The sequence below is a fragment of the Enhydra lutris genome, unplaced genomic scaffold, assembly GCF_002288905.1.
Source record: "Enhydra lutris kenyoni isolate GAN:26980312 unplaced genomic scaffold, ASM228890v2 scaffoldscaffold12, whole genome shotgun sequence".
In the NCBI taxonomy this organism is placed as follows: domain Eukaryota; kingdom Metazoa; phylum Chordata; class Mammalia; order Carnivora; family Mustelidae; genus Enhydra; species Enhydra lutris.
The window spans coordinates 69,517,594-69,803,109 of NW_019154096.1; the positions used below are offsets into that span (position 1 = coordinate 69,517,594).

The 285,516-nt window shown below is 42.9% G+C and overlaps 5 protein-coding genes, 2 long non-coding RNA genes and 1 pseudogene across 15 annotated transcripts in view; 5 read left to right on the forward strand and 3 right to left on the reverse strand.

The window, feature by feature from the left end:
* Positions 1–20,884, forward strand: part of LOC111144788 (BCL2 associated athanogene 3) — a 23,796-nt gene extending 2,912 nt beyond the window's left edge. The window contains exons 2-4 of one of the 2 annotated variants that reach the window (XM_022499250.1): positions 12,606–12,938; positions 14,479–14,883; positions 18,233–20,884. In XM_022499250.1, coding sequence (XP_022354958.1) covers positions 12,606–12,938; positions 14,479–14,883; positions 18,233–19,051 — 1,557 coding nt within the window. In that variant the 3' untranslated portion in view covers positions 19,052–20,884. Of the gene's footprint in view, positions 1–12,605; positions 12,939–14,478; positions 14,884–18,229 lie in introns of both variants that reach the window. The other variant, XM_022499249.1, reaches the window with a different exon arrangement.
* LOC111144790 lies at positions 13,469–14,463 on the reverse strand. The gene is made up of 3 exons (XR_002640431.1): positions 14,400–14,463; positions 13,836–13,922; positions 13,469–13,738 (listed from the first exon to the last, which is right to left on the reverse strand). It is a non-coding gene; the product is annotated as an uncharacterized LOC111144790 (long non-coding RNA).
* On the reverse strand, positions 17,053–45,210 carry LOC111144789. 2 transcript variants are annotated; one of them, XR_002640430.1, is made up of 4 exons: positions 44,820–45,202; positions 18,671–18,796; positions 17,755–18,281; positions 17,053–17,498 (listed from the first exon to the last, which is right to left on the reverse strand). It is a non-coding gene; the product is annotated as an uncharacterized LOC111144789 (long non-coding RNA). The 2 variants fall into 2 exon arrangements; XR_002640429.1 differs by having other exon boundaries at positions 17,053–18,281; positions 44,820–45,210.
* Positions 45,211–61,943: 16,733 nt separating this feature from the next.
* LOC111144865 (inositol polyphosphate-5-phosphatase F) lies at positions 61,944–143,401 on the forward strand. The gene is made up of 20 exons (XM_022499420.1): positions 61,944–62,097; positions 83,428–83,508; positions 102,339–102,475; positions 112,836–112,964; positions 113,191–113,358; positions 113,461–113,517; positions 115,967–116,165; positions 116,712–116,891; positions 117,795–117,862; positions 123,759–123,883; positions 124,634–124,711; positions 125,815–125,935; positions 127,156–127,284; positions 129,696–129,813; positions 131,529–131,727; positions 136,874–136,945; positions 137,948–138,021; positions 138,456–138,584; positions 139,139–139,226; positions 141,138–143,401. The coding sequence occupies exons 1-20, from the start codon at positions 62,001–62,003 to the stop codon at positions 142,288–142,290; spliced, it is 3,402 nt and encodes a 1,133-aa protein (XP_022355128.1). The 5' UTR covers positions 61,944–62,000; the 3' UTR covers positions 142,291–143,401.
* On the forward strand, positions 134,871–135,346 carry LOC111144868 (vacuolar ATPase assembly integral membrane protein vma21-like). Its single transcript, XM_022499427.1, has one exon. It carries the CDS (start codon positions 134,945–134,947, stop codon positions 135,284–135,286), a length of 342 nt encoding a protein of 113 aa, XP_022355135.1. The 5' UTR covers positions 134,871–134,944; the 3' UTR covers positions 135,287–135,346.
* A 2,013-nt stretch (positions 143,402–145,414) lies between the features above and the next one.
* On the reverse strand, positions 145,415–192,778 carry LOC111144866 (minichromosome maintenance complex binding protein). Of its 4 annotated transcripts, none has more exons than XM_022499422.1 (17): positions 192,468–192,778; positions 173,122–173,207; positions 172,216–172,356; positions 172,050–172,091; positions 170,188–170,289; positions 165,922–166,066; positions 163,185–163,336; positions 161,363–161,463; positions 158,976–159,017; positions 157,208–157,380; positions 156,702–156,825; positions 155,429–155,546; positions 152,059–152,224; positions 151,008–151,141; positions 149,903–150,067; positions 146,692–146,780; positions 145,415–146,336 (listed from the first exon to the last, which is right to left on the reverse strand). In XM_022499422.1, the coding sequence occupies exons 1-17, from the start codon at positions 192,523–192,525 to the stop codon at positions 146,210–146,212; spliced, it is 1,965 nt and encodes a 654-aa protein (XP_022355130.1). In that variant the 5' UTR covers positions 192,526–192,778; the 3' UTR covers positions 145,415–146,209. The 4 variants fall into 4 exon arrangements, with proteins under 4 accessions (XP_022355130.1, XP_022355129.1, XP_022355134.1 ...); XM_022499421.1 differs by having other exon boundaries at positions 157,202–157,380; XM_022499426.1 differs by lacking the exon at positions 158,976–159,017.
* On the forward strand, positions 174,991–175,627 carry LOC111144735 (annotated as a pseudogene).
* Positions 192,779–206,472: 13,694 nt separating the features above from the next.
* On the forward strand, positions 206,473–247,861 carry LOC111144908 (SEC23 interacting protein). Of its 4 annotated transcripts, none has more exons than XM_022499506.1 (19): positions 206,473–206,700; positions 209,512–210,041; positions 213,315–213,537; positions 215,430–215,623; positions 220,220–220,309; positions 221,811–221,931; positions 223,269–223,358; positions 224,464–224,605; positions 225,936–226,144; positions 226,487–226,605; positions 227,146–227,298; positions 229,491–229,586; positions 232,126–232,323; positions 236,742–236,897; positions 237,305–237,407; positions 238,940–239,125; positions 239,807–239,969; positions 240,452–240,553; positions 246,699–247,861. In XM_022499506.1, exons 1-18 carry the CDS (start codon positions 206,538–206,540, stop codon positions 240,531–240,533), a joined length of 3,018 nt encoding a protein of 1,005 aa, XP_022355214.1. In that variant the 5' UTR covers positions 206,473–206,537; the 3' UTR covers positions 240,534–240,553; positions 246,699–247,861. The 4 variants fall into 4 exon arrangements, with proteins under 4 accessions (XP_022355214.1, XP_022355213.1, XP_022355216.1 ...); XM_022499505.1 differs by having other exon boundaries at positions 246,717–247,861; XM_022499508.1 differs by having other exon boundaries at positions 239,810–239,969; positions 246,717–247,861.
* Positions 247,862–285,516: the final 37,655 nt, after the last annotated feature.

Consider the following 285,516-nt stretch of genomic DNA (forward strand, 5'->3'; position numbering starts at 1 on the left):
GGAGCAGAGAGCCCGATGTGGGGCTCGATCCCAGAATCCTGGGATCATGACCTGAGCCGAAGGCAGAGGCTTTAAACCACTGAGCCACCCAGGTGCCCCAGAAACTGGCTTCTTAATGCATAACAAGAAAGGGCCCTGGCATGAAACAAAGGGCGATTTTGGAGGAGCTGAGCTAAGAGGACCCTCTGAACCTCCTTATCTTCAAGAGGAGATGCCATCAGTCAATAAAGCGCCATTTGTTAAGCAGGAAAAAACAGAGGAAACCCTTTTTTGGTGGAGGCTGGGAGTGTGGGGGAGGGGAAGCCCGCCTCTGGGCGTTTGCAGTCTAACCTTGTTGTTAAAGGAAGGGCTTTCAGGGAAAGGAAGTGACTAGAACTTCATGTTTCACTGAGTCTTGTTCTCCGTGGTTTTCCAATTGGTCTCCCACAATGCCCTGAGGTAGTTAGAGTGACACCTGTCCCTAGTTTTACAGAGGGGGCAAGTGAGAGCAAGTGTCTTGCCTTTTGTTGAAGAGGCAGGGTGGCTACAGGCTAAGACTTTGGGCTTTATCCAGCTCCGCTCCAAGCAACTGGACCTCCCCACCTGCAGTCTTCCTGGATGTCAATTTTCTGAGCACGTGGGTTTGCCACTAATCTCCTGGCAAGTTCATTCCGGTCCAGGCCCCTTCCCTGGCAGAGAGGTTGGTGCTCACTTTGGAGTCTGAAGATAGCAGCCGCACCTCCCTGTTATCCCCCGGACCAGCGGCTTTGGGGTGCTGTGCTGCTCTCTCACAAACCTTCCTGGCACCAGAGGGAGACCCTTCTTGCTTCACGGGCAGGGCTGTTCTAGCTTTGCAGATCTTGGAGGTCACCAGCACAGATCCCCAAGGCCTGGAAAGTCTCCTGGAAAGGCTTTTAAGAACATGGCTTGTCAGCGGGGTCATCCCCTTACCTGCCTCCCCACCCCCCATGTTGAATCATATTTCTCAGGATGGGTCCCAGACATCTGGATGTCAGAGAAGTTTCTCTGATGATCCTGATTTTGCCAGACTGGCATTTGGAAGCCACTGGTGATCCCATTTTGTAGGGGGAGGGGAATTGCAATTTAGTGCCCACCTTCCTGCAGATAGGCCCCGGAATCCTACAAGCTGTGCCTGCTTAACATCTAAGCTGCAGATCCTTTGCCTGAGGCCCCATCGTCCTTCTCGGGCCAACTCCCCTTGTACCTGGCTTGTGCGAGTGTGAATATGGGGGTGGCATTGCCCCGAGTCTGACTTAGGGCAGTCCCGAGACCCTCCTGTACCCCAGAGAGAAGTGAGCCAGAGCATTTCCTTCCTGCTTTGCCCTTCCACCAGAAGCTCCTCATAAAAATCTGACCGATTACACTTGCGCCCTAGGAGAGAGATGGAGAAATGTCCTTTCTGAGGAAATTGGAAACGTTTTGACTTACGACTAAAGTAGGGAGACCCATTTATTTTCTGCTCCAGGTTTAGCAGAGCCTCCTGAATTTTCTTAAAGATGAGATCATTCTGCTCTTTGCAGATCGATTGCAGGCTCTTGGGCCTCTTAGCAGAATCCGAGCACAATCAGGAGATGAGTGGCCATTCTCCCTCCTTTGTATTTTCTAGCAAGTTGCATGATGGGGGAACAAATTCCTTTGCAACTGATGACAGGGATTTGTTGGGGGGGGGGAGGAAGGGCATGGTCAGAGGCCTCAGATGTCCAGCTCATCCAAGACCTTCATTTTACCCTCCAAAGAACAGGCTGTGTTTGGCTTATGCAAGAACTGAACATAATTCGCCCCTGTTTTGTAGGGTAGATTTGCCCTTTACTAGGGTAAAGCCGGTACCCGGGAGCTGTGGCGGCATTTGACATTAGCCAGGGCCAAGGAGGGCTTAGCTGCCTGATGCTCTTGGGGCTAGTTGTGAGGCAGAAGGCTTCAGACCACCCGTGAGGCTTGATCAGCCCTGTCCTCCTGTCCCCATTTTTGGAATGACACACAGTCGCCTTATATAAGGCACTTACATGTTTATTAGTTCCTCTTGACCTTTTTAAATGGTCTGGTGTTTATCGTCAGAAATAGGAAACCATGAATAACCTCAACCCACTCTTTCTCCTTCGCATTTTTGCTGCTTTAATGTTGCTCTTAAATACTTAAGAGATCTTACACAGGAAAACTGGGAGCAGAAGACAAAGGCCTTGCTTATTAGGAACCTCTGAGGACCCATTAGTGCTGATGAGCATGAGGAAACCTCTGTCTGCCTGATTGTGGAATTCCCAAGCCCCTCCCAGCTCCCCGTTGCTGGTTAAGCGAGTCTTGACTCGGGCTCCTCTTCTGCACCCGGTCCCAAACTCACAGCTGGATTTCTGAAGCTAAACCCCAGATCCTGTCCTTTGCAAATGTGGACCTTGCTCCTCACTGCCCGCCTGGCCCTGTGTATGGGATGTCTGGTGTTACTAAGTCTTCACATATTTCTGAGAAGATTTCTTCAGGGGCCTTAGAAGCCAGGCAGCTTGCAAAAGCTTCCTGAGAGAGAAGTTCTTTAGGATAGAATGAACCTTATCGTTTTCTTGTTTATCTCTATACACACACACACACACACACACACACACACACAGCATGCATGTGCATATATACCTATGCCAAATGCTGGTTGGGTACTTTACAAACCTTATTTCTTTAAATCCTCAGAACAGCTTTCTAAGATGGAAACTATTAGATGCATCCGAGGCCTGTCGGCTGTGGCATCATGGAAAGACTGTTGTAGCCAGAGGTTTTACCCTCACCTGGGGCAGGGGGGTCAGGACGGGTGACAGATAATGTTGCCCCCAGTGGGCCTGGCTGCTTCTTAGAACTCCTTTATGCTCGGAACATCCCAGGCATGACCCCAGTTGGTTACAGACCACTCGTTTCCTGAGCCTATGTCTGAACTTAGGAGATGGGCCCAAGTCTCCGTTCATTCATTCCATCTGAAAGTTCCTGAGCTCCTGCTCTCTGCAAGTCATGGTGTTCAGTGCCTCTGGAGGACAGGTCTGTCTCCTTCCAAGCCATTCTCTGTGCCGCATTTCTGACATGACCCTCTCTCCAGTTGGAAGTGGGCTGTCTCTGCTCCAGACTCCATGTTACTTTGATTGGAATCTTTCTTCCAAAAGGCGCCACTTGTCTGCTTTGCCTCAGGCTCTAATCCCCATGGGCTGAGAGTTGGACTTTGGGGGACTGTCCTCTTTCTGCCCCTCGGTGCCTGGCAGGGTCTCCAGTCTCAGTAAATGATTCTGTGCGGAGAAGGGTAAAACCCGGGCCGGGCTCTGGAGTGGACAGGCTGGTAAAAGGAAAGCCGCCCTTATTGCAAATTGAAGTGCAGGCTGGAGCCCAGAGTTAGTGGAAGTTGCTGGAAGCCTTCTGTCGGTTTTTAAGCACTGAAGTGTTGTCCTGGGCTCCCCAAGGTCCCCCAGGGGCAGGTTCCTTTTTACTCCATTTCTAAATGGCCTCTTGCACAAAGGACTTTAGTATTGATTTCCTAAGTCATCCTTATGAGTCTAGAGAAGCTCTTTTTTGTCCCCACCAGCGATGAGCATCTTCGAGCAGATGAGCTGGAGAGGCCCAGAGCTCCCAGACGCCGCTAGTGCCCAGCTGCACAGAGAGCAGCCTCAAAGGAGTCTGTCTCTCTCTTTCCCCATGTGGCTGGCAGTAAGACCAGACGGGGCACAGTGAGCCTTCTTATTCACTGTCCGTTCAGAAAAGCCCAGAATTACAGATTGCTCACTGCCTCTGTCAAGTGCCTGTAAATGGAGTGGCTGCCCCAGAGTTCCCAGCACAGAGCAGTGTCCCCAGCAACTGAGGGGAGACTCGCCACTGAAAATTCCGGAGCATCCTGGTGGAGAACAGCCATTTCCTATTTTGAAATCACGTCCTCTGTGTTCATTAAGTCCAATTGTAGATTTCCACCCCCCTGTCATTTTAAAGATTCTTCTTGAACCCTGGATGGATGAGTAAATAGTTAAATCCAAATAGCAGGAGGCTAGGGAAGAAGGTATGTGTGCAGAAGACAAGGCGGCCATATCACTTTCTGAATCTTCCAAATTCATCCCACAGACCCTGAGTGTCAAGAGGGGGACCAGCTCTCGGGTCAGCTAGAGCTGGGTTTTCTCCCTCCGGAAGCCCCACGCGGGGCGCTGGGGGCTGTGGTGACTCAGAATTGAGCGGAGTGCCCTCGGCCCTCTCTCGCAGGCCCTGCCTCAGCCAGGCAATGACTCAGCACCAAGCATGGGCTCCCTGGCCCAGAGCACACTTGAACTGAATGTTCCAGGTCTTGAGCCTCAGCCCAGCTGGACCGGGCAAAACTAAATGCTTTCTCCCCTGCTGCGGTTTACCCTGGGAAGATGGAGAATTTGAAGACATCAGCCACAATTACTATGACAGATTATATAGGTGGGGAGGGAATAGTGAAAGGGTTAACACATCCCCAGCCTCGACGTCAAACAAACCTGGATTCTGGTCATCTCAGATGAATCAGTTATCCCCTCTGAACATCAGTCTCCCCTTCTGTAAAATGGGAACATCACCTTACCTGTCCAGCGTGACTGTGAGGATCAGGGGGATAGTGCCTGGAAAGTGACGAGTCAGGGCCCGACCGGACATGTGTGTTCAATCCGTGGACAGAGTCACAGCCTCTGCTATGAAGTAGGAGGGGAGTCACCACGTGGCAGACAGATCTGTCTGGACATGGGTTTTTTGGCTCCCAGGTAGGCCTCAAGTCTTTTTTCTCAGAAGCAAGCCTCTTACCCCCTCGTAGTACCTTAGCTGGCTGTCTTTTGACTAGTGTCTGGATGCCCTCAGCACTCTTCCCCGGGGTTCCCATGTCCCACCTAATTTGGGGACACAACAGCACGTGGGGAGGGTCAGATGAAGGCTACTTGGCCTTCTGGAGCCTCAACCAACCCGGCAGCGCACAGCCCCAGCCAAGTTCATCCCTCAGCCAAGACGGGCCAGGAGACACTGTTTCCGGGCCTCTACTGCAGGGGGTGGCGGGTTAACCCTTCATCTTGACTCCCTTAGGGGAGTGTCTCCCTCCACATCTCTATAGACCCCAGGGCAGTTGCCAGGCAGGAGTAAGGTGCCCCGTTGGTGTTGTGGGGAAACTGAGTCACGTTAACTAGGGGCTGGCCATTTGCACAGTTGTTCTGGACCCAGCTCTAAGGGGTGGAAATGTCACTGCATGTGGAAGGAGGATGGGGTTTGCTACTTGCCACCACCCTCGTGGGGGAGTGTGGTTGTTGGAGCAATGCCTTGAGCAGCTGCCCAGGGTGGGAGGAGCATCCCCAGGAATTCCCCTCAAGGAAGCTTCCCTTGGTTAAAGGGGCCCTTGCCCTCGCTGCGGTTGGTGAATTGGGAGATTTGTGTGTGTGTGTGGGGGGGGTGATTTTGTACAAAATGCGTATCTAGGGAAGCCCTGTATCCTGATACCAACAGACACTTGCAGAGCTGGTGTCTAGCAGGTGGTAGAGCCTCGTGATTGGTCAGCGTCCCGCCTTTGTATGAAACCAGTCCTTGAGAAACCCAGGGAAGAAGCCTGAGGGGGCCTCTTTATGTAACTTCAGTTTGCTTCCTGATATGGAAATGTCAGGTATTTTTCCATCTGTGATTCCTGATTTCAGATCCTTTGAGCAGGTGTCCCTGCTCCTTTTTTCTGAAGAGGAACTAAGGTTTTCATTTCCCTGAAGCCATGAGTTCGGGAGCTGGGCGTCGGGTGACTGGGGTTCTCTCTGGTAACTGCCCATGGGACCTTGGGCCACACCTGCTGCAAGGAATCCTTGAGGAGGGCTCTAGAGGGTGGGGGAAACAGGGAGCCGGAGACTGATGCCCAAATGCCAGCCGTGGTCTGTGGTGCCTGGTCTGGAAGGTGCCCACACACCCTGCTGGGGGGATACACTGAGATTGTTGGTGAGACGCCAGGGTGAGGTTCTGCTCCCGCACAGATCCTCCTGCCCCAGCCTGGCCTGGGCTTTCTCACTAGGTCTCAGGGGCAGGAGTGCAAGGAGCCACGGTCAGTGCAAGTTGGGTGTGGATTGGTCCGCGGGGCCGGTCTCTTCCAAGTGGCTGGGCTGGGGCTTCTTGGTGCAGGATGGGAGTTTAGGGCTGGGCCCCTAGAGTGTTGGCTGTGTTTGATTCCAGATCGTAAAGCATTAGATACAGTTCCCAGCAGAGAAAATGGCACCCTTGCTAATTCGTGTCCTTAAGACTCTCAGATAAAGGGGCTTCTCACTCTAATAGGCTTATTACCGACTGGAGGGACCACTGAGGTTTTAGGCATTGTACGCCCTAGGCTCCACCAACAAGAATATCCGGGTCTATCAGTAACCATTTGTGGGATAAAGGAACGTGATTGTGTAGATTGTGTAGGGCTCGGGGCGGGCTCTGTTTACAGAGCCTTCCTTCTGCCTCATTTCACTTACATTTTGCAAAAATGCCTGGGAGCTGTGGGGATTTTCACAGCTGGAGAAACTGAGTCTCCGTAGCCGGCTGTCCTGTCTGAGGGCACAGAGCTGGTGAGCAGCGGAGGGGGGAGACCAGAGCTCAGGGTGACAGCTTGAAGCCCAGGGCTCACGCGGGTTCATTCCTGCTTGTTTGGACACAGCTGCAAAGAGAAGAAGCGTTGAGTTTCATCCTATAGAGAGCTTTCCCCAGTAGGAGCACATCGGGACACCTGTCTCAGTGACCCCAGGATAAAGTCTGTGCTCTGGTAACAGGCAGTGAGGTCCAGCCGCCAGCCGCCCTGTCACTGGGCTGTGTCCAGACATTGTGGTGAGCACAAACTCTTGTCTTACCAGCAGCACCGTACACGGGCTTCTGAGGAGAAGGATTTTGCCTGCGGGTCGGAATTTGCCGGGTGTCCATTACGTGCCCAGACTTGGCCGGAGGGAGAGACCCTTCATCACGGTGTGGTAGGAACTGAGTTTGGCTGAGGGACCCATCAGATTGGCAGTCATACTTAATTCATGTCCAGGGCCTGAGCATACCAAACAGAAAGTCTTAGAAGGATGTTGAAGCTCAACTCTGCGTGCTTTAGAAGGAAGTTTTTCTTTTGTTTTGTTTCCTACCTGCTGGAAGGGAGCCAAGCTACCTAACTGCCATCCAGGCCATGGATACATGGGGACTTCAGGAATCCTGCTTTCCTCCATCTTTTTCTTTGTTTTAGAAGTTTTTGTTTTTGAAGTTTCATTTGTTTTTGAAGGGTCATTAGTAAAAGTCAACACCCGACCGTTGTGAAAGCTCTTCTGGCCTCAAAACCCAATTATAGGATGTGTGTCCTACTTGAGACTCCGGGGCTGTGGAGGCGGAAGTGCTCCGGGGCAGCGCTGGAGGTTAACCTCTGCTCCTCGGACCCTTGGCTCAGCCCACCTTGGTGGGAGCTGTGACTTGTAGGTGCTGAGAACACTTTGGAGAGCGCTTTGCTATGGATTTGAGGTTGGGGGTTGACGGGGCTGTTTTCACAGTTCAGAGGCCACTTAGTGAATGGGGAACCGATTGTGGATAGGTCAAGGCAAACCCTGCTCCCCGGCTGTCCCCAAAGCTGTGAAAGTGCAGCGTCCGGCACGGTGGTTGGCATATGCCGGGGTAGCTACCCAAGGGCTGGTGTTCTTGCCCTGCTTTCAAGGCACTGGGAGTCCTGGGGTGCCAGGGTGTCACAGTTAAGCACCCTTTTCTTGGGTTTCTGCTCAGGTGTGATCTCAGTGTCATGAGATCAAGCCCCAGGTTGGGCTCTGCACTCAGTGGGGAGTCTGCTTGAGATTTTTATCTCTCTCTCTCACTCTCTCTCTTTCTTGTCCTCTGCCCCTCCCACCTTTGCTTGCTCTCTCTCAATGAATAAGTCTTTAACCAAAAAAAAAAAAAAAAAACAACAACACAAGGAGTCCTTCTGGGGGTCAGTGGCCACCTCTTCACTTAGGACATGAAACATTGGGACACCTTGAATCCCAGTGACCTCCATTTCGATTTAACTGAACACAGTTAAGAGTGGTCATTTTTAGATTTCTGTGACGTCAGCTTTTCCTTGTTTCTGAGCTCTATGTAGATTTTTAGAGCTATAGGGGACCTTAGAATAAGCGTCATGGAGATGCCAGAGCAAGACAGAACTTCATGTGGATCAATGTTTCTCAGTGTGGTCCAGGTTGGGCTTAGGGTCTGCATGTCTATGCATTTTCTGGGTGCTCCTGGTGCCACCTCGAGTTTGAGAACCACGGCTTCATGGAGTATCTGGGCTTTGCCTTCATTTTACAGCTAAGGAGAGTAAGGTCCAGAGAGGGGTTTATGAGCTGCTTATGTAACACACATCTTTAGGAACAGATCCAGGATTAGGACTGAGCGCGGTCTCTTTCCACATCTCCTAGCTGCCCACTTAGTGCCCACATTGTTATTAAAAACCAGCAGCAAAGCTCTGGTGCTCTTAAGAGTGCTCGTAAGCAAGCAAGAATTGCCTACGTCCAAGGTCTCACCCAAGCTCAAGAGTCTGACCCCAGGCTTCTCTAATAATAGTACCTTGCACTTAACAGGGCATATTTTGGCTCATCTAGGGTAATTTTCTCTGCTTTTTATCCTGCCATCTCATGGAGTTGAGTGCCCTGAGATACATCTCAGGGTTTTACTGTAGTGCAAAGCAAGGGAGAAGAATGGACCAATTCATTTTATAAATGAGTGTACAGTGAGATAAGCAGTGAAAGACTTGTTTCCTAATCAGATCTTGTAATATGGATTCCTGACGTCTTTGCCCCAAGATAATGATGAGCTGAGCTACCCTGGGAGTTCCTGGAGTGCTGTCATTATATCTAAAGAAACTGCGGGGCAGGTGATGAGGAGGGGAGGACCTGCACTGGGGGCCTGCCTGGTCACGTGATCGTGGCTCATTCGCGCCCCCCCACCAGGAGCGGTCCCTGGTCCCCACTGAGGTCAGAAGGGGGCAAGTCATGGGTCCTGCATCGGGAATGCTGGCCTTAACCAATAGGCTTCCAGATGTGCTGGAACTTCTTAGGGGATTGAGGAGGCGTGTTCTATTCTTCGAGAATCATGAACTGTAATATTTGTCTCTTTTACTTTTTTCATTTTATTTACTAATTTTTTAAAAGTAGGCTCCATGCCCAGCTTAGAGCCCGGCAAGGGGCTTGAACTCATGACCCTGAGATCAAGACCCAAGCTGAGATCAAGAGTTGGATGCTTAACCTACTGAGTCACCCAGGCCCCCATTTTCCTCATTTAAAAAAAGTGTCTTTTTTTTGTTAGATTGTGATGAAAAGCACCCTAGAAGACAGAATGGGCCATTGAACCCTTTCGGGTGGTGCTTTCTGGTTAGTCAGCACGGAAGCATCTGCTGCTGAGAGGAATCTAATGGGAGCCCCGTAGACTCACGGGGGAGGGGTGTCAGCCTTCCTTTTCCGGAGCTTCGTCTAGGTGGGAGCTTCGTTGCTGGTTTATTTATTCCTGTACAAGTGCTCAGTCTCGCACTCTGTAAAGCCGATGTGGTTTTTCTGCTTACCCCCAGCAGTGTTTTTCTAAACAAAACCCCAATCAGAATGGGACGGGAGCATTCTTTTAGATGTGAGACTCGTGGAGAGACATGGGGTTCTTTATTAAATGGGTCAACTCCCGCAGAAGCCAGAGTACAGCACATCAGGGCCTCTAGCCGCCCTTAACCCTTTCAGCCGTCCGCATCATCGCCCCGGGAACCCCAGGCTCAGGACTCGGTTTCGGTCATGGCCCTTCCCCCTCGCTGCTGCTGTCCTGCCAGCCACGGAGGCCTCTCCATTTCCTCCTCCTGCTCCCCTCCCTGGTCACCCTTCCCTTTCCAGGCTGTCAGCCCCTGCATTGCCTGCCCTTCTTTACTCTCATCCCGGCCTCCTCCCCTCCTTTCCTCATGTGTCCGGGTTTCTCCTTTCGGCTCCTTCTGTCTTGCCGAGGCCTCTCTTGTCAGCAGCCCTTGGACTGTGGATGTGAGGCCTCTGCACTGTGGCCTTACGTTCGTCAGCTCAGCACTGACCTTCACGTGCTGTCCCCATTCCCTCTGCTGCTGGGGAATCCAGCCAGTGACCACAGCTTTCCTCCACCAACCAAACCATCAAGACCAGGCACCTCTTCCCAGACCCAGGCAGCGTACTGGCTCCAGGAGGCAGGCCCCGCTGTCACCTCCTCTGGGCAGGAGGAAGTACTCGTGCTTCCTCCCTCCTTCTGCCCTCTGGCCGTTGCCTTCCCTTTTCTCTCGTAGCTGTACAGAATCTATTCAGTGAGATGCATAAAATGTGCAACTCTTGGCAGGCCTGCCATGCCTTCTGGATCCAGGGGCTTCCCCCAGGAGGAGCCAAGCCTCAGCCAGGTCCATCTAAGGTTTCCAGGCCCTGGAAGGGGCTGAGCTGGAGGCACAGCTAACAGCCGGCTGTGCGGGCCTGGTGGGGTTGGCAGCCTGCCCCTGTTAAAATCAGATCATGCGGGTGGAATGCGGCAGGGGCTGGGCGGTGTGGGGGTTCCTGAAGTGTGTGCTTTGATAGGTTTGCACGTATGTATCTGCCTGTTGACCACTTTGCAGAAAAAGAACACTTCCGTCCTCCCAGAAGTTTCAGCACCCTCCCAGGGACTCCCATTTCCTACGGGGTGGCCCCTGCTGTGAATCTTCTGTCAGTTAGCTTTGTCCTTGGGTTTTGATTCCTTTGACACTTTGCGGTCTGCACAGCACAATTGTGTGCCCCTCTAGGACAGCCCCATCCTAGCTAGAAAAGCCGGTGCCTGTCCCCCATTGACAAAGCCTCCCATGCTTTCTGGCCGGTTTTGCTTCCTGTGTGTTTCCTGCTGTCTCAGACTGTCTTGTAAGCCCCTAGTTGGCAGGGATCGTGCGTGGCTGGTCTGGTGAGCCCACAGTACCCGGCATCTGGGTAGCTAGATGGTCACCAGGAGGTGGTTGGTGGACGAGGGCTTCCGAACTGCCCTGCCCGAGGATTGTACGGATAGCTGAAGCCTTTTGTATGTGGCCGGGAGGGAACGGTGAGCCCCCAGGCAGCAAGCGGAGAAGATGCCCAGGACTCGTCTGGGCCCCTGCTTCAGGCTGGAAGGAAGGGCGCCCTGGCGAGGCGATCACATGCCCAGATGGCGGGTTAGGAGTCGGTACTGAGTAGCGCTGGGTGTCCTCGGTGCCTCTTGCTGCCTCCCTCCTGGTGCCCATCTCCCAGCAGGAACTGGCTTCTGAATGGGAGGCCTGAACCCACGGCCTGCTCTTGGGTGACCTGAGAGCTAAGCAGGCTAAAATAATGCCGCCACCCTGAACACGTGGGTATTCTAATCTGAGAGTGCTTGTCTGCTGGTGTCCCCAAGGACACAGCGACACCCTTGCCTCTCCTGTGTGTGGGAGGCCCGGGGCAGGGGCGCAGCAGGAGGGAGGCAGTTGACAGGGTCTGAAAGAGCTAAATTCCAGGCCCCACCATCGCTGCCTGTTGCACACAAACACAGAAAGAAGGCAAAAGTACAATGGCCGATCCCTCACGATGCAAATCCGCTTTCCTCAATTGTGACTGGTTCTGCGACAGTGAGAAGCAGACCCTGCACGCTCCCGGATTCTCCGGCTTTGGCATTTGTTTGCAGTTCGGAGAGATACGTCCTTCAGGAAGGATTGTTCTCCTTCATCGTTGACCCAGCCGGCTGTGTGTGGGTGGCACAGTTTCAGAGTCCTCCTCTGCAAAGGACCCTCTAGGAGGGTCAAGACTGGAAGCCTTGGGGGTCCCCGACTTTGGTTGCTCAGCCCTTGGTGAGAAATGACATTGCCCGGTGAGGGACTGACCGGCCTTGTTGTCTGAAACAAGATCTTTCTCTGTGGTACATCTGGAACTTGGCCTTCTTAAGGGTCCCAAAATAGCCAGGCGGCTGAAGGGACAACTTCCTGAGAGGACACGAGAGGGACCCCAGCCCCTCCCCGCCAGAGCAGCCTCTGTTGGCATCATCGGACCAGCATAATTCATCCTCCGTATTTGTTCTCCTGCTGCGCTGCCTATGTGTGCCGTATCTCCCTTTCTTCCAGCTTGTTCCGAAAATGTCCCCGGGTAGGCAGCCTCGCCCCACTGCCGCCTCTCTGCAAGGATGTCCAAGCTGTGTTCTGTGTTTGGGTCCAGCGCACCCCTGTGTTGTTAGGAAACGCTAGGACCTTTGAGGAAGCGGGGAAGCCGGCAATAATTTAGTGAGTTGGACTTGACTCATCCTCGCGCCTTCTGATCTGCGTCTCCGATTTGGGGGCAGTCAGTGGCTCTCCTACATCCTGCTGCCAACTGTCACCCATAAAAGAAACCTGTCCGACCAGTTTCGGAAATTGGGACCTCCCTGTGCTTAATGGACACGGCAGCTCGCCTCCTTCCTCTGGATGCCCCTAACTCGTAAGCTGCCGCCCGTACGCCAGCCTTGCAGTGGGGGGGTATCCGGCAGACGCAGAGGGTGCCTGCCAGCGGCCTCGCCCTCTGGGCTCAGCTGGCATGGCTGATGCCGGAGGTGGGGGAGGTGCCCAGGATCACTGGGGAAGATGGCACTTAGCACCATGTTTTTGCCTCTTTGGGGTGTTTTCTTCCCAGTTCCTAACCAGACTGTTTCTCCTTTCTGTGTTGCAGGAAGCACCGTCCTCTGCAAATGGCCCTTCCCAGGAGGGCCCCAGGCTGCTGCCCGCTCGGGAAGGCCACGCCGTGTACCCCCAGCTCCGACCAGGCTACATTGCCATTCCTGTCCTCCACGAAGGCACCGAGGGCTGGCAGCCACGCCCTTCCTTTGTCTGTCCCCAGCCAGGAACACAGCGATTCCGAACTGAGGCGGCCACAGAGGCTCCTCAGAGGTCCCAGTCACCTCTGCGGGGTGTGGCGGAAGCCACCCAGCCAGATAGACAGTGTGGACAGGCTGTAGCAGCAGCAGCTGCGGCGGCCCAGCCCCCAGGCTCCCACAGACCTGAGGTAAGGAGAGTGAGCCGGTGTATTCCAGGGCTGGTCATGCAGGCATCTGGGCATTTTACAGGTGTGATAGGATAAACTGCTTGGTCCGAATGCATGAAGGGGGAGGGGCGGCATTTCTGGGACTGGAAGCCTGGCCTCCGGCTTCCTGATCTGCTGCTCCGTACTCCTCCCGCTCTCCGTGTCACAAACGACTGCTTGGAGCTGTGCTGATAGGAAAACGAGGCGGCATACCTGCTCACACAGTGTCCCGTGGTTTAAAAGGAACCCAAAGGGGCACCTGGGTGGCTCAGTCAGTTAAGCGTCTGCCTTCAGCTCGGGTTGTGATCTCAGGGTCCCGGGATTGAGCCCCATGTCGGGCTCCCTGCTCAGCAGAGAGCCTGGTTTTCCCTCTTCTCCAACCTCTTGTGCTGACTCTCGCTGTCTCTGTCACTGTCTGTCTCTCTTTCAAATAACTAAATAAAAAATAAATTAAATCTTAAAAAAAAAAAGGAAAAGAAAAGGAGACCCAGAGTAGAGAAGGGAAGTCAGCTGTTCGACGATAGGATTTTATTTAAGCCTGACGCCCATGCTTCAGTACACTAATCACCAAAGAGTTCTTAATCCAGTTCTTAGCTGGGATTTGAGGGCCCGTGGACCCCAGTAGGTTTCCCAAGCAGTAAGCCCTTCTGGTTTTCCCATCTGCAGACTGTCTGGTTGTGTCCCCTGGCAGTGTTGGTGAGCACGGATGCTTGCTCTGTGTCTGTGCCCAGAGTTAGCCTTGCCTCCTTTGGCTCTGTTCTTTTCCTGTCTTGAAGGAGTACCTGTATTTGTAATGTTTTTGTTGTAAAAATCAGAAGTGACACATTAATCAGAGAAATCTGAACAGGGTCCTTTGAAGCCAGCTGGGGAAACACCCACCTATTTTTTCTAGGTGGTCCGTGGGCTGGCCTGCTTCGGGCCACGCAGGATGTGCTGCTCCCCGTGCCCAGCACGATCCCCTGTAGACTATGAGGAAAGGGTTAGAGAAAGAGGTGACATCAGTAACAGCAGGAGTACCAGCAACACAAGCAGTGCATTGAACACTTCTGTGCACGGTCCTAGGCTGAAGCATGGCCACAGATGGTCTTACTGAATCTTCAGCTCAGGAACAACGAGTCATTTTTTCCCATACTTTAGATTCTCAAAAGGCTATCGAGGGGCGCCTGGGTGGCTCAGTCGGTTAAGTGTTTGCCTTTGGCTCAGGTCATGATCTCGGGGTGCTGGGAGCAAGCCCCCCCCATGGGGTTCCCTGCTCAGCGGGGTGTCTGCCTCTCCCTCTGCCCCCCAACTCCACTTTTATGTGCTCTAATTAATTAATTAATTAATTCTAAAGAGGCTATTGAGCTGGCAAGAATTGGAATGCCCCTTGGCTCTAGAGCCCTGAGTGCTAGTGGTACATTTTGGAGATGGAAAGGTTTGAGGTAAAAGGTCCGAATGTGTTACCCTGAGCAGGCACATGAAGGAGGCAAGGTTGGGGCACCAGCGCAGAGAGTCACTCGTGCCTCTTCTCTCTGTCTTGCAGCAATCCCAGTCTCCAGCTGCCTCGGACTGCTCGTCCTCGTCCTCCTCGGCCAGCCTGCCCTCCTCCTCCGGCAGGAGCAGCCTGGGCAGTCATCAGCTCCCCCGGGGCTATATCCCCATCCCTGTGATACACGAGCAGAATGTCACCCGGCCAGCGGCTCAGCCCTCCTTCCACCAAGCCCAGAAGACCCACTACCCAGCTCAGCAGGGTGAATACCAGACCTACCAGCCGATGTACCCCCGGGTCCCAGGGGATGACTGGGAGCCTCGGCCCATGCGAGCAGCATCCCCATTCCGGTCCCCTGTCCGGGGTGCATCCAGCCGGGAGGGCTCTCCGGCCAGGAGCAGCACGCCAGTGCACTCGCCGTCACCCCACCGTGTGCACACCGTGGTCGACAGGCCTCAGGTACAGAGTCGGTGTCCACAGCCTGGCTCCGGCAGCGGCTCTCCAGGGCCCGAGGAGCAATGTGCAGGCTCCCTGGGCCCTCCGCCGGTCCTAACTAGCTCACACGTGTGTTCCTCGGGGGAGTGAGATCTGGGAATTGGCCAGTCATGCGCAGAAGTGCAGGACGGGTACTGGGAACACTCAGTACTTCTGCAGCTTCTGCTCATGGGTCATTGAGGCTGCCTTCGGGACAGAACCTCCGCTGCCTGGGGACAAATAGCTCGGCCCCGTGTCTAGTGTCACTCACACACCGGGGACCCGGGCACCTTCGTGCCCTCCACATTTTTTCAGGGCCCTTCAGACCCCTCCACACCCCAGCCCCAGCCTTCTCTCTAGTGTTCCGGGCAGCTTGTCTCCTTCCTCACAGATACCCCTTCTCCACTCCGCAAGCCCTTTCTGTTCATCCCACCTCTGTGCCTTTGCTCATGCTGACACAGCTCCCTGAAATGCCGTCACAGCCCAGGTTCTCCCCGCCCTCCGAGGGACCAGCCAGTCTTGCCTCTTCTGTGAATCCTCCTCCTTCCCCTCCTCCTCCTCACGGCATCCCATCACAGGCCCTCATGGCTGGGTGTGGGTTACTCTGTGCATTCCAAAAGCGTTCATCTTACCTGTTCAGCTCTGAGCTTAATGACAGGGACTTGTCTTACTAAACCTCTCTCCTTGGGGGTGAAGGACCACGTTGTTTGACTGATGATGGGTGGGCTGGCTGGGAAACCTTCCAGCCTGGTGTAGTCCCAGGCACAGACCTATTCATCCTTCAGGGGCAACTTGGAGGGCACATCCTGGAGGAGGAGGTCATTCATTTTCACAGCTTATAGTGTAGCAGAGCCTTGAGCAGCTCTGGGCCCCCCAACGTGAGCAGCGGAATTGGTTCTCTGCCACAGTTTTTAGAAGGAGAGCCCCTCGTAGGCAAATACATGGGGTGTCTTACTATAAATGGTGATAACATCCTCCTATGTTTCTTTTTTTAGCTTCTTTATTTGGAAATAATTTCAACCCTACAGAGGAGTTATAAGAAGCATACCAAGAAACCCAGTATACCCTTCATCCACATTCACTGTTAACATTTTGCTCTGTTTGCTCTGCCGTTTATTTCAATGCATATCATCCATGTGGTTTGTTTGTTGGACATTTAATTGTGGATATTGTGCCCTTTTATCCATCAATAATTGAGGAAATATTTTCCAAAGAGAGACCTCATTCATAACCACCATCCAATGATCAGAATCAGGAAACTTAACATCCTTATAACATTGTTATCTGATACTCAGTCCACTTTCAAATCTCCTTAATAGCGGTTTCCCCGTTGCAGGATCTAATCTAGGATCATGAGCACTGCATTTAGATACCCTTTCTCTTCAGTCTCCTTCAATCTGGAACAGTTCTTCAGACTTCCTTTGCTTTCGTGACCTTGACATTTTCAAAGTATACAAGCCGTAGAGCAACCCCTCTTTAAGAGTTTCTAAAGTCATGAGATCATTTTAAAACTGAGAGATCATTTTAAAACTCAAAGTGACATGTATGGCTGGTCCCTGAGTGGTAAGAGCCAGAGTTGAGGACATCCACATTGGCAAAAGAGGTCTGGTGGAAAAGGGGGTTCTTGGCACTCAGATGGCTACGTAGCAGCCAGATCCTAACTTGGGCTCAGGAATCCCAGGAAAGCATGTCCATGTGCAGAGCCGGAAATGCTTCCCCTCCTGTCTTTCCCATATAGATCCCAGAATCAGTGAAACAATATTTAGTCTTTTTCTTCCTTACCCTTGTTTGTGGTGCCCTCCCTTTTAGCATTTGTTCAAAGATCTCTTTTTGAAGGTTTGCAAAGATTTGACTTAACAACATTATAGCGGAATTTAGTATTTTAAATTGGGAGTATTTTAGAAATCATGTAGTCTAACTCTTATTCCCCAGTTGATGAAATGAGGATGCGTGAAATTTTTAAAGGGGCAAAACACTTGGCAAAACACTTTTGGCAAAAACACTAATTAGGAAAGCTATATGCACCCCTGTGTCTATTGCAACATTATTCCCAATAGCCAAGATACGGAAGCTGCCCGAGTGTCCATCGATAGATGAATGGATTAAGCAGATGTGGAGTGCGTAGTACACTGGAATATTACTCAGCCACGAAAAAGAATGAACTCTTGCCATTTGTAACAACATGGATAGACCTAGAGGGTATCAGGTGAAGTGAATAGTTGGTAAAAGAGAAATACCGTAGATTTCACTCATACGTGGAATCTAAAAAACAAAACAAAAGAGTAAACCAAAACACCCCAAGCAGACCCTTAAATCCAGAGGATAAACTGATGGTTGCCAGTGGGGAAGCACATGGGGGATGGGCAGAATATGAAGGGGATTAGGAGGTACAGACTTCCAGTCACAAAGTCTCAGGGATGAAGTGAGGTGTAGGGAATACGGTCAGTATCAAGAGAACGGACGGTGATTGTGCTTACTCAGGTGAGCACTGCGGGACGTGTAGAACTGTCGGGTCACCAGGTTGTGCTCCTGAAACTAACAGTGTCGTCTGTCCACTCCACTTCAATCAGGAAAGGGGGGGTGAGATGTTCACTGAAATGCTGGGAGAACCAAGATATTTGTTTTAAGTACAGCTCATTCTAGAAACTACCACTTGTAGTTACCTTAAAAAGCATCTCAGCCCGTGTAGCCAGCAGTCAGCTGCGGGGACGCATGGCCGAGTGTTGGCGCAGAGGAGCCCCGCGACATCCTCCCAGAGCTAACTATTTTGGGCATCATGTTTATTCTCAGAAAAATACATCAGTCTGGGCAGAAACCATGAGGCTGTCATAGATTTTTAAAAAGAGTAGATTATACCTTTTCCGAAACAGGATGTGGGACTGTCCTCCCCGGAACAGAGACGGTCCCTCTGGCGGCAGTGAGAGGTTGTGGCAGTTACTCCCCCGCGGCTGCCCCGCCAAGATTCTGAGTCACGCAGGACTTTGCTTGGAGCTAAGCTAGCTCGGCAGTCCGCGAGGTTTCGGTGAGCAAGTGTTCATTTTTGGAAACTATCGGTTTTGTTTTTGTTGCCCTAAGAATACCATCTACAGAAAAGTTCAGTGAGTGGTAACAGACGCACAGTCCAGGGTGACAAATGGAAATGAGTGGTTCGGTCCCGTACGTGATCAGAATGTTTTCATTCTGTAACTGTATGTGGTTGACTTTGAAAATCTCTGCTGTTGTTAAAGCCATTCCCCAGCTTTCTTTCTAGTCAGTAGTGCGCGCCACAGACAACCGCCTGGGACTCTCAATCGGGTATTAAAAATATCTTTGTGTCCTTGCCTCTTTTCAGCAGCCCATGACTCATCGAGAATCTTCACCTGTTCCCCAACCTGAAAACAAACCTGAAAGCAAGCCAGGCCCAGTTGGACCAGATCTCCTTCCTGGACACGTCCCGATTCAGGTGATCCGCAAGGAGGCAGACTCGGCACCTGCCGCCCAGAAGCCCCCACCCGCCTCGGAGAGGGTGGAAGTCAAGGTTCCAGCAGCTCCGGTTCCTTGTCCTCCCAGCCCCACCCCGCCTGCTGTCCCCCCGCCCCCCAAGAATGTGGCTGCCCAAGAGGGGGCAGCCCCCGGCCCTGCCCCTGCGGAAGCCACACCTCCCAAACCAGCGGAAGCGGAGGCGCCCCCCAAACACCCGGGCGTGCTGAAGGTGGAGGCCATCTTACAGAACGTGCAGGGGCTGGAGCAGGCCGTGGACAACTTCGAAGGCAAGAAGACGGACAAGAAGTACCTGATGATAGAAGAGTATTTGACCAAAGAGCTGCTGGCGCTGGATTCGGTAGACCCCGAAGGACGAGCTGACGTCCGTCAGGCCAGGAGAGATGGTGTCAGGAAGGTTCAGACCATCCTGGAGAAACTTGAACAGAAAGCAATAGATGTCCCAGGTCAAGTCCAGGTTTATGAACTCCAGCCTCATGCCCTTGAAACCGATCGGCCACTGCAGGAGATCATGGAGATGGGTGCCATGGCAACAGACAAGAATAAGGAAAGTGCGGGAAATGGAGAAGATCCGCAGACAGAAAGCCAGCAGCCGGAAGCCAGAGAAGCGGCAGCTGCAAACCCAGGCAGCACCGACACGACAGACACAGCTGGAAACACAGCTGCCCCGTAGTCCCCGCCACACGCAGCAGACCCCGGCGCTGGGAGCTGCTGGTGTGTGTTAGGGAATTTTAAGTTGCATGCATTTCAGGGACTTTAAATCAGTTTGTTTTTACTATTCGTAGGCGCTTGGTACACAGTAACTTGGGTGGAGGCCAAACACACTAATTAAAGGGCTAAAAGGAAAATGATGCTTTTCTCCTGTATTCTTACTCTGTACAAATGAAGAAGTTGCTTGTTTCAGAAGTTTAACCCTGCTGCTTGTTGTTGGGGCCTTCTGTACACGGGCACCACGTGTCAGCCGTGGTTGTAAGCTGTCTTCGTGCGGCTCTGGACCGAAGGAGGTTTTCGGCTGGTGGGTGGGGTGTTGATGTCCCATCGCACAAATATGGAACCCATTTTCCAGAAACAATGCCCTTTTAATGGGATGATTCTCTTCATCTCATAGCTACAATAGCTAACTTTAGATAAAATGTGCAAGGAGCGCTAGGAGTATCTGTATGTTGGATGACTTTAATGTTACATTTAAAAAAAGGAAAATAAAGTAATAATATAACTCAAGATGGTTTTTTGTGATTTCTGAAGTTTGGAGGAGCGGCAGCATCAAGTCTGGGTCTCACTGGCTTCAGGAACAGTCCGTGGCAGCTGCGTTTGCAGGCCGGCTCTGGGATCCATGAGCTCTCTCTGGGTCTGGCTTTTGAGAGAACAAGTGACCACCACGTTTCATCCTCAGATCACAGCTGTGAACCAGGAAGACTCGGGGCTGTGCACCCAGGGGATGGGAATGTTGCGTTCGGATTGGCCCAGCTCGGGCCACCCCAGCAGCATCCTTGCTCACCTGGCCTCAGGCCGCCCTCAGGCCTTGGCAAGGGGCTGGGAGGGTTCAGACGCACACACGAAAGCCAGTCCCTTGTGATGCCCGAGGCTGACCCACGTGTTGTGTGCGGCCCAGGTCGCTGGGGTTGAGAATGCGTTCTGTGAGAGTCTTGGGGTCATCTTTATCTGACACTTCTCTGAGTCATCACACCAGGCTGGGTGTATCTTCTCGGATTGGGTTCCTAGAAGCCACTGGGGTTAGGATCGGGTACACTTGGAAGCCACTGGGTGCAAAAGAGACTTCTTCGTATTCCAGTGTTTTTTCAAAGCTTGGGGAGGACCACCAGCCTCTGACTCAGAGATTTGGGTGTTTTAATTGCTTGTAAATAAAAAATGGACAGTCTTGAGAACTTGGAACCCCCAGAGGGCATGTTGATGTAGAGCCCCCGTGCCGAATTCCTCATGACTGTACTGAGTTTAATATTGGTGTGTGACTGGGCCATACAAAAATACACACTCCTGGAGTCGCCACTCTTAGCCCGCTGAGAAAGTCTTCAGTCATCCCGATGGGAACCTGCCAGCATCGCTCCTGGGTGAACTCAGGCGGGGAGTACAAGCTGGCTGCTGCTGACACACCATTGATTCCAGAAACCCGAACGTATGAAAAGGGGAAAGGCCTCTACTGGACTTTTTTAAAGGAACCAAAGATAAAGAACGTGACTGCTTCTCCTTGTGATTTGGGCATCTATGCCCAATGGACCTTAACGTGAAGTTTCCTTGGGTGGTTGTGAATCGGACTGATGTTATTTTTATCACTAAACATTGATATCTCTTGACTGTGGTTAGATTTTTAGTCATCCAAATCAGATGGTGCCTGGCTGTCTGGGTAGGAATTCTGTGGCCTGTGTTGGTGGTCCCTGGGTCTTGTATGGGGGCAAGAGGTTGGCTATAGGGCTGGCTGCAGGTTCTTACTAACTAGGCTGTCTTGGTCTCTGCACCGGGGCACAGATTCCACTGAGTATCTGGCGGGGGCCGGGGGAGGCTTCTGCTGTGTCATCATCCAGGTGCCCTTTAGAGAGCATCGCTGTGGAGAACACAGGCTTGAATCAGAACTCTTGGGTTCAGTTATAGCTTGGGACAGCGGACAAGTCCCATAGCCTTTTCCTTCCTTGTTTCCTCAGTTGTAAAAAGGGGGAAAGTGATTAAATAAATTGAGACATGTGGAGTGTGGAATGTAACAAATGTTACTTATTCTCAATGTCCTCATGAAGCAGGTGAGGCAACAGGAAGTGACTTGCCCGCAGAGCTGGGAGCAGAGACAGGATTTGAATCCAGCCCCAGGAGACATAAAGGCCATGTTAGTCTCACCACAGTGTGCCATCTTCTTCTTCTTATTATTATTTTTTTAAGTTTTTTTTATTTGACAGAGAAATCACAAGTAGGCAGAGGCAGGCAGAGAGAGAGGGGGAAGCAGGCTCCCCGCTGAGCAGAGTCCGATGCGGGGCTCGATCCCAGGACACTGAGACCATGACCTGGGCCGAAGGCAGAGGCTCAACCCACTGAGCCATCCAGGTGCCCCTCTTATTATTATTATTTTAAAAATTTTATTTATTTCAGACAGCATGAGCGGGCGAATGGGAGAGAGGGAGAAGCAGACTCCCCACTGAGTAGGGAGCCAGATGCAGGGCTTGATCCCAGGACCCTGGGATCATGACCTGAGCCAAAGGCGGACGTTTAACGACTGAGCCACCAGGCGCCCCTGCACCATCTTTAGCACCAAGTGGGCTGTGGGGGCCAAGAGGAACAGGGCTATCTAAGGATCACAGAAATTTGAAAATAACCTCTCATCTCTTCCTAGACACTAAGTCTGTGTGTGTGTGTGTGTGTGTGTGTGTACACACACACACACACACACACATATACACATACATACATATATATACATACTTGCATACATATACATTTTATATATATAAATATACATTTATTTTATACATGTATACACATATATATATGTGTGTATATATATGTATTTGGTGTCAAAATCCTGTGAAATTCCTGTCTCCTGGATGAAGCAAATGACTTGGAACTAGCAAGTACTGGCATCCACACTGAAAGCTACTCGCACCTTCAATGCTGGCAGCCCAGGTCCCTGGGCTTGGTTTCCAGAACTTTCTAGAGCACCCCCCACTTCCTCTCACCAAGGGTCTGCACTGCTCCAGCACATTCCCACCCTTGAGTGTGCCGTTGCCACTCTCCCCTTTTGTCCAGATCTTGCTCCCCCTTAAGCCCTCCATTTTGTGAAACCTGCCCTCCTTGGACAGTACCTTCCTTCTGACTTTCCCTCCCCCAAATTCCACACCTTCTGTCTGTTTGCCAGGGCCCAATTGTCTTCTATCTGTTGGAATATCTCCAGTCATTTCCTGAAGAAGACTGTAAATTCCCTGAGGCAGTCCATTTTGAAACCTCCTAATTCCGGTGTTGTTGTCCAGACCTGGGCACAGAGGTACCCTGGATGACCAGGAGAGACTTAAAGTCCCTTTGACTTAAGATCTTATGTTTCCAAGGCTCAACTGACATTTATTCCAAAATGAGCATCTATAATAGTTGAGCGTTTAGAGTCCCTGGCTGTGTTGAGTATGGGCTAGTTGTTTCCTTTCTCCGGGACTTCCTCCTCCCCTCCCATGAAATATGGGCCCTGATCAGGTGGTCTGGATGGTTCTGGTGAGTCCATGCTTCTTACGGGCTGAGTCTCTGTGCAGCACGGCGCCCCACTGTGGGCTGTGCGTTCCTGCAGCTCCTGGGTGAGTATGGCCTGTTTGCCCACTGTTCTGTAACATTAGACAAATGCAATCATACGCCAGGAAACAGGATCCAGAGTCCAAGTTATTTTGGGATATGCAGGAGCCTGTGGGAAAATGCTGGAACATATCTGAGTCACTCCGGCAAATACCTTTCTTTCCGTGTTCCGGCATGTTTTGTGCTTCCAGGCGGCACAAAAGGGTGCCAGCGGGCGCACACGCCCCTGTTGGACCTGCCCTTCCTGAGCAGCACTCCCTGGATCCCCCCTGGTGTGCCGCCTCCCCTGAGCTCTGAAAAGTGAGTGCAGAGGACTGAGCGGCTGGTTTAAGCCCTTGGAGGCCTTAAGGGGTGGTGGGGGCGGGGGGGGGGGGCATTGTGGTGATGCACCCAGAAGGGATTAAAAATAAAAAGCAGTAGTAAGCCCCAAGTAAGTGTAAGGATGATCTCAATGTGCCAGGTGACACTCTGTTGCTTTTTAAAAACTGGAAATGAAATTCCTCCCAGAGTGTGTGTGTGTGTGTGTGTGCGCGCGCGCGCACATGCACACTTCGGTGTGTTCCTGCTCTCCTGGGACTCGGGTCGCCTGTTGTCCAGTGCCACCCACCAGGAACGAGTGGAGATCAGAAAGAGCCACCTCAGTCCCCGGCAGGGCGCTGAGCAGGGGGAGCCGGGACCAGGAGCAGAGCACAGAGTGGGGAAAGCCTAGGGTCCTCCCCAGACGGGAGCCTAGGCCAAGGGGGCCAGAACTGCAGGTGTACCTGGAGGCCAGCCTGAAGGAGGCATAAGGAGATGCAGAGGGGATTGGAAAAAGCATCTCAGGTAAGAAAGAAGGGGCCTTTGTCAGGAGCACTACTGTTCCTGACCCTGCCTGCTCCAGCCAGAGCTCTGCCCTGATGTCCTTGCTTCCCCATGTGTGGGCTGGGCTTTCTCCACATCCCCATCCCTGAGCAAAAGGTCTTCTCTGGTCACAACAGGAGTCTTAACCATCCGTCTCTTCCTGGTTTTCTTCTGCTTCCTTTCTCTTTCTCTCAGAACAGGGCTCCTTCTCCTGGTTTAGCTTACAAAAAGCACAAACCAGAAGGAAACCTTTCTTCCTTGTTCCTCAGTTTACCCCCTTTATTATGAAATATCGTGAAAGACCCAGAGTCACCATTGGGTCTCCCAAACACTGCTCTACCAGCTGTATCCCCCACCAGCACCCAACACCCAGCACCCTCTGGTCGCTGTGCTGCAATCACTGGTGCCACACCTCCCCGTGCTTCTCCCCATCAGAACTGCCAGACTCACCTTCCTCCCCTGCCCACTCACCCTCTTCCCCTGCCCACTCCTAAATAGCAAGTTCTCCCAGGCTCACTTCCCTGACCTCCCGCCCTTATTGCTGGGTGATAGTTAGCTGTGTGTTAACTTGGTGAGGGGACAGTACCCAGATACTTAATCAAACACTAGCCTAAGAGTTGCTGTGGAGGTATTTTGTAGATGTGGTTAATGTCTACAGTCAGTTGACTTGACATAAAGGAGTTGACCATCGATAATGGGGGTGGGCTTCGCACGATCAGTTCAAGGCCTTTAGCAGAACAACTGTTTTCTTGGAAATGAAAAGAATTCTGCCTCAGAACTGTACAATCAGCTCCCACCTGAGTTTCCAACCTGCCTGCCTGACCTACAGATTTCAAACTTGACTGTCCCCATCGTGTGAATAATTCTTTAAAATAATTCTCTTTATCATACACACACAACACACACACACACACACACACACACACACACACAGAATGTTTCTCTAGACAACCATGACTCACATACACTGTTTATGCTCTCTGCCCTCACTGGGTCACTGGCTGCCAGTTTCCACACCATGGTCACTTCTGGGTCTATGTCACTGACCCCCTCTTTCTCCTGAACACCAAACCTCTACGCACAGTTGCCTATGGGGCTCCCTCAGCAGCACCTCAGTTCTGTCGCAACGCAGGTCTTCCTCGGGGTGCAAGCTCGGATACAGAGGTCACCACAGGGGCAGGAGTGACAGAACCAGCTGTCCCAGGGGTGGGGGAGGACCTGGGGACAGACACAGGCCATTGCTTAGCACCACCCCCCAGGAGTTGGCTTGGAGGGACAGGGCTCCAGTGTTGTCAGAGTTTTCCAGTGTTCAAGAAATCCAGAAATTGGTTCATGTGGGATCTCTCCATTTTAAAATATTTTTAAATGTTTTTAAAATGCAGCCGGCCCAACAACCCCCATCTGTAGGCCAGATTTGGCCTTTGGGCTGTTAATTAGCAAATTGCAAGTCCCACTGTGCTGTATATACTTAATTCCGTCCCCAGTCCCTTCTGTGCCTCCGTTTGCTATGAGCTGAGTGAGGACTGTGGCCTGGGTTCCCTTGACCCCACTCGTGGTGAAGCAACTCAACAGGAGAGAAGGGGCAGACCGAGGGAACTGGGCTGCCCGCTTCCATCCTCGACATCTCGCTGAACTCCTTTCTCTCTCCTCTGCCCATCCAAGGTTTCATCCTGTCACTCACAGACCGCCAACAGCACCTTGCTGGGTCTAGTTCAGTGCTGGCCTGCCTTCAAGGTGCCCAGCCCCTGGCCCCTCCGTTCTAGAGAATTCTGCAGATGTCTCCAGGCCTGCTGTGTGAACAAAACTCAAACTCTCCTCCGTCACTCCAGCTCTCTTACGGGCCTGCCTGGGTCATGGGCATGCTGAGGGCGGTGGTTGTGAGTCAGCACTGGTGTCAGACTGAGTTCCAATCCCAGCCTCTTCACTCAGTAACTCTGTGGCCTTCAGCAGCCTCTTCACCTTTTTTTTTTTTTTTTAAAGATTTTATTTATTTATTCGAGAGAGAGACAGTGAGAGAGAGCATGAGCGAGGAGAAGGTCAGAGGGAGAAGCAGACTCCCCATGGAGCTGGGAGCCCGATGTGGGACTCGATCCCGGGACTCCGAGATCATGACCTGAGCCGGAGGCAGTCGTCCAACCGAGCCACCCAGGCGTCCCCCTCTTCACCTTTTTGAACCTCAGTTGCTCCCTTAGTTAAATGGTGATAGTGAGTGTGTCAGACTCTACTTGGGTAACATTTCATCTGGAGGACAACAGCTTACCCAAGATGGTCACTGACAGGAGGACTGTTTCCACCGTTCTTCCCTCCATACCACCAATGCCAAGGGGAAAGGGACCAGGGAACAGATCCATCGTGTTGGTCCTTCTGCTCTGCAACCTCAAGATGGTATGTGGGTCCAAGGGCGGGGCAATGGCACCCCATGCCAGTTTCTTCCCTCCCTTTCCATCTCTGTTACCTCCCTGTTCGAGTCTGGATGACATCTCTACATGCACTCCAGGCAGGGAGTTTATGGTTGTAAGAAATAGGGAACAGAGACCCTCCCCCAACTCTTCTGCCCCAGGCTAAAAAATGACCTCAAGCAACAGAGTTTACTGCCAAGACCTCTGAGCCCTAAAGTAGGGCAGGCCTCAAGGGGAGCAGGGGCTGAAGGAAAACACAGAGCTAAGGGCCCAGGATCTGCCACTGAACTCACTGCCAGCAATCCCAGAAGTGCTCTGCTCTCCTCTGCCCACCAATGATGAGGACATTGGAATCAGGACGTGATGCCGTGAGGGGAGCCCTCACGTTGGCAACCACTGGCCATTTCCAAGATGGGCCTTCTGGGAGAATGACCTCAGCAAAGGGAGACCGGGAAGCATCACGTCTCCTGGGAGCTGGAATTTACTGCGGGCAAACACGAAGGAGTGGAGACATAGGGACAAGAGGGGCATACTGGCTGTCAATACTCCTGGCATTTGTTGCCTAACGTGGCAGTCACCCCTTGGCACCCCTCAACGGTGTATATGTGGTCAGGACTGAGGGGGACATTCCAATTCCAAAACTGAGACATATAAAGGAAGCCCCTTTATACAGCTCTCAAGAAAATGCAAGCAGATTCAACCCTAGGCGGTGGGGGGTTGAGCCGGACAGAGCCGGCGTGAGGGCCAGCTCCTGACCCAGAGCCTCGAGGGTGTACAGGCTCAGCTGCCCCTGCCCCGCAGGCCTGCCTTCCTGCCACTGCTCCCCGGATGCAGGAAGGGTGGGCCAGATTCGACAAGCTGCAAAAAGGACCAGCTGAGCATCGTCATGTGGCAGCTGGCCGTGGGCAAGCTCCAGGAACGCAGCCTTCATGAGCGACAGACTCTCGAAACTGCTTAGCGTCGACCGGCCAGTGCAGTGCGGGAGTGAAAAGGGGAGTTACCGAGGTCCGGGGCTGTTGGAGCTGATTGCTTGGGACGTGGTGTGCCTCTGTTAGCTTCTAGCCGTGTGAGGTGGAGCGTTCTAGAAAGAGTCTCCAGAGGCGGTGGCAACTGCACTGGCAGCAGGGTCATCATCCAGCTTTAGAAGGCCTTCCTCTCCCCTACTTCCCCTTCGGCCCCTCTCCAGACACAGCTTCTATATACACCCGACCCGGCCTCCACCGGCTCTCCGTGGCCACGTGGTCTCTATATCTGAGCCGTTTAGCTTCCCGTCCCACTGTTCACAGATTCATCCTCTACATTTCTTCTTCTTTTGTGATTTTAATTTCAGCCTCATTGAAATATAATTCCCATACCACACAATTAACCCATTTAGAGTATACAACTTGACGTGTTTTAGTATCTTCACAGAGGGGTGCAGCCATCACCACGATCAACTTTAGAGCGTTTTCATCATCCCCAAAAGAAAACCCCATAGTCATGAGCATTTACTACCCGGCTCCCCCTAGCCCTCCCCACATCCCCCGTCCCTGGCTGCTAACGCACTCTTGTCTCTATAGACCTGCCCGTCCCAGTCATCAATGGGATCGTATAGTAATGGTGACCAGCTCCTTTCACTTAGCATCACATTTTCCAGGTTCATCCCTGTTGAGGCAGGTGGCCGTGCTTTCCTACTTTTTATTGCCAAAAAGCATCCAGTGCATAGCTAGACCACATTTTTCTTATCCACTCATCAGCTGATGGACATTTGGGTCATTTCCACTTTATGGCAATGATCAGTAATGCTGCTGTGAACACCTGTGTACAGGTATTAGCGTGGACATGTTGTTTGTCTCACTCGGGCATATACGTGGGCGTGAAATGCCTGGGTCACACGGTGACTCGGTGTTTAACTTTTTGAGGAACTGCCAGACTGTTTTCCAGAGTGGCCGCACCATTTTACGTGCCCACCCGCGCTGTGGGAAAGTTCGAATTTCTCCACATCTCAGTCTCTCCACATCTTTTTTTTTTTTTTTTAAGATTTTATTTATTTGACAGAGAGAGAGATCACAAGTAGGCAGAGAGGCAGGCAGAGAGAGAGGGGGAAGCAGGCTCCCCACTGAGCAGAGAGCCCGATGCGGGGCTCAATCCCAGGACCCTGAGATCATGACCTGAGCCGAAGGCAGAGGCTTAACCCACTGAGCCACCCAGGCGCCCCCATTCTCTCCACATCTTATTGAAAAGGCTTAAATGTGTGGATCTGACTGAAAGCTCAACGCTTCCCACCAGGGGGGCAGTTTGCCGACCAGCTCCCGGGTTGTCTGCCCAGGGCCAGCTAGGGCGTGATGAAGCAGAGGGATGTGCTTCAGCCCACACCTGCTGGAGGGCCGTCCCCTCAGCAGAGCCCTGATCTCCTGGAGACAGAGCGCCTGAGGACCCCACCAGCTCCATCGCAGGGCCACGCGCTGAAGAACGCAGCCGGCGGAAAAGGAAACAAGTCCAGCTTTCCTTGGGTGTTGAAATGAGGTGACTTAGTCACCCCTGGTAACCAGCTCCGTCTGCTTCAGCCAGCCCTCCTCGGCTCTAGGAATCAGGTCTAATTTTTCCAAATAGTTGCTTGAGCACCTGCAGGAGTTTCTGGGAGCGGGAAGTCCAGGGTCCTCCTTGCAAGGCCTCTCCCTCCCTCAAACCTCCCACCATGAACCTCGGGGTGCACTCAGGTCGGCCGAGTCAGGCCTGAGGCAGGTGTCATTTGTTCACCCTCCGGGGAGTGCTTCTGAGGCACGCTCGGGTTTGCTGCGGAAAGGCAGCCCTTCCTTGCTCCTTTGGCAGAACCTGGCCTGGATCCCTAAGGCCTCCGCCGAGGACCGCATTCCGGGCTCCGAGTCCAAAGACCTCCTGAAATGCACGGATACCCCCAGCACGTGGATCCAGATATCCTGCCTCAGCCGTACCCTGGGCAGGACCCGGCATGGGATCCTCACTAAGTCTCAGCCTTGTGGCAACCACTTGGTAGCAGGGAAAGCCCCCGAGCCTCCGGCTTGAGGCCCAGGAGCAGAGGACAGGGACCTTTCTAATTCACTGAACTGCAAACTCACGTACCTGTTACTATAAACCGATAAACGGTTTGGTTAGCAGGAGGAATATGGCTGCCCAGGGGCGCCTGGGTGGCTCAGTGGGTTAAGCCTCTGCCTTTGGCTCAGGTCATGGTCTCAGGGTCCTGGAATTGAGCCCCGCATTGGGTTACCCTGCTCGGAGGGGAACCTGCTTCCCCCTCTCTCTCTGCCTGCCTCTCTGCCTACTTGTGATCTCTGTCTGTCAAATAAGTAAATAAAATCTAAAAAAAAAAAAAAAAAGAATATGGCTGCCCAGAGGGTTACAGATGATGTGCAGATATATTCTCCTAACAGAGGAGTCTGTGACTCCGTGGCATTGGTCAGTGGCAAAACCAGGAGGGGCCCCAAGAAGCCCTCCAGAGGGCTGCACATGGACCCTCCACATCTCCTCCACGTGTGGTGCTGAGGAGGTGCTGGTCACCATAACAGGACTTCTCCAAATACCTTCACCTCAACAAGAGTCTTCGTCAACTTTAACAGAACGCAGACAAATGCTGTCAACCATTCTTTTATTTTATTTATTTATTTTTTTTACCCATGGGTCTCCGGGCTTCTCACGAACCCTCACTAAGCTGCCTCCCACCTCCCACCCTCACACCCCCAAACCCCTGCTCTCTCCACTTCTGATCTCTCTCACAGAGTTTCCCTCAGGAGCTTTCGTATCCCTTTCTGTCAGTGGCCCTGCATCTCCCCCAACAGCGTTTCCCGTCTTTGGATCTCAGAGAGAAAGAGCTGCGATCTGGAGATTTTGCCTGCAGAAGGCTCCTTGACTATTAGACACTTTTCCATTCTTCCTCCCTGGCAACGAGATTTGCTTGTCAAGAGGTATTAAAGGCGGGGGCAGGCTTCTCCACTCTTTCAAAAAGCTTTATACCACTTTCCACTCAGGGCAACGAGGGCTTATTTGCCCTACATTTTCATAATTAAAAGAATCCAGACAAGGATTCTTACCTGAATAATGAAAGTTTTAAGGTGACTCAGAGTAAAAAAAAAAGTTCTAAGGTGACTCTGACATAGAAGCAGCTGGCATTGGCTTAGAAATTTCTCCCAACAGGTGTCCACTTATATTAACATTTTTTGGAGGTAATTTTGACAAATTATTGGGTCATAAAGTCCTTTCAAACAAAAAAGATTATCCCAAATACATTTTTAAATCCTTCAGACTTAAAAGTATTAAAAATAGAGTGAAACCCTCCATTTTGATTTTTTGTTCACTACATTGAACCCTAATGATCAAGATATCAGCAAATACATAGTTCAAAAATAAAATGACATTTTGTAATTATTTCATAAAGAGTTTTAAGGATACATTTTCTTAGAATGGCACAGAAGAGAGAGGGGGAAAGAGAGGAGGGGTAGGTTGGAAGGGAAGAAATGGGCCCCAAGAATAACTTACTATTAATTAGTGCAAAATGTGTGGCTGAAATGGTTGATTTTGGATAAATGTGATTTTTTGTGTGTGATACATTAGAATATGAAACTCAAAATCTTTCTTTAGAGCTAAGTCTTTACCAAAGCTGTTTAAAGGGGTGAAATCACCCCGAGGGTAGGGGTGGGAGATTAATTTGGAGTACAGGTTAAGGCTGTTGTAGCCTGTGGCCTCGGAAGACTGTGGTTATTAAATTGATCCCTGGGGTCCTCAGATCATGGCTCTTCATCCGAGCACCCCCAGTAACTCACTCTGTGTTCAGCAAGCCACTTCCCCTTGGACTCATGACATTCTGCTTCAGTTCTGTGATTCTTACACAGAATTCAACCACACAAATTATTAATATCTGAGGCGAGGTAGCCACTCTTGACCAGTAGGGGGCGACTGATGACCGTGCCTTCCATTTTTACCCCAACCCGAAGGAATCCTTTACCGCTTTCTCTGGAAGTCATCCCTATGATTGGGAGCTCCATTTTGGAATGAATTACCTCTTTCATTGTTTTTATTGTTATTATTATTTCTTATAATACAAAGGATGAGCCAATAGAGACTAAGGTCTTATTTGGAAACCAAGTAAGGGAAGCAAGACAGGGACATGGTGTTGGTCTGAAGATTAGAACCCAGGTGTGCACTCGTCCACTCTTCCATGCCATGGGTGAATGAAACACCCCCCTTTTCTAAAACTGGGGAGATTTGTGAATCAGAAATAATCGAATTTGCAATTGGATTAACATTCCATTCTAATGATGGAAACTGATGACACCCATCTGAGATCTGGCCTAGTCGCATTTTGGTTGGTTTTGTAGCAACATACACCAGAGTGTGGGGGAAAAGGCAAATGTTCACAAGCACGTTAGTGCCAGGTTTATTGTCTCATAAGGAGCGAGGTCAAAATAATGTTGACAGGAAAAAAACTGCATTTCCTTGTATGAGACTGGACTACTTTACCCTTGTATGAGAATGGAAACATCAACAATGAGCCATGTTTGTTTCTTAGATAACTTGTGAGAAAAACACCGCCATGCCCTCTCCCCGCACCACCTTGTCTCCCATAGCTCTAGCTGGTGGCAGTAATTATGGGAAATCAGAGCACCCATCACCATTCCCCTTCTTGGAACCAGAGCTGCCTCCTTCAATGCACAATGAACAAAGTATGGACAGAGAAGAGACAGAACATGATGGTCAAGTCTAAAGCCTGCATTTGAAAGATGCAAGACAAGAGAGAGCTTCTTCTTTCTTGGAGAAAGGTGGTGCCAGGGAGGTAGACGGGCAGGTCACCCTCCTATCAAGGATAGCTAGAAAAGCTGGACTAAACATATGAGATGTGTATGTGTTAAGTGAGCCAGCAAGGGGGGGTGAGGATTTGAGGGCTAAGATCCTGGAGAGAAGGGTTAGCAGGCAGATCAGCTTGGAGGCATTTGCCCATTCTCAAGAGGCAGAGAAGCTTCCAATGTTTTATGCTAAAGAGACAAAAATTAGAGTTCACCACCACCAAGGAGGAGGAACCTAAGTAAACTCCCTCAGGCTTTCAGCTGGGACTTCCCAAGAGAAAGCGGTGACAATAGAAAAACCCTCACAAAGACTGAAGCCCAGTTTCCAGTCCAGTCAATTTTTGGTTGGACTAAGCCGAGACCCTTAACCTCATTGCGGCTGTCATCTTGTGCTAGCTCATTCTCCGTTGTGGGGAAGGTCCCATCCCATGCGTTGTAGAAAGTTCAGTAGCCTCCCTGGCCTCCATCCACTAGATAACACTAGCACCAACACCACCCCCCCCCCCCACCCTCCCCCCACCCCCCCACCCCTCCCCCCCCCTCACCCCCGCCCCCCAACGAGTTCAGACAGCCCAAAGTGTCTTCAGACATTGCCAAATGCCCCCTGGTGGGCAAAATTGCTTCTGTTTTAAAACCAGAGTTAAGGGTATCTGCCCAGACCCTAATTGCCTGCCAGAATCGAAAATAAATCTCACCATCACCTAGAGCCTCAAGTTACATACATAGTTCTTCATACATGACATCCAGCACCTAATAAATCATTCTAAAGAGATGATAAAGTTGACCGAAACAAAAAGACAAATCCACAATCATAGTGGGAGATTCTAGGACACATTTCTCAAGAATCGATGGGATACGCAGAAAAAAAAAATCCACCAGATTGGACAACAGCCTTACTCCCCAGCTGTGAAGAGGGGACGGTTTCTGGAGAGGGCATCAGGTCTAGTTGCATGAAAGAGGGGGTTCGGAAGAAAGAGGCTATGATACTGTGATATATAATAAGAAATACATATTTGGTCTCTGACTCTGTTCCTGGCACAGTTAGTTCTTAAACACTTGGAATTTTCTAGGTGGTGAGAGCTATAAAGGTGTCTTGTTATGTGAACAAGGTGACTTTTGGAAAGCCCCTCAGTCACCTAAGGATGGGGACTGGTCACTAGAGGCACCAACCATGTAATCAGGGAAGTGGAACTTTCAGACCTATTCCCAGACCTCCAGGGAGAGGAGAGGGGCTGGAGACTGCACTCAGGTCACCAATGGCCAGTGATTTAATCAACCATGCCTGTGTAAGGAAGCCTCCATAACAAATCCAAAAGGTAGGGGCCTGGGGAGCTTCCTAGTTAGTGAACATGTGGGGGTCTGGCGAGAGTGTTCAGCCTGGAGAGCGCACAGAAGAGTGCCCTTTCTCCATACATTGTATCTCTTCCATCTGGCTGTTTCTGAGTTATATCCTTTTATAAGCCACTAATCTAGGAAGTAAAATGTTAAGTCTCTGAGCTCTGTGAGCCACTCTAGCATATTAATTGAACCCAAGGAGGGGTCATGGGAACCTCCACTCTATAGCCTCTTGGCCAGAAGCACAGCTGATAGTCTGCATTTGTGATTGGTATCTGAAATGGGGGGCTGGTGAGGGCAGTCTCCTAGGACTGAGCCCTTGACCTGTGGAATCCTATGCCCTCTTAGGTCAGTGGCATCCCAACTGAGCTGAACTGTGGGACACCCGGCTGCTGAAGGAGAAAGGCTTGGAGGTATGGAAAAAACTCACACATCAGAGCTGAGCAAGGAGTGTCATGTGGGTCCCCTCTTTCCAGAAGCCTAGTGTTATAAGACCGCTCTTCTATGGGTGTCACAAAGTTCCTGCACACACGCAGATGTTTCTTTTAGTCCTTCCTCTGAAGATAACGCTTGGCTGCTCTGAGATCCTCCGTCGTAGCTCAGCCATGTCTGGGTCAACAGAGGCTAGTAAGGCAGGCAGAAAGCATTTTCAGATCAACTGGGAGGTGTCCCCAATCAAGTGGCAACTGAATTCTCTCCCATCCTGGCCATTCAGGTACCACCGGGTATCACCAGACTTGGAGCGTCTTACTGTCTGAGGGCAGTCACTGAATTAGAGGACCGAATCTGATTTCTTCCTCCCCTCCCCTCTTCTCCTCTCCCCTCCCCTCTCCTCTCCTCTCAATATTTTGGCAAGAAGTACTCCTGCACACAGCAGAGGGGCCTGTACTAGTGATACTCGCTACATGGCAGACATTACTCTAAGTGCTGCTAAGAACAGAGAGTGTAAGCCTGGGATAAGATGGATAAGGTGTCTCCTTTGCCTTCAGGGAGCTCGCAGCCTAGCAGGGGCAAGGGGCTGACCGGCAACAGAACAAATGCGGCAGGAGTTTGGCTCGGGGTGCCGGGACAATGCCTGGCAGAACACAATTTGCTGATAAGAGGCAGGTGGAATCGAGACTCCTATGAGTGCTGCGTGGAGAGAGAGGACAGTCGATTAAGGGAATCCAGTTAAGACTTGGAGCATCTTTTAGGGGAGCAGAAGTAAGATGAACAAAAGAGCCTGCTGGGGGAAATGTATGAAGTGCATTCAGGGAAAATTTTTATTCAACAATGATTGAGAGCCTGCTCTGTCCCAGACAGCGGGCTAAGAGCCAGATGTCCATTAGCAAACGAGACTCAGTCCATCCCCCCATGTTCCTTTGGGCTGATCTAGTAGGAAGGTTGGAAAACGGCTGATCTAGTACAGAAGGTCCCTTCAGAGGGAGGGACCCTGATGGGGAGAAGTTCCCCAGCAAGCTGTCTGAAGTAGCTGGAGCACAGAGGGCAAAGCACTAGAGGCAGACACGTCAGCTTAGGTGGGGCCCATAGTGTGCCATAAAGTTCAAGCTGAGCTCTCTTGCCCGCTTTGACTAGTGACAGGGAGCTACTGAATTCTGTTGAGCAGGGAAATGGCAAGTTACACATAGATACATTAGGCAACATCATATCTTGTCTTCAATTTTTGTCTCCCTTGGGGCCAAATGGGAGGTCACGATGGAGGGAACATTGGCATGCACTCGGTGGATAGGATGGATCTTGGGAGCTGAGCTCAAGCCTGTGGGACATGGAGGCCCCCTGTTAGTGTTTGTCCTTGTTTTACTCCCACTGCCCGTGAAGGTCAGAGGCTTGGCCTGACGAATGGACAAGGCTCCACAGCTAACACTGTGTGGGTGGGCCAATTTCTTACATCTTAGGACATTTCTTTCCATATAGATCCCTTGGTCAGTAGGGCTTCATTTTCATTTTTTTGGGGGGAAAATCTATTTTAGGCATAATCTCTATAGAGATTAATTTTCTTTCTTCCTTCTCTTCCTTTCTTCCTTTCTTTCTTTTGACATGGACATGACGGCAGATCTCAGAATAAACCAGGTCACCAATGTGGGCATCCGATATTGTTTCCTGCTCACACTTTCCCCTTCTTCCACTAACAGAAGAATCTCAGTTTTACTCTGAGAAAACTCTGACCTTCCATTCTCAACCCACGTGACCCAGCTGACGTGAACTCCCTCCCCTACCATTTCTCAGGCTTGGCTAATCAGAGCCCCAGCATCAGCTCCATGGCTTTTGCTGAAGCTTTGAGAATCAGTCTTTTTCTGGAGAATCTGGAGTTTCCAGGGGTCACCGTGCAGAGAAAACAGGCCCCCCAATGAAGTCGATCAGAGGAAAACAAAGCTGAGAGGTGGGGTGAGACCCAGTTCTAATGACATAATTTGAATCCCTGGATCCAACCATGCCTGATGGCTATCTACTCCTGGACTTTTCAGTGTGTAAACCAATGCATTTTATTTTTTGTGTTGTGTGTTACTTCAAATGCGCTGGAACTAAGACATTTCTGACTTGCATTTGTTTCTCTTTCTGACCCACAAGTGTTAATCCTTGGGCTTGTCTGGCAGGCCACTTGAGTTGGTGACATAATTTCTTTCCTTCCCCATCTATAACTGCCTCCTGCTATGGAGACCCTACCAGCAAGATGCTGTTGGCAACAGGGTGTATGTGAAGGGGTAAGCCATGGTTCAGCAACATGGAAAGGAGGCTTGGTTTCTAGAGACTCTGGCCCACATTTAACCATAAATATGAATGGATTTCTATAGTGACATCAACATTAGTGGAAATACAAACAGCCCCTTCCAATGAGAAACTAATCCGGATGTACAGATTCATCATTTCTGCCTCTTTTTTTTTTAAGATTTTATTTATTTATTTATTTGACAGACGGAGATCACAAGTAGGTAGAGAGGCAGGCAGAGAGCGAGAGATAGGGGGAAGCAGGCTCCCCACTGAGCAGAGATCCTGATGCGGGGCTCAATCCCAGGACCCTGGGATCATGACCTGAGCCGAAGGCAGAGGCTTTAACCACTGAGCCACCCAGGTGCCCCCATTTTTGCCTCTTGTTTTCAAATATATATGTATTTTATATGTGTATTCAAGGGTTGTATGTGTGTGCAAGTATATTATAGATCTATGTGAGTAAAATATGTATATGTATCAATTATTCATACACGTATATGTGTATTCATATATATACTGATTTTAGAAGTAATGTACTTTCGTTGCAAAAAAATTTAGATTACAAAAAATATATATAAAGAAAAAACTTTTCCATGCTGTTAACACTCAGGGATAATCGCTATTCGCCTATATTTCCTTCTATTATTTTTTAATGCATATATACTCTACAAAATTACTAGGCCATCTCTTTACTTCTGAGTATTGTTAAGTGAAAAAGGATGCGGAGGAGAAGGTTCATGACAGCATTTAGTTTGCATTTATGCGTCTATCTTATGTTTGTCCTCTCAGGTCTGGGAAAAACAAATGTCAGATTATAAATAGACGTTTTCTCTGGAAATGAAATGCAGAAAACTTTTACATTGTAAGTTCTACATTTCAGTACTCTCTCAACTTCGGGGGAATAAATAAGGAGGAGTGGCATTTTCTTTAGCATCAATCCCTCCCTCCTTGTTTTATATCACATACCTAGATGAACATTGCTGTTTATCCCCCAACTCATCTGTTAAAACCAGTGTTTATAAAGTTTAAGTAAGCTGGATCACAGAGCACAGATATTGAAAGATATAGCTAGAAACAACCAGAATATAGCACTCTGCCTTTGAAACTCTGTATTAGAGCCAGGTGCTACTGACATCGATGGTAAGCAATCATATACAGCACCCAAACGCCTGCAGGCTGTGACTTAGCGAGTCTGTTGGGCATTTGACATGATATATTATACACTGAACCCGAGCAGCTACAAGCCTGATAGAAAGGCACCGTGGACTAAGAGAGAGCAACAGGGTCATTGCGATTCCCCTCCTACCGAGGAGGCATGAGCACAAGGGCAGTGGGCAGGAGACCCACCCCGTCCTGGGGTGCGTAGGGCCCCATGCATTGGTGCCAAGGATGCTGAGCTCAAGGGCTCTGTTTGAGGGTGAGTACCTCTCCTGAGAGCCCGCTTTCCCATTTTCCCAGCTCTCTTATGTATTCAGCAACTCTTTCTCTTGATTTCCCTGGCACCATTAGAATATCCTCAGGCTACTCTCATCACGCTATCCAATTCTTGCCCCACGCCACTCCTCCCTTGCAAAACCATATTTCTTGAAAGAGTCATCTACACTCACCACCTCTGCTTTCTTACTTCCTGTTTCGCCCAAGTGTTTTGGGAGTAGAAACCCATCTGGCTGGCTCGGGGGAGCTGCCCCCGCCATTGGAAGCCACATGCAAGTCTAGAAGCACATGGTGTCATAGCTGACACCCAGCTGGTCTCATAGCAACTTGGAACGGGGACTGCAAGTCCATCAGGATCAGATACTCCTTGTCTCCCCTTTCCTCCCTTCCGTTCCTCTCTCTTTGTTTCTCTCTGAACATCTCTTCCTTTCTGCCCCTCTCTCTACTTAACCATCTAGCACCATCCCATAATGGCCACTGCAGTGCCAGTCAGCCTCAGGATTTCGGCTTCCACTATCAACAGATGAATGCCCGAGGAGATCGGACTTAATTAGCCTGATAATTTCCTCAGTTGAGACAAGTCATAGGTCACTAGCCTCATATTACAGGATACAGCTATTTTGGGACCACTGGATCATGGACAGAGCAACCTGCCTTAGAAGGGACTGTGGGGAGAAGAACAGGCCATGAGAAGCATCTTTGTTTCCTCCCATGCTCCTCTTTAACCCAAGGCGATTGGTGCATGTGCTTGGCCGCCCGAAATCTGCTCTCACTGAGGTCATGAACAAGGTCTTTGTTGTTGAAACCAATGGAGAGTTTCAGTTCCTTCTGTATGTGGACATTTAGCAGCTTTGAAACTATTGACCTTTTTCCTGCTCCCGTTTCTATGGCCTCCATAAAATGGACAGTCCTTCATTCTTCTCCTGCTTTGCTGTCTGCTTCCTTCCAGCCTGTCTTACGAGCTCCCACCTCTCCTCTCAGCGCTGACCTTCCTCTCAGCCCTGATTTTCCTTCCTTCTCCAGACTCCTCTCTTCCTTTCTAGTCCCTCTCCAGGCAGTCTCGTTCTCCCATGTGCTCGTAATCACCTGCTTGGCACGAATAGGTTCTAACTTCATCTGCCTGACCTCCTCACAGATCTCTTCACCACCTGGACAGCTGCCCTGGATGTCCCACAGGAATGAAGTCCTTGTGTGTACACTTGAACTCACCACCTCCTCCCTCAGACTTTCTCCTCTCCTGCTGTTTTCCACTTCTGCAGATACTGCCACCTCCTCCCCCAAGCCGGAAATTGGACACCATAGTCAATGTCTATCTCTCCATCACTCTCCACACCAACCAAATACCCAACACAAAAGAATTGACAATTTCTTAATATACCAAACATTCAGTGGTCTACTTTCTATGTACTTTTCTTTCTCCCTCCTGCCTCCACAATCATTCCTGGGGTCGTTCGAACAGCCTCCTAACTTGTCTCTGTACCTTCAGTTTTTCAAACCCAAACCCAGTTACTCCCACAAATAGCCAGAGTGTTCTTTTCCTTCCTCCTTTTTATTACCCATTTATTTATTTTTATGTAAGCTTTATGCCCAGTGTGGGGCTTGAATTCATGACCCAAGGTCGAGTCACATGCTCTACTTACTGAGCCGGCCAGGTGCCCCTCCTTCCTCCTTTTTAAAAGAAATATAGTTTTAATACTTTTGTGTATGCACAAAGATGCAAACCATTACCAAGCAGTGAAGGCAGTCTTCCTTATCCTGTTGCTTAAGTTAATGAGAATGCCTCTAGTATTTCATGGATAAATATGATGGCTGTTTTAATAGCAATATATACTTTGTTACTTTTTAACTTCTTGTTATGCCCAATTTTGAACATACGCTAAAAGGGACAAATTATAATGTTCTTGTGTTCCTTCCCCTCCAGCCCCAACAACCATCAACCCAGGTTAGGCTTGCCCCATCCCTATTCCAACCTACTCCCCCATCACATAATATTGTGAAGAGAAGCCCATATATCCCTTCATTTCATTCATAAATATTTCAGTAAGGATTTCTAAAAGAGATTTTAAAATACCATTACCACACATAAAAAGAATTAATAATTATTTACATCATTAAATATCTAGTGTTCTATTTTCAACTGTCTCATAAATGTCACACATTTTTTTAAAAATTAGGAGCTAAGTAACGTCCATACATTGTGATTAGTTGCTGTGTCTTTTGTTTCTTTAAGATTTTGTTTATTTATTTGAGAGAGCGAGAGCATGGGTGGGGGCAGTGGGAGAGGGATAAGTAGGCTCCATGGAGCAGGGATCCCAACACGGGGTTTGATCCCAGAACCCCAAGATCATGACTTGAGCTGAAGGCAGACACTTAACTGACTGAACCACACAGGTGCCCCAACTGCTGTGCCTTTACAAGTCTTTTCGTCTGTTGGTTCTCCATCTTTTTTCCTAGCAGTGTATTTACTGAAAGAAAAACAGAAACTTGTGGTCTGTGGTGTAGGGTTTGCTGATCTGGGTTTTCACTGATTTCATCCCCACAGTGTCATTTCATTAGATCTTGTCTTCTGTATTTTCTGTATATTGGTAACTGGATTTAGAGAATATTCTAGTTAGGTTGGGCTCCATAACAAAATACTGTGGATTAACCAATAAAATTTATTTCTCACACCTCTAAAGGCTGGGAATTCCCAGAACCAGGAGCCAGCATGGCTGGGTTCTATGAAGATGCTCCTTTCAGCTTGCAAACAACTGTCTTCTTGCTGTGTTTTTGTGTGGTGGAGAGGGAATTCTAATCTCCTTTCCTCTTCTTAGACAAACATTAATCCCATCATGGGGAGGGGGGGCACGCTCATGACCTAATCCAAACCTAATTGTGTCCCCAAGATTTTAGCTCCAAATAGCATCACATGGTTGGGGGGAGGGTAAGGTTTCAACATGTGAATTCTGGGGGGACACAAACATTCACTTCATTACAGAGCATATCTTTTTTTATTAGTAGCATCATTGAGTCAGACTCTTAGTACACTGGGTCTAAAGGTTAATTGATTTTCCCTAGTAATTTAAACTCCTAAGTCAAGTAAATGTTTCTAAATCTGACTTTGTCCTCCCCTGTGTAAAATCCTTCAGTGATTCCCTCATTTTTCTTAGGCTAACGGTCAAAGCAGTGATCATGTGACTAGTCTGGGCCACCATGTTACCCAAGCCGGCCAATCCGAGCCCTTTACTGGCTTTTTCTGCGGGAGCAGCTGGGAATCTTTTTTGCGATGGGCTCACCCTAAGGGAGACTCAGAGAAATTCCTCTGGAAGTTCTGTCCTTTCTATGAGAGGACTTCTGCTAGCCCAGTGGTGCTTAACTCCAGCTGTACGTTAAGCAAGATTCTCCCCCCAAAAATGTACGCAAGCCCATGAAAAAAGCCAGACACAGAAGGCTGCATGTTCTATGATTCCGTTTATATGAATGTCTCCCACAGACAAATCTCTAGAGAAAGAAAGTACATTGCTGGTTGCTGGGGGTAGGGGGAAGGAGGAATGGGGAGTGACTGCTGAAGGGTCTGCGGCTTCCTTACGGAATGATGAAAATATTCTGGAACTATGTATCAGTGATAGTCACAGAACTTTAGAAAGGTACATTTTGTGGTATGTGAAGTGTATCTCCGTGGAAAAAAACGTACCCAGGCCCAAACTCCCCCAGACCAGTTACCTAAAAAATTCTGTGGGCGGGGTCCAGGAGTTTACAACTGTAAAGCTCTCCAGGTAATTCTAATGAGCAGTCAGCCCAGAGAACCCGCAGGGAGGGTAACACACCTGCTCCCTTTCTTTCCCACTCGCTCTTCCCAGGACAAGTAGAGAGACTGGCGGGGGGTGGGGAGTGCTTCGCCTGCTTGGTCGAATTGGGTCTCTGTCTCTCTCCCAGTCTCACCCCTCTCTTTGATCAGTTCAGGAGAGAAGATCTCCAGAAGCCCCGTTATGGCCATCGACCTTGGTCTCTGCTATGAACTGAATGGCATCTCCCCCAAATTCATACATTAAAGCCTTAATCCTCAGTGTGACTGTCTTCGGGCATATGGGGAGATAATTAAGGTAAATGAAATCATAAGGGTGGGGCCCTTATGGGGTTTTCCATAAGAAGAGTAAGAGACACCGGGTATGAGCTCACACACAGAAAAGGCCGTGTGAGGGCACAGAAGACAGCCAGGAGAGACGCCTCGGGAAAACCCAAACCTGCTGACGCCTTGACTGTGGCCTTCCAGCCTCCAAAACTGGAGAAAATAAATTTCTTTTGTCTAAGCCCCCTGTCTCTCTTATTTTGTTATGGCACTAATAGAGTCTCCAATTCAGCGGTTTCTGTCCAAAGCAAGAGATAGGCAATCGCACCTGTAAATGATGATAAGCTTGTCTCATCTTTTCTAATTGTTATGCCTCCTGTTCTTTTTTTTTTTTTTAATCGTGTTTGCATTATCTAGAAACTCCAGAAAAATGCCGACTATCAGGAATAACAGGCGTCCTTGTCCTGTCTTAAGTTAATGAGAATGCCTCTAGTATTTCATGGATAAATATGATGTCTGTTTCTTATTTTTTATTTCTGTCTCAGTCCATCCAGGCTGCTAGATAACAAAGTACCTCAGACTGGGTAGGTTATAATTCACAGAATTTTATTTCTCACAGTTCTGGAGGGTGGGTGTCCTAAATCAGGGCCTGGTTGGATGAGGACCCTCTTCTGGATTATAGACTTCTTGCTGTGTCCTCACAGGGTGGAAGGGGCTAGAGATCTCTCTGGAGCCCTCTTTTATAAGGCACGAATCCCATTCGTGAGGGCTCCACCTCCCGCCCTCATCCACTCTCAAAACCCCACCTGCTAATACCATCACATGAGGGGGGTCAGCATTGCAACACATGAATTTGAGGAGGACACAGATATTGAAACCATAGCAGACACATTTCTTTAACTTAGTAAGTCTTGACACGCTGTCTTGTTCCTGCCCACCTGTTAAGACCGTTCTGTTGCTTCCTCTGCCCACTCACTATGCTTTCAACAAAATTCACTACAGACTGTTTTCTGGACTTGCCACACTCACTGATGACTCCATACCTGTGTATATCCTCTTCTTCGCCCAGGAACCTCCTCCCCAGCCTTCAATGCCCGGCAACTTAGAGAGAACCGGATAAAACTATAGTTCCTCTTGAGACCCAGGATGTAAGGGAGAAAATTCCTGCTTCTCTCCACCTTTGGGAGAATATTGGAGGAAACAATCTCACCACTGTTCTCCTCTGCTTTGATCGCTTCCTCCGGGGGAGACGGCCAGTTTGACAGCACTGCTCACCTCAGCGGGGAGGTGCGGGTGTGGGGGATGGTAACTCGTCTTAAAGGCAGGGCCCCAGGCTCCTCCCTTCTTTCATTTCCTGAATTTGAATGTGATACTCTTATATGGTTAGCTCTCCGTGACATGGCCACCCTCCTGAGGAAGAGGAGAGTGGGGATCTGTCATTCTTTCATTCCAAACACCTCCATGGTGGCAGGGAGGGTAGGTCCAGGGACCCTTGCCCTGTGGGCCCTGTCGGTTCAGTTCAGTGGCAAGAGAGGAGGACTACATCTCCCTTAGGCCTAGGGTTAAGCCATGGTCAAATCCAGTTTTGACTGGAGCTTTGCGTGAAGGTTGGTTTTTGGTTTCCTCTCTGGCTAGAGATTCTTGGACATATATCCCACTGGTGTGCATCCTGGGGAGGGGCAGGGTGAATGACCCTCTTACAGACTTACTTGGGGATCTCATGAAAAATTTGCCAGATAAAAAGTGAACTGATTTATGTACCCCAGCCTTTCCCTCCTCTAGTAATGGCTGCTGTTGATTGAGTACCTTTAATGAGCCAGACAATATGATCTCATCGCTTCCACCCAACATTCTACCAAATATGTATCATTATTTCCGTTATAAAAGAAGAAATCCTGTATACTGGTACCATACTATCTTAAAGCAAACCTTAAAAAAGTAACAGACCCTGCTCCTCACAAAATCTGGCCTGAGTTTCTAGTTAGTCTTCATTCTGGCTAGCTCCTTAATGTGCCTCTGTATTGGTCCTATGCCTTCCTGATCTTTCCGAAACATGCAGTCTCCTACCTTAGTCCCCACAGTCATTCGATCACAAATATTTGTTGAGCACCTACTGTGTGCCGGGTACTGAACTAGGTGCTGGGGACATGGTGAGTGATCAAGGTGGACACAGTCTCTGACCTTAACGAGTTTTCCTTTACCAGGTCAACACACTTGAATAAGAACAGTGAGTGCTACAAAGGAGAACTTCAGACTGATGGGTGTGAGACAGAGGGAGGTAAACTAATTTGGGGAACCAGGCCGGATTTCCTGACAAAGTGATTAATTTAAGTGAAGGTCTCTGTGTGCTCGCTCAGGCTGCCTTTTGGGCTGGAATGCTTTTCCCACTGATTTTCTCTGGCCCCCGGTCCATTATTCAACATCCAGATGCAGCAAAATTTCCAGAAGTCTGTCCTTGATTTTTTTGTTAAAATATAAAATAAGAGACTAGGAAGTCAACAAACAAAACCCAAAAACCTTTAGAAATATTTCATCGCAGGGGTAGAAACTGTTCATTGCCTATCAATATCTTTTCCCCTCCTCTTCCTTGGTAATAGCAACCTAAGTTTTAGCTGAGCTGTTGCCCACCCAGAGTAACTTCTGCAGCTAGGCTTGGCTATGGAATGCAAGTGGGTGCTACCACAAGATATGTCCTTAAAAGGAGGGAGTGAGCTCCTTTTGCCCTCCTTCCCATCCTAATGCTCAGTGACTATGAAGACTGGAGATCCACGCTGGACCATGCTGACGAGGGCTACCTCCTGGGGATGATGGAAAGGAAGCTGGAAGTAGTGTGGGTCCCAGATGCTCAGAGAAACACTGGATTAGTTTCCTGGGGCTGCCATAACAAATCACCACTATCCATGTGGCTAAAAACAGCAGAAATTTATTCTTTCACAGTTCTGGGGTCTATGTTTTCTCTGAAGACTCTAGAGAAGGATCTTTCCTGCCTCTTCCAGCTTTTAGAGCCCCAGCTGTCCTTGGCTGGTGGCAGCATTGCGTCACTCTCTGCCCCCTTGTCACATGGCCTTTTGCTCTGCGTTTCCTGTGTCCTCTCCTCTTAATACCTTTTTAAAAGATTTATTTATTTATTTTAGAGAGAGAGGGGGCGGGGAAGGGGCAGAGGGAGAGAATCTTCAGGCAGACTCTCCGCTGAGTGTGGAGCCCCACGTGAGCTGGATCTCAGGACCCTGAGACTGTGACCTGAGCCAAAACCGAGAGGCGGACACTTAACTGACTGAGCCACCCAGGTGCCCCTCCTCTCCTCTTATTATAAAGACACCAGTCATTGAATATGGCGCTTACCCTAAATCAAGGATGATTTCCTCTTTAGATCCTTAACTGATTACATCCACAAAGACCCTATTTCCAAACAAGGTCATATTCTGAGGTTCCATATGGACATGAATTTTGGGAAGACACTATTCAACTCACTATACCCACTATACAAGTCCTAAAACGCCTTTTCAAGGGGAGAGAAAAAAAACCTGTTTTCTCTTCTTTATGCCATTATTATTTTGGATCGTTGAACCCATACCCTAACCACGAGAGTCATTCTGCAGGGCTTACCTTCTGCAGGCTGCTGGAGACTTCTCTTGGGTGACTGCTTGTCCCAGTCACAACAGGGGCGAGAGGAGGATGGGATTCTCCCCCAGTGACCGTATTATTAGACCACGAACAAACACTTGACCCAAGCTAAGCCAGTAGCATCCTTTCTTCAGGGGACTCAGGACAGTATCTGAACTTGTCTCTTGACTGGAGGAGGTCTAAGTGTCTGAATTGTGGGCTGGTTAGCTTCTGTTTATCACGCAGAGAGAGAAATAGAGAAAACTGGTCTCTAAATGAAAAAAATACAAAAACAACAGAAGTTCAAAGAGAGGAAGAGATATGAGTCTGGCAGGAAGTCTAAATGGTTTTCAGTCCTTCTTGGTTCCAGGGCTGTAGGAGGGTGCCTGGCTGCATCTGTGCCCCCCAGGTTAGAGACAAACCGAGCAACAGGTCCTGAGAACGTAGCATGGTCCAGACCACACTACATCAGCTGCTATATTGGTCAAAGCACTCTACCCTAGTTTCCACAGCATTTCGGTGCCCCTTTTTTTTTTTTTTTTAAGACTTTATATATTTATTTGACAGACAGAGATCACAAGCAGGCAGAGAGGCGGGCAGAGAGAGAGGAGGAAGCAGGCTCCCCGCTGAGCAGAGAGCTCGATTCGGGGCTCTATCTCAGGACCCTGGGATCATGACCTGAGCCGAAGGCAGAGGCTTTAACCCACTGAGACACACAGGCACCCCAGCATTTCAGTGCTTTAACCCAAATTCATTTCTTGCCTCCCTTTGAAGTCTTAAGCAGTCTGGCAGCTCCTTCTCTTATGCCTACGTCATCCGGAAGAGGTGGCCTGCAAGCTTACTGGAGTAGAGGAAGAAAGAGAGAGAGGAGATGTAGCCACCTTTTTTTTTTTATTGTTTATTTTATAATTATGTAATATATCTGCAGCGTTTCAAAATCCAATCTACAAAATATATTTAGATAAATTTAATTTGTTGCCCTGTTCCCGCTACCCTGTTCCCTCCTTTCCACTAAAGTTAACAATGAAAAAGTTATGTTTATTTTCCTTTTAAAAACGGAAGCAAATATATGCGTGTAATTTCCTCTCCCTCTTGATTCGGTGCCATACAACTTATCTCCAGCTTGCTTTTCTATTTGTCTGGTTTTCTTTTTTTTTATTGTGGTGAGAGATACATAACATGAAACTCACCCTCGTAGCCATTATTGGGTGTACTGTCCAGTGTCATTGAGTACAATCACATTATCATGCAACCATCACCACCATCATCTCTAGAACTTTCTTCATTTACCCAAACTGAAATTCCATACCCCTTACCCAATAACTCCTCATCTCCCCCTCCTCCCCGAGCCTTGGCAACCAAGTGTTGACCATTTTATGTACTTCATATAAGTGGAATCAGACAATATTTGTCCCTTTGTGACCGGCTTATTTCACTTCATGTGAGCATAATGTCTTAGAGTAGTTAGAGTCACTCATAACTGCCTCAGTCCAAAAGTGATGCGTGTCACAATCCATTGGTTAGGTCCAGTCTCATGGCCCCAAATGGACTGCAAGGGAGGTTGGGGAATGTGGAGGAACACATGGAATATTTGGTGAGTACCAGGTTCCATTTAACACACTCATGTCACATGAGAAACTCTCTTTTTTGCTGAAGCTAGCTTGAATTGGTTGCTGTCCTTACACCCAAGGGATTCAAATCATATCCATTACATATATGCATCTCAACATCTGATAAGTGGAAGAAGTTCATAACTGCAGATTCTTTATTACTAATTGGTAACATTTTGGGACTGCTTTTCAATATTAGAGTTATGGAATCTTGGTGTTAAAAGAACCCTGAGTCCAGCTAAGGCAATCTTCTAACCTAGCTTTCTGTAGACTATGTATCTCCTTCAACCATCATGTATTAGACAAGTGCACTGAGCACTTATGATGATGCATCAGGAACTGTGAGGACCATCGGGGACACAACACAGGCTAACATTTGGTCCCATTCTAGTTCATGGAAAACAGTGCTGTTGATTCTAGTTACTTGTTTGACCTATGACCTAAATGTTTATTATTAGGTTGTGCTCACAAGGGAAATTTATGAGTATACCATGAGTATATTTGAGTCATATAATTTCACTTCCTCTTACTTTCTCAACACTTTTGCTGTTGGTATTACTGTATCAAGATTTCCCCCCATTTTTTTCTCCTTTGTAATTCTCTTTTTTGTAAAGAATAATAAGGATGTCACATTTTACAAATTTTTGTGACTACTTTTGCCATCTATCTAGGAATGACTCAAACATTTTAAGCACAGAATAACTTTCCAAAATTGGTCCTTTAGGACCCAGAGCCTATGATTTGACATTATTGCACAGCACAAACAATCAGTACAGATGACAGGGATATGCAGATTTTTTTTATGAATGTGGAATTAGGTACGGAGAAAGAACCAGTGCTGCATTGTAATCAAGGCACCTAAGTTGTAGGGCTTGGTCCTTCCACAAATTAACTGTAGCACTTTGGAGAAAAGTCTCTCTCTCTCTCTCTTTTTTAAGATTTATTTATTTATTTATTTGACAGAGAGAGAGAGAGAGAGAGAGCCGGGGGAGTGGCAGACAGAGGGAGAGGGAGAAGCAGGCTCCCTGCTGAGCAGAGAGCCAGCTGTGGTGCTTAATCCCAGGACCCTGGGATCATGACCTGAGCCGAAGGCAGACACCCAGCTGACTGAGACACCCAGACGCCCCACTTTGGGGAAATGTCTTAAACTCCCTAGATCTTAGCCCTTCATCTGTAAAACAATGCCATCAAACTACCTGAAAATTCCTTTTTTCCCTTAAGTTCTCTGTTTTTATGATTCTGCAGAGAACCAGAAGGAAGAGAGAGTCAAACATCTGGCATGATTTAGAAACTGTTTGAAGAGAGAAAAAAGAAAGTGAGGATACAGGAAAACTCCACAGAGAAAGAAGGCAATATAAAATAGTTCGGAAGAGCAGAAAGTGAAGAAGTAAAGTAACACAAGTTAAAAAGGAGAAGTGGAAGATAAAAAAAAATTGGGTTTTAAGCTGCTTTAAGCTGTCATCAGCTTGTGAAAACCACACATAGTAGTTATTGAGAGAATAGATGCTTTTAAGGAGAAGGTGGACAAAGAATGTTATGGGGTAGAATGAAACAATGTGGGGTCACCCATGAATGAATCATTCAATTTTGTTGGTTCTCCTCCAGACTAAGAAAGAATGATTACATTTCATGATTTTCTCCAGCCTCACAACAAAGCATGGCACAGTCGAGGAGAATAATGCTTAGGTCACAGTCACGTGACTCACATGACAATGGGCCCCTATTGTAGGGTGTTGCGTGAGTGGCTTACTCTGGTTCTCTTCGTCAGTGGCCATACTGAACAAACAGAGACAGCAGCTCCTAAACAAACCATTGCTTGGTTCAGAGGGAAGGAAGGATACTTCCATTTCAGGCCCTTCCCACACCATCCTCTCTCTTCTTCTCTCTAGTTCCAGTTGTCTTGCTGCTAGGGTCAAAGGAAGGATGCACCTGTCTTTAGCTCCCTCTCTACCTTCTTAGGGCCTATGAGACCTTGGCAAGGTCTCATGTGCTCTGCCTCTCATCTACCATATCCCTTAATAGGGATGGTTGTGTACATGACATTAAGTAGACTGATGGAGCGATCACAGAGTCTTACGCTGGATAGAAGCTCAAAATATCCATTTTGTTATGTTTTTTCTTCTATAGACATTCTTCTCCTTTCATTCTAAAGAAGAGATAAATCGTTTAGAGCAGACCATCCCATTTTGGAAGAAGTTTCCTAGGAAAAACACTGATATCTGCTTTAGGGATAGGAATGTGAGCTTTTTGTAATGGAAAAGTCACATAAGACATTATAGACAGATTCTATCTATCTATAGACAATAAGTTACAAGTCACAGAATCATGAATCTTAGAAAAGGGAAGAACTCCTAGAGTTTATTCAGAGAGAGAGATGCTGGGTCCTTTCACCAGTAAACACAGCATTGTCTCCCTTTTTGCCTGGAGAGACATGGCCCTTGGTGGCTTTGAGTATATTTACCCCTGGATACCAATGTCCTGTTCTTAAAATGACTGTTGTGGGTTGAATTATATCCCCTCAAAAGATATATTCAAGTCCTGACCCCTGGTACATGTGAATATGACCTTATTTGGAAGTAGGGTCTTGGAAGATGTAATCAAGTTAAGGTCATACTGAAGGCCTAATCCAATGGCTTGTGGCCTGATAAGAAGAGGAAAATTTGGACACAGACGCATGGGGACAATGGAGACAGAAAGTGGAATGATGCATCTTACAAACCAAGAAACACCGAGGTTGCCAGCAACCACCAGAAGCTAAAAGAGGCAGGGAGGGATTCCCATCTAGAGACTTCAGAGGGAGGGTGGCCTTGCCAACAACTTGATTTTGAACCTCTAGCCTTCTGAAGTTGTAAGAGAATAACGTTGCATTGTTTTTTGTTTTTTGTTTTTTTTAAAGATTTTATTTATTTACTTGACAGAGACAGAGATCACAAGTAGGCAGAGAGGCAGGCAGAGAGAGAGGAGGAAGCAGGCTCCCTGCTGAGCAGAGAGCCAGATGTGGGGCTCGATCCCAGGACCCTGAGATCATGACCTGAGCGGAGGGCAGAGGCTTTAACCCACTGAGCCACCAAGGTGCCCCCTAATGTTCCATCGTTTTAAGTTACCCAGTATGTGGTACTCTGGCAGCCCTAAGAAACTAAAATGCTGACCAAATGACCATATCTTTCTGTCCCCTTTCTTATTATACCTACAGAATAGGACTAATTCTTGCTCTCAGTAGCTTTGAGATTTTTGATGGAAATTTTAATATAATTAATAATTTTATGGTATTTTACATAGTATTTTTATGTTAAACTAATATATATTTGGCTGGGGAGATGCTTCCAGGACAAAGAGAGACATTCTCTCTATAGGTGCTCTCCTGTGCTGCTCCCTCCAGGATTGGAGATCCTGCCAGGAGAACCCAGGCATCACGGAAACCATCTGTACATGCTGCTGATACTTACCTCCTATTACCTCAGAATAAAAATAGGTCTTTTAAGTAATTTGAGCTCTCAGGGCTGCTGTGGAAAATCATCAGAGGTAGCATTATTATCTCCTTTGTCTCCTTTTTTTTTTTTTAAAGATATTATTTATTTACTTGACACAAAGAGAGGGAACACAAGCAGGGGGAGTGGGAGAGGGAGAAGCAGGCTTCCCACCAAGCAGGGAGCCCGATGTGGGGGTTCGATCCTAGGACCCTGGGATCATGACCTGAGCCGAAGGCAGATGCTTAACGACTGAGCCACCCAGGCGCCCCCCGCCCCCTTTTTAAAAAATGGACTTTCCTCAGAACTTGTTCGTATCTTTTCTCTTAACACCTCTTTCTTTTGGCACCTGACAGTAATTCTTGCTCTGATGTCATGGGTGTCACCTAGGCAAAGGCGTTATTTTCTCATTCTATCAGGAGCTCAGCTGTTTTCTTTCAATCCATGCAGACTTAGAACAGAGGAAGATATTTAATTGACTATATTCCCTCACTGGTTGGATTGCAAAGATGAGTGTAAAGGGCATGCATCCCTAGCACTGTGGGGTTTTGGGTGTGTGTGTGTGTGTGTGTGTGTGTGTATTTTAATTCCAGTATAGTTAACATACAGTGTTATATTAGTTGCGGGTGTACAATATAGTGATTCGACAATTCTGTAGATTACAGTTTTTGTTGTTTAATCTGTGAAGTTGATATAAATCTTGTCGACCTCATGGGTTTTTTGGGTTTTGTTTTTTTTGTTTTTTTTTTTTTACATCTCCTACTGCTACAGGCACATACAGCCTGGAATTGACATTGAGCTGATAACCTGAGAAAGGATCCATGGCTTAATTACATCATCATTAGTGATAAGCTTGCCTATCTCATACTTTCTACCTCCAAAAAAATTTTTGTTTTACCTGCTGAAATAGGAATCCCATGTCCTGGGTGCCTGGGTTGCTCAGATGGTTAAGTGGCTGCGTTCCGTTCAGGTCAAAATCCCAGTGTCCTGGGATCCAGCTCCGCATTGGGCTCTCTGCTCAGTGGAGTCTGCTTCTCCTACTCCCTTTACTGTTCCCCTTGCTTGTGCTCTCCCGCTCTCTTTGTCAAATGAATAAATAAAATCGTAAAAAAAAAAAAAAAAGATGCTGTAAAATGAAAATTTAAAAAAAATGGGGCGCCCGGGTGGCTCGGGGGTTAAAGCCTCTGCCTTTGGCTCAGGTCATGGTCCCAGAGTCCTGAGATTGAGCCCCACATTGGGCTCTCTGCTCAGCAGGGAGCCTGCTTCTCTTCCTCTCTCTCTGCCTGCCTCTCTGCCTACTTGTGATCTCTGTCTGTCAAATAAATAAATAAAATCTGGAAAAAAAAAAAAAAAAGAACTCCTCTGTCCTGGTGCCAGGCATGTTTTTTGCATGCCTACTTTGCAGCATCACTGTTCACTCCTTCTAGAGTGAATATGGTTAGCTGTTATGTCTTTTTCTTCTAGGCATACAACCCTTTGGCTCTCATTCTGTTTCTGAAATTTGAACTTTTTATTGCCCTTTGCTTACCCTTTTTGAGTACTCTAAGAAGAAGACTCTTTCTCATAAGTCTTCATTACGATTGAGGCTTTTATGATTTTTCTAAAAAACTGATTATTCTCAGTCATCTGGCTCGCTCAGACACGGGTACTATTTTTAGCACACAGCAAACCTGTTGTTTTCAATTAGATTAATAATGAAACTAAATTTCCCGACTCTTGTTTTTTTCCATTTTCTCAGTTAATAAAATATTTGCTATATGTCTCTGAAATTATCATTTTAATAGGTATTCTCAATGATCCAAGAACTTCACAGAATACATTAGTCATGGGTAGATTATTTCAAGTATCTGGTTTATATCTATCTATCTATCTATCTATCTATCTATCAACTTAGAGAAAAGATTCCATATCTTGTAGGGTGATTGGATGGACCCCCAAGCATGGCTAGGATTGATGGGAAGAGGAGTATGTAAGCTAAAGAAATCTTTGACTGTTATTATGGGCTGAACTGTGTCCCCTACAAATTCTTACGATGAAGTCCTCAGACTATGACACTATGACTGTATTTAGAGATAGGGTCTTTAAGGAGGCAGTTAAGGTAAAATAAGGTCATATGGGTGGGCTCTGATCCCATATGACTGGTGTCCTTATAAGAAGAGGAGATTAGGACAGTCTAACACATGGCAGAAAGATAATCATATGAGAACACAGTGAGAAGATGGCCAATTGCAAGCCAAGGAGAGGGGCCTCAGAAGAAATCAACCCTGAGCACATGTTGATCTTGGACTTCTAGCCTCCACAACGGTGAAGAAAGAAATTCTTATTGGTTAAGCCACACAGTCAGTGGCACTTTCTTGTGGAATGCTGAGTTGCTAAGACAGCTGGGTACCAGCCATAGCCCTTCCTTACTCTGGGTCTCAGCTTCAAGGGCCGTGGGTGGGCAAAGAGGAAGAGGATGGGTGGCAAAGCCATCAGTTTGGAGATCTGCTCTAGGTACGTCACCAGGGGACCCTCCTTGAGGGCAGGGAAGGAGAAGCAGTTCAGGGAACAGCCCACTTCCAACAGAGACTCCTGGAACAGAGGGAGTCAGCTGTCGATATTCACACTTTAATAATGTGGCTGCTGTCATACTCAATGCCCTTTGACTGATGTTATACCTTTCCTTAAGAGAAAAATCTTCTTTCTCTAGAAACAGAAGAAAACGAGACAATTAATTCATATAGGTTTCTGTTACACTCTTTATGGCTTTTTCTTCCCAAGACATAAGGAATTGGTTGGTGTATTAAAAGAGGCAGTGAAAGAAAATCAAGCATCCAAAGAGACCTACAAATGTTCCTTGGGCAAGTGTACTTAGCTGAATCGTGTCTCCCCAAAATTCACGTCCATGAGGAACCCACGAAGGCAATCTTATTTGGAAATAGGGCTTTTAGCAGATGTAATTAGTTGTTAAGATGATGTCATACTGGATTAGAGTGGGGAGGGAAGGACATGTGACAGTGATGGCAGAGATGGCAGGAACACAGCTGCCAGCCAAGAAGTGCCAAGGACGGCCAGAAGTCACCGGAAGCTAGGAAGAAGCAGGGAAGGATCCTCCCCTACAGCCTCCAGAGAGACATGGCCCTGCCAACACCCTGATTTTGGACTTCTGACCTCCAGAACTATGAGAGAATAGATTTCTGTTGTTTGAACCCCCCCTGTTTGTGGGAGCTGGTTACAGCAGCCCCAGGAAAGTGACACAAGAAGTGAGCGGGGCAGGGAGAAGCACAGTGCTTGACAGAGGCTCCACGGCTCGTCAGAGCTATAGAGTAGGGACAGGTCCAAATAAGAGATTTCAGCCCTGTGGCGAGTATGACACAAGCAGCAGTAGCTACACAGACCTCAGAAAATGGATCTCACCTTCCAGGATTAGGATCTGATACCTTTGAGGGCTATTACTCAGCTGGCTTGGGGTAAGGGGAGGTTCAGCTGTGCTTTTAGTGAAAAGTCCAATATGGCATCTAAAGCAGTCCTGTAGAAGGGCTGGAAGCTCTGCCTTCATCTGACTTAGTCTTTTCCTCCTGCCACTGAGGGTGGGGTGGTGTGAAGTCTAGGCCTTCAGAGAATATAGAATGGATACTACCTGTGTCCTCAATTCCTCTCCAGTTTTTCAGTGTCTGCCTCCTGCCTTCATTCAGTCTTCCCACCCAGTCTGATGTCTTCCAGTTCCTCTTTTGAAAATTCCAACCCTGGAGCGCCTGGGTTGCTTAGTCAGGTAAGGTCATGATCCCAGGGTCCTAGGGTAAAGACCAACACTCAGTGGGGAGTCTGCCCCTCCCACTCTTCTTCCCTGCACCCTGCTTGGGTTCTCTCTCTTTCCCTATCTCTCTCATAAATAAATCTTAAAAAAATAAAATAAATAAAATAAATCCTAAAAAGAAAGAAAAAGAAAAAGAAAATTTCAACACTTCTAACAGGTTAGGACCTACCTCTACCCTCTTGCCTCCCCAAATATTTACTACTTTGGGCTTCAGCCTGTGTTCCTAAGAGTGTTCCTCTCTTGGCTCTGGAGTGTGTGTGTGTGTGTGTGTGTGCACGCGTGTTTTGGAGCTTTGGGGGTGAGCTTGGGTTTCATGAATTAGGAGAGGACTGGGGTGTCTGGCGTACTTCCTGAGAGTTCCTGGACCAGGAAAGGGTGTGACTAGGTTCCTTCTGAATCACTCAAGGGCAAGCACACCTTGCCTCAAGGAATGTTCCATTTTTTCCAGAGACCGCCTAGTCTGATATCACATGATGAAAACACTTTCTTCCTATTAATAGCACTTTTGAATCCTCTCCTGGAAAATCTATAAGCCTAGCATTATCAAATCAAAGAACTCTTCCTAGCTCCATTTTCGCCAGAAAGGCTCCCCATGAACTGGAATGTCTCCGTCTGAGTCATTTGGGATGAATGGTGCTATTCTTGAACACGCTGTTTCCGATCTCCAAATTTATCTCTTGATGGAAGTGAGTGTGTGGGTGCATGTATACATGTGTTCCCCCGCCACGTGATTGTTAGTGGCTTAGAGAGTTGGAGGTGGCAGAAAGAATATCTGAGTTTAGAAAGGAGAGGAGAGGCTAAAATGATACCAGAGAAATATCTGAAGACAGAAGGACGGATCAAGAGAAGACAAAGAGGAGGCACAAAATTCTCCTGGAATGCAGAAGCACAGAATGTTTTCTTATGCTAGTGTTGGGAGGCAGGTTTGTGGTGCCTAATGCTTTTTAAAGTATGGAGGGTCCTCTTTAGAAAGGAAAATACAAAATGAGTACAGTATTTGGTATAGGGCTTTGGATGAAATCCAAAAGTCCCAAAGCTTATGTATCATTAGCCTCAGGGCGAATTCTGTCTCTAATGTGAATTAAGGCCAACATCCACCTTCTAGTTATATGATTAATATCAAACACTCCTATTCCCCAATAATGTGATTTGAGCTAAAATATCTGAATCATGTATATATTAACATATTTCTTCTTTTTATTTTATTTTTTTTAATTTTTGAAGTAATCTCTACACCCAAGGTGGGGTTTGAAATCACAACCCTGAGATCAAGTGCCCCATGCTCTACCAATTGAGCCAGCCAGGTGCCCCTATTTCTTCTTTAATAGTATATATTATACTATACATATAATATATATATTATATAATAATATAAATATAATATATTTTAATATTTATTAACATTATATGTAAATATATATGTATATTTCATAGATTCCTAACAGGTCATATTCTGTATATATGACCTGTTAGGAACCTATGAAATCTAGTGGGGACACTTCACACATAAAGTAGATTTTTACAAAATTATAAAATGACATTTCTATAACAGTTTATAGCTCAGAACACCCTTTCAGACTTCATTGAATCTTGCTGAGAAACCTGTAAAGAAAATTTTATATTTTACATGAAGGAAGCCAGGCTTGGAGACAAGTGGGAGATTTGCCTGCCCACACAGCTCTGGTGAATGGAGGAGGTGGCCAGACAGGGGCTCCCCACTTACCAGAGCTGATGGGGTCACATGCAACTGGCAAACACTTCTGCATACTGGGCCTAGAGCAAGGTGCAGGGCTGGTAGGAGGGTGGGCAGGGGAGAAGAGAAGAGAGTCCATCAGAACTGCCTGCATCACACTGTCTCTCCTGCCTGTCTCTCTCCATCTCCATCTCCCTTGGATTTCTCAGCTCCAAGGTCAGCAGGCAGAATAGTAAGTACTGGACTTCATAGTTAGGGCCAGCAGGAAACGGGTCTGGTGGTGAATTGCGAAGTGCTTTCAGACCCGGAGCTTGTCTATTTCTGCAGGTAGACGCCCATCCCTGAAGCTTGCTATCCTCCTCAGAGCCAAACTCTTGAGTTCTCATCATAAACTCTCAAGGGGAGGAAAGTCCACATCTTGGTCTTTGGACTCTGAATGTAAGCCCCGCCCCACCTCCAAATTGTTTACAGGAGACTTTTTTTTCCAGTTCAAAATGAAAATAATTATGCTGAGTCCCAAGGGAGTGGCAGGCTCCTACTGCAGGACAGCGTGGTTAGTCTGAGTGTTCCCAGCCTGCCCTCTTTGCCCCACAGCTGGAGAGCTTTCTGGCTTAGCCTTGTGCTATTTCTTTCCCTAAGAAGGAAGGTATCTTTAAGTAGTCAGATTTCATAGCAAAGAGCTGAAAAAGAGGAAGGAGCCTGGAGAGGAAAGGGACAGGGGTATCTGTGCGGTATGAGGACAATGAGGAGAAGAAAAGTAAGACTCAAAAAACAATTTACGGAGGGCTTTATAATAACTGAGAAATATTCACAAAGGATTGCATTTCCTTAAATTATTTTTAACTGTATGGAATGGGTCCTTTTTTAAGTTCGGTGCTGCCCTGGACGGAGTCCCGTGGGCTGTAGCTTTATAAGCATCACACCTACAACCTAGAATCTTGATTAATTCATAGAACAGTGATGGGAAAAACCGTGAGAAACGATGCACTGCTTATGGGCAACTTAAATGTTAGGATCTCACCATATTTGAGATCAGCAACAGCATAACTCTAATCCTAAAATTAGATGAGGACCGAATTTTGAAAGATGTTTGCCACATCTGCAGCTGGTCTCGGGTTACTCATCATGGGCCTTGTTAAAAACATCATCTTAGAGACTTTCTAAATCTCATTCCACTCTTGGCTCCCCCCAAGCTGTGTACCCCACCCCCTTGCCCATCCAGTCGGGAGCCCTACAAACACCCATCCCCCAATACACACCTTCTCTGCTAACTCAGCCTCGATGAGGAATGGCTAGAAAATTGAGGAAAAAGGATGGAACAGTAGTAGGAAAACTGCAATCCTGTATTTCTTTGTTGCCAAATGCTACCCTTACAAAATTGTGGTAGACTGGGAGATTTTCTTTTTCTTTCACCAGGAAAAGAAACAGTGGATTTAAAATCTACTGGGCAGGGTGCCTGGGTGGCTCAGTGCGTTAAAGCCTTTGCCTTCAGCTCAGGTCATGATCCCAGGGTCCTGCCTACTACTTGTGATCTCTGTCTGTCAAATAAATAGATAAATAGTCTTAAAAAAAAAATAAAATCTACTGGGCAGCAGCTCCAAAGATGTACCAAGTTTCTCTAGGAGCAAGTCCCCCATGTTATTTCCTGGGGCAGTACAAAGCATCCTTTTTTTTTTAAGATTTTATTTATTTATTTGACAGAGAGATCACAAGCAGGCAGAGAGGCAGGCAGAGAGAGGAGGAAGCAGGCTCCCTGCTGAGCAGAGACCCCCCCCCCCCAGTGCGGGGCTCGATCCCAGGACTCTGAGATCATGACCTGAGCCGAAGGCAGCGGCTTAACCCACTGAGCCACCCAGGCGCCCCTGCCAAAGCATTCTTTTAAAAAAATCTCTAATATGATTATCTAACAGACAGCATTTTTGACCATTGTTTTTGATTTATGATGGTACCAACCCAATAGGTCATCCACCTGAGAGTTATAATTGGTAGAAGGAAAGAACAAGCCACGGTTATGCTGTGGTTTTGAAAATGTGCTTAAGAAAATCTCTGTTCCTTATGCTCTGTTTAAAAAAGTATACAGTGCAGGAAAATGGCTTATCTACTTAATCATACCTCACTCTGACAGCATTTAAGATGTTAGGAAAGCTCAAAAGTACTAAGCAGCGTATGAAAAATAAAAAGACCCATGCCGGGGCGCCTGGGTGGCTCAGTGGGTTAAGCCTCTGCCTTCCGCTCAGGTCACGATCTCAGGGTCCTGGGATGCAGCCCCACATGATCTCAGGGTCCTGGGATCCAGCCCCACATTGGGATCTCTGCTCAGTGGGGAGCTTGCTATTCTCTCTCTGCCTGCCTCTCTGTCTACTTGTGATCTCTCTCTCTCTGTCAAATAAATAAACACAATCTTTAAAAAAACAAAAACAACAAACCCATGCCTTGGATTTCTGGTTGTCCAGACAAAGGTTCTAGACCCTTAGGCAGTAGATTACCTAAAAATGTTTTTGTGTATGGTGGAAAGACTTTTATACACACACATTTAACTAGTGTTGTTGTTTTTTATTTAAAGCATTAAAAACACATGGTTCAAAAACCAAACTGTATAGGAATATAAACTGAAAAGAAGTTTCTGCCCTCCTTACATTTCTCATCCACTCCCCTTTCACATTGCTCTGAGGTAACTATACTTCTTCGTATTTTATTTCAGAAATCTTCTGGGCTTTTATAAACATCTTTCTCTCTCATTCTCCCCTTTTAAAAACCCGAATGGCATACTTTAAAATACTATTCTGCAATTTGGACATTTTCTATTTAACAGTATATCTTGGACATTTTTTTCAAATTAGCTTTTTTAGAACTAATTTTTTAACCATTTTATTTAATTGAAAAGTAAATGCCTAATGGAGAGGAAGTGAGAGAGAGCTGGCTTTAGACAAATATGAAATGATCACTGTAAAGGCTAATTATCTTCCCTCTGGAAGGAGATTAGATGCAGAGAGATTAGATTAATTTTTTTCTCTCTTAGACACACATGAAAGAATTATCATAGCTGGTTAAACAATGACTTGGGTGGACAATTTTATCAGGCCAATTAAACACTGAGTACTTTTTAACTCCCTAAAGTATAGAAATTAAGGAGATGGTCTTCTCCAGTGAACAAAGCAATCTCTTTCTTTTAGACCAATGTGACAGTCTCCTGAGAGGCCTTCCCCCTTTTGTCAAACAATTTTATATATGTCAAAGTGCTCCAGAATGGCTGTCACACTTTCCAGTTGTCCCTGGTGAAATTATGGGAGGAGGTAGCAGAAGTTTACTGGCACGCAAATCCATGAGAAATTGGCTGAGGATTGGTCAAATGTAAACGTTTGGCTTATAAGTCCCTGGGGCCTTTAACCACCTCCGCTGCTAAGAATGAGCAGCCTCCTGGCAGGCAGAACATGTATTTTGTTAAAAGTCCCTCCTTCGGGAGATTTCTCATATACAAACAAGACTGAAGAAAGTTCTCATAGACAAACAGGATACAAGACTGTGGACAAGTAGACAGGAAATGATGTTAAAAGTCAAATTTCACCAGAGGACACTAGAGTCCAATCAGAACCTCAAAATCTCAGAGACAAATAATAAACTTGATACTGAAGGTCAAATCAATAATCAGAGTTGAGTCATTTACCATCATTATTTGCGGAGGTTTAACTATGTGGACACGTTTCCTCACATTCATTGATTTCAGGGCTGGAAGAGCCCTTGGTAATCATCTCTTTTAATAAATAAACAGACTAAAAAAAGATTTCTGACTTGACTGGGATCACACAGAGCTGGATACTACAACCTACCTCCCTAGTGAATATGCTTAAATGAGTATAAGGACACCATACATGGAAAAGAAGATAGGGTCATCCCTGTTTAAAAAGTAGAACAGCATCACATGGACTTTCGGGTACAACCTGGATGACATCATTCAAGGGCAGAAGGGCCTCGAATTTGGAAGCTGGAAGAGAGTGATGGAGGCTAGCAGGTAGCCACAGGCCAGAGATGGGGAGGCCAGCCACAGAATGGGGAAGCTGCAGGGTCTGAGGTTCAAGAATTCTGTAGCAGGAGCAAGGCAGGGCAGGTGTGGCAGGAAACTGGGGACCTGATATCTGCTAAGGACAGAGTATTTCCTCTTTTCATTCATTCTGCTCAGCCAGGCATGCATTTAGAGAGAGAGGGGAGAAAGTCAGTTTCCAGGAGCAACTTTTCTTCAGGTTTTCTCTCTCCTAAAGATTCTGCTTGTTAACTCTGGATTTATAGGTAACCGACCCCATAGAATGGTATTAGTTAATGATTGACTGCTGTTTTCTGCTAAGCTGTTATCAGACAGGTTTTTTCCAATTAATTTCATTTTAAAAAGTGTTGCTTAACTCTGGCTGCGCGTTAGAATCCTCTCGGTAGCTTAGGAAAAAATGCTGATGCCAGAGCCTAACCCAGTTAGATTCTGATTTCATTGGTCTGAGGTCTTAGCATTGGTGTGGTTGGAAAAACTCCCCAGGTAATTCTAATAGGTAGCTAGGGTTGGAATCATTGATTCAAAACACCAGGAAAAGTTTCAATCAACCAGCCAATTGTTTTCAAACAATTACAATAGCATTGTTTTCTTCACATCTGACAATGTGATTAATTAAAAAAAAAAACAGAATAATTTGTAGAACATACAGTCATCACAGGACTTTCTCATTACCTATTCATTTTTGCTAAGGAAAGTCAACATATGGTTGAATTCAACAGTAAAGCTGAAACTGATGGTTTTACTGAATCTTGTCTCCAACTGAATCTTCTGTGTCCAACTCACATCATAAAGCTTTGATATAGTATCACTCCTCTTGATTTTTATGTTTAAGATATCTGGGCAGGGACGCCTGGGTGGCTCAGTTGGTTAAGCAGCTGCCTTCGGCTCAGGTCATGATCCCAGTGTCCTGGGATCGAGTCCCATATCGGGCTCCTTGCTCATCAGGGAGCCTGCTTCTCCCTCTGCCTCTGCCTGCCATTCTGTCTGCCTGTGCTTGCTCTCTCTCCCTCTCTCTCTCTCTGACAAATAAATAAATAAAATCTTTAAAAAAAAAAAAAAAAAAGATATCTGGGCAGCCAAGGAGGCTTGGTACTTATCAGAGATTGCAGGACATTTTGTCATCATGGGTCTTTCTGTGCTATGGAAATTCAGCAGAGAAATCAGTGTGGGCTAACATGGAATTCCTTGCTGCTTTGGGGGCCCTCTCACTTTTATCTAAGCAGAAGGTTAAAATTATTGCCTTCCTTTTCTTGTGTCTTACCTCATTTTTCCCCCCTTCCCTTCTAAAACATTACAGAATGCAGGAGACAGAAGTAGCAAGACTCATTGATATATAAAACTGAGAGTGTAATTTAAAGACCATTTAGTTCAACCACCATCTGAGACCAGGAGAGCTCCCCCAGATCACACACTAGATCACGGAGCTGGACCTGGAACCAGGGACCTGACTCCCAAGCCATATTCGGTTCAACATACCAGCTGGACTTCCAAAATAGCTCAAAGATTTTGGGGTTGGGGGAGGCTTGTCAGACTAGATCCCTTCTACTTCACTGATGACTTATTTTTTTGACGTCTTCTCAGACCCATCTTACTTAATTCGGGACACGATAGCTTCTGAATTTTGCTCCCTTCTTCCTCGCTAGTTAGAGCCCTGTGCCAATACTTGTGTGTTTCTCACTGTTACATGCTCCTGGATGTGTATTTGTTGAATACCTGCTGTTGTCAAAAGTCACAAGGTTCTGAGAGTAAATATCAACACAGAGGACGGCCCTGCTCTCGGGCTAGACCCCAGGAACCAGCGTGTTGGGTTGCATTTCCCGGCTCTCCTGGTCTGGGTCTCTGAGGGCAACTCAGGCCCCGGGAGGAGGGGGTTTCAGGCTGGATGTAAGGAGTCGGCCGGGCTTTCCTCAGGGCTGGTGAAAGTAGTTAATAACCCTCTGGTATGGGAGGGAAGATCCCACGAAGAGAGCTTCTGCTGCAGAAGTTACACGGCATGAGGACAGCTGGCCCCTGACTCAGCCAAGCCAGCCCTCGCCTCTGGAGGGAAGGCGGGCCCGTCAGGGGCGGGGCCTAGGAAGAGCCGAAGGAGGGCTGGGGGTGGAGGAGAGCAGGGAGGAAGAGCCTGGGGGAGGAGCTAGGAGGAGAAACCCGGGAGAAGCTGGAGGGCGGCGGGAAACGGCGGAAAGGGGCACGGAAAGGAGAAAGAGGCGCGCGGAGGCGACAGGGAGGAGGAGGAGCCTGGTTGAAGCCAGGGAGGAGCCACGGAAGGGGGTGGGGCCGGGAGCTGTGCCAGGGGCGGAGCCGGGCAAGGGGCGGAGCTGGGGGAGAGGCCTCTAAGGCCGCCGCAGCTGCCGCCGCCGCCGCCGTCGCCGGTGCGAGTTCTCCTCCCGCGGGCCTGCCCGCTGGGGCGCTCCCTCAGTCGCTGTTCCTCGAGGCGCGGGCTCCGGCAGCCCCGGCCGACTAGGACGCCCCGAGCGCCCCCCGCGGGCAGCCGCCGCCGCCGGGGCCGGGGCCGGAGGCCGCGGAGACAGGGGCGCGCCTGGCCGCCGCCGCCTCCTCCCTCGGAGCCCGGGGCCGGCATGGAGCTCTTCCAAGCCAAGGACCACTACATCCTGCAGCAGGGCGAGCGCGCGCTGTGGTGCAGCCGCCGCGACGGCGGCCTCCAGCTCCGACCCGGTGAGGCTGGCAGCGCGGGATGGCCCTAGGCCGGGCCCGGCGCGGCGGAGCCGGGCGGGGCGGGAGACGAGGAGGGGGCGCGGCCGCCCCTCAGCGCGGGCAGCCAGGCGGGCGGGCGCCGCCTGCGGCCCAGGCGCCCGGGGCGGGGCGGGGCGGGGCGGGCGCGAGCCGAGGCGCTCGAGCTGTCATTATTTCCTGACGGGAGGGAGCGCCTGTCTCGCCTCTGCCGCTCCGCGGGGGACAAAGGGCCGGCGACCCTCGTTCCTCCGAGCGCGCCTCCGCGTTGAGATCCGCTCTGCTGCCCGGGAGAGCGGACCGGAGCCGAGCCGGAAAGTTCGGGTGAGGGGCGTCTGGCCTTAAAGGCCTCTTCCACTCCGGAGCGGTTCTGGCACGTCCTTTGAGACAAGTTCTGGGTTCGAATCATGGCCCGATCTTGGGCCAGAAACGATCGCGCCGGTTCAGTGGAACGTCCTGCAGGAGGGTCACTCCCTGTTGACATCTGTGTGTTTCTGGTCCCTTCTTGTTAGAGGTGTGACTTCGTTCTGGTTACCTCATAGGCACCCGATTTTAAAGCTCCTTTTCTTTGACTTTAGTATTACAACTGAACTGCGTTGTAATGTTGAACTTTTAATACTTTCGTATGACTCAGTATTGTCATACAGGATGTATCGTGGGGCCGTGTCTGGGTGTCGCGTAAGCTGGTAGGAGATGCCTAGGTCTGCCCGGATTAGTCTGCGTGAGGAAAACTAGTTGACAGCGGTGAGTCAGACAGCAGCCCCTGCCCTCAGAGAGCGGACAAGGGTCCAGGAGGCGGCTTCCTTTGTGGGGGGGACTCGGTAGCACCTCCCCGTTTGAGGTTGCCTGTTCCTTTTCCTCATCACCTCAGAGAGCTTTCACTTTAGAAGTGCGAGAATAGAGTTCTAAAGAAATAGCCAGAACATTTAAAATTTATGTGTAATTCTTGTGTGTGATGTAGACAAGGATTACATGGTATGAATTGAAAAGTAGAGAAAGTCCAAATGAGCATTGCTTCTCACAGCTGTTACTGTGTATAAGATGGTGTCCAGGGACCTTTTCCCTTAATGTATTATTCCCAGTCCCCACAACAGCCTTCCAGAAGCAAGTGGTGGCATCCTCTTTTTCAGGTGAGAAGACAGGTGTGAAGCTTGAGTAACTTGCCTGAGCTCACAGAGAGAGCCTCCAGAACACTTTCCGGCAGGTTCTCCGGCTTTCCTAAGAAGACCTAGTTGATTTGTGAGAGCGGTGAAGGAAAACTTGTTATTTTTCCCGAGGCTCTGGGTGTATTTTCTAGCTATTACATTTTATTTCCTCTATTCAGAATGGAAGAGAAATGATTACACCCAGAGAACGTTCCTGATGATCTTGGGACCAGAGTCGTTGTAGACAGGATAATTGTGACCAGTCTCCAGTCATTCTGTTCTCTGTTTTTCCTGATTTGACCATTTGCCTGGCACACCCCCCCACCACCCTGCTCCCAGGTTGGGGTAAGGCTTCAAATGTTCCTTGAGGAAAGGTAGATTGCAAAATTCTCCAGGCTGCCAATGAGCCAACTATTCAGACTCTTAGCGCTTGACGATTACAGCTGCACGGAACTTGAGATCATCTCCAGTTCATTGGACAGAACACTTTTCTGTGCCTCATTTCCTCAACTATAAAATGAGGGTTGGGCTTTTGTGTCCTTGTACATCACAGAAATGTTTTTTTAAAACAATACCAACAACAACAACAAAAAACCAAAACCAACTGGGGCGCCTGGGGGGCTCAGTGGGTTAAAGCCTCTGCCTTCAGCTCAGGCCATGGTCCCAGGGTCCTGGGATCAAGCCCCGCATCGAGCCCCGCATGGGGCTCTCTGCTCAGTGGGGAACTTGCTTCCCTTCCTCTCTCTCTGCCTGCCTCTCTGCCTACTTGTGATCTGTCAAGTAAATAAATAAGTAAATAAAACAAAAACCAATACCAACTTGTTCAGTGTTTGTTCAGTGTACATCTTGGAGGACCAGAATTAATGTATTTTGTAAAGGAACAGGAGCTCTCTAGGCGGTCACCTGTGAATTTGGGCAGTTGATTAAGACATATATAGATAGGGAAGTCTTGGTTTTATTTCCATTTCTAGGGCCACTCTCCTTTCTCTTAGCCTCTAAGATGGACAGAGGTGAACCAAGCTAGTGGATTACATGCAGTGAGGTAAGGTCACAGGAGTCCTCAGAATAGGAGGGGTTTTAAGTGAATTATTTGTCATTTTCTTTGGTTTGTGTTTGTTTCTTGTACCAGGAGTCTCTCCAGTCCTAATGGTTGCTTGGGGATAAATTACTCCCCTCAAGTGAAGTAAGTCAACTCTTCTTGGATGCTGGCTAGCAGCTTTCAGTGGAAGGCTACTGAGACCCATACTTCTGAGCTAAAGAAACTGAGATGAGTCACAGGATTAAGCCTTTAAGGAATATTCAGAGGGTAATCTGGGCCTAGGTTTTTGGAGTAAGCCATGTGATTTGTATTACTGTGTATATATCTGAAGTCCATATCAAAAGGCAAATTAAAAATTTTTTTTCAGAATAAAATGTCTGTAGTCTTTGCAGTTAAGTTTATATCACTTCTGAGGATATAGGAGACCACAGAGAGAAGGAGAACAAAAATCTAGAAGAAGGAAGAGGCCATTATGCTTCTGAAGTAACAGTCTGTTTTGATCTTTAGGTGTTCAAGGGTACCCAGTGAGTAAGGGGTCCCATGCATTAAACGTCACCAAATAGTTTTTCCTATGCAGTGCTCAAGATCCTTTCTAAAGAATGGCTATTAATAATGGTATTTTAATTGGATAAGTGCTTTTCAGATCTCTTTCTATAGGATCATTTAATATTGTTTTCATTTTATTAGATCTTTTCCCTCTGCTTTCATGGACAGTTTTGCTGTTGTTTGTAATGACAGCATTTAAAATCTCATTGCTTCCTATTGGCTATTTAACTGAATAGATTACTGACCAAGTCCTTTTCTTTTCCAAAGGGCAGTATTATATAAAACCAAAAAACCCTGTGGGCGTAGTGGTTTTTGTTTGTGGTTATTGAACAACCTGAAACAGTACTTTTCTTTTTCCTAGAGACATCAGAAGAATCACTATTGATATTTAAAGTTAAAATGATCATTTCCTGAGCCTGGAATGCTTTCAGCCCCTTTGCCTGCCTAATTTGTTAGGCACAGCTCAGGTACTCTGCTCACCCTAGCCCACGTTCCTGGAGTAGAATTATTGGTCACTTTTATCGTGTTTCCAGGTGCTTTTTATGCCTAGTGCACACTTCTCTTATAGCCCATAATGCATCATCATATGAAAATAGTTTGCTTGCTTCTTCCCTAGTGGACAATGCATTCCCCAAGGCAAGAACCGTTCTTACTCATCTTGGTGTCTGGACTTTAGAGTAATTAGGACGAGGAAGGTCTTTTTGGTTGAGCTGAGGTAAAGTGCAAGTTTTTTTCTCCGTAATATCATTGCCATAAAAATAGGATGTTGTGTTATGCTTAATATTAATTTTAGGCCCTGTTTTAGAATATCTTCTAATTGGGGCAGAAAATCTCTGTCCAGCTGGGTGAGGAAGTAAATATGAGGAAAGTGAATTTCCACTTGTGGTTTTTTTCTATCTGATTTAGCATCACCTTTTTTTTTTTTTTTTTTTTAAGTCTTTGTGGTAGTATTCCTTCCTTTGTGGTAGTATTCCTTCTCTTCTTTAACATTATTTAAATTTTTTCCATTTTTTCTTCTAGCTAAACACTTGAGTACTGTTATTTTTTTCCTGGTCTTTCCAGTTTCTTAAGGGTAGTGAGGAGTCTGCATTCATACCTAGCAACTGCTTTTTGGTGGATGCTTATGTCTTTTGCAGGGTAATGACTACCAGAGATTGTTTTATTTTTTACTAGGAAAAATGATAAAGCTCTGTGTGAATATTCAGTAATCTCCTAAGAGTGGTGTTTTACTATCTGAGAATAAAAATTATAATCTAAAGACTTAAAAAGGACTATAATACAGTCTACTATTGGGGAAGGGTGATATAGTCTTATCTCTTTAGTCTTAAAATTGCTTCCACTAAGTCCTTGTGGTTTTGTCTGATATGATGGTGTTATGTAATTTCCTGCTGAGTATTGCTTCGTTCTATTCTGAGACTGACCATAAAAAGATGGCAAAGCATCTGTCATATACATAACATTCATAAGCATGTAAACTATATTTATAGATATGATACTCTAAATGATGAATACCAGAGAACATTTTTTTGGAGGGGATAGTAGCTCTCAGTTAGAATTCACAGAAACCTTAAAAAGTGTTCCTGTTCTTCTTAGAGATTTGTGTGTGTGTGTGTGTGTGAAAATTATTTTTAGTATGTCATATGAAGTTAACTTCTTTTGAATGAGAAATTATAGTTATGGAATTAAAATCCACATAGAACTTTTATCTCTTTTGAAGAATCATATGAAACTAGATTCAGTTTATTTAGAGTTTTCAGTGTCATTTGGTATTTGCTTTGGAAAAAAATGATTTTGAACTTTATCTTTTTTTTTTTTTTTTGAAGATTTTATTTATTTGTCAGAGAGCAAAAGAGCAATTGAGCACAAGCAGGGAGAGCAGCAGGCAGAGGGAGAAGAAGGCTCCCCACTGAGCTGGGAGCCTGCTGTGGGATTCGATCCCAGAACCTTGGGATCATGACCTGAGCTGAAGGCAGACACTTAACCAACTGAGCCACCCATGCATCCCTGAACTTTATCTTTTAAAAAAATCATGTTTTCTAAAAATCACAAATTACCATGCCAAACATAATAGGGCATTTTAATTTATTTTTTAAGATTTTTATTTACTTATTTGAGAGAGAGAGAAAGAGTGTGTGAGAGCATGAGCAGAGTGAGGGGCAGAGGGAGAAGCAGACTTCCTGCTGAGCAAGGAGCCTGATCCCAGGACCCTGAGATGGTGACCTGAGCCCAGGTGCTGTAGGGCATTTTAATTTAAAAATTGATTATTTGGGCGCCTGGGAGGCTCTATTGAGTGACTCATTCTTGATTTCAGCCCAGGTCATGATTTTGGGATTGTGGGATCAAGTCCTGCGCTCAACTGAGGAGTCTGCTTGTCCCTTTCCCTCTGCCCTTCCCCCTGCTAGTGTGCATAGGTGTGTGCTTGCACTCACTCTCTCTCTGGAATAAATAAGTAAAAACTTTTTAAAAAACTGATTATTAAATCTATTGTAAAAATCTTTTTAACCATTTGGTTGAATAACTAGGTTTTTCTCCTGGTGTCTTTGGTCTTCCTTTGAATCACTTAGCAGTTTTATACCCCAAACCACTTTTCTCCCATATTTTATATATTTTATTTTATATTAATATTTTATATTTCTAACAGGCTAGTAGTTAGGTTGATTGTACATTTGTTTTTAATGAACATTGATGCATGCAAAGTAGAAAAGACCCCTCTTTCTAAAGTAACTCCCCACTTCTTTAGCTTCAAAAAAATAGTCTAAAGTGAATGATGACATTTGCAATCAAGTAGTACAGATTTGGGGAAGTTTTTATGCATATTTTGTTGTCTACTTTGTCAACCGAGTTTAATAGTAGTAATAGCAACAGCGTTTATGTATTGAGCATTTTTCTGAATCAGATACTGTTCTAAGCCCTTGATAGGTTCTATTTCATTTCATCCCCACAATAAACATCAGGAGGAGAGTTTTGTTATCCTCATTTTCTAAGTGAGGAAGCTGAGGCACAAAGAAGTAACATGTCCAGATTCACAGAGTAAGAGGATGAGGCTTCTAATTCAGTATATGACTCCAAAGCCAAATTTTCCTCAATAATGACAAAAGCATTTTACAAACCTTTCTACTTTCTTTTCTTTTCCTGTTTGGTTCTTTTTTTTTTTTTTTTTTTTACCTTTCTACTTTCTTGACTGCAGTTACAGGATTTATATTTTTATGGGTAATACCTGAAATTTATCTTTAGCTATCATAATCATTATAGGGCAGCATATGGAGAAAATAAAAAAGCCTCAAATGTCAAAGCATGCATATTGAGAAAGGATCTATATGGAATGAAAGGCTGATAATGGGACTACAGGTTTGTTCTTCGACCCTACCCCTGCCCTGACCCCTTGTTGCTAAATTAGTTTATGTAGTTGCAGAGAATGTTGTTATAGAATAGATTGCCAAGTGCTTTTTCCAAGTTATGGTCAGTTGATCAGGTTTCTCTTAAGTTTTCAGAACATCTGCAGTTTGGGAAGGGAATAGATACAGGGTAGATCTTGGAGCAGAAACATTGATATGTACTGACTGGGAACTAGTTCAGCCAGTGATGAGCAACCTGAAGCCTTTAGCAGTCTATCAAGAGTCCCAGATCCAATTTCACAGGCATCCTTGCAGAGCACATAAAGCAGAGAGGGAGTGGAAGGGAGAGGTCTCCAGGAAAACCACCTTTAAAGCGGGCTAGAACTTTTGTAGAATCACTGGTTCCTAGATGCTTATGTTCTCAGGCCTGACCCAGCAGATGCCAGGACTTGCCAAAGGCTGGAGTTAGAGAAGAGGCAGTGTCGAGGCCTTGTAGGCTAGAGCATTTAGGTGCCAGAGACCAGGGAGCCCTGACAGCTTGGTGTTTCAGAAATTTGGATGCATTCATGCAGCTCCCGGATGCCCAGCAGCATGACTCCCCTTTGTCCTAACTGCCTACCTCAGCCCCAGTAAAGAAAAGGCAGTATAGATGTATCACCATTTCCCTAGCACCTGGCCCATAGCAGGTCTTCTGTAAAAATCATATTGAATGAATTGAAATGATTCTAGTCCCTGGTCGACCCTGCATATCTTCAGCAGCAAAGGGTCTGTTGGGAGGATTAAACCGAGAGTATAAGAATAGAAGACCAGAACACTGCCTCTCTTGCCAACCAAAACAAAAACAAAAAACCAAAACCCATTCTTGTTGTCATTTTACTCATAAAGGGGGGAAATCTAACTTTTAAGTCTGGGATTCAATAAATCTCTTCTCATTTTGAATGAAAATAAATGGGATACAAAGACATTTTTATTTTTCTTGAACTGGCCCTTATGCAAAACAAAACAAAAAAATCACTTGTTGCTGAATTTATAACAAAATTAGGTGACCTATTTGCAGATAGATACTAGACTATTGGAAGATCAGACTAGTTTTGCCGTTGGTTGGGTGGTTTGGTGTGGTTTCATGGGGATTTAAACGTGTTAGATCTTTGTAAGCTATATTACTATCTTTGTACGAATAAACTGCAAACTGGTCTATTTCTGTTCAAATGTTTTAAAATATAACCTTTAAAAATTTAGTCTTGAAACACAAGCCCTGAGAAGTAACAGCAATGTCCTAGAACCTCTAACAAATAATTACTCGTTAGCTAGCCTAAGTTATAATCATTATGTATTAACTGACCATATTGAGCTGAGAAGAACATTTGGAGTATATTTAACAAAATAGAGAAATAATACATGTTAAAAATTATCAGTAGCTGTTGATAATATTAAGTAGTATTTTAGAATTGATGATAAACACCAAACATTTAGCATTATAGTACTATCACAACACATACTGATAGGATCTTAATTAAATCCCATGCTCTGTTAGGATGACTCATTTTCCGGTTGCTGTGAGACCCTTACAGAAACTGCTCTCATTCACAAAAAAAGCATCCACTCCTGCCTGCTTTCTTTGGTAAAGCTGGTTGAATGAAATACAGGTTGATTTTAGGTCTGTGTTCCTTGTTTTTTCTTTTAAGTTGATTCATTTTATTTCAGAATCCTGCATTTCTGTAACTTGATAGTGGGATATCTAAAAGTACATTTTCTTTATGAATCTTTTTTTTTTTTTTTTGAAACAACTTTTCACTCACATTGAACTTCAAATTTCACAGTTTCTGCAGTGGTCAATATATACAATTTGAAAAAGTCACAAGATCTGAAATAATTGGGAAATTTTAAACCCTGCCTTAATGCTTTTAGTTTTAGTGTAAAACTAAATATCAGTATAATATCACTAATGCTCCTGAATATCATTATGCATTGTTTTTATGCCAGGTGTATACATTCTTCTCGCTACTTCAGGCACATAGACCTCCCCGCACCCTCAGGGTGCAGAAGTTGTTGAGCAGAGTCATAGTTTGCTGCTCTTCCTCCTGGGCCCCTGTGTTTCCTGACTCCAGGATTCATTTCTAGCAGCTATTTCATTTGTTCCCCTTTACCTCTTTCCAGTGCACATCTCCCTTGACTTATGATGTAGTCTCATCCTGATAACCCATTGTAAGTTGAAAATATCGTTAAGTCAAAAGGTCACTGAATACACCTAGCCTCCCACACATAGCTTAGCCTAGCCTGCCTTGAATGTGCTCAGAACACTTTAGTTAGCCTACAGTTGGGCAAAATCATCTAATGCAAAGCCTATTTTATAGTCAGGTGTTGACCGTCGCCTGTAATTTATTGAATACTGCACTGAAAGTGAAAACAGAATGGTTGTATGGCTACAGAATGGGTGTTCAGTGTGTGGGCTGTTTACCCTTGGGATCACATGGCTGACTGGGAGCTACAGGTAGCCGGGGCTGCCCCGCATTGTGAGCATATGATATTGGCATAACATTAGCCCAGGAAAAAAATCAAAATTTAAAATTCAAAATACAGTTTCTACTGCATGAATATTGCTTCTGCACCATTGTAAAGTCAAAAAGTCAGACCATCAAGAGGGGGGGACCATCTGAACTCCCTTTTCGCAAAGAAGCCACCTCGTTTTCCCCCCTATAATTTTGTGTTCTGTTTCTTTCTCCTTCCAAATTCTACTCAGTCTGAAATTCTGTGAAGTCATTTATTTATTCTTTAAACATTTATTGAGGACCTGTCTGCTGGGCATTGTGCCAAAGAAAAAGGTGGCTAGAACACTGTACCTTGTAGCTGAGGCCGTGGTCCAGTGGGGGAGAGACCTACACAGGATTCTAGAGTGACAGATGCTGTGACAGAGCTTAAGGCCCAGTTCTGTTGGGAGGCTTGTGTTGGGTATTAAAATTTGAGGATTTAGTGTTGTCTTTTTTTCAAGGTAGTGAAAATCTGTTTTCAAGGTAGTGAAAAATCTGTTTTTCTTCCTAATAAAGAAAATGGGAAGAAAGGTGCTCTTTTTTTTTTTTTTTTTTTTTTTTTATTCTGTAAAGTTTCTTCCAGCTCTAAATAGTAGGGTTGCTTCTGTCTGTAATAGTGGAAAGCCCTGGAAAAATAGCTGTATACACTGGTAGACTTTTAAGGACTTTTTTTTCTTGGCAGACATAACTCTTTGTATGCATAATGACTTCATCCTAATTGGGTACTCAAAGAAAGAAAAAAAGGGTTTATGAGAATGAGTAGTGCCTAATGGCCAGACTGAAATCTTACAGGCACTCCCCCTTACCTCCCACTCACAGGGCACTGTGTTTGATCTAGAAGCATCTTCATTTGAGGCCAATTAAAAGGGCAAATTCTAGACCTGATGTGGGTTTGAAGGCCGAGCTTTTCATTGGGGACATATGGTGGCAGAATAAACAATACAAGCCACCCTCGATGGAAGAGAGTAAGAGTTTTGAACAGAGTTTTGGGAAAGGCTAGGAAATCATTTGAACACCAGCTGGGAGAAAGGTTGCATCTATTTAATTATTGAAGTGTTAATTTTATGCATCTTGGTTGAAAGCTCTAAAATGAGGAAAAGAAATACCAATTGTTAGCTCTGATTTAGCTTTCAGGATCCTATTTCTGAAAGATACATCAAAGAACAGTTTTGGGGAACACAGAAGGTGTGGGGTATATCCCAACCCTTGGGTAATGCATTAGGAGTTTATTATTTGATGATTTTATCTAATCCTTATTTGAACTGACTATATTGTCAGCTTCTTAAGGTGAGTTTGGAAAGTTGTAATTTAAGCTGTACTTGCCTTCATTTATTCTCAAGCCATGTCTTTTAAACATGTGTCTCCTATGCAGTATTCTGAATGCCCTGTGAAGTCCATACCTTCCATAATTTTGTACGTTTCCATTTTCAGCAGGTCCTCCCAGAACCTGATTACATCGTCTGACCTTTCACAAAAGTCTTTTTTATTTTATTGTCCTCTGTTCTTTTTTGAGTTGCATTGGCCTTTTCTTGAGATGTGACAGTTGGGACTTTGCATGTCAGAGAATCATAACAATTTTTAGATTGGTTATTGTAGAGTTTAAAAAGCCATTTCTGATATCCTTCGTGATCATAGTCAAAACTTTGTAGCTCTGTTACTGTACCATAATTAGTTCCCCATCTTAATAGAAAAGTCTAGAAATTCTTAAGATCCCCTTCCTAAGTAGTGTCTCATCTTTTAAATATTCTTAAGGTTATTTTTTTGAAATATTTCTTTATACTAGTTTAGATCAGCTTTTATGCCAACTAACTATGTTATGTGATCTTTATAGAGTTCCTAGTACTTTATTTCATGGGAGTGTTTCCGGGTCCTACATGGCGCAGGCATCATCTAGAATCAAACTGATAGGATAAAATTACTAATGCAGGTTCCACCCAATAACCACAATCCCTTAGACCAGTAATTCTCAATCTGCTGGTACATTAGAATCACCTGGGGGAGATTAACAAAATACCTGTGCCAGGGCCCCACCCTAACCAGCTGGCTCAGACTCTCTGAAGGGGTGGGGCCCAGGCATCTGCATTTTCTAAAGCTCCCAGATGATGATCCTGAGAAGCCAGGATCATCAGCAACCATTGAGTTGGAGTTCACCCCACGAAATCACCAGCTGCTGGAACTTCTAAACTGGGTTAGCTCTTTAGCTTGCTGAATGCTGGAAAATAATTACCGTTAGAGAGTTCAAAAAAATATATATCAAACTTTACAATGATAAGATAGCACCTGAGTCAAATTATTCCCTAACATGTTTTCCTTGCTTCATTAAATTTTGAGAACTGAAGCGTGAGCTAAGATTGGGAACTTGCAGTTCCTCATGTTAGAAGCCTTGTCCTCATCTGTTTGAATTTGGTGTTGGTGATTGTCTTTTCAGAGCAATAATATCCTTTGTCTTTAGCAGGAAATGAAACGTGGTCTGATTATTTATGCATACTCTAGCACCTTTTTTTTTTTTCTTAAAGATACAAGTGAAACTGCCTATAAACTTCAGTAGATGTGTGAGACCCAGGCTTATCTTGGGCTGAGGGAGCGCCAGTCACTCTGAGCTCTTGGAATGAATGACTCATGGGCTGTGCAGGCACACCGTATTTAATCACTTGTTTTCTGTGTACCAGGAAGAGGAGGGCATGTGAAAATAGAAGCCATGTACTGCCCGATGGGTCTGAAATAAGCGTGGAAATATTGACCTAATGGGTCAAACAATTGAGCTATGACAAAATACCCAAAGACTGGGTATATGTTACTTTAATTATTTCACTAATTTAAATTTGGCATTATTTCTAAAGTGCTGTACTTGAGTAATTTGTAAGCAACTCTACCAGATAAATTTGAAATTCCTAAATTTTAAAACCTATTTGCAAATTTCAAATGTTTCTCTTTCAAATTCGCATGACACATGGGACTGTACTTTTTGAAGGAAAGATTAGGAAGCAATATGTTGGTTGGAGCAGATCCATTACACGGCTGCTCTCTGTGGAAGGATGGTAGAAGCCCACTGGTCACGCTGTCTGCAATGCCATTGTCTTCTGCTTCCAGAGTAGCCGTTAACATTGGTGACAGAGTGTCTGTTACCGAGTGTAGTTGCCACATATGCTCAGACTAATAGCTGCGTGTGGCCTCTGTACCCACAGACTCTGCTAAGGCCACTTCTTATTTCCTTGGTGAAGAGCAACAGGTTAAAAAGGTATATACATTTTGAGGCAAACTGTGTGCAAGGTGCTGTGCCGGGCAGCAGAGTCCCAGCAGTTTAGACAACACCACTTCCTAGGCCTGCCAGTTCCATTGCCTGTTTAGGACTTCCTCTGTTGTCTTGTCTTGTCTTTACATGGGCCAGGGAAGCTATGTGCCCCTGCTAACCCTTTTAAGATAATTTAAAGTGTCCTCGAATTTTCAGGTAAGTCTTCCATCATGAGAAATTACAACTGCACTATTTATTATATCTATTGAAAGATAAATGCTTTTAGTATTAAAAGCGCCATATTGGAAAAGACTGGTCTTTTGGGGCTTCCTTTAAAAACAGTAAAAATGAGATGTTAGTCTTATTAAATGTCATTGAAGATAAGCAGTTGGTAGGAGAAAATCCATTTTCCATTTCAATCTTTCATGTTTACTTTTACTTAATTATTCATTCATTTGGTTCAATAACTATTAAATGAGTATCTGCTACCAGTGGCAAGTAAAACAGGCATAGAATTAAATAAACTGAAAAGCTGAGACTTGTCTCTCCTTTAAGTGGTTAATTGAAACTGTACATTTATTATAATCATTAATATATTAGGAGTTATTTCTACCTTTTATTTATGTTTTCCATTTATTGTGTATATGTGGGAGGTTTTTGTTGTTTTTTCTTTTTCCTACAACTTTCTTTGTCTTTCATTGGACAGCTTAAATTTTCATCAGGTGTCTTTCTGTTGCTGACTAAAAGTTATGCATTCTATTTATATTTTTCTGTGGTTTCTCATGATTTAGGACCCAGTACTTATTTTCACATGTATAATATTCGTGTCTTTTCTCTAATTATATTTTTACCTCCTTTTAGATTTTACCTCTTCTAGAGTCTCCCTCTCTCTTGTGTGTGGAGGATCATAGGAAGGGAGAAAGCTGGCTTTCGTGCTCAGTTTTGCCATTTGGACCCAGATGGGTTACTGGGACGGAGACCAGATGCCTAGTTGGGAGGTGCATCAGAGCTATAGGTCTGTGTTTCATGATTTAAGGGAACAGGATTCTGGGGCATATCTAGACATTGAGATATTTTCATAAAACATCTATTACTCTGAAAGGACTTTCAGGAATTATGGTCCTGCCATAAGATTTAATAAGTAAAAACATATTGAAGTTTTTTTTCTTCTGTTCTCTTTAACAAAATCCATATGTAAGATCCTTGAAATAAAAATCGTGGAGATATTTGAGTGGTAGAAACCTGGAATTCTAAACACATACACATTTCCCAACTTGAGCTAAAGGTTATTGAGTGTGCCAGACGTTGTGTTGGGCACTTGCATAATTTCTCATTTGATGCTTATTATAAACTCTGCAAGTTAGACGGCCTTTCCACTGACAGCAGAGGAGCTGTTGCTGAGAGGAGTTCCGGGACTGCAGTAGAGCTGATAGTCTTCACCTGGGTCTCAGAGAGCAGGCGGTACCCTCATTGTACCCACATCCCCAGACTGTCTAGTCTCTTGGTCCTCACATTCTGTCTCCTATGCAAATCTGCCTCATCTGGATGGAACAACTCCTGAGTTTACTCTCTGTTGTCCCCCGCCAAGTGGTCCCTGTGTAGTTCTTCAGCCTCCTCCTTACAGCTAGCTCTCCACACCACAGGACCAAACTGTCTGGAGTTCTCCGTGCATTCAGTAAATATTTGCATGCCTTTTATGTGTTGAGCAGCCTGCCAGATGTAGGGCTGACCAGAGCGTTTTTGAACTATCTGAATGGGGGAGGTCTTGGCCTGGACAAGGGTAGTGGCAGTGGGGTTGGAGAGAAGTGAGACATTCATTAGATATTGAGAAGATCAATAGGACTTGGGGAGGAAGAAAAGCATTTTGGATGTCTCCCAGGTTCTGGCTTGTGCAACTGAAATGATGTTGCTGAGCTGAAAGCCCTGTACAAATGTGAAATGAGGGTGTTACACTCCAGTACTTTTTGTAGGGAAACTTATGGTGATAGAGGTACATTAAAAAGAATCCTGCACTAAGTGGGAAATGGTGTTCTGATTTTGACAAGCCTTTGTCGCACTGGGCACAGCCAGCCCTGATGTCTTTATCTGAAATAGACCAAGTGACCGCAACTTTGCCACTGTTAAGTAGTGAACCCTTCTGTGTGATTCAGTGTTAATTACCAGACCTCAACTTCCCTCTCCATTTCCATGCTGTACCTTCATTTGTCCATTCAGCATTTTGGAACCTGCTGTGTACCATGTACTAGGGACATATAAAGCTCAATGAGACTAGGTCTTGATGAGCTTCCTGTTCAGTCAGAGAGATAGGGAAGTCAATAATTAGATGCCAGTAATTAGAAACCAGAATAAGGTGCCATGATGGAAATACAGGCAAGGTTCAGGAGGGCCACAAAAGACTGCCTGATGAATTCTACTGGGTGGGTGGAGTGGGGAATAGATCAGGGCACACCGGTGACTCTTGTTCTGAGTCTGGAATGAAAAGCAGGCAGAAGTGGGTGGGGAGCAGCATTCCAGACCCAGCGTGCTCACACTTCTGGATGGTTGTAGGAAGGCCAGGATGCTGGGGTGGGGGAACGCAGGAGGAGGGTGGACAGGACCAGCCCATGCAGACTTTTCCAAGGAATTTGGACTTTGTGCCTAAGGCTCTGGGGAGTAGAAGTGATACATTCAGATTAGCAATGTTCATATTTGTCCTTTTCTAATGCCTATTGTATTTGTTTCACGGTATTAATGTTAGACAAACTTGAATTCAGGACAAAGAGCACTATTTAAAAGCAGTTATTACATCCTAGGAAACAGCAGTTCTCCAGAAGGGTATATTAATCCTGAATGTGTATGTGCCTAACAAGGCAGTCTCAAAATCTCAAGCAAAAATTAAGAAGGAGAAATGGAAAAATATACACAAGGTGTGAGAGTAAAAAAGAAAAATAAGCCCTCTCTCAAAAACTTTAAAGTTAAGCAGTTGAAAATATTAGCAAGTACATACAAGTGTTGTTCAAAATAATCAACAAAGTTGAAATAATGAGCCCCAAATTTAAATAGCATGTTCAGATGTTTGAGATCCATAATAAGGAGTACTTTTTAAATCATGTCCTGGTGAACATATGGACCTGGAAGCGAGAAAATTTCATGGAACCTTTCTTTTTATCTGGTGCAGTTTTCCAGTTTTCTGTTCTATTCTGTTTCATTGATGTTAATGCTGATCTTGTTATACAAAATAGATTTCATGACCCGCTAATGGATTGACACTTTTCTTGAAAACACCAAGTTTCCAAGCACACATAGAACTTCTAAAAATTGACTTTCTGGATTTCCCTCATCATAGCAAGCCTCTGGTGCCCTGCTCTGTCCCCCTCAGTCCTACCTCCCCGCAAAGAAAAGAGATCTTCGACTCCTGTTTTTACCGAGTCAAGGCCATCTGATCTTTTCCTTTGCTGCTTTTCCATTGCTATATTTAGCCTTTCACCTTCCCGACCTGGAAAAGGTAGTGTCATTCCTTTCCGATGGCAGCTTTTACACCTGTACTTTTGACTTCATCATCTTCTGTTTTCCTCCTTGAATATCTCTTCTGCTTCATATTTCTCCTTGATCATCCCATTAGGAACACAGTCTTTTTTTTTTTTTTTTTTTTTAAGATTTTATTTATTTATTTGACACAGAGGGAGAGAGAGAGTACAAGCAGGAGGAGCAGCAGGGAGAGGGAGAACCAGGCTCCCTGCTCAGGAGAGAGCCTGACGTGGGACGGGATCCCAGGATCCTGGAATCATGACCTGAGCCCAAGGCAGAAGCTTAACCACCCAGGCACCCCAGGAACTCAGTCTTAATGGGTTCAACTGGCTATCTCTGGACCTCAAAGATTATCTGTGACTATTCTTTTTAGTCATTAGAGGACAGAACTTGGTCGTCTTGATAGTTTCTTTCTAGTTTTTATTTATTTTTTATTTTTTTTAAAAGATTTTATTTATTTATTTGACAGACCGATCACAAGTAGGCAGAGAGGCAGGCAGAGAGAGAGAAGCAGGCCGGGGTGGGGGGAAGCAGGCTCCCTGCTGGGCAGAGAGCCCAATGCGGGGCTCAGTACCAGGACCCTGGGATCATGACCTGAGCTGAAGGCAGAGGCTTTAACCCACTGAGCCACCCAGGCACCCCTAGTTTTTATTTTTAAAGTTTTAAATTTTTTGAATGGCTGATGTATTCCCCTGGCCCCAATTGCCAAAGATGGGAAAGAACATTGATTTAGGAGGTTCTCACCCACCTTCACTTTCAGCTGCTGTATACCCTGTCCCTTCTGTTCCTTCTCCCACTCTGGAGAGAAGAGATATTTCAGTGGCATTTTTTATTTTGCTTATTCCCTTCCTGTCCTTCCCTGGCTTCCTCTGTGGTGGTTCATGTTAATCTCCTATGCATTCCTCACTTACTGCCCATCCCCCTCCCCTGGGCTATGTAGCTCCAGGTCGTTTTAGGCCTGCTGTTCCTTTCCCTACTCTCAGGCTCTACCTCCTGTCAATGCTGTCAGCCAGTCCGTGGCTGCAGTCTTGTTTTATTTATGCCATTATCTGCCTGTGCTGGCCTCCAGGAAGCACATGCTCATTAGTTTTTTATTCACATCTTCGTAATTGGCCTCAGTTTACTTTTTCCGATCTTATCAATCCACATATCCACCGCAGTCACTGGTCTTCTGTTCCAGGCAGCTTGCTCCTTTATTTTTATATCTTCTTAGCCCAGTACAGCGCCTGGTTCCTGGCAGGGACTTGCTAAGTGTTTCACCACTGAAGGGACAAAGTTGAGAACAAACTTTGCACTTTCCTCCGCACTATTTTTCTTGCTGCTTTCCTTCTGCCTAATGTTCCACTTCTGTGTAACTGTTTTTGGCTGCTTTACCTCTAACGTTGTCTTCCTCTTCCATGTTTCTGGGCTCATTTGGTACCCAAAGGGTAGAGTCCTCCAACTGTGGTCTGTTCTTCTGAGGTCAGGGTACAGGGTTATGGGTAGTTGGAGCGATTTCCGTAGAGGGGCGTCTGTGCTGGTCGATGTTGAGACTTGGCCTGCCTGATAAGGAGATTCTGGCACGTTGTTTGAAGAGAAATCAGGGTATTTTTAGTCTATACACCAACATGAATTCCAGTAGAGTAGCTAGACTTTTAAAAGTTAACAAGGAAGTAAAATTAATAAATACTTAATACTGGGTAAAGAACTTTTTTTTTTTTTTAAAGATTTTATTTATTTATTTGACAGAGAGAGATCACAAGTAGACGGAGAGGCAGGCAGAGAGAGAGAGAGAGGGAAGCAGGCACCCTGCTGAGCAGAGATCCCGATGTGGGACTCGATCCCAGGACCCTGAGATCATGACCTGAGCCGAAGGCAGCGGCTTAATCCACTGAGCCACCCAGGTGCCCCAAGAACTTTTTTTTTTGAAAGAATCTTTTTTTTGTTTTTAAAGATTTTATTTATTTATTTGACAGAGAGCGATCACAAGTCAGCAGATAGGCAGGCAGAGAGAGAGGGGGAAGCAGGCTCCCTGAGCAGGGAGCCTGACGCAAGGCTTGATCCCAGGACCCTGAGATCATGACCTGAGCCGAAGGCAGAGGCTTAACCCACTGAGCCACGCAGGTGCCCCAAGAACAACTTTTTAAGTATAAAGATAATGGAAAAAGGAGCAGTACAAGAATTAAAAATTGAAAATAGGGGCAGACATGTCAGAGTCAACATCTTTAGTAGAAAGGGGGTTCAAATCAATAAAGAACATACAGGATGCGTTAGAAGATATGAATGAGAAAATCCTAGAAGAAGAAACATAAGCAGCCAATTGCATAATTGTTAAATTTTACCTGCAATGAAAAGAAAATAAACATCATTTTAGGCAATGGATACCAACAAATGAGAACAATTTATAAAGGAATCTAAATGGTGGCAAGAGTACTTTAAAACAAGCATTTTCCTATGTTTCTGGCAGAAGTCTAAGTTGGTATAACCCTGTGGAAAGCAATTTGGTAATGTCTGAAAGCTTTAAATTTTCTTATGTTTTCACCTACTAATTTCATTCCCAGGAATCTGTCCTAGAGCTCTTAATTACAGAGGCAATAAAATATTTGCAGGATGTCCATTATTTATCAGTATTTTTAAAAAGATTTATTTATCTTTTTTTATTAACATATAATGTATTATTTGCCCCAGGGATACAGGTCTGTGAATCATCAGTCTTAACAATTCACAGCACTCACCATAGCACATACCCTCCCCAATATCCATAATCCAGCCACCCTATCCCTCCCCTCCCACAACACAGCAACCCTCAGTTTGTTTCCTGGGATTCAGAGTCTCTTATGGTTTGTCTCCCTCCCCAGTCCCATCTTGTTTCATTTTTTCTCTCCCTACCCCCCATGACCCCCTGCCCTGCCTCTCATATTCCTCATATCAGAGAGGTAATAGGATGATTGTCTTTCCCATATGATGATTGACTTATTTCGCTTAGCATAATACCCTCTAGTTCTATCCACGTCGTTGCAAATGGCAAGATTTTGGGGGTTTTTGATGGTTAAATAGTATTTCATTGTATGTATGTGTGTGTGTGTGTGTATATATATCTATATCTATATCTATATCTATCTATCTATATATATATATATATATATATCACATCTTCTTTATCCATTCATCCGTTGATGGACATCTAGGTTCTCTCCATAGTTTGGCTATTGTGGACATTGCTGCTATAAACATTCAGGTGCACGTACCCTTCGGATCACTACATTTGTATCTTTAGGGTAAATATCCAGTAGTGTAATTACTGGGTCGTAGGGTAGCTCTGTTTTCAACTTTTTGAGGAAGCTCAATACTGTTTTCCAGAGTGGCTGCATCAGCTTGCATTCCCACCAACAGTGTAGGAGGGTTCCCTAAAGATTTATTTATCTTAGCGGGAGCAAGTATGTGTGGGGAGGGGCAGAGAGAAAGTCTTTTTAAAAAAATTTTTTTTATTTAAGTTCAATTTAGTTGACATATAGTATATTAATAGTTTCGGGGTGGAATTTAGTGATTCATCAGTTGCATATAACACCCAGTGCTCTTTAAATCAAATGCTCTCCATAATGCCCGTCAGCCAGTTACCCCTTCCCCCAGCCTCCTCCCCTCCAGCAACCTTGAATTTGTTTCCTGTAGTTAAGAGTTTTTTATGGTTTATTTCCCTCTCTGTTTTTATCTTATTTTTTCTTCCTTTCCCCTATGCTCATTTGTTTTGTTTCTTGAGTCCCACATATGAGTGAAATATGGTGCCTTTTTCTGACTTATTTTGCTTAACATGATGCCATCTAGTTCCATCTGCATGGTTGCAAATGTTTAAGATTTCATTCTTTTTATTGGCTAAGTAATATTCCTATATATAGGAATATATATATTCCTATACACACACACACACACACGTATGTGTGTGTATATCTCCCACATCTTCTTTATCCATTCATCTGTCAATGGACATCAGGGCTCTTTCCATAGTTTGGCTGTGGTGGACATTGCTGTTATAAATATTGAGGTACAGGTGCCCCCTTTGAATCACTATTTTTCTATCTTTTGAATAAATACCTAGAAGTACAGTTGCTGGGTCATAGGGTTGTTCTATTTTTAACTTTTTGAGGAACCTCCATACTGTTTTCCAGAGTGGCTGTACCAGTTTGCATTCCCACTAACAGCATAAAGGGACTCCCCTTTGAGAGAGAGAATCTTAAGCAGACTCCACGCTGAGGACAGAGCTCTACACGGGGCTGGATCTCATGATCCCGAGGTCACTACCCCAGCCAAAACTGAGCGTTGGCCACTTAACCGACTATACCACCCAGACACCCCATCACAGTTTTTTGGTGTTTTTTTTTTAAGATTTTATTTATTTATTTGACAGACAGAGATCACAAGTAGGCAGAGAGAGAAATGCGAGAGGGGAGAAGCAGGTCCCCTCTTGAGCAGAGAGTCCGGTGCGGGCCCGATTCCAGGACCCTGGGATTACAACCTGAGCCAAAGGCAGAGGCTTTAACCCACTGAGCCACCCAGGCGCCCTGTGTATTTTTTAATAATAGGGGGAAAACTGGAAATTGCTTAAATGCCCAAGAGTAAGGAAGTGCTTCCTTTAGTGGAAAATTATGTAGTCATGAAGTTAAAATTTTGAAGAGTATTTTAAAGACATAAGACAATACTCAAGAAATGTTACAAGAAAAAAATGAGCATACATTGCTATATTTGTGGTCTTGTGATGCAGTAGCACACAGACATATGACCTGAACCGTAGCAAAATAAGTTTTCTGGCTGGAGGATGGGAGTGATAAAATATTTTTTCCAATGTTATACAGTATGACTTTTATAATATGAATGCATATTATTTAAGATGTAAATATTGTCTTATTGGTTGGTTCCACGTATGGGTTCTGTAGCCGAATGGTTAAGAGCACAGGCCATGAGTCATGCAGGCCTGGCTTTGAATTGCAGTTCTGCCCAAAGAGAAGTCAACTTTATTTGCCTCCCACTGAATGTATCGTTAACAACAAAGACATTCAAGATACAGTAGTCAAAACTCAAATGAATTTGGAGACTATGGATTATTAAGTCTGTAATTACCCCATGAGTTATAGATTGATTATAAATTTCCCTAAAATAAAATTTAAATAGTAATAATTAAAATGTAATTTTAATTTTCTACTAAGGGAAATACTGTTTTCGTCCTTGGTAATTTTTTCCAGCTATGGAGCTACTACTAGTGTTACATTTATCTCCATGTATATAACAGCCTTTTACAACCTGGGTTTTACAAGAGAATTAAGCCCTGATGTCCTCATACATCCACTGAGTGTTATGAATTAGGCTCTTGCCTGGTTGATTAGAATGGTATCAGTTATGTGCCGTCTTTGGGAGAATTGCGAAAAGTTACCCAGAGCATTCTGTTCTGTTCTGGGGAACCCTCATTGGGATGTCTGGCACAGAGTAGGCACTCAGGAAATGTCAGTAGCTCTTAGTGGTTTTGCCACAGAAGTCACATAAAAGAGCACTGGCTTTCTGGATTTTTTTTTTCTTTCTTAGTGTAAGGTTCTCTGGGAAAGGGCGTTTTCCAGGGTGTGATCCAGTAAGTGGCCTTCTTTCTGGCTGTTTCTCAACTCTTGTCTTTGAATCTGGGACTGGCTCCGGGCTACGGGACTGCGGAGGACTCCCCTGATTCGCCCTCTTGCAGTGTACCAGCCTCTTTCCTCCACTGCAGGGCGCCCAAGTACTGCCTCCTATCCGAGAAGCGTGTCGGCTTGTCATTTCTCTCCCCGTAATTGTCCACAGAGCAGAACCTCATTCAGGCCTTGGATTTAATACTTTTCCACAAATTGCTTTATAGTAATGTATTCAGTTCTGGATATTCGTAACTGCCTTTGGCAATGTTGATCATTTAAAATAGACTGCTGAAGATACTGTTTTAATATGTTTTCTGATGAATATTTTCTCATGATTGCTTCTTATTTTCTTTTAGCTACTGATCTACTCCTTGCCTGGAATCCCATTTGTTTGGGATTGGTAGAAGGTGTTATTGGGAAAATTCAACTTCATTCAGGTATGTTTCCATAAAGTCCTTCAATCTGTTAAATTTAATGGCGCATCCTATGACATTTTCTTCTTTGAAGATGAATGTGGATTTTGTTATGGCTTTGATTCCTTTGCCCTAATTTTAGGTCTGCCCAAAGTAGGTATAAGTATCAAATAACCTGCTACGTGTCAGGAATTATGCTAGTTGGTAGAACACAGCAGTGAGAAAAAACTGACCTCACCCTTGTTTAGGGAGATAGACATTAGTAAGTAATCACTGAAATAAATATATAATAATTTGGTAATTGTGGTACATGCTCTGACAGATACACCAACTGCACTGATTTCAAAGGAGAAGGTAGTAGGAAGAAGGCTGGTGAGGTAGGCAGATGGCAGACCATGACTGTCCAACTTTGGGCCAGCTGTCCATTCTGGATAGTCAACTCTGGCTAGGGAAGTGTGTGGTTCTCCTGGCATGCAGTGCAGCCCTTTCCAAGTACCCTCACCAGGGCAGGCAAATTGGTGAAGGGTCTAGGTTGTTCATCAGGCCCTTGCTTAGAAGACAGACATTTGTGTCTGAGGTTCAGAGGGAATTTTGATGATGAGAAAAGAGAGACTATATAGGTAGGTTCCAAAAAGTCCTGAAAAGTACTAACTGAAATATTGTTTTTTAAAGATTTTATTTATTTATTTGACAGACAGAGATCACAAGTAGGCAGAGAGGCAGGCAGAGAGAGAGGAGGAAGCAGGCTCCATGCTGAGCAGAGAGCCTGATGCAGGGCTCGATCCCAGGATCCTGGGATCATGACCTGAGCCGAAGGCAGAGGCTTTAACCCACTGAGCCACCCAGGCGCCCCCTAACTGAAATATTTTAACACTGTATTTAAATATCTGTTTTTCCTTTGCAGTTTTAATGAGTTATGAACTATAGACGACTTTACCATTATCATGTAATTGAGAGTCTAGCTACCTCTATAGTATTCCCTTTCTTACTCTTCTAAAATAAAATTGTTGTGGGGCGCCAGACTGGCTCAGTGGGTAGAGCATGTGACTCTTGATCTCAGGGTTATGGGTTCAAGCCTGAGATTGGATGTAGAGATTACTTAAAAATAAAATCTTTTTTTTGAGTAAGCATGAGTGGAGGGGGAGGAGCAGAGTGGGAGGAGGACAGAAAGAATCTCAAGCAAATTCCCTGCTGAGCAGGGAGCCCTACATGAGGCTTGATCCCAGGACCCTGAGATCATGATCTGAGCCAAAGGCAGACACTTAACCTACTGAGTCACCCAGGTCCCTAAAAATAAAATCTTTAAAAATAAAATTGTTGTGTATTTGGGAGCTAGGTTGATTTCTGTGTGTTAAAAAGCATGTATTGCTGGAGACTAATTTTCCTTTGCTAGATTCTTTGGTTATTTTTTAAAGTTTGCTTTTATTATGAAATATTTCATAGATACAAAAAGCTATTTACCACAGATGTACAGTACAGGTTGTTGTAAAACACACATATACCTGCCACCCAAACTAAGAAATGCAACGTAACTAATGTCTTTAGATCCCTCACTGTGCCTTCCTCCAAGTGTGTCCTGCTTTCTGCCCTTCAAGAGCAGCTACTATTTTTGTGTTTATTCCCTTGATTTTCATTAGTGCTTTAATTACATATGTTTTCCTAAGTAATATGATGCTGAGGTTTGTATTTGAGGGACTTTACATAAATGATATTAAGCTGTTGTGTTCTTCTCTTTGTTTTCCCTGTCCCCTCTCCATTCAACTTGATATTTTTGAGATTTATCCATGTTGATGTATGAAGCTCGAGTTCTTTATTTTCACCCTCGTATGAATATATTGTCATTTGTCCTTTCTCCTGTCAGCGGGTAATTTTTTGATGGTTTATTTTTGCTATTGGAAATAAGACCGCTATAAACATTGTTGTATTGTCTTTGGTAGTTTTGTAATTCTTCTGGTATGAGAAGAAAAGCATTTAGACATTGTATAACCATGCTAAGTATTTTAGTAACACTCTCCTACCTGTCCACATTTACATAAATATATTTTTAATTCATTTATATGCTGACAGGATAATTTCATAGCTGAGTGTTCTGAGCTAAAACTCATTTTCTATTGTTTAAATGAAGCTCATGAAACTTTTGAGTTATTTTTCTTCAGTTTCAATCACATCCTGGAACAATGAATAAATCACTGAAATCAGTCAGGAGATGTGAATCCAAACTTTATTTATTAGCTTTGAGATATAGAGGGGGTTACTTAACATGGGTTTCATTTATCTATTGCTAAGACCCCAGGAATTCTTTAAAACAACAACATGTAATATTATACGATTCTGTGGATTGACCTAGAGGCTCTTTTGCCCTTTATCTTCTGTTGTGTGAGGTCAGCTGGGACTTTGCCTGGCACGTCTCTGTCCATGTAACTCATTTCACAAGGCCTCCCCTTGGGTCCTCTTTCTATACTGGATGCCTGGACATTTTTCCAAGGTGGGGGCTGGGTACCAGGAAGACCAGTCCCAGTATGCAGAGTTTTATCAAGCCTCGACTTATGTCACTGAGCTTGCTAATACTCCACTGGCCAAAGGAAGTCACGTAGCCAACCCCAGAGTGAACATCAGAGTGGGCTTCCCAAAAGCTGTTTCACTGGGGCCATGATGCCCGTGAGCCTCTACTTTGTAAGCTGTAAAACTAGAGTAAAAATAACTGCTCTCTTTTTTCCCCTGCAGTATTAGGAGTCTAAATGAGATAATATACCGGAAGGTACTTAATAAATTACCACCATTTTATCAAGGCTCTTTTGGTTGCAATTATGTGTATCTGCATACACAAAACAGAGTTTTATTAGGAACCCAAGGGACCAAAACCAAGAAGTGGATGCCTTATGGTGTCTGAGATTACATTTTTGGGCGGGTAGTCTCTAAGCATCACTTCTCCTATATATTTCTTTTATTTTTCTACTCTTGGCTTTCTGTTTCTGTATATTATAGGACAGAATTTCTGCTCTTGCATGGTACCCTCAACCCTCCAGCCCCTAACACCACAGGAGCCTGCCTAGCCGTCAAGGACTGAGCAGTGAGTCTAGTTCAGACCCTCGGGAAAGAGATTCTTAGCTGCCCTGTCTGGGCCAAGGGCATTCCCTGGTCACAAAGTTCAACCACGCTCCAGAGGTCTACTTCTTCAGTCAGAGCAGGAGGCCTTGGACTTGGCAGAGAACCCACACGTTTCATACAAACAGCAAACAAATATAAGTTGTTGATTGATGAATTTATGATACAGTAAAAGTCTGGTCATTTTAGGTGGTAAATATGGGCATCTCCTGCCGTCATTCTTGGTTTACATGTGCTTTCCCTCCTGGCACTGCTTGCCTTTGGATTCCGAGCAAGCGGTTGATAAGCAGTGGGGGTTCCTGTCTGCAGGACATTTTGGAAAAGGGAGAGGTGAAGAAAGAAAATAGAAGAAAGGCAGGAAGAAGTAATCTCTGTACTTTTTTTTTTTTCTCCTGTCACATCACTTTTAAGGCTTGGCTCTTAAGAGAGGGAGTGGGGAGGAAACAAAGGAACATCTTTTCTGGGGCCCCTGCTGCTCTTCCTTCCCTCACCCACCACCCACCAGAGACAACTGCAGCCACACCCCAGTGTGTCACTCTGCCTCCACGCAGCCCCCAGCTCCCCGCCCTTCTGCATCCATCTTCCCCCTTCTCCCGTGGCTCCCTGCATCTCTGCCCTGGGATGCCTCATCCCCATCCCTTCCCTCCCTGAGCCCCACTAAAACTCCTGCTCTGGTCATACCATCGGCCTGGCTGGTGGGAGATACGCTCCCAGGATGGACTAGAACTAACACTGACCCTTCAGGTGCGTTCTCCCCTGGGAACATCTTATCTTCTGGGCGTAGAGGTTGGGGAAATAACATGTCTGTACTTAAACTCTTTCTCACTCCTGTTTCCCTCCTACTTATTCTCCATATTTCAATGCACGAATTTTTGTTCTTGCCTAGTGAGATGGGAACATAAGTTTATTTGAACAGCTGTCATTGACAGTCTAACAGCGGCGTGGGTGAGCCATGCCACTGTTCCTGATTGTCACTGAACTCTGAGCTCTGTGGAATGTAAGCAGGCATGACTTAGGTACCGGATTAGTTTGTGAGGGCTGCCATAGTGAAGGCCCGTAGACTAGGGGACTTAACAGAAATTTATTTTCTCACAGTTTGGAGGCTAGAAGTCCAAGATCAAGGTGTTGGCAAGTGGTTTCTTCTTTCTTTCTCCTTGGCTTGTAGATGGCGGTCTTCTCCCTGTGTCTTCACATCATCCTGACTGTGTTCACACTGCCCTTTCTCTGAGTGCATCTGTGTCCAGATTTCCTCTTCTAAGGACACCATTGCATTGAATGAGAACCCCCCCATAACCTCATTTTAATTTAATTACCTCTTTAAAGACCCTGCCTCTAAAATAGAGTCACATTATGAGGTACTGAAGGTTAGGACTCCAGCATATGAATTTTGGCAAGACATAGTTCAGCTCGTAACAGAAACTTAATGTCTTTTAGAATGCTTATTACAAAAGAGTACAAAGAGAATTCTTTCCCTTTATTTCACGGTGAGATAGGCCATTCACCAGATATCACTGATGGGGCACCCACCCCAGAGTTGGACTAAACTCGAAGATCACATAGTAGCCTTGGGTCGGGTTACTTCACCTGAACGGCCAGTCACCCACTGTAAGACAAAGCTAACACCTCCTTGATATGATCATTGTGAGATTTAATTAAACTCCTTTAAGTGCTTAGCATGGTTTCTGGTACTAGTAAGCATTCAAAAGATGTTGGCTATTAATATTCCCCCTTAGTTTTAAAGGTCACTTAGAGGTGTCAGATATTCTACTAGAGAACCACTTAAGTCCCGGCTATATAATTTTGAATAAATTTTAAACTTAGATTGTTTTTTCCAGTAATGTTAATATTGCTGAAACTAATGATATTAACATGTCATTAAAAGACTACATGGTGGGGATCTATAAAAAGACATGTTTTTAGTGGTTAAATATTAGCATCAGGGTAAGTTATATTCCATAATCCATGAACCCCTTTTTAAAAATGTGTGGCAGAAGAATTTTAAAGTATTATTTAGTTGCATCCATGGCTGATAATTGCCCTTCCTTTTAGTAGGCCCTGCCAGAAAATTGTTCTGTTAACCCTGGTGTCTAGGAAGTACATTTTTAGAACTATTAGCCTTCCTTGGATGTGAAAAGCCTCTCTGGCGGGCAGGTGGACTTTAAGCTAGGGCGTAATGTAGTGTCTCTCCACAATTTGAATGTCTGACTTTGGTTTGATCAGTGGGATTTATCAATATGAAGAACAGAAAATAGAAGGAACGTGTCATGTGCTAAATAGATGAAAGAAAAGCTTCATGAAATATCAACATATTTTATCCATTGTCGGGTCCAGGAGGACTTAAGAATGATAGTTAGATTCTCATCACAACTGTAATTACTCATTAATTTTTTGTTTTCCTTTTTTCTCTCAGTCGCCTCCTATCCCGTCCCCTAAGGATAAGTTGCAGGGAGCCAGGGGCTGTGTCCCTCTCTGCTGGCCTACAGCAGGGCTATTCATAAATATTCAACAAATATTTGGTTGTAATTATGTGTATCCGCATACACAAAACAGAGTTTTATTAGGAACCCAAGGGATAATAGGTTATATTATAGGATATAGGATATAGGATAGGATATAGGATATAGGATAATAGGTTATATTATAGGATATAGGATAATAGGGATAATAATTAGGAATCCAAATAATTATGGAATACCTCCTGCATGTCAAGGTCTGCACTCAGTGATGGGGACTGTGGGGTGAATAAAACTTGAAGCTTCCAGGAGTGTAGGATTGGATTCAAGAGGTAGACTTTACTTACCCGATCACACTGTGTGATCATTAGGCTTAGGCTTCTGAAGAAGAGTGTGGGATGTTGTAAGTACATGATAGAGGGCCCTGACTGGTGCAGTGGGGGTCCTGGATGGACAGCATCCCTGAGGATGTGATGTCTGAGTCCAGGCCTGAAAAATGAGTGAGATAATCTGGACAAGGCCAAGGTAAGGGCAGAGAGTGAGAGGAGAGACGATTCTTGGCAGAGTCAGCAGCCCTGCAAAAGGCCTACATGATTGATGTTTTCTCTGTTTTCTATGGGATGTTGGGGAGATTGCTGTTATCTTCACTCAGATATCCATGAAAAGGTTGCATTAGACTGCAGACTTTAAACGGGTCACAAAAACTCTTTCAAATCTATTTTGAAGGTTGAGAAGAAGATAAGCTCAATTAGGGTAAGAAGTATCAGAACATAAAAACCGAAAGTATATATTCCATGATATTTTCAGAAGTAGTTTGAAAACTCTCAGAAATCTTGATTAATTTGGCAATAGAGGCTCTTGGTTTAGTGACTGAGTTACTACTCTAAATGTTGTAGACCCAGAGACACCATTCACCCAAGTAGCTCATTTGTTAAAATAGTGCTTGCCATCTGCTGTTTTTCCACTCTTGAAGTCGTGAAGATGTCTCAGTCATTAAAATGGTAAAATGTATTATGCATATGGTTTACAAAGTGTGATTTTAGTCTGCTGGGGAGACTTTGCTGGGATAATGACATAAAATATTTTTTATACTTCTGTGATGAATGAGTGGTTACTAGCCTTGCTTCAGTACTTTCCTGAAAAGCCATTAGAAAACCCCAGTTTTTGAGGATATTGTAGGGAAAGGGAGAGAAGCTGGCAGGGCTTCTTATGTTTAAATACTAGTATAATTGCTCACGGTTGCATTGTGAGAGAAGTAGATTGTTTTATTGTCTACCTACAACTCACTATTACAGACACATAAGGATTGGGATAATGGTTGTACAACTCCATACATGTATTAAAATCGTTGAGTTGTGGGATGCCTGGGTGGCTCAGCCGGTTAAGCGTCTGCCTTCAGGTCAGGTCATGATATCAGGTCCTGGAATTGAGTCTCACATCGGGCTCCCTGCTCAGCAGGAAGTCCGCTTCTCCCTCTCCCACTGCTTGCTCTGCCTGTTGTTCCCCCTGCTTGTGTGTTCTCTCTCTCTTTGACAAATAAGAAATATTTAAAAAAAAATCATTGAGTTGTATACTTACAATGGGTGAATTTTATCGTCTATAAATGATATCTCAATGAAGCCATTAAAAACATTTAAATCAGGTCTTTTGATGTACTCTGTTGTCATTACTTCTGACTCTGTCTTAATTAAAAAGTTGAACACTTCTCTCTTTCCGTAACTTCTGGTGATTTTTTTCACGTACTAAAGTTGCTTTGAGGGAAATATTCAAAGGCAGTATTATTTCTGACACTATGTTTCTGCCAAAATAGGAATGATTTAAAATGTAATTCAAATCCAGTCATTTTATATTCATTTTGTTATTCACGAGGATCTCAGAATTATTTATTTTGGAGGTAAAAGTTTCATTGGTGACTAGGTTCCTGGCCAATGCTTAAAAGACTCTTTACTTGTAGTTCGGGGCACCTGTTTTATGAGTGACTTTGGGTCTGGGAATTAGGCAGCTAAGTGGCATCTTCTCCTCACTCTTCTCTGCTTCCTTCCTCTTCCTTTTACTCTCTCCCCAGTACATAGGTGCCGAGCAGCCCCTACCGCCTCTCTTGGCTCCCTTCAGCCTCTTCCATTATTGTACACTTCAGAATTTTCCATTGCCTCCCTTGTCCCTAATCTGAATTCCATTCTCCTTGGTGCAGATGGTTCCACCTTCCTGGCGGGGGCAACCCTTGAACTAGCCACATGACTGTGACCCATAGCTCTGGGCTTTCCTAAGGGTTGGCACACAAGGAAGCTTCTTGTGCTGTGCCTGTCTGTCATTGGCAGATATGTGTATTTTCAGGCGGAGAGATTCTCTAGAGACGGGCCAGCATGCCTCTTAGGCTATTCCACTGCCATTCCAGTTTCCAGTTACAGACCCATTTGTTCTTTTTTTTTTTAAATATTTTATTTATTTATTTGTTAGAGAGAGAGAGAGAGAGAGCATGAGCACAGGCAGACAGAGCGGCAGGCAGAGGCAGAGGGAGAAGCAGGCTCCCCGCTGAGCAAGGAGCCCGATGTGGGATTCGATCCCAGAACACTGGGATCATGACCCGAGCCGAAGGCAGCTGCTTAACCCACTGAGCCACCCAGGCGTCCCCAGACCCATTTTTTCTTAAACTCCAGTTCTCCTCAGTGATTTCTGTGGTGGTGATATTAAAAGTTTTTCGCTTTGGAAAAAGAAGAGGATTGTTACAGTAAGAGTGACTGTATGTATGGACCACCTACAAAGGTGCTTTTTATATTTCCTCTCATATTCTTTTTGAACTTTTTATCTTATTGAACTTTCTGAAGTGCTTGCAATCAAATTATTATCAGGTCTAATTGTTGAAGAAAAGAAATCTTGATAAACCTAGTAAGTTCTCATTTACTTAGTTGTGGGCCAATGTCAGCCATCCAGAGCAGAAAATACAGATTACTGGTTGAATTGACTTGGTTCTCAAGTTGCTTACAGCCTGTGGGCTTGGGGACCCCTCTTGTAGGTGGCTTCCAACCTTGAAGCATGCTTGTGTCATCTCTCCAACAGTAACTTATCTTCATGACGGTAGACAGTAGACCAACTCTGGGGCACCTGGCTGGTGCAGTCAGTTGAACATCCAACTGTGTATTTTGGCTCAGGTCGTGATCTTATGGTCATGAGGTTGAGCTCTGCATCCAGCTCTGTGCTCAGCATGGATCTCTCTGCTTGAGATTCTCTCTCTTCCTCTCCCTTTGCTTCTCCCCACGCCCATTCTCTCTCTCTCAAATAAATAAATCTAAAAAAAAATACCAATTATACTTTATAAACTTATCTGTAATTATACTTAGTAGGCAGGAAAACATGTAACACATTGAAGTTTTTCAAAAATTGTAAGAAAACTTAGCACTTTAAAGAGGATAAGCTATAGTTATATAGAAAATGTTTTGGGGTGCCTGGGTGGCTCAGTGGGTTAAGCCGCTGCCTTCGGCTCAGGTCATGATCTCAGAGTCCTGGGATCGAGCCCCGCATCGGGCTCTCTGCTCTCTAGGGGAGCCTGCTTCCTCCTCTCTCTCTGCCTGCCTCTCTGCCTGCTTGTGATCTCTCTGTCAAATAAATAAATAAAATCTTTAAAAAAAAAAAAAAAAGAAAGAAAATGTTTTTATATACAAATTCATTTTGCCCAAGGATACTTTAAGTTTGACTTTTCTAGTTCTCTAAGATTATTACTGACAAAAAAGGGTATAAGAGATTATTTCATTTTATGGGCAGTCATTATTAGGGATTTAGATTCATCATAAGCATTGCGAGCTGACCTGAATATGCTTCTGATTCCACCATTTGTCTATAACAAGTCTCCTGCCCTGGATACTCTCCTTGTGAGTTGTTGTCAATGTTCTGTAAACCCAGACTTGGGGAACCTTTAGTAGGCAACAGAGCAACCAGTCAAGAAATACTGAATAACTGCTACGTCTGAAAGATTAACAAATTAATGATTGGCTTTTTGCTTGGTAAGAGAATTAGAAGCCCAGTATGACGTGCTTTTAGGTACCAGGTACCTGACTAAAAAAAAAATGGTGCTGGTGTAGTGTTAGTATTATTTGTAACTCCACTTACTTGATGCACGAGGCTTCCTGAAAATATTCAGGGATGTATAGTGCTCTATTTCTATTAGGAGGGACAAAAGCATTTCTGCTAATATAGCTTAAAACAGAAATGGCTTTATTTGTTTATTTATTTATTTACTGAGCTTTATGCCCAATGTGGGGCTTGAACTCATAAGCTTGAGATCAAGAGTTGCGTGCTCTACTACCCGAGCCAGCCAGGTGCCCCAGAAATGGCTTTAAATATAAAACAAAACATTATATTAGATATACTATGAATTCATATCTTTAGAAACTTAAATTCAGGTATGAATTTGCATAAAACCTACCCTACAGATTCATGCTCATATTCATATAAAAGTAGTAATTGGCCAATTAATAGCTTATGCAATGTGAATCAATGAAGTAGGTTTTAAACTTTTTTTTTTTTTTTTAAGATTTTTATTGGTTTGAGAGAGAGAGTGTGAAAGAGCACAAGAGAGCACATGGGGGCAGTGCCCCAGAGGGAGAGGGAGAAGCAGACTCCCTGCTGAGCGGGGAGCTGGATGTGGGGCTCAGTCCCAAGACCCTGGGATCATGACCCGACTTGAAAGCAGAGGTTTGACCATCTGAGACACCCAGGCGCCCCAATGAAGTAGCTTTTATGCATACATCAAACTGAATTTAAATTCCTACCAAAGATTTGTGTTTAAAAAAAAAAAAAAGGCAACAAAACAGGATCTCTTGAATTGGAACATAATTTATCCTGAGATAAACCATTAAGATTTCCCAATTATTAGCTTCTCTTATAATGTATAGTGTGTTAATATATAATGGATCATTTAAAGAGACTTAATACATTCAAAAAACTGAGATCAAGAGAAATTAGTCTGTTTCTGACAGCAAAAGACAAGCAATATTTGAAGAGATAATAGCCAAGAATTTTCCAAAACCAATTATGAATACAAGTCACAGCTTTAAGAAGTACTCTGAACCACAAGGGGGAAAGTATTTAAAAAAACACACACACTTTGGTGCCTCATAATGAAACTGACGAAAACTGAAGACAAAGAAAACACCCTGAAAACAGGCAAAGAAAAAGTGCACATTAAGTTCAGAAGCATCAGTGAAACTTGAGAGAAACAATGGAAGCCAAAAGATAGCGGAACAATATTGTCAAAGTGCCTGTCTGGCAGTTTGTACCTTTAAAATCTAAGGAAAATAAAGACATTTTGAGACAAACTGAAACGGAGAGAACTTGTTACCAGTAGTATCTGCACTAAAAGGAAATACTAAAGAGAGTTCTTCAGGCGAAAGATAGATGACACTCCATGGGAGCATAGAGATGTGAGAAGGGATGGAGATCCATGGAAAGTGTAAATAAGTTGGCAAATTTAAAGGAATTTGGCTTTATATGAAGTTAAGATTAATATAAATACTCAACAATAGAAATGATAGGGAGTTGACAGGGGTTGCTGTTCTAAGGTTCTTTCACTGACCAGAAACTGGTAAAATGGGCAAAAACAGGGGCACCTGGATGGCTCAGTGGGTTAAATCCTCTGCCTTTGGCTTAAATCTCTGCCTTCGGCTCAGGTCATGGTTCCAGGGTCCTGGGATGGAGCCCTGCATTAGACTCTCTGCTCAGCAGGGAGCCTGCTTCCCTTCCTCTCGCTTCTCTGCCTACTTGTGATCTCTGTCTGTCAAATAAATAAATAAAATCTTAAAAAAAAAAAACCTGGTAAAAACAAAAAACAGGCTTTTGTAAGTCAGGGTTCTTGTCCATCATTCCCTTGATATAACCACTAACAGAAAAATAAAAGATTGTAAAATGTGAATGAAGGAGGGCATAGATAATTTTTGAAATACCCCAAAAGGCTATTAAAGTATATATAGAACAGGTAAGACAAATAATAAGATGGTAGACTGATTTCTAAATATACCAATAATTATATATGGATGGATTTAATACTCTGTTAAAGCACAGAGCTTTTCATTGTGGAAGAACAGTCAAATTCATCTACAAGCTGCTCTCAAGACAGACACCTTAGGTATATCTATAAGGGATGGTTGAAAATAAAAGTATAGGAAAAATAAATCTTGTAAATGCTAACCTACTGAAAACTGATGTAGCTCTACTAATATCAAAGCAGACTTTATGACAAGAAGGATAGAGGGATATACATTTTCAGTAATTATAAAAGGCTTAGGTTACCAGAAAGATGTAAACAAAACTTCAAAAGACCTAAACAAAACTTCAAAATATATAAAGGGCAATGAGTCATTTGACTGAAATTGGTTCAAGACTGTCACTTTGAAATGACAGAGAAACATGTATTTTTTTTTTTAAGATTTTATTTATTCGAGAGAGAGAGAGCACAACAGGAGGAGAGGGAGAGGGAGAAGAGACTCCTGGGGGGAGGGCAGGGAGCCCACTGTGGGGCTCTATCCGAGGACCCTGGGATCATGACCTGAGCCAAAGGCAGACACGTAACCAAATGAGCCACCCAGGCACGCCTACATGTCAGTATTCTTGATGTCAGTTTGACACAGAAGAAAGGAAAGGTGAGCCAACTGTAATCCCCATTCCCAATTCTCATTTTCCTTCTTTACCAGCATGTTTCCATCTTCCAGTGTATGTGTGGGAATGCAGAGCCCTCCCTGAGGCATCAGCTGCAGAAGCCCTTCAAGAATTTAAATATCTGTATTTGAATATTATGTTACAAACAACTATGGAGTATAGGGATCCCCTTTTCTCTGGATTCACATATGGCCACAGTTAAAAACTCTAGTGTGCTGGCCCTTCCGTTCACAATCGACCATGTCAAGGCAGCAGGTGCTCTTTGCTTGGCCATTTCCCCCACCTCCTACGAGAAGCGGACCCCGCAGAGGTGCAGGACATGCTTTGTCTTCGAGAATCTAGTCTGCTGTTTGGGGGCATGCTAAAGGAGGTAAATGCATGAGAGTCAACAGCAGACTTCCCTGTGGTCATGACATGAATGGTTAGAGAGAGAGACAGAGAAAGTGGAGGGTGTCCAAAAGAGCAAAATGCCGCAAAATGCTTTTTTTTTTCCTCTCTCTCTCTCTCAAAAAAAATAAAGTCTGAACAAAATATCCTGCTGAACCAGTTCCAGTCAGAGCCAGTCTTTGGAACAGGTGAGCCAGAAGAAAAGAAAATAAGAAAAGCAAAATCTTTTTCACACAAATATTTCGTTCACTTCAGTTGTCCGGCACGTATGAGTCTGTATATATTTCTGTCAGGAGCTCTCTTCATTGAATCTCACTTAATCTATTACCAAATTAACCAGTGTGCCCCACTGCCTCTCTGCAAAGCCTGTTGGTGGGTGCCCGGGCTGCTCTGAAGGCTGAAAGCTGCTGGCTGGTGGGGGAGCCGGTAGGAAGCCCCCCTCTTGGCTGGTGCATGATGGCTTGTGTTTGATCCCAAACATGTTTGTATCTGTTTAACTCATTATTGTAATCACATAATTTAATTAAATAGTCAGTAAGCACATCAGCTCTATGCGCAAAAGGAAGCTGAGCTGAATACTCTGGAAATACTAGATAAAGCTGTGTTGCATTAAAAAGAAAAAGCATAAACAGCAGCCCCGAATACCCATCAGTGGCTCATCCTCAAAGAAAAGTTCTTGGTAAATCAATGTACATCTGAATGTTTCATAGGAAAAATAAAGTTGAATTTTTTTTCTTAAATCCTCTTTAAGCTTTCAAGTAGGATTAAAAGAACTAATGCCAAAAATGGTAACTAATTGCTCTCACAAAGTTGGGAGTTTGGATTTGATCTAAAGAATATCCATGGAATGGAGAATAATGGTCAAATGGAACTTTAGTTTTATCCGTTAGCATTCACATTTTTAAGCAAATAGAATGTATTCATATATTCCCTATAAAATTAACATAAATAAAAATAAGAAGGATTGCTGGACACTCATCGTTGGATCAAATGCTGATCTTTTCTTCATGTCAGTAGGATGGATGGCCATGTTGAGAAACATGTAGATGGAATACTTCCTACACGTGAGGTCATGAGTGTCTCTCTAAAAACAGTTTTTTCTGAAATTGGATGAAAAAAATTTTTTGATGAGAAGCTTTATTCCACAATCGTTTGTCCCCCTTTAAGTTAGTCAGTTCTTGTATAGAGTGAGCAATTGAATCTTTTCCAGGACTATTGTTTTAGCTTGCTCTACTGGTCACGCTTTTCAAGATAATGCCTTCCTTCTCAGTTTTCTTTTCTTGCTGGGAAGTCAGAATTCCTTGTCTGTCTCTTCCTGGAGAAGCCAAGGTTACAAGACTGACTTTTTCTTCCACCGTAATGTGTTTAAAAGGGTGAAAGAATATCTTTATGCCCAAGGACCTTGCTAGCCTAAGTTACCCTTGACTCTTGGTTCTCCCACACATCCGCATCTCAACGTGGCAGCCTTAACTGAGCCAAAAAAAATTTCTTTTCCTGGTGGTTGATATAAATTAATACAATAGCCTGACTTGGTGCTTTTTAAAAATTTAATTATACCATTATGCCTGACGCATCCTGGGACTGCTAAACACTAGTGCCTGGATACTTCCACATTTTTGTTGTCTTAAAGTTCGAACTATAAAGCATCTATTTGAGTCATTTAACCCTGTTACTAACATGCTCGTTCTCACCAGACTTTCCAGGCTTCTGTGGTTGTTAAGTGCTGTTTTACCTAAAGCAAAATAATTATAGCATGGACGTTGCTATTGTTTTCCATGAGGTTTTTTGGTTTTCCTTTGTTTTCTAGAGTCACTGATTTTGCCTGAAGATAACTCTGTGTCCAATTCAAAAATCTTCATTTTCTTTCCATTATGATAAATTTTTAAAGCTTATTTATTCATTTATTTGACACAGAGAAACAGAGCATAAGCAGGGGGAGTGGGAGAGGGAGAAGCAGGCTCCCTGCTCAGCAGGGAGCCCGATGTGGGGGTCAAGCCTAGGGCCCTGGGATCACAAACTGAGCCGAAGGCAGATGCTCAACTGTCTGAGCCACCCAGGTGCCCTTCCATTGTGATAATTTCAATTCATTTTTTTAACACTAGTGAGAAAAGGTAGCTGTTTGGAATAGTGTTGATGTATTTCAAGAATTAGTAGGCTCTCAGGGCGCCTGAATGGCTCAGTTATTAAACCTCTGCCTTTGGCTCGGGTCATGATCCCGGAGTCCTGGGATCAAGCCCCACATCAGTGTCCCTGCTTAGCGGGGAACCCACTTCTCCCTCTCCCTCTGCTGCTCCCCTGGCTTGTGCTCTGTCTCTTTCTGTCAAATAAAAAAATAAAATCTTAAAAAAAAAAAAGAATCAGTAGGCTGTCCTAGCTTTACCTTTGTTTTTGGCAGAAAATACACTTTTTAGTTTTTTATTCTCTGCTTTACTAGGTTAAAACTCCTAACAAGTTCTTCTTCTTCTTTTTTTTTTTTTTAAGAAGGAGCTTTAAAAAGTTTGATATGTAATCCACATGCCATAAAACTCACCCTTTTAAAAGTGTACAATATATTCTCAAAGTTATATGACCATCAGCACTAAATCCAAAAGTTTCATCATCCCAAATTACTTTGATTATAACTAGCCTATATCTATTCCCGTATTTTACTTTTCATGGTTTTGTTTTTGTTTTTTTTTGATCCATGTGTGAGACTGAAAACAGACCGGAGATTAAAAGACTTAAGAGAGCAATTAACCCAATGCCGCTCGTAGGTCTGGTTGGAAGTCGACTATAAAAAAGACATTTTTTTTTTAATCCGTGATCCCCACATGCCCAGCTGCTAAATTATTTCAAAGCAGACTCCAGATAACCTGTTTAACCACAAATGCTTCAGTATGTGTTCCAACACTAATTCATGATATACTCTCTTCCCACCCCTTTATCATCATGTACGAGGTGCCCGTATTCTATGGGTCTGTTTCTGTCTGCTCTGTTCAACTCTGGTATTCATTTGATGGTTCCTGTACCAATACCCCCATTGTTTTATTTACCTAGCTTTATAGGATGTTTTGCTACCAAAGGATGGTAAACATTCGTTGTTAGTAACAATCACATCAATTATAAAAATTATTTGATCCTCATAGCTATTCTCTGCAGCAGGCAGTTTCATCGCATTCCACAGACAAGAAAACCAAGAGGTCAGTCAAGTATTGTGCTGCCAAGTACAGGGTAAAAAAGCAGAGTCAGGGGCACCTGGGTGGCTCAGTCGGGTAAGTGTCCAACTTGGTTTTGGCTCAGGTCATGACTCAGGATCCTGGGATCGAGCCCGTATCAGGTCTGCGTTCAGTGTGGAGTCGGCTTGGGATTCTCTTCTCCCTCTGCCTCTACCCGTGTGTTTGCTCACATGCTCTCTCTCTCTCTCTCTTTAAATAAGACCTTAAAAAAAAAAATAAGTGGTGAGCTAAAATTTAAGTCTGAATTCTGACCTCAAAGTCCAGAACATTAAAGCCTCCTTGAAAAGGGAACGCTGCTCTTTACAGATTCTTTTTCCATTTTTGATCATGTACATTATATTTTCTCAGATTTAATCTTCATCCTAACTTCCCAGATCTATTGAACTTCAGTCTATGCTATATATATTTTTTGAAAACACCTCAATTTTTCACATTTTTTTCTGTTGAAGTAGCTAACTAAACTCTAAAAATATGCATATTTCATTTTAAAGTGTATTTGAATTTGTAAGTTGTATTTCAGTATTGGCAGTATCAGTGTTTTGGGGGAAAAAATGATGCCTTTTGGTTTCCCAAGTGAGTTTATGAATGGAGTGAAACCTCTGTTAGAAGGTTAATATATTTATATTTTGTCACTGTGCCATTAGATGGTTTATTTTTATTGCATTTGCTTATGTACATTGTGTTATTCATTTCTGTGATTTATTAAAACTATAATTTGCAATGTTAATATGAAATGTATCCAAAGTCAACTCCAGCAAGAAGGCATAAAGTAGGAAAAGGTTTTCGTTAGGGTTGGCTTGTCTGGGTAACTGTCAACACTCTAATTTGTTCAGTGTAAAATAAAAATTATTCCTGTGAGGTTAGGAGACCTATGGTAAGGGTTTTATTTTGTTTTATTCAACAAAATGTATTGACATTTAACATATGTTGTTTGTTGCTAATTCCTACCCTTCTGAAGCACAAATATCATGTTACATGCTTTATTTATTATGTGTTTGATTTATTATATGATAGGTGGTTGATAACTGATCTTGATCCATGCCTGAAATACTCCCTAGCCCGTGGTAGGACCTTGGTTAATGTTTAATGATAATGAATAATGAAATGGCCTGTAAAAAACTTGAAACTTTGGAGTAAATTTCCACCCTACTTTATAAAGAATTATGAAACTCTTCCAAACTCTTGCATTTATGAAATGCCTAAAGCACATCTTCAAAGCACGATCCCTAAAATGAGAGTTGATTGATATTTGGGGGAAATTGAAATATTATATATCTCTTTTAAGAGTGTTTTTCATATGGTGAATATGTATGCTGGTTTTTCACAAGAAATTAGTGAAACACTATTTCAATTTTTTTTTTTTGGTGCTAATTAGGTAGTATTTCTTTTTTTTTTAGGTAGTATTTCTTAAGGGTATAATTTCATAAACTGAAAAATTACATTTGCATGCTGTCTGTCATAGAGCACTTCTCATTTAATTAAAAAATCTTTGTGAAAAGTAAAAATGTGGATAGGAAAGATACTTGTTGGGCCTCTGGGTGTTTTCTTTCCTTCTTTCTTGTATTTATTAAAGATTTCTTTAGTTTGTTTTACCACATTACCCCCCCCCCCGCCCCACCCATTGTCCTCAATACATTATTTGCTCAGTGCTAGTGTACACCTAAAGTAGTTTTGGAATTGCTCAATCATACCCTTCCAACAAATTCACTATTATACTATATATACAATATTATATATAATTCTTTTTGTCTTTACCCTTAAAAAACATGTTTTCCAGAGTAACATTGTCCATTCGAAGCAGAGTTGAGTTGCTGTTTGCGTTTTGTTTTGAGTCCCCTTCCCAGCCACACAAACACATTCTAGAACTGTTTCTTTATTTTTGAAGAGATATGAAACATCACCATGGTTCTAAGCGTCGGAACTATACAAAAGGATATACTCAGAGAACTATCATTTTCCCTGATCCCCCTTCTTCTATCCTGTTTCTGCCTACCCTCTGCAGGTATCCAGTCTCATTAACTTCTAATTTATCGCTCTTATTTTTTGTGTAAATTTGCAGATGTATGCATATTTTCTCATATCTTCTTTTTTTTTTTTTAAAGATTTATTTATTTATTTGAGAGAATGAGAGAGAGAGAATGAGCCTGTATGGGGGGATAGGGGCAAAGGGAATCCCAAGCAGACTCCCCAGTGAGCACAGAGGCCTCCATCCCCACCCTGGGGCTCAGTCTCAGGACCCTGAGATCACGACCTGAGCCAGAATCGAGAGTCCGGTGCTTGACTGACTGAACTACCCAGGCACCCCTCAGATCTTCTTTCTTACATAATGGGTGGCACATGCTAGATATTCTTTTGTGCTTTGATTCGATAATATCATTCTTATATGATTTTATTATCTCCTTGTTCTGTAAATGTATCTAGTTTATCCATGTGCTGTATCCAGGAATCATTCCTTGTCAGTTGCTAGACCAAGCCTCCTTCTTTTCTATATCTGCATAGTACTCCACAGAGTGGCTGTGTCCTAGTTTATTGAGCCATTCTCCTGTGTCTGGACAATCAGGTTGTTTCCAATATTTTGTAATTACAAACTGCTGCAATGAATAGACTTGAGTGTACATACTTTTAGGTTGATTGTGTATCTTCAAGGTAAACTCACAAGAGTGGGATTAGTAGGTTAAAAGTAAGTGCATATGTTTTATTACTAGGTATCACTTAATTTCCCTCCAGAAAAGTTCTACTTTTATTCCTGCCAGCACTGTATGACATTTCCCGTGTCCCCACAGCCTTGTTAGGGAATGTGCTGTCATATCCATATTTCCCCCCAGTCTGATGGATGAAAATTGTATCACTGTATTTTAGTTCACATCTCTCTAATTTAAGTGAGATTGAACATATCTTCACATGTGAGGGCCATTTATATATCTGTCATGTGCTTTACTTTGAAGGGTTATATCTAATGTGTATTATGTTAGATTATTCATCTTCAGCTTGCCAGGATAGTGGTCCTTTATGGATACCAGACATTGGTGTGACTTTTCTCTTTCAGATCTTCCATGGTGGCTTATTTTAATTCGGCAGAAAGCACTGGTGGGCAAACTTCCAGGAGACCATGAGGTGTGTAAAATTACCAAAATTGCTGTGCTATCCCTTTCTGAGATGGAACCTCAGGATCTTGAGCTAGAGGTAAGGTGGAAGTCTAAGGAAATTTTATGGAAACTTGGTATAAATATAATAACAAATATGAGTATTTGGTTAAATTAGGCCAAAATCACAATTATAGAGCTGGATGATATTTTTGAAGTAATTTAGTCCTTGTTTTTCAAACTTGACTTTAGTAGTAGAAACTTTGTTTCAAAATCTGTGAAATCCAGTATATCAGATACATAAAAGCTGAGCTGCTTTGGTTGAGGTGGTGATGCGGAGGAGGGGATCTTTGGGTCCCTGCCTATGTGGCCTCTACTGGAAAGCCACCTTCTGCTTCTGGGGAACCCTAGGACTCTGCATAGTACAGTTTGAAAACTCCTAATTTGGGGGAGAGAAGGGGTAGTCAAGAAGGTGAGATTTAACTTACTCTATATGCCTTTTATCTCTATTTCTTGAAAATTTTCAAGCATATATTTCTTTTGTAATTTTTAAAAGTTTTGTTTGTTTGTTGCTGTAGTTTTGAAGAAAGAAACCACCAACCTAGTGCAGTCTTTTAATTTTTCAGGAGGAAATCAAGCCTATAATAGAGGGACTTAAGTCCGAAATAATGAGATTTCCCAGGGCTAATATTTTTTTTTTTTTTTTAACCACACTGTACTGCCACCTGGTGGAAGAACCCACGGAAGAATTTGTATCATGTTTGCTGTTGGTGTGGATATTGGCTTCTAGGGGTATCATCACTCTGCCCTAGTCCTACGCTCCTTTTTTTTTTTTTTTTTTAAGATTTATTTATTTTAGAGAGAGAACAAACATGGGGGTGGTACAGAGGGAGAGAAAGAGAAAGAGGATCTCAAGCAGACTCCACGCTGAGCAGGGAGCCCAATGTGGGGCTTGATCCCATGACCCTAAGATCATGACTTGCGTCGACACCAAGGGTCGGCTGCTCAGCCAACTGAGCCGCTTGGACCACTCCGTGAGGTGAGCACTGTTGGGTCCAGGCTGGACAGGTGAAGGAAGGAGGCTTGGCAAGAGTTAAGTCCTAGCTGGCAAATGGTGGGGTCTGGACCTGGACTCAGGCTGTCTGGTCCTGTATCACTCTTTCTGAGCTGCCTTGTTGTTACCTAAAGAGCGGGTAACAGCATAGCAGCCACTGCCCCACAGTTCAATACGTGTTTTTCCAGGCTGGGCTCTTGGGGTGGAAGTTTAGAGACAGGGTTACATTGTTTTAAAAAATAAATAAAAATATAGCTGTTTTTATGCTTCAGATTTTACTGGTAGTTTGACAATCTAATTTTAAGAAACCAACGTTGAAAAGAATTTAAGAGGCACCTGCGTGGCTCAGTCAGTTAAGGCTCTGCCTTCAGCTCAGGAAATGGTCCCAGGGTCTTGGTCCCACAGCCAGCTTCCCGCTCAATGGAGAGTCTACTTCTCCCTTTCCCTTTGCCCCTCCCCACATTGTGCTCTCGCTCTCTCAAATAAATTTTAAAAAAACACGAATTTAAGAGGACCCTGATAGTCTCTTTATTACAGGAATAAAAAAAAAAGATTAGAGTACTTCCTATTCCCCTTTATTGGTACTAGAGCCAGAACATTATTCATTATTGCTGACCCAGAGACAGATAACTTCGGTAGCGGTTAGGCCTATTAAAAGCAGGTCTCTGTGGTTTTGTTTGCATTTTATTATAGGGAAGAGCAGGCAGACTAGCAAAAATTCTGTTAGTTTACTGAGCCAATAGATGTGTCATCAGTGTCTTTGGATGGCTTTGCTGACAAAATGAAAAATTGGCATGTCTTTCTGTCACCAATCTTCACCATGAGGGGGAGCATCCCTTGGGCTCGCATTCTGGTCAGCATTAAGCCTGGGGACCCTGGAAGTTAGATTCAGAGCAGGTGACCGGCTTGTCTAGCACTTACCCTCCTGTCAGTCATCAGCTTGCACATCCGCACTCCCAGCCCTGGGGAAATGTATTGTCACTCCTGGTCCAGAGAAGCTTGGACCCTGTGTTGGATTTTTCAAGGTTTTCTGATGCCCTTTTGCCCACCAATCTATAACATTTTTGAGATTAGTAGCTGACTGTTGGTTAAAGCTTGGTGGGGGGGGGGTGGTTAGATGATGACATTTACGTGGAATTTTTAAGCACAAAAATGTGAATATTATGAAAACTTGATGTAGTTTTTCATTTTTCACATTTTCCTCTTTTCTATCTTGATATTCTAAAGTAAAACAGATTATCTTTAAATGAAAATGAGATTTCCCTCCACATGAGATAGTTGAATTTTTTTTTAAGATTTTTTATTTATTTATTTGACAGAGAGAGAGAGATCACAAGTAGGCAGAGAGGCAGGCAGAGAGAGAGAGGAGGAAGCAGGCTCCCCACTGAGCAGAGAGCCCGACGCGGGGCTCGATCCCAGGACCCTGAGATCATGACCTGAGCCGAAGGCAGAGGCTTAACCCACTGAGCCACCCAGGCGCCCCAAGACAGTTGAATATTTTGACAGCTCTGTTGGACCCTACAAACTACAGGGCTTATCAGGGGACGTTACGGATGTGGTTTATGTTCAGAGTTGAAAATCTGTCATGATTCTTGTTGATTGGGGGATAACATGACATAGAGAAAATAATTCCAGATCCAATTTTAGTGAATAGTTTGGCACACCTATCTGTCCAAAGTTTATCATTTTAGAAATTTGGACTTAAGCCTTTTCCTCTTCTTTTAGTCCTGTATTATGGTAGAAGCAGTTTCCAACAGTGAATAATGGGAGGAAGGGCTATGTTGAAATCATGAATTGTTCTCTTATTTTCTGACATGTTAATTTAAATATTTGGGATCTTTATTTCAATTTCCATATAAATCCATTTAAAAGGCTTTAGAAGCTTGGTAGTTTTGTTATTTGCTTTGGTTTTTGTGGGGTTTTTTGGTGTAGTAAATTGTAAATGAGAAGGGAAAAAACCCACTACTTAGGAATAATCATTGTCCATATTCCAGTGAGTCTTAATGGTTATTTCCATTTACCCCAACCACTTTGAAGGAACAATGTTACTTTCAAATTTTCCGAAAAGTTTTCATTTTTTGCGTTTTACATATTTTTCCTACTTCTATTATTTTTCATAAATATACAGAACGTATGCACATGAAAAGATGTTTTTAAACAAAACCAAGTCTTACATTTCTTTCTACACCTTTCTAATTTGGCTGCCTGTGTATCACTTTCAGTGTTCTCACCCTTGCCCAGCAGGGCCCTCGGGCTCTTTAGTGTGGTCACTGTCCTCAGATTTGCTAGGGCCTCGTCTGTCTTCTGTAATTGGAGCAGAAGCAATTTTATTATAGAGACTAGAATTAATAGATTTTTCTAGTTTTCTGCCTTGGTTGTCTTTTTACCTCAAGTATAAGGCTTGTTTGCCAATTTAAAAAAGAATTCACATCCTACACAGTTTACCCATTTGCAGCTTATAATTCAGTGGCTTTCAGTATATTCAGTTTTGTGACCCTCACCATAATCGGTTTAGAACATATGCGCCTATGTTCTCCACGAAGAAACCCTGTTGGGTTCAAACCTCATTGGCAGTCATTCCTCATTTCTCTCCAAACTCCAGCTCCATCAATCCTAGGCAACCTCTGATCTGCTTTCTGCCTCTCTAAATTTGCCTCTTCGGAACATTCCTCATAAATGGAGTCCTATAATGTGTGGCCTTTTGTGACTGGCTTCATTTTATTTAGCACAGTGTTTTCAAAGTGCGTGCTGGTCGTTGGTATATAGCATATTTAATTCCTTTTCATCCCACTCTGTGGATCTGTTGCATTTTCTCTCTCCATTCATCAGTTCATGGATAGTTGATTGTTTTCACTTTTTGGCTATGATGAATCATTCCATGAACATTCATGCACAAGTTTTTGGTGGGCATTTGTTTTTGCCTCCCGCTAGGGCATCCACCTAGGAGAGGAATTCCTGGGTCATATGGTAACTCTGTGTTTAACCTTTTGAGGAACTGCCAGACTATTTTTCAAAGCAGTATGGCATTAAAAAAAAAAAAAAAGAAAAGAAAAGAATAAAGATCTATACAAGGTTATGAACAATCTGTGGAGTTCAAAGAGATGAGAACATAGATGTTCTTTCTTTTGAGAAAACATCCTTTAAAGTTTTATAGGCTCCTGTCCCGTCTGCATATCTTATTTGCTGTATCTCATTGCCTTAAGAGATAACTGCATCATTTTCCACATTTGATTTCCCTTTAGATGTCTGTTTAAAATCTTAGCTCCAGGGGCGCCTGGTGGCTTAGTGGGTTAAAGCCTCTGCCTTTGTTCAGGTCATGATCCCAGGGTCCTGGGATCAAGCCGCATCAGGCTCTCTGCTCCGCAGGGAACCTGCTTCCTCCTCTTTCCCCCTGCCTGCCTCTCTGCCTGCTTGTGATCTCTGTCAAATAATTAAAAAAAAAAAAAAATCTTAGCACCAGATGGATATAGATACCAGCTTTTAAAGGAAAATAATTTATTTTCCTTTTCTTAAACAGCAGCAGCAACGTCCCTTAATCTTGGTTGTAAAACGTAAGCTCCTAGAGTAATATGAAAACTAAGGGAGCATCATGGGGCTTATGGTGGTGGTTTTCTTTTTGAGATCGTGTGTATCAAAGTTGTAAGGACCTAAGCACACTGCACGGAACTGACTGGGCCTCTGGAAAGGAGAAGATGATCCCACTATCAGAGCACTTTATGTTGTAATCCCAAGAGCTTTGCCTAAACAAAGCATCTTTGGACTGGATGTGATCCCAAGAAGTTATTTTCTCTATCCTTGTTTTTCAGTAGGACTAAATTGAACCCTTTTAGGATTAAGGAATGTACTTGTTTGGATGAACATTGGGTGATTATAAAAAATACTTAGGAAAAAAATGGTAGGTTACTTTTAAAAAAAAATGTAACCCCTTAAAAAATGATAACCTATACCTTTCTAAAGGTAACTACATCGAAGATTCTAAAATATTTATTGTTTAAAGTAAATTTAAATCTCTATTTAGAAAAATTGGTTTTAAGAGACAGAAATAGACTTCCAGATTAAGATGGTACTGTGAGTCTGTGTTCTGCTATACAGATCACAGTCCTTATCTGAAAAATTGGGGGCCATATTTATCTTAGAATTCAGGATTTGAGGGTTTTCAAAAGGCCATTTCAAATATTCCACCTACACCCAGTGAGTCTGGGCATTACCCCGTAATACGACACATTCATATTTCCTGAAGAAGCGTAGGAATATTCATACTAAGGGATATAAAGGATGACTATCAGTAGTCTCATATTTGTTCAGGCCATATTTGGCCATTAAATGAATTTTGTAACAAACTTAAAAAATGAACTTGCAGGTTTCAGAGATTTTTAGATTTGGGTGTTATAGATAAGGAAGTCAACGGATGTTGGGATTGGAACCAAGCCTAGGAATGGGCTTTCTTTCTTTCTTTTTTTTTTTTTTAAAGAAAGAGAAAGAAAAAAAAAAGAAAAAGACCTTTCCAGGCCTAGAGAGAAGCAGCATCATGGACCATACATGGGTGGTAGATTGAACTGAGACCCTAGGCCTCCTGGGTTCTGGGTCTGGAATGAGGCAGTGGGAGCAAGAGATTTGGCCACTGCACAGTAAAGGGAACTTAAACGGGGTACAGGGAACTTAAAAAGGGTACTTAAAAGGGGTCTAATGCTGGAGTGTGACTCCCTAGCTCAGGAGAGGAAGCCTGTTAGGTTGTCTGCGCAGTGTGGGATAATCATGCACAAAGAATTCTCCTGTCTGTTATGTAGTAGCACCTGCCTTGAGAAATACTGCTCTGGGCAACAGATAATGAACACTCTAGCATCAGCATGAGGTAGTTGGGGTTGATAGGGAGATACTAGGGGAAAATAATGGAAAATGATCACTTGGTTTCTTGCCAAAGGGGTCCAGTAGTTAGTGCCATTAGTGAGGTGAGGCAACCAAAGGAAAAGCGCTTTGGGAAACAAATGTTGATCAGTTCTGGGGATGCTGAATTTGAGGGACTAGTGTGTCAGTAGCTGGGAGATGTTGCATTTTTATATCATGAACTCAGCTAAAGAGTGGCGTTAGAAATGTATAGTTAAACATACCAGTCACTGTTAAAATGAGAGAGAAAATGTTTTCTAGACTGCATGAAGGGGAAGAGAGCTAAGGGCAGAACATTAGGAAACACCACTGTCTTTAGAGACAGAAAGAGAGGCCAACAAAGAAAACTGAGAAGGATCAGTCAGAGGTGGGGGAAGAGCCAGAGTTGTGGGGACCAGAGAAAGAGACCACAGCAGTGACTGTCAGTGTCCTGTTCTTAGAGACAAGGTGTATCCTCTTTGGAGTTGAGGCGGTCCTTATTTTACTTTGTGTGAGTGGTCCCGTTGGGCTTTCACTCTTTGACCCACCCCAACCAGACCACGTTCTCACAAGTGACTATGACACTGTTTGTACCCTGCTAACTCATAGGAGATTCTAGAGTCAAGGAATGGATTAAAACAATACATGTTCTGGTAAACTCTAACAGTGTTAGAAGATGGTAGGAACGGAGGAGAGGGGGATGAATGAAGGGAAGGTCCTGGTCCTAGAGGGGACACAGCAGGAAACTAGCCTTGCAGAGAAAAAGGGACTTCTGAGGGTAAGCATCGCCTGGGTACAGATGGGATGTGCTGCAACAAGGTTACTTTAGAATAGCTAGGTCTTGAGCATGGGCTTCAAAACATTCCTTGGGGGAAATTTTGCTAGCTTGAATACTCTTAAGGAATAACTATGTCTGACAAATGTTTTAGAAATTAAAATTGCAACAGTTTATAAGTACTTTGGGCATGTTTTCAATTTCGTTAAAAGTGTTATTAATATGACTAGATAATTAGTAACCTTCTATATAAAAATTGCTAACCCGCAGCTGTTCAGTGTTGCAAGCAGGGGCAGGGGACTAATAGGAGAACCTCTTTTTAAAACTGCTTCCTGGGGAAAGGGGAACCCTCCTACACTGTTGGTGGGAATGCAAGCTGGTGTAACCACTCTGGAAAACAGCATGGAGGTTCCTCAAAATGTTGAAAATAGAACTACCCTATGACCCAGCAATTGCACTGCTGGGTATTTACCCTAAAGATACAAACGTAGTGATCCGAAGGGGCACCTGCACCCGAATGTTTATAGCAGCAATGTCTACAATAGCCAAACTATGGAAAGAACCTAGATGTCCATCAATGAATGAATGGATAAAGAAGATGTGGTATATATACTCAATGGAATACTATGCAGCCATCAAAAGAAATGAAATCTTGCCATTTGCGATGACGTGGATGGAACTAGAGGGTATCATGCTTAGAGAAATAAGTCAATCGGAGAAAGACAACTATCATATGATCTCCCTGATATGAGGGAGAGGAGATGCAACATGGGGGGCTAAGGGGGTAGGAGAAGAGTAAATGAAACAAGATGGGATTGGGAGGGAGACAAACTATAAGTGACTCTTAATCTCACAAAACAAACTGAGGGTTGATGGGGGGAGGGAGGTTGGGGGGGTGGGGTTTTGGACATTGGGGAGGGTATGTGCTATGGTGAGTGCTGTGAAGTGTGTAAACCTGGCAATTCACAGACCTGTACCCCTGGGGATAAAAATACATGTTTATAAAAAATAAAATAAAAAAAAAATATATATATATTTAAAAAAAAAAAAAAACTGCTTCCTGGGGCTCCTGGGTGGCTCAGTCGGTTAAGTGTCTGCCTTTGACTCAGGTCATGATCCCAGGGTCCTGGGATCAAACCCCACGTCAGGCTCCCTGCTCAGTGGGAAGCCTGCTTCTCCCTTTCCCTGCTGCTCGTGCTCTCTTGCTCTCTCTCTGCCTCTCAAATAAGTAAATAAGATCTTAAAAAAAAAAACAAAAAACTGCTTCTCTACTGCCCTAATAATTCTGGGCCGACAAAGATGGGGGTGTGTAGGAGATATTCATGGAAGATGGGGAGTGACTTTTCACGGGACTACTTACATGCATGCCCTGCGTATGAATCTGGAGGTTACCATTTATATTTTAGCATCAGAGATGATTCATTCATTTAACAAATATTTCTTGAGACCTCCTTGCCAGGTGCTATGAAGGCACTAGAGATACAGGAGTCCCCAAGACAAACATGTCTGCCTTTAGAGCTTCCATTATAACAGGGGGAATACAGATCATAAACATCAGGATAGTAATTATGTAGTATGTTGGGAAGTAATATGTGCTCTGGGAAATAAAAGCTGGGCAGAGTAAGGGTGATGGGGGGAGTGCCTGGGGTGGAGATGGTGGTAGGAGGTCTGGGGAGAGGACAGCTAGGACAAAGTCCCCAAGGTGGAAGTGTTCCTGACGTGTTGAGGAGCATCCAGGAGGCCAGTGTAGATGCGCTGGAGTGAGCAAGGGGCGGAAAGTGGTGGTGGTGGGGCTGGTAAAGCCAGTGGAAGGAAGATGAGCATCTGGTTTGGGACATGTTGAGTTTGAGATGCCTGGTGGAAATTCAAACAGAAATATTGGGACTTGTGAGTCTAGAATTTTGGGAGAGGGCTGGGCTGGAAATACCCATTTAGGAAGGAGAAGCTGGCATATGGAAGATATCCGAATCCATGATATTGGGTGAAATCACTGAGGGAGAGAATGTAGATAGAGAAGAGGGTCAAGAACTGAACCTCCTGGTGGCCAAGACATTAAGAAGTCAAATGGTTGGAAAGGAACCAGTAAAAGAGGTAAGGGAGAGCAGTGAAAGCCAAGTGTACAGTGTATCAGAGAGGATGAGGGAGTAATGAACTGTGTCAGATACTACTGAGAGGTTAAGATAAGGACCAAGATTCCACCATTGGGCTTAGCAAAGGGGAGGTCATTGGTCACAGTGAAGGTAGTAGTGTACGGGGGAGCAGCAGGAGGTTGGGGGTAGTGAGGAGTATAGAGGACTAGGACACTAGCTGGCAGAGGAAGAGGTGTCAAGAGAAAGTGTAAGAGGAGAGCTACATCAGTGTGTTTCTGTGCTGATAGGAGTGTCCCATACAAGGTAGGGAGGAGATGCTGGAGCAGTGTCCTTTTGCTTAGTTCTTCTCGCCTTCCCTGTCAACTTGAGATCTTGTTCATTTTGCTTACGTTTTGGGAAACCGTGAGCACAGTTTTGGCAGGACGACTGTGAGTGACTCATCTTCAGTCCCCTTGTGTTCACTGGTAGAGCAGGAGCAGCATAAAGTTGTAATCAGGTTGCAGAATGCAGAACCCATGTGAAGAGAGGGTTTGGTAGCCATAATCTTGAAAAGGCATAAGATCTGCAAGATTCCATTATGTCTGAATACAGCCCAGTCCTCAGTCTCCACTTCCGTTTCCCCTCAGTTTTATTGAGGGATGATTGACAGAATTGTCCACTTCCAAATTTGATAGAACAGGCATGCCTTTACCCTTTTTATTCAATATAAGATCAAAGTTTGGACTAGCTTTTGCTCTGCTCCTTAAGGTTTTTTTTTTTTAATCCTGTTTATCATCTAGTAATCATTATTTAGTAAGACACCACTTATAATGGGCATTAACTGTTTGTTCTCAATGAGAGCCTACTGCTTAGTGTAGTAATACAACCAGTGTGTTGAAAAAATGGAATTAGTTTGCATATGGTTAATAGAATCTTTATGTACCTTTCAGAATATTTGCTTTGTGTGTTGAGCTGTATGAAATTATTTGTAAGACCCTTGACTTTAACCAGGTAGCCTTCTTTAAACCTCTGTGCCCTTCTCGTAATACGTCCCCACCCTCTTCCTCATCTTTGTCAGCTGGACTGCACATTTCCTGCAGCCTCTGCTTACAGCTTCTTCAAATTTAATCTGTGGTCCCAAAGAGTATGTTTTCATGCTGATTCTATTCGTGTGTGTGAGGATAGGTGGAGAGAGAGTGGTTGACATGTCCAGCTTTTAAGATTCCCAGTAGAACAGACTCTTGACATCTTCTTGACCAAAACACTCAGTTAACCAGCATGAATGAATGTTTAGCACAGATGGCTGGAAAGTAATGCCCCTGGAGCATAGCAAATGTGTATTTTGCAATATTTTTAGTCTTAGATGCCAATTTTCAGAGCATTAACAACCAGAGATTTTTTTCAGTTGTATTTGATAAGAATTTACTATAATTATGACCTTAACCTGAATTTCCCACCCCTAAATCCCAAGGATATCCTGTCCTTTATTCTTTGCTTATCCTCTACTGTAACTTTCTAATCCTTGAAACCAGAGCTGTGCTTTCTACGATCAGCTCGCTATTTGGTCTCTTTACTAATAAGCCTTGAGGTTTTCTTTTGACCAAAGTGCATGAGCGGTAGCAGCCCTTTCTGCACTCATACCTGAACATTTAACAAGCCGATACGAATAACAATTTTCTTTCTCTTCCTAATTATTTAGCTCTGTAAGAAGCATCATTTTGGAATTAACAAACCAGAGAAGATTGTACCATCTCCCGACGACTCAAAGTTTCTACTGAAGACCTTTACACATATTAAATCCAATGTGTCTGCTCCTAATAAAAAGAAAGTAAGAGTTTAACTGATATGGGCTTGGAATTCATCTTTGATTAGTTTTAAATCGAAGGGTAATTTTCTCCCCTGTAAATTTGTTTTCGAACTGCTTATCCTATGAAAGCACTGTCTGTGCGTGGTCCTTGGGATCATTTTCCCTTGTCTCCTAGGAGGTTGGATATTATCCACATGCTGCTGCACGTTTGAATTCCTGTGGTAATTAGTAGCTGAATTTCTTACAGGTTAAGGAAAGTAAAGAAAAGGAGAAGTTGGAGAGGAGATTACTTGAGGAGTTGCTAAAGATGTTCATGGACTCAGAGTCCTTTTACTATAGCTTGACCTATGACCTGACCAATTCAGTGCAGAGGCAAAGCGCTGGGGAGAAGGATCCCCGTCCTCTCTGGCAAAAGGTACTTCTCTCATAGCTCAGAGCGGAACAATTTATGGACCTGTTTGGCTTCTGTAGGAAAACTCAGACAACATGTTTCTGAACTGTTCTCTACCTTTTCCAGGTTGATGACCGATTTTTTTGGAATAAATATATGATACAAGATCTTACTGAGATTGGTGTGAGTAATTGTTTCTAAAATATCCTATAGTTATAGTTACGAAGCAAATAGTTTTCAATTGTATTAAGATGAATTAAAAATCTCACTAAAATGGACATTGGGGGTGGTGTGTGCTGTGGTGAGTGCTGTGAAGTGTGTAAACCTGGCGATTCACAGACCTGTACCCCTGGGGCTAAAAATACATTATATGTTTATAAAAAAATTAAAAACAAAACTAAAAAAAAAAAAAAAACCTCACTAAAATAGGTGCCCTGGTGGCTCAACTGGTAGGCCATGTGCTCTTGATCTCAGGATTGGGAGTTTGAGTGGGTGTGCAGCCTACTTTTAAAAGCTTTGTTTTGTTTTGTTTTACTTTAAAAATCTCACAAAATGTTTTCCCCTCTAGAATGGGAATCATTTAGCTAGGAAAGCCAAGGCATCATTTAAGGCAATTCACAAGTCTACTGCCTAGCCAAAGGCCTAGCTTTTTAACAGGTTCCCATAGGATAGTAGTAATTTAAGGCTGTGGGACTAATGTCCATAGGGTTCCTATGAAAGACAGGTTTTTTTTGTACTCATTGGAAATGTTGAAGCCCAATTTTCCTTTAATGATGCCAGTCATTTAACTTTTCTGTCTCATCTGGGAATTGGAGGAGACAAATCTCAAAGGACATTCCAGTACTGCCAGTATTTGAATCTGGGAAGATAGGGAATATGGTGAGATTATTGCTTGAGGTTCCTTCCAGGTTAGTGATTACTTTGTTCCTTTGTCACATATTTCAAAGAGTTATGACCATCCAAGGATGGTCCACAAATATGTATGGAAGGCTTGCTGGGTGCTAGTTACTGTTCTGGACACAAAGTAGGCAAATAGCTGAATGGGTAACATATTGTCTTTTCATTAACTTTTCGAAAATTTCAAACCCTTTTTCTCCTTTCTTCCTCTCCCCCTTGGCAGTGGTTAGTATAAATGATTTTGGACTTGAGCAGTGTCTACCACTAGATATCCACCATGCCTCTCTTGAGAATGAGGCTTGAAAATGTTCTCACCTCTTTTTATGAGGCTGCTCAAACTATGACCACAGAAATTCAGTGATGGGGAGAAAAAGAAAGGTGACTGTAATGCGAATTTTTGCCGTTTGCTGACATACTGAGTTCTAATATGTTTGGCAGAGTTTTTGTCAGACACTTGGAATTACCATTAAAACCGATGACTTGCAGTCGAAATGCATTTGGCAGTGTACATTTCTCTTTTCCTGTCAAGAGTTTTGCATGATTGTTGGAACAAAAATACAAATAATGAGGATGGTGGTAAGAATAATGAATGCAAATAGACACTTCACTTCACTATTTTCAATTCTAACCATCTTTCTAAGATCCTATCTGCGTGCTCCATAAAACAAAACATAACCGTGGGACAGGTCCTGGCTTATGTGGCTATGAACAGTGAGGGGGGTTTGAAGGTCGTGCCAAGGCTAAGGCTGGATACGGTTGTGGAGATGCGAGAGAAAGAGCGAGAAGAGCTACCTAGAGCGCTTTTTACCTTTACTGTCCCTGCAGACAGTCAGCTGGGAAATTCGAGTATTCTTAGCCTGAAAGGCACAGAAGCGGACGTGTCTAAGTGTAATTAATATACTCCTAATTATGTTGGGTGACTTGGTAAAATAAGATACTCGTGGAAGGATTTTTTTTGTTTTGATTCATTTGCTATGTGGATTTTAGCTTGGCAAGGCGAGTTTTTTTCCTAAACTAGAAAATAGAGTCAGTCTTTGCTCATAACAAGGTGATCAGAGTTGGTTGTATTTTATTAAAGCCTTGATGCAATGGGGAGTTAAAAATCAACCTCTACGTTGGTTTTTGTTTGTTTGTCTGTTTCTGTGCCAAGGGGAATAATCACAATCGCTACATTTGTTAAATACTTAATGATAAGGCAGGAGCTAAGTCAAACCCTTTTTACATTTTACTCTTATACACAGTCTAATGAGGTAATTGTCTCTCCTCTTTCTCAAAGCAGGACATTGAGGCACGGTGAGGTTAAGTGATTTACCTGAGTGAGTTAGTAAGTGGTAGAGCTTGAGTTTGTTACCCAGGCAGTGTGGTATCTATGTTGGGGGCCCTCTCAGGCAGCTTTTTTTTTTTTTTTTTTTTTTAAAGAAATCTCTGTACCCAACAGTGGGCTCGAACTCACGACCCTGCGATCAAGAGTCATGTGCTCTATCAACCAAGTTAGCCAGGCACCCGTCAGGCAGCTCTTTTTGAACTGATCACCACAGAGAAAAGGAAAGGCTCTCCTCTTTGTCTTCCTCCCTCCTTCCTTCCTGCCATCCTCCAATATGCAGGAAACATGGTTAAAAAATAGAAGGTTTCTGCTTCTGGTAAACTCACAAATATGTGCTAGCTTCTGTATGGGTTTAAGGGAGCAGCTGTAGTGTACAGAAGGGAAGCAACATGATGCTCATATTGTTTTCAGACACCAGAGGTGGACTTTTGGATTATCCCCATTATCCAAGGTTTCGTGCAGATTGAAGAACTGGTGGTTAATTATAATGAATCATCTGATGATGAGAAAAGCAGCCCAGAGACCCCCCCTCAGGACTCCACCTGTGTAGATGACATTCACCCACGATTTCTAGCGGCTCTCATTTCACGCCGAAGTAGGCACAGAGCAGGTGAGTAGAGGGCAGAAATCGTGTGCAAGTGAAATTTAGATGAGAATGGTAAAGCTGCAGATGTGTTGAAATGCTAATGACAATAATGGATTTGGAAACATAATTGGCTTCAAAGTGCTCAGTGACTCTAAATAGTGTGATGTAATTGGGGACCAATTTCTGGAGGGAGGTGCATGGGGGAGAGTTAACAAAAGTAGAAAGAAAAGGAGGTATATATATGGAGAAGAGAAGAGAGTCACTTGGGATGTGCTTCTAAATACCATTGTTCCCACTGACAGCCTGGATCATGGTAATAAATCCTTCCTGAGTGCTAGCACCCTTGGGAAAACCCTTCCCTTTCAGTTCACAGAAAGTATCTTTGCTTCAACTTTTAAAAAACAATGATGCATATCGTTATGAGTTTGGGGGAAGTTGTTACTGTTCTGCCTGCTGGTTGCACATGAGATCCTTTAAGCTATCCTAAAAGACGTCCTTGGTTAAGGAGCATATCTGAGCAGACTAAATCATTTCTTTACGTTGCTGTTTTCTGTTTTAATTGTCTTTTAGGAATGCGTTACAAACGGAGAGGAGTGGATAAAAATGGGAATGTGGCGAATTATGTGGAAACTGAGCAGTTAATTCATGTTCATAATCATACTTTGTCCTTTATTCAAACACGAGGCTCCGTGCCTGTCTTTTGGAGCCAGGTTGGGTATCGATATAATCCGCGACCCCGGCTGGACAAAAGTAAGCTTGTTAGTTACTCGGTTTGCAAGTGATGATTTCAGAGAGAATATTTTTAAAAATATTAGTTACTTTATGGGTTTTGATTTGCTGGGCTAGATATTTCATTTAAAATAATAAAACTGTGAAATTTAGTAGTGATATAGTATTTGCAGGAATAATAATGATTATTGATAATCTAAGTAAGTTATTTAACAATAAAAAAATTCCCTGACAATAGAATAAAATATAGCTTATTTCACAGATTTTAAACTGTTGTTTCCTTGGAGAATACTTTCTTAAATGCTTACTTTTGGAAAAGGGTAAATGTAGCCAGTATTATAAAAGTAGAAAATATCTGAAGATGGCATCTACAAAAAATAGTTAAGATGCCTTTACTCAGATATCTCACTGTGAAAGGTTTGTTTTTGTTTTAAATATTGAGGATTTAACTTCTTCCAGTATTTTAACTGTAGCACAGGAATAGCTAAGTCATGTCAGTCTAATCAGATTACTCAATGAGGTTGATTTTGAAAATTGTTTACAGAATATTTTCTCTCAAAACTCAGTATATTTTTGCGAGAATCCAGTAGACCTTCAGTTTTTAATATTCATATCTGTAGGAGGTTTTTTAGTCTCTTACTACAAATTACATGGAGCTCTTTCTAACAATAGGCCGGATGCATGAACAGTAAAGGTCCTAGTTTCACAGTGTGTACTTCCAATGTAGTTCAGTTCAGTCTGATTGGGAAAAAAGGAATCTAGGATCGTTGGCTTTGCATTTTATTTTAAAATAGTGGTTTTGGACCATCTTAGTTACATTTGGTTGTCAATAAATTATTGAAACGTAAAAGTAAAGATGGAATAGACACTAATTTCTGTCTCAAACATTAGAAGGAAAATAGATTTTGTATCACTTCTTTGTAGGTGAAAAGGACACTGTTGCCTATTTCTGTGCCCATTTCGAAGAACAACTGAAAATTTACAAAAAACAGGTGGGCTTTGATCTGTAGTAATAAAATGTTCCTTCATATTCAGCCATGATTATATATCTGTTTCTTTAAATTTCATGAAAATAACAATGTACTATTCATAATTAAGCAAAATGGCATCTTGTCATGAAGTTGAAGAACACATAAGCTAAGAGTATTTTCAATATTCCTTAAGAAGATTATCACTGAATCAGCTACTTTAGACTGTTTTTAGATAAGAGATCAGTCTGTCAGTTAGTTACCACAGGCCAAAAATTATCTAGAGTAAGAAATGAAAGGCATCTCTCAGTACAACTATAGTCCCACCTCCTGAAGATAATTTGATATGTATCTCTCAATGTCTTTTTTCTCTGCCCATCTTTCTTACATATTCATATGTAGGAATGTGATCATATAGACTAAAATCAAGTGAAAATTGTTGAGTAAAATTCCAAGTTCAATAAGATGACTAGATTTCAGATGAGATTCATATAGAATAATCAGTAAGTCTTACCCATCAGCAATGACTAGTCTGAATGTGTAATGCTATAGTATGCATTTTTCTAACAGTAACAACAACAACAACAAATAGGAAGAAATAACCTAAAACCTAATAAACAGACAAAAAAGGTAGCATGTGTATGGAGGCGGGAAGTGGGAGAAAGAATGACTAAGAATACGAAAGAAAACCTGAATAAACAGAGAGAAAATACCATGTTCCCAGGAGGAAGGACTAGTACTGAAGAGAAGTCAGTTCTTCCAAAATTAACATATATATTTTGTGCAATCCTTACAAAGACAGCCTGAGCAGGAAAATAAAAAAGCAAGCCCTCAGACTGAAAAAAAGTATGAAGTTGATAATAAGAGATAAAGACAAGTAATTGGGGAAATGAGAACTCTCACACATTGCTGGTGGAAACAGAAGTTGGTACAGCTGTTACAAATGGCATTATCAATCAAAATATGCTTAGATCGTTAGTCCAGTAGTTTTGCTTTTTGATATCTATACTACATATTATATATAGAAATCATTTCTGGGTGGATATGGATCTGACTTTGAAAAGTTAAACCATGAACCTTTTAAAGGGAAATAGAGAAGTTCTTTTTTTTTTTTTTTTTTCCTTTTTAAAGTCCTAAGGCCTTCCCCCAGCCTCTCTTTGGTGCCCCTAGAACACCTTTTTGACCTCGGGTCTTAATTAGGGCTTAAAAAGTGCTAACCAAGGGGCGCCTGGGCGCCTGGGTGGCTCAGTGGTTGAGGCTTCTGCCTTCGGCTCAGGTGGTCTCAGGGTCCTGGGATCGAGTCCCGCATCAGGCTCTCTGCTCAGCAGGGAGCCTGCCTCCTCCTCCTGTCTCTCTCTGCCTGCCTCTCTGCCTACTTGTGTCTGTCAAATAAATTTAAAAAAAATCTTAAAAAAAAAAAAAAAGTGCTAACCAAGAGGCACCTGGGTGGCTCAGTGGGTTAAAGCCTCTGCTTTTGGCTCAGGTCATGATCCCAGGGTCCTGGGATTAAGCCCCGCATCAGGCTCTCTGCTCCGCAGGGAGCCTGCTTCCTCCTCTCTTCCCCTGCCTGCCTCTCTGCCTACTTGTGACCTCTCTCTCTCTCTGTCAAATAAATTAAAAATATCTTTTAAAAAAGGGAAAAAAAAGTGCTAACCAATACCTCAGTCTCTTTTTGAGTTAGCTAACACAATCATCTATGACTTCTCAATTTCAAATTCATCTATGATTTCTAGGGTCAGGCTTTAGAATATGAAGGCCTAATTAAAATAATTCCTGCCCCCTTGCTTTCAGGGAGACCACTTTTCCTTGAGAAATCTTTATATGTTTGTATAATTGATCAAACTTGACTAAGTTTGATCAGCTTTGCTGCTGACACCATAGAAACTAATATATACAATTAGATATTAAAAATAAATAAAAATTTTTAAAAAGCACTAACCATAGTGAAAAATAATAATACATTTGACTTTACTAAATTTTTAACTCTATTGAAGTTTTATCATGTATTTATTGAAACTGCATTAAAATTAGATAGGACTTAAATCACCAACCATAATGAAAATATTAATAAATTAGAGTGAGTTCAAGCTCCATGTTGGGTATAGAGATTACTTAAATAAATAACTTAAAAAATAAATAATGGGGGCACCGAAGTGGCTCAGTTATTTGAGCCACCAGCTCTTGATTTGGCTCAGGTAGGGATCTTAGGGTGGTGACATCGAGCCCTGCGTTGAGCCCCATGTTGGGCTCCCCCCTCAGTGGGGAGTCCGCTCTCCTCCCTCTCCCTGCTCACTCTGCTCACACTGTTCAAGCACACACACTTTCTCTCTCTCTCAAATAAATAAATCTTTTAAAAAATAGTAAAACAATAAAGAACTTCTGTTTATTAAACGGCACCGTTAAGAGAATGGAAAAGCAATTCACAGAGTAGGAGAAGATATTTCAGATTTTTAAAAATACATATCTAAGACAAAAGACTCATATCTAGAACTCTTATTTAAAACTTATTTTTTAAATAAGTCTTATAAACCCCCCTCCCCAAAAAGATGTCTGGCCTGAAAGAAAACTAGACAAAACACTTGAGCAGAGTTCATGGAAAGGTATATTTAACAGGCCAGTAAACATGTGACAGGTGTTCCCTTTCATCAGCTATCTGGGAAATGCAAAGTAAAACCACTGACACACCAGAATGACTAAAATAAAAAGATAGTATAAGCCAAGTTTTGTTAAGGACGTGGAAAAACTGGGACTCCAAGACAAAAAAATCTTAAGTCTATCTGAGAGAAACCGACGTTCAATCCACGAGGTCTCTCCAAGAACGTTGATTGCAGCGGCACAGAACCCCGACTGTTGATCAGGAGGTCAGTGGATGAAGTGCGGCACATGTAAAGCATTGGATACAGTGGCTTAGAAACGAGGTAGAGATGTAGATCTGTGTGTACTAGCGTGGAAAGATCTTGAAATCACACAGTAGAGTGAGTAAAGACTGTAACAACATATAGTGTGTTGCCATTTAAAATCCACAAAACAAAACCATGTAATTCTTTTCCATATCTGTGTTCTCACACGTATGTGGATGCGCATTTATATCAGCAAACCTTTATATGGGCTCAAAGGGCACACAGCACGCTGCTAACCCTCATCACCTTCGGGGAAGGCTGTGGGTCTGTCTTGAAGTGAAGAAGGATTTGACCTTTATCTACATTTGAACTTTTTACAGTGTGAATAAGTTCATGTATCAGCAGTATGTGGAGTTATCACTAGCATTACAGAAAGTAAGCCACGATTCTGATATAACACATAGGGGCACCTGGCGGCTCAGTTGGAGGAGCCCTGTGACTCTTGATCTCAGGGTTGCGGGTTCGATCCCCATGCTGGGTATGGAGATTACTAAAAAATAAATAAAAACTTTAAAAAAATGTAACCCATAATCATTGTGCGAACTGTAACAGTACTGAGATGTGTAAAGGAAGCAGAAGGAGTAACCTCCTCAGCACCTTCATCCCTGCTCTGTGTTGACTTTCAAAACCTGTTTGGACACATCAGTTTTATCTGTGTATGTTCTGAGCAGACACCTCGTCCTTTCTAACAGTACCCCAGTAATGTTCCCTTATCCACCTGCTCCGCAACGCCCCCCCGCCCCGCCCCCGCCAGTTGCTCTCTGAGAGGCGGACCAACAGGTCGGTCTGACTCAGGGTGGCTCCACTGTTCCTGTCACCAGTGACCGGTTTGGGCACTGACCTGTGTGTGTTCATTGGCAGCTGGGCCAGTGAGGTATGATGTGAGGGAAGTCTGCTGGAAGCTTCTGGGAATGACTTGCTGCTGTGATAAAAAGAGATACAGGAATCAACAGTCCCTCTGCGGCAGTTGTGTTTGGATTTGATATGCTGCTTCGGCAGTGTCAAAATTGTGAACGAACCAACCTGAGCCCTGATCAATATGCCAAAGATGGCAGAAAAGATGGAAAGACTTGGTATTGGTACCACTGAATTAAGCAATTCTAGAACCATGCAACCTCCTGACTTGTTCTAAGATCTGAGTCAGTGATTTGTCATTTGCAGCAAAAACCATCTTGCCCCTGCGTAAATACACATTTATAAAATGAAGTCAGTGGAGGGCTGTACAATATATACTGTTCTCCAACTGTTTTCACTTAACGTTTCATGGCTGTTTTTTCTCTATTTCTCCATTGATGCAGCCTTAGGATATAGTTTTTGCTAGCGTAAAAATTTTCCTGAAGGCAACGTTCATATATTTGGGACTCTATGTGCTTCATAGAATATGTTTTTAGAAGTAGAACAGTAGGCGTATAATATTGACACCTGCCCCTCAGTTGATCCCCAGAAGATCACAACAGTTTATACTCTGAGCAAGAATGGGAGTCAGTGCTCACTTCCTCATATACTCACCAATGCTGACTCTGTTTAGGATTCAATGTTTGCCTCTGTATAGGTGAAAACTAGTTTTCTGTTATAAATTTGTATTTCTTTGGGCTTTTTAAAAAGTTTTTATTTAAATTTCAGTGAGTTAACGTACGGCGTAATGTTTCAGGTGTACACGGTAGTGATTCAGTACTTCCACACAACACCTCGTGCTCATCCCAACAAGTGTCCTCCTTAACCGCAGTCACCTGTTTCTCCCGTCCCCCCCAGCACCCCTTCCAATAACCATCAGTTTGTTCTCCATAGTTAAGAAGAGTCTGTTTCTTGGTTTATCTCCCTTTCTGATTATTAACAAAGTTGTAGCCTCATGTCTGTTGGCTCTGTGTATTTTCTCTTTTGAATTTCCTCTGTATCCTTTATTCTTTTTTTCTAACTAAATTTATAGCACTCTTATATCTTACTGGTTTTGTGTTACAGGTATATTCCCCCAGGTAGTTTTTTGTTTCTTTTTGTTTTGTTGTTTTACCTTTGCTTACTTGTATTGTCATTAGTTACAGAGGTTTTAAATTTTCATGTTGTCACATTTGTCCATCTTTTTCTTTATGCCTCTGGTTTTTATCTTATGCTTAGAAAGTCATGTCCCATTCTACAATTATGGAAACATCACCCCAAATATTCTTCTTTTTTTATAACTTAAAAAAATATTTAGGTCCTTAATGCAGTATAATTTGTGCATAATGAGATGTAGGGGCTAAAGTAAGTTTCTCCCCACTATTCTAGAATATTCTGTACTTCTCCCAGAATTATACTGTTACCATAGTTTAGATTCCTCAATGTACGTGGGTCTGTGTCTTGGCTATTTGTCTTATTCTATGGGTCATTCCTCTGTTTCTACACAAGTACTACTACCATCTTAACTGCTGTAGACTTGAGTATGTTTTGCTCTTCAATGGGTCTAGTCCTCTTTTATTAATAGTTTTCAGAGCTTATTCTGCATATTTATCCTTCCGGATGAACTTTAGAATTAACTTGTCAAGTCCATAGGAAGAGCTGATCAAATTTTGATTGGGATTGTTAAATGTTCAAATTAATCTGGAGAGACTTGACATCCTTACAGTATTAAACCTTGCTATCTGGCATCATACTGTCTTTCCATTTACTCAGATTTTCTTTTTGGTATTTCAGCAGTTTTATAGTGTCCATATATAGGTCTCGTATATTTCTTTTAAAAATTATTCTAAATAAATTAAATATTTGCTATGATAAAGGACCTGGTTTTTATTATGTATCCTAATTGGTTATTGCAAATACATAATGCATAAGATAGCTATTAATGCTATTTATGTAAATGATTCTCATAAACCGAAATATAACAAGTGAAAGTCTAATTTTATGAAAAAAAGGGATGCTTGAAGGGATAAATTTCTAATTGTGGCTATAAAATATTTCTAAAACATAATTCCAAATAAAGTGATTAAAAACCACATTGAGTTTTTAACGTCTGACTAAACTGAATTTGTTTTGCCTTACTCTTACAGGTTATTATTAACTTGGTAGACCAGGCAGGCAGGGAGAAAATTATTGGTGATGCTTACCTGAAGCAAGTGTTACTCTACAACAGCTCACAGCTCACTTACGTCTCATTTGACTTCCACGAGCACTGGTAAGAGGGCTTCCTGACGGGAATTCTGACCGTTCCGGTGTTTGTGGCACGTGCTGCTGTGGTAACCGTAGTTTCTCGTTTTCCTATCGGAAAGAAACATCTCTTCTTGTCATTGTTACTTAGTTTTGATTTTCACATGAGCTTTATTTTGGCTAAAAATTTAATTGTTCCTGCAATATTTAGTCCTTCTTTTCCAAGACAACGTGAGAGTTCCATTTTTCCTTTTGTCACCCGAAGAACTTACGGAGCTTTTCCTTTCTGCTTGGGTCCAAGCCTGGCAAAAGTAATTGAGTCCCCTTACTTAAAAGTCATTCTCTTGTCTCGTCTTTATTGCGTATTAGTAATACTTCTTTCCCTATGGATCAACATCACCAGCGTTTGCTCCGGAAAAAAAATAATCGGTGAATCATTTTGATGGTAACTTTAACCTGTGTGTACTCTGAAAGCTGGTTCTTTTGTCATAATCCTGGCTCTAATGTGGGTTCCTCTACCCAGGTATTGAAAATTTGGTGGGGGAAAGAAGCTTATGATACCTGTGATATGTTTCAGTGTATTCTTAAATATATTTTCTTTCACAATGCAGATTAATTATAAGCATTTATATAGTTGCCCATATAATTTATAGTAGTGTTAACCATATGTACTTAAAGCAATAATTTTAATTTTTCCAAGCTACTTTAAATATTGTATCTTAAGATGAAAAAAAACCTGTTATTAAAGTTTTTTTTTTTCCTTTGGCATGTATTTTAGCCGAGGAATGAAGTTTGAGAATGTTCAAACACTAACAGATGCCATTTATGACATTATTCTTGACATGAAGTGGTGTTGGTAGGTATTTCATAAGTCCATTTGATATAAACTCTTAGTCTGTGAAATCATATGTATTTGGTACTACTAAGTATTAAAATAATAGCAGCAAGCTGAAAAAGCATTTCTCTTTCATTTTGCTTCCCAATTCCCATTTTCCTTTTCAAGAGAGTGGCCGTCATTGGGCAGTGTTAGCTTAGAACAGGGCAGAGGTGTCAGAAGGTCAGGCAAGATGGAGTGACACGCTCTCTGGCTGTTCTTTATCTCCAGTAGATGTTCCGTGGTCTACATTTCCTCTTTCTCTTCTCTCTCAGCATCCCTAACATGGCTTTGAGGTACTTGGTCTCAGTGTGCAGGCATTTCAGAATTACCAGAGAGGGGAAAATGAAAATTATCAGCAGGAGGGAGTTGTAGGAAGAAGAAACTGGATTAAAGGATTGGAGAGAACATTTGATTAGATAGAGAAATTAGACACACAAGGCATCTGCAGGAGTCCTCACTGAGTGGTAAAGTGACTTTGTCTGCTCGAGCTAGATGCACTGAGATGCATTTCTCCTTGCAGTCAAACGGGACAGACAAGATGGTGTTTTAAAGTGCCTTCTGGGGGCGCCTGGGTGGCTCAGTGGGTTAAAGCTTCTGCCTTCGGCTCAGGTCATGATCCCAGGGTCCTGGGATCAAGACCTGAGTTGAGCTCTCTGCTCAGCAGGGAGCCTGCTTCACTTCCTCTCTCTCTGCCTACTTATGATCTCTGTCTGTCAAATGAATAAATAAAATTTAAAAAAAAATTAAAGGGCCTTCTGGCTTTAATGTATAGAAGAGCATAATTCAGAGTTGTGTCAGCTCTGCTTAATAGTCGTGAGACTGAAGAAAAGTCATTCTGCCCTTCGGTTTTATTTTCTTTTGTTTGTCTTTAAAACGGGGATAATAACGTCTTATCAACTTATTGTGTGAATTAACAACAGTGTCCGCAAAGTGCTCAGTAATGCCTGTCACATAGTATTCCAAACAAGTGGATAACCAGTGCTCCTGGTTAGTTATTGCTATATTCTAAGGAATTGTGGTTTTTGAAAACCTCATTAAGGTATTTCATATTGTAAAATAATCCCAATCTGTTTTTGAAAAAGGGTCGATCAAGCGGGGGTGATATGTAAACAAGAAGGGATTTTTCGTGTCAATTGCATGGACTGCTTGGATCGCACCAACGTGGTCCAAGCCGCCATCGCCCGTGTGGTCATGGAACAGCAGGTAATTGGGGGGGGGGGGTGCTGCATTGTAAGTATTCATTTCTGCTTCTTTCCCACGTGTAAACAAGTACATAAAATCGTTCTGTAGAACATTTACAGCATACAGACAGTTGCATTAAAACCTGGAAAGTACAACCTTCAGTAGAAATAAGTTGATTTAAGTGGCATTTTCTTAAGTACTCATTTCAAAAATGTGAGGCCCAGCATTTCAACGTCGTCGATCGGGTGGGCCTGTGTGGCCATACACCTTTTTCCTCTTAGCTCCACATCGGGCCTTGTGCGTTTGCTGCTGGGAGTCTGCGGCGCCTTCTGCTCAGCCAGCTGGCGCTGTGTGAGACTCTGCCAGTAGGAGGCGCCAGAGGAAGACCGTGAGGCTGGAGGAGGAGGAAGCGACAAGCTGCTTCGCCTGGCTTGTGGCGCCTTCTCTCCAGCTGTTGGCTCCTTTGGTGCCACAGAACCAGCTTTTATCCTCCACTCCTGTTGGTGGCGGCTGCTTCCTGCAGTCCCAGCATCTGTACTCAGTGTCCCCTTTAGATCTCCAGCCCCACAACACCTGAGTGTTGCGTTCTCAAGGTAGACATTCTTAGCATGGGGTCTGGGCTTTTTTGATGGAACCTCGGGACTGTGTTTTGAGATGGTGAGTCTGTTCCTTCTCACTGTGCACTAAGCAGCCAGGTTTTGAGTCTAAGCCCTGGGTCTACCACATATTCGGTGTTGACCCCATGGAAAAGCTCGGCCTCTCTCAACTTCTATCTCTTCATCCTTAAAATGGACGTAAGAGTATGGACTGCAGCAGGTTGTTACCAGGAGCCAATGAGATAATTTGTATAAAAACAGCTCTCAGAACCCCATTCTCCACGCAGGCTCACACCTTCTGGGCACTCATGGCTCTGCTACTGCTAATGTTGTTGTTGTTTCAACAGGCTTTTTTGATAGTCTCACTGCATCGGCAAATTTAAAACAAAGACAAAATAGAATATAAGCCTACACGTTAAAAATGACACCAAGACAAGTGAAATATTTCATTCTATTTAATCATGTGTAGCAATTGATAAAACTCTCTCTCAATTGTGCTCTATTTTGGAAAAGTCCAGAAACACCATTTCTTTTATTTGAGGGTCCAAAATTGTACATGAACATGCTTCCTTTTGCTGCAATGTATATTTTATGCTATGGTTTCCTGCCTAATATGCAGCTAATCCACCAATGTGTTAATTTTAGCTGAAAAAATTAGGTGTGATGCCCCCAGAACAGCCACTACCAGTGAAATGTAATCGGATCTATCAGATAATGTGGGCCAACAACGGGGACTCCATTAGCAGACAGTATGCTGGGACAGCTGCTCTGAAGGTAAACACCAACAGCCAGCTTTTGTGGATCATTCTGTGGGACACAGGATGGGGTTTTAAACCAACCTTATTTTTGAGAGAAAGCTACTTGGGCTACAGATGGTAGTCTATGTACTTGACTCCTTTCTGGAAAGTTTGGCTCATGCAGGGGTCACATATTCCAACTCTCCTAGGGCCAGGAAATGGGACCACCCATTAGCTTAAAGGGGGAAATGGGACAGACCTAAGGAAGAGCATATGTTGTCTCGGGAGGGGGCTGTTCTGCTTCCTTATGGGGACAGAGGCCCAGTGTGGCTAGATCTTCCAGTTTTTCAAGGGAGTTCGGAAATCTGGAATTCTGTGTGACATAATTGGTTTTTGAAATGTTACACAGATAGAACATGTCTGTTGCTAGAATACGGTACCGAGTATGATATTTGCCTCTGCTGAATTTGAATCCCAGTCCTGCCCCTTACTAGCTTCACAATCTTGAACAAGTCACTTAACCTCTCTGTGTCTCTTCATTTGTAAATCCGAATAATACTAGACACACTTCAAGACTGTCATGGGATTGTATGAGTTAACGCCTGTGAGGGCTTAGACCATTCCCAGGCACCCCAGTAGGGGATTTTAATACCCCGTTCTCCACAGTGGATCATCCAGGGAGAAAATCAATAAGGAAACAGTAAATTTGAGCAGGACTGTAGACCAACTGGACCCAGCAGACGTATATAGAACATTTCATCTAGGAACAGCAGAATACATATTCTTCAGAAGCACACATGGAACATTTTCCAGGACAGATGATAGGTTAGGCCACAAAACAAGTTTTAACAAGGTTCCAAAAGATAGAAATTGTTTCGGGTATCTTTTCTGACCACAGTGGTGGTCAGAAATGAATGAAAATGAATATGAAATTCAAATAGAAATCGGTAATAGAAAAATTAGAAAATTCATAAATATGTGGAAATTAATACACTCCTGAACAATCACTGGGTCAAAGAAGAAATCAAAAAGGGTTAAATTAAAAAAAAAAAAACCCAACTTGAAACAAATGAAAATGGAAACACAACTTAGGGGATGTGGCAAAAGCAGTTCTAAAGGGAAAGTTTATAGCTATAAATGCCTACATTAAGAAAAAAAAAAAGATCTCAGACAACCTAACTTTACTAGAACTAACTTTACAACAAACTAGAAAAAGAAGAAAGTAAGCCCAAAGTTAGCAGAAAGAAGGAAATACTAAAGATTAGAACAGAAATATTTGAAAGGGAGACTAGGAAAAACAATAGAAAAGATCAACAAAACTAAGAGTTGGTTTTCTGGCACAACTTTTTGTTTTGTTTTGTTTTTTGTTTTGAAGAGTTGGTTTTCTGAAGAGATAAAATCAACAGACCTTTAGCTAGACTTATCAAGAGGAAAAAGGACTCAAAATTATAAATGAAAGTGACATTACAGCTGATATCACAGAAATACATAGAATCACAGTTGCCTACTCTGAACAGTTATATGCCAACAAATTGGACAATTTAGAAGGAAGGGATACATTTCTAGAAACATACAACCTACCAAGACTGACTTTCGAAAAAATAGAAAATTGGAGCAGACCAACGAGTAAGGAGATTTGATGAATCAGTAAGCAAAACCTCCCAAGAAAGAAAAGCCCAGGACCAAATGGTTGCACTGGGAAATTCTACCAAATATTTAAAGAAGAATTAATGCCATTCCTTCTCAAGTTCTTCCCAGAAATGCTGCATGATCTCATTTATATGAATGATCTTAAAAAATCAAACTCAAAAACAAGACTTTGGTGCTTGCCAGGGGTTGGGGGAGATGGAGAGATGATTAAGCAGCACAGACTTTCAGCTAAGTCACTGCCCTCTAGGGACTTGCTCCGACACTGTTGTTGTGAAAAGCAAGAGAAACAAAACAAAACCATTTAAATTTTCGTTGGATCATTCTACAGCATTGTAATGGGCAGCAAGGGACAGAACTCTCTGCTCTTGCTCCCCATATACCCACGTCCACGCGCACTGGTTAAATCCCATTGTAATAAACTCTAGGGCACTGTCCATACTTTCCCACATCAGAAATTTGTGATTTTTGAGTATCATACCAGTTTGAGGCTTGAAAATCTTCTTGTTTTTTGTTATATAGGAAGTTTTGACCTGTAAATTATAGAAATTCTATGGACTACCAAGAGAGGATTTACTTTAAAGCACCATCCAACTGTGAAGACTTGATGCCACAAATAGCACTTTAATTATTTGATGTGCTTGGGTCACAGCCAAATACTAGTAGATATTTTAACTTAACTACATTATTTAGAAATTATAAAAGCCTACAGAATTTTGGTCTTGTATTAAAAGCCCACACTGACTCTGGGGACATTCTTGTGTTTTGAATCAATTGTCAAAATGACTTTTTCCTTGACAGGGTGACTTTACAAGGACAGGAGAAAGGAAGTTAGCAGGAGTTATGAAAGACGGTGTTAACTCAGCAAATAGGTATTACCTGAATCGGTTTAAGGATGCTTATAGGCAAGCTGTTATAGGTAAGAAACCTAAATGCTTTTCTTTCTTTAAAATTTGTTATTCCTCTGTGACTAGGGTTTCACAGAAACCAACTTCATTAACATAGTTCATGTTTTATAATATACTTGTGTTTCTATATTCAGTATCTTACCCAAGAAATCAAGTTCAGATTTTTACATGACTAGAATTTGATGAATTTTTTAGGCTGAAGCAACAAAAGCAACCGCTCATTTCCATACGTATTTGTTGGGTTGCTGTTCATGTCACAGAAAGCAGAGTCGAGGTTCCTAGAGTATGGAACGAGGTAGCCTAGAGCCTCATCAACTGAACACTCCACATTCAATTTGTTTTTCCATTACTCAGGGCTGCGAGATGTAATGAGAGGTCTTGCTTTCCCCCATGTGACATTTATCATGTATTTTTGCTGTGGACAACACAACATCCTTTCCTGTGAGAATGAATGAACATAGTATCAGGCTATCAGATTTAGGGATAATCCTAACCAATTCTTATCATTATTTGGAAGAGGAAATGGAGAGTAGCTTGCCCAGTGCAATATATACGTTGGCAAATTTTTTAAATTTAATTTGCATGGAAGTATTACCTCATAGGATTAAAGTAAATGCAGAGCCTTCTGGACTGAAACCAAAGTAACAGCTTGTCCTGTGGTCTCTGGGAATATTTTTTACATCCTACTTTTTAATCTGATTTTTTGTCATACATGACATAGTAGGGCCTCAGCACAGGCCAGTTAGGAATTTGAGATGTCTAGTGTAAAGAAGTTTGGTTTTTGCCACAGGTGGGATTTGTGTTGACTGGAAAACTGGATTTTAGCAGTTTAATCAGGGACAAATAGGATACCTTTCCTCCGTTGATTGACCTAGTGGCTGTTATGTCACTGCAGACCCAGGCTCTGTGTCTCTCTTTCTCTGTCCACAACATTAGCTTCACCTGAATCTTGAAGCTGGATTTCTTCAGAGGTGAGAGAGAGAGTAGCAGTCTGGGCCTACTGTTTCCCCTCGTAAGGCCAGTGGTCAGCATCTCTGTCCCAGAAGCTGCCAGTCTCGCTGTCCTGCCCGTCTGTGGGGAATGGATTACGGTGCTTCCTGAAGCTAGAGCTGCATGCCACACCACGACGAAGTTAGCTTGTCTGTTCAGATCCTATGCCCGTTTTCTTTTTATTTTCTTTTTTCTTTTTCTTTTTTTTAAAAGATTTTAGTTTTTATTTATTTGACAGAGAAAGAGTACAAGCAGGGGAACAGCAGGGAGAGGGAGAAGCAGACTCCCACTGAGCAGAGCGCCCGACGTGGGGCTTGATCCCAGGATTCTGGGTTCATGACCTGAGCCAAAGGCAGACACCCAACTGATTGAGCCACCCAGGCACCCCCCATGCCCATTTTAAAATTGGGTTGTCTTTGTTATTGAGTTGTAGGAATTCTTTATATATTCTGAATCCAAGTCCCTATCAGTTGATTGTAAATACTCTCACCCGTTGTGTGGTTGTCTTTTCACATTCATGATCTTGTCCTTGAGACACAAAAGTTCTTAATTGTGATGAGATCCACTTCGTTGATTTTTCTTGTTTTTGTTGCTTGTGATTTTAGTGTCATATCTAAAACAAAAAAGCCATATCCAAGACCACCAAGATTCATGCCTATGTTTTCTTATGAGTTCTGTTGTTTTAAATGTATTAGCCAAGTAAGATGATGATAGATATTAACACTTTCTACTCTAGATTTGATGCAAGGCATTCCAGTGACGGAAGATCTTTATTCCATATTTACCAAGGAGAAAGAACATGAAGCTTTGCACAAGGAGACTCAGAGAAGCCACCAGGAACTGATTAGCCAGCTGCTACAAAGTTATATGAAGTTACTGCTGCCTGATGATGAAAAGTTCCACGGGGGCTGGGCCCTCATTGACTGTGACCCCAGGTGAGTTGGACTGATGTTCTAGTAACTAAGGACACTTAAATTTCTGATGGTCTCGTCATAATTAGTACTAGTGTTCGTCCATAAAGCTAGGGACATGGACGTGTGATGCGTGGCAGTTTTCAGATACAGGGCTGGTCACTAAGGCAAGCTGACTGAGGCACTCACCTTGGGTGCAAAATTAAGGGGGCATTACAACAACACAGTAATGAAGAGAAATACTTTAAAGCAATATGTGATTTTTTAAAAATCCAAATTGTAGAACTGCCATTCACAGCTGACTTGATTTCCGATCCTGTAATTCCCATGTAAAGTTGGTATCCTGAGTGAGGAGGTTAAAACTATGTGAAGTGTGTTTAGCTCTGCTATTTAAAGCTTGCTACAAGCAAGGTGTTAGCTGCTTGCTAGTTTTTGTCTTGCCTCCTGTGTTTCCCACTGTTACTGTTTTACTAGAAACTGCTGCCTTTGAAGCTGTGAGATAAGGTGATGCGGATGGAGTAGATAATGAAGCTGGTGCTTTGGAGTCAGTGACTTTGAAGGTCATGTTTTGGCTTGTTGTCTTCGAGAAAAGGCCGAGACCTGCTTATCAAGCGTCTTGGTATCTTTGTGGTAAAGGGAGACACTTTGCCACCCTGTGGCTGGTCCCGGTGTTGGCCCCTTTGGGAGGCACAGGCGATCTGGAGCCTTCCATTTGGGCCCTGGAGGAGCTGGAGCAGGAGCCAGCAGTGTTTCAGAACAGTCTTTTCTTCTGCCTTTCATTCCAGAGGAGATGCTTTTTCAGATACAGAGTAATTACCGTCTTCAGATCCACTTCATTTTCGTCTCAGGTGGATGATTCTTTGATGGGTATCATGCGTCCATTGGAATTTCCAAAATTAACTGTGTGTTTGCATCTTGATTACACAGTTAAGAATCCGCTTTGTTAGCTCCTCTCTACTTCATCTTGTGGTTGCCATGCTTTATAATACTGATAAAATTTCTTTAAATTCGTCACTAGTATTTTTCTTCATTTGCAAAAGCTTGATTATTTTGTAGATGGTGGATAGTTTTCCCCTGAAGGTATATGTGGAAACTGGCTATTCGGTTAGCTGAGTTGCTACAGAACACTTGTACAGTCTATCAGCTGAGCCAGAGCCGTGGACGACTCTGACGGAGCAGGGAGAAGCAGCTCTGGGAATGCCTGTGCCAGCTCAGGTCCTGAGACAGCCAGCCAGCCAACTGTCGGGCTTAGGGTCTTCAGTAGTTAGTACCTGTCTGCCTTAGCCATTCACTCCTGGGTTCTGTATATATGTTCTTAAAAACACCTTTAAGATATAATTCATTATCCATCCGCTTAAAGCATACAATTCAATAGCTTTTAGTATAGTCACATTTTCACTACTCTCAAAGAAAGCCCTGTACTCACTAGTGATCACTCCCTCCCTATTCTCCTTTCCCTGTGGCCAGACAACCACTAATCTACTCTTTGTCTCTATAGATGTCCCTGTTTTGGACATTTCATATACATGGCATCACATAACATGTTTCCTTTTGTGACTGGCTTCATTCCTCCTTGTAGCTGAATGGTATTCTGTCCTGTGGTTAGAGCCCATTTTGTCTGTTTTCTTCCACGATGGGCATTTAGGTTGTTTCCACCTTCTGGCTCTCCTAAATAGTAATACTGTTTTGGTTTGAACACCAGTTTTTATCTGGGGGTACATACCTAGAAGTGGAAATTGGTGGGTCATGTGTAATTCTGTGCTTAACTTCTGGGAAACCACCAAGCTGTTCTCCACAGTGACTGTACCATTTGACATTCTCACCAGCAGTGTATGAGGATTCCAATTTTTCCACCTCCTCGCTAATACTTTTTCCTTTCCCTTTTTTTTTTTTTAAATTGTACTCCTCCCAAGGGGTGTGAAGTGGTATCTCACTGGTTTTGGTTTGCATTTCCCTACTGACAAAGGATGGGAAGGGTTTTTTTTCTTGTGCTTCTTGGCCATTTGTATATTTTCCTTAGAAAACTTGAAATCCTTTGCCCATTTTAAAAACTGGGGTCTCTGTTTTTTTGTTGTCGAGTTGAGCTACGTGTTTTGGTAAATAAACTTTTACAGGGGCTAGGGCTAGGGTTTGCGTGAGACAAGTGAGCAAGCTTGTACAGCCGCAGGGTCGCATCCTATCTTTATCTAAAACGCTGGTGTTTTGTTCGTCATATTTTGGAATTTTGATTTTTTTTTTTTTTAAGTATTGCACTAACAATTATCTTGATGGCTGAGTGTTTTTGACGACCTCTGAAATTTTGCGCCAGAGACTTGCCGCACTGCAGTCGCAGCCGCTTAACTCTCTGGCAAAAAACCAGTTCCGGCCGCAGTTGGCAAACACACGCAGCCCTGCCGCAGCGGGAACGGCCCGCTCCTGGCGCCTGCTCTCTCTGCCCTTCCCTCCCGGCGCGCCACCGCGCCGTCCCCACACTGCCCGCGGGCCTCCCCGGCTCCGCCGCCGCGGCCTGTTCTGTTGCAGCCCTGAGCTCAGTTAGGACCGCCTGTGGCCAGCCCCCGGCACGGAGGACTGCGGGTCCCGCCGCTCCTTCCCCCAGCCTTGTGCCCCGTTGCCGCCAAAACACTGGGCCCTCCGTGACAGGTGCCTGGGGGCGCGCTCCGGGTCCCAAGAGGAGCCTGGAAAGTGGAAGGACGCCGGGCGTCCTGCCCAGCTGCCCATCAGGACCTGCACCGGCCCACTCCTTATTTTGCCCAGCTCTACCGGACCCGCTTTTTCCACCCCGAGTAGATGACCACTTCCCCCGCCTCCCCCCCGCCCCCGTTTCAGAGGAGCAGCCGCGCTGTCGGGCGTGTGAGTGCAGGAGAGGGTCGCTCGCAGTGCCGCGGCCATCCGCGTCCCTTGGGTGACGACCCCTCCCCGTGGTGTGGGCGCGGTCCGGCGGAGGGTCCGGTGAGGGTCCGGCGGGGGTCCCGGGCACTGCGGGCTCCTCCGCACCCCGCCCCACCGCGGGCTGGGCGTTGTGCGAGGGCGGACTGGCGGGGGCGGGCGCGCATGCGCACTGGGCGGGTGCCGCGGCAGCGGGGGCGGCCGGAAGCGAGCGGCGGCTCCTGGGCGGGGCTTGGCTCTGCAGTTGCCGCAGTTGCCGCAGTCTCCGCAGTCGCAGCAGGCGCGAGGTCGGGTGTAGGCGGCTCTGACTGAGCTTCGACTTCTCGACGGACGGACTGACTGACGGACGGACACCATGCCGCGCTCCCATAGGCCTCCGCCGACCGCCCAGCGGCCCGCCAACGCCACGGGCAATGCCACTGGCAACGCTGCCGAGCCCAAGCCCGAAGGCGGCAGCCTGGCCACGACTTTCAAGATTTTTCTCCTTTTTGCAGGACTGATGGTTAAAGTTCCTGTGGGCTTGTATTTTTCCTGCAAATTGCTCCTTTTCCAGAGTCTCCTGTTAATGTCTCCTGACGACAGTGGCTTTTACGCGACCATCGTGGCTGTGGTGGGGCTGCATGTGGTGCTGGCGGTGTTCGTGTTCATCGTGTGGAAGGAGGGCATGCCCGACTGGCAGGAGAACAAGAACGAGTAGAGCAGCCCGGGAGCTGCGACCGCGGGGGGCGGGGGGGGGGGGGTTTTTTTTTTCATCCGTGTTGACAGTCGTGTCCGTTGTGCGCTTTGGGGGAGGGTGGGGGGAGGGACTCTTTACTGCGGCGGAGACTCCAGTAAAGCCGCGGGTGGGGGGGTGGGGGGCTATTTCCTGACCGCCTGTTCCGTGCCCAGTGCTTTGTGTTCAGACATAGTGTTTGTGACTGAGGATCCCGGAGGACTGGTGTAGATACGACCGCCCGGGCGGGGGCGGGGGGCCGCGCTGACTTGGAGACGTAGACTTAGAGCCGTGAAAATGTGTGCTGACGTGACTGCGGAGGCTCGGCGGGGGCGCCCGCGGCCGGCGCGCGTGTAAGTACCGCGGCGGGTGCGGCGCGGGCGGGCGCGCGCGGGGTTCCGCACGCGGGAGCCTCGGGCTGTCGGGTCCTGGTGGCTCAGTCGTCGTATTTTTCGGTATTATTTTGGGTGAAAATTGAGGCGAATGTGTTACGTTAGCGTGAGACCGCCGGCGGTCGGCTGCGACGAGGTGCCGCTGATGTAAATTACTGCGGGTTCCAAGTTTGGTGCGTTTGTCCCCGCAGTACGCAGGAGACAATGACCTCACTCTGACGCAGTTGAAGGATGTGACTTCCATCGACAAGTGATTTCCCCCCCCTACTGTTTTCCATTTGTTTTTCAGTAGCATTTTGGTAAATCTTAGCAAATAGGGATGAAATTCAAAGGGAGTATAGTGGAATTTTGAGACTAATTAGAACGTAGATTGATTTCCACCTTGTGATTAGAGGTTGTTGATATTACATGACTTAGAAGTTTTGAGTTCACATTTTGCCAGCTTTATCTGTTGGTTTTTTGTAGATTTTATATGTCAACCATTTTTTAATTAGTAATCTTACAAAAATGTACATTTTGCTGTACGTTTAATGAATTCATCAACACTCATCTAGTTTCTGACCCTTACTTTGTTATTTGATTTGTGAGTGGTGGGAAAATACAGCAAAAGGGACTTAGAAAAAGGAAATGTTTACTCCTTCTTTAAAAGGCAAATTGATAAATCTGGAGTAAGAAATTTAGAGTGGTTTGGGCTCAGTCCCAATTTTTGCATCTAAATCTATGTATTTTTATCTATACATATCTATGTTAATTTTTTTTTCCCCCAAAAGATTCATCCTACATGTGTGTAAAAATATCCTTCCCGTGCAGTGTCCTTTTGATGGTTAGGTCTTGTGAGATAATCTAGACATTCTCTTCCTCTGAGCCTGAGGGTTTTCCTTTCTTCCCAATCCCCTCTCCCTGGAAATTATCTTATTTCCCTGAATCCTCCCACCTCCTTGACCACCACTCTCTGAGAAGGGACCTCTTCTCAGCTGCAGCCCTTTCCTGACAGCCCCCACCCCAAAACTCATACTGCCCCCGCCATGGATAGATTGTATGCATCTGACTTCAAAAGTAGGATTCACTGATTTTTTTTCCCCCCCCCCCCCCCCCCGCCCAACGATCTTAAGTGGTTCTGCTATAGGGGTAATCTTGATGAAAATGAAAATATTTAATTCCCTGTGTCATGTCTGTTTAGCCTCATTGATGCTACTCACAGAGATGTGGATGTGCTGTTACTGCTTTCTAACTCTGCCTACTACGTGGCCTAGTAAGTTGCTTGATTTAAAGCTTTTAATGGTTCTTGTAATATGAGTACATTTCCTTATTAGGATTCATGACATTAAGAATCTGGTTTTACATATTTTAAGGAACTTCATGGAACCCTACATAACTGTTCCATCACTGTTAATCTGCAAATGGGATTTTAGCACTTAGCTTATTTAATATTCTATTAGCACTTAGCTTATTTCCTATATATTTTTCATGTTTTGATGTACTCCATATACTTTGTTAATAAGTATACATTTTTAATCACTATACAATACATATTTCTCCATTGTTTGGCACTGATACTTCCATTTTATTGCTATTAGCAATGAAACAGTTGTCTTTGTGCAGATAATTGTGTTTTTACACACACACACACACACACGCACGCACGCACACACCTGCCTCTTTGGTTACAAGAGTCTGATCAATTATACTTTTGTGGTTTACTGCCAGATCTCCAGAAACACTACTAATTAACAATGCCACCAGCAAAAAAAAAAAAAGTACTTGCTTGTTTGCCTTACTAAAATCAATATTTTTTCTCTAAGGAAATTCTTTCTTTCTGGCCTTTAACGAACAATTTTTTAAGTCATTGGCCCAGGTGCCCATTGGCATTGATTATATGGATTTTTTATTTTTGAGTTTGGACAGCAGGTTTATCTGCTGTGTTAATCACAAACACATCCTTTCAGTATATGTATGTGTTTGCCTTCCTTTTAGGTTTGTTGGTTTTGTTTTGTAGAAGTTTTTATAAAACAAATTATATTTTGTTAACTGATTTTAGTTTAAGATCCATAAGCTGATTCTCCTTTAGCTACTAAACTACATATATGTCAATCTCATTTCATCTAGTTTTTAAATGTTTAAACTCTTTACCCAAGAGTATATTGTGCCCTGGAAGATTTTAACTGCGTAGAAGTTGCTCCTATTCTGTCTCAGCTGACGAGCCAAATACGGTTTTGATTTTAATCCTATTTTTACTTCCTTTCCCTTTATCCAGTTATGATGATGAAGTTGATAAAGTAAACCAGTATCAACGACTAAGTCTAGAAGACCTGGAAAAAATAGAAATAGGTAAATTTTAACATGCTAACCAAGTCCTAGAAAGCAAATACTGTTCTTCCAAGAGTGGGCCACATTGTTTGAGCAAGCAGTACGACTTACTAGAATCAGAAAAGGATACTGACATTGCAGCTGGTCTATTTCTTAGGACTCTCTTCTATTCTTTAGATTAGCGGTGAATGATATGGTCTAGTAATTATTTCTTTAATTGCTTACCTTATGAAGATTCATGCAAGGATCAAGAAAGTTTAAATACTTGAGACTGAAGAAGAGTCTTTATTTAGTTTCATCAAACCAAATCATCACAATAAGCTTATATTGTGTACTCTTATTTAGAAGAAATAAGAAAAATGTGCTAAAACCTGATGAATAAGTGTTAGTATTTTGAAGATACAGAAAAATGAATTTTATGTGAAAGGTTTAACCATATTCATTTGGGTTTTTAGGTCCCGAACCCACTCTCTTTGGTAAGCCGAAGTTCTCCTGCATGCGACTGCACTACAGATACAAAGAAACAAGTGGCTATTTCCACACACTGAGAGCTGTAATGCGCAATCCAGAAGAGGATGGGAAAGGTAATGAAGAGATGACTATTTGGTGCTAACTTTTGATCTGCTCTTCAGATAACTTTGATCTGCTTCTGGAAGTGAGGACAGTTCATACCATTATAAATGGAACATAGCTTTATGACCATGAAGTAGTCACTCTTTCCCCCAGAAAGCAGGGAAATTATTTGAACTGATGTAGCTGGGGCAAGGAAATCTCAGTGTTTGGCCACGGGGTACCAGGGCTTCTTCCTACCACGTGTGCCTTTCACGGACAGTAGTCAAGGGACATTTCTGTCTTGTTCACCACTGTTGCCTTGGCATCTAACACGGGACAAATGAGAAGAAACTTTTAATTCCAATTGATTTGGTTCATTTGTCCTTTATTAACTCTTCTGTTAAAATACGTTTTAGAACATTTTGAATTAGTGGAGAGAGTAGTAAACAAGCAATTTTCTGTAAATTTTAGCAAATAAACTTGGATTTAAATGTATGACCACAAATTTCATTTAGGGGTCTGAATTACAAGTGCTATTTTAGTATGTTTTTGGAGAAACTGGCAAGCAGTTGTGTTTGCGTTTCAGATACCCTGCAGTGCATTGCAGAGATGCTCCAGATGACCAAGCAAGCCATGGGATTAGATGTACCTATAATTGAGAAAAAACTTGAGCGGTAAGTATACTACTACAATTTTCTCAAGAGTAAAAAGATTATTATCCGAAGTCCCATTTCTTTAGAAGTATTTGCAAGATGGGGAGGAATCACATTATGGTCTAACACGTTGGTGTTTAGACTGAGACGTGTCACATTTCTGTGAATCAAAAAGTAATACTTTTAGAGTTTGCTCTTCTGAGAGTCTATCTAGAAATACATTACTTGTGGCCATAATTTAAACAACTTTAAAACATACTGGCTGTCATTTTCTCTATGAACGCCGGTGGTTAAGAATGCATGTAGGTTATTTCACATCACAATTTGGATTTCCCGCCTGCTTATGTTTCATGGTCCACATTCAGCTAAAGAGCAATTTGCTCATCTAGAGAAAAACTGTTCAGTCTTGTGTTAGTAGAGAGAATTGTTTCCATAGCTCTTTAACATCCTAATTTTTATGAAATGCTCATGAACAGTAAGTCCATACTGAGGCATGTGGCAAATACCAGTCACTTTTGCTTGTATTTGTAGCTATCATGAGGGATGCCAAATAAGAAAACCCTGTGTTAGATATGCTGTATCTTTTAAAATAATTGTAGGTAATCTACCGGAAATATAAGGAAATGAACTGTCCCCCCTCCCACCTGAATCCAGCCAAGTTGGAATGGGTGCAGACAGCTTTAGTTAAATTGCTGTACATTCCCATTGATGGTCTGTGTTGGCTTGGCTGGTTGTTTAGGTTGTCAGTGTGGTAGACCTGCCCCAAATGGTAGCCCCTTGCCACGAAAGTGACCATAGTAGTTCCCCTCCTCCCCCATCCGTGTTCCTGTTAACCTGTGGTCAGCCCTGGTCTGGGAGCTCTTGATGCACTGTCCCAGGGTCTGTGTCATATACTTCTTCTCACCGTGTAGACATTTATCATCTCACATCCTCACCAGAAGGGTGAGTAAAGTACAATAAGATATTTAGAGAGATTAACTTTTATTTATAGTCTTATAAATTATTCCTGTTAATCTCTCACTCTGCCTAGTTATAAACTAAACTTTATCACAGGTTATATATGTATAGGGAAAAACATAGTCTATATAGGGCTTGATCCTATCCGTGGCTTCAGATCTTGGGGATCTTGGAATATATTCCCTGGTAAGGCAGGTGTTGTCTGAATTTTGGATCGGGTTTTTTGGTTTTTATTCTCAGAATATACAAAAATGCAGGTTGAGGCAGCCATCGAGAGGCCTCTTCCCCATCCCTTCCTCTACTGCTTCCTCCTCCTCTGAATGCCAAAGAGAACCCAGTTGAAGGAAACATGCAGTAATAATGATCAAATCTAAAGACAAAGTTTTGATCCAGAAGAACTCAACATAATTAACCCAGCTACTGCAAGGAGCTTCCGAGTAGGATTAAGATATTACAGATGGAGTGTTTCCACAGGCTGGCTCTTCACTGCATGGGCTGCTTGAGGGCAGGACACGCAGGAAACTGCTTGCTGGACTTAAAGTCACCCAGCCAGGGCACTGTTCCCATTCAGTGCCCGGGGACAACTTGTTGATGTCATTTATAAAGGCTTCTGATGCCTAGCTGTAAACTACTAACACAGTGGTTGCTTCAAAGACTTAGTACCAAAAAGAATAAGATCTCTCATTAATCATCTTTTAATAGGGATTATATGTTGAAATATTTTGTATATATTGGATTAAGTATCAAAATTTCATGTTTTTAATATGGCTAGAAAAATGCAGAACTACATCTAGCTTACATTTCTTTTGAACAGTGCTGTTCTAGCATCAACTCCAAGGGATTAGCTGCATTTATTAGCAGTGCATGGTTTCAGAAATTGGGCCCAATCAAAGTTTAACAGCTTCCTCTTACAGTAATTAGAACTGGTGTATTGGATTTCAGAGGGAGTGAACTTTTTTCTCTTCTAATTTGTAGGAAGAGCAGTAAACCTCATGAAGACATCATTGGCATCAGATCTCAAAACCAAGGCTCTTTGGCACAAGGAAAGAATTTTTTAATGAGCAAATTTTCATCTCTAAATCAAAAAGTGAAACAGACCAAATCTAATGTAAATATTGGCAATCTACGAAAGCTAGGAAACTTTGCCAAACCTGAAATGAAAGTTAACTTTCTAAAACCCAACTTAAAAGTGAATCTTTGGAAGTCAGATAGTAGTCTTGAAACCATGGAAACCACGGGTGTGATGGATAACAAAGTCCAGGCAGAGTCGGATGGGGAAATGTCTTTGGAGAATGACTCCTACCACTCTGATGAATTCCTTACAAATTCCAAATCTGATGAAGACAAACAGCTAGCTAATTCTTTAGAGAACGTAGGGCCAAGAGACTATGTTCTTCCTAGTTGTGGTATTATTGCTTCCGCGCCTCGGTTAGGCAGCCGGTCCCAGTCCATCAGCAGCACTGATCTTAGCATTCATGTTCCTTCAGAGACTGTTGCCCCTGGAAGTGGGTCTGGAAAAGGCCACGAGTCTCCTTTGAAGAAAAGCCCTTCTGCTGACAACATATACATACTGACTAGCTTTGCCAAGCCTGTGGATGTTTACTGCCATAGATTTGTACAAGACGCACAAAACAAGATGACCCAGCTGTCAGAACCAGGGTCCGTTTCTCAGCAGGTTAGTGAGGAAGGAAATCAAATGACCAATCAAATTTCTAAAGAAGAAACACAATCTGAATCAGCAGCACAGATACCTTCTCGGCCGTCTCAGTTAGATGTGTCTTTTCCTGCAGCAGGTCCCCAGTACTTGTCCGTCGAACCAGTGCATCCAGCTGTATCTCAAAAGACCCCTGGTTCTGGCTCCAGCATGGCTGAATTTGAGACAGGCCTTCACGTAACTCCTTCTCCTTCAGAGGGCAGTAGCAGCAGAGTAGTCTCTCCCTTTGCAAAGATTCGAAGTTCCATGGTCCAAGTTGCTACTATCACCCAAGCTGGCTTCACCCAGGGGATCCACTTCGCAGTGGCAAAGGTTCAGAAGAGCCCTGCAGAACCTGAAGGGGTTAATGAAGTCCAGCAAAATGAACTTAAAAATATGTTTACACAATGCCAGACACGAATAATTCAGATTTAATTTTTAGCCACAAAGAATCCTATGGCTTTTATTTAATCCAAAAAGGGGTTTCACATATTAGGCTATTTTAACCTGTTGTTTTTGAAGCTAGGGATCACAAATTCTAATTATGTTTATCGGGAAAGTTTTTAAAAGGAGCTGAACTTGGGCAGATTTCCAGATTTGAGAGCCAGGACGAAAGAAGTGTGTCATCCTAGAACGTGTAAACGTGAGTAGCTCATACACTACAGAGCAGTTGGTGTCTGAAAGTAATTTGGGGATAATTACTTAGAGACATAATAACCTGAACCTTTTGTGCAGTGGGTGGATAAGTGAAGCATAGGAAGTAAACACGAAGGATGAACATGGACACATTTAGGGGAATAGCTTTTTCATAATTTGTCTTCTGTTTGTCCATTCATTTCTGTGTTAAATATTTAGTTTTTAGTGACTTTTGAGTGTTACTAGTACGAAGAAGCATTTGAATATTAAAAAACTCTAGTTTTGATGGCTTAACCATTCCCTATTAAGAGTAAATTGAGGGTTACTGGCACTGCAGTCAAGAAAGGTATATGCCCGTTTGATCCTGATTTTCCCCACAGTCTACTTAAATTTAAAATACTCTGCCCCTTGTACACCCCAAAGTCTAGAATTAAAGACCTGTCAGTCATAAAACCTGAGACACCAGATGTAACTACCAGCACCTATTAAATTATTCTGCTGTTTTTAGGAATGGAAGACTACCTTTATCAGATACTGGTAATTCTTGAAATGAATGTTCAGGTTGTAAGTTTTTGCAGGGGAACATTCCTTAACCTCTTGTCTAGACTATAAACTGCAGAAAATTTAGTCTGATGCACAGCTGTACTAGAACTGATTCATGACTATGATCCTGACCCCATGGAACCGTGGCCTCAGAAAAGCCCATACAAGAACATTGCACACCTTATTCCAAACAAGTATTGGTTTGTCTGGTATCTTTAGAGCCTTACTCTGTTGAAGTGATTCTCAGCTAAACATTATGTCTGTTGTAACTTTGATAAGTATTTCAACATTTGTTATTTATTAGTGGTATCTTTTTTTGGGAAGTGTCAAATCTTGTGACTATTTAAAATAAAACATCATTGTAATTTAAAGTGACAACGTGTATGAGAATTCCTTAAATAATACTTTAAAGATAATGTTGATCTCTAAATCAGGTTAAAAAATTCATAAGGTAAATTTGCTATAACTGATCACTTGGGTCTCAGCCTTTCCAGTATTTTCCTCTCTTAAGTGTTTATATGTAGACCTTAAAAATGAAATGCATCACAAGCCATCAAATTTTAAACATCCAAACACTGAAACCGAACGCTTTATTCTGTTCTTTTCTTCTGGTCTTGAAAGTATTAAAGTGTGGCACAATGGGAGAGAAAATAAAAGCAAAGGTCAAGTGATAAATGTATCTTTTAAACTGCATGAAATGTGTCCCAAGGAGATTTGTGGAAACTAAAAAGAAGGCAATGTTTAATTCCAGGCAGGGTGTTATGTTCAGTTTCCCACTGACTCAAATAGGAATAGCAAACGTTCCTGTCCAGTGTGTGGGCAAACCAGGAAAGAAAGGTGGTTCTGAAGCCCAGGTTCCAGGCTCTTTCCCCAGTGGGAACCCAACAGGAGACTGCACGACCTCCCACGGTAAGCTTTTAGTAAAGGTTTCCCATAAGGAGGGCGTTGGACCTTTTCTCACGCATCACGGGGTAAGTCTTACAATAATGAACAATAACCCAAAGTACTAATAATTGGGGAAGTTTTGTTTATTTGAAAGAGCATTTTCCTTTCAAGGGAACTTTTCTGCAAGATCAAGCAAATTATGTACTTCCCTTTGGTAAATCACAATTCACGTTTGCACAATAACCACAGTAACTAATCTACTCTCTGGAATTTTGTTCCCACAAATCCAGTTGAGTCTTCATTTTGTTTCTAAAAGATTAAGGAAGTTTACTCTACCAGTTATAAAAATGAAAACCAGTTAGAATTCTAAATATAAACATTATTTACATTAGTTTGTAAAACTAGATTGGAGTTTAGGAAAAGTTAAACAGCTAGTCGTTTCTACTTCAGTTCATTAGGCATAATGAATTCCTTGCTTTTCAAGGCTCACCCTGTTTCCTTGTTTAGCAATATCAATTTGGAGGGGGAGGGGGAAGGATGCCAAAACAATACTTACAGGATCATTTAGCTGATCTGTGTCCCACTAGGTAAGTTACTGGCTTTAAAAAAAAAAAACAAAAACAAAAAACATTAATCTTCATACATAACCACTGATAACTTAAAAAAATGGTCTAAACTTTCCAAACATTCTTGATACCACAATTACACTACTATACTGTATTAAATTGCTTTCTAAGTATGGGTAATGATATTTTTGTTACTTTAAAAACTTTTAGGGGCACCTGCCTGGGTGGCTCAGTGGGTTAAAGCCTCTGCATTCGGCTCAGGTCATGATCCCAGTTTCCTGGGATCGAGCCCCATGTTGGGCTCTCTGCTCGGCAGGAAGCCTGCTTCCCTTCCTCTGCCTGCCTCTCTGCCTACTTGTGGTCTTTGTTTGTCAAATAAATAAATAAAACCTTTAAAAAAAAAAAAAAACCTTTTACATTAGGGGCACCTGGGTGACTCAGTCACAGTTAAGCTTCTGCCTTTGGCTCAGGTCATGATCCTGGTGTCTTGGGATAGAGCCCCGCATCAGGCTCTCTGCTCAGCAGGAAACCTGCTTCCCCCTCTCCCTCTGTTTCTGTCAAATAAATACAATCTTTAAAAAAAAAAAAAAAAAGTTAAATCTGTAACTGGTCTGGGAAAAACTTACCTATGGCTTTCTTGGGTATTCCTGGATTAGCAGATATGTTCGTTGACTAACACATCTGGAACTAATGGAAAAACTTACACAAAAGTTTAAAATCCAACACCATCATCAAAGCAACTAAATGACAATTACTAGGAAAACAATTTAAAACTTTATTTTCTACAGAAGGCATATTTTAAAAAGTTAACTTTGCTTTCTTCCTATTTGGGCAAAACAACCTATCCTAGGGCAGCATTCCTTTAAGTTCCGTAAAACAGTGGTTCCCAAATGCACGGGGGTGAAATGAGAAAAATAAGGACAATGTAGTGTTTTTTTTCCAAAAAAGCTATATTTATTCCATTTAAAGGACTCTCATTCTGAGACCGTCCTTTCATAAAAAAAAAAAAAAAAAAGTGATATAATACAGTGGTTTCTTTCAGATTACTTGGCAAAATACATTGGCAACCCTGTCCCCCAAATTTTTGGAAATGTTACTGGTCCATGGAATCCAAAAGTCTGGGAACCACTGCCATGTAAAAAAGACTAATTCTGTAGGTTATTAACAACTGTTAAGTGGAAAAAAAACTTCTGTGGTCAAATGTTTGGGAAATGATACTACAGAATTTCACACAGTCATGTGAATTAATGGCAGGTACACCCCATTCCCCAAACTTCGACCACTAAACACATTCAGACCCACCGTTAATTGGAAAGACATTGTAAAAATCTCAAGTGAACAACTCCTCTGACTTTGGAATTCCAACAATTTTCAAGTGAAGCTGACATGAGCATCAACAGAATCTGACTGACCTATGACTTAGCTGAAACTAAGGAAATGGTATCAGCAACATTATCGTCAATATTAAACTTTTAATATCAAATACATTTTTGTACATTGTTACTAATTTATATAATTATAAAACAATCAAAAGCTCCATAAAATCAGTAAGGTAAAAGCCCTTACTGAATATTATATAAACTTCAGATGTTACCAGGCTGATTTCAGGAAAAGTCATTGGTTTTTGATACAAATTATCTACAAAACAATGTGGTATAAATGGTATTTGAATTTTACAATAATGTGGCCACAATCTGCCCACCACTCTCCTAGGCGTCAGATCTTTAAAGTTCATTTCCATTCACACATTTCTGCTGCTGAAGCCTGGTTCTTCTTAAAGACTCCAGCTGCTGTGCTCTGAGCCATCGCTCTCTCGACAGTGTTGTCTGACCGGCACTGAGAGACAGAAACCTGGCGTGAAACACACAAACAGATTTAAGTCTAGACCTAGGACAGGATCTAGTTCTTTTTCTCCCCCCCGCCTTTTTTTTTTTTTTAAAAGAACCTCAGAATATGCTGGGTTAGGGGTCAAGACCATCTGGCAGCTACAGACAAGTCAAGAGCCAAGTTAGACTTCCACGAAGGGATCTTTGAAGGTTAGAGACAAAAGAACAAGCCTGTTCCACTGGTCACTGGCTAAACAACCCCCTTCACTAAACCCTTAAAGGAAAAACCTTTCCACTGGTACCAATCCCAGTTACTTCTAAAAATCGGAAGGTTCACACAGAGCTTACGAAAACAGCAGTTACGGACACGGACTACTCACCGAGCCACGATGAGCAGCTGGTGGAGGTCATCCGCAGTGATGCTCTGAGGGTCGTTCTTGCGCATTTCCACAAAGTCATCTTCAACCGCCTGTACCGAGAGAGTAAGTGGACTTGAACACTGCTGCTTATGAACAAACACTGTGTATTACGCAGGGAAAAAGTAACACGGTCCACTGGCCGATGTGCAAACGAGGTATCAGCCCTTCTGCTGAGGCTTCCTCAGAGAAAGGAGGGTGAAAGTCCCGCCCCCCCGCAGGCCAGTGCTGCCGACAGAGCCGGCGGGCGGCCAGGCAAACATCTGGGTCAGCCACGTGCAAGGCCAACAGGGCAGGGTGACGTCAGCAAAAGTGGCAGAGTGACGGAGGGCCTCAGAAAATTCTTTCCACCACTGAAGGGTACAAGAACACTAGCAAAAACTATCAAAATCTGCTTCTTCTAGAATCTGAAAATTAACCAGAACACAGGGAGCATTCGGTCAAGAACGAACACTGGGCTCTAAGGCATTTTCATTTCCCCACCCACCCAGCCCACGCCCTGAAAAGGGACAGCCCAGAGGCCGCAGGAGAGGGTTCCTTCAAAGCACCATTCCTGAGATCTGTCACACTCTGCCTGCGGCTCCCGGCGAGAATCCACGGGCAAGGCTGTCTTCATTCAGCCAGACTCCGCTTACCCAATGTGAACAGCCTCTTCTTCTCCCAGGGAATTTATCAAAATCAGAAGCAATTACTCATCAACCCGGCTGCTTCACGCACTGGATAGTAGTTGGGACAAACAGACAACCCACCAAAATCCTTAAAAGAAAAAACTAGGAAATGAAAAATTTTCCCCCAAAAGCCTCCAAAGGACGATCTCTATCTCCCCAGGAGTGCAGGTCACCCACGTGCAAAAGGCCGCGCGCACACTCAGATCGGAAGGGCCCTGAGCTAACCTGAGTGAGTGCTCTGTGCGGGCAGAAAGAGAAGAGCGGGTCACAGCTGTACGCTGTGTGCCAGAGTGTTGGAGGCCTGCCCCCGTGTGCACACAGGGCCCTTGGCTTTGACTGGGAGACCTGTTCCCAGGCATCTAAGGAAATTAAATCTCTATCTGATCACTGACTGACCGCTGAGCTCGCAGACACTCCAGGAGCCGCATACAAAGAATGCGCGTCACAGAGTTCATTGGAAGAGTCACTAAGCAACAACAAACCCTAGGGGGGAGGATCCGCCGCAGCAGAGCAGAGCTATCCTGGCTTCCACATAGCTGGTTTTCAAAACAAAAATGAGACACAGAAACAAGAGTATCTGGACCCCTTCACTGGAAACAAAGAAGTCAACAGAAAAGGTCCTCGAGGAAGCCCAAATATTGGACTTGCTAGACAAAGACTTTTTTTTTTTTGACAGACAGAGATCACAAGCAGGCAGAGAGGCAGGCAGAGGGAGAGGGGGAAGCAGGCTCCCCGCTGAGCAGAGAGCCCGGTGCGATGCGGGGCTTAATCCCAGGACCCTGAGATCATGACCTGAGCCGAAGGCAGATGCTTTAATCCACTGAGCCGCCCAGGGGCCCCGACTTTTCTTTTCTTTTTTTTTTTTTTAATTTTATCTACTTATTTGAGAGGGAGAGAGACTGCGCACAAGCACACACACGAGAGAGCACAAGCGGTGGAGAGGGAGAAGCAGGCTGCACGCTGAGTAGGGACCCTGGTGCGGGGCTCGATCCCAGGACCCTGGGATCATGACCTGAGCCAAAGGCAGATGCTGAACCCACTGAGCCAGCCAGTGCCCCTAGAGAAAGAGTTTAAATCAGCTCTTTAAATATATTCAAAGAATTAGAGAAAACCACATATAAAGAACTAAAAGCATGAGAATGATGTCACCACGAATAAAAAAGTATCGAGAGAGAGAGAGATTATTTTAAAAGCAAGCAAGAGGGGTGCCTGGCTGGCTCAGTGGGTTGAGCCTCTGCCTTCGGCTCAGGTCATGATCTCAGGGTCCTGGGATCGAGCCCTGCATCGGGCTCTCTGCTCAGCGGGGAGCCTGCTTCTTCCTCTCTCTCTGCCTGCTGCTCTGCCTACTTGTGATCTCTGTCGAATAAATAAATAAAATCTTTGGGGGGACAAAAGGCAAGTAGGGGGTGGCTGGCTCAGTCAAGTGTCTGACTCTTGGTTTCAGCTCAGGTCATGACCTTGGGTTGTGGGACGGGGCACAGCACTGGGCTCCACGCTCAGTGTGGAGTCTGCTTGGGATTGTTTCTTTCTCCTCCACTCACTCACTTGCTCTCTCTGAATAAAGCCTTTAAAAAAAAAAAAAGCAAACAAATTCTGAAGTTGAACAAGGTGACTGAGACTTAAAATTCACTGGGAACGAGGCTGAGCTTTGTGCGGCAGGCGGAGAAAGTCTGCAAATGTGCAGAAAGCTCGGCCGCACGTGGCCGGTCTGTGCAGGAGAAAGCGAAGGGAGAAGGAAAATGCACGGAGCCTCCGCGACTTGTGAGCCACCATCAAGCGCGCCCACACTCACAGCAGTGCTGGAAGGAGGAAGGAGAAAGAGGCAGAAAGGAATTTCAAGAAGGAACGGTCAAAGCCTCCCCAAACTCCTCACGCACTCCCGCACGACCCGCGTCCACCCGCACGCGCGAGCAGCCGGCCCGGCCCGCGGGGGGGCGCTGCGGCCCCCCAGACGGCGCCCGCGGACGGCCGGACGCCGGGGAGAGTGTCGACGGCACCGGCGCAGCGGAGCCCCTGAGCCCGAAGCAGCGGCTCCTCGGAACCCTCGGGGCCAGCGGGCGACAGGAGGACACACGGACAAAGCCTGGAGGAACACGTCTTCACACCGAGAACTCTACGTCCAGGAGAAGCGGTCCTCAAACACGGAGAAACCGGGACCGTCCCAGACAAGCAGCACCTGGACGGAACCGGTGGCGGCGGATCCGGCCTGCGGGAACCACGCGGCGCCTCCGGGCCCGAACGAGAGGACGCCGCGCGGCGCCGCGAGCCCACGCAGGTGACTGTCAGGGGGATGACACGGCAAGGGTACAGAGCAGTACCGGGTCTTTCCCGCGCCGACCGAGGGACAACGGCAGCCAGCGAGGCCTCTGAACGCGGCGATGGAGCCGGACAGACGGACGACGCACAGAGACCACGCCGCCGGCCCGGCCGGCCGGGAGCCGCGGGAGCCCGAGCCGAGCGGACCGTCTAGGGCAGCACGGGCCGCGGTTCCGTCAGCGCGCGCGCACCTTGGTTATCTCATCGGAGATGCTGTAGTCCAGGAACCTCAGCAGCGTCAGGTAGATGCGGAACTTGTTGAGCAGGGAGGGCAGCACGGCCGACAGGAGGCTGTCCGTGTACTCCTCCATGTTGGGCGGGACGAGCTGCGGCTGCAGGTGGATCTGGCAGTCCGCCTGGGGAGACAAGCGCCGCACGGGCTCGCCAGGACGCGGCTCGGTCCGCACCAGCCCGCGAAGGCATCGGGCACGACTGTCCCTCACGGCGGGGGTGGGGGGCACTTTTTAACACGAACCCACAAGCGCCGGGACGCGGGACGCCCTCGGCGCTCACGGCTAGCGTGAGCCCTTCTTTGGTTACTGACCCCTCCTCGACAGGCCGAGCGGACACAGAAAGGCAGCCAGCCTCTGAAAAGCAGCTACTTAAAACCCTTTCAAGGTTTCCTTAATCTTGGAATCTGTGCTCTGTGTCTCACTGGATCTGCCTCTCTAGAAACCACATAAAGCAAACCACACTTTCCCACAGAAAACTTACACACGGGCCACTTCATTCTCGTTCACAAGCAATTTCTCATAAATCACAGGGACCACGAGTTCACACAGACTGTACACCTTTGGAAACAACTGGGCGTACTTCTCAACATGAAAAAACTCAATTAAAAGCTCTCTTCATCAGTCACTCTGATGATTTACCAGAGCATTTCACCATAAAGCACAAAAATAATTACCATGTCATCGGGAACATTTTAAAAGGAACTCTAAAGTATTTCTCACATTAGATTGACAGAAAACAATGGGACCGAGACAGTAAGAACAAAGGTCTAGATGTGAATCAGGCAATTTATAGACAGCCTCTACTTTCTATGCCTGGATGTGGGAGTTGCTGCGCCCAACAGCCTTCCTCTGCTTGTCTTGTGATTTGCCATATCTGGTTCCTCACAGATGGGTTTTCATCCTCCAGGCAGGAACAAAATAATCAATTCTCTTACTAACAATCAGCAGCCCCGATTCTGAAACAAGTTTAACCTCTCAATAACAAGTCGTGCCAAGAAACAAAACAAAAATACAGGTATCTTTCCAAGGTAACCTCCCTCCATCTTACAATACCTCACCGTACCGGAAGGAGTGACCGCCCCTCCGAAGTAATAAACACATTAATATTGCAGGGGAATTCCATCTGGTGGTAACTGAAGTCATAATCCACCTTTTGCCACGTTATCAGGTTGCTCAGGGCAGTCACATTATGAACACCTAGGGAAAAAAAATTTTTTTTTTGCTTACTTGATTTTAATCACCTAAACAAATGCTGTAAGACATGACATTTTTGCTGCTTTAAAGAAAAAAAAGAAAAGTATCTCACGCACTGTTCAACTTCCTAAGCTAAATGTTCACTAAGTAATAGGCTTCACAGACAATACTGGTCACCCCACATAAATGTATTTTGGGGCCAAGACCCCCCCAAATCTAATCTAGCATCTTGTATGCAACTGGGCATAAGACAGGTTCCCAGTAAGCACAATCACTTTCTGTATGGTGTGTTCACAGGTCTAGAACAATATGGTAGAACTAAAATGATTTTTATGCAAAGAAGTAAGGTTACTGAATTTTACTGATTTTTTATACTCACCTGTGTCTTAAGGATACCCGTCCACGCTATTTTTTTTCTTCTACCTTTCCCTTTTGAACTTACCGCCAGCAAGGTGTCTTCTCAAACATCATTTGAGGACAAATAAAGCAACCAGTTTCCTTGCCAATTTATAACAAGTTCCATAACTGAGGTTAGTTCAATCCTTCCAACCTTTTTCCAGAGTCTTTGATAAAAAAAATTTTAAACTTCACACTCACAGTAAAAAATGTTTTATTAGATCTTCTCTACACTTTTCTTTTAAGCTAACATATGACTGAAGGCAAGATCTTCTCAGCCTTTCAAGAGCAACTTGCAACGTCCTTGCCCCGTCACTGTACCATGTTGACAGCAGGACAAAACACAGCTGATGCACACAGTCTGTGAGCGGACAGTTCCCCCATTAGACAAATTCACATGGCAAGCCTTGATCTTAAGTACTGTGAAATATGAGTGTCTCTCGATCAGTGATTCTTCTACAAGTCATCACCAGATCTGGCTTTCATGGGAGGTTAGACATGAAGGGAGACACCCGTGTCTGTACCTGGTGTATCCAGCTGCCCTTGCTCGAGGAGAGTTTCGTCGATCACGAGGGAAGTGTTGCTCGGGAGCTGCAGGAGCCCGCTGACCAGGCGGTTGGCTGTATAGTCTTTGTGGGGGATGAATTTCAAATGGTTCATGTTCTCTATAGTCATTTGCAGACGAAAAGACTGCAAAGAGAAATTTTTTTAATGAGCGAGGAATAAAATTTCCCTGTTTTAAGAAAATACATATTTGGGGTTAAATACTTTCCATTTGTGTATAAGGAAAAATCTTAATTTCTAAGGATGTAGTTTCGTAGCTTCTTGAGCTCTTAAAGCAAAAATCTTACATATACACCTTAAATAATAAATCTACACCTTAAATAAGAATTTCACTATTCTATGTGCCGTTTTATTCTCAACTGTTTTGTGCAGTATTCTTAATTTCTAATTTACCAGCAAACCAGAAACAAACGATAGGTAATTCAGATGCATCTGCCAAATATTCAGAAGCTTGAATTCTTTTATCTACCACAACCCCAGGCTAGCAAAACAGAAAATATTTATTTATTGAAGACAGGGAGAGAAAAGCTTAATTTTCTTCAGTGCTCCTGGAGTTAAAATCATTAAAATCACAGTCATTCCTCAGACTCCCGCTGTCGCAAGGAGAGCTGAGGAGCAGAGCGCGCTGCGCGGGGCCCGGGCGCTGCGGGTCCTAGAACGCACTGTAGGCCGCCTCCTCATCCGACTCCAGCCCAGGATCTGTCAGACGCCTCTGCACCCCCTCCGGCTCTCCGAGCCCACCACCCAAGGCCCTCTGCACCCTGCTTCACACTCCACTCTCCCCCCATCCCTCCAGCCTAAATAGAAGTTTGTGTGGTAAGGGTGGGGACTGGAATTGGGAAGAAGAAGGGTGCCGAGGAAGAGAGAAACTTTCAGAATTTACGGGATTACTGTACTATGGCTCGGTGATGCAAAGAAAATGGGGCAGAGGGCTCGGACCATTTTATAGATAGAAGCCAACAAGCCCTAAAGAAGCCCAGTCTGTCAAAACACAAGGGGCACACGGCAGGGTCTAGCTCCACGTCAGCAGAAGCAGGTCGCGCATACGGAACCCACCGTGAAAACGAAACACGATATGAGCGAGCCAAGTGTTCAGAAAGAGTTCGGCACCAGACAAACACACAAGAGGAATGGAAGGGAGTGGGATATGGTAACAATGAAAGAGTGAAACCCACAAACCCACTACGAAGCGATGCAAAATAAAAAGATCAAAAAGGAAATAACTTTTATATTTAGAAACGTAACTCGTGCCCGTCTGTGCACTAGGCTGCTGCTCGGACTTTACTTCCTTCCCTTCTCCCCAGAACTCACTCCACACCAGCCGCACCGGCCTGTCTGCGCGCCTCCACGCGGCAGAGCGCACAGCTGCCTCAGAGCCTCCGGGCCTGTCCTCTCCTCTCTCCCAGCACCGACATTCCCCCCAACAGAGCCATGCGGCTTTGCTCCCACACTGCAAGTCTCTCCCCGAATTCCTGGAAGGCGAGGCCTTCCCCGACCACACTGCACACGTGAGCTACTCTCCCCCAGCCCCGTGCTCCCCAGTCCTCTTCTCCTGGGCCTTTATTCTTCCTGTGGCACTTCAATGACAGATTCTGTATTTACTTATTATCTGTTGGTCTTCTACCACGATAATCTAAAATCTATTTCAGCAATTCCCAAAATGTGGTCCAGGGAACTCCCAAGGAGTTGCTGACACAATTTTTATAGAGTCCACAAGGTCAAAATCATGCATGGATAAAAGACCCATTCGATATGCAAGACAGACCAATGAATTTACTGCAACAGAGTATAAAAAATTCACTGAGGACATTAGAGATTTCACACTTGCAACTATCCTTCAAGAAAACGTTATGTAGGGGGACGCCTGGGTGGCTAGGTTGGTTACGTGTCTGGCTTCGGCTCGGGTCATGATCCCAGTGTTCTGGGATTGAGTCCCGCATCGGGCTCCCTGCTCAGCAGAGCGCCTGCTTCTCCTTCTCCCTTTGCACCCCCTGTGCTTGTATGCTCTCTGACAAATAAATAAAATCTTTCAATTAAAAAAAAAAGAAAAAAGAAAATGTCATGTGGGCAGTTTTAGTCTAGTATCCAAGAAATCCACAGCTATCCAAAAAGGCCAGCTTTCCGTCATATACTTTAATCAAAACATCCTATTATAAGAGACTGAATGCAGAAAGGGTTCTTCAATTCAGCAGTCTTCTATTAATCCAGATATTAAAGAGATTGGTAAAAATTTTAAACCATGTCACTTTTATCACTAATGTTTTTTGAATTGGGAAAACACTATTGTTACAAAAATATTTTATGTTCATACATAATTGATATATTGATATATTTTCATGAATATTTTAGTCTATTTTTAGTTTTAATTTCTACTATGGCAAACTGGTAATAAAAACAACCCAGATAAACTACACCTCTTTGAGTCCTCCATAATTTTTTCAGAGTGTCAAGGGAAGCAAGGAGTGTGAGAAATGCTAGTCTGTTTGGTCCACTGCTGTTTACGGGCCTGGAAGAGTGCTAGCACTTACCCTCCAACGGCACGGTCACATGAATGATCTATTTTAACCTCTTAAATCTCCAAAATAAGAAGTGATCCGCATTGTCAGTCACATGACGAGTCAAAAGCAACTTCTTCATTCCCAGTGTCTCACCACCACACAAACCCTGCATTCCACACACGCTGGCAAACAAAGACTTTCTAAACAGGAATTAAAACTGGGGCCATGGAGATAAAGATCTTTATTACCTCAGCTAAATGAATTATGCTCTTGTAATTCAGGCTTATTTAAAGACTTAAGATTTTAATGCACACAAAGGATAGATACCAAGTTGCACAAACTGGGATCAACCAACAGCATAATCTTAAGGGATTTACTTGCAATCGTGCCGTAAGAGTCACAGAAATTTGTGCTAAGGCAATAAAAGAAAAGCGAAGTGTTTAGGGGTGAGTATGTAAATTGTGGAACCTGACAGGCTTTGTTTCCCCTTAATAAGATCTATTACAATTTCAAATTGAAATACTTGGGTTGAATGAAAGACAATTAGATGAGTTTTTAAAGTGCGCTCAGGTTTTCCTTTTGTTTTAATTTATTTGAGAGAGAGACCAGAGCGAGCAAGAGAGAACATGAGTGGAGGGGGGAGGGGCAGAGGCAGAGGGAGAAGCAGGCTCCTGAGTAAGGAGCCCAACGTGGGGCTCAATTCCAGGACCATCGGATCATGACCTGAGCCAAAGGCAGATGCTTAACTGACTGAACCACCCAGGCGCCCCAGTGTGTTCAGATCTCTAATAATTATTATTTATATAATAATTAATATTTATATTGATCTTACTGCTGGAACAAGATGTTGAATAATCCGGTACAAGTGTTCTGTGAAGGTACTATTCCTTGGGCAACCACTCAAGTTAACTGTGAATTTTCCCAGGGGAAGAACATCTCTTCTTGTATACCTAGGAAAAAAAAAAAAAAAAGATACCAACCAGTAAGATATTCAAGTGGATTCCCAATTTCCAACGAAAAGCAACCAAAGATTAGCAAAATATTGTCATTAAAAATAAAGCAAATTACTCTGACCAGCTCATTTATCAGAATAATAACAATAACAGCCAGCGTTTGCGCATGAGCATTGTGCATGCGCTAGGACTGTTCGGAGTGCTTAACTGTCTCGTGTAATTCCCAGGCTCTCTGAGGCAAGTCACCTTCGCTGTACGGGTGAGAAATCTGAGACAGAAATCTGAAGTAACATGCCCGAGTTCACGCAGCAGGATGTGGGAGAGCTGGATTTGAACCTGCAGGGTTTGGCTCCAAAGCCTGTGCACTCAGCCATTATGTGCTGCGGTCTGAAATCCTCGCCGAGGGAGGATGTGGAGAACAAAGGCACTGACTGCAGGGTCATTTGGAACTGAGGGAAGTTAGGAAACCAGCATTTACGGAACTAGAACAATGGTCTACAATGAAATACTGTACAGCCATTAAAAAGTTCATGAAGAATTACAAAGGAAGAATGTTTAACACATAGTAAATGATAAAAACAAGATCGGCGTTTAGAGTACCACGGAGACCTGTGCAGGGATGTACACATATGTAAACAAAAAGATGAAACAAACATGAGCCAAATGTGTTAACAGAGATCATCTCTCAGTGGGTGAGATGACAGTTTCCAGTTTCTTTATGCTCCTGGAACTTGTTGAAAACACTCATTACTTCGGAAATCAGGAAACAGAGACCTGTGGAGGGGTGGAAAGGAGGTGAGCACCTTCAGCTACAAATTACATGTGCGCCCCGTGGGCCTTGCAGAGCTGTGGGATGTATAAACCAAGAATTCAGAATGCAGAAAGAATAAAACAGCTCATTTTACTTATCAGCCAGGTTCTTTGTCTGACTGTGGCTCTTATATTTAAGGGAGACATAAACAAAAGGTTACATGTGAAACAAAAAAGGTGGACAAAGAATGTGTGATTTCATGTAACACTTGTCACACTGAATAAAAACCACCTGATGATGCAGCTAATGAACTGTAACACCAATGGCCTGAGCAACCTTCCTGCTCTTCTGCGCCATCAGCACCACCCCCCACCGCAGGCCGCCGGGAGCTTGGCACTTACACCGTAGAGATGAGATGCAGGATCAGGTACTCGGCGGCCAAGCTGTCTCCCAGAAGCGCATGCGTGAGGAACCCAAGCAGCTCTGCTCGGACGGGAGACAATTCAGACATGAAACCTGAAACGACTGGAGAAGGGAGGGAGACCACACTCAGAACACACACACCAGCTCCTCCTGAGTGTCTCAGGCTAAGAAGGAAAAAAAAACAAACCCAAGTGGAACAAAGCACTAAAGTCACTAGACAACTAGTGTAGACTTAAATACTGGTCATTAAGTGATGCCAATCTTTGAGATAAGACAGCTTGTAAACTCTTTTTTGCCTCATCTTAACAAAGAGAATTAACGGGAAGGAAAACGGGCCAGAGTCACGACGACTACTAGAGAGACTGAGGCTGAGCACGAGGATCTGGCTGCCTCGGCCCCACCGTGAGCAGAGCACGTGTCGCAGGCGGCTCCCGCCCAGGGGCCCACGGTCTCTGGCTCCCAAGGCATTAGCACTTACACTTACAGGTTTTGCTCTCCTCCTTGTTAAGGCAAGCAGGCAGTAAAGGATTGATGTGCTGCAACTTCTGGGCTAAAACCACATGAATTCTTGGCACTAATGAAGCAGGAGGGCTGTGCACTCTTTGCTCCTCGGCCGTGTCCGTGCATTCCATCGGATCCAGGAGTGAAGAGGCATCCCTGCGGAGAGAGGAGAAAGTCACAAGTCACAGCCACATCTCTGAACATGAGAATTCAAGCCAAAAACAGTTCCACCTGTACGTCTCCCTAGAGAACGGAAAATGGCTCCTCATTCTCAATGGTCAGATCACACAGTTCTCAGGCTAGTTAGGTCACACAAGGATATATATGTGTTTTTCAAGAAAAAGAACACTTTCACTGAGTATGCTGTAGCTGCGGTTAATGGGATAGAGCACATCACTGGTGAAGAGTGTCTGTGTTTTGAAATCACTTCATTGGCAGAGACATGAAACGCTTCACAGCCTGTCTCAAAAACCAGGGTCTTTTTCTCATAAGCCATTAGGCATCTATTACTCAGTGTGGAAGATCCATTCATCTCTTATCTTGCTAATTGTTTTTCCTAACTTTTATTCCTCCACAACCCCTCCCTTGAATAGTGAGTAGTCAAGCAGTGAAATAAAAAAGTGTTGAGTTTTTCAGATTTGCTAAATAAATTAGCAGACAATGGATTTACTGTGATACAACTGAAACAAATCACTAAGATGTGTTTAGAACTTCAGACTTCACAGGTTGCTCTACAGAGTTACCCATTCACATGGCCGCCTGCCTCACACACAAGGACGAAAAGAACCGTACGTGGTCTGGACCACGTGCCAGGCAGGGTCCTTCTCTATGCACACACCAGTTCATTAACGCCTCACCTACACTGGTCTCCAGTGGGAAGGTGAGGCCCTGCAGAAGTCACGTGGCCGGTAAATGGCCACACCAGGTCGGCACCCCAAGCCATCTGGCTCTCTCTGGGCACTAAGCGGCTTCAACCAATGAAGTGACTGAAGCAGGAAGATCATCATCACCAGAAACAGCCAAGGCAAGCAATTTGCAATACTATTATTAAGGAATGCTATTTAAAGTTGTTTAAATATGTCTGTGTCCCCCCCTTTATTGTAATAGTGAAAAGTAAGTTCTTCTTATAGGGAAACCAAGATGAATGTCCAATACCCAACAAGAAAACTATTACGTTGCAGGGGGGAGGTTAGGACTCCATTCCTTGGCAAACTCAAGACAAAACAAGAAGAATGAGGAAGATCTGGATTTTCAGGATATATTGTTAGCTGTGAAGAGAAAGTGTAAAGGAATACATATAACATGCTATCTTTTATATAATAAAGGGGAATAAAATATACACATGTCTACTTATTTTTGCAAAAAATACAGTAAAGATAAAGGCAGAAACAGGTTGGTTCTCTATGGAGCTTGAGTGGGAACAGGGCAGGGGAGATGGCACCCCTATATTCTTTGTATATAGCTCTGATTTGGGTAACAATGTCAATGTTTTCTATACTTAAAAAATCAAAACAAATGAGAAAATGTTAACAGATTTTAAAGTTTAAAAATTAAACTCTTCAAAACATGTACCACCACTTTTCATACAAACTTAGTGTATGCTCTAATAAAAACTCATGAATATGTAAAAAAAAAAATCAAAGCAGTAAGGACAGAAGAAACACTCTGAAGAGAAATGCAATGGAAACCAACCGAACCTAACCACATAAAATGAATAATGAGCAAAAGGACCAAATGGGAAGAAAACTCACCCCGGTAATTTTAGACACAGCACTCTAACTGTACGCCTCATTCTAAAATAAAAAGAAATGGAAACCAGTCTTGGATGAGAGTTACAAGGTTTGTTTTTTGCAGCGGTGTGGACTGCTGATTCTGAAATTACCTCCTCTGCACTGTGGAAATACGTTGAGAACAATGAGAGTCAAGCTTCTTTCTATTAGAAGGGGGGCTACAAATAGGGGAAGGGAGAAGGGAGAACATCTGAGTGCAGAACTGGAACTGGAAACACTGTGAATGTTCTGTTCAGTTCTGATAGACTTGAAAATACATGAAGATGCACGTGTACGGGCATATAAATGTGCATTTATTTGTACGCGCACAGTGTATGCGTCTATGTATTTCCTAGCCCCGCCCATTAAAAGGGCAGAGAAGCAATACCAATCCTGATACCAGTGAGCACACAAGCACTCAGATCTTGACTTTTAAATAAAACTCCTCACTAAAAGAAACTGATGCTCCTTAGCAAAATGGCTGGTACTGCAGCCGGAGTAGAGGAAGGACAGATGAGGTTGAAACAGCGTGTGTGCCAGGAAAGACATTTTCAAAAATGAGGTCACGTCAGCAAAGACGCAGAGCCTGCTTACAACGACTCTCACTAGCCAAATGAGAAAACCTGAATCTCGAGCACCAGACTAACAGCCACACTGAAATAAACAAATTACTTAAGTAAACAAATGAGAAGGAAAATCTCTCTTCTAACAGAATGCTAATAAACAAGTGCAGAAGGAGTGACTGAGATGGAAAATCACCATCTAGTAATAACCGATCAAGAATCATCAACGGGGGCGCCTGGGTGGCTCAGTGGTTAAAGCCTCTGCCTTCGGCTCAGGTCATGATCTCAGGGTCCTGGGATCGAGTCCCGCATCGGGCTCTCTGCTCGGCAGGGAGCCTGCTTCCTCCTCTCTTTCTCTGCCTGCCTCTCTGCCCACTTGTGATCTCTCTGTCAAATAAATAAAAAAAAAAATCTTAAAAAAAAAAAAAAAATCATCAACGGACAGGGGCGCCCGAGTGGCACAGTCGGTTGAGCGTCTGACTCTTGGTTTCAGCTCAGGTTGTCATCCCAGGGTCGTGGGACTGACCCCTGCACTGGGCTCCATGCTCAGCGCGGAATCTGGTTGAGATTCTCTCCCCCTCTCCCTCTGCCCCTTCCGCTCATGCTCTAACTAAAAATAAAATAGAATCATCAATGGATATTAAAGTAAGTGGATGAGAGACACATGGGTGGCTCAGTCAGTTAAGCGTCTGCCTCTGACTCAGGTCATGATCCCAGGGTCCTGGGATTAAGCCCAACATGGGGCTCCTTGCTCAGCAGGAAGCCTGCTCCTCCCTCTTCCTTTGCCTGCCACTTCCCATGCTTGTGTACATGCCCGTGCACACTCTCTCTGACAAATAAAATTTTACATAAATAAGTGGACAAAAGTTAAATAAGAAACTGGATATTAATGTAATCTCCAAGCACCTCCTTCCAAATTACTTATTACAAAGTGAAAAACAGTAACTTTATAGGACAGAAACCTGGCAGATGCCACCTTAACCAAACGATCAAAATTACCACCACCAATAGTGCAGCACACTGACATCAGGTGCCTCCTCATATGACAGCCTGATTCTAAGCATGAGGAAACACCACATAAACCCAAACAGATATTCTACAAAATGACTGGCTACACTCTTCAAAGGTGTCAAGGCTCTCTGCCACGTGAGGACAAGGAAAGACAGCCACCTGCAACCAGGAAAGGGGCCTCACTAGACACTGGATCTGTCAGCACCTTACTCTTGGACTTCCCAGCCTCCAGAACAGTGAGAAATGAATTTTGGCGAAGTTTAAAAAAAATAAAAAAAAAAAGGTGTCAAGTTCAGGAAAGACAGAAGTCAAGGACTGTTCCAGATTAATGGAACATGTGACCCTACGGATCCTGACTCACAGAAAAGAAGGAAAAATTAAAAAAAGAAAAAAAAAAACAAAACAAAACACCAGAAGAAACAAGATTGAGATAATTGGTGAAATTAAGTATGGAGTGTGGATTAGTGTTTCTAATTTTCTAAAAGTTTCTAATTTTGATGGCTGTACTCTGACTGTATAGGAGAAAGTCCTTGTTCTTAGGAAATATGGACTCAAGTATTTAGGGGATAATGTATGCAACTTACTCTCAGGTGTTTCAGAGAAACATGTACATACACAAAAACGTGCACATGTGAGAGCACAAATGAATGACAGAGCAAATGGGGCACTAAGGGTTAACAACTGGTAAATCTGGGTAAAGGGGAGAAAGCTCTTCGTAACATTATCTTCCAGCTCTTCTGTAAGTTTGAAATTTTATCAAAATAAAGTTACCCAAAAAAGAACAAACAGACTCACCTTTCATCATTATTCAGTATACTTAGCACAGGATCCACAGATAGGACACCATATAACTCAAGAACATCATTGACTTTGAAACAATCCCAGTCTTCATAGACCTGACAGGAGATCGTAAGAAACCACGTTGTTAGGACTAAATAACACCAAAAAAATCATAAAATATTAGTTTTAAGGCTAAAGAAATAATATTTTAGATTTTTAGGTCAGGAAATGGAATTTAAAGCCACTCTTTTGTTTCATAAATTGAAACCAAGAGAGATAAAATACTTGCCTAAAGTCATTCTCCTAGTTAGCAATTAACACTAAAACAGAGGACTCCTGACCCCCAGACCAGGGTCTGTTGTCAATACACCACACTACTTCGAAGAGGCTTTCCCAATGGATGACTAACATTACAAATGTGCATTATTGGGTGCTTGGGTGGCTCAGTCAGTTAAGCGTCTGCCTTCGGCTCAGGTCATGATCCTGGGACAGAACCCCACAATGGGTTCCCTCCTCAGCAGAGAGTCTGCTTCTCCCTTCCCCTTTGCCCCTCCCTCCACTTGTGCTCTCTCTCACTCTCAGATAAATGAAAAATAAAATCTTAAAAAAAAAAAAAACAAAAAAACCCTGCATTATCTCAAAATCTATTCAGAACACCAAGAGAAGGGGGGCGGGAAACAACTGCAGGATTACTAACTTTGGACTTATTCACCAACTATGCCCCATTAGGAGGGTTAACACAAAACTCAGAAAGGCCATGAGGGTTTTCAAAACTTTCAAAGTTGTGTCTTTGATGGACGCTAATAACTGTCAAAGCCTCCTCTTGGTGAGGCTGAACCGAAACATGGCAGTAAAGCCGTCCTCACTCTGGTCCCTATGGTACAGAACTGAAGTGCCACTTAAGTTTAAAACCACAAGATAAAAGAATGGAAATTCTCAATGATCATTTCTGAAACTTACATTGCTTGCTTCACCTATCAGGATCAAAAAACCAGGGTAAGCAAAATAGAACAAACTGGCAACAGATTTTTTGCCTCTATTTTATTTTAAATACAAATGAGAAAAAGATTTTGATGAGAAGAATGTTGAAAAAGTTAGATATTGTCGGAAGCTGGAAATGACATAGGAATTCACATGAATTAAAAAAACTGTTCTACTTCTGTGTTCAAAATATTTTACAATTCTTTTTTTAAGTGAGCTCTACACTCAACATGGGCCTCAAACTCAAAACCCCAAGACTAAGAGTCGCAGGCTCCACCAACTGAGGCAGCCACGTGCCCCATATTCTTCAACTGAATTTAAGAATGCCGTGGTAGACAGAACATGGCCTCCCAAAGAGGTCCACATCCTACTCCCTGCAATCTGTGAATAGGTTACCTTATAAGCAAAAGGGGGTATGAATAAATTCAAGACCCTGAGATGAAGAGATTATCCTGGATGATCTGGTTGGGCCCAATCGAATCACAAAGGTCCTTTCCAGGAAGAGGTGACTATGAAAACACTCTGGCTTTGAAGATGGAAGAAGGGGCCCCAAGCCAAGGAATGTGAGCACTTCTAGAAGCTGGAAAAGGCAAGAAAACAGATTTTCCCCCAGATCATTTAGAAAGGAATGCAGCCCAAAGGACACCTTGATTTTATCTTCAGTGAGATCAATGTTGGACTTCTGACCTAAAGCCTGTAAAATGATAAAATTTTTGTTGTTTTAAAAGCCACTGACGTGGTGAATATTCGCTCCAGCAGCCACAGAAAACAAACACAAATGCTAAGAGTACTCCATGTTAACTTTGAGACACATTCCACATCTATATCAAGGTCAGGTCTATAAAAGGTTTAGTACCTTCACAAGGCATGCAGGGCCCTTCTCCCCTGGCAGTGGAAAATTCAGGTCAAAAGGAGAAGAGAGGTTCAAGAAGTTCAGCTGTTGGCCAGTAGAAGCTTCAGTTTCTAAACGTTTTGGCTCTCCACACCACTGAAGACCACCAACACTCCCTAAATTCAAAGAACAGCACTGCACTTAGTCATTTTTGAGGCTTCCTGGAGAGAAAGAACATTTCTAAAGAGCCTTTCAAGTCTGATATAAATGATGCTTCTGAACAAAAAAAAACTTCAAGTTGTTACAGTTCTTAAGGAAGATATGGAAAAAAAAAAAAAAAGGAAGTAAGATATGCTAACAAAACCCTTTGTCTGACCTAAAAGAGAACAAAGATTATGAAGATCTAAAAAATTTAATCATTTCTCCCACACAACAAAATGGCAAAAAACTCCCCTCTTCAAATCTCAAGTATATTTTAAAAGTTACTATTTACAGTTACTTTGACAACTTTAATCTAAAGATGTCTACTGACAACAAACCCGCCTTGGTAGAATATACTTTTTTCTACTTATTACTCAGAATAAAACCATATAGCAATACATTCATTTACCAAATATTTGTAACATCCACTGTGTGCTAGGAATCAGACTAGTTGTTGGGGACACAAGGATGATTTAAAAAATGCCCTCTATCCCTGAAGTGGTCACAGTTTAGGGCCTATAACTAATTAAAATCAACATATAGCCTGCCACACCATAAAATATTGCTCAGCAATAAGAAGGAATAGACTACTGATACACAGATCAATCTGGATGGATCTTAAGTTTTGCTGACTGAAAAAAGCCAATCCACAAAGTGTACATACTGTACGATTCCATTTACGTAACTTACCATTGTTTTTTAAGGTTAAGCTAGAACGGGATCTTTTATTTTTTTTCTTAACTGAAGTATTCCCGACTATGCAACACTCTTGCAATAAAATAACATTAGTACAGAGATGAAGAATGGGTTCGTGTTTGCTAGGGGTTAAGGACTTTTGGGGAGGGGAGAGGCAGGAGAGCAGTGGGCAGGACTCTACAAGGACAACTTTGAAAGATGTGGGCAATGAACCATTCTGGATCCTGACTGTGGTAGTGGTCCCATGAGTCTACATGTGACGACACTGCCCAGAACAAAATACACGCACACAAATAACTGTGTGTAGGAAATATAAATCTAAGGTCACGGGGCGGTAGCAATGTCCATTTCCTGGTTACGATATTCTACTAGAATTATACAAGATGTTACCATCAGGGGAAACTTATTTCTTACAGCTACATGTGATCTACGCTTATCTCAAAAATATTTTTTAAATATATATAGCTTGAAAGATTACTGAGAAACCAACAAACAAGTTACATTGTAAATAAATGATGCGCCCAAATGTACAAAAAGCCTACAGTAGGACATCCAAATGAAAGCAAAAAGGAGGAGAGATCATCAGTTGCTTAGATAACAGAATTACCATATATCCTGGATTCTAATGTTACTTATTGTTATGATACACCATTAATTTTAATAAGCATTTGGAGGGGTGGAGAAAAAGACCACCACATTTGCACAGATTACTGTAAAACATTCCGATGTTAAAAACGTTAAAGTATGCCTTAGCTCTAAGGAAATATAAAGTAGGAAAACATATGGCTAAGTGAAATTCATTAGTAATTCTCTGTTTACCACTCTCAGCCCAATCTTGCAGATGCCCCTGACCAGACTGCTTTGTCAACTCCCCACCCTTCAACTCGCCCGGAGGAGGTGCTACAGAGAAATGACCGGCCACAAGAGGAGGAATAACGACAAACTTCTCCACCTGCCGCAATAAAGAAATTCACTATTCTTAAACACTGTGATTGGTAAAATCAAGAATGAAATATGCCAATTCTGAAACTATCTCATGCTCTTAGGACATCCCAAACTTTGGTCCCCGTGTTAATCAGAATTTACTGGGTTTTCAGCATGTTTCAAGATAAACCACTACAAATGTGTGTACATAGAATAGAACTGTGACTATTTTAAGGGCTCTCTGATCTCAAGTTGAGTACGAAGTTACCTAGTGCCCCACAATTTCATGGTTTTCCTCCGATGTTTTCAATCTTACTAAATTAAAGTACCACTATCTTGGGGCACCTGGGTGGCTCAGTCCGTTAAGCATCTCCCTTTGGCCCGGGTCATAATCCCAGGGTTAGGCTCCCTGCCTTGCAGGGAGTCTGCTTTTCCCTCTCTCTCTGTCCCTCCCCATGCTTGTGTGCACACATGCACACACTCTCTGTCCTGCTCATGAATAAATAAAATCTCTTAAAAAAATAAAAATAAAAAATAAAGTTCTACTATCTCCAAAGGAAAATAAAAAAGGATGTTTTCAGATATTTAAAAAAAAAAAACATTTTCAGGATAAACTACTAGACTTCCATATTACTTAGGAGCTGAAATAAAAATATAAAGAATGAGAAAAAGACCTTTGTCCATTAACCACCTGAGACTCTTAAAGACTAACAGAAAAGCAGACACTTCTCACTAAGTGATGCCTAACTGCTCAGTTATGAAGCACGGTTTGCCCAGAGTATTGCAAAAACTCTCAAGACTGTTTATAACAGTGATGAACTTGAATGCAAGGTTGTCAAACCGCTGTCATTTCCTAAATCTAGAGCTGTATCACACAACAATCAATTCTGGAAACGGACCTGAGGGAGAAATGAGCAGAAAGCCTGTTGGCACACACTACCTGCTTGCCTGGCCCCTGCATGTTGGTCTTTCTGTTTATTGGGCTGTAGGTCCATATCTTCATCGTCTTCGTAACTCCTCTTGTGACGACTGGGAGTGTAGGACGTTGACGGACTGACTCGAGCTTGGTTTGCATTAACATAGGCGTTAAATGAAAAGTTAAGGAAAATCTTCCAGGCACTGAGGAATATCCTAAGGTATGCTAATTCTAGGGCTAATAAAAGATTATTGGTTTGGCAATTTGGCTAAAATTAAAACATCCTTTTAAAAGACTGGACTTCCAGTTTTGATCATGAGAGTAGCAGCTTAACCTCATGCCCCCTACCTGTGCTATAAGGAAACTATACAACTGGATAAAAGATATGAGCAACTGTTTTCAGTAACTGAACATCGTAAGGGAACATAAGGTTATAGTTCTTCAATAAGGAAACACACCAGTAAACTCCACACTCTTCCCAGCTTTCTCTTGGGAACATTTCCCAAACCGCAACAAAGAAGCAAGGACCCTGCCCTTGCAGGACAGAGTAACAGAGCACACAGTTCCGGGCTCCTGAGCAACTGGAAGCTGCAGAAAGTAACAGAGGCAAGAGTTGCAGATAAGACCAAGAAACCTGGGCAGGCACCATATGGGGTTTTAGCTGAACATAAAACCATGGATGTACAAGTCAGGATTCCTTGAGGGCTAGCAGGGAACAGCTGCTAGTTGCCTGGGAGCTAAATGGAGATTCGGGACTTCTACAATACTAGAACTGGACCCTGATGGACAACCTGGGCACTGAGGTGTGACCAGAAATAGCACATTTCATGAGTAAGGACTGTGTCCTACAGACCAAGGGCTATTCCATGCCCACCTTAACAAATCGCAAAACCAAGCCATGACAAGGTCAAAGTGAGCCACTTACATCACCTGCCTGTCAGAATAAAACGCAACATTCTTGGAAGGAAGACAAAACCGAACTCTCTACAATGTTGTACATCAGCATACAGTAACACATTATTACTTATATTTGAAGAGGCAAGAAAATATGACCTACAATCAGGATTAAAAATAACCAATAAAAACAAACCCAAAGATGACTCAGATATTGGAATTAGCCGACAAGGACACTAAAAAGGCAATCTAAAATTCACTATTTTTTCATATATATGTATTGAGCTATGTTCCCTTTAAACCTTATTATGTTGAGATATGTTCCCTCTAAACCTTAAAATTCATAATTTTAAAAGAAAATACAATCACTTCTCGGCCTTTTGGCTATGATCAAGCGTAGTACCTGTTCTTATCAGTTTAAAAGAAAATATAGACAAGATCCATCTAAGTGGCTCAGTTGGTAATGTGTCTGCCTTTGGCTCAGGTCATGGTCTCAGGGTCCTGGGATGGAGCCCCACATTGGGCTCCCTGCTCAGCGGGGAGTCTGCTTCTCCCTCTCCTTCTTGCCCCCCCACACACACATACTCAATATCTCAAATAAATGGTTAAAATCCTAAAGAAAGACTGATGAGTCAAAGATGAGGAATGTTAGCAGAGAAATGGGAACAATGGAAAAGAACCAAATGAAAAAATCAAGAACTGAAAGATATCTAAAATGAAAACAAAACAGAACAAAAACAAACAGAATCTCAGTTACCTGGAGGTCAGTAACATCTAATGATTATGTGACTGAATCCCCAGAAAACGAGACAATACAAGAGACTGGGACAGAAAAACATTTGAGAAATAAAGGCTGAAATCTGAAAAATACCAGTCCACAGATCCAAAACCTCGAAAATACCCAAGCAAGATAAACACAAAAATACCCACACTGACCCACATCACAGCCAAACTGCCAAAAACCACAGAGAGAGAGAACATCAGAAGTAGCCAGGGGAAAAACAAAGACGTCACACACAGGGATAGAGTAAAATGACGGCTAGCCCTTCATCCAAAAGCAATGGGGACCAGAGGCACCTGGGAGGTGCAATGATTTGAGCATCTGACTCTTGATTTCAGCTCAGATAATATCTCAGGGTCGGGGACTGAGCCACGCATCAGGCTCCCCACCCAGCATGGGGCATCCTTAAGATTCTCTCTCTCCCCCTCCCCATACTCACACTCTGGATCCAAAAAAAAAAAAAAAAAAAAAAAAAAAAGGCAATGGAGGCCAGAAGACAATGGAACAGGACCACCAGAGTGCTGGGGAAGGAAAAGAGCTGTCAACCCAGAATTCTATAACCAGCAAAAACATCCTTCAAAAATAGAGGTGAAACAAAGACATTATTCCTTGAACCAAAGCTGAAAAATTCATCACCAACAGATCTGTACTTAAAGAAAAGCTCAGTTAAATGACTCCATTAAAAAAAAAAAAAAAAGAACAATGAGCTAGAAATGGTACATACCACAAACACATACAAGACACTTTTTCCTCATTTCCTAATTTATGTAGAAGACAAATTTTTTTAAAGATTTTTTTTCTAAGATTTTATTTATTTATTTGACAGAGAAGAGAGTACAAGCAGGGTGAATGGTAGGAAGAAGGAGAAGCAGGCCCCCGCTGAGCAGAGAGCCCAATGCAGGGCTCAATCCCAGGGCCCTGGGATCATGATCTGAGCTGAAGGCAGATGCCCAACTGACTAAGCTACCCAGGCACCCTTTTTTAAAGATTTTATTTATTTGACAGAGAGAGAGAAAGAAAAAGAGAGAGAGAAGCAGGCTCCCTGCTGAGCAGGGAACCCAGTGTGGAGCTTGATCCCAGGTCCCTAGAATCATGACCTGAGCCAAAGGCAGACGCTTAACTAACTGAGCCACCCAGGCGTCCCAAGAAGACAAATGTTTAAAGCAAACAGGGTAATATACTGTGGGCTCTATAGTTTAAGTACAAATGAAGTGTAGGACAATGGCAGCACAAAGAATGAGGGGATGAATGGAAGTAAACTGCTGTAAAGATCAAGGAACAAAAAAGAAATCACAAGGGAAATTAGAAAATATTGAGTTGAATGATGGTGAAAACAAATCAAAGTTTGGAATACAATCAAAGCAGTGATTAGAAAGAAATATATAGCCTTCAATGCTAATATAAGAAAGGGAAGATTTGAAATTAATGATCTGTGCATTCACTTTGAGAAGCCAGAGAAAAATTAAAGCCAAACTAGCATAAAAGGAAATAAGAGCAAAAGTCAATGAGATAGAAAATGGAAAATTAAACAGTTGGTTCTCTGACATACCACTAACAACACTGATCAAGAATTAAAAAAAATTAATGAACATTATTATAAATGAAAAGAGATCATTGCTAGATATCCTCCAGACATGAAAAAGAAATTAAGGAAATATTATGAAAAGCTTTGTTATTGACATAAATTCAACTAAGACTAAATGATTTTGAAACAATTCCTTGAACAATACAACTTATCACAACTGATACACAGAAAAAACTGTTAAAAAGAACCTAACTAAAAATCTTCTCACAAAATGCCAGCCCCCAAACTGGGAAAAAAAACAAATTCTCATCAAGTGGAAAAAATATAAATAAAATCAGCAATAAAAAGGAATGAGCAACACACACACACACACACACACACAAGGATGAATCTCAAATGTGTTATGGAGAACAAATAATCAGACACAAGACTCTGTATGATTCCATTTTTGGGCATACAGAATAGGTAAAACCAAGCTACAGTGAAAGAAATCAGGACAGTGGTCACAAAAGGTGAGTGAGGTGCCTGGAAAGACACAAGGGAACTTTCTGGAACAAGCACTTTACTTTCACAGGTGTAATTTAAATGGGTATGCATTTGTCCACTCAAGTGCACCCTTAAAATCTACATATCTCAGGGTATATGAACTACATCTAAAAAAAAAAAAAGTATACCAAGATGTTTCCACATCTCTCAGTGAGCCAACATGTTGTTTCCCCTTAAGAAATCCAGAATTAGTTCTAATTTGAAACTATGTTTTTATTTAATTATGGTACTTTTTCAGTACCTTTAAATCCACGGTGGGCTCAATCTTTTTAACAGTATTTCACTACAGGAATGTACCACAATTTTATCATTTCTCAGTGACGCATACTTTGGTTGTTTTATAAACTTTTTTGTTTAGGACAAACGAAAAACATTTCATTAAAATAAAGCCAAGTTCTGTAAATGAAGAACAATTTTTTTCCAGCTTATTTTGTTGGTATAAAAACACTAAGTTTCAAAAACTCAAAATTTAATTGTGGTTTTTTTCAATTAAGAATATAATCAGGAACCACTCAACACAGAAGAAACTTCAGATAAAGGATATTTCTTTTACCCACGTAGATTCCCCAGGCACTGGGACACAATAGAAAGTCTGTCTTTCCAGAGTGGTAGTTCGTGGGGAGTTTAAATCAACTTCTTGTTGAGGCTGTGATATACACAAAAAGCATATTTAAAGTTTTACTAAGAAAAACAAAAACAAAACTTTAATTAGCAAACCACATATTCATGTTATTTACAAAACCACAGTAAATACTTCACATTAAGAATTAAAAACTAAATACCAAACCCAAACCCATTAAAAAAAAAAAGGACATAAAATCATTTCACATGCAACCATCAATATACTACCTTCACTTAAGTGCATAATACATCTCACCCTGTCACAAAATTAAATCTTGTAATAAACAGGATACTTTATTTTTTTCAATGACAAAGCACTGTCTCTTTCATAGACCATATCAGTATCAGCCTATAAAATAGGAACTTAATGAAATATTCATTAGCAGTAACTCTGACATGAGATTTCAGTCAGATATTATTCCCCAGAAAAGGAATGTTCTCCATTTCAAATATAATGAGAAAATCCTAAGACACAGAAAGAACCCAAGATGTAATATTAAAATATTACTTCAATAAGCACATATTACTTTGAGTATATATATTACCAAAAAATCTCTTAAAAGTAAAATAAAATGTATATTCCATTTTGGTGGTGGGGGGAGGGACCTAAGACACATCAAGTTTCACCTGAGCTAGTATGTACAAGCAGGGCTTTCTATGTGTTTCTTTCTTTCCAGGACCAAAGTATTCCTGGTTTGGTGCTTCTACTTATTATTTCTAGCAACACAATACAAACTCTTTGCCTTCAGCAGTGTCACACGTGGACAGACTCACCTATTTTACTTTCCTATTTCCAGATGCTGAGATTACTAGCTTTATGATGATACTCCATTACCGTGTATTGATAGATGAGGCTAATATGGCTAAGGGCTTCTCAAACAAGGGCCACAGCAACTATTTGTAAAGTTGACACATTAGACTTGGCACCACATTTACTTTATGGAAACACTCTCAAAGAAAAAAGACACTGGGAGACCTCGAGTTCATTATGTGTTAAGATTAGCAAATCCAACTCTCATGAGTTCCCCTAAATAATTATATGAAGTTACATTTTAGTTTTATAGAATCTTTGCAGCAACCTTCCATATTAGGGCTGTTCTGCCGTCCAGACTGGCCCTGAGCTAGGACATTTTAATCAGGCACAGCTTCTACTATGAGTAAATGTGCTGGTATTAGGGCTTACAAATCAATCTCTTGAAGTTTGGGTAAGCAGGAGTCAGACTCCCAGTATGTAAAAAGCCCCACATAATGTGATTAAACTGGGAGTCTGGATCACCAAAGCAGAGAACTAGACCCAGAATGGGGGGGGGGGGGCGCTCCACCAATGTGCCACCTTTCTACTTAAGCACCTGCTGATCAATCCCCACCTGGGATACTTGTTTTTTTCCCCTCAACAACTGACAATTACCACCAGTTTCAGTAGAACCACACAAAAAAAACAATTTTTTAAAAATGCAGATATACTATAGTGTCTCTATAACTGCTTTTCTAGTAAGTTTCTTTTACTTTAAAAGAATTTACCATAACCCTCTAATTTTGAAACCAAGTGTACAGATATAAGGAAAAGAAAGGAATTAGTTATTTACAATATTCCGCCTTTTAAGAGATTTTTAAAAGATCAAAAACTTTAACAGAGAAGCTTAAATAAAAGGTAAATAAAACATTTCACATGACTTCTTAGAACTTATTTACACACAAAATAAATACACTTAAGATCAACCAAAAGAAATAAATTCACTGCTTAAGAAGTTCTTAAGATGTTTTATATATCTTAAGGATACATACCCCGCACTCTGCTACATCTCTGTATTTTCCAAAATGAAGGACCTATGATCCAAAACAAAGGATAACAGCACATCAGTATATCTGAATCAAAACTACCATAAACAACACAAGGATAAAATACCACCAATTATAAACAGAAATTTTCATGAAAAAAAGCAATACATACACGTGCTTTTGTGTTTCGGTTAACCGTTTCATAAACTCCCATGTAAAACTCAGGGTCAAACATATCCTGAATCATGCAACGAAACTTCACAAAACTGTTAGGTTTCAAATAATGAAGGGGAACTTCATTCAGTGATGGTACCTGAAAGGAAAACAAGTCAATAAAATATTATTATCTGTAGAATGTTAAGCACATATACAGAGGCTGTATATCCAGAAACAAGCCCCTCCCCACGCACCACCTCCCACCAAGCCCCATTAGGAAGCCAGTGATCTCAACAGTCAACATAACAAAAGTGCTGGACACAAAAGTATTTTTTATGTTCTTCCAAGTTTGTATAATGACATCCGACTCTAACGTAAAAGGACGCTCTTCCTTAAAAACACGATTCACAGACCTGTACCCCTGGGGATAAAAATATATTATATGTTTATAAAAAATAAAATTAAAAAAAAAAATTTAAAAAAAAATGAAAGGAAGAAACACAGAAACTTAAAAAAAAAAAAACAAAAACACTTCTCAAGCAGCAGAAAGGCATTTGCTTTGTTGAGCTCTTCGCTTAAGACTAGTACATGCCACTTTTCTTTAAATGAAGGTAATAAAGATATTCAGGACTCACAATTACTGATTTTTTTGGTCTTAGAAAGAAACACGGTCAAACACTGCCACCTAGAGGCTCCAACACAGAAGCACTGAATCGCTGGCATCTAAAATTTCATTTGGAAAAGTGCAAAATCTTTTTAATACATATGCACTTAAGCGGAAGACACTACACATGAATGTATACAGTTTAAAATTTTAGCGCTTACTTCAGCAGCACATATACTAAAATTCTGTGTGGATTACCACTCCACTGAGAGAAACTGAAAGCCCAACCCTCTCCTCTGAAAATAGCAATAAACTTACCCATTTAGGAGCGTTATTTTCCTTCAGCTTTTCCTTAAAATATTCAATTACTTTCTTCTCCCAGTCAGGATTAACTCCATTTTGGGCTGAAAGAAAAACGGACTTTTCAGAGCCAAAGGGACAATAGCTGACAAGACTATGTTCAGGTCACAACCTCGTGGAGCACTGCCACACTGGGCACTCAGGAAGCTGTCCTGTTGAGGGGCTGGGTACAACAGTGGGCAGTGCTGGCCTGGCGCAGGCTCTCAGGAGCCAACAACCTAGTTGAGAATTCCCACAGAATGAGATAGGAAGCTACCTGGACAAAGCACAGTGCTCTCTGGAAACATTTTTATACTTTGGAAACATTTTATAACTACCCTGAAATGAAAAGGTGTTCTAAAAATTTTTTTTCAATTTGGGAATAATTTCAAACTTTCAAGAAGATCACATGAATAGTACAAAGAATACTTTGTACTTTCTGCTGTATCTTTGCTCCATTTGCTTTATCTCAGCCCTTGTATGTATTTTCCTGACCCGTCTGAGATTAAGTTATACACATCATATACCCTTGCGTCTAAGTATTTCCATGTGTGTTTCCTAAGAACAAAGAGATTATCTTACGTAGCTAACAGTACTGTTACCCACCTCGGGAAATTCAAAACCGATACCACACTTTCTCTCTAACCTACCACCACACTCCGACGCTGCCCGACTGCCCTTTTTCCTCGTCAGTACAGGAGCCAGTCTAGGATCCCATATTGCTCATAGCTCTCATGTCTCTCTAATCTCCTTTAGTCTGAACAGTCCCTCAGTCTTTCCTTATCTGTGTTTTATGACATTCACGTTTAAGAGGAGTACAAAACCTGTAAAAGAAATACAGAATGCTCACTTTGGGTTTGTCTGAGGTTCATTAGGATCAGACCGCGGTTGTGCACTATCAGTCAGACTGTTCCATTAGTGATGCTGTGCCCTTGTAATGGAATCATCTAGAGACAAGAGGCCCGTCTTCCCTCACTGATGATGTTCACTTTAATCACCCAGTCAGAATGACAGCCAGTCTCCTGACAGTAGGTTACTTCGTTCCCTTTGCAACCAGTAAGTAACCTGCCAGAGACACTTGAAGACCATGCAAAAAGTTTTAGGAGTCTTGCCCCAGCCCAGTTACAGCAGCCACTGACAACTCTTATCATGAGTGAAAAATGATGAGAAAGGTGTTTTTAATGTCATATGAAAAATAAGAAAACCAGGGCACCTGGCTGGCTCAGCTGGCAGAGCATGTGACTCTTAATCTCAGGGCTTTAAGTCCAAGCTGCACGTTGGGTATCTAGATTACTTAAAAATAAAACCTTAAAAAAAAAAAAAAGGTAAGAAAACCAAGGCTTTGGGGAAAAAATTATGCGAACTGGTCAAGACCAAAGAAAACCACTGCCAGAATCAGGAACACCTATTTTGAGAGAGCGAGCAAACCACGCAGCTAGCCAATACTTCCGCCATTTATATTCATCCCTAGGTGCTCTGCAGATGTGAAGTAAAGGAACTGTCTCTACTTGTTACAGAGCTGATTGTTAGAAATACTCATAAAATCCCACTAACACCATGCTTAGCGGGGCTTCCAAACACTTTTACAAAATTGAGCAAAATCTAGTTCTGGAAAAGGGGCGGGGGATAAACTCCTCAAGTGATTCTGATGTGGAATGAGGGTTCAATTCACTAGTAAACTGGTCCTCGACCACCAGCATTAGAATCACCTGAATAGGTGTTATAAATGCAAAGTTTTCAGCCCATCACAGACACACCGAATCAGAAATTCTGGAGGTGAGGCCTAGCAGTTGATGTTCTAAAGTGCCTGCTAAGTGGTTCTGCAGTGCCGGTCCCTTTCTGCTGGCCATGCCCCCTCCGCGGGGCAGCCTGGCACCTAGCCAGAATGGCATGACCCTGAAGTCCCACTTTCACAAGGACTGGCAAAGGTGCATGGCCACATGGTTCAACCAGCCAGCACGGAAAATCCACAGACAAAAGGCCTGACGCATCACCCAGGCCCTGTGTCTGGACCCCTCCAGCCCAAGGTGAGGTGCCCCACTGTGAAGCATTACACCAAAATGAGAGCTGACAGGGGCTTCAGCTTGGAAGAGTTACGAGTGGCTGGCATCTACTAGAAGGTGGCATGGGCCACTGGGATCTCAGTGGATGCAAGAAGGCAAAACAAGTCCACAGAGTCCTTGAAGGCTAGCACACAGCGGCTGTGGGGTACTACTCGAAGCCCACCCCTTCCCAGGTAGTCGTTGGTCCCCAAGCAGGGAGAGAGGTCTGCTGAAGACCTCAAACTGGCTACCCAGCTGACAGGACCAGTCATGCCGACATGCAATGTCTATGAGAAGGAGAAAGCCAGAGGCACAATGGAGGAGGAGAACTGCAAGGCGTTGGCCAGCGTTCACATGGCCCGTGTCCATGCCCGGCTCTGGCACCCAGGCAAGCAAAAAGGGCCAAGGAAGCTGCAGAACAGGATGTTGAGAAGAAAAAATAAGTGCCATTGGCAAATTGTGACAAAAAATAGTACAAATATATAAATAAAATGCCCTCTGATTCTGATGCACACTAAAGTCTGAGAACCACTATTACTAATGCCAATAAAGGACTACTGAATTAGAAAAAAAAAAGAATGTGTGTTTTTGCTTCCACTGAAAATGGGTATTAAAGAAAAGGCCGATACACAGTCATGACAGCACACCAACACTGCTGTTCTGACTGCACTTGTGTAAGATACATGAACATGCTTGGGGAGGCTGGTGGGCTGGCTGGCTGGTTCAACTGGTGGAGCATGTGACTCTTGATCTCAGGGTGGTGAGTTCAAACCCCACACTGGGTGCAGATAAAATAAAGGAAATAAAGGGGGAAAAAAAAGAAAGAAAATGAACAAACAAACATGACCATGCCACCTAACAGATGCTGAAGCCTCATCAGAGACCGGCCAGGAGGCAGGAAGGTGTGTGTATACAGACCGGATTTTCCCCAAGGCCACCTTACAAATATCTGGTACTGCTAGACAATTAAAGGACTGCAACAGGTAATTAAAAAAATCAAGCGTGCAATAACTGTCCATTATTTATTAAGCCTACGGTGTGTCTGGCACTCCACTAGGTTCAATAAGGACATTGAGAGCTGACAAACTTAAAGGGGTGAACAGAGAATAACAGCCAAAAGCAAGAAGGTCAAATAATCTCAGAGAGGGCTTCTCGATGGAGGGGGTACTTGAGCTGGGCCTTGAAAGAGGGGTAGACCTGAAACATGCTGAGGTCTAAGAAATTGGTGTATTCCAGACATAAAGCCAGGACAAGGATGGCCCTACCAGATATTCAAGTACACAGAGCACTGAAGGTCCGAAGCTGCACGTTGCACCTAGGACTAAGTTCTGTCTCAAAATTAAGCCATTTCAGAGGAAAACAGCAGACACGGCTTAATTATTTGGCTTAACTGACAGCCCCACCTAACCCACTCATGAATTTGATTACCCAAGATAATGTATGCATCATTTTGAGTTTAAGTAGGACCAAGTTGGGTCACTTGCAACCAAGAATCCTGCTAATAAGCACACGCATATCACTTTATCATTATTTGCTATGAATTCTTGGCCATCTGAATTTGAGCATCACCACACTCAATCACTCAATCTTGATCTAGTTTAAGAGTCAAAGGAACTAGGAAAAAATATATAGGCCTTCACCAACAGTGTATGAGCTTTAGTTGGTTCTACCTCGCCAATACTTGACCTTGTCAATCTTAATCCTAGTCATTCTGCCAGATACATACTGATATGTCACTGTGGTCTTAATATGCATTTTCCTAATGACATTGTACACTTTTCATGTTTATTGACCATTTCAACGAATTCTTTTGTGAGATGCCTAGTCACAATTTTGCCCATTTTTTAAAAATGGTTTTGTTGTGGCATCACTGATTGTACTAATTCTTTGTGTATTCTAGACATGTCTTAAGTCAGATATACATGTAGAGCACATTTTTCTCCTAATGTGTACTTCGTTTTTTAATATTCTTTTATGTCTTTTGATAAGAAGTTTTTCATTTTGATGAAGTCCAATTTGCCAAGTTTTTCTTTCATAGTTACAGACCCCAAGGTCATAAAGATATTCTCCTAGGTTTTTTGTTTTCCACATTTAGGTCTGTAACTGACACCAAATTAATCTTCTTGTTTATATTGTGACATAGGGGTCAAGGCTCATTTTTTGCCAAAAAAGATCCACTTGTTCCAGCATTAATTAAAAGGCTTCCTTTCTAGCACTGAATTGTTTTGGCATTTGTGTCAAAAATCAACTCACTGTACTTGTTAGCCTATTTCTACATTCTCTATAATGTTACACTGATCTATTTGTCTATCTTTATGCTGCCTTAATACTATAGTCATACTGTGTTAACCACTACGGCTTGACCTTGAGTCTTAAAATCAAGTACTTAAGTTCTTCAACTTTGTCTTGATTATTCCCATCCTCAACATGTCTAATTTTGAGGACCACTTTATTGACTTCTGTGTAGTCTGCTAAAATTTTGATAAGAGTTGTGTTGAATCTACAGATTAATTTGAGGAGAACAGACATCTTAACAAAACTGAGTCTTCCAATCTATGAATTCTCCATGGGAGAGAAAATACAGGGGCCTACACACAGATTCCTCCAGACTCCACCTGTCTCTTTTCCCCTTATGATCCAGCTGTATATCTTCACTATTCTGCTGTAATAAATCTTAGCCTTGAATACAAATATATATGGAGTCACAGTAAGTCCTTTTAGTGAATCTCTGAAGAAAGAAGTGACCCTGGGAACCCAACACATGAGTATATTAATGGTTCATTTCTTTTAATTGCTGAATAGTATTCCATGGTATAGCTGAATGACAATGTTTCTCCATTTAGTTGTTGAAGAACATTTGAATTGTCTCCAGATCTAATAGCTATGAACAAAAACAAATACAAACATTTGTCAACAAGTTTTGTGTGAACATAAGCTTTCATTTCTCTAGGTAAAAACCTAGGAATGGGACAGTTGGGTACATGGTAAATGTATGATTAATTTTTAAGATTTTGCCTGTGTTCCAGAATGGCTATACCATTTCACATTCTCATCAGCAACGTATTAGAAATCCAGCTATTTGTATCCTCACCAGAATTTGGTACTGTCACTGTGTTTTCCAATTTTAGCTGTTCTAATAGGTGTGTAGTATCTCATCATGGTTCAAATTTGCATTTCCCTAGTGGCTAATGATGCTGAGTTAGTGAAGCATCTATTTAATGTTGGCCCTTTTTACAATTGGGTTAATTACCATTGTGCATTTTTTTTTTTTTTTTATATATTCTGGATACAAGTCTTCTCTGGGAATCTCAAACATATTCTTCTAGTCAATAGCTTAACAGTATTTTTTGCAGAACAAAAGTTTTTAGTTTTGATGATTATCAAAGTTTTGTTTTATGCACATCTAAAAACTCATTGCCAAACCCTGAGATCTTCTATTTCTGAAAGTTTTTTATGTTTATAGTCTTGGGTTTTATACTTAGATCTGTGACCCATGTTGAGTTAATTTTTGTATAAGGTATGAGATCTTTGGTTAAAATTCATATTTTTGCAAATAAATATCTAACTGTTCCACTATCTTTGTTGAAAAGATCCTTTTCCATTGAATTACCTTTGTACTCTGTCAAACAATGAGGACAACAAGGATGAACCTTACAAACATTATGCTGAGTAAAATAATCTAGACACAAAAGGACAAATATTATAGGATTCCACTTACACGAAGTACTAAGAATCAGCAAATTCATCGAAATGAAAATTAGAACAATGACCCTTAGGAGGACACGGGAAGGAGGGGGAACTGGTGGGGAGGGGTATCTATTTCATCTTGGGTAAGTGTGCATAACATGTGATTGTGGTGGGCAGAATAATGACTCCCCCCCCAAAGATGGCAACATCCTAATCCCCAGAAACTGTGAATATGTTACCCAACAAAGGGGGAATTTAGGTAAAAGATAAAACAGGGAGATTTTCTGGGTAGGTCCAATATTATCACAAGGGTACTTAATGTGGAAAAATGAGACAGAAGCAGCAGTCACTAGTAAGATGAGAAAAGAACCTGAAGGGGGCTGTAACCCAAGAAACACTGGCAGACTCTAGAAGCTGGAAAACGACAAGGAAACAGATTCTCCCTGAAAGCCTCCAGAAAGGAATGCAGTCCTGCTGACAAGTTGATTGAACCCAGTAAGACCCACATCATTCTGGCCTCCATAACTGTAAAATAATAACTTTATGTTGTTTTAAGCCACTAAGTTTGTGGTGATTTGCTACAGTAAAAATAGCAAAAAATAGTGTTTTTTGAAGAATTACTCCACTAACTTACTGAGTTAATGTCCATAGAGCTATCTTGTATCATCCTTTCCATATCCATACAGTCTATAGCATTATCTCCTCTTTCATTACTGGTACTGGTAATTTGTGTCTTCCCTCCCCCCGCACTTTGCTAGTCTGGCTATAAACTTATGAATTTTACTGAGCTTTTTGTTAAAAAAGAAAATACAGCTTTGGCTTTCATTGATTTTTTTTTTCTTCTGTTTTCAATTTCGTTCATTTCTGACCTATCTTCAGTAGTTCCTTCTATTTGACTTGGGTTTACTCTGCTTTTCTAGTTCTAAGGTAGTAAATTATTGATTTGAGACCTTTTCTTCTAGTAAGTGTACTTAATGCTTCTTAGCACATCTTTGGCTGTATCCCACAAATTTTGATATGCTGTGTTTTCATTTTCATTTAGTTCAAATATTTTAAAATTCCCTTTGAGACTTTTTGATCCATGGATTGTTTAGAAATATTATTTCCACGAGTTTCAATCTCCTTGTCAACTGTTACTGATTTCTAATCTAACTTCATTATGGTCAGAGAACATACCTGATGATTTCAACTCTTTAAGATCTCTTAATGTTTGTTTTACAATCCAGGATGTGGATTATATTGGGGAATGTTCCACGTACACTTGAAAACAGTGTAATATCCTGCTGATGTTGGTGGAGCATTCTACAAATGGTAATTAGCTGTACTTGGTTGGTGGTGGTGTGCAGTTTTTTTATATCCTTGCTTATTTTCTGTTCACTAGTTCTGCAGACTACTAAAAGAGAAGTGGTAAAATCTCCAAAACAGATTTCTCTTTTCAGTTCTGAGTTTTTACTTCATGCATTCTAAAGTTCTGCTGTTAGATACATGTACACTTACATCTTCTTAGCAAACTGTTTTATCATTGTGTGATGTTATCTCTTGGTCTCTTCTCACACAATCTTTCTTAAAAAATATTTTTAAATTTAAGGGGCATCTGGGTAGCTCAGTCAGTTAAGCATCCATCCGACCCTTGGTTTCTGCTCTGGTTGTGATCTCCGGGTCCTGGGATTGAGCCCTGTGTCAGGCTCCACACTCACTGTGGCATCTGCTTGAGATTCTCTCTCCCTCTGACCCTCCCGCTCATGCTCTCATGCTCTAAAATAGTCTTTAAAAATATATTTTTTAAATTTAAAATGAGGAGTCCACTAAAGAGGAAGACCTGAGGTCCTAGAAACAAAATTAACTCATGAACGCAATGGGGGAAAAAATCCAAGCATAGCAAACAACAAACCTAAAAAGCAACTGGCACAAATTAAGAGGAATAATCCAGAGGGCGAAGCTGAAAAACACCCACAAAGAAATTGTAGTTCTCAGTAAATAATACGAATGAAATGCTGGAAGAACTTAATAAAAATATCAAATTTTTGCTCAATAAGAATGCAATAATACAAATATAAGTTAAATTTTAACACAGTCCTGCTCAAGAAAATACACATACGCCTGAAAGCATGACCTCAAAATACACAAAGCAACAACTTTCAGAACTAAAGAGAAAAACTGAACAGAAACCACAGTTAGAGACTTTTAACAGAGCCCTCTCAGAAACATATATCAAGCATAAAACACAGAAATAACTATACAGCAGGTATGAAGATAATAAGCTCTCCAATGAATACAAATATTCAGGGTACTGCTTTAGCACATGTGACATTCACAGAAAGTTCTATGTGCTAGTCATAAAGAAAACCTCAACAGATGACAGGTATATATTCTCTGTCCAAAATGTTGACAAGAACTCCTGACAAAAGGAAAGCTTAATATACAAGCACCCTTATGTCTACAATGATTTGTTTTTATTTATTTGAGAGAGAGAGAGAGCATGCATGCACAGAGGACGAAGGAGCAGCAGACTCCCTACTGAGCAGGGAGCTCTCCACCGGGCTTGATTCCAGGACCCTGAGACCATGATCTGAGCCAAAGGCAGACACTTACCAAACTAATCCACCCAGGTGCCCCTTTACAATGATTTTTTTAAAAAACAAAGAAGCCCAGGGGCGCCTGGGTGGCTCAGTGGGTTAAAGCCTCTGCCTTTGGCTCAGGTCATGGTCCCAGCGTCCTGGGATCGAGCTCCGCATCGGGCTTTCTGCTCAGTAGGGAGCCTGCTTCCTCTTCTCTCTCTGCCTGCCTCTCTACCTACTTGTGATCTCTCTCTCTGTCAAATTAATAAATAAAATCTTAAAAAAAAAAAACAACAACAAAGAAGCCCATACTAATAAAAAATCCGGAAAGAGGAATTTGTAGGGTAATTATGAAATTCTCCCAGATGGTTAACAAAGAGTTACAAGGGTTAATGTTTGTGGGTTACTAAGGTGGTGTTCAGAGAGAAAGTTATAGATTCAAATACATTTATCAAGTACCAAGAAAGAGTGGAAATGGATGAGCTTATCAGTATTCAACTTAAGCTGAGTTGAAAAAGGGGGCACCTGGGTGGCTCAGTCGTTGAGTGGCTGCCTTCAGCTCAGGTCATGATCCCAGGGTTCTGGAATCAAGCCCCACATTGGGCTCCCTACTCTGTGGGAGGCCTGCTTCTCCCTCTCCTACTCCCCCGACCGTGTTCCCTCTCACTGTGTCTCTGTCAAATAAATAAATAAAATTTTGGAGGGGGGGGCAGGTAGAAGAAGCTAGAAAAAGAAAATAGAGCAAATTCAAAGAATAAGAAAAATAACAGAGTTAAGGACAAACATCAATGAAGTGGAGAACAAAAACACTAATAAAAATCATTAATATTAAGATGGACAAATTTTTTGGCAAGACTGTTCAGAAGAAAAACAAAGAAGATCCAAAAGAAAGAATTGTACAAATAAGTAAAAGCAGAAAAAACAGAATACAATACTAAAAGAAACAAATAACTATACAAGAACAAAATGAAAAAAGGGGAAATGTTATATAGATAACAGAAATATTAAAAACTGTGTGAAATATTATGAATTAAAAACATATTTGAAAATTCAGGTGAAATGGATAAATTTTTTAGAAGATTTTTATTTATTTATTTGGTTTTGTAAGAGAGAGCGGGCCCATAGGGTCAGGGGGTGGGGAGCAGACTCCCTGCTGAGCAGGGAGCCTGATATGGGGATGTAGGACCCAATCCCAGGACTTTGGGATCATGACCCAAGCTGAACGCAGATGCTTAACCAACTAAGCCACCCAGGCACCCAGAAGTGGATAAATTTTGAAAGAATATAAACTGCCAAAATGGCCACAAGACTGGCAGAGTTCATATTGTTACCACAACTTGGTCAAAGAACATCGTATGTTTAATATCGATATGAGAGGGAAAAAAAACTGATTATTCCTCTCAATTCCATGAAGTCCCAAGTCCAGATAATTTTGCATTTTGAAGCAAAGTTCACAAAAGATAAAGATGCAAAAATCCTACATAAACTGTTAACTGAATCCAATGGAGTATTCAAAAAAAAGAAAAATTAGACCAAGCGGTACTTATCCCAATAATACAAAAACAGTCTATTATCTTTGAGTGTAACCTAGGACATTGAAAGATTAAAGAAAAGGGGCACCTGGGTGCCTCAGTGGGTTAAATGTCTGCCTTCAGCTTGGGTCATGATCCCAGGGTTCTGAGATCAAGCCAGGCATTGGGCTCCCTTCTCAGCGGGGAGCCTGCTCCTCCCTCTCCCTCCACCTGCTGCTCCCCAGTGCACGCACACTCTTCCCATCCAAAAAAAAAAAATCAATCTATCTTAAAAAAAAAAAAAAAAAGGTGAAAGAAAAAAATATAACCCTCTCGGGGACAGGAAAATAGGTATTTAATAAAGTATAAAACCTATTTTATGATGAAAAATTATAAATTATGGCTTGATAGTAAACTCTGGAGTGTAAGAGAAACCATTCGACCTTGATTCTTGAAACACTGTCCTTAAAGCAAAATAATTTAATGACAGGATTGTACTTCCTTCCCTACTGGTCCAAACACACTAGCAGGTCCTGCAGGGAAAGCAATTACACAATCATAATAACGTAAATGCTATTCACTGGTTTTTGACCTTTATATTATGATAAGATAAAGCACTAAAGTATTATAAACTGGTAATGCACAATGACTGACACGAATGAGACAGAAGCAATAGAAGGCTGTAGAGATACTAATTTTCTCAACTTATGAAACAGAAACACTGAAATAGTATCTAAAGTTGCTGGATAGAAAAAGTAATTTTAGAATATGCCTTTACATTCAAAAGGAAAGCAATCGAAGAATTAAAAATAAATGAAAAACCAACAGCTTCCCAGTAAGATAGGAAAAAGGCAAGGATGTCCCTCTCACCACTCCTTTTCGACACTACTAGAAGTCAAATTAATGCAGTAAGACAAAAAAAGGAAATAAAAGGTATACTGACAAAGAAGAAAAAAATAAAAGTGTTCGCAGATGAAATGTTTCTACATAGAAAACCCAAAGGGAATCCACCAAAAAACCTCCTGGAACTAATAAGCAATTATAGCAAGATTGCAAAATGCAAGGTTAATATACACGAGTCAATCATATTCCTACATGCTATCAGTGAACACGTAGAGTTTGAAATTAAAAACACATACCATTCACATTAGCATCCCCCAAAATGAAATTCTTGTGTATAAATCTAACAAAATATGTACAAGATCTGTATAAGGAAAACTATAAAACTCTGATGAAAGAAATTAAGGAACCACATAAATGGGGAAATATTCCACATTCATGGATAGAAAGATTCAATATTTTCAAGATGTCAGTTCTTCCCAACAAAAACTCAGCTAAGTACCTTTGCTTGGACGGTAAATCTTAAATGGTCCAGAACAGTCCAAAGTTGCTTAGGGGCAATAAGCATCCCCCAACCCCTGCGTGGCAATCTAGAGTCCCACATGCATTAAGACAGATTTTAAATAAACAACACAGTGATTACAAAGATGAAGGAACAAAACTTGAATCATTCAATTCTATCTTCTATGAGGTAACTTGGGAGTGTTCAGTAGTGTTTAATATATAAAACAGTGTGAGGGCACCTGGGTGGCTCAGTGGGTTAAAGCCTCTGCCTTCAGCTCAGATCATGATCCCAGCGTCCTGGGATCAAGCCCCACATCAGGCTCTCTGCTCGGTAGGGAGCCTGCTTTCTCCTTTCCCTCCCTCTCTCCCTGCCTCTCTGCCTACTTGTGATCTCTGCCTGTCAAATCAATAAATAAATCTTAAAAAAAAAAAAAAAGTGTGAAATAAGAGGTATAATAAGTGCAAATTTTAGCTCATACATGAACTATTTCACTAAATCTGAATAACAGATTTAATACTGAAATGTATTCCTCTCAGTTATTTGCTTTGTAACTAAAGAATGAATCAAGAAAATACACAAACATCAGGGGCATGATTTGGTAACTGCCTCACTTATGTCTTTTGCAGTTGTCTGTTCTGTTAGAATTCACTTACTAATTATCAGACAATTATTTCCTTTTTGTACTGCAAGAACTTGGGAAGTTATTTTTATTCAAAGAATTCATTATACAATTAAAACAAAAATTTTCTAATCTCCTGTGTGGTACCCACCAACATGAAACAACATCCACATTGATACCAAACAAAAAAATACTCAAAAATGGGGGAGCAGGGGACAGAGGAAGGTGATAGAAGCAATGCCAGAACCATTTTGAAATGTGGAATACCTTAAGCATTGTATATGGCTTCATTTACTGATTATTACTGAAAATAATTCTGTAGTAAAAAGGGAAGTATCTTTAAAAAATGATCCAGGGAGGGGCACCTGGGTGGCTCAGTGGGTTAAGCCTCTGTCTTCGGCTCAGGTCATGATCTCAGGGTCCTGGGATCGAGCCCCACATCAGGCTCTCTGCTCAGCAGGGAGCCTGCTTCCTCCTCTCTCTCTCTCTCTCTCTGCCTGCCTCTCTGCCTACTTGTGATCTCTGTCTGTCAAATAAATAAATAATTAATTAAAATTAAAAAAAAAAAATGATCCAGGGAGCCAAATATGGTCCTGATTAAACAGTCTAGTTCTAGAGTCTGTAATCTTAATTATCTCTATTATCAAAAGAACTAAAAGCACTACAGATTCAATGCAATCTCTACCAAAATGCTGTCACTTTTTGCAGAAATGGGCGATTTGATTCTAAATTTATATGGAAATGGAAGGGACTCTGAAGAGCTCAAACTGTATCAAAAAGGAACAAAGTTGAAGGGCTCACATTTCTTGATTTTCAAACTTACTGCAAAGCTACAATAATTAAGACAACATGGTACTGGCATAAGGATAAACATACAGACCAATAGATGGAATTGAAAGTTCAGTAAAGCTATATATCTATGATCCAGTGGTTTTGACAAACGTGGCAAAACCATTCACTGGGGAGAGAGAAGTCTTTTTGACAAATAGTGCAAGAGCTTCCAGGTTGGTGAATGCATCCCCTGCTGGGAGGTAGCTAACACACCCCAGTTCCCTGGAGACAGAAGCGTGAGGTACCATCCAGACCTCACCCTATGTCCCTCTTCATCTGGCTGCTCATCTGTATAGTTCATCATATCCTGTATAATAAACTGGTAAATGTAAAAAATAAACCAAAACCAAATGATACTGGGACAACTAACTATCCACATGCAAAAGAATGAATCTGGATCCCTACCTCATACCTTATATAAAAACTATTTCAAAATGAATCAAAGATCTAAATCTAAGAGCTCAAGCCACAAAACTCTTAGAACACAAGTATAAATTTTTATGACCTGGCATTAGACAATGGGTTCTTAGATTTGATCAAAGGGAAAAGAGATAAACTGGCCATGACTTTGTCAAAATTAAAAACTTATACAAGTAAAATGTTATGAAAGCTTTTCTGTTGCTTTCTGTCCTTTACATAAATTATAGTATATTATGTACAAAATAATTAAAACTTACATCAAAAGACACTACCAAGTGAAGACAATCCAAAAAATGGTAACAAACATTTGCAAATAGTATATATCTGACAAGTCTAGTATGCAGAATCTTAAAAAAAGTCTTATCTCAACAATAAAGACAAAAACCTAATTAAAGGATTTAAATACACATTTCTCAAAAGAAGATATACAAATGGCCAACATGCATATTAAAAGAGGCTATTATCATCAGTCAGTAGGGAAACGTAGATCAAGGAGTTACCACTTCACACCCACTAGGATGCCTATAACAAAACACCAGAAAATACCAAGTGTTAGATGTGAGAAAGTGGAAACCTCACAAATTACTGATGAGAATTTAAAATGCTGCAGCCACTTGGGACAACAGTTTGGCAGGTCCTCAAAGAATTAAACATAAAATTACCTTATGACGCAGCAAGCCCATTCCTAGGTATGTTACCAAGAGGACTTAAAACATACATTCACACAAAACTTTGCACACGGATGTTTACAGCAGCACTATTCACAATAACCAAGAAGTGGAAACAACAAAGGGCAATCCATCAATGAGCGGATAAACAAAATGTGGTACATCCACTCAATGGAATATTATTTTCAATCATAAAAAGGAATGAAGTGCTGATATATGCCACTGCATGGTTCAACTTTGAAAATCTTATGCTAAGTGAAAAGCCAGACACAGAAGTCCACAGTATTATTCCATTTACATAAATGTCCAGACTAGGTAAATATTAAACAGAAGTAGACGGATTACCAGAGACTGGAAGAAGGAGCAATTGGGAGTGAATGGCTCACTGGCACAGGATTTCTTTTTGGGGTGATGGAAATGATAGTGAATTGTACATTTCTAAATGGTTAATTTCACATTATGTGAGTTATATCTCAACAAAAAAATTTTTATTTTTTATTTATTTTTATTATTTATTTTTTATTTTACTTTACACAAAGGGGGTGCCTAGGTGGCCCAGGTGGTTAAGCATCCAACTCTTGGTTTTGGCTCCAGTCATGATCATCAGGTCCTTGAGATGGAGCCCTACACAGGGCTCTGCACTCAGTCAGCTCTGAGTCTGCTTAAGATTCTCTCCCTCTGTCCTTCCCATTCATGCTCATGCTGTTTAAAATAAATAAAATCTTAAAAATAAATAAATACAGGCACTAAAAGCAGAAACAAAAGTGGTTACCTCTATGGGGAAAGAGCATCCTTTTACTGAACATTTAATACCACTGTGATTTTTTTATAACCATGTGCAAGGTATTATTTAATAACCTCAAAATGCATATATACATATTTGTACTTTTTGCCCCAGGTACTTCTCAGAGAACTTGCCCCAATTGAAGTGTGGGCCTCAACAGTCAGGACTGTCCTACAAAACTCTGTGCCCTGGCCATAGCTGTTGGTGCATGAGTGGACTCCTGACTCCATGCTGGGCCAATCAGATTCTCTAGCCCTAACATCTGGGATTAAGATAAAGATGCTACCTAGTGTGAAACTGAGAACAAGTGAATTTGGGAGTTGTGGAGTTGAGGTAATTAAATTCATGTACAGAGATGAATGTGGCCTAAGGAAGAAAAACTGATAAGAGTTGCTTAGATTCCTGCTATCTTTCCAGTTCCTGATTCTGCTCTTGGGATGCCAAGATGCCCTCCCTATCTCTGGGTTCTACAGCCTTATAACAAATGCCTTTTTTCAGTGGCCTACCAAGGTCAGGATGATAGGAAAGATCTAAGGTGGGTACAAACAAAAGGTGATGAATGGTCTAGACTCATGGTGACAATAAAAAAGCAGACTGACTTTTAGTCGATTTTATTATTGCTTTAAATTCTCTAAAATGATAGTGATCAAGGGGCACCTGGGTGCCCCAGTCAGTTGAGTATCTGACTCATTGTTACGGCTCAGGTTGTGATTTCCCGTCCTGGAATCAAGCCCCTGCGCCAGGCTTTGTGCTCGGTGATGAGTCTGCTTGGGGACTCTCTCTCTCTCTGCCCCTCTCCCCCAGCTTATACTCTCTGTTTCTCTACCTCTCTCTCAAATAAATCTTTAAAAAATAAAATAAATAAATAAAATACTAGTGATCAAATAACTTCTCCCTATCCTCCTCCACAAACCACTGCTTTTTGCATGAGCTAGTCTGTTAGATACAAAGTACCTTGAATGTAACCAGTAATAATGATCTTGACCAAACCAACAATCTGAAGAGAAAATAGTGAAAGAAATCAGAGTGATATGCATTCCTGCTTTGTCCAAAATTAACAGAAGTCATTAATTCAAGTAAAGAAAATTTATTTTAAATATTAAAAGAGAAAAAAGTAAATAGAACTTTCTTAAAAAATTACGATTCCTGCCTTTGTTTAAAGGAAGTGATGTGATATGGATCACTAAATGAACAGTCACCGTAGGGACTAAGCCATTAGCACTACGCACATAACAGAGACCAACAAAGATAGGTTGAACCAAAGTATTTCTAAATCATAATTTAAACCGTTGGATCTCAATGTCCTGTACATAAGATCTTGTAGAAACTCTGAGGGAAACCTTAAAGATATTTTATGAAAGCTTAAAGGAAAAAAATGTACATTACGAACAACTGTAATATAGCACATACAAAATCAAGATACAGATTGCATCACAAAAATGAATTATGATCCCTGTAGTTACGACTGGCCACTCACTGAATTTCAAAGTTTCCGATCTGAATGAAGAAGAAAGAATTAGGACTTGCATGGGAAGGTAACTCAAACCTGGTAGGATCTTGAATCCTCTGAGAATAGGAGGTCCAACAGGACTGTCCTAAATTGAGACTTGTGGTCACAGTACCATCCCAGTTCACAACATTTCTGATTGATTCATCAGTCTTCTCACTGCCTCTATTCAGCACATATTCATTGAGCATTTTTAACGTACAAGGTGTATTCCAGGCAATGAGGATATACTGGGTGAATAAGTCAGATATAGGCCCTCAACTCCCTGAGTAAAAAACGTAGCAAAGGAACCCAGGAAACAAGTTCTTCAACAACTTACTTTACATATGTGAAAATTAATAAAAGGAAACCTCACTAAAGTGGACCTGGGGGGCGCTTGGGTGGCTCAGGTGGTTAAGCATCTGCTTTTGGCTCAGGTCATAATCCTGCGGTCCTGGGATGGAATCCGTGGTTGGGTTCCCTGCTGAGCAGGGAGTCTGCTTCTCCCTCCTCCCCTCCCACTGCTCATAAGAGCGCTCGCGCTCTCTCTCTCTCTCTCTCTCTCAAATAAGGAAGTAAAATCTTCAAAAAAAAAAAAAAATTAAGAAGGGACACCTGAGTGGCTCAGTCATTAAGCATCTGCCTTCAGCTCAGATCATAATCCCAGGGTCCTGGGATTGAGTCCCACATCAGGCTCCTTCCTAAACGGGGAGTCTGCCTCTCCCCCTGTTTGTGCTCACACACCCCCCCTCTGGAAAATAAATCTTTTTAAAAAATTAATTAAGAAAAATAAGTAAAGGAGCTAGAAGAGGCTGAAAAGGGAAGCTGTACCACCCAATGTCAATTATAAGAACTGTCATTTACAGACCCCTAACAAGAAGACTCAGCAACAGGAAAGAATCAATTACAGGCACCAAAAGGGAGAGTTGTACATCGCATCTCCTACAGGAAGTCTACTATCCTTACAACTCAACCACTGAGAAACTAGCATCACCCTCAACTCCTGCTTTTCTCCAATGGGCTTTCCTTCAAAATAATCCATCCCAATGTCCTCCTCTGTAAAATAAAGTTCCTCTCCTTTGTTTGTGGGACTTGTCTACAGTTTGCACAGCCTGCATGTCCCGAACTGCAGTTTCTCTGTATTTTCTAATAAACTCATTTTTACTGTTAAAGTAACTGGCAGTTTTATTTTTTAGATTAACACATGTTACTTTCCAGGAGACATAGGATCCTGTAGTAATCGAAGCAGGGAGTACCTAACTTATGTTCCCAAAAGAAAAGAGTTAGCCAGGAATGTACAAGTGGAACGAGGTGGGGATGAGGCAAAGGAAACAGCTGATGCAGAGGACCTAGAGGAAAGATTCAAAACAAAGAAATGAAAGAAGGTTCAATAGGAGAGGGAATGCCGTGATGAGGTCTGAAAGCTGAGTAGGGGAGGAGCCAAGAAAGGTCTCATAAACCACTAGAGACATTTCTCTATCTGGATGAAAATCAATTTAAAACAATTTACTACAAAACAGAAGTGAGTCTACAAGTTTAACACCTTGTGACTTACTTTTCACAGAAACATACCTGTAATGCTGTTATCATAAAGGCTTTCAATATATTCACGGTGATTAAAAAAAAATACAGTGAAGATATATACTTCAGAAGAGCTTCTCCCAAAAAATTATGACTATAAAGCATATTATTTTCTTCTCTATAACACACAATCTATATGGGAAAAGAAGGCATCCTGTGGGGAAACATATCAACAAGGTCCAGGTGCCCTTGACAATTTACAAAATTTACAAAATACTGTAAAGCCAGTATTTCATACCCAAACATACCCTTTCTGCACTATAATGAAACATGCCCCTTGAGATCACACACTTAGTATGCAAAATCTGACAAACACTTTCAAAACTACATCAAATATAAAATTATCCCATGTATCTGTCAAGACTAAAGTATGGGCTATTTCTCATGAACGTTCTCAATATCTGTAACTGGAACTTTGCCCTTAAGCACCAAAACTTTATACTTTTGATGGAATTTCCCTAAAAATTACCAATGCATCTACACCCACCAACTGTGCAGTTTAATCTTCACTCCACATTTTGGGGCCATTGTTTTGGACATTAATTATGGGCTCCAGTATTCACTGTGAACGAGAATTTAGTGGAGGTATAGGTGCCCCTTCCCCAAAGCACCCTATGGTTATAGTGATTTTTTTTTTTTTAACCTTTTTAAAAATTTATATACACATAGTTGTAGATTTCGTCTTTACCACTTGTCAGTGTTCACGGGCTACAATCCGGACGCCTATCCAGGCCTCCTCCTAATTTGCTGCTTGTAAGTTTCGGCCTAGGAAACCAGAAAACTAAACTAGCTCAAATTTTATGGAAAATGAATAAAGAGTTGCTGAGTCCCTCCTACCAGAAATACATGGATTTTACGCCACTGATTTGGCTGCTGGAGACTGTCTAGCGTCTCACTAGCCCTTCTCACCAATACCCCACGGTGTTTCCCAGGAGCGGGCCACTCCTACAACGCCAAGTTATCTCCAGGTGCTACAACCTAAGGGATTCCTGGTTTGCCTCCACCACTCCTAAGTGCAAAATAAGGAGGGAGGGGGCCAAAATGACCAGTTCACCGCACGCAAACCTAAAATTCCTCCCGTGGACGCTTCACGGGAAAGTAGCATTTACAAATAAACTGCAACTAAAATGTACTAAGCTTGTCTGCAGCATTCTCGGCTCTTTCTGCGCAGGAGCTCGTCTGAGCAGTCCCACGTTTCTCGCTAGCTCTGGCACGAGAGCAGACGTCTACCTGGCAGGTGGAAAAGTCATCCCAAGAGCAAAATTAAGCCCTTACACCCAACCTCATCTCGGAAAGAGAGGATGTGTGCAATACAGTAGTTAGAGCCAACTTCTGCGGCGAGCGAGCACTCCCCCCAACACCGGAAGTTTTGAAATATCCTGCAGGCTCCCCGTAGGCAAAGTGCTTTTCCTCGCCCGGTCTCAGCGGGTCCCCAAGGTTCAAGGACCCCTCCGCGAACTGCCGCACGCGGGGCGCGGGTCCCCGGTGCGCCACGGAGAGGAGCGAGGCCGGCAATCACGGCCGACCGCCGGCTCCTCGCCGCGTAACCTTGGTCGCTCGCGAATCGCGAATCGGGCAGGTGGGAGGCACCTGCGGCCGAGCCGGGAAGCCGCGGCCCGGGCCCCCGCACTGGCACCGGCATCGGGGTGCCTCACCGTCGCCCGCGCAGGCCCGGCCGGCCGAGAGCCTTCGGGGGAGCCCCGCGTGGAGCCGCGCGCCGGGGCCGGGCCCCGAGCTCGGGAAACTCGGCGGCCCGCCGGCCCGCCCGGCCCGCCCCCGGCGCCGCCACTCACCGAAGAAGCCTTGCACGATCCCGAGCGGGTGGCTGAGCCAATCCTCCCCACAGGGCATCTCGCCGACGGGCCGGGGCTGCCGCGGCCCGGCGTCCCGCGCCGCGGCTCCTCCTCGGGGGCTCGGTCGCTCGTAGCCCGCGCCCTCCCACGCACGGCGAGCTTCGGGGCTCGGGCCGCCCGGCCTCCCAGCGCCTCAGGGATCCGCGGCTGTGGCGGCGACAGCCGAGAAGCTGCTGGCCACGGGCAGGCGGCGCGTGCGGGCCCCCAGCCTCCACTTCGCACAATGGCGGGAAATAGGCGCCGCCGACAGCGCTGCCTGCGACCTGGGTGGAGCTCGCGCGGGGAGGGGCGGCGGGAATGCGCGGCGCGGCCCCGCGGGCGGGAGGAGGGGCGGGTCGGCATGCGCGGGGGCGGGGCGGGACGGGGCGGGGCCGCGACGCGGCGGCAGAGCCGCCGCCATCTTGGAGATGGGCAAAAGGAAGGGCACGCGGGGCTTTGGGGATACTGGCGTCGTGGCAGAGGTTGACGTGTTGCGGTTTATCACGCTGCGCAAGTGTGAAGGGGGAAACTGCCGATGTCCAGTTTATTAATTCATGATAGGAGGCCTTACCCAGGTAGGAGGCCGCAGCAACCTGAAAGTACAAACCCAAGGAGAACCCGGGGTCCTCTCTGGGCAGAATTAGGGGGTGAAACAGCCCTTGGGGTGCACCCACCTCCTTTTGGTGCTGATGTGATTTTGGTTTTGGTTTTGCTCCTTTCTCTGTAGCCCTGCCTGAAACCCATGCAGTGATTTTCCTTCAGCTACATAACGTCCTATCCCAATGAGGGAGTGTGCATTTCGGTAAGGGGCACTTTGAAAAACCCCAAACGCCCTTTGCTTGTCATTTCCAGCGCTATGTTAGAGGGACCAGTTCCTAAATGAGAGGCAAGCTCATAACCTACCTGGTCTGCCTCTGCCTAGAAGCTGGAAACAGCCAGGGAGCTTTGACAGGTTCATGCAGAAGGTGTACAGGCACACCGTTGCAATAATGTGAAAATCGGAGTAAGGCGAATCAAAAGAATTTTTTGGTGTTCCAGTACACACAAAGATTATGTGTATGCTATAGTATAGTCTATTAAGTGTGCAATAGCATTATGTCTAAAAGAAGGTGCATAATTTAAAATATTGCCTAAGGGGCGCCCGGGTGGCTCAGTTCTTTAGCGGCTGCCTTCAGCTCCAGTCATGATCCCGGGGTCCTGGGATCGAGCCCCACATTGGGCTCCCTGCGTGGCAGGAAGCCTGCTTCTCCCTCTCCCACTTACCCTGCTTGTGTTTCCTCTCTCACCGTGTCTGTGTCAAATAAATTTAAAAATCTTAAAATATATATATATATTGCTTTAAGGATACTGTCCTCAGGGGGCTTCTGGGTGGCTCAATCGGTTAACCAGCCCTGGTCCTGATCTCAGGGTCACTAGATGGAGTCCCACATCCCACGCTCAGTGGGGAGTCTGCTTGAGATTCCCTCTCCCTCTGTTCCTCCCTTTCCCAAATAAATAAATAAATCTTCAAAAAAAAAAAAAGTGCTGTCATCTGAACTTTCAGCAAGTCATAATAACCCATCAGTGATCATCATAACAAACACATTAATAAGGAAAATGTTTGAAATGCCATGAGAATTACGAAACCTGCCACAGAGATACACAGTGAGCAAATGCTTTTGGAAAAATAACATCAATGGACTTGCTCAGAATAGTGTTGCCACAAACTTGTAATTTGTAAAAAGAAAAAAACCACACAAACAAAACAAAAACCAAAAAACCAACAAACAAAAAAACAAAAAAACCCACAGTATCTGTGAAGTGCAATAAAGCATAGTAAAACAATGCATGCCTGTATGGAGATATCCTCAGAATGGAGATGGAGGCATCAGTACACACAAAAGATCAAATCTAGCAGTAACCTTTTAGTGAGGAAATTTGGAAAATATCCAAGTTTGGTGATGAAATAACATGTTTCTCCTAGGCCTGGAATGTACCTGAGAAAACTGCAGTATCAATAGCCGAAAATAGAGCTTGTTAACAGAAGAATGATCTGAATAGAGTCGGCAAAGTGGGGAGCCCACGAACAAGAACTGAATTCAAATCTCAAGTCCCACTTGGGGCAAAGAGGGGGGTCATTTGTACATCTCATTATGAACTAATTAGTCGGCATACTGGATTATACATCTGGCTCTTGTGAGTCTGGGTGAGTTGAGAACACTGATGTGAACATCCAAAGGCACTACCACCACTTGGTTCATTTAATCATTTGTTTCGCTGAGAGGGTTGCCAGGTCCCTCGTAGCAAATGGAGAAATCCCATATTTTAGCTTTGTGACCAGTAACATGCAAATTAAATGTATACAGCCACAAAAACATCTGCGTTTAAGTCATAATAATCTAAGATTTGTTTCATAGGAAATTGCAGATGGATACCAAGTCAGCAGTGGCTCGGGACACTGCAGTTTTAGGTTTCTCCCTCTGTATTTAGTTACTTATAAACAAACAGTTGCTCAGATTTACTTAAAGAGACACTGTGATGTTTTCGAAATGTCATTATTTTATAATGTGAATGACTGCAACATCTAATTTCTTGGTGGGAAGATTTGATACTACTAATAAACTAATAAGTAGTTGTGAAAACATAAGTGGCCAGGGCAGGGTCCAAAAGAGTACATCTCCAGGGCATGATTTTTTCCCCACCACCAGTAATAGCACTTCTGCCCCCATTCTCCAAGCCTGTATTTTCAAGGAAGGCATTAAGTAATTCCTTTACCTTTGTGGGGTAAAGAAAAAGGATGCTCAAGGGCTCTCCTGAAATGTGACATTTACACTAGGACTTGAAAGATAAATAAGAGTTAACTAGGCAAAAAGTGGGGCAGAAGAGTGTTCCAAGCCTAGGAAAACAAAACTTGCAAAGAAAAATTAATGACGACATCGTATTGTTGTGGTAATGACAATGTATTATACGACTTGGCTACTAATGTCTTTATATAATCATAATACTGTTAAAATTTGAATGTCAATCTAACCAGCATTATAATTTAACTTTAGTGAGAAGCAAGAGGGGAAAGGGCTCATATGTGATGAGGACAAAGATCAAAAGGGGCAAAATCCTCATTGTTTATCTGGGACATCAGCGCATAATGCAAACGGGAAAAATTGTGGCAATGTAACCACATTAATTTAAAAACAGAAATACTAAAAGAGTCAGCTGAAAGAGTTGAATGTAGTTTCCTTCAGGGTGGGGTAAATTTCCTTTTAAGACATTTGCTAGTTTTCTGCATACTTGTTATTAATTCAACCCCAACTGCCCTAGAATTTCTACTTGATTGTAAGATCCGTGAAGCAATGATTTTGGTATTTATGTGCTGTTTTATTCCCTAGCACCTAGAAGAGTGCCTGGCATAGCATAGGTGCTCAATAAATGGTTGCCTAACGGGTAATGCACATTTTCCATCAGTTGCCTCAATTTCCTCTCTAGGTGTTTAGACACATTTTCTTGGATATCTTTCCCAGAGACTTTGACTTGTTCCAATCTGGACTTCTTGCCCTCTACCTCTGGTATAAAACTGTCTTCCTAGGATCTCCTATCACCATTATCCTAAGGTTTCTTCCTTTCATGTTTTCATTGAGACTTTGAAAAAAATCTGTTCCCTTCTTCTTCCATACCTCCGGAAAGATTGCCTAGGGAAGAACTGCAATGCTTAGTTTCAGAGGTATAGCTGAGGCTGGTTGCCCAACTAGGGAGGTATAGCTGAGGCTGGTTGCCCAACTAGGGACTACATTTCCCAGCCTCCTTTGCAGCTGGGTGGGGCTGTGTGATTAGGTTCTCACCAATGTACTGGGATCTAATGAGGTGTATGAACTTTTATTTCAGTGTCTTAGCAGAAAACTTTTGGCCTGGATACGTTCTTTCCTCCTTCATGATGGATGGAATGGTGATGACTAGAATGACCCTGTGTCAAAGACAGTCTGGATTTTCATGGGAACGTTGCATTCTGTGGCCTCTTTGTTACAGCTGCTAACATTACTCTAAAGAATTCAGAGAGCTGGTATAAGTGGGGTGTTATAACGAACAGAAAACGTGGCTCTCATTTAGTGGTTGGAGAGCAGGTCGCAATAAGGGAAAGAGGGATTGGCCCAGAACATGAAGGAGACTGATTTCGTTCAGGCTGTTGTAACAGGGAGAACTTTCATCCAGAAACATCTGGAAGATGAGGCTTAAATGCTGAGGTTTTGTAAAGCCAGGGAGTTGTTGAGGAAGGGGAGATGTGAGTTTATGTTGGAATATGCAAAAGCAAGTTGGTCTTTTGCATTTATCCTTTTCTTGGAACACAAAGGGAGAAGGGATTTCTTAACTATCCTTGTTTTCTGAAGAGTAAGTGGGGGCAACTAATAGGAAATTGGGACTCATTGACCAAGTCTTGACTTTTCTAGGCCAATTGCTGCAGATGCTGGGGGTCAAAGTTCTATATAAATATAGTTAAATATGGTATGGCCACTGTTTGTATAGTCAGTCTCAGAAATAACGTGGAAGCCACATATATAAATTAAGTTTTAGTAGTTACATTAAGAGGTATTAAGAGGTACAAACTTCTGATTATAAAATAAAGAAGTCACGGGAATGAAAAGAATAGCAAAGGGAATATAGTCAATAATATTGTACTGACTTCACATGGTGGCAGGTAGAAATTACACTTACAGTGGTGAGCATTTCATAATGTTTATAACTGTGAAATCATTATGCTTTACAACTGAAACTAACATAATATTATATGTCAACTATACTTCAATTAAAAATTGAAAACAAACAAAAAACCATAGTGAAATACTATTACACACCCATTAGAATGGCCAAAATTTAAAATACTGGCGGGCACCTGGGTGGCTCAGAGGGTTGAGCCTCCGCTTTCGGCTCGGGTCATGGTCCCAGGGTCCTGGGATCGAGTTCCGCATCGGGCTCTCTGCTCCACGGGAGCCTGCTTCTTTCTCTCCCTCTGCCTGTCATTTCCTCTGTTTGTGCTCTCTCTCTGGCAAATAAATAAATAAAATCTTTAAAAAAAAATAAAAAATAAAATAAAATAAAATACTGGCAACACCAAGTATAGATATTACTGGTTGGAAAATGAGATGATACAGTCACTTTAGAAAATAAAGTGGTCGGGCACCTGGGTGGCTCAATCAGTTAAGCGGCCGACTCCTGATTTCAGCTCAGGTCATGATTTCAGGGTCCTGGGATCCAGTGCTGTGTTGGGCTCTGCACTCATCAGGGAGTCTGCTTGAGGATTCTCTCTCCCTCTCCTTCTGCCCCTCCCCCCCTACATGCACGCTCTCTAAATAAATAAACAAATCTTAAAAAAAAAAAAAAAGAGGGCCACCTGGATGGCGCGATCAGTTAAGCATCTAACTCTTAGTCTTGGCTGAGGTCATGATCTCAAGGTCATGGGATTGAGCCCATGCAGGGCTCTGTGCTCAGTATGGAGTCTGCTTGAGATTTTCTCCTTCTCCCTCTGCCTACCCCTCCAGCTCCTGCTCCTGTTTGTTCTCTTTCTTTTAAGTAAATAAAATAAAGTGTGTCTGGGCAGCTCAGTCACTTAAGCACCTGCTTTCGGCTCAGGTCATGATCCCAGAGTCCTGGGGTCGAGCCCCACATCGGGCTCCCTCTTCCACAGGAAGCCTGCTTCTCCCTCTCCCTCTGCCTGCTGCTCCCCCTACTTGTGCTCTCTTTCTCTGTGTCAAATAAATAAATGAAATCTTTAGAAAAATAAATAATAAGTAGAATCTTGAAAAAATAAATCCTAAAAAGAGAAAAGAAAGCAGCAATTTCTTACAAAGTTAAATATACTTGACAATTCTATGACTAGATGAAGTGAAAACATGTTCACATGAAGATTTTTACATAAATGTTCATTTTAGCCTTAATAACAATAGCCCCAAACTTGAAACAATTCAGATGTCCACCAAAAAATGAATGGGCAAACAAATTGCAATATAGTCATGCAATAAAACACTATTTAATAAAGAAAAAAGAATGAACTATGATTCACATGACCTGGATGAACCTCAGAAACATTATATTAATCAAAAGATGCTAAGTACAAAAGAATACATACTGTTTGATTCCATTTGTATGAAACTTACTAAAGAAAAATGTAGGGAGGTGGGGAGGTGGGGTAACTGGGTGATGGACATTAAGGAGGACACCTCATGTAATAAGCACTGAGCATTATATGAGACTGATGAATCACTGACCTCTACCTCCGAAACCAATAATACATTATACATTAATTGAATTTATTTTTTTAATATTTTAAAATTTAAATTCAATTAATCAACATATAATGTATTATTGGTTTCAGAGGTACAGGCCTATGATTCATCTGTCTTACATAACACCCAGTGCTCATTACATCATGTGCCTTCCTTAATGTCCATCACCCAGTTACCCCATCCCTCCATCCCCCTCCCCTCCAGCAACCCTCAGTTTGCTTCCCATGATTAAGAGACTCTTATGGTTTGTTTCCTTCTCTGGTTTCATCTTGTTTTATTTTTTCCTCTCATCTCCTATGATCCTCTATTTTGTTTCTCAAATTCCACGTATCAATGAGATAATATAATTGTCTTTCTCTAATTGACTTATTTTGCTTAGCATAATACCCTCTAGTTCCATTCATATCACTGCAAATGGCAAGATTTCAACTTTCTGATGGCTGCATAGTATTCCATTGTATATATATACCACATCTTCTTTATCCATTCATCGGTCGATGGACATTTGGGCTCTCTCCATAGTTTGGCTATTGTGGACATTGCTGCTATAAACATTGGTGTGCAAGTGCCCCTTCAGATCACTAGATTTGTGTCTTTAGGGTAAATACCCAGTAGTGCAATTGCAGAGTCATAGGGTAGCTCTATTTTCAACTTTTTGAGGAAGCTCCACACTGTTTTCCAGAGTAGTTGCACCAGCTTGCATTCCCAACAATGTAAGAGGGTTCTCCTTTCTCCACATCCTCACTGACATGTCATTTCCTGACTTGTTAATTTTAGCCATTCTGACTGGCATCAGGTAGTATCTAATTGTGGTTTCAATTTGTATTTGTGTACAAATATACAAATATGATCACCAAGTAATTAACTGAATTTAAATTTTTTAAAATGGTGCCACCAAAAAAAAAAAAAAGACAAATGTAAAAATAGAAAGTAGATCAGTGGTTGAGTAGGGCTGGGAGTAGAACTTACAAAGTTATGTAAAGGGCTGGAAAGAGGAAAACAAGGGAATATTCTGGGGATGGAATTATTCTACACTGATATATATTTTTTGTCAAAACTCATAGAATTGTATACTCACAGTTCATGCATTTTATCATGTAAATTATACCTCAATAAAGTTGATTTGAAAAGTAAAAAGAAACTGGGACACCTGGGTGGCTCAATTGGTTAAAGCTGCTGCCTTCGGCTCAGGTCATGATCCCAGAGTCCTGGGATCGAGTCCCACATCCAGCTCCTTGCTCAGCTGGGAGCCTCCTTCTCCCTCTCCCTCTGCCTGCTGCTCCCCCTGCTTGTGCTCTCTCTCTGTATCAAATAAATAAATAAAATCTTTTAAAAAGAATTTTTTAAAAAAGTAAAAAGAAACAGATAACATGTTTTTAAGATTTTATTTATTTATTTTACAGAGAGAGAAAGTGGGGAGGGGCAGAGGGAGAGGAAGAGTGAGAGAAACTCAAGCAGACTACACTGAGCACAGACCCTGACATGGGGCTTGATCTCATGACTCTGAGATCATGATCTGAGCCAAAACCAAGAGTCAAAGGCTAACCAACTGAGCCACCCAGATATCCCCTCCCCAGATAACATTAATTTTAATAATATGTTTAACCCAACATATCCAAAGTATTATAATTTGAATAATCAATGTAAAGATTTTTAATGGATATTTTACATTCTTTTTTTTTTAATGAATTCTTTGAAATCTGGTGTGTATTTTACACTTAAAGCACACCTCGATTCGGACAGACACATTTCTCCTCAATGGGCACAGGTGGCCACTGCAACCAGATTAGCCAGCACAGGAGAAATGAAGGCCTTCAGTATTCAGATCAGAGGAGGTAAGAATCTTTCTCAAAGATATTTTCAAGGGTCCTTTAAGATCTCTCAGGTAACTAAAGGATCTAGCTTTATGGCAAAGGTCAGATCAAGGTTGTAGCTTTCCCACCCATGCCTATGGGGTTGACAGAAAAAGAGCTAAGGTCAGATATGGAAGTAAGGAACATGGAGCTATCAGGAATAAAACACCAGGACCTTGACCTGAAAACGTCTGCAACTGGTCAAGCTTTATTTTTCTTCTTTTTAAAAAATTTTATTTTTAGGGGTGCCTGGGTGGCTCAGTGGGTTGAAGCCTCTGCCTTCGGCGGGGGTCATGATCCCAGGGTGTTGGGATTGAGTCCCGCATCGAGCTCTCTGCTCAGTGGGGAGCCTGCTTCCTCCTCTCTCTCTGCCTGCCTCTCTGCCTACTTGTGATCCCTGTCTGTCAAATAAGTAAGTAAAATCTTAAAAAAAAAAAGATTTTATTTCTATTATGTATTTGACAGAGAGAGAGAGAACAGCGAGACAGGGAACACAAGCAGGGGGAGTGAGAGAGGGAGAAGCAGCCTCCCCACTGAGCAGGGAGCCCAATGGGGGGCTCGATCCCAGGACCCCAGGATCATGACCTGAGCCAAAGGCAGACACTTAATGACAGAGCCACCCAGGCACCCCTGGCCAAACTTTAAAGTGAGTCTCAAGCCCCATCGTGGTAGGAGCAGGAGGTGGGCGACCAAAGCTGTACAGTTCCCAAAGAGGACATGCTTCCCAGTGCCACTGCAGAGATGGCCACGGAAGATCCTGGACAAGGAGAAAGCTCCTGAGGGCAAAGCTGAGGCCCAGGAAGACTGTAGACTGGGGAAAGAGATCCAGAATCCCGAAAAAGAGGCAGCCAGGACTAGTGATAAATATTCTCCACTATCAGGGCAGGAAGTATTTTCAATTTCTTCCTAGCAGGATTTCATTACTTCTGGGGCACAGTGGGAGTCTCCATGGCCATTACCCTCTCCTCTTGTCATAGCCCAGGAAGAGCCACATCTGGGCCTCATGGAAAAGGCTGAGCTGCCCCCAGCGATCCTGGGGTTTTTAAGATGAATGCAGCTGATTGCTTACTTTGGGGAGTGAGTATGTTCTATGTTAGGGAAGATGGGTTGGTATTTGGTGGCCAGAGGGACAGACTGTCGTGGTGCTGGTCATGTGCCCATTTAAGTCTTCTTCCTCCCTGCAGAACAACTATAGAATTGTAGTTAAGATGCAACTGCTCAGGTGGGGACGCTCTTCCTGGCTGTTCTTGTACCGAGATCCTTTTGTTGAGCTCCCACTGGTGGAATGTGAACAGAAGCACCTCGGGCAAGGGCTGCCTCACTTGTTAAGAGGAGATGTTTGTGCCTGAGCTCTGACATCTTCCTGTGGCCACAGCTGGCAGGAATGAGAGCAGCTATGGAACCTTATGCTGAAGCTGAAAAGCTGGTTACCTACATGTACTCTTATATGAGTGAGAAATGAACGTTTATTTTGTTTGAGCCATTGTTGCACTTTTGGGGTTTTTTGTTATAACATCTCACATTCCCCTGTACGCTTGTGTTGGACACCGTGTTTCTTGTATCCCACATAAGAAGACTTTCTTGGCTTATTCCTTTATTTTGGTGGAGTTCTTCCTCTGTTTGCTTTCTTAGAAGGTGTGCTTGGTGGTGGTGGGGGTAAGTGTTTTGAGAGCTAAATCCTTGGCATTTGACCTGTTCTTATCTTTCTGGAATCTTTAGGATCTTCTGTTTGTCTCCAGTGTTCTAGTATTTGTCTGTTTTCAACAATTGTGCTGGGTTCTCAACCCTTTCAACCTGGAAACTTGTATCCTTCATTTCTGGGAATAATTTTTTTTTCTTTGATGATATCCTCCCCCGCATTTTCTCTGTCTCTATTCTTAGCAGAATTCTTAATATACAGATATTGGCTTTCCTTGCCCGGCACTCAAATTTTCTTATGTTTCTCTTTTAGCTCCCATCTGTTTGTCTTTTTGCTTCACTTTTTTGGAAATTTCCTTATTATTTATCTTCCTTCTACTGATTTGCTTGTTTGTTCCCTGAACATTTCTTTTTAAAATAATATCCTAGTCTTGTTTCTTGGTTACAGACCTTCTTACGCCCCTGAGGCTATTATTGATAGATTTTTTTAAAGTCTTTTACTTCTTGGGTGGCTTGTTCCTTCTACATTGCTATTTCTTCTTCCTTTTTTGTGTGTCTTGTTTTGATCTCTTTCACATTAAAGGCTCTTCTCAACATGTGATGGTTGTATTTAAAGTGTGGGGACTTGGGGTGACTGACTGGCTCAGTCGGTAGATCATGCAACTCTGGATCTCTACACCCCACATTGGGTGTAGAGCATACTTAGCAAAAATAAAAATGAAAAAATAAAGTGTGGGTGATGTCATCTTTTTAAATCTTGTTGGTGGGATCCAGAGCTGACGGCCAAGAAAGAATTCTTGAGGTGTCTCTGGTGCAAAATGGCGGTTTTATTAAAGCCCAGGGATAGGACCCATGGGCAGAAAGAGTCACTGCCTGCTACTCTCTGCTTCCCTGGGATTGTGAGGAGCAACTGATTATATACCTTGGGGTTGGAAGAAGTAATGATAAAGGAAAGTTCCAAAAGGACTTTCATATTTTAAGAAGACTCAGGATCCTGGAGAAAAGTTATAATCAGCCTATCTCAAGTACTTGTCAGTGGTCTGCAGGTTATAAGGAGATTTAATTTTTATCTGCATTTCCTCTGCTTTTGTGTCCCACATCACGGCGACTAACAAAGTGATTGGGAGCTCAGAGCATATAAATAGGTCTTGTTGACTGTGAGCTTAATTATGAGGCGATCTGGCTGGACTATCTTCCTTGGGAAGACTGACTTCAGCATCTCTACATCTCTCCTTCCCATGCCCCAAAGAGCATTCTTCTAATCTTCTGCCTAGAGGTTGAAGACCTGTCAGCCAGTCTTCTTAGAGCTGAGTAGAGAAACTGGGCTGGGGTTGTGGGAGAGAGTATTTGATTATTCAGTAAGCACATATTTGCTTAGTGTTCCTTCTGTTGCCCACTCCAGAAGGGAAAAGTTACAGTCTTTTTTCTAGAAGGGGGATGGTTAGTGGTCCAGTTACTTGGAGTAGGAGGAAGGGGCCTAACTTCTTCTCCAACAGTTTTAATCAATCTACCTAATTACAGGACCTCTCTCTAGCTTCTCTGCTCCTTCCTGAGGTGCCTGAGGTTATCAGGACCTGAGCCTTAAAATAATTTTATGATGCAAATAAAGTTGCCCCTGCGCTTTTCCCATTACTGGTTTGCTAAATCACCTACTAACAGTCCATTTCGTGTGTGCGTGTGTGTGTGCGCGCGCAAAATCTTGTTGCTGTCAAATCCTCTCCCAACCACCTCATCCTTATGGGTTTAAAAAACAAACACACCTAATAGCGTTTTTTTTGGGGGGGGGAAGATTTTATTTATATATTTGAGAGAGCGGGAGAGCACAAGAGAGCTAGTGCAAGCAGCGGGGAGGGGCAGAGGGAGAAGCAGACTCCCCACGGAGCAGGGAGCCCAAAGCGGAGGAGTTCGATTCTAGGACCCCAAGGTCATGACCCGAGTTGAAGGCAGAGGTTTAACAGACTGAGCCATCCAGGATCCCCCACCTATTTGTGTTTTCAGTAGGGCTTCGGGAGGAAGAAAATGACACTTTGGTTCAATCTGACGTCTTTCCCCAGAAGTAACTCCTATTTCTGTTCATTCCTACTGCCGTGGTCTAATGTGAGCCTCCGCCACTGCCTGCTCGCTGCTCTTCCTACTTGCAGCTTGCTCCTTCCTCCTCTATGCTGCTACCCACGAGTCAGAGTGGACCCTCGCAGAGCAAATGTTATTTCTCCGCCCTCCTTTCAACCCTTTTTCCATTCCCTTTTGCTCTTCACTTGTAAGACCCCGCATCATCTGGCCTCGCCGAATTTTTCATTCTCATCTCCCAACTTTCTCCCAGTTGGTCATTGGGCTCCAGCCCGACTCTAACACGTGTGTCTCTTCACACCCAAACGTGGTGTCTCAGGGTATCCCTACCTACTGCGACTTTACTGAAATGACCTCTTACCGCTTCCTCCGAAACCTCCCCACCAAATTTTCTAGTTAGCTTCTCCTCATTGTCTTCCAGGTTCCGACTTTAATTTTTCTTCAAAGAAGGTTTTCTTGTCACTCAACACTATGCAGGTCCTTTATTGATGGTCTGATTGGTCTAAATATTTGCTATCTCTCTCCACAGAAGGGTTAGGCCTCCCTCCCCTGGTGGTGTCCATATCCCACATGACACACTGGGAATTTCTATATTACAACTTTCATCACACTTATAGTTTACTGTCAGTATGTGTTTAGTTTTCTGTCTTCCCAGCCAAAGTATACGGTCTAAGAAGGGAGGATCTTGTATCTATCTTACACACCACCGTACTCTCAATGTTTACTATACTCTTTCCTACCCCATAGGAATGACAAAGATACTCTCCTTGACCAAATTTAGCAACCTTCTAGCAGTTTAAGGTCATGTCCCTAGACTGACCCCAATCCTCCTAAACATGCCTGCCCTGAGAAAGCCCAACACTGCCGGGGGAATTTACTGTTTGTTCCAGCCCAAACTTGGTGCTAGGCATATAGGCCCCTGAGCTCCCTTTCAGCATAGTTATTTTAGAAAACTTGCAATTATCAATCCCTTACAATTTTCTGCCACACAGAACTGTCTTCTCAAGGCCCATCTCCTCCCTGCCTGGTGGTGTATTGCCCTAACTTGTGTAACCGGCTGTCATAAAGAGATGAGAAGTTTGTTTCTCCTCCAGGTACATGCCAATTAACAAGCCTGGGTGGCCTAGTCCCATGGACCAACACCCCTTGGCACCTCTCGATGCTTTCCCGGTAGCACCCCAGACTTTAAAAAGTCTCCAGTCTTTTTATTTTGGGGGAAGTTCAGTTCAATTCACGATGTACCCTCTTTCCTGCTGTAATTGCTGTTACTGAGTAAAATCTATTCTTACTGCTTTAGCCAGTGTCTGGCCTTGTTTATCTCTGACAGTAAGCACACTAAATAGTTACTGAATTAATTAAATAGGTTCTATAGGCTTGTGAACAGCTGTGGGGAGGTGTTTCGTTATTTCAAAGCCTCTTTCGGGGTCTGTCTTCCTCTCCCACTCTTCAAAAAGCTACTTATCTGTTACTTTTTGTTTCATAATCTCCAACTACATGAAAGATGACAATTACATCAAATCACCCCCAGTGCATTTTGGGATTCAGCTAATCTGATTACTGCAGACAGATATAGAAAGCTATTTTAAAAGTAGCACCTCTAAATTTCAATTCTGTGGATCCTCTTTTAAACACGGCTTAAAAACTTCCAAAGTTTTTGCCATTTCTATTTCTGGGCCAACAGAAAGAGTTCAGTTCAGTCCAGAAAGACATGTGGGCGGGCTGGCTGTGAGTACGAGCGTGGGTGAACTGGGCTCGGCTTTGGCTACAAATGGCTCACACACCTCTTCTTCCCTCCCAATGCGGGTAGCACTCCGCTGTCTGCTCCTGCAGCCTTCTGCCGTTCCTTCGAAATCTTTGCCAGTTACACTCGCCCGACCGTACTTTTAGGAAGTCCAGAGTGCCCCCCGCAACCCGTGCCACTCAGCATCAGCTCGCGCCTAAATTCAGAACTAGCAGCACCGCTACACCCACGCTCCAGCCCCAGCCTCGGCCCTGGCAGCGCCGGGGAGTATTACGTGCTAGGACCCGGGCTTGAAGCCAGCGCCGCCATGTTGCTTTCTGGCGGCGCTTTCCAGAGGAAGGGAAGGAGGCTGACCGGCGTCCCGGAGTTCCGGGCCTTGTGCGCAAGTGCGGAAATGTGTTGGCCCCGAGTGTGACCGGTTTCCGGCCGGTGGTAGTGCACCGGCTTCCCGGAGACGTGTAACGGACGGTGGGAGGCAGCCATGGCCGAGAGGAAACCTAACGGTGGCGGCGGTCCCGCCAGCACCTCCTCATCGGGCACTAACTTACTTTTTTCCTCCTCGGCCACGGAATTCAGCTTCAACGTGCCCTTCATCCCAGTCACCCAAGCCGCCGCTGCCTCGGCCTCCTTGCTCCTGCCCGGAGGTAGTAGGGAGAGGGGAATCCGGTGGGACGAGTGTGTGTGGGGAGGCGGGTGGGGGCGTGGGGCGACGAGGGTCGGGTGGGAGGTTTTCCTTCGTGTGTACCCGACTCCGGGTAGCTTGCCTGGGCCATCAGTGATCAGGTTTGAGTGGCCCGGGGGCTTTGAGATATCCCAAGCGGGGGTTAGATCAGGAGGCTTGCTCTTCGTCCAAGGAGCCCTCTGTCCCGAGGGCTGGCCGCTCCACGCTGGCACTGACATTACCCAGTTTTTTGTTGAACACCTACTGGTGTGCTAGGGAATGCAGAGAAGTTAGTGCTTCTCAACTAGGATGCGGCAGGAAATGTCCTGGATGGACAGCTTCCCTCTCCTGGGATAGACTTGTAATATTTGCAAAGCAGAGGTACAGAATGCAGTACTCATCTTTCAAGACAGTGCTTCCCTTTGTCTGAGAAGCTTTTTCTCGTTCTCCTTGGCCCCCATTCCTATGCTCATCCTAGCTCTTTCACTTCTTTACTATTGTCTAGGGGTATTGCTGTTTAATGATTGTGTGGCATAATACAGAGTATGGTATTTGGGAGCACAGACTGTGTTCCAGCCCAGGCTCTGCCGGTAACTTGCTCTGTGACCTCAGGCATGTTACTTTACCTCTCTGTGCTTCACTTTCCTTATCTGTACGGCCTCATAAGGCTGTCAGGAGAAGTGAATTGATTTTTGTAAGGTGCCGAGTGTAGTGTCTGGCACCTAGTGTTATGTAAGTGTCTGTGAAATCAACGTATCTGCCTCTGGATGCCGTGTACATGTTTCTTGAATGAGTATCTGAATGACTAAATGAAGGAATTGAGAAATGATGGGAGGGGAGGAGTCTAGGAGATGTTTTGATTTGAGTGTCTGAATAGATGTTGACAAACATCTGTTGAGATAGTATAGTAAAAGCGCAAGAAGGGAGACGGTTAAGGTGACAGATTCATTTCCAGGCTTACTAAGTTTGAGGTGTATGTGGTTGAGCTGCCAGAAGTGTTGAGGAAGCAGTTGGGTAATAGGTTCTGGAACACCTGAGAACAGTTTCGGTTTGAGACAGAGTTGCGAGTGTCACAGGTGTACAAGTGCCCATTAAAGTTGTGGGTGTCTTTACCAAATGTGTCCACGTGTAATCAGAAAGTGCCCCTGAGGTGAGCTGGTAGCACGTTGAGATCAGCATTTCATTTACGATGGATGCTAATCAGAAAAAAGTTTCTTAGATCAGGTTGATCCCAAGTTGTCTTAAAGGAAGAAGGATACCACAGAGGTTTTCTCCACTCCATGTTTTTAGTTGTTGAGAGATAAACTGAGAAATACAGACAAGTGAGGTCCAGGCAGTTGAAGAGAGAGAGTGGGAACTGAAATATATCTGAAAATGAGAATAGAACCAGCAGACAAAGGGCTTTGTGCAGGAGGTGATATTTTATTTTTAGTTACAAAGAAACAACTGAGAGGAGTATTTTAAATAGTGGAGTATCTTAGTTAAATTGATGTGTGAGGAATATAATGGGAGCAACCTAGAAGCTCAAGCCAGAATCTCTGTGAGCCAAGTGGCCTCCTTCAGCAGAGGTCAAGAAGGATCCTGGAGCTTGAAAGGCCACTCGGGAGCAAGGATCACAGCGTGCTGTGTGCTGGGTGTGGGTCCTCTGTTGGGCTCTGTGCCTCCAGCAGCAGGAGATAAGAGGGAATGAGACTGGAGGAGGAAAAGACGAGGGAGAGGAAAGTTTCTACAAGCTAAGGTAAGGGCTTATAAAAATTTAGTAAGGAAGAAGAGGCTGGACTTTTTAGGTCGTGTAGAGGAAACATGCTTTTTTCTTTTCCTTTTTAAGATTTTATTTATTTGTCAGAGAGAGAGAGTGTGTGTGCACGCGGGCACGCATACACACGCCCACAAGCGGGGGGAGCAGCAGGCAGAGGGAGAGGGAGAAGCAGGGAGCCCAATGAGGGACTTGATCCCAGGACCCCCGGATCATGACCTGAGCTGAAGGCAACACTTAGCTGACTGAGCCCCTCAGGCGTCCCAGGGAACAGGCTTTTATTTTACAGCTTGGTCGCAGAAGAGAAGATAATTTGGGGTTGATAGTACCTGCAGTGAAAATCATTTTTGGCAAAGGGAAGTGAAGAGAACGTCCTTTGGTTAGAAAATGAATTTTCTCCCGATTTGACATTCTCTAAAGGCTAGTTACCTGGATGTGATACTGTGTGATTTTAGGGATGGTAATAAATGGTTGACCTACTTTGCCTTGGGAATACAAATGCCACATGTTCATTTGTACAATGAGTGCTTTGTAGTAGGTAGCAGTCCTGAAACACACCCTTCTTGTCAACACAGTCATATCTGCACTTAAGTTGTAGAAATAAAATTATGTGTAATTTGGTAGTAGAATAATATTTGAATTATTTTTTTACCAGGAAAAAATGAGATATAAACATTGTAGATACAAATTTCATTTCCTTTCTTGAAAACATCCTTAAACAAATAGATGTGATCTATATATATTTACAAAATAAATACTTAACTGTATTTATTCAAAAAATGTAAAAGGTCATGTACCAAAGTGATTATCTCTGAGAGGTTGGCTTATGAGTGAAATCTAATTTTTCTCTCTTTTTCTTGTTTCTTATTCGTATTTTCTGGTTTTTCGTTTTGAAGAAAAAAAAAGGTTTTCATCTTTTTTTTTTTCTGTAATGCAGAAATAGAACAATAAAATAAGGTACAGTTGCTAGATCTGCCGTGTTGGATCCTCTCTGCAGAGCCGTAGACGAACCTTTAAACCGTTTGCTCTCCCTTTCAGAGGATTCCACGGATGTCGGTGAGGAGGACAGCTTCCTCGGTCAGACTTCGGCTCACACGTCTACCCCACAGACATTTAGTTATTTCTCTCAGGTATCAAGCAGTAGTGATCCTTTTGGGAATATTGGACAGTCACCGTTAACGACTGTGGCAACGTCAGCTGGGCCCTCCGCATTCTCCAAGTCCCCTGCTGCTCTCCCTTTTACAACTGGACCCCAAGATGGGTTGAATGCGTGTTCACCGCCCATTTCGAAGGCTCAGTATGGTGCTCCACCTTCACAGATGGGAATGAATGCTTACCTGCCTTCTCAGCCGGGTAGTCTCCCTCCTTCCAATTTTGGGAGCCCACCGCAAGGAGCACCCCAACAAGGACACAATCCGTATCGTCATACCCCTGTGAGCAGCAGGGCCAATCCTTACATTGCACCACCGCAGCTGCAGCAGTGCCAGACACCAGCCCATCCTGTCCATCCTCCAGCCCCGGGGCCCCCTGTGCAGATGTACCAGATGCCTGGAGGATCTTTGCCACCGGTAGGAGACGTGTTTTTAAATCCTAGCTATTCACTCTGATTTGTTAATCTGTCTGTCATCTTAGCCCGTGTCTTTTAAAACACTGCACTTCTAATAATCAGTGTGATGACAAATTATTTTCAGAGGCCCTTCTTTGTAAGCTACATGCTTACAGGTAGCTTGTCAGGGGCACCTGGGTGGCTCGGTGGGTTAAAGCCTCTGCCTTCGGCTCAGGTCATGATTCCAGGGTCCTGGGATTGAGCCCTGCATCAGGCTCTCTGCTCTGCAGGGATCCTGCTTCCTCCTCTCTCTCTCTCTGCCTGCCTCTCTGCCTACTTGTGATCTCTGTCTGTCAAATAAATAAATAAAATCTTAAAAAAAAAAAGGTAACTCGTCAAATGGTTCATATATTGGTTTATATTATCAGTGTATGAAAGTAGTTCTTGATTTTAATGAGTTAACTACATGTCAGTATTCCCAGATTTTAGTGTAAGAGATCAATAATAAATGTCATCTGGGGACATGTGAGAGTTGAAGCAATTATGAACAGACTGCCAGCTTCTCACTTTTTAATTATTCTATTCAATCAAACCATTCAATTACAGGAACTAAAATTGATTACTCCAATAATTTCTTTTATTTACATTATGAAGTTTGGGTCTAGACAGTCAGATTCTCTCTCAGGAGGGTGATGGAACAACATTTGCATTGGGTAAATTTTATGAAATTCCCTTATGCTCTTTTCCCAGCTAATTGCTCAACTGACTTCCACAGGGAAATCACCTGAATCAAAGAAATGGAAGTGATTAAAAGGAAGAATTAAGAACCCAACCCAGTGTGGCAAGGGTAGCAGTATTATCGTTAGAGTATAACCTCACTTCTCTCTTGGGGATAGAGAATGGGCTCTGTTTTATTGTTTAATTTAAATCCTTTCAACATGTAAACTCTTGGCAATGTTAGATTTCAGCATATTGGAACATAACTGGATCACAGTGTGCAGTATAGTTAACATACTAGTTTGCTGATTAAACTCTTGAAAAGATATCTAATTTAAGAATTTTAAAAGTGTAATTTCAGACTTAAAGAACGTTGCAGGGGTCCTGGGTGGCTCAGTTGATCTCAGCTAAGGTCTTGATCTCAGTGTCGTGAGTTTCAGCCCTGCATTGAGCTCTGTGCTAGGCATGGAGTCTACTTAAAAAAAAAAAAAAGAAGGGGCGCCTGGGTGGCTCAGTGGGTTAAAGCCTCTGCCTTCAGCTCAGGTCATGATCCTAGGGTCCTGGGATCGAGCCCCGAGTTGGGCTCTCTGCTCAGCAGGGAGCCTGCTTCCCTTCCTCTGCCTCTCTGCCTACTTGTGATCTCTGTCAAATAAATAAATAAAATCTTTAAAGAAAAAAAAAAAAGAAGAAGAAGAAGAAGGAAAGTTGCAAAAATACAAATAGTACCCTGGTACCCTTAACCCATGTTTATCTGTCATTTCATCTTACCCCATTTGTTCTGTCGCTTGTGCACACGTGCAGTCACACGCATTTGGTCATCCTCTCTCTCCTGTTCTCACCATGTATGTGTGCAGTTGTTTTGGGAAATACTTGGTCAGTTGAATACATGATGACTCTTTACTCCTAAATATTTTCATGCATATTTACTTTTTTTTTTTAGATTCTATTTATTTGAGAGAGTGTGCAAGAGAGAGAGCACAAGTCAGGTAGTGGGGGAGAGGCAGAGGGAGAAGCAGACTCCCCACTCAGCAGGGAACCCAATGTGGGACTCGATCCCAGGACCTTGGGATCATTACGTGAGCTGAAGGCAGATGCTCAATCAACTGAGCCACCCAGGCGCCCCTTGTACGTATTTTCTAAGAGTAAGAAAGTTCTTTCATATAAGTACTGTACAGTTAACACCTCAGTAGCTTTAACACTGATACATTCCAAAATGATTTTCAATTAAAAAATTTTAAAATCGGGGCGCCTGGGTGGCTCAGTGGGTTAAAGCCTCTGCCTTCTGCTCGGGTCATGATCCCAGGGTCCTGGAATCGAGCCCCGCATCGGGCTCTCTGCTCAGCAGGGAGCCTGCTTCCCTTCCTCTCTCTCTGCCTGCCTCTCTGCCTACCTGTGATCTCTGCCTGTCAAATAAATGGATAAAATCTTTAAAAAAAAAGTTTAAAAAAATTTTTTTTAAAATAGTTATACTCTGATTTTAAATGTACTTCCAGTACAGAAAATTTGGAAAATGTAGAAAAGTCAAATGATGAAAAATTGTCTCTCTGTAACCCATCTTTTCATTTTGTTATATGTCTTTGTTATATTTTTTCTAGACAAACATATTTCCATGCATATTTTTTAGATGTTAACTTTTTTTTTTTTAGATTATTTATTTATTTATTTGACAGACAGATCACAAGTAGGCAGAGAGGCAGGCAGAGAGAGAGAAAGGGAAGCAGGCTCCCTGCCAAGCAGAAAGCCCGACGTGGGGCTCGATCCCAGGACCCTGGGATCATGACCTGAGCCGAAGGCAGAGGCTTTAACCCACTGAGCCACCCAGGTGCCCCTAGATGTTAACTTTTTCCTACAACATTTGTAATGGCTCTAGAGAATTTCAGGATTTAAGTAACATAATTTATTTAATCAGGTCTCTGTAAGACCTGTTTTTCTTTGAAGATTTTATTTATTTGACAGAGACACAGCGAGAGGAGAGGGAACACAACCAGGGGAACACAAGCAGGGAACACAAGAGTGGGAGGGGGAGAAGCAGGCCTCTCACTGAGCAGGGAGCCCAATGCGGGGCTTGATCCCAGGACCCTGGGATCATGACCTGAGCCAAAGGCAGACGCTTAACTGACTAAGCCACCAGGTGCCCTTCTGTAAGACATTTAGATTGTGTCCAGTGACTTTCTGTTATACATGACCTATTGTGTACATCTTTATAGGTAAATTTTTACTTGTTTTTGTGTTAAATCTTTAGGGTGAGTTCTTAGAAATGGAATGGTGGGGTCAAGGAATGTGCACGTTGTAAAGATTTACTAAATCATAGAAGACACACTGCTAGGTTGATTTCTGTGAAGGTGCTAATTTACTTTGCCATGAGTTTGAGAAAGCCCAGTTTACTTTTAAGACTGGTGTTGGATTTTGTTAGATTTATAAAAAAAATTTTAGTTGCTTTCAGGCCTAGTTATTAAACGAAACAGTTGTCTAGAAATACATGTAGGATAATCATTACTGATGTCACTTTGGGTCCGAGGCATATATGGAATTGTTTCCTTGGACAAACATCATAGTTCTCTTTTTTTGTGTCCTCCAGATTCCTCATTCAGTGCCATCAGGGTTGACCCCTCCAACACAACAGCAGGCCCTGCCTAGACCAGCAGGTCCCTCTGTGCAAGCGCCATCTCCTTTTCTACTTCAAAACCAGTACGAACCTGTTCAGCCCCACTGGTTTTACTGCAAGGAGGTAGAATACAAACAACTATGGATGCCTTTCAGTATGTTTGACTCTTCGAACCTTGAAGAAATCTATAACTCAGGTAAGTACTGATCATGTACAGATACATTTGTATCTGATTTTAGGAAGAACAGAAATAAAGAGTATTTATCCACGGCTTATTTTTTGTGAATGTCAAATTCCTTAGTAGTCCCTGTAGACTCCACCAGACTCGGTGCCTTAAGACAGTGATATGAACACAAGTCCTGAGTTATTTGAGCAAGGTTTTTATTTATTTATTTTATTATTATTATTATTTTTTTAAGATTTTATTTATTTATTTGACAGAGAGAGATCACAAGTAGGCAGAGAGGCAGGCAGAGAGAGAGGAGGAAGCAGGCTTCCTGCTGAGCAAAGAGCCCGATGTGGGGCTCGATCCCAGGACCCTGGGATCATGACCTGAGCCGAAGGCAGAGGCTTCAACCCACTGAGCCACCCAGGCGCCCCTTGAGCAAGGTTTTTAAAGAAATGTTTTAATAATTTTCTTCTTTGTTTAAAGGTGTTTTAAGTTAGAGAAATAGACTAGTTCGCATAATGTGGGTGTCAATTTTTCTATTTCCCTTATTCATTTGTAGCTATTGGGCATTTATAAAACATCTTTGGAACTCTTGTTCCTGAAGATGCTCTGAAAAGTGTTCTGTGGTCAGGTGAGTTTTGGAAATGATTTAACCCCATTCACCTTTTGAGATAGTGCACCTTAAGGCTCTCTGAGAATTGGGAGTATAGAAATATGTGTATTTATCCTGATGATATTTCTTTTTTTTTTTTTTTAAAGATTTTATTTATTTGTCAGAAATAGAGCATGGGCACAAGTAGGGGGAGTGGTAGGCAGAGGGAGAAGGAGGTTCCATGCTTAAGCAAGGAGCCTGATGCTGGACTCGATCCCAGAAGCCTCGGATTATGACCCGAGCTGAAGGCAGATGTTCACCGACTGTACCACGCGGGCGTCCCTTCCTGATATGCACCATGGGACTTAACAATCACTTGTTAGGGGCGCCGGGGTGGCTCAGTGGCTTAAAGCCTCTGCTTCGGCTCAGGTCATAACCCCAGGGTCCTGGGATCAAGCCCTGCATCGGGCTCTCTGCTCGGCAGGGAGCCTACTTCCCCCCCCCCCGACCCTCTGCCTGCCTCTCTGCCTACTTGTGATCTCTGTCAAACAAATAAATAAAATCTTTAAAAAAAAAGTCACTTGTTAATACCCCCTAGAAATATACTTTATGGAGCATTGCTGCTTTGATTAAAAAAAGAAAACCTGGCAGTTATTTGAATTATTTTGTGATTTTTTTTTTTAAATGGTCATTTTTTTTTTTTAAAGATTTTATTTATTTGAGAGAGCACGTGTGCATGTGCACACGCACAAGCTGGGTGGGGACTAGAGGAAGAGGGAGAAGCGGACTCCCTTCTGAGCAAGGAGCCTAGTGCAGTGCAGGACTGAGTCCTGGGACCCTGGGATCATGACCTGAGCTGAAGGCGGAGGCTTTACCAGCTGAGCCATCCAGGAGCCCCTTAAATGATTATGTTTTAAAACTTCGCTCTGGCTGTTTTTTTCTTCAGTTAAGAAGAGTCGTAATTTTGGACAGCACAAATTAATCTTAAAATTTTTTTTTTTTTTTTTTTTTTTTTTAAAGATTTTATTTATTTATTTGACAGAGAGATCACAAGTAGGCAGAGAGGCAGGCAGAGAGAGAGGAGGAAGCAGGCTTCCTGCTGAGCAGAGAGCCCGATGCGGGGCTCGATCCCAGGACTCTGAGATCATGACCTGAGCCGAAGGCAGCAGCTTAACCCATTGAGCCACCCAGGCGCCCTTAAAATTTTGTTTTTAAACAAAAATGAACTTAGTTGTCTTTTAGGATCAGCCAATCACCATATTCATTATTTATTACTTTTTAACATGCCTTGTTACTGTTGGGTTAAAATGTGAACTTTGTGCCCCAGTCCAGCCAGACCCCGAGAGCGTGGTTCTAGGCACGGATGGAGGGCGCTATGATGTGTATCTCTATGACCGAGTGAGGAAGGCTGTGTACTGGGAGGAGGAGCCCACTGAAGTGAGACGCTGTACTTGGTTCTACAAAGGGGACACGGACAGCAGATTTATTCCCTATACAGAGGAGTTCAGTGAAAAACTAGAGGTATGTGGGCTTATTTCCTTTACCCATTTCTTTAAAAAACATAGGCCTTTGTATATATTGGAGCCTCCTACAACACCACTCACAATGGAACCGACTTAGAGCAGAGGGAGAGAGAGAATGTGCGCACATGTGTGTGTGTGAGGGAGGGGCAGAGGGAGAAAATCTCAAGCAGACTCCCTGCTGAGCTTGGAGCTTGACTTGGGGCTTGATCCCAGAACCCTGAGATCATGATCTGATCCCAGAACCTGGAGTTCGTGACCTGAACCGAAATCATGAATCAGTAGCTTAACTGATTGAGCCACCCAGGTGCCCTGAGAGCTGGCTTTATTGATAAGAGCTTGTTTTGATCCTGTTCACAAAGAGGATTGCTTTTTAAGTGGTGCCGTTGTTCATGAGATGCTAATTGTGGCCTCCCTGTCTGAAGATAGACTGTTTTTCAGGGACATATCACAAATCTAAAAAGGTACTCGTAGCAAACCTTAAAATCAACTTAGTCTGCTGGGATCTATTGTTAACAGCAATTGCCAAGCATATGGATGCTTTTCAAATTACTGTTCAGTAGAAGGCTTGAGATTAACTTCTGATTTTTGAAAATAAGTAGAAAACAGAATAGGAACACATGTCTCAAGATTTACTAGCCATTCTGAAACTACTGGGTAATGTTTTACATAATTGTGTTAATTTCTTATGATTAGTCTACTTCGTGGTTGAATTAAATGTTTGAAATAAGTTAGGTGAATTCAATTTGCATACATGGAAATGAGATACAGAACTCTGTAGTTATTATTGTTTAATGTTGTAGTTATTAAAACTTAGATAACCTGTTCTAACAGAAAACATTAAAATAATACTATGTTATCGGTAAAAGGGGCCTCTAAATTGTTAACCTTTCCTAGTTCATATTTTGAGTAGCTTCAAGTAAGGACTAGATTTTATGTTTTGTTAGGAGCTGACAGTCAAGTTTAGCAGCTAACTATTAATTATTAAATTTTTGTTGTGCTTGATGTAATATTTAATAGAGATAAGAAAAAATTAAATCACATTAATCTTAATGTGTCATCCTTTCATATTGAACCCTTATATTTAAAAAATATTTTCTTCAACAGTTATCTATCCATATATATATGTATATATTTTCTAACATAATAGTGTAGATTTCTTGTGGTGTATTCTGTTTTTTAAAAATAATTATAAATGCATTTTTTAAAGGGATTTTATTTATTTATTATAGAGAGAGCATGAGCAGGGGGAGGGGCAGAGGGAGAAGCAGACTCCCTGCTGATTAGGGAGCTTGACGTGGGGCTCGATCCCAGGACCCCAAGATCATGACCTGAACCAAACGCTGATGCTTTGCCTACTGATCCACACAGGCATCCCTATAAATGCATTTCTTAGGTATTATCAATTGTACCTGTTCTGGAAATACTAATCTCTATAATAGTGACTCTGAAAAACTTTTATAACCAAATTGACACTGAAAGATAAATGTCGACCTAAAGTAAGACAGAGGTTAGTTGGGGAAAGTAAATTGGGAAAGAAGCTTGTTGAGAGCACAGGGTTCACATTTTTTTTGTTTCAAGCTGTAGTAAAAAATACATTTGACATTAAAATTTAGTATACATATTTTATACACACACACATACACACACATATGATGATAATTTAATTATCAGAAATAGTCATGTGTGGTAACAGACTCTCTGGGGAATAAAAGCCCCTGATTTATAGAATTTGCTGATTTCCATGATATACATACTCCCTCCATGGCCAACTTTGAGCTACCAACAGGACGCTAGTAGCCACAGTTGGGAGGAGTTGTATTGCGTGCTGTGAGCTGCTGTGAGCCTGCTCTCACACACCACTAAAAACAAAGGCCTGTAGAGCAGTACTTAGACTTATCGGGTGCCACTCTGATATTTTCTGTTTCATCTGAAACACTGATTTTATAATCTGTTACTCATCATCATCCACAGTTTGAAAAACACTGATACAAAACAGAGTCAGAACCCAGTTAAGAAGAGCAAAGACTGAAAAGAAGGCATTAAATTAATTTTGTTCTTGGAAATATCATGTACTGGGAGGCACCATTCTCCTAAAACATAATCTTAGTTATTTGAATGAGGAAAAAAATGTGTAAAAGAATGCTGATATCTGTTGCATAATTTCAGACCGAAATTATTAAGCAAATGTATGCTATAATTCTATAATTTTTGGTCTCTCTGGTAGGGCCCTATGAAGGTATAACATCCCAAGTTTAGTCCTGTTATTTTGCAGCTAAGGCACATAGTCTAAGTATAAGGTCTAAGCAGTTTTATCTCAGCGGATTCACTTTATCTCAACCGTGTTGCAAATGGATGATGCAGGCTTTGAGGGTGGGACAGCTGTCCACGGACTGACCATCGCAACAGCACACGGCTGTTCATAATCTAGGGAGATCTTAGCTTCTCTTCAGCATCTTTCATGGTGCTTAAACCAGATCAGGGAAGATGCAGAGGAGGTTAGGAGATGAGAAAGCCGATGAGAAGAAGAGAAGCAGACATATTTCTCAAGATCGTGTAGGTGATCCTGCACTATCAGAGCACTGAGACAAAACAGAGGAGTTCGAAACAGAAAACACCTTCTCTTTGGTGATGACATGACTAGGTACATAGAAAGTTGGGAGAATTTTTAGAAATACCATTAGCACTGCAAGTCTGTAGGTATAAAATCAACATATACGAATTAATGGCATTCCTATATAATAGAAATAACTCACTAGACGGAGGCGCCTGGCTGGCCCAGTTGGTAAAGTGTGTGACTCTTGATCTCAGGGCCGTGAGTTCAAGCCCCACACTGGGTGTGGAGCTTACATTTAAAAAAAGAAAGGAAGAGAGGAAAGAAAGAAAGAAAGAAAGAAAGAAACTAGCACCCATAATAAAAAATATAAAAATAAAAAAAGAAGAAGATGCTATTTATAACATTAACAAAACTATAGGCTATGTAGGAAAACGTCTGACAAATACCTATGGGAACTTGTGGAAGCAAAATATAAAACAGAATTGAAATAAAAGGTGATCTCAAGAAGTGGAGCTAAGTATGTTCACAGATGCACAGTTAAGATGTCAGTTCTTCCCAAATTATTTTATAAATTGTATGTAATCCCAGTCAAAATTACATCAGAGTTTTTAAGGTAAAATTTGTAAACTGCTCCAGAATTTTATATGGAGGGTCAAAGTGTCAAGAATAACCAAGACCCTTTAAAAGAATGCCATGTGGAAACTTGGCTCTACCAGACAACATTTATTCTAAAGCTGTGGACTGAAAGGGAATATGAAAAAGTGCAAAGAATTCTTAAGGTAGTGAAACTTCTTTCTTTAAGCATTTTTACTTGTAATCTTGCTTTTAAAAATTATAAATAAATATGGTAAAAATTATAAAAAGCCAAGTGAGGAATAGTCAAAGGGATAGAGGCTGGTGGAGGGGAATCATTAATCAGTGACTGTCCAGGAGACAAAAAGAAACTCGTCTATTTTGACATGATTATCAAATAATTATTGTTAATAATTTAAAAAAAATTCAGACAGTGGGTGGTGGCAGTGGTTCCACATTACCTCATCTTGAGTCTTTCTCCACGAGGCCCTCAGGCTTTTTTTTTTTCCTTGTTGGAAGCAGAATATTATATCTAGAAGAAGAGTAAGAAAATAGTTCGTCTTTTTTTTTTTTTTTTTAAGTATTTATTTATTTGACAGGGAGAGACAGCACAAGCAGGGGGAGCAGCAGGCAGAGGGAGAAGCAGGCTCCCCACTGAGCGAGGAGTCCGACGTGGGGCTCAATCCCTGAGCCAAAGACAGATGCTTAACTGACTGAGCCACCCTGGCGCCCCTCAACAGTCGGAAAGTTGAGGGTGGGAGTGAGCTGCAGTTGTGCTTTGCTCCTAGGTGTGTAATCTTATGCAGCTATGAACTAGGCGTTGAACTGTGTCGTCCTTTGCAGCCTCCAGAAGATGTGTTAAAGTCCTAGCCCTAGTGTCTCTGAATGTGATCTTATCTGGAAATAGGGTGATTGCAGATGTAATGAGCTAAGATGAGATCATTCTGGAGAAGGGTGGGCCCCTCATCCAATATGACTTGATGTCATACCCTGTGAAAATAGAGAATGGGTGGGTTGCCTCTGTAAACCAGAGGACACTAAAGATTGCTGGTAAACCACCAGAAGCTAGGAAGAGGCAAGGAAGGAGTTCCCTGTAGGTTTCTACAGCGGACATGGCCCGCTGACACTTGACTTCAGACTTCTAGCCTCCACAACTGTGAGAGAATACCTTTCTGTTTGCAAAGCCATTCAGTTTGTGATACTTTGTTACCATGGCCCTAGGATACTAACAGGCTGTGTAGACCTTTGTTTTCTCCTCTATATGATGGGGATAATCTTATTTAGGAGTGATTGAGAGTAATTAATTAAATAAGGTAGCCTATATAAAGTGACTGTCAAGTGTAGCAATTAGTACATGAGAGCCTCTGTTACATTATTTTTATTATCATCATAGTTAAACTTTTGTTCCACACTTTTTCTCAATGTGGTATAAATTTGTTTTACTGGATTATGTTTCCATTATTTTAGGCTGAATATAAAAAAGCAGTAACCACAAATCAGTGGCACCGTAGATTAGAGTTCCCAAGTGGAGAGACAATCGTTATGCACAATCCAAAGGTAATGTTATTGTTTAAGATATTAAAACGTTAAGTTCATTTTAATAATGATTTTGCTGAATGTGCTTGATACATGTTCATCTTAATTAATTTTTGTAGGGATATATTTATAAGAAGTGCATTGTTTTTAAAAGCTTGCCATAGTTTACATTGATCATAGAAACAAAAATAAAATTTAAATTTTTCTCATGAAGTTTCTGCTTATGGCAGTGTGTTAGCTGAAGTTCATTATGCACCACTGAAGATGCTTGATAAATGTTTGCACTTGAGCAGAGGTCAGCAGGCTTTTTCTGTCAAGGGCGGGAGAGTAAATATTTAATTCTTCATGGGCTGTGCGATCTCTGTTGCAGCTGTCAGCTTGCCGCTGTAGCCTGAAAGCAGCTGCAGATAATATATGAAGCAGGGGGTGTGCTAGTGTAGTGAAACCTTATTTATATAGGCGGTAGCTCACATTTGGTTTGGAGGCCCTGGTTTGTCCATCCTACCCTTGCTGGTGGTTTGTTTCAACTTTTAAAAATAATGTCCTTCCTTTTCTTACTTGTGTTGTCTCCGTGCACTAGTTTTTTTTAAAGATATTAATTCGCGGTGTTCTTTCATTTAGCATACTAATCACTCTGAGTCCCAGGTTCCTCACCTGTAGTAAGTACCTTCCAGGGTCCTATTTTAGATAAAATGAAGTAATTTATACAAAAACATCTAGCATCGTGCTTGGCATATGATAATTTTTCAGAACATAGGCTATTTATGTCAGAGAAGTATACAAGAAAACAAAAGTAATTTTAATGTCATCACTTCTGCAGTTCTTACTGATACTGAAATAAAAACATTTATATGCCAACAGAATTTAAACAGTATAAAAAGGGATCAAATAAAAAATAAAAGCCTCTCACCTCTGCATTTCCCATTTCTCCCCCTGATGGTAATTACTTTTAACTTACGTTTTTATTTGTTTTTGATGCAAACACAAAACTTTGCACACCGTCTTGCATGCCTCCTTTTTTTTTAGTAGAAAAATTTCTGTGTGACTTGCGACTAAATTTAGTTGATTTAACAGAATGTATTTTTTCCCAGGAAGTGGTGGGTAAATCAGTTTTTGGCATTGAAATTGAATTAGTAGATTAATTGGGAATCTTGCTACTTAAAGAATTACGCCTTAAATATTTTTGTAAGATGAAGATTTCTCCTTTCTAGGTAATTTTTCTTAATTTGTTATATGTAAACCTGGATTTTTATGTTACGTTTTTAAGGTGTACTGCTTCTGATTTAGTTGTAGTATTTTCCAGTGTAAGCATTAGAATTAGTGGTATTGAGTTGCCTAGTTTTAATGGTTAATGTGAACCCTAGCAGGATTGTTACAAAATTGTTTTGGGAGAGTAATACTAGTACTAGACTTGTAACTGTTGATACTATGAAGTAATTATGTATTGAAGTAATTTATTTAGCCTGTCATGGAAATCAGTTTGCTCATGAGGTCTTCATAATCTTTCTGTCCTGTCTTCAAGGTTATTGTTCAGTTCCAGCCTTCATCAGTGCCAGATGAATGGGGAACCACACAAGATGGACAGACGAGGCCCAGGGTTGTGAAGCGTGGAATTGATGATAACCTTGATGAGATTCCTGACGGTGCGTATAGGTTGTTTAGGGCCAAGGTCATTTTTAGACTCCTCTATTTTAGCATCATTTTTTAGGGAGACAAAAAAAAAAAAGCATTTCTTAGGCCTACCTGCCATAACATGCAGAAATCAGCCAGGTTGGCATATATCTTTCTTTTTATTCTATTACTTTTATATCTGTTTATTTTAAAATTGAGAATTCTGTTGAAGATATACAAACCATGTGACATAGATTCTAAAAAAAATGTATTGTTCTGAAGAAGCGCTTTGCTGGTTGAAACTAGGCTTTTGGCAATATTTTTGGGCTTTTGTGGTCATGTCTCGTCTAGTGTGTATTCCTCTAGAGGCAAAGGTGGCAAACTTTCTCTGTTAAGGGCAATGTAGTAAATATTTGAGGCCCTATGGACTTTGCTGCATCTGTTCATCTCTGCCAGTGTAGTGTGAAAGCATCTGTAGATGGACTGTAAACAAATGAACGTAGCCGTCTTCCAGTAAAGCTTTGTAAAAACCAGGCAGTGAGCAGGATTTGGCCTGTTTGGCCAACCAGTGCTCCAGTGTATGGGCTTTGGTTTCTCCTGTTACACCGCTGAAAATACAGATTTTATTTTGACAATTACGGATTTCATTTTTGTTTCATTGTCTTACGAAATTACAAATATAAGTAAGTGTTCTCATATTATGAATGTGAACAAAATCACCAGAGTAAAATAGATTGAACTGTAGTTGTTTCTATATGCCAGAGTAAAATAATAGATTTATCTTGGTTTTCCCATATATAACTTAAAGATGTTGCACTTTGTAGAATGTATATTATATAGGGAAAGGGAAAGATTTGGGGAAAATATTTTATTCATTTATTTATTTTATTTAAATAATCTCTACACCCAATGTGGGGCTCGAACTCATGACTCCAGGATCAGGAGTCGCATGCTCTTCCGACTGAGCCTGCCAGGCAGCCCATTGGGGGAAATATTTTAAAGTTCTGTGTGGGCATATTGCTTCTCCATGTGGGGCTTAGTCTCCTGGGGAGTTCTGAAGAAATCACGAAGGTTATGGAGTCTCAGTAGGTACAAAGCTGCTGGTTATCATGTGCTCAGAGCCTCTGGGATCAGAGGTGGCGTGCTTCCTCCATCTCTCGGTCTAGTTCACTGTTATTTGCCAAGATGGACCTTGAGTTTGTTCTTCTCATTTCATAGAGAGTAATGAAGTTTATTAGCTTGGAAGGGCCTTCAGTTTCTTTGCCCAGTTTGTGTTGACAAAAGGGATATTTAGAATATTGCTACTCAAATACGAAAACCCAAACAGTTTCCCAGGTTGTATGTAGGCATGTGTGTATTTCTTTTGTAGGGGAAATGCCTCGGGTTGATCATTTGGTGTTCATGGTGCATGGCATTGGACCTGTGTGTGACTTGCGCTTTAGAAGCATTATTGAATGTGGTAAGTATTAGTCATTTTATTTCATGGAATGAATTGAGAAGTGATAGAAGAACTTTTTTTAAAAAAATTTTTATTTTTAAAAATTTTTTAAAGATTTTATTTATTTGCCAGAGAGAGCAAGCGAGTACACACAAGCAGGCAGAGAGGCAGGCAGAGGCAGCGAGAGAAGCAGGCTCCCTGTTGAGTGAGTACCCCGATGCGGGACTCGATCCCATGATCCCGGGATCATGACCTGAGCCGAAGGCAGTGGCTTAACCCACTGAGCCACCCAGGTGTCCCAAAGAAGAACTTTTAAATGTTAATTTTTAAGATGGTTTCCAGCTGTTTACTATTGTCTGAGGAACTGTTAAGAGGAGATTTAAATGGTCACTGGGAAATAATTTATACTTGATTTGCTCTTATGATGTATGTAACTCTTAAAATCTTAGACTGAAGGGTTAGAAGGGATCTTGGAAATAATTTAGCCTTTCTGACAGATAGCCTCTGCCTAGGCACTTTTGGCAACTAGGTATACCTGTGCATTGAAATGATTTAAAATGAATTGTTTGAAAGAAGTTGTTTAATGGAACAATGAATGTACCTGGTGTACTTAAATTTTTGAAGTTTTATTTTCATATCTGTATAATAATAATTCATATTTATTACCTGATTTGTGCCAGGCATTTTGCACGTATCATATTACTCACCTCTCACGATAAACCTTGGGGGTGCAGGTGCTGTTGCTGTTCTCCTCTCTCTTAGGTGAGGCACTGAAGTCCACAGGCTTAAGTGAACCTCTCCCGTATCATGGTCTATGGGTTCCCGAGCAGGGATCCTGTGGCAGACAGTTTGATTCCAGAGTCTGTACCCATAGTGCCATGCTGCCTTCTAGGAACGGTAGTTAAATGTTTTTCAGTCATTTATACATTCCTCTAAGACATTGAAAAAAAAAAGTTGCCAAAAGGTTGGGTTTTTTCCTTTTTGGACTGACTGTCATTTTTATTTTTCTTCTTAAAAGGTTTGTTATATAAAAACTACTAGTGTATTTGAGAGAATCGATAAACTACCCATCAAGTCAGGAAATTTAATCAATTTAATTTGTCTTCCCTGATTTTTTTTTTTTAAGTGGATGATTTTAGGGTGGTTTCTCTGAAATTGCTGCAGACACATTACAAGAAATCTTTAGACGATCGGAAAGTAAGCAGAGTGGAATTCCTTCCTGTTCATTGGCATAGTTCCTTGGGTGGGGATGCCACAGGTGTTGACAGGTGTGTGGACTTTGATAACTCGTTGTTTAGATTAGTCAAACTTAGATTCAAAATTTAAACCAAAATATGAAGTCGTTTATTGTAACTTCAACATATGTGCTAAAAAAATATATTCCTTTATTTAAATGATATAGTTGCTCTGACATATGATTTAAACTCTGGCTGTTAATGATTATATGCCGCTTTTCTGTGTGCACATGCATATGTGTGTGCGCACATGTGTGCATGCATATGTCTGTATAGATATTTAGGAGAGTCTGAGAAACGTCATCCAGTTTTAGAATGCTGTTCTAATCAGTAGCAGTTCAGGACAGGGGCTGTCCTGTACGTTGCAGAATGTTTGGGAGCACCCTAGCCTCTACCCACTAGACAACATCCCAGACCCCCAACAGCCAAATATATCTCCAGTCCTTGTTAAAAGCCTGCGACTTCTGTAGGCACTGTGACAACGAAACGTGCCCTACTCTGTTTTGCATACTCTCAATTGAGAAACATAGATTTAGATAATATTTACTGTAGGACACAGGGGTAATAACGTATCTGGATTGTAGTGAAGATTATAATGTTTCAGGGCACGTGGTTTATAACACTAATTCTACAAACAGCATTCTGTGTTATTCTGTATATTCTTTCATGGTAGGTCCTATTATGATGAAGGGCAATCTTTCTCTGTGGATGTTCATGAACTTTGCTATATTCTCAAATCAAGAAAGATTTTCAGTGCATGAAACTCCTTTCTGATTCCTTGTTATATTCCATGTCATCCTTCCTACCACAATTTTTGTCAGGTTTCCTGATTTCCAGTTAATTGGAAGAAAAATGGAAGAATAGAAGAAAAATAAATTAAAAATTTTACTTATGCCTTATTTTATGTGATAACTCTTCGGAGAATCCCCAAAGTCGCAGTATAGTTGTATGCACACTTACACCTTTTTGCTTTATCTTGGTTCATTTATAATAACTTTGTCTACAGTATCAACTCGTAATTAGTCTGTAAGGTTTTTTTTGTTTTTGTTTTTGTTTTTGTTTTTTTTTAAGATTTTTTAAATTTATTTTTTTTGACAGAGACACAGCGAGAGAGTGAACACAAGCAGGGGGAGTGGGAGAGGGAGAACAGAGTTCCTGCAGTACAGGGAGCCCTGTGCAGGGCCATCCTAGGACCCTGGGATCATGACCTGAGCTGAAGGCAGGCGCTTAACAGCTGAGCCTCCCAGGTGCCCTAGTCTGTGGGATTCTTATACTCATTAGAAATCACTGTCTAAGCTTTAAAAATGTCTGTAGATGTAAGGTGGCTAGTGACTGAATATACTTTTTTTCTTTTCTAAAACAGGAACATTAAGAAAATTACTTTACCAAGTATTGGTCGGTTTCGTCATTTTACCAATGAAACCTTGCTAGATATTTTATTTTACAATAGCCCCACCTACTGTCAGACAATCGTGGAAAAAGTGGGAATGGAGATAAACCGTCTGCATGCACTTTTTATGAGTCGGAATCCAGACTTCAAAGGAGGAGTCTCTGTTGCTGGTCATAGTTTAGGTAAAACTGTCAAATATTCACATTTTAAACATAGTTTTTGTTGAGTTATCACTGCTTTTAGTGAGGGTGACATTATTAATACAAAATTTAGAATTAAAGATTTTAAGTTTTATAAAGGTGGACATGAATATGTTGTTTAGGTTCTGCCTTTGCTTTTCAGTTACTTAGGAATGCTTTATATTTTAATTTATTCTGATGTTTGGGAAAAACAATATTGATCAGATCTTGATTGACATTTAACTTTTGTATGACTTCTGCCTAGGGAGTTTGAGGAAAAAAGGAGAATTTACTTAGTGGTATAAAAGTATTAGTCATATAAAGCAAAATTAATTTTTTTTTTAGGTTCTTTAATATTGTTTGACATCCTGTCTAATCAAAAAGATTTGAATTTGTCAAAGTCTCCTGGGCCTTTTGCTGTAGCTAATGGAGTTGTGAAGCCGCCACATTTTCAGGAAAAGCAGGTATAGCCCACTTAACGTATTTAGATTAGAGATAAAGCCAAACAGTTTTCTAAAGTCTGAACTGTTTCCTGAATTTCTTTTTTTTTTAAGTTTATTTAAGTAATCTCTACACCCATTGTGGGGCTCGAACTTGCAATCCTGAGATCAAGAGTCCTATGCCTTTCTGACTGAGTCTGTCAGGTGCCCCTGAAATGTTTTTATAAATCAAAGTACCCTGAGGTTATAAGCATGATAGAATCATCTTAGCTCTTTTGAGTCTCTCACTTGTCTTCCTTATGGATTATAAATTTAAATGTGAGAGAAAGTTTATGATTAAAAAAATGTTAAGTAAATTATTGTAGAATATGGGAATGAGTGATTTCTTCAATTGATACACTTTTCTTAGAATATTCAAACTTTGGATGATAAAATACCTAAAATTGTGATTTCTCTATGGAGCAAACTTGTTTAGGATTTACTGTAGATCAGGAGACATTTTATGGGAGTTTTTATGAGGTTTGCAATGTTCCCCTGACATTTTTTTTTTTTTTTTTCCTTAAGATGCCTGAAGAGCCAAAGTTGACTTTGGATGAGTCTTGTGACCTTGACGTTGAAAATGAAGAAGTCCTAAGTTTGCAAGAGACTCTGGAAGCACTTAGCCTCTCTGAATATGTTAGCACTTTTGAAAAGGAAAAGATTGATATGGAATCTCTGGTACTGAGGATAGTTTGATCCATTCATCCGTCCTTCCTTTCCTTCCTTTCCTTCCTTCCTTTTCTGGTGGGCCGCAAAGCAAAGTTTATTGAATGACAGTAAAGTGATCGTACAAAGCTCCGGAAGAGGAAGGGGACCTGAGAGGGTTGCTCTGATCCCTTTTTTTTTAAACTTTATTTATATAAAAAGATTTTATTTATTTGACAGAGAGATCACAAGTAGGCAGAGAGGCAGGCAGAGGGAGAGGGGGAATCAGGCTCCCCACCACACAGAGAGCCTGATGGGAGGCTCGATCTCAGGACCCCGAGATCTCAACCTGATCCAAAGGCAGAGGCTTAACCCAGTGAGCCACCCAGGCGCCCCTAAGATTTTATTTATTTGTGTGACAGATTGAGAGAGAGTGCGAGAGAACGAGTGTACAAGCACGGGGAATAGCAGGCAGAGGGAGAAGGAGAAGCAGGCTGCCCACAGAACAAGGAGCCCGACACGGGTCGCAGGACCCCAGGATCATGACCTGAATCGAAGGCAGATCCTTAACCGACTCAGCCTCCTGGGCATCCCTGTTTGATTCATTTTGGTTTAAAATTGTTTCTCCTATTTATAAGATCAAAAATTATGAATCATTTGAGTACTCTTATAATAATTTCAGATAAGGCAGAGACTTAAATGTTTAAAAATTGAAAAACACAGTTTCGTTTGTTTTTTAGTGTAATCTGGGAGGGCTTCTAAGTATGCCACAAAACCCAGAAGCCATAAAAGAAAAATTGCACAGCAGGAGATGCCCTAAACAACATCTAAAGGCCAGTGATAGATTAAGAAGAATATTTGGAGCACACGTTAGAGACAAAGGGCTTATTTCCTTATTATTCAAAGCTCCTATAAATTAGTTGCACAAAGACCATCAACACACTAGAATAGGCCAAGACTGAACAAATGACGTACAGAAAAGGAAGTAACAAATGGCTTCTTGTCATACGAAAACTCATGAGAAAAAGGCAGATTGAAAGTGCAATGAGTTTTTTTTAACCTTTCGGTTTGGCAAAAATAAGCTTGTTCATATAATATGGGGCCAGGATGAGGGTAACTGGGCATGGTTTACATATGGTTAGTAAGACTATAAGTTGGTACATCCTCTATGGAAAGCAGTTTAGTAATACCTTATTATTTTTAAAATTTTTATTTTCTTTTTGTTGTAGGATTAACTTTCTTTTTGATGACGGTTTTAGTCTAAAATGATAGTGTTGGAAATTTTTTATTTTTTTAATTTTTTATTTAAATTCAATGTAATTAACATGTACTATATTATTAGTTTCATATTATTAGTTTCAGTGATTCATCAGTTGCATATCACACCCAGTGCTCATTCCATCACGTGCCCTCCTTAGTGCTCATCCCCCACTTACCCCATCCCTCCCATCTACCTCTCCTCTAGCAACCCTCAGTTTGTTCCCTGTGGTTAAGATGGTAATACCTTTTAAAATAGAAAAAATACCCCCCCAAAATGCAAAAAATACAAAAAATATTTTGCTCCAGCAATTTGCCAGGGATAATTCCAAATATAGGAATATTGACACAAGAGTATCTAAGGGTACTCGCGACAGTGCTGTTCATGATGATAAACCCTGAGAAACACCTACCAGTCCGCTGGTAGGGCACCAGTGAAACAGTTGAAGGCGCATGCATGTAATGGAATGCAGCTGTTGAATAAATGAGGCAGTGTCCGAGGTAGTGGTAGGAAGTGATTTCTAAGATATGTTATGTGAAAAGAGCGTAGTTCAGTCCCATTTGCCTCGCAGGCTACACACACAAGGAAAACCACTGAGGTGCTGTGTATACGGAAGGTGTTTCTGGAAAGAGCAGATTGGAGAGGCTGTGAGAGAGCTAGGTGGTTGGAACAGGAGCAGAGGGAAGAGACTTCATTGTCTGGTTGACCGTGTAGCTTTTTAATTTCGTACAGAATGCATGTATTTTCTGCCAAAGATGACTAGAACGGTTTAGATGTGGAGGGCTCAGAGTTTATAGCCTAAGTTAATCGAGGATTTAAAAGCAAATTAACTTTTTAAAAAAATCGACTGGATCTTAGATTGCTTTCATTCGTCTGGTTTCTTTTTATCATTTCCTGATTTCAGTTTCATTTCATCAGTCATTAAACTGATTAACTAATGTGCTTGTTTGTTTATTTTCTTTTCAAGCTTATGTGTACAGTTGATGACCTGAAGGAAATGGGCATACCCCTTGGACCCAGAAAGAAGATCGCTAACTTTGTAAAACAGAAAGCAGCTAAACTGGTAAAGTTTATTTGTGCCCTAAAAACAGAAACCAAAATTCATCTTTGACTCTCTTATTTAGATTTTGGGAGTTTTTGTTAATACAGTATGGTTAGGCCGGCTAACGTGCTCCCTGCCCAAGGGCGCAGTGTGGAACTGATGTAAGCGCAGACCTTGGAGTCCGCCAGAACCGAGTTTCAACCCCAGCTAGGACGACTGACCTGTTTTCCTGGGACTGAGAGAATTCCCAGGGGGAAGGACTCTTGAGTTTTAAAATTGGTATTTGGGGATTTCCTGGTGGAAAAACTGGGTAAGCCCTGGACAGATGGATGAATCGGTCGTCCCAGTTCAACTGCTTATTAACTCCTTATTCATGAGCAATTTGCTTAACTTTTTTGATTCTTGATTTCCCTAATTTCTAAAATGTGAATGATGCTACCTTCCTTATACGGTTGGATTAATGCATGTAAGCTTAGCCCCTAATAAATATTAGCTCATTTTCTCTGTTCTTAGTTCTTATCATCTAAAGAGATAAGCATAGCCTCGCTAAAATCTCATGAAATAATAACCAAAAAAGCAAAAATTCTTAAAAATACAAAACAAAACAACAACTAAAAAGCATGTAGAAAGAAGGAAGAGCACTTGGGAAAAACTCAACTTGTTTCGTTTAATTTTCATTTATTTATTTATTCATAGATTTTATTTATTTGAGAGACAGAGTGTGAGCACAAGCAGGGGGAGTGGCAGAGGGAGAGGGGAAAGCAGTCTCCCCACTGAGCAAGGAGCCCAATGCGGGGCTTGATCCCGGGATCCTGAGATCATGATCTGAGTTGAAGGCAGATGCTTAACCAACTGAGCCACCCAGGTGCCCCTAATTTTCTTTCTTCCTTTTTTTTTTTAAAAAGATTTTATTTATTTATTAGAGAGAGAGCATGAGAGAGAGCACGAGAAGAGAGAGGTCAGCAGGAGAAGCAGACTCCCTGCAGAGCAGAGAGCCTGATGTGGGACTCGATCCCAGGACTCCAGGATCATGACCTGAGCCGAAGACAGTTGCTTAACCAACTGAGCCATCCGGGCACCCCAATGCCCCTAATTTTCATGTACTAATCAAATTAATTTTATAGAGATTCTCTAAGTACTTAGAAAAATTAGTTCTTAAGGTGGCTACTTTATTGTTGTAAACATGGTCTGTGTTATCTTTCCATCTTTTGAACTGCTGTAGTTCTTTTATTTGTATTATATATTTACACCTTAGTGTATATCACTTTGCATGTAACAGGACTATAAAGTCGGGACTGATTTGTTTTGATTAGCCTAAGCAGTTGAGTTATTTAAGATTTAATTAATATCTTTTGGCTCAGGTACCATGTCAATATTTGGGATTTGGAGATGAATTGAGGGTATGTGGTCTAGTTAGGGGCAGAGATTTGACCACAGGTGACTTACTGGTCCTGTAATAGTGCTATCCGTGCTGTCAGAGCCAGGGGAGTGGCATTTCTGGCCTGGGGAGAGGGGTGAAGGGCTGAGGAAGGTCAGAGAAAACTCCCCCAAGTGTTGATGTTTGAGGGGGAAATAGGCCTTCCAGGAGTGGGCTTGTGTTTACCTATGGCTGAAATAGCAGTTGAGCTGGGAATAGGGTAGGACAAGGGGATGGAGGCTGGTTCCACAGAGGCTCCCAGAGCTTTGGTTTACTTCCTCCTTTATGGAAGTACTTGGATCCTAAGTGTTCAGCGTAGTAAGTTTTGAAACTTTTTGCATCTGTGTAATCACCACCTAGAACAAGAGTTAGAACATTTCTGTCACCAGAGAGTTCTCTTCTGCTCCTTTCTCGTCCGCTCCTCTCTGTTTTCCTACTACTCTGGTTTCTGTCACTGTTGAGTTTTGCCTGTTCTGCCTTTTCATATAAATGGGATCAGCGCCACGTGCTCTTTTGTATCTGGCTTCTTTCACTCAGCGTATTTGAGATCGATCCAATTATTGCGTCATTTGCAGTTCATTCCTTCCTGTTTCTGAGTAGTTACTCTGTTGCGGAACTCTAACCGCAGTGTGCTCGTCTGTTTTTCCCAAAATGGGTTTGAGGAAAACTTGTCAGTGGCTCCACGCAGACATCTTGGGTGCAAACATGTTGAATGAAGACATTTCTCCTCAAATCCACATCTTTATAGGAAATATGTATTTCACAATTATATGGTACTTTAATCTGTCTAAAGTTGAGTTCATAAAGGAAAATAGTTGGCATTTTGTATTACAATTTTAAGTTCTATAGAAAAGTAGAGTGAAAAGTGTAGTGATAGCCAGTATTCAGATTTAACTGTAGCTGTTTTGCTGTTTTTTCTCAGTCTCTTATCATTTTTTTTTTTAAAGAATTTTAAATAGTAGAAACCATGGCGTTTCTTTCTTCCCTAAATATTTAGTGTGTGACTCTAAGAAGGATATTTGTCTGACACCACTCTGCCTAGGAAATTACTGAGCATTCCTTAGCTTTGAGATAGCTTGTTCCATAGAGCTAGCTGATGAACTTTTCCTCAGGGTTGTGTTGTGAAATGTTGCTGTTTCACAGGAACAGAAAAAAGCAGCAGCAGAGAAGAAGGCAGTGATGGCCGCTTCGACAAAGGGACAAGAGGAAAATGCTCAGAGAGCTAAAGAAATGACTTCCCTCCCCTCAGACTCTAACGAGTCCAAGCGGAAACTTCCAGTTGGTGCTTATGTGTCTTCTGTGCATGTTGATTATGAGTCTTTCGAAGTTGGCACTGGACAGGTAAGTTTACAAGTTGATTAGGGCTGCACATTTTATGTTGGAATCACATATCTTTATTATTGGGGTTGGCTTTAAATTCTTAAAATAGTCAATATTTATGGGGGGGTGGAGAAAACATTTTCTCTCAGTAAGATTGTGTGCATCTCTCAATTAAAAAATATTAATTTTGAAGTAAATTTATTTTTAGTTTTTCCACTGCTCGTTATTTTATAACATTAGTCCTTTATAGCTACTAGCAACGGAGTGACGGTAGTTTGAAAATCATGTGAATGCAGTTGTCTCCCGTTACATGCAGTTTGGCTTTCTGTGGTTTCAGTAACCTGGTCATCTGTGGTGTGGAAGCAGATGATCCTCCTTCTGACGTGTGGTCAGAAGGTCAGTAGTAACCGAACGTTACTTTCCAAAGCCTACGTCACTCATCCCGCTACATCTCATCACATAGGCCTTCTATCTTACATCATCACAAGAAGAAGGCCAAGTACAGTACAAGAATACATTTCAAGAGAGACAGACTACATGCACATAACTTTTATAGTATATTGTTGTAATTGTTCTGTTTATGATTATTGTTGTTAATCTCTTACCCTGCCTAATTTATAAATTAAACTTCATCATAGGTAACTATGGCAAAGACATAGTGTATAGAGTATGGTCTTATGTGAGGTTTCAGGCATCCACAGGGGGTCTTGGAATGTATCCCCTTAGATAAGGGGGGACTACTATATTCTTAAATTTCTTTGAGAAAAATTTGTTGCATTCACTTAACTTACATTTTTTAAAATTCACAATTCTTCCTTGCAGAAAAATCTTTTTTTTCTTTTTCAGAAAAATTTCTATAAAAATTGGCCAAGGAATAGACAGTGCTACATTTAATAATACATTTTAATATACTTACATCTCAATGGCTTAGAAGTATTAAAATCTTTTTAGACATTGTTACTTTCAGTTGTGTCTGTAAAGTTCCATTACCCTAAGTGAATTCATGACTGATTTAAAGAAGGCAGAAAATGGAACAGGGTGTTTGTAATAGCCTGTTCAAGCTTTTAAACACAATTCATTGATTGCATTCTAAAAATGTCTTTCTTTTTAAATATGACCAAATTTGAACATACTTTTTTTCTTTTTAAGATTTATTTGACAGAGAGAGAGAGAGAGGGAGCGAGAGAGTGAGCGTGCGTGCACTAGCAGGGGAGAGGCAGACAGAGGGAGATGGAGAAGCAGCCTCCCATGTGGCAGGGAGCCTGAAGTGAGGCTCGATCCCAGGACCCTGAATCATGACCTGAGCTGAAGGCAGACAGTTACTCGACTAAGCCACGCAGGTGCCCCACCTTGAACTTCAGCAAATAAAGGGCAGATATTTTCTCACTTAACTCTGAAGGCTCAGAGTATAGATTTGTGGAACGAGGGGTTCCATGTGACCAGGACTCTCTCACTGTGTGTCCCTCTCCGGGAGCTGACCTTCTCCATGAACCTGGAATCATGGGTGTCCTTGTAGGCTCATCTCCTTACAGCTTTATGACCACAGAGGAAAAGGAAATCTCCCCCGGTAGGTCCAGTTAGGAAAATGTGCTTGACCTGGTATGAGTTACAGGTCCATTAGCCAATTCGTACTGCCTGGGGAATGGGGCACAGGTTGTTTGTCCCAGCCCAAGTCACGTGCCACCTCCATGGTGGGTGGCCCAGTGTGGGCAAGTAGGGTCTATTACCCAAAAGGTTGTGGGACAGTGTAAACAATAGCCCGTGTGCATCATTCTTTGCCAGAAAGCCAGGAAACTGCTAAGCAAGAGAAAATAAAAAATACCATACTCTATGTAGCCAGAACTAACCTCTGAACTCTTTGAATAAGGCTTTCTAGACTTTTATTTAAGCATGTATTTATATATATGTTTTAACAAAGATGGGGAAATACTACATAAAATGTTTTACCAAAACATTTTCATTTTCATTGCCATTTTCAAACACTATTATGAATATATTCCTGTGTCAGTAAATATTTCTCTCATTATAATGACTACTGTTTTACTGTTTGGATGGATAATGATTTATTTTTTCGTTTACTCATTACTGGGTGTATTAGTTTATTCAGGCTGCCATGGCAAAGTATTACACACGGGGTGGCTTTAAACAACAGAAATTTATTGTCTCAATTCTTAGAAGCTCAAACTCCAAGAGCGAGGTGTCAGCAGGGCCATACTCCCTTTGAAACCTATAGCGGAAAACCCTTCTTGGCCTCTTCCAGCTTCCGGCGGTTTGCCAGGTGCTTCTTGGCTCCGAGATGCCGCTCTCCAGCCCTCTGTTTTCACATGCTCCTCCCTGTGTCTGCGTCGTCTTCCCTCTGTGTGTCTGTCTTTGTAACCTCATTTCCCCTCTTTATAAGAACACCAGATGTCTTGGATTAGGGCCCACCTAAATACCTTATTTTAACTTGATTACCGCTGTAAAGATAGTGGTAGTTCCGAATAAGGTGTGAGGTACTGGTACACGTGACCTTTTTGTGGGGGACACAGTTCACCCATAACATTGGACATGTAGGCAGTTTCAGGTTTTTCACTCTTTTAAGTGGTCCAGTGATGAACACTTTTAAACCAATTTTCAGTGCACATTCTTATTTCCTTCAGTTAAATACGTGGAAGTGGGGTAGGTGGGCCCAAGAATGTACACATGAAAATTCTGGTAGTTACTTCTACTTGCCCCTGAAAAAGTTTTGTCGGTTCGTACTCTCAGAGGCAGTCTATAAGACTAACCAACCCCCCTCAGTAACTCTGCTGCTGTCGTTCTCCTTTACAGATAGGTAGTGTTCTCACTTTTATCACTTTCTTCTGAAAAAACGACTTTTATGGAAACAGAAGATTCTTTCTTTCTTTTTAGTATTTCATTCATCTCTCTGATCACCTTGTAGGAAAAATGGCATCTCACTGCCTTTCTGAGCATTAGAGAAGGTAGATATTTTCTCATAAGTCTTCTAGGCATTTTTCTTTTGTGAAGTGTTGATTTTACCTACTTTTCTCCTGAGTTTCTTTTTCCTTTTTGGATATTTAAGAATTTCTGTGTGTTAAGGATATTAGCTCTTTGTCATCTATGTTGTAATTTCCAGTTGGCAATTTTTCTCTTAACTTTCTATTTTCTTCTTCCTTTTTTAAATCTGGAGCTGGGGGAAATGTATAATCTTGAGAGCATGTCCTGTGTGGCCCTCATCAGTAGCAGAAACCGTTGAATTTGCAAATATAAGGGCAAGCCAAGGATGAACAGCCTAGACTTGGTTAGAAGGGGCAGCCTAGTGTAGTAGAAGGTGCGTTGGATTTGGAATTCGAAGTTCTCATTCTGCCACTCACTGGTGAGTGCTCTTCGGTGAGTGACATCATCTCTCGAGCCTCACTGTCTCCATCTGAGAAATGGACACGATAATCTTGCTGTACCTCCCTTTCAGGGGGCCTCTGTCACGCGGTCGGATTATGCCGCTCGTCGTTCTTCATTGTCAGGATACTCGAGTGACAAAGACCTCTATCCTGCCGCTGAGCAACAAACAAAAGAGCTTTGTAAACCGTAGAGTGCCACGAATGTAGGGGCTTTCTCTTACTCTGGGCCGTTGTCAGTGAGGTGAGGGGCTAAAAGCAAGCTGCCTAAACAGGGGCTCTCTTGGGAAAAAGCATTTTTCTACTGGAAAGAAACTTGCTTGGACAAACAAAGGTGGTAGTTTCAAGAGAAGTAACAGTTGTGAGATGCTTAAAATAGGCCAGGCTCTGTGCTAAGCACTGTATGTGGATGAGGTTATTCATTTTTTGACCCCATTATGAGTTTGGCATTGTTATCCCCATTTTGTAGATGAGGAAACGGGCGGAGGCAAGAGAGGCTAAGAAACTTGCCCGAGGTCACACAGTAAGTTGTGGAGCCAGGATTTAAGCCCAGGCAGTTTGAATCTAGAATCTACAGTTTTAATGGTATTTATAATTATAATAAATACAATGCTTACTATATACTGTGTATGTTATGCTGTACAACAAGTAAAATATAGACAGAGGATGTAATAGTCCATGAAGATTTTACCTTTTTTTTTTTTTGAAGATTCTATTTATTTGACAGAGAGAGACACAGTGAGAGAGGAAACACAAGGTGGGGCAGTAGGAGAGGGAGAAGCTGGCTTCCTGCCAAGCGGGGAACCCAATGCGGGGCTCGATCGCATGACTCTGGGATCATGACCTGAGCCACCCAGGCACCCCCAGTCTGTGAAGATTTTAAAGAGAAATTTTTTGTCCCTTTAAAATAGCTGACAATGATTATAAGCATTATAAACCATGCCTAGAATGGCACCATCTGTGTTAACATGCTTTTAATTAAGTGCAGTTCCAGCTTGAACTTCTGAATTTTTTATTCTGTGACCTTGGAATGATGATCTTATATTGTTTTTTGATTCTTTCTAGGTTTCTGTTGTTTACAACGCATTAGACTTTGAGCCAGAGATTTTCTTTGCCTTGGGATCTCCAGTTGGTATGTTTCTCACTATTCGAGGAGTGGATAGAATAGATGAGAACTACAGACTTCCTACGTGTAAAGGATTCTTCAATATTTATCATCCAGTGAGTGACTTGAACTACTTTTTATTTTGAAAAAGATGAAACACCTACATAGAAACACTTATTAGATCATCCTTATAGAGTCTCAGATTCTTATTTCTTAGGAACTAACTCTCATTTTGATGTACAACTCAACTCTTTGTCCTAATAGAGAATGGTCTGATGCTGTCCAATAAACTTTTCTACCAGGAAGCCTTTGTTTAAGGAAATAATTCTGTTGCTTTGCTTGCAAAGCCAGCTTTACTCACAATTTAGAAGTTGTCTTATAATTACCAGTAGTAAGTCTTCTTATAATTACCACTTGTGAAAAAATCAAAATCTCTGGTTTGTTGTTACCCGTTTTGTCACCCAGTCAAGATACATAACTCAAGATAAAAGAACTTTTCCTAAATTTCCACTTTTCTTTACAGCTTGATCCAGTGGCTTACAGATTAGAGCCTATGATTGTTCCAGATTTGGACCTGAAAGCGGTTCTCATCCCACATCACAAAGGCAGAAAAAGACTTCATTTAGGTAAAAAGCAAATACTATAAAAACTTGTTTCCTTTCTGTCATTTTGTAATCTGTTAGTCATAACGAATTATGTCCTTCCTGTCATTTGTAATTTAATCATGAAAATTTTAACACTAGATCCTTTCTCATAAAATTAATGTTATTTAAGTGCCTGCTGTGTTTGGAACCTGTTTATTAAATGTTCAGAAGAGCTATAAAGAAAGTTCTGAATGAGTCGCTTCTCCTTGATGACTTTCTTCTTGGTGTGGTGTTCTAATGGTTGAGATACTTAGGAATGGGGGAAGTCAGTACTAAAGTGATGAGCTACATCAGATTGATAGAATTTGGTCATAATTTCTGGAGTTAGGAAGCAGAATAACACTTGAACTAAGGACCAAGAAGAAATAAACTTGATGCTAAGTCAAATGAGCTGTTACTTCCTTGCTAACTATATAAACTTTTCCAATTAAAAATATCCATTAAACATAATGGATCAGTAATAATTCCAGGTGGGGTTTATTTCTCTCTTACACCTGTTAATGATGTATATCATCCGTAGGTTTAAAGGTTTGGGTGGAAGGGATGGGAGTGCAGTGGAGAAAAGGGGAAAGTGATCATATCCTTTTGTTGAAAATTGGATTTTCTTTCTTTTTTCTGTTCTTCCTTCCTTCCTTTTTTTGGGGGGGGGATGCTTACATCGTGCTATTAAAAAATACTTAACTCTTTTGGAGTTAAAATGGGAAGTTTGAGACTCAAATACCTTGAATTCAAATAGAATTTATTAGACCACAAAGTAGAAAAGGTGAAAGGGCAGGGGTTTCTTCATTTTTAAATCAGAAGTTTATATTGTTGTTATATTAAAATCTCAAATTCTCAAAACCATTTTATGATTATAGATTAAAAAACAGTCATCTTTTTAATCTTGTGGGCCCATGTCTTTTTTTTTTTTTTTAAAGATTTTATTTATTTGTTTTGAGAGAGAGAGACAGAGTGAGAGAGAGCATGAGAGGGGAGGGGCCCATATCTTTTAACTTACAGAAAAAAGGCACATGAACGTGCCTACATTTTTACGATATTTGAACTCTACCTTCCCACCTTTTTTTTTTTTTTTTTTTTCTTTTGTGGAGAGAGGAAGCTTATACATTTTGGCTGAATGAGTTTTAGTTGTTAAAAAAAATGACAGAATAAGGCTCTATAAAACTTTTTTTAAAATTTTATTTATGTGTTTGTCAGAGAGAGCTCACAAGCAGGGGGGAGCAGCAGGTGGAAGGAGAAGCAGCAGGCTCCCTGCTGAGCAAGGAGCCTGATGAGAAACTTGAACTTAGGACCCTGGGATCATGACCTGAGCCCAAGGCAGACCTTAACTGACTAAGCCACCCAGGTGCCCCTCTACAAAACATTTTAATATATTGAGAGTTCTTGGCCGAGAAACTGTGGCGTTTAAAAGAGGACTTACCCTGTCTGAGAAGAGTGTTAACTTTAGTTTCAGTTTTTGTGGTGCAGAATTTTATCCAGTGACTAACTGACATGATATGTCATCTTAATCTCCTTAGAGCTGAAAGACAGTCTCTCTCGTATGGGATCTGATTTGAAACAGGGCTTTATTAGCTCCCTGAAAAGTGCTTGGCAGACGTTAAACGAGTTTGCCCGCGCTCACACCTCTTCAACTCAGCTGCAAGAAGAACTGGAGAAAGTGGCCAATCAGATCAAAGAAGAAGAAGAAAAACAAGTAGTTGAAGGTAAATTTGACATTTGAGAAGCATTTTCTAGTACAAATGTTATTTGTAAACATATTACATATGAATTATTTAATGATGCTTTTCCATTCTGGTCCTTTCTGTTAAAATGTTAGAGGTTCTTTTGTAAAGGAAAATCTGTTATGATAAACTGTACTTCACAATGCATGTCATTTCTTTTTCTGGGTTTTTGCCTGATAGTTGCTGGACTTTTTACTCTGCGTTCTTAAGTTTTTGTTGAGATTTCTAAGGCCAGAGTGGAATATCAGAGTTGAGAGCTAACGTTGTATTCAGGCATTTTAAAGATCCACTGTAAGAAATTATCGTCCTGACACTGCTGTTTCACGGTGTCCTTATATTCTAGACTGTGTCTGCGTTGTCAGATCATTGTGCCAGGATGTTTTTGACTCTTTCAGATTCTAATTCTGTTTCCTTTCTTTCTACAATGTTCTCTCACCCCTTTTCTTCAAAACGTCTGTCAGCTCGTTGGCTCTTTCTCCTCTCTCTCGGGTAACCAGCCCCTCTTCCTTCCCCTGGCTCTTTGGAGGAATGGGAAGTGAGCCTGGTAGTTCCCCAGGTTGCTACGTGTGTCAAGCGATACTCTCTTGAGCCCAGAAAGTCAGCTAAAGTCAAAGGATAATGATTAAGTGATTGACTTTGATATTGAAATGGTTTAAATTCTAGCAGAAAAGATTGTTGAAAGTCCAGATTTTTCCAAGGATGAGGACTACTTAGGAAAGGTTGGAATGCTAAACGGAGGTCGCCGAATTGACTACGTACTTCAAGAAAAGCCAATAGAGAGTTTTAATGAATATCTTTTCGCTCTTCAGAGTCATTTATGCTATTGGTAAGTGGTTTCTTCTTTGATAATAGTCGCGTGGCCTTTAGGTGCTAGCACATACATTTTAGGGAGACTCTTTAGTGGATTTATCATTTATGATGGAATATTAATTACAAGTGCCATATATTCAAAATCAGTATTTCCCCCCTTTATTATCCACAAGATGGCAGTGTGTCATCTCATTTTGACCAAGGCCTTTGGTACTCGCACACTGATTTTGGAGGGATACCTTTCATAGAATGGGAGTGGTAGGGACTTTGAAAAGCCATCCTTTCAGATGTCCCCTGTCACCGTGGAGGATTGCACACAGCTGTTTTGTAGCTGATCAGTGTCCATCCAGTTTACAAGGACAGCTTTAAGACTACGCTGTCATTTGCCTTTCTTAGGTAGAGTTGACTAGAACAAGGGCTGCATTTTCCACCTTTATGCATAGAGGTTAATTTCTACTAATGGTTACTTAAGTAAAAATGTTCTTTTCTTTGTGATAGGGAATCTGAAGATACTGCTCTGTTGTTACTTAAAGAAATTTATCGAACAATGAACATCAGTCCAGAACAGCCCCAGCATTGATTGGACTTCAGTGTCACTCTGTGAGTCTATCTTTATTGTGTGCATACACTGTGAATGTTTCATCCTGAAAAAAAAAAAAAATTTTTTTTTTTTAAAGTAATGTCTATATCCAACGTGGGGCTGGAACTCACGAGTCGCATGCTCCACTGACTGAGCCAGCTGGGTGCCTCTCTGAAGTCTTTTTTATGGAGTTGATGTTGACTATAATTTTCTCTTTTCTGTTTCTTCCTAGTGTTTTTTCTTTTTAAAAAAAATTCAGAATAGAGACATTAAAGAGGGGGAATTGGTTTGCAGACTACATTTCTGACATGTTATAATTTTCTTCCTAATTCTGCATAAAATTTGACTTCTTTTATTTTCAGTTTCTTTCTGAAAGATATTCCCAGGAATGTCAGTTAGGAATTCCTTTGGTTGTAGGTAACAGAATCCCATTCACAGTACCTCAAATGAATAGAGGTTTATTTTTCTTGTGTAACGGGAAGGGTTCATCTGTTGAATGATATCACTGTTGCATCTTTATACTGCATTTTGACTCTTAATCCATAATTATGAGATGACACCCATAGTTCCAGACACTGTGTGTACATTTAAGACATGAGTAAGGGGGAAAAGACATTGGCAGTTATAGCTAATCCTTGTATTTTTTTATTTTATTTTAAAGATTTTATTTCTTTGTTTGTCAGAGAGAGAGAGAGCACACAAGCAAGGAGAGTGGCAGGCAGAGGGAAAAGCAGACTCCCCACTTCGCAGGGAGCACAATGCAGGGCTCCATCCCAGGACCCAGAGGTCATGACCTGAACTGAAGGCAGATGCTCAGCTGACTGAGCCACTCAGGCACCCTGTTTCTGACACTTTTAATTTTCAAGTAATAAATGTTAAGTTCAGCCTCCACCTTCTTATTTTTGGAGAGATAACCGCTTTCAATAGGGTTTCCGTGGATTGCCCCGTGCACATCCAATCAAATGCGCGTGCATGTAAAAACAAAGGGATCTCATTGAATGTATTGTTTTGCAACGTGATGTTTTCGATCAGCCTTATAACTTGCACAGCTTTCTGTGTTAGCTTGTATCTTTTTCATTCTCTTTCATGGCTACATAGTAATTTCCGGCTACATAGTAATTTCTTGTGTGGCTGTGTTCCATCTTATTTAGCCAGTTTTCTGTTAGTGTACATTTAGATAATTTCCTAATGTATATTAGGGAGTCTTAGTCAACAGAGTAGGTAAGAGGTCTGAAAAGCTATTTTATAATCAGACTCTTGATACAGTTTTATCAGTTCTCACCATTTCTGGAATTACAATAGTAAAATAAACTAAAGGTAATGTCAAAAACTACCCCAGTTCAGATTTTCAATTACAAAATAGTCTCTTATTTGGTCCTCAAATATTTATTTGGTACTTACTATGTGCCAGACACCAGTTTTCATGCTGTGGATAAGCGGAAAATAAGATAGGATTCTCACCTTTAAAGAATTTATCTTCTCCTGGGAGGAGATCGATAGTCAACCTGTTCTCTAATCCATAAGTAAATTTCAGATACTGATAGGTCTCGTGGAGATAAACTAGGAAGATGTGGGTGATGGGTTGCTTCTGGGGAAGGCCTGGCTGAGATGACAACATTGGAGTTGAAATTTGAAAGATGAGAGGGAGGCGGACATCTGAGGATATGAGGAGAGCGATCCAAGCAGGAGGAAGGGCAGCTGCAAAGGTCATGAGATGGGAACAGACGTGGCACGTCTGCAGGACAGAAAGCAGGCCAGTATCGCTGGGGGTGATGAAGGGGAGCACAGGAGGAGAGGAGTCAGAGGTGGCAGGCCTGCTTATGAGGAAGCTGGTAAGGCCTTTGTATTCTACTCTCTTAAGTATAATGGAAACATGGAGGGTTTTAATGGGAGGAGTGATGTGACTTGGCTTAGACTTCAGAAGGAACGCTCTGTCTGGGTGTTGGGTGGAGGGCAGAGGCTGGCAAGGAGAGAGGAAGGGAGAATTATTAAGAGGCTGGTGTGGTGGCATTGACTAGGGCTCTAGTAGTAGGGGTGGTGAGAGATGGTTGAGTGCAGATCTGTTTTGCAGGGAGGGAAGTCCAGGACTTCCAGATAAGTTCATCGTGAGGGAGGAAGGAAGGAAGTTGAGGATGACTCTTAGGATTTTGGTGTGAGCAGCTGGGTGGATTATGGTACTTTTTCCTGAGAAGGCTTGTGGACAAAGCATAGTTTTTTGGTGAGGTGTGAGAATGGGAATCTGTTCTGTTGTGTTAAGTCAGTGGTTGATGTTTTGGAGCCGGTGGTCTGAAGCTCAGAGCTCAAGGTAATGACCTTAAAACCAATCATCAGCATATATGTAGTCATTTGAAGCCAGAAATGGGATGAGATCACCTTGAAGTATGTAGGTAGAGAAGAGGTCTGGTGGACAAGGAGGAGCCATTGAAGTGAGAGGAGATTTGGGGGCTTGTGAGCTCAGGGAACCTGAGAAAAGATTGCTTCAAGAGAGAGTAGTTAGCAGTGTCCAGTGCTGCTGAGAGAGAGGTCAAGGTCAAGAACCAAGACTTGGCCATTGGTTTGAGGCAAACGTAGGACATCATTGGTGACCTTGAGCAAAGGTGTTTTCATGTCATGGCTGAGGTAAAGTGGGTGGAGGAGAGGTAAGGGTCAGAGAGGAAAGAGTTTTGCTGTGAAGGATAATAGAAATGAGACGGGGACACTTTATGATATTAAGGTGTGTTTGTTTGCTACTGAGAATGATCCAGTATTGGAGGGTGAAATTGATAAGGCAGAAGTAAAAGGGGTAATTGTGGAGGGAAATACTTGAAAAGGTAATGCAGGAAGAGGCCAAGGCCGTGTGAAGCATTTAGCCTCAGGAGAGGAGCAGGGATACATCTTTCCTGGAACAGATGAAGGAGGGAAGTGTGGGCACTGATACAGGTAAGATCTTTTTTCCTCTGGGGGATAATGGGCAGTAAATAAATGATTGCAGTGTGCCAGATGGTAAAAATAGAACAGCAGGGTAAGGGAGAGAGGGAGCGCACGTGGGATGGGACAAGTTGCTATCCTAAGATGGTGAGGGACACTGTCACTGATCAGGTGTCGTCGAAGCAAGTAAGCCGGGTGGGTATTTGGGGAGAGAAGATCATTTCAGACCGAGAGAAGTAGAGCTGTCAGGACGTAAGAGCTGTCTTGTTGTTTGTAATGATAGTGTAGTGTCCCACTGACTGCTACGCTGTAGTTTTTTTAGCCAATTCTTTGTTGATGGGCATTTAGGTTATTCTAATCTTTCACTAGTACAAACAGTGCTCTGGGATACGTAATATTTAATAGTTGCATTGTATTCCATTTTATAGTTCTATTAAAGTAAGTTATTTGCCATTGTTAGGTGTTTAGATGTATTTCCAACTTTATTATAAATCTGACATACAGTTGCATGTACCTTTTGCACAAATCTGTTCGGGATAAATTCCTACATGTAGCATTGTTGGATCTAAGCGTACTGCACATTTGCAAAGGATTTTGAATCTACACCTCTTGTTAAATTGCATTTCAGAAAGGTTGCTCAATTTTCATGTCTGTATAAGTGCTGGTTTTCCTGTATCCTTGCCAATACTGGGTATTACCATTTTAAAAAATTTTGCTGATAAACAATTGCATGAGTTGTTTATCATTGTTTTAGTTTGTATTTCCAACGCTAGTGAAATATAGCATTATTGGTACATTTCAGTGGCCATTTGTCTTTGTTGTCAGTTGTCTAGTCTTGGCCTTTGAGCAAAAGGTGTGGAGGTGTGGTGTAGGGTATTTTTTTTTTTTTTTTAAAGATTTTATTTATTTATTTGACAGAGATCACAAGTAGACAGAGAGGCAGGCAGAGAGAGAGAGAGAGGGAAGCAGGCTCCCCGCCAAGCAGAGAGCCCGATGCGGGGCTCGATCCCAGGACCCTGAGATCATGACCTGAGCCGAAGGCAGCGGCTTAACCCACTGAGCCACCCAGGCGCCCCGGGTATTTTTGTTTCTAACTGATTTATAGTTAATGATATTTTAAGGATATTAGCCCTTTGTCACTGCGGAGTTGTTTTCCACTTTGACATTTGCCTTTTATTTTTGCTTATGCTTTGGCTTTTGGGGCGTTGGGTGGGTAAAGAGCATGTTTTAAAAATAGGTGGGCCGGGGGTGCCTAGGTGGCTCAGTTGTTAAGCATCTGCCTTTGGCTCCGGTCATGGGATCGAGCCCCGCATTGTGCTCCTTGCTCAGCAGAAAGCCTGCTTCTCCCTCTACCACTCCCCCTGCTTGTGTTCCCTCTCTCCCTGTTTCTCTCTCTCTGTCACAAAAGAAGAAAAAAGAAAAAGAAAAAAGAAAAAAAAATGTTGGCCAGTCTTTTGAGATTATCATTTCGATAATTATGCTTAATTTTTTCTTAAATGAGTTTGTTTTTCACTTAACTTCATAGTTTAGAAGAACATAGTTTAGAAGAATAGAGGGATTTAACTTTTTTCTTAGTTTTTTTGGCTGTGCCATATATTAAAATGTACCCTTTTGTCATTGATGTTTCTATGATATGCTCTGGTTTGACATTTTTATTATATGCCCAGTGTTTGTTTTGTTTTGTTTTGATGAGAAAATTGATTTTTTAAAAAATTTTAATTCCAGTGTAGTTAACATACGGTTTTAAATTCATTTAAAGTGTACAATGTAGTGATTCAACACTTCTAAACTTAACTCAGCGCTCATCATGATAAGTGTACCCAGCATTTGTTTTCTAGGCTTTTGGACATCTCTTCTACTGGGCAGGAACTTATCTGCCTACCGTATTTTACTGATTTCAAGTCATATAAATTCCACATTTTATCTTTAAAATTGGATTACCTCTTCTAGTCATCTATGGCCTGGATGGCAGTTGAGTTCTTCCCCAGATGGTTTGCATTTTTTTTCCTGCCATTTATGGGGCTGGGGGAGCAGTACCAACTCGAATCTTCTTAACCTAATTTCTGTGCTTGAGATATTTTGGACTTTGCTGTTAGTGTGAATTCAGACCACAAAATTTGTGGGTTGGCAGGGCTGGGGGACCAGTTCAAATAGCAAGGAATATTTTTTCTCCTCTTCCCATTGTCAGAGACTTCTCTGCTGTCCCTTGTAGAGGAAGGGTTATTTTTTTCTACCCCTCATTGAGCCTGTAGCCATCCAGTGTCCCCACTTTCTGAGGTGGTCCCTGTCTCCTTTTAGACTCCGTATCCTGAGCTACTTTCCTTTTCTTTGTGTGGGTACATAAAATAACAGTGCATCTTAACGTTTGATGGTGTCTTAAACTTCGTGAAATACGGCATTTTAGTGATTGTAACTTGATGGATTTTACTGTCTGGCAGTGCAAGGTCTTAGTATACTGTAAGTCTTGGCTCTTGTTCCAAATGAATTTTGAAATGACTTAAGTTCCCCTGACGTCTCTCTCCGCAAAACAAAGCAAAACAAAACCCAAACAATGTAGTTCTAGGATCACCTAATTCTATTAGGATTCACCTAATATGAAAAACTAAGACCTTTCATTTCACACATTATTTGTTCATTGTTCATTGTTTTCTTTCTTCTTATACTTGGTTGTTAAATTTGGGCAGGAACTTAAGTTCCTGATACTGTTTTTTTTTTTTTTTTTTAAGATTTTGTTTATTTGACAGAGAGAGAGATCACAAGCAGGCAGAGAGGCAGGCAGAGAGAGAGGGAGAAGCAGGCTCTCCACCAAGAAGGGAGCCTGATGCTGGACTTGATCCCAGGACCCTGGATCATGACCTGGGCAGAAGGCAGACACCTATCCGACTGAGCCACCCAGGCGCCCCCTTTTTGAATAATTCTTTATGTTTATCTCCTTTCGTCCTTTTTAGAATTGTTCTTTAAAAAGCCTCACATGAACTTGACAGAAATTTTTTCTTTTACCTTCTATACTCTTTTTGTTCCGAAGATCTACCACGCTAGTTAATCTCACTGAACACTCCCTCCCGCACTCTGCCCCTTCCGGAGCCTTGAGGTCTTGGTCTCACATGCTGTGTTCTTTGGAGGCAGTTAATGGTGCACGTGTGGTAAAGCTGAGCACGTGATAGAATATTCTTTTACTTCAGGAAGGAGCAACAGTGCATTAGTATATTATTACTGTAAGTTTGCAAAGTTCACCAAGGATTCTTTTTTCTTTTAAAGACTTTCTTGTCTTTCCAGAAAGTTGGAGTAGAAATTACATTGCTGAGAAAACTCTCAGAGGACATTCCCAGTTTGCTCCTGTGATGGATGACAAAAAAGTGGTTCATCAACATTTGCTCAGAAAGAATTCTCACAAGTAGGAAGTCATTTAAAAGATAACACGCAGAACAAAAAGACAATGAAGAAAATCAGTACCATGTTTGGACAGTATGGATAAGAAAATGTAATTTTAAAAATGATGCAATTAAAAATTCCTCAGATCAGGTTAGTTGTGCAGCTGTCAAAGTAATGCTTGATATCGATGAAGAAATATTTGTGGCATGCAGACGGTTATTTCTGTTTCTTAAAAACTTACTGTCAGTGGGTTATTAAACTTGCATTTTTTAAAATTAATGTAGTATGTTCTTTTATTCAAGTATGGACTTCTTGAGAAACTGTAGTTATATGATTTTCCAAAAATTTGCGTTCTACTTTTCTACTTTAAATGTGAGTTGTAGTTCTGAGCTGCTTTACTGCGGGGTCATTTGTGTCTAAGAGGAAGTAACCAAGATCGCTTATATTCCAAGTTGAATCTGAGGTTTTATGAAGCCTTTCAAGCACTGGCTGAGCACAGAGTGGTGGACATGAGATGCTCCTGTGGCCCCGAAGTCCTGGGAAGTGCTCTCCCGGCACTTCCATGTCAGCCAGCGGCGGCACGGGGACGGGGGTGCAGACGGGAGGTTTTCCATTTTGTCATCTGAGGTAGCTGTGCAGTTGCCTCGTTGCTAAACTTTCAATTAATGTGAACCAAAGTAGAGTTTCTTGGGGTTTTTTTTTGTTGTTGTTGTTGTTTTTTTTTGCTTTGTATTAATTTCACTTATACCAAAGTGTTTCAGAGTATCAGAGTATGAAATGTATTGCTTCTAGACTATAACATCTACTTCCTGAAAAGACTGTTCTGTAATATTTCACTTTGTTTACTTATAACTTCAAATTATCTTAAATATTTTCCTAATACTACATGGGAATGCTGATTTTTCTTCCTTTGTTATGCAGTAGAAACATTTTACACTGTTTATTACATAGTTCTCATGGAACATAGAATTTTTTGAAAGCAACATATGATACACATTTTTTTGTGTATATGTCCTAATTAGTGTGAATAAAATAGTTACTGCATTTTTAAAAAGCAGCAAGTGTTTCTCGTCTTCCTTAAATATTCCTCTGAGTTCAGCGTTCGTTTACTTTTCATGGTGAGTGCCTGCCGTATGTAGTTAGTTCGTAGCATTTATGCCTAATAATTGAATTAGGACAGAGCAGTTTTAGAGCAGCACGTGACCTCGGGCAACATCTATTTCTGCCGACCACCTCCTTCTCCAGCGAGGACGTGGCACTGCTTGCCTTTCGCTGACCGCAGATCTAGTGGCAGAGCGGGCTGGAATACAGTTTCACTGACTCCCTTTTGGCTGTCATGGCTCTACACCTAGTATTACTGCTTTTCACCTAATCTCCACTTAACTTCCCCAAAGTGATGAAATAAAGAAGAATAGGGGCTATTTATATATACTTAATAAAATCCAGTCTAGTTTGATTTTTCAACTTACAGCTGGTTTCAGCAGCATCGTTCGGCCTGTCGTCTGAGTAATTGTCGGCAGAGGAGGAGAAACACTTGCGCCAATGTCCAAAGAAGAAATATGTACCAGCTGGGTTTCAGGAATCTTGAAATTTTAACACTTGAAACATAAATTTTTGGGTGGCTCTGCCTGTGGACGTGTATTTATATTACTCTTCAGTTTTTTTTAAAAAAAGATTTGGGGTGCCTGAGTGGCTCAGTGGGTTAAACCCTCTGCCTTCCGCTCAGGTCATGATCCCAGGGTCCTGGGATGGAGCCCCGCATCGGGCTCCTTGCTCAGCGGGGAGTCTGCTTCCCCCTCTCTCTGCCTGCCTCTCTGCCTACTTTGATCTCTCTCTCTCTGTCAAATAAATAAAATCTTTTCAGAGAATCTCAAGTGGGCTCCATGCTCTGCACGGAGCCTGACTTGGGGCTCAATCCTACGACTCCAAGATCATGACCTGAGCTGAAACCAAGAGACGCTTAACTAACTGAGCCACTCAGGTGCCCTACTCTTCCATTTCTGTAAACAAAACAAAAAAGGAAAACTGTTAGTAGGTTCCATGAGGGCAGAATCTGTCCTTGTTAGCATGATGTTCACTGTTGGAACAGTGTTGAACCACCATGCCTAACGCAGTCTTGTCACAGAGTAAGGCACTTTCCAAATAATCTTCTGAATAAGAGAATTTTAAGAATCAAAAACATGATCTAACACGTAGAAAAGACCGTGGAAGATCATCCAGATCTGTGGTTTGTAAACTTTTTAAAAAGAGGCAGAAGCCTTTTTCAAGTGAGAACTTTCACCAGATTCTGGAACATAATCTAGATGTGAGCATAGCTTTTGAGTCAAGCTTGACCTTTCCCTTTTCCCAGGAAGAGCTTATCCCCTCCTGCAACCTTCCACTCTAGCCCCTAACCTGGGTTAATGCCCTCACTTTCCCCAGATGGGGAAGGTCGGGTCTCTCCTTGTGAAAGGGTTTCATATGCCAAGTGTGGGACAAAAAAGCATTAGTGTCTGAAATTGGAGGCTGGAGTCCTCACAGCACTGACGATGGTGACCTGCCTGGGTCACCTGATGTGTGACAACGGGGAAGTACTTTCCAGCTGACAGACCCGTGTGTTTTTTGAGTCTACAAAGTAAGGGTGTTTTCTCAAAACCGGAGCATAATTATAACGAACTACACAGTTATATTGGTTTTTGAGGTAAGTATGTTATTCGAAAAGTGTGATCCACACAGCCTTGGCAATGAGGCAGAGGGTAGATAACCACCATCCTGGCAGGAAGGTCATATGTGTGAGATAGTTACTCACGACAGACGGCCTGACTATAAACAGGGTGCTGGCGATCAGGACTGTCCCAGAAACCCAGGATGATTGGCCTTGGTATTGTCTTGTCACTGCTCTAGATTCCTATGACATGAGGCATCCCACTACCTAAGTGTTTACCAAGCAATACGCCGGTGGTGACTTGGTTTCCCGTGTAGATTTTGCTGTCTGGGAGGAGGGTGAACTCAACTGCAGACCCTGAGTGTTTGGTTTTCTTCCAAGTTGCAGTTCTTGTCACTTGGTAGGTTGGGCTTCTGGCTTCTTAGAGGAGTCCGTTCTGTAGGTGGATCCTCTAAGAGGAGTTGATAGAATTTAGCTCTTTGAGGAGCTGAGAGGCCGACTCGGTGTTCCATCTCCCTGCAGACCATCTCCCCAAGATGTCTGTCCTCCTTCCAGCAGGTTATCAACCTTGTCTTGGCATTTCACCTCTAAATTGAGCTTTGCAAAACCTCGATAGCATCATAAAGAGCTCTGGTGCCCACCCGCCTTTGTGTCCTGGCTCTTAGCTGTGGCTCCTTGTGCAAGACTTTTTCCCACTCCCGTCTCTGCAGGCAAAGTGGTTTGTTTGTTTGTTTTGGTTTTGGTCCATTTCCTCTGCCATGAAATTCCTTGATCTCAGAGTTGGGAGACCAGATGGAAATATGGGTAACATGTGTGTGACAGCGCCAGGCATGTAGCAGCACCCAGAATGTCGCTTGTTGTCACTGTCCCTGTTGTGCCACCAGGAGCACTCAGGTCAGGGAAGACCCAGGCCTTCATGGTCCGCTGGCGGGCACTTCCTGTCCCTGGGCCTGGTTTCTCGGAGCTGAGAGCTGCTCCTGGCTCCGCATGTGGAGTGGGGCAGCCTGGAGGAGGTGGCGGTCATTCCAAAGGAGGATGAGGGGCGGTGGAGCCGGCGGGGCGTGGGCTGGCGGGGCGCGGGCGCTCACGCAGGCCGGCAGGACGCTGCGCACCTGTGTGTGACCTCCCCATGCCGTGATTCTCTAAGCTCCTTTCCCGAGAAAACATGTTTTTCGTTCTTAAATACCCCCCCACCCCGACGTTTTGTTTTCAGGCTTTAAAACACCAGCCCTTTTAGATTTTCCCTGAGCCCGTCGTCCCACAGAACCCTTGGAAAATGACTTCGCGTTAACCCCAGTGGGAGCAGATGAGCTAATACGCTTTCTTCTTTTAGTCTCAGGCCAAGGGAAGCGAATGTGGACAGTGCACATGCTTACTATTCTAGAAAATAACCGCAAACCATGTTCAGCATGTCGGAAACTTTGATGACACATAAAACACGCCAGGGAGTCTCGAGGAGCCAGCCACCAGCCAGGGGACTGGTTTGAGGGTGAGCGGCACTTCGGGTTCACGGACAGGTGGAAAGGGTATACTCGGGATGACACACCGTGTTTTTCTGTCATTTCTTATGCTAAAAAGTGACTTTTGAGAGACTGTATTATGGAATTTTTTTTTTTAATTCGAGAGCGCCTGCGCCCTAGAGTGCGCATGCGCAGGGGGGTAGGGGCAGAAACAGAGGGAGAAGCGGGGTCTCAGCTGAGCAGGGAGCTGATGCGGGGCTCGAACCCAGGATCCTGAGATCATGACGTGAGCTGGAGGCAGACGCTAAACCGACTGAGCCACCCAGGCGCCCTGGAAATGTTCACCTACTCAGAAGCAGGGAGAACGGTGTAATGCAGCCCCGCGTGCGCTTCCCCTGGCTGCCGCTGTGCTGTCCGGGACGGGAGGACTCCCGAGCAGATGGCCCAAAGGACAGGTCAGTGGTGGTAGCCCGGTGGCCAGGGGCGGGGATTGTCTTCAGGACATGCGGTGGGAGGAGATGTCAGGCGGACAAGGGAGTCGCACGCCGGCGGGGGGCGTGGCGCTGGAAGAAAGTAGGTCGTTACGCGTGAAATGCGGAAAAGAACTGTATGAGTGTGTTGAGTGTGATTTTCATTACAGCGATTTTTTTTTAAAGATTTTTATTTATTTATTTATTTGACAGACAGAGATCACAAGTAGGTAGAGAAGCAGGCAGAGAGAGAGGAGGAAGCAGGCTCCCCGCTGGGCAGAGAGCCCGATGCTGGGCTCATGACCCAAGCCGAAAGCAGAGGCTTTAACCCACTGAGCCACCCAGGCGCCCCTTCATTATGGCGGTTTTAAAGACAACGTTCTAGCGGCGCCTTTTCTTCCTGTAATGATTGAATAGCCCCGCTCGTGCTGAAAGGAGCACCGTGTGACAGCTGGCGCGTGCTCCCTCCCAGCCCAACTGTATTCCTTTCCTGCGCCTCTCAGGTCTGTGCACCTGCTTCCCTGAGAGCCCCGGCTTCTCTTCCCGGCGTGTGTTTGTTGGTGAGCACTTACAAAGCTGTTTTACAGCGCACTGCTGACTGCGGGAGAAGCTTCGGGTGCACCAGGCTGCTGTCGACCCCGGAATGTTTCTCCCTGGGCTCGAGCTGCGGGGCGGGGGACCCTCGGGAGGTGCGGATGCCTTGAGGTTTTGGCGCTGTGCACGCTCTAGCTCTTTCCTGTAGTCTTTACAGGAGCCTGTTATCCACCCCATTTTACAGACGAGAGAACCGAGGCTTCTAGAAGCGAGCTGTTTTGCCAGGGCTAAAAAAAAAAAAAAAAGTGCATTTAAATCTCAAATAAAAATAAAAATAAGGGAAGTCCTTTCAAATACTTGGGGATTGACTGCCTGCCTGTGGCTTATTTCATTATCGCATGAGCCAAAACATCTTGAAATGATACCTATGGAAGAAAAGGATACATTTTAGGAGCTGTGGATTATAATTTGTTGTTTTTGCCTGAAGTGCTATTTTCTTTGATGGAGGGCTAAAAAGCTCTTGTTAGTGAAGATTCCCAAATCCTGATGTAAGTAGGACCTAGATGTTTGCACAAATCCCCTCTGAACTCCGCAGGGTGGGGTAAATGCAAGACGGTCTGTTGACCGCAGCGTGTAGACAGTGGCCTGGTCTGTGTGCCCACCCTGAGCTTCTCAGTGGCCACAGCCCGGTTGACTCTCCCTGGGCTGGTTCTCCATTCTCGCCTCTATTACAGGCTTTCCTTTCACTCAGGGCAGCCTCGACATTGCCCTGGCTCAGGTGTCCGAAACCTTGGCCGTGCCAGCTTGTCCTCAGACACCATTCCTGACTCCCCCCCCCATCCCACCCAGGAGCTTTCCTTCATTCCAAATCTCACGTCCTCCTCCTTGTCCTCCCCATCCTCTCTCCGGCTTTGCCTTCGGCTCCCTCCATGCACCCAGCCAGCTATCCGTTCTACCCGGTTGCTTTTCCCTTGTGGACTGTGCTGCCCTGAGCTGCATGTCCCCCCTCCATGTGCAACCAGAGCCCCGTCCCACCTGCTTCCACCTGCCTCGGCCCCCTGTGTGTGCCACCTCCCCGAGCCTGCGTGCCTTAGTCTGGTCTCAGGTGTTACTCAGAAAGCACAGTTCAGGGTGCCTGTGTGGCTCAGTTGGTTAAGCAGCTGCCTTTGGCTCAGGTCATGATGGCAGGGTCCTGGGATCGATTCCTGCATCAGGCTCCTTGCTCGGCAGGGAGCCTGCTTCTCTCTCTCTCTCTCTCTCTCTCTCTCTCTGCCTATTGCTCTGCCTGTTTGTATTCTCTCTCTCTCTCTGTCAAATAAATAAATAAAATCTTAAAAAAAAAAAAGACAGCACAGTTCAACAGGGAGAAATGACTAACGGAATTCCATCTTTTGCCCTCAAACGATGTTCAAGGGAGGCAAACAGAAATGCAGACCCTTCTCTGTTCCTCTTTGCTGGCACTTCTAGCCTTGCCACCCTGTCTGTGACTTGGCACCCTGCCCCAGACACAACAGCAACGTTAGAAGTACGGTTTCTCACCTGAACGTCATTTCTGCTCTCCAGCCTCCATGTGTGGCTGATCACCTGGCAAGGGGAGGTCAGCGAGCCCCTCAGAGCCACAGGTGCCACCTCTAAACTCGCGGTCAACCCGTGAGGTGCCCCTGTGCAGCGGGGGATTGCACTTCACTCCGGGGGTCTGGATTGAATGTGTTGTGTTCCTGTGAATACAGGAACTACGAAAAGATACAGAATTTCCTCCCAAAGTACCATCTGGTGTCAGAAACAGTTTCTTTAAATGGTACCCACGATCCCTTTTGCTCGGTAGACTTTTCTAGATACCATCTGGAAATTCCTTCATTTGTCTGTTTTGAAGTGTTCCTTTTCTATCATTCTCTTTAGAGCTTCCTTTAGGTGGTGTTTTGGTCACATGCGTGAGCAGGAGGGATTTTTGTCCTTTCGTTCAGCTTTTGGGCAGGTGACTTTTTAGTCTTGTGTTTGAAACACAGCTGTAATGTACAGTCATGTTTTTTTACCCCTTGAGACTATACCTGCCTTATTTATTTATTTTTAGCTCAAACATCTTTCTCCGAATTGCCTTCAAAATTCAATTTCTGGGGCACCTGGGTGGCTCAGTGGATTAAGCCTCTGCCTTCGGCTCAGGTCATGATCTCAGGGTCCTGAGATCGAGCTCCGCATCGGATTCTCTGCTCAGCAAGGAGCCTGCTTCCCCCCCTCTCTCTGCCTGCTTGTGATCTCTGTCTGTCAAGTAAATAAATAAAATCTTAAAAAAAATTCAATTTCTGATGCTGCTTTTTATTTTCCAGCAAGTTTCAGAGTCAAACCCTAGATGGCCCTACGTTGTTTTCCCTTTTCCCAAATCAGCTTTGCCAACACCTGCATCTCGTGTGGCTGTGGGCTCTCTGCGACTGTGTGTCATTATCTTCGTCTGTCACCACTTTCTATCACTGGGAATTGGTGATTTTAAGTCTCAATAAGCCTCTTCCAGGAAAAACAAAACACAAAAAACAAAAACCATGAAGATTAAGGTTTCTGACCCTTGGGTATCTCTAGTCAAACATGTGCTGTGTCTCATGCACAGAATGAAATCCAGCCTGCCGGTCTGAATTCAGAGCCACATCTGCTCTCTTTGGTGCTGAGAGAACATCAACAGTCTTCTCCTTGGCCTCGCTTGAAGTTCTAGAAAGCTAGCTTGTTTTCTTTTTTCTCTTTAAAGATTCATCCATTCATTTTAGAAAGAGCAAGTGGGGGGAGGGGCAAAGGGAGAGAGAGAGAGAGAGACCCCATGCCGAGTGTGGAACCCGATCTCACGACCCTGAGATCATGACCTGAGCTGAAATCAAGAGTCTGCTGCCCAACCGACTGAGGCACCCAGGCGCCCCAGGAAAGCTTTCTTGAATAGCAAACTTTCTTGCGCAGAAAACTGGAATTATCTTGCTATGGCCAAGCTCAAAGGGAAATGAATATTTTAAGCCGTTTTATTTCGTAGATGTTGTTTCATTTTGCATGGTGTGAATCCTAACCACTTTAAAGAAAGTGGTCACTTTTTATTTTTCTGTCTCGAATTAAGTCTCCTGCTCCTTTTAGCTATGGAAGAAATTGTTCCACAAAGTTTCTCATGGTGAACTTGTAGCAACTTATATATGAAAAGGACATGAACAGATAATTCACTAAAAAGGACTAGTACACTTGAAATAAAACATTCATCCTTGTTACTTATTTCAAAAATACAAATTAGAAGATAAAAAGAAGGATCTTTTTTTTTAAACTTCTCATAATAGCAAATAAAAAAAAAGAAAGATGGGCACATTACTTCTTACATTGCTGATAAGAATATCAATTTGTACTTCCTGGCTTTCCAGAAAACAATTTGGTATATTGTGTATCAAGAGCCTAAGAATGGTCTTTTTTGTAATTTGACAGACAGAGATCACAAGTAGGCAGAGAGGCAGGCAGAGAGAGAGAGGAGGAAGCAGGCTCCCTGCCAGGAAGAGAGCCCGATGTGGGGCTCGATCCCAGGACCCTGGGAGGCTTTAACCCACTGAGCCACCCAGGCGCCCCAAGAACCTAAGAATGGTCTTAACCCTCTAGATACACTTTCAGAAATAGTCTTAAAATGGACAAAGATTTATATACCCTGGATTATTCATCATGGGACTATTTTAAGAGTGAACTGGGAACAAAATTGTCAGTTTGGGAAGAAGTTGGAGAAGAGGGAGGAAGATTTGAAATTTCACACATTTCTAGTTTTGGGCATAAGGAGTCTTACTGGGCAGTAAAAACCTGTGGACAGGTCAGTACAAATCTATTTATTTGTTTATTTTTTAAATTTAAATTCAATTTAATTAACATATAGTATGTTATTAGTTTCAGGGTAGAATTTAGTGGTTCATCACTTTCATATAACACTCAGTGCTCATCACAAGTGCCCTCCTTAATGCCCATGATCCAGGTACGCCGTCCCTCCACCGCCCTCCCTTCCAAAAACTCTCAATTTGTTTCCAATTATTTAGGGTCTCTTATGGTTTGTCTCCCTCTCTGGTTTCATCTTGTTTTATTTTTTCCTCTCTTCCTCTATGGTCCTCTGTTCCCCCCCCCCAAATTCCATATGAGTAAAATCATATGATATTTGTCTTTCTCTGACTGACTTAATTCACTTAGCATAATACCCTCTCGTTCCATCCTCATCATTGCAAATGGCAAGATTTCATTCTTTTTGATGGGTGAGTAATATTCCTGTGTGTGTGTGTGTGTGTGTGTGTGTGTGTGTGTGTGTGTGTACCGCATCTTCTTTAGCCATTCATCTGTCGATAGACATTTAGGTTCTTTCCATAGTTTGGCTATTGTAGACATTGCTGCTGTAATCATTGGGGTGCATGTGCCCTTCAGATCACTATGTTTGTATCCTTTGGATAAATACCCAATAGTGCGATTGCTGGGTTGTGGGGTAGCTCTATTTCCAACTTTTTGAGGAACCTGCAGACTATTTTCCAGAGTGGCTGTACCAGTTTGCATTCCCACCAACAGTGTAGGAAGGTTCCCCTTTCTCTCCATCCTCGCCAGCATCTGTTGTTTCCTGGGCTGTTCATTTTAGCCATTCGGACCGGTGTGAGGTGTTGTCTCGATGTGGTTTTGATTTGTAGTTCCCTGATGCTGAGTGATGTTGAACATTTTTTCCTGTGTCTGTTGGCCATTTGTATGTCTTTGGAGAAATGCCTCTTCATGTCTTCTGCCATTTCTTTCTTTATTTTTTTTTTTTAATTTCTTTTCAGTGTAACAGAATTCATTGTTTATGCACTACACCCAGTGCTCCATGCAGTGCATGCCCTCCATAATACCCACCACCAGGCTCCCCCACCCTCCCACCCCCCGCCCCTTCAAAACCCTCAGATTGTTTTTCAGAGTCCATAGTCTCTCATGGTTCATCTCCCCTTCCAATTTTCCTCAACTCCCTTCTCCTCTCCAGCTCTCCATGTCCTCCCTATTATTTGTTATGCTCCACAAATAAGTGAAACCATATGATAATTGACTTTCTCTGCTTGACTTATTTCACTCAGCATAATCTCTTCCAGTCCCGTCCATGTTGCTACAAAAGTTGGGTATTCATCCTTTCTGATGGAGGCATAATACTCCATAGTGTATATGGACCACATCTTCCTTATGCATTCGTCTGTTGAAGGGCATCTTGGTTCTTTCCACAGTTTGGCGACCGTGGCCATTGCTGCTGTGAACATTGGGGTACAGATGGCCCTTCTTTTCACTACATCTGTATCTTTGGGATAAATACCCAGTAGTTCTTCTGCCATTTCTTGATTGGGTTATTTGTTCCTTGGGTGTTAAGTCTGAGAAGTTGTTTATAGATTTTGGATAGTAGCCCTTGATCTGATAAGTCATTTGTAAGTATCTTCTCCCACACTATAGGTTGCCTTTTAGTTTTGTTGACTAGTTCCTTTTGTTGTGCAAAAGCTTTTCATCTTTTTTTTTTTTTTAAAGATTTTATTTATTTATTTGACAGAGATTACAAGTAAGCAGAGAGGCAGTCAGAGAGAGGAGGAAGCAGTTCCCTGCTGAGCAGAGAGCCAGAGGTGGGGCTCGATCCCAGGACCCTGGGATCATGACCTGAGCCAAAGGCAGAGGCTTTAACCCACTGAGCCACCCAGGCGCCCCAAAAGCTTTTCATCTTGATGAAGTCCCAGTAGTTCATTTTTGCTTTTGCTTCCCTTGCCTTTGGAGACATGTCTAGCAAGAAGTTGCTGTGGCGAGGTCACAGAAGTTGCTGCCTGTGTTCTCTTCCAGGATTTTGATGGATTCCTATCTCACATTTAGATCTTTCATCCATTTTGAGTTTATTTTTGTATATTGTGTAAGAAAGTGGTCTGGTTTCATTCCTCTGCATGTGGCTGTCCAATTTTTCCAGCACCATTTGTTGAAGAGACTGTCTTTTTTCCACTGGATATTTTTTCTTGCTTCGTCAAAGATTAGTTGTCCATAGAGTCGAGGGTCCGTTTCTGAGGTCTCTATTCTGTTCCATTGATCTATGTGTCTGTTTTTGTGCCAGTATCATACTGTCTTGATGATTACAACTTTGTAATAGAGCTTGAAATCTGGAATTGTGATGCCTCTAGCTTTGGTTTTCTTTTTCAACATTCCCCTGGTGATTCGGGTTTTCTGGTTCCATACAAATTTTAGGATTACTTGTTCCAGCTCTGTGAAAAATGTTGATTGTATTTTGATAAGAATTGTATTGAATGTGTAGATTGCTTTGGGTAGCATTGACATTTTAACAATATTTGTTCTTCCAGTCCATGAGCATGGAATGTTTTTCCATTGCTTTGTGTCTTCGTCTATTTCTTTCATAAGTACTCTATAGTTTTAAGAGTACAGATCTTTGGGGGTGCCTGGGTAGCTCAGTGAGTTAAGGCCTCTGCCTTTGGCTCGGGTCATGATCCCAGGGCCCTGGGTCGGAGCCCCACATCGGGCTCTCTGCTCAGCGGGGAGCCTGCTTCCTCCTCTCTCTCTGCCTGCCTCTCTGCCTGCTTGTGATCTCTGTCTGTCAAATAAATAAAAAAATAAATCTTTAAAAAAAAAGAGTACAGATCTTTACCTCTTTGATTAGGTTTATTCCTAGGTATCTGATGGTTTTTGGTATAATTTTAAATGGGATCTATTCCTTGATTTCTCTTTTTCCTGCCTCATTCTTTGTGTCTAGAAATCCATTGCACTGATTTTCTATGGTGCCACTTTGCTGAATTCCCATATCAGTTCTAGCAAGTTTTGGGTGGAGTCTTTTGGGTTTTCTGCATAGAGTATCATGTCATCTGCAAAGAGTGAAAGTTTGACTTCTTCTTTGCCAAGTTGTATGCATTTTATTTCTTTTTATTGTCTGATTGCTGAGGCTAGGACTTCCAGTACTATGTTGAACAACAGTGGTGAGAGTGGACATCCCTGCCATGTTCCTGATCTTAGGGGAAAATCTCTCAATTTTTTCCCATTGAGAACGATAGTTACTGTGGGTTTTTTGTATATGGCTTTTAGGATATTAAGGTATGTTCCCTCTATCATTATACTGCAGAGAGTTTTTGTCAAGAAAGGCTGCTGTATTATGCTTTTCCTACATCTACTGAGAGAATCATATGGTTCTTGTCCCTTCTTTTATTAATGTGGCGTATCACATTGATTGAATTTGTGGATGTTGAAACACCTTTGCAGCCCAGGAATAAATCCTTCTTGGTTGTGATGAATAATCCTTTTAATGTACTGTGTTATTTTTGTAAGTATTAAAACAACACATATTGGGGTGCCTGGGTGGCTCAGTTGGTTAAGCTCAGTTGGCTCAGGTCATGATTCCAGGGTCCTGGGATTGAGCCCCACATTGAGCTCTCTGCTCAGTGGAGCTTCTCTCTCCTCTACTGGCTGGTCTGCCTACTTGTGCTTTCATGCAGTCTTTCTCTCTGTCAAATAAATAAATAAAATCTTGGGAAAACTAACCAACCAACCCATGTGAATCCCTGTTGGTGGTAGGCTGGAGGTCATTTGTATATAAACCAGCCTGAGTGGACGAAGGATGTGTGTACCTTGAACTGTGGTGGGAGTTGGGGGCTCAGGATCCTCCTAACCAGTCCTAACCTGAGCATTATGGGGGGGTTGGAGTGGGCTTGGCCACAGTTGCAGATAACAACAAAGCCAGGATTAGAGCCCCATCTCCCGAGTCGAGTCAATTTATGTCCATCTGGAACCCAAAAAGTGAATGACAGCCTCTTACCTCACTTAAATGTTTGTGGCATAGAAATGGCACAGGCCCAATTTATAGATAAATAAACTGAGATTAGGAAAGTGGAGTAACTTGTCTAAGATCACACAGTGATTGAGTGGTGGAATTGTCAGAGTAGAGAAAGAAAATGGAAAAATGAGATGAGCATTCAAGATTTTACTTCTGGCCTTTCTTATGTTCCTCCCACGTTTGGACAAAATCTCTCAGTGTGTTGATCAAAAATTCTTTTTTTAGTGGATTTTGAAGGGAGAGGAGTATGTTAATCATCTAAAAAATATCCGATCTCTCATATGGGGATGTATCTCCTACAACCTCCTCACCTTTCCTGCCTTATGTAACTGTTGACAATATACCAGTGGGGCCAGGGACAGCTGTTTCTTCACTTTAGTGACTTTTGTAAATACATTTTTTCCCCTTTATTGGCTGGTGCTACCCTACCTGTCCAACGCCCCTGCTTTGGTCCTCTGTGCAGGGTCCCATGTCTACATTTGAAGAAGAGGTAGGAATGGATATCTTATCTGATGTAAAATATAGAACCTTAACTTTATAAGCTTCAGTCAAGCCAACAAGAACGTTAAGAACATCTTTAATAAAGTCGCAACTATTTCTTTTCTTGGCTTGCACTTTCCCCGTGGCAGAATACTTTCATGAGCTTCACTGTATTTGATCTTTGTGCTAATTACGGGAGGAAGCAGGACAGGGGTGATCATCTCTGTCTTTATAGATGAGAGAATCGAGGTTCCCAGAGGCAATGGGACTTGTCCACAGTGACTCAGGAGTGGGTGATGAAGCTGGGACTGGAATTCAGATCTTCCCATCCTAGACCAGCCCTCTTTCTGTGGCACCATTTGCTTCTTAGAAATACATTTTTTTCCTTCTCTCTCTGTCTCTCCTTTTTTTTTTTTTTTTAAGACAGGGAGAGAGAACATGCAAGAGGGGGAAGGGGCAAGAGAGAGGGAGAAAGAGAATCTCAAGCAGACTCCCTGCTGAGCACAGAGCCCAACTCTCAGCTCACCACCCTGAGATCATGACCTGAGCTGAAATCAAGAGCTGGATGCTTAACTGACTGAGCCACCCAGGCGCCCCTGGAAACACATTTTGTATCAATATATTATTGGTAGCTCTGCCAGGCCCTGAAATGTATAAATATGAAGTAGCTCTTGACACTGTATTGGATTAGAAAATTTGGAAAATACAGAGAAGCATAAATGAGAAAATAGAAGTCACACCATTTTTTTTCTCTTATAAAAATGAAATCAGGGACGCCTGGGTGGCTCAGTTGGTTGGGCAGCTGCCTTCGGCTCAGGTCATGATCCCAGCGTCCTGGGATCGAGTCCCGCATCGGGCTCCTTGCTCGTCAGGGAGCCTGCTTCTCCCTCTGCCTCTGCCTGCCATTCTGTCTGCCTGTGCTCGCTCTCTCTCCCTCTCTCTCTCTGACAAATAAATAAATAAAATCTTTAAAAAAAAATGAAATCACATTACAATATTTGGAACTTGCTTTTTTCATTTATTATTTCTTGAATTTTTCTCTGTTATTAAAAAAATCTTCTATAAAATTAAATCAATTTTTACTTAACCAATCCCCATTAGCTGATTTTTGAATTGTTTCCAAATTTCCGAATATATATGTGTAAGTGCATGTGTTTGTGTGTGTATGTATGTAGAAAGACATGTCAGAAAAAATAAAAAGACATGTCAGATAGATCCTCAAGATCCTGTTCCCTGAGCAGCAGTGTTGGTATCCACCCAAACTGTACATTCCTTGTAGATTTAAACATCAGCTACTTAGCTGGGTAGTGAAGTGAAATTTTTTTTCAAGCCAAAAATAATTTGTACTGAAGAGCCAAATTAAAAAAAAAAAAGAAAGAAATGTGAATTCCAGAAAACATTCCTCTGTTCGAACCCAGTGGCCACTGAACACACCTACAGTGACTTCCAAGTCTGATTTACGTAGAAGGGATATGTTTACCAAAAGGTGACATTTTATATCTAACTCCACAAACTGTTTTGACCAGTGGATGTCATTTAAATGTCACTTACCCATATGGTCATGGAAGCCTAGTGATACAGTGTCTGAGCCTTTCCAAAACTTCTGGAAAGGCTTTATATTTCAAAAAGTTTTTAGTTATCCCACGTGTGTGATGTATATGACTTGAGTTGCTTCTGATTGTTTTCCTTCAGGTGAATGAAGATTTAGTACTTGGTCTGATTCATGTAGCCAATGTTGACAACATTTAAAACTCCTTTGTAGTATCTGTGGCATTTCATTTATTTACTCTTATTTAAAAATGAAATTGGCGGGGCACCTGGGTGGCTCAGTGGGTTAAAGCCTCTGCCTTCAGCTCAGGTCATGATCCCAGGGCCCTTGGATTGAGCCCCTCATCGGGCTCTCTGCTCAGTGGGGAGCCTGCTTCCTCCTCTCTCTCTCTGCCTGTCTCTCTGCCTACTTGTGATCTCTCTCTGTCCAATAAATAAATAAAATATTTAAAAATGAAATTGGTCCTTGAATGTACAGCTTGAATTTCAGAAAATGCAGTTATTGGCTGTAGATATTATTTCCAGATTCTCTAATCTACCTTCCAGAGGCTTTTAAATCCAAATTATGCACATGAGAGGGGAGGAGGGGGAGCAGAGTGGCCCGTCCAGTGTTTCCTCTTGCTGAGCAATCTTGTCTTCCAGAACACACTTGTTCCCTTGTTGGTTCCCTGCTCCCCCGACCCCCCTGCCTCCCCACCCTTGCCTAATTTTCAATACCTAACTCATCACATTTTTCACTTATGATGCCATGCGAGGGGATTTCCACTATCAGTAATGATGGACTAGCTTATTGCATACCAGCCACCCTACTAAAAACAACTAGAAAATATGATATATAGAAAATAATGTCTTGCAGTAGCAGAGACCTACCAAAGAAGCAAGGACTGGAGGGACTGAGATTCCAAAGAGAAGGAAGTGTGGCAAAGTAAGTCTGACCCTTGGTGCCACTTCTCCCCTTGAGGTAATTCCAAAGCAGCAGGTGGTGACGGAGATACAGCTAAGGGGACAGCAGAGCTTTCAGCATTTTTATGAGACCAAGGGGACAAAATTGGAGTTGACAACACACCAAGGAGGAGGGATTCTGATAAAAACTGCAGGATTTCCTTTAGATAGCGATGAATCAGAAGTAGGGCAGCCCTGATAAAGACTGAAGCTCAGATTTTTCCTTTTAAGATTATTTATTTATTGATTATTTAAGTGGGGGGAGATTTGGGGGGGAGGTTGGAGGGGAGAGGTAAAGAATCTCAGACTCCCTGCTGAGTGCAGACTGACGACCCTGAGATCATGACCTGAGCCAAAGTCCGGAGTCAGACACCCAACTGAATGAACCACCCAGGTGGCTCTGAAGCTCAGGTTTAAATCCATTTAATCCCTGATTGTATTAAGGTGATTTGGCCCCATGTGAACTGCTTGTAAGAAGCAAAACATGTCCTTTTGGAAGGAAGATACTATCACCCAGAGCTTCAAATTTTCTGTGTAATTTTTCATATACAATGCCCAATTTGCATGACTGAAAACCAAAAGAAAAAAGCACACCTACAATAGATCCAGACACTGGAGTTATTACAGACTTAAAAATGATGGTGCTTTATATCATCAAAAAATTAGATGACAATTTGGAGTAGAGAATTGGAGATATAGAGTTGAATTGGAAATATAGACTTGGTTTCATGACTAAGAAGATGTAGCTGAAGAGAGGCATCCTGAATTAGAAGGTAGGTTAGAAAGAAATAGATTGAAGCACACAGTGGAAAAGGATAGAAGGCACAGGAAAGAGTGTAAGACACGTATGGTATATCATGAAAGATCTAACACATGTATATGGAGTCCTTGAAGGCAGGGAGGACAGAGGCTACGGCAGGAGCAGTATTTGAAGAGATAAGAGGACTTTCCAAAACCGATGATGTTGTCAAGAAGCACCACAAACCCTTCGCTGGATAAATCCAAAGAAAATCCCAAGAAAAACACACACTAAAGCACATCATTGGAAATGCTAAGTGGCTTTACATCACTCCATAAGTAACTACTTGACAAGAATGTCTTCTACTGAACAGACCTTCGCTTACATGCGCAAGCCCACTGCTGTGCATTTCCACAACTGCTTCTTCACCTTTACCTTTAGAATTCTTACCAGATACATCTCTCTTTGGGGGAACATTTTCCAAGGACCAGTGTTTGCCCAGAGTGAGGTCCCTGTGCCCCCAGGGCTGATGTGCTCCTCTCACTAGTCCCAGGAGAGAAATGCTTAGTGCTGCGTCTGTCTGGGCATGCCTTTCATTGAGGGGCTGGAAGGTATGCAGGGTTACAACTGAGAGCACAGGCTCTGGGAACAGATTGCTATCCTCATTCACCTCCTCCTTCTACCACTTAGTCATCATATAATCTTATCTTTTGGAGCCTTAGTGTACCGAAATGAACAATAAGGATGATAACAGTTACACTTTTAAGGGTTGTTATGAGATTTCAATGAACTCATGGATATAAAGTGGCTGACGTATAGAAGACAGTTAAGGGATGGGCTTATTTTCAAATCTCCTTGACCCATTTATTTCTTTAGTCTGATCACAGCCATGCATGTATTCTTCTTTAAGAATAGCTGAGGCTGGGGCGCCTGGGTGGCTCAGTCGTTAAGCATCTACCTTCAGCTCAGGTCACGATCCCAGCATCCTGGGATCGAGTCCCACATCGGGCTCCCTGCTCAGTGGGGAGCCTGCTTCTCCCTTCCTCTCCCTCTGCCACTCTCCCTGCTTGTGCTCTCTCTCCTGCTTCCTCTCACTCTCAAATAAATAAATAAAATCTTAAAAAAAAAAAAAAAGAATAGCTGAGGCTTCTTCAAACCTTTTGTGCCTATTTTGCCTCAGTGGGAACTGTACATGAAAGAAGAGGAGGTGGTGTACATTTTATATCAGACGAGAGACCTTAAAAATTAATCTCTTTGGGATGCCTGGGTGGCTCAGTTGGTTAAGCAGCTGCCTTCGGCTCAGGTCATGATCCCAGCGTCCTGGGATCAAGTCCCACATCGGGCTCCTTGCTCATCAGGGAGCCTGCTTCTCCCTCTGCCTCTGCCTGCCATTCTGTCTGCCTGTGCTTGCTCTCTCTCCCTCTCTCTCTCTGACAAATAATTAAATAAAATCTTTAAAAAAAATTAATCTCTTTAAGTATGTACAAGAGTCGGTGAACTTCATCCTTCAAAGGAAGAAGCAAACATTAAAGTTTGAAAAGTTTCCAGAAAGCCAGATAAATCAGACCCTGATAGGATCAAATAAACCAGCCAGATTGGCTGAGGGATTTTTCTTCTTATAGTAAAGGTCACTGTTCTTACTACTAACCCATTTAAATTTGTTTCCTAGTTCTGCCTTTTAAGAAAAATCGATGCATTGAATGCACCATTCTATCAGAAAATTCTTTAATAACAGTTTCCATTAATTGAATCTTGTATTCCTGGTTCAACTGTTAACCTGACTACTGTTAACATCTTGGTTAATGCATTGAAAAAATATATTTATATAAAAATTATTATTTTTTAAAAAGATTTTATTTATTTAACTGACAGACAGAGATCACAGGTAGGCAGAGAGGCAGGCAGAGAGAGAGGAGGAGTCAGGCTCCCTGCTGAGCAGAGAGCCCGATGTGGGGCTCGATCCCAGGACCCTGAGCCGGCTGAAGGCAGAGGTTTAACCCACTGAGCCACCCAGGCACCTCTATTTATATAATTATTTACCCATGCACACACTAGGTGTTTTACTCCAATTTATTTTACTCACAATGTATTCCTCCTTTTCCTTAGGTAAATACATATTTATACAATTAATATTGTAATTTTAGCTACATTGCAGAACATCGGAAAATAAATTTTATTTAATATGAAAGATTAAACGCATCTACCATTAACATCCACCTGTCTGATATTTTGGCACTCCCTGGATTAACACAGAGGAGCATTCAGGAGAAATGAAAGAAATGACCATATCTGCCTTTCAGAGAGCACTAAATACCTACCAGACACCAGAAGAAGCCGTGGCCATGCAGGATCTCATCTCGTCCTTGCAACAACCTGGGGAAACCTTTCCCTGGGACCATGTGCATCTTTTCTTCTCCATTTCTCCACTAGGCAGAAATATGATTTTAATAGAGATATCAATTTGGGTACTGAAATTGGTAGTACTCCTTCATTTACAGGGTATAATTTTCACTTATTAGGTAGACTTGTGTTATAAGGAAGGTGCCCCAGAGTGCATTAACGTGCTGGGATAAAAGTCATTATGAGAGATTTACTCTTCTTTCCCAGACTGACATAAGAGCACTGCTGTTGCCTTTTGGGGACAATCTAGGATCCTGTGACACAGGTTTGGAGGCATTCCCTAGTTCATTCTGCAGAGATGTGCTGCAAGCCTAGTCTGAGCCAGGCTCTATTCTAGACGCTCGAGATGTAGCCCTGAAAGACACGGAGATTGTTTTTCTCCAGAACTGCACCCTAGTGGGAAGAGCAGTAGCTAATAAGCAATGAACATAATAAACAAGTGATAGGTGCAGGGTTTTCTCGAATATGGCAAGTGCAGTGGGAAAAACCAACATGGGCTAGGGGAGATGAACAGTCTGGGAGGGGTGTTCTACCTTGGAGGGTGGTCAGGTTTGGCTTCACACCAGGCGACTGCTGAGCAGAGACCAGAGGGAGGTGAGGGCGTGAGCCGCTCGGGGAGTCGGGCCACAGCGGGCAGGGCAGGCAGAGAGCACATGAGTGTGAAGCCTCCGAGTGCTCCAAAGGGGCAGGCTGGGGGGACTGTGGGGAGGGAGCAAAGGGAGAGAGAGTTCGAGTAAAAATGGAATTTCCTTTATATTACTTTTGCCTCTATAGACTGTGTTTTCCTACCTCCCACCCCCTCCCCCAGGGATGAGTCTAACCTAGTGTGGTACTTGTCCCTGAGGTCAGGAGTTTTTGGAAAAGGCTCCTTTACAGCTGCTTCCACAAAGACTGACCTTAAGGGGTTGCCAATGTTGTTATTTATTTTAACTTTTTTTTTTAAAGATTTTTATTTTATTTATTTATTTGACACACAGAGAGAGATCACAAGTAGGCAGAGAGGCAGGCAGAGAGAGAGGGAGGAGGAAGGAGGTTCCCCACTGAGCAGAGAGCCCGATGCGGGGTTCGATCCCAGGACCCTGGGATCATGACCCGAGCCGAAGGCAGAGGCTTTAACCCACTGAGCCACCCAGGCGCCCCCCCCCCTTTTTTAACTCTTAAACATTTTTAAAAAATGGTGGTAACATGCACATAAAACTCACCATTTTAACCATTTCTAAGTATACAATTCAGTCTCATGAAGTACATTTGCATTATTATACAACCACACCATCATCCATCTCTAAGCTCTTTTTACGTACAACTGGAACTCTGTACACATCAAACAGTAACCCCCCTCCTCCGGTCCGCCGGCTGCCCGCCACGCCCCCCGACCTTCTGTCTCTGGGAGTGTGACTCCTCTTGGTACCTCACATCAGTGGAATCACACAGTATTTGTCTTTTCATACTGGCTTATTTCATGTACTGTAATGCCCTCAAGGTTCATCCATATTCTAGTATTTGCCAGAATTTCCTTCCTAAAAAGGCTGAATAACATGCCCTCGTATGCATACGCTATGTTTTCTTATTTACTCACTGGTCAGGAGGCACGGGGCTTGCTTCCACCCCTTGGATATTGTGAATAATGCTGCTTTGAACACTGGCTGCCCGTATCAGTTGGAGCCCCTGCTTTTCATTCTTTTCAGTCTCTGTGTCAGTGGGGAGGGGGGGGAATCCCTGGGTGCCTCAGCCAGTGGGAAGAGCGGCCTGACTGGCACACCCTGGGCCTCTCAGGCTGCCGGGACAGAGCGGAGGGGTCTGCCTCTGATCGTGTCCCTGTGTGCTGAGCCTGCCCCATCCCCACCAGCCTGCTCTCTCAGTACTCAGGGCTGCAGAAGATGCTGGACAAACGTGAGATTTGTTGCTGTTGTCGCTACTTTTAGGACTTTCACAAGTATACATTTTTCTATTTTACTTGTAATTCCAACTGCTAAAATGACCCTGAGCCATGGGCAAATGCAATATAGCATCAACATTTGGCTTCCAGGAAGATAAAAATGCAGCAGGAAGAAACAGCGGCGGGAGAAAGGAATCACTGGGAAACACATAACGAAATGCCTGGGCTAGTTTTTACATTTCCCCTCACTGTTTAAACTTTGTGTATTATTCAGTGCAGGGTTGTTATAATGGTAGAAGTTCATGAACAACCTCAACGGTTGTCAGTGGGAGGTAGTTAGTTAAACCACAGTCCACCGTGTCATGGGATCCTGGGTAGAGGAAGAGAATGACAGACCTCTCTCTAGAGACAGATCTACCAGACATTTTAAGGGAGATACAAAGGTTAAAATGCTCAGTAGATTGTACAGTATGCCGTATTTTGTAGCAAAAGGGAGCAAATCAGAATTGTGTGTGTGTGTATGTGTTTGTGCACACACATATTCGAGTGCATTCTTATGCTTACTTGTGTGTGTGTGTGTGTGTGTGTGTGTGTGTGTATACTGAAGTCCTGGAAAGATGCATAAGAAACCAATATCAGTGGTTATGTATCAAGGTGGGAAGGAGATTTTCACATCATTACTTTATATATTTTTTATTTCTGAGCCATATAAATATATCACCTGTTGAAAATAAAGAAAGGGCTTGTATTTTCCCACTAGCCTGCCCATTGGCTCAAATCCTAAATTAAGGTGATTTATAGGCAACCAACAGTTGCAAAATTCCTTGCAAGAAAAAATACATCTCTTAGAAGCTCTTCAGAATTTGTCTTCTGGTCAAGGAAGCCAGCAACTTCTGATCCCAGCCCTGGAGAGGCCCTGAGAGGAGATGGGAAGGGGACAGTGCTCAGAGCCTCACTCTGCAATGGACTCTAAAGAAGGGGAACATTGTGTGCAGGGCATGGGGTTTGCAGTTGTGCAGGGCAAGAGACCAAAGCCAGGATGGACTAAGACTGGGTTTTATTTAGGGCTTTCTCCCTCCCTCACCCTGCGCTGGGCGAACCAGGTGAGTAGCTAGGAGGCGCTCCCAAGTGCGATAGCCAAATCCTAGCTTGTATGGCTGGATGAGAACTTGGGTTGCTCAAAAGCTTACAGTCTGGAGCTGGTCCCAACAAGCAAACAGACACCCTGATTGATCTGACTGCCCACCTCCATGAGCCCAGAGCTGCTATCACTGCCCACCCCAGGGGGTACCCGGGCAGGAATTGCTTGCGCCTGGAAAGTCTCAGTAGGGACTTTTGTCTCTGTACCCCAACTCACCTGCAGAGGCAAGGTAGGGCCTTTCTTCTGGAGAGCTATCACCAGTCAAGGAACAGTCTTTTTTTTTTTTTTTTTAAAGATTTTATTTATTTATTTGTCAGAGAGAGAGAGAGAGCACAAGCAGGCAAAGTGGCAGGCAGAGGCAGAGAGAGAAGCAGGCTCCTCATTGAGTAAGGAGCCCGATGTGGGACTCGATTCCAGGATGCTGGGATCATGACCCAAGCTGAAGGCAGCAGCTTAACCAACTGAGCCACCAAGGCATCCCAGGAACAGTCAGTCTTAAGGGAGTAAAGTGAACTCAGGACAATTAGGAGACATCTAAGGGGCAGGAACTCTGTGAAGGATGGAGTCAGGGTCAAGGACTCCACGATGGACTAGTGAGAGAATCCCGAGATCCAGTGACATATTTGTGATCTACCAAGTCACACTTGAAACAAAAGGACACAGGTAAATTGAAAACGAAGAGATTGGAAGAAATGCACCAGGCGAATAAAGCTCAGGTAGCAATTTCAGTATCAGATCGAACAAATGTAGGGGAGAAACGATATCTTAAAGACCAAGCAAGGTGTGACATGCTGATAAAAGGCACAAATCAAGAATTATAGTTGGAGATTTTAATACTTTCTCTAAAATTACTCATTCTGTAATATTAAAAATGGTACCAATGGGGGCCTGGGTGGCTCAGTTGGTTAAGCATCTGCCTTTAGCTCAGGTCATGATCCTGGAGACCCAGGATCGAGTCCCACATTGGGCTCCCTGCTCAGCGGGGAGTCTGCTTCTCCCTCTGCCTGCCCCTCCCCCTTTGTGTGCTTCCTCTTTCTCTCTCCCATTCTCTCTCTCTCAAATAAATAAATAAAATCCTCTAAAAAATAAATGAAAATGATACCAATTAAAATAGAAAAGAAAACCCCAAGCCCCACAACCCTATATAGTTTCTAGGAATTAACATAATAAAAAGTCTCAGGACCTTTATGAAGAGAAATCTGAAATGGTTATAAAATAAGATGTAAATAAATGAAGAGCTAGGGAGGAGATGATAACATTATAAAACTGTTGTTCACAATGTTATAAAACTGTTGTTCACGTAGTCTATACATGCAATCAACTCCAATCAAAATTCCAAGAGTACTTTAAGGGGGCTTAATAAACCGATTCTACAAATTTGATAAATGAATAAAGCTTCATGAATGGCTAAGACATTTTTAGGGAAAAAAGGAGCAAAGAAAGGAGACTTATAATACCAGATATTAACATGGATTGTAGAATGAGTCAAAAAAACCTGGGCCCGATGGAACAGAAGAACATCCAGAAATAGGCCCTACATATATGGAACTTGATATTTTAGAGCGATAGGAAAAAAGATGGAGGATTTGGTAAGTAATCCTGGGAAAATTGGGTTGTTACCGGGAGGAAAAACAAAATTGGATCCTCATCTCATACCATATGTTGGTGAATTAAAGACCTAAAGTTAAAGATAGTTAAAGATAAAATTGCCCCACTCTAGAAAAAAAAAAGTAGATTATTCTTTGTGATCTTGAATGCGGGAGTATTTCTTAACAGGACCCTTAAATTATATACAATAAAGGTAGAGATAGACTTGAATGCATTGAAAATGGACTTTTGGGGATCACTGTTGAAAGGCCATCATCAAAGTGGTAATCTATTTTCAACATCTATGACTGAAAAACAAGAAATAGATTCTGGGATGCAGAGACAAATATCTAAAAATTGGCATGGAAAAAAATTAGAAAACGAATTAGGATAAAAAGGAAAATTACATGAACAGGCAAATCACAGAAGGGAAAACTGAATGGATGATGCATGTATGAAGAAGTATTCAACCTCAATCATAAAAACACAAATTTTGGTAATAATAAGACCCTGACTCCATCAGATAGCATCACTCCCCCATGTAAAGGGGAGTTTCCCTATTTAGGGGGTAAAACACACCCTAGATGGCCTGCATGATTGACCATGACACTGTGGAGAGCATCTAGGAAACAAATTACTGCTTCTTTTTTAATACACTTTTCTTTTTGGAACAGTTAAATATATAGGCTGGCATTGGCGAAAAACTGATGCCTCCAGCCAAAAGCCAAGCAAGACGTTAAAGCATCCAAACGACCACATGAGTGAGCTTGAAATCTGATTCTCTGGTCCCCGCTGAGCCTCGAGGTGATGGGAGCCTCAGCCTGCAGCATCAGATCAGGGTCCCATGAGGACCCTGAGACAGATTCCCTTGGCTAAGCCACTCTCAGATCCCTGATCCTCAGCACCTGTGTGAGTTAATAAATATTAGCTGTTTTAAGTTCTTATGTTTTGGGCTGACTTGTTACGCAGCAACAGAGAGCTCCTGTAAGAGGTCAATCACAAATGGAGATTTTTAGAAGTGTTAACTGTCACTGTATTTAGATACTATTTTGAGTTCTTGAGAATTCAAGTAAAGGTGTGAGCTAATTTTTAAAAATAGGTTTTTTATTTTGGAATACTTTTAGATTTACAGAAACGCAGCAAAGAAAGCAGAAAAAGTTTCCACGTACTGCACCCATTTTCTACCTTTGTTAACACCTTCCATCACTGTAGTACCGACCTTGGTACGTTGCCATTAATCAAACTCTAGACTTTATTTGGATTTGCCAGTTTTTCCTGCTATCGTCTTCTTCCTGTTCTAGGATCCCAACTAGGGCACCATATTGCATTTAATTATTATACCTCTGCAGCCTCCTGGTTTGATGCTGTCTCCGTGTTCCCTTGTCCTCATTACCTTGACAGAGAGCTGAGCTATACTGAAATGACTTCGGTTTGTTGGGTTGTGATTCTCTGACTGTGACATCACTACGAAATTGAAGCACAGGAACCCACCCTTTATAATAGAAGGGTTGCAACACTTATCCCATTTGATAATTAGTTTTACATTTATTTGTGCAAGTTTTTGGCTGTCCGCCTTCCCCACTAACCTGTAAAATCCATGAAGGTAGGGACTGTGTTGCAAACCTAGACTGATACCCGGCACATGGAAGTGTCTCTGTAACTATATGTTGAATGAATAGAATCGTTCATATGTATACGTCTACATACACAGTTAATGATCCATTAGTATTTTTAATGAATGAATGAGTCTCAGTATTCCTCACAGGACTTAGAATTGTGTCTTAATTTAGTAAGCCCTGAACAAACAGTAACTATGTTGCAAACACACCGGCCAGATAGTTTCCCTACACTAGCTCAATAAATACGCACACAATTCAGTTACATAGAATGAGAATTACAAAGTTCTAGGAGACAACGCTTGGCCTTCTCTTGATGAGAAACTCTTATTGGTGCCTAGGAATTATTATTACTTGAGTCAAGCCTAAAGCAGTTTGAGGGAAGAAGGCTTTCAGAATGGGCCCTCATGGAAATGGCATGCTGGGTATGACAGGGTCTGGGTGCCAGGGAGAGCAAGGAGAAATTATCAGGTTCTTAGGAGCAGTGTGTGCAGAGAAGAAACGTCACAGGTTAACAACAGGAGGGAATAAAATGTAAATACCTCTGCCTCTTTGAAACCTAAAGCCTAAGTTCAGAAAACTTCATGCTAAGTATATACAAAGACATTTTAATTCAGTGCAAAATTTCATGCATCTCTTAATTTAAATGGAAACACTTCACTTTTTGATATTACTATTCATGCTGCTAATGTCACTTTAGTTAAAATGCGAAGTGTGGGTCATTCATTGGACTTTTTTACGGTGGTGAGAGGTGAAGGGGGTGATGGCACCATTTGGAAAAGTCCATCTTAATGGAATTTGGGAAATGAGAAAAGCCTAGCCGGTGACGTGTATGTCTGAAAACAATAATGCATTCCCATGGCAGCTCCACTGACATTATTATTAAAGGCTTTATGTGGTGCTTTATATATAATTTAGAAATAATAATAAATTGGAGTTGGACTCTTGGTTCCTCTCCCAGATTAAATCCCTTGAAGGTTTATCTTATAGAAGACACAGAATTCAATTTCAGACCTGTATATTTATCTATCCTGTAAATGACAATTTTTTTTGTTTTCTTTTGTATAGGAAAAAAGTAAAAACGTGTCTCAGAGTAAAATACAAAAAAAAAGTCATTAAAAGAAAAATTCAGGATTGGGACTCTGTCATATATTTTGCTGGTGGCAGTATAGTCCAATAAATCAGGTCTGTTTGTTTATTTTCCTCATTATTGATTTTCCATATATATTTTTTTAGTAAGCCACAAAGAACTCAGCTTTAAATGTGTCTGTTTTAATCTATGATCTTCTATGGGAAGAAATTACTTTTGTCCATATTTTAAATTATTTACCTTCATGAAATTTTCCTGGCCTTACCTCCAGATTGCTCTTCCGTAAAAAGGTTTACTCATTTATTCATCTCATTCTTGTAAGTCCTCTCATTGGATTCCTGATGATCAGTACAGCATCTGACATATGGTGGCATGTTCTACATTTTTGTTGGATGGAGAAATGTTGTGTGTATGCATACAACATGGTTTTGAATGTATTTCCTATGAAGTGGTCACTTGAGATGGCTCATTTTCTTATTTTCTTTCTTTCTTTTTTTTCAAGATTCTATTTATTTATTTGACACACAGAGATCACAAGTAGGCAGAGAGGCAGGCGGGGGTGGGGGGGAAGCTGGCTCCCCCGCTAAGCAGAGAGCCGGATGTGGGGTTCGATCCCAGAACCCTGGGATCATGAGCTGAGCTGAAGGCAGACTTTAACCCACTGAGCCGCCCTGAGATGGCTAATTTTCTTTCTTTCTTTCACTATGTGCTCTGCCTTACTTTGATGGTGAAAGAACTTTTAACTTGGTTCTGCCTTTAGAAGGCAGGGGTTTGCTGTCTCCCGGACCCCTTTCCTTCCCTTCCTTACTGGCTGGAATGCAGACAAGGGGTTGGCACACTGTGTGCAGTGAGAGGCAGCCCTGCGAGGATGGCAGAGTCACAGAGGAAGGTGCCTGGATCCCTGAGCAGCAGAATGGAGCGGAGCCACCCTCCAGCCCATGCACTCTGTCCCTGTCCCATCATGTAAGCGAGGAACTAACTTCCATCTTCCTTAGGCCGCCGTTGTTTGGAGATGTCTCTTACAACAGCACCCAGTCCCTCTTTAACCATACAGCCCTCAAGGCACTAGACTACAAACAATCACAATGCAAGTCAGGATATGAGCAATTCCATGACAGAGGGCATGAGGGTTTGGAGGAGGGAGCATTCACATCTGTTAGGAGAGTGAATTAGGTTTGCTTTAGAAACCAGGATGTCTGAATTTGGAGAGCAGCATTACTGGAGAACCTGATGGTCATGAATATTATATCCTAACTGCCCGGCTTACCTTGTCGGTCTGTCTGACACAGTTGCCACCTTCAGATTTGGGAATGAGCAGACAGATATTCCAGAGGGCCCGGAGTCATGTGGGCTCCCTGCCCCAACCAAGAGGCTGATGGAACTTTCTCTCTGTAAATGATATGCGGCCTTTGCAAATGATCAGGTGGTCGAGAGCTTTCGAGTCAGACGTGGGGTCTCAATTCTCCCTCTACTGCTTGCCAGCTATGAGACCTGGCAGAAGCAGTAGCTGAGATCTGGCTGTTTGGGTTCAACTCCTCATTCTATCACTAAGGAACCAGGTCACCAGGACAATTTGTTTCACCTGTCTGCGACCTGCGACCTGCTTTCCTCATGGGGATATTACCCACTGGTTAGGATTGTTGGAGAATCAGGTGAGAACTCCGGATAATATGGAGCCATTAACACACATTTCGTGCTTAGTACGGGCCAGGAACACAAACAAATGTCTATTTAATGTCTATAAAGAGAATAGAATCTGGTATATAGTAAATATTTAGTAACTATCACACATTATTGTTGTTTGTAAGGACCTAACTGCTTGTAACTTAGTGGCCCGAGTTTACTTATGTGTAAAACAGACGTAATCATATCTCCTCGTCCTCATTTGTAAGGGATATAAGGTTACAGTTTTAAAGCACTTGGAAAAAATGCCTAGTAAACAGTAGGGTCAATAAATAATTAAGGGCTTTTTGACGTAAGTCTCTAAAAATTGTTTCCTCACACATTGCCTATGTACTTTTTTTTTTTTTTTTTTGAGAGAGAGAGACAGTGAGAGAAAGCATGAGCAAGGAGAAGGTCAGAGGGAGAAGCAGACTCCCCGTGGAGCTGGGAGCCCGATGCAGGACTCGATCCCGGACTCCAGGAACACAACCTGAGCCAAAGGCAGTCGCTCAACCAACTGAGCCACCCAGGTGCCCTGCCTATGTACTTTTAAGGCTAAGGAAGAGTTATGTGCTGTAAGTTAAACGCAGGCCCACGGAGGGAAGAGACCACGGGCATAAGCGCCACAGTGTCAGGACCTTGTGCCCTGCTGCGTGAGCCGTCTTTGCAAGGATGCTGTGGTGAAGATAAGGAGAATTCTAGCTGGTGTCAGGGAGAGGGAAATGGTGGGGGGGGGGGGCTACCACTTACTGAGGCCTTCTCTATGTTTTACCAAGGCCTTGGGAGGTGACTGTGCCCTTTCTGACCATCAGGAAAGTGTGAGTCAGAGAAAATAATTTACCTGTCCGGTGTCCCCTCGTCGGCCCCTCCCGAACTTACTGTAGGTACTCCCTGGCAACCCTGTTCTGGCCTGTGTGCCAGCAGCAAGGCCAATGAGTCAAGCAAGGGGTGGGTGGGGAGTTTGACGTATCCTCCCTGGAGATTTCCCCCCCAACCTGCAGCTGTTGGCAAGCCCCCTGCCCCTCCTACAGCCTCTGATCATCCCAGATGTTCCCCAAGCAGAAAACTCTTGGCCTATGTGGCCCGAGAGATAAGATAGAAGGTGTCCAGGGTCCCGTGTGGGGCAGATGACTCCTGATTCTTTCCACTCTGGGATTTCTGATCCATCTGGGTCTCTGCCGCCAGCCCGCACACCTTCTCATCTGGGAGCAGGGCCCAAAGACAGACTGCTTCAGCTCTCTCCCTTCCCCTTCTGCTCTCTGCCTCCTTCCTCTCCTAGCTCCGGGGTGAGGGAATGGGTGTGGGGTGGGGAGGGCACAGGATGGGGAGCTGCTTCTGCCAGATGGCACCGCTTTTTATATATTTTCTGTATTTTACTTGAACTGTGTCTTTTGAGCTTAGAAACAAATAATTTGTTGACTCTGTTCTCTGGACTTGACCTGGGCACAGACCTTGGGACATGAGACCCACTTTTCAAGATCCAAAGGGACTGTGGGTAGAGGGAGGATGGGGCCAGACTGGACGATTTCTTGTCTTTTTGGTTTGTTTGTTTGTTTAGAGAGAGAATGAGTGTGGGGGAGGGAGGTGGTTGTTGGTGGTAGAGGGATGGCGGAGAGGGAGAGAGATCATCTTCAGCAGGTTCCACGCCCAGCGTGGAGCCCAGTGTGGGGTTTGATCTCATGACCCTGAGATCATGACCTGAAATCAAGAGTTGGACACTTAACTGACACATGCTACCCAGGTGACCCAGTGATTTCTATCTCCCAAGGTCACTCTGCTGCATTTCTTTGCTGGGGACCTGTTTGCATGCATCTGTGTGTGTGTGTGTGTGTGTGTGTGTGTTTAATCCTCCCTTTGCCTCATGTATCCTTAAAGTGATGAGACTTTATGATGAGATTCCACCAACTTGCACACCTTGGTACAGAAACTGTATTGTGACTCCATGTTTCTGTTACTTGGTAACCATTTGGACTTAGCACATGTGAATTTTTCTGTGTTTAAGAGTTTTTGAGAAAATTTCCCAAGCACCTGTAGGTCATCATTCATATCAAGAACATTCATCAGAGGTTTATAGGATTTAGGACAAGCCCCAGTAACAGATTCCATGAGTCTGGGTGGTGCCTTGTTCGGCCTCATTAGGGCAGAATTGCTGTACACTCTTTACCCAGAATTTACTCTAGATGAAGCTAGTTGAAGCTATTATAGAAAAAGAGCACTTTTCTTGGGGGGGGGATTTGCTTTTTACCCAATGGTCTGTATTCATCTTCATAAGCTATAGTCGATGCTTTGAATCAAAGGACATGTGCTTCGGTGGAAGCTCTTCTTAACACAGTGGATGTGGACATTTGGGGCAGTGAGGGAGCACAATGAACTTGACCTCCTTATAGGTGTTGGGACATGAGACTCACCAGAGCCTGCTGCCTCTGTGGGTTTTCTTCTGAGCCAGTCTTAACACTGAGATTGTCTGAAATGTCTCTTACTGACCATGTCAACAGATGATGGACAGCTATGAGTGACAAAATGTTGTATGGGGGGGAATAGTATATGGGAAATCAGCAGGGTGGGGCAGGGAGGCCAGTGGAAGCTTTCCGTTTTAATTAAAATATTTAGGGATGAGAAGATGAAAGTGAGGGATGATTTAAGATACAAAAATTTATCTTCAAATTTACTGTTAATGTTTATTATTTTTTATGGATAATAAAAGTAGATCATTTGAAGGATATCAATAATTATAAACAAGAAAACAATTACTCATCATTCCACTGCTCAAAGATAGGTTTTTTTTAATGCCTATATTCCTACCTACAGGATGTATTATATAAGAATATCTTATAGTTGGTATTTTATAAATATTTTATTCAAAAAGCTTTTATAATAATGTTTTTTTAAAAAAATGTATTTTTTTAGAGAGGGGGGAGGGGCAGAGGGAGAAGGAGAGAGATCTTTTTTTTTTTTTTAAAGATTTTATTTATTTATTTGTCAGAGAGAGAAAGAGAGTGAGCACAGGCAGACAGAGTGGCAGAGGGAGAAGCAGGCTCCCCACGGAGCAAAGAGCCCGATGCGGGACTTGATCCCAGGTCGCTGGGATCATGACCCAAGCCAAAGGCAGCCGCTCAACCAACTGAGCCACCCAGGTGTCCCAGGAGAGAGAATCTTTAATCAGACTCCCCGCTGAGTTCAGAGCCCGAGGCGGGGCTTATTTCAGGACCATGAGATCATGACCTGAGCTGAAATCCAGTCGGCCACTTAACTGACTGAGCCACCCAAGTGCCCCAGCACTTTTGTAATTACGAAAGCCCTGCGTGCTTGCTGTGGGAAGCAGAAGCCGAACAGACTGGGTGAGCTGACGTAGTGATCCCTGGTTGCTGTGTTCAGGCCTCTGTGTTCCTTGACCATGTCCCGGAGGTCAGTGTTCCCATTTGGTGTGCATCCTTCCGGACACTTTCTTCACAGGTGTGCTCTCAGCAAGTTGATTTTTTCACTTTGCTTCTCCTTCCCACAGCCCTTGGCTATAGATTTCCAATATCTCCTTCCTGTTCCCTGTGGGGCTGCCCGATTGGCTGAACTGATGAGTTCATTATGCTACAGAGGCCAAGGCCACTGGCTCAACATCCACCTAATAATGCCCCTTTGAATCACAGTCCATGATCGCGCTCCCCCTTGATGGCCCCTGAATGTGGGGGGCTGGCTTCCAGGACACTAGATGGGAGCAAAAGTCCGTTTTCTTTCCTGGGAGAGAGGACATCTCACAGTGATGTCTGCAGAGGAGCACCCTCTTCCCTCTCCCCGCCATGTCCCGTCATCATGCTAGATGATTCCTGCCGTGTCACAGCAATACTCCAAGTGGTGATGGTGCTTGCTTGGTGGTGCTACCTGAATTGGGATTGATTTAAAGAAGTGAAAGATACTGTGTGTCTCGCATCTCAGCATCTGCAATTGCTCATTTGTACGTGTCCCCAATGTGCCCTTGGACAGACTCTCAGGAGCTCTGGAAAGGTAGCTTCTGAGTTGGCTTTTAACTTGTTTGAAAAGTTTTGGTGGTGTCTGCAAGTGTGGGAGAGTTGGACAATCTAATCTCCTGGCAACACGCTGTTGGCAAACTACCCATCTCCTAAGAAGGATGGTGGCCAGTATTAGCACTGACCTGACCACTGACAGCATGAGTGTCTTCCCAGGGGCTCTCTTAATTCTGTACTAGCTGGACTTGCCCTCTTTCCCTGGCTCCCTCTCTCACTGACATTATGAGGTTAAGTTCAGTGTTGACAGAAATGTGTGGGTTTTTTTTTGAAAAATATTTTATTTACTTATTTGAGTGGGGGAAAGAGCATGGGTAGGGAGGAGGGGCAGAGGGAGAGGGAGAAGCAGACTCCCCACTGAACAGGGAGCCTGCCGACTGAGGCTTGATCCCAGGCCCCTGGGACCATGACCTGAGCTGAAGGCAGGTGCTTAACCGATTAAGCCACCCAGGTGCCCCCAGAAATATGTTTTCAAAGTGTCGGTGGAAATCCACATTTTCTGCGAACTCTCCCAATTTTTGAATGCAAGCAATGAACTCAATTTTCCTAAACTCCATGCAGGTAGGAAAAAAGCCACTCTGTGGGCTACGTTTGGCATCTCTGGCACTGTAGGTGAGGGCAAAATTCTGTCTATCCATCAAGTTACATGGTCTTTCCATAGGTTTTTACAGTTTATCTCTGAAATCCTGAAGTCGTCATTTTGCCTACATCATGTGATTTATGGGCCAATCTGCTGACTAGTTATTAAACTCCCTTGAGGTTACCCCTCAACTCTACTGACAGGCTGACTTTAAACACTTAAAGCAAGAGGGGACTGTTCTTCTGGGTGTAATTTTAACGGATGCTCATGGGATTTCCATTTAAGGATGAGTTCTGTGGTCTTGTAAAGAGAGGCTGAGTGGAAATCAGACTTATTATGGAACAATCAGTGATCATGTTTACCTTCCTAACATTAATGGAAGCTTAAATTGATTTAAGAAAGTTATGATGGGGGCGCCTGGGTGGCTCAGTGGGTTACAGCCTCTGCCTTCAGCTCAGGTCATGATCTCCGGGTTCTGGGATCAAGCCCCGCATTGGGCTCTCTGCTCAGCAGGGAGCCTGCCTTCCCCTTCTCTCTCTGCCTACTTGTGATTTCTGTCTGTCAAATAAATAAATAAAATCTTAAAAAAAAAAGAAAGTTATGATGTCATTCATCTCTGAAGCAGAGTAAAATGGTAGCATAAATTATAAAACTAAGAGGTAGTGCAGTTCCTTTTTCCATTATTAGAGTCCAGAATTCCTTTTTAAAATGTGAAATAAAGGTGACAGTTATAGAGAAAAATATCAATGTTTGCCCCGTCCTACCCAAGTGACTGCGATACATAGTTTTCTTCTCCTCTTCAGTACATTCTAAAATTGCCTCCCGGGTCAATAGGAAATGTGGCCTTCAGCCCTAACTAGTGATTCTTCCATTTTCTGGCTCACTACCTTTTTCTTTCAAGGGATTAGCCAGCTCTTAGGACTCTAGGAACTACAAATAAGTCTGATTGTATAAGGATGATGAAGGGACCCCTGGGGTGCTCAGTTGGTTACACGTCTGCCTTTGGCCCAGGTCATGATCCCAAGGTCCTGGGACCGAGTCCTTCATCCGGTTCCCTCCTCAGCGGGGAGTCTGCTTCTCTCTTGGCCTGCTGCTCCCCCTGCTTGTGCTCTCTCTCTCTGATCAATAAATACGTAAAATCTGAAAAGAAAAAGATGATAAGAAAAATGAGCGCACGAAATTTGGCTGTAGTTGCTGCCTTCAGGTCTTTGTGTTCTTGTTGCTGGGATACACACTACGGTAAAAGCCGTGTCTCAGTTGAGAATTGCTTTTCATAGGAATCTGGAGGCTCCAAGTGTCAGTAACTTAGTTCCCAGACCAGTGGAGACTGGAAAACCCTGCCTTCCATGGAGCAGTGGGAGTTTTCCTTCCAAAGTCATCTGGAATAGCTGACAGCTAGAAAGAAAATGCTGGTTTGGGGGGAAATAGAGCTTAATGAGATCCGGTTCCTCATGATATGCCATATTATACTTAATGTGAACTCTACGTTGGAGGGTCACAAACACTCCTCGGGAACATACTTATCTCTTCATAGTTCTTCTTGACAATTGATTGGGGTTTAAAATGTACACACGGTTGGGGGAACTTGTTCTTCCATTTGTCTCTATCGGTAAAGACATTTTCATAAATACAAGGTTCCTCGAGGGCCTGGGTGGCTCAGTGGGTCAAGCCTCTGCCTTCAGCTCAGGTCATGATCCCAGGGTCCTGGGATTGGGCCCCTCATTGGGTTCTCTGCTTAGCGGGGACCCTGCTTCTTCCTCTCCCTGTGCTCTCCTCCAACTCATTTTCTCTCTCTCAAATAAATAAATAAATAAAATATTTTAAAAAATTACAAGATTTCTACTGGCTTCCAGTAGAGACCTTGTCACTGATATCTTTTAACTCTCATTGTTCTGAAAGCCACAGTGTGGCTGAACATCTCTACCGTGGCATATGTCACCGCTGGTACCATAAGAAGCGATCTCAGAATGGGTTTTGAATTTAAGTGCTCTGTATTTATTTTCAAGTTAGTTGGAAAAAATATAAAAGGCACACCAAACCAGTGAATTCAAAGATATGAAATGATCTTTCCAAAATAAAATAGATGATATCAATGGAAACATTAAGTAAATTAAGTATGAAGTAGTTTGAACGATAACTCGGATATGGCAGAAATCATGCAGAGGGTGAAGACATGACAGAAGGTTGGGCACCTCTAAATTCATGGTCAAAATAGATCACCCCCAGGATTCCAAGTCTTGATGAGCCTGAAGAGAATGTCAAATCAGCTGTGGATCTTAGTTTCTCTTTTTAGCATCTGCTGTGTTTCAGGTTCTGTTCTTGTGGGGCATCTGGTGTGTGAACGTGTAGACTCTGGATGCCTGACTTCCCCACTCTACAGTCATGTAGGCGTAGACTCTGGACGCCTGACTCCCCCACTCTACAGTCATGTGAACTCAGACAAGTTCTTTCACCACTTTGAACCTATTTTTCTCACCTGTAAAATGGAGGAAAATCCTACCTCGTTTGCAAGTTTCTTTCTAACGTTGATAAACCAAAACGCATCAAAGATTTAGGCCGTCACTTCATGAATCACTGAATAAATAGGAGTTATTATTATTTTACGATTCTGAAAAATTGTGTAAAGATGACGGTTTGCATGTAACCTTTCATTTATGATGCCGCAGTAAAGTTTATTTAAGAGAAATCCTTGGTGAGTCCCATCGTGAAGCAAATAATTACTATGAAATGGACTGCTTTCAGGGCGGTGTTTTAGGAAGGAATTGGTTTAAGGTGAGGTTGTTCTTAAAACCGTTAAGTCCGGGGCACCTGGGTGGCTCAGTGGGTTAAAGCCTCTGCCTTTAGCTCAGGTCATGATCCCAGGGTCCTGGGATCGAGCCCCGCATCGGGCTCTCTGCTCAGCAGGGAGCCTGCTTCCTCCTCTCTCTCTGCCGGCTTCTCTGCCTACTTGTGATCTCTGTCTGTCAAATAAATAAATAAAATCTTAAAAAAAAACAAAACAAAAAAAACCGTTAAGTCCCAGAAGGTTTGAAAGGGGTTTCTTTTCGCTGGTCCTCACTGTGACTTAGCATAAAGAAAGTTACTTTGAAAGGTAATACAGATTACCTCAGTATTCTCAAAGGCATATATTCCAAGCTGTACTATAGGATGCAGTACTGTAGGATGACAGTTTGTGTGTCCAGAAAAAGGACTACATTTCTCCTGGGAAGCTTTCAGATTCGAGGTGAAGACTCCTGGAAATGACTTTTTGTTTTTTCTTCTGTGTAGTACCACCTGGATAGGATGCAATTTCATTCTCGAAGAGATTTGTAAGATAGGAAATCTTTTGCAATTAACTCTTTTTTTAATTTAAAGATTATTTATTTATTTATTTGACAGAGATCACAAGTAGGCAGAGAGGCAGGCAGAGAGAGGGGGGGGGAAGCAGGCTCCCCACTGAGCAGAGAGCCAGATGCGGGGCTCGATTCCAGGACCCTGAGATCATGACCTGAGCCGAAGGCAGAGGCTTAACCCACTGAGCCACCCAGGTGCCCCTGCAATTAACTCTTTTATATACACTTACTTGGAAGGGTTTTTGGTTGTAGTTACTTAGGTGGGGCTATATATAGAATCATAGAATTTTTAGAGCGGGAAGAAACTCAAGGGATTGTCAAGTCATCCTCTCCCTCCCATTTTCTCCCTCCCATGGAGCCCTAGAGAAGCTCACCAACTTGTCCAAGATTGCCCAGCTCGTTGGCATCAGGCTCAGTGAGGAAGAAAGTGTGAAAAACTCAGCAGCGTTCCCCCAACTGCATTCCTTCCCTGGACAACAAGCTTCTTGAGGTGTAAAACCACATCTTACTCACCTTTGTGTTCCTTGCCTTCAGCCCTGTTTCTGGCACGTGATAGTCTTCACTAAAATTGGTATAGAGATCGCCTCCTCCCTACCCAGAAACCATAGAATTCTCTTCATAATTAGGAAGCAGTTCTATGATTTACACTTTGAAAGATTCTTTTTTTTTTTAAACTAAATCCACACACATTTGAATTATAAACTGCTTTTCCAGATATTTCTAATGAATCATGGCAACGTGCTTTCAAAATGACGACCCATGGACTACTTGGCTCGGAATCTTCTAGAGTCCTTGTTAAATGCAGATCCAGGGGTGCCTGGGTGGCTCAGTGGGTTAAAGCCTCTGCTTTCAGCTCAGGTCATGGTCTCAGGGTCCTGGGATCGAGCCCCACATCGGGCTCTCTGCTCAGGAGGGAGCCTGCTTCCCTCCCTGCCTGCCTCTCTCTCTGCCTACTTGTGATCTCTGTCTGTCAAATAAATAAAATCTTTAAAAAAAAGTAAATGCAGATCCAACCTCAGAATCTTAGAGGAGTCTCAGGACCAGGGTTTGGAATCCACAGGCAGTTTCAGCATTTGCTCAAGTCTGAGGACCACCGTTCTAGGGAATTCTAAAAAGAGCTTTTACAGAGCACCATCTTTCAAATAATTCAGATTCCTGTATCCCAGGCACAGATTTCAGGAGGAGTTCTTTAATGTTTTAAATACAAAACAGACACTTTCTAGTAGGAATGGGGGAGTTGGGCAGATTTCCTTTTCATGTTCCAGGCAGAGGCTGCTTTGAACCTGCTTGTCCGTTTACACCAGTGTGCTTCCAAGACAGGCCAAGGCACTTGGGACTAGGAAGACTCCTAGCCTTTAAGATGGGTTTTAGGGACTCCTGGGTGGCTCAGATGGTTGAGCGTCTGCCTTCAGCTCAGGTCAGGAAGTCTGCTTTTCCTCTCCCACTCCCCCTGCTTGTGTTCCTGCTCTGGCTGTCATTCTCTCTATCAAATAAATAAATAAAAATCTTAAAAAGACCTCATTGGCCCAGATATGCAAGAATTTTATTTTCCTGTGATGGTGGAAAACGCCTCCAGTGAGAATCTGGGGGCAAATACGTGTTAGAAAAATTATCCTGGTACTTGTTTTGCTTGTTTTTATGAAGAAACAGGAAGGTTCTCACATGCTAACAGCCAGGCTGTTGATTTATAAAGGAGTTGAGTTCCACTTTGCTATTAAAAGAAGAAAGGATAAACATATCTGTTTTCATTAAATCTCTGCATATTTTACTCCATTCCTCCTTTCATCTCTGGCTCGCAGGTTTATGGTCCCAACAGCCTCGGTTAGTTCGTGATACCCACTTTGTTTGTTTATTTACGCTCAACCCTGCTCTGCACATCTCCCTGATTCTGGCTTCTTTGATGCATCATAAATACAGATGAGCTCATCCGTCTTTTCTTCTGACAACAATAAAGAGGAGTAACCATCTAAGGGTTCACTCTGTCCCTCAATGTCTGCCGCAAAGAGCCTCAGTTTCCCAAGTAGAGACTGGATTAAAACAAGACATTTTTTGGACAGTTTCGAAGGACAAGGATCACCCATTTACTCATTAGTGTGAAATACTTAGATTATTTTCCTTCCAATACCAGGTTGAATGTTACATTTAGGGAGAGATTTATCTATGGATGAGGTGGAGAACAAAGTGGGGGTAGGGGGCAGCCTTTGACAGCCCAAGGCTGGAGAGAGAATTGCTCGGGGAGTTGGCGCCCGGGTGCTGGGAGGGCGGAGGGGAAGCTGAGATGACTTTGGGTTCTCCAGTAGCTTAGTCGAGGGGAGGAGAAGCCTCCGCAGTTAAGGAATAATTATATTGACATTATACTTTCTGCTCCTTCCCATTATTTATTAGAAGGTCACCCGGAAATAGCCTGGTGGGCTTTTGTCCGTCTGTCATTTACAGAGCTGTCTACTGGGAGAAAAATGCTGCTGGCAGACTGGTGTTTTTTCCCGGGGAAGCTTTTGCCCTGGCCGGCTGGGCAGTTCCCCTTCCACCTGGTGGCTCATCGCCTGCAGATCTCAGAAGCTGAGACTAATTAGAAATCAAGAAATCAGAAGTCTCAGTACATGTAACATTCCAAAAGAGTTTAGGAAACTCGTTTTCCCTCCCAAAGAAAATTTTGCTTACACGCACCTCTTGCTGTTAAGAAGGAAAATGTAATTTAAGGGTCCTGCCACGAGTAGGCCTCCAAGATAGAGAAAAAAAGAACAAAGTAAGTTTCAAGACTAAGCCTTAAGTAGGATTCATGTTATGTT

What these genes read in the sequence shown, in the direction of transcription:
- LOC111144865 (XM_022499420.1), top strand. Translation starts at nt 62,001, where the DNA reads ATGGAGCTCTTCCAAGCCAAGGACCACTACATCCTGCAGCAGGGCGAG. An exon ending in CCTGGAAAAAATAGAAATAG is followed by an intron (nt 138,022 to 138,455) that starts GTAAATTTTAAC and finishes TTGGGTTTTTAG; the next exon opens with GTCCCGAACCCACTCTCTTT. An exon ending in TCCAGAAGAGGATGGGAAAG is followed by an intron (nt 138,585 to 139,138) that starts GTAATGAAGAGA and finishes TTTGCGTTTCAG; the next exon opens with ATACCCTGCAGTGCATTGCA.
- LOC111144868 (XM_022499427.1), top strand. Translation starts at nt 134,945, where the DNA reads ATGCCGCGCTCCCATAGGCCTCCGCCGACCGCCCAGCGGCCCGCCAAC.
- LOC111144866 (XM_022499421.1), bottom strand. Translation starts at nt 192,525, where the DNA reads ATGCCCTGTGGGGAGGATTGGCTCAGCCACCCGCTCGGGATCGTGCAA. An exon ending in AATCTACGTGGGTAAAAGAA is followed by an intron (nt 166,067 to 170,187) that starts ATATCCTTTATC and finishes TTTTCATTTAAC; the next exon opens with GCCTATGTTAATGCAAACCA. An exon ending in ATACTGAATAATGATGAAAG is followed by an intron (nt 159,018 to 161,362) that starts GTGAGTCTGTTT and finishes TTTTTATTTTAG; the next exon opens with AATGAGGCGTACAGTTAGAG.
- LOC111144908 (XM_022499506.1), top strand. Translation starts at nt 206,538, where the DNA reads ATGGCCGAGAGGAAACCTAACGGTGGCGGCGGTCCCGCCAGCACCTCC. An exon ending in TGAAGAAATCTATAACTCAG is followed by an intron (nt 213,538 to 215,429) that starts GTAAGTACTGAT and finishes TTTGTGCCCCAG; the next exon opens with TCCAGCCAGACCCCGAGAGC. An exon ending in CAGAAAAAGACTTCATTTAG is followed by an intron (nt 237,408 to 238,939) that starts GTAAAAAGCAAA and finishes TAATCTCCTTAG; the next exon opens with AGCTGAAAGACAGTCTCTCT.